The sequence below is a fragment of the Cervus elaphus genome, chromosome 13, assembly GCF_910594005.1.
Source record: "Cervus elaphus chromosome 13, mCerEla1.1, whole genome shotgun sequence".
In the NCBI taxonomy this organism is placed as follows: Eukaryota; Metazoa; Chordata; class Mammalia; order Artiodactyla; family Cervidae; genus Cervus; species Cervus elaphus.
Window position 1 is genome coordinate 50,456,522 of NC_057827.1, and position 288,358 is coordinate 50,744,879.

General features: G+C 38.7%; 2 protein-coding genes, 1 long non-coding RNA gene and 2 other non-coding genes across 5 annotated transcripts; 2 read left to right on the forward strand and 3 right to left on the reverse strand.

Annotated features, from left to right (window-relative positions):
* Positions 1 to 7,843: 7,843 nt before the first annotated feature.
* LOC122707291 lies at positions 7,844 to 7,950 on the reverse strand. The gene has a single exon (XR_006344803.1). It is a non-coding gene; the product is annotated as a U6 spliceosomal RNA (small nuclear RNA).
* Positions 7,951 to 12,444: 4,494 nt separating this feature from the next.
* TTC6 (tetratricopeptide repeat domain 6) lies at positions 12,445 to 187,844 on the forward strand. Its single transcript, XM_043921932.1, has 31 exons — positions 12,445 to 13,377; positions 63,508 to 63,600; positions 66,859 to 67,068; positions 73,059 to 73,192; positions 78,756 to 78,950; positions 92,871 to 93,012; positions 103,254 to 103,358; positions 109,686 to 109,778; positions 112,195 to 112,269; positions 115,491 to 115,864; positions 118,356 to 118,806; positions 119,101 to 119,230; positions 120,448 to 120,620; positions 124,505 to 124,641; positions 135,569 to 135,738; positions 138,604 to 138,724; positions 140,124 to 140,274; positions 142,994 to 143,076; positions 143,999 to 144,075; positions 145,103 to 145,263; positions 151,761 to 151,895; positions 154,791 to 154,940; positions 155,770 to 155,910; positions 157,805 to 157,918; positions 161,066 to 161,185; positions 167,627 to 167,700; positions 173,361 to 173,571; positions 176,809 to 176,961; positions 177,813 to 177,983; positions 186,317 to 186,542; positions 187,046 to 187,844. The coding sequence occupies exons 1-31, from the start codon at positions 12,445 to 12,447 to the stop codon at positions 187,180 to 187,182; spliced, it is 5,640 nt and encodes a 1,879-aa protein (XP_043777867.1). The 3' UTR covers positions 187,183 to 187,844.
* On the reverse strand, positions 112,879 to 113,278 carry LOC122707005 (cytochrome c oxidase subunit 7C, mitochondrial-like). The gene is made up of 2 exons (XM_043922636.1): positions 113,208 to 113,278; positions 112,879 to 113,074 (listed from the first exon to the last, which is right to left on the reverse strand). The coding sequence occupies exons 1-2, from the start codon at positions 113,276 to 113,278 to the stop codon at positions 112,879 to 112,881; spliced, it is 267 nt and encodes an 88-aa protein (XP_043778571.1).
* Positions 187,845 to 214,383: 26,539 nt separating the features above from the next.
* LOC122706964 lies at positions 214,384 to 215,195 on the reverse strand. The gene is made up of 2 exons (XR_006344521.1): positions 214,976 to 215,195; positions 214,384 to 214,690 (listed from the first exon to the last, which is right to left on the reverse strand). It is a non-coding gene; the product is annotated as an uncharacterized LOC122706964 (long non-coding RNA).
* A 47,139-nt stretch (positions 215,196 to 262,334) lies between these two features.
* On the forward strand, positions 262,335 to 262,407 carry TRNAG-CCC. The gene has a single exon. It is a non-coding gene; the product is annotated as a tRNA-Gly (tRNA).
* Positions 262,408 to 288,358: the final 25,951 nt, after the last annotated feature.

A 288,358-nucleotide genomic window follows, 5' to 3' on the forward strand; every position in this document is an offset into this window, starting at 1 on the left:
GATAGCTGCAAACACTTTTCAAGCAACTACTACAATCAAGATAACAGAACCTTTTTCATATCTCTGCTGCCTTTGCTATCTAGCCCTGCGTTCACCCTCTCCTGCCGCCTTGAACTACTGACCTGCTGTGTAATATCTTAGAAGCAGTTGCATTTTCTGCTAGTTTGTATAAATGAAAGCATCCATCGTATCTGGGTTCCTTTACTCAGCATAATGATTCGCCATGGCCTTTGTCGTGATTGAGCTTCCCAGTTGGCGCTGGTGGTAAAAAACCCACCTGCCAATGCAGGAGATGTTGAGTCAAGGGTTTGATCTCTGGGTAGGAAAGATCCCCCCGAGGCTGGAACAGCAACCCACTCCAGTATTCTTGCCTGGAGAATTCCTTGGACAGAGTCTGGCAGGCTACAGCCCATAGGGTTGCACAGAGTCAGACATAACTGAAGGGACTTAGCAGGCAGGCATTGTCTTCATTACTGCAGTAAATAGTAAGTTTTGAAACTGAGTAGTGTAAGTCTACCTTTTTCTTTTAAAAAATCAATTTAGCTATTTTAAAACATTTGAATTTGTGAATACAATTTAGAATAAGTTTGTAATTTCTAGAAAAAATGTCTGCTATAATTTTGATTGGGAAGGCATGAAATCTATAGATCTATTTGGGGAGAATTGCCATTTTAACAATATTGTCTTGCAGTTTATGATCATGGTCCCTAAATTTATGTTAATTAATTTCCCTTGGCAGTGTTTTGTAATTTTCAGTGTAGAGATTTTGGACATATTTTGTTAGATTAACTCCTAAGTACTTTATGTGTTTTTTCCCAATTGTTTGATGTTAGGATATAAAAATGCTATTGAGTTTGTATATTAACCTTGTATTGTCCAACCTAGATAATTCATTCATTAGTACTAGTAATTGTTTTGTGGATTCCTTGAGATTTTTAACATTGAAATCACATCATCTGCAAATAGGGACAGTTATACTTTTTCCTTTTCAGTTTTTTAAAAAAAATATTTATTGATTGATTTTGGCTGTGTTGAGTCTTACTTGTGGCATGCAGAGTCTTTCCTGCCTCATTTGGGATCTTTGCGTGGATTCTCTAGTTGTGGCACGCATGCTCCAGAGATGTGGGCTCAGTAGTTGTAGCCCACCAGCTTAGCTGCTCCGCTGGCACTGAGGGATCTTAGTTCCCCAACCAGGGATCAGACCTGCATCCCCTGCTTTGCAAGACAGATTCTTAACCACTGGACCACCAGGGAGGTCTCTCCTTTTGAGTTTTTATTCCTTTTCCCTGCCATGTTGCAATCACAAGTACCTCCAATACAACATTGAATAGATATAGTAAGAGTTGAGGCATTTTTGCCTAGCTCTCAGCTTTAGGGGGAAAGCAAAAATAAAATATTAGCTGCAAGTTTTTAAAAATTTCTCTTAATCAGATTGAGAATATTCACTATGCTTCATAGCTTTCCTAGAGTTATTATTTTTATCACAAAAAGTGTTGAATTTTGTCATGTGATTTTCCATTATCTATTTAAATGATCATATGTTTTTTTCTCTCTTACTTTGTTAATGTTGTGAATTATATTGATTTTTAATGTTAAATCAATTTTTCAACTGTGGGGTAAACTATGTGATTAGGATATATTATTCTTTTCAAAATATTTCAAATATATTTCAAATATATATTTCAAGTATATTTCAAAATATTATTCTTTTCAAAATTAAAAAATTTTATTGAATTTGTTTTTTAAGAACCAGCTCTTGGTTTTCTTAATTTTCTCAATTATTTTTCTGGCTTCTATTGTTTACTTTGTGTATACTTTACTCCTCTTTTTCTAGATTCTTAAAGTAGAAACTTAGGTTATTGATTTTAAACCTATTTTTCTTTTTGATTTAAGCATTTAAACGGTACTTTTCCTTCTAAACAGTGCTTTAGCTGTGTCCCACACATTGATATCACTGTATTTTCACTATTACTTACTCTAAAATATTTCCTAAGATTCAATAATTTTTTGTATTGTTTTATTATCTATTAACTTTTTATTACACATTTTTGTATTACTTTAAAAAAGTGTGTCTTGCGGGAATTCTCTGGTGGTCCAGTGGTTAGGACTCGACCTTTTCACTGGGGTGGCCTGGGTTCAGTCCCTGGTCAGGGAACTAAGATCCTGCAAGTCATACAGTGTGGCCAAAAAAAAAGTGTTTCTCTAGGAGTTACAATACTTTGGCCACCTGATGCTCGGAAAGATTGAGGGCAAGAGGAGAAGGGGCAACAGAGGATTGGTTGGATCGTATCATCCAACAGAGAGGTTGGATGGTATCACCGACTCAGTGGACATGAGTTTGAGCAAACTCCAGGAGATAGTGAAGGATAGGGAAGCCTAGCGTGCAGCAGTTCATGGGGTTGCAAAGAGGTGGACATGCTTAGTGACTCAACAACAACAAGGAATTACAATATATACCCTTAATATTTCATGGTCTAGAGTTAATATTGAACTAGTTCACATAAAGTGCAGAAATATTAACAGCCATAGTTCCCTGATTAGCTGCTCAGTGGTGTCTGATTCTTGGTGACCCCATGGACTGAAGCCCATCAGGCTCCTCTGTCCATGGAATTCTTCAGGCAAGAATGCTGGGTGGGTAGCCATTCCCTTCTCCAAGGGATCTTCCCAACCCAGGGATTGAAGCTGGGTCTCTTGCATTGCAGGCAGATTCTTTACGGTCTGAGTCATGAGGGAAGCTCCAGTTTCCTTACCCACCCCCATTCCAGTCTCTTTAGTGTTGTCATATGCATTACATCTACGTATACAGATACTCCACAAGACAATGTTGTAATGTGTATACAAAGATGGCTTGTTAAATGTACACAGATATTTGCCATTTCTGATCTTCATGCATTCATTCCTGTAGAATTTGATTTTCCACTGATACAATTTTCCTTCAGTGTAAAACTTTCTTTAGCATTTGTTACAGTTTTAGTCTGCTGGTGAGTTATTATCTGTTTTTCTGTATCTTAGTTGTGTCTTCATTTTTTAAAAGAATTTGCTTGCTAGATATCTAATTCTGGGTTGGCACTTTTTTTGTCTTTTAGCATGCTACGAATATTCTTTCACTTTCCTGCGGTCTCGGGGGTGTTTGGTGGGAAGTTCATGGTCATTTGAATTATTTCCCTTTAATTAATGTGTTGTTTTTCTGTTTCCTTCAGTATTTTATGTTTGTGTTTGGTTCCCAGCAGCTTACATGTAATTTTCTTTATCTAGCTTGGAATAATGAAAGCCTCTTTGTTATAAACTTTTTGAATCTATAAATTTATGTATTTCTCCAAATTTGGGATGTTCACAGACATCATTTCTTCAAATATTTTTTCCACCCCATTCTCCTCCCTCCTTTTGGGCTACAAATAATCCATATGTTAGAGTTTTTGATATTTTCTCACAGACTCTGAGGACTTCTTTTTCTCAAACTTTTTTCTCTCTCTTTTAAATATTGGATAATTTCTGTTAATTTATCTTCTAGTTTACTGACTCTTTCTCTAACATCCCCACTCCACCAGTCAAATTTTTATTGACAATGTTATATTTTTTCAGATATAAAATTTCTATTTCTTTATTTCTCTGCTAAGATTTTGTCTTTTTATCCCTCTTTAACATATTTTCCTTTACTTCATTGAGTATAGTTATAATAGTTACTATGAAGTCCTTGTTTAATAATTTCAACCTCTGGGTCATCTCTGGACTGGCATCAGTTAATTATTTTTGCCCTTGACATTGGGTCACATTTTCCTGGATCTTTTTATGCCAAGTATTTTCTTGTTATATCCTGGATACTGTGAATGTTTCTGTAAACTCTGGGTTCTCTTGTAGCTCTCTGAAGAAGGTTTACTTTTTTCATTTTCATTTACTTTTTTCACTTCATTTAATTTTCATTTAGAAAACATTTTAGATTAAATAATAGTGAAAATACTATTTTCAGCTTGGCGTGCTGCGATTCATGGGGTCGCAGAGAGTCAGACACGACTAAGTGACTGAACTAACTGACTGACTGAGGCCTCCCTGTCCATTACCACCTCCCGGAGTTTACTCAAACTCATGTCCATCGAGTCGGTGATGCCATTCAGTCATCTCATCCTCTGTCGTCCCCTTCTCCTCCTGCCCCCAATCCCTCCCAGCATCAGGGTCTTTTCCAATGAGTCAGCTCTTCGCATGAGGTGGCCAAAGTATTGGAGTTTCAGCTTCAGCATCAGTCCTTCCAGTGAACACCCAGGACTGATCTCCTCTAGGATGGACTGGTTGGATCTCCTTACAGTCCAAGGGACTCTCAAGAGTCTCCTCCAACACCACAGTTCAAAAGCATCAATTCTTCGGCACTCAGCTTTCTTCACAGTCCAGCTCTCACATCCATACATGACCACTGGAAAAACCATAGCTTTGACTAGACGGACCTCTGTTGGCAAAGTAATGTCTCTGTTTTTCAATATGCTATCTAGGTTGGTCATAACTTTCCTTCCAAGGAGTAAGCGTCTTTTAATTTCATGGCTGCAATCACCATCTGCAGTGATTTTGGAGCCCCCCAAAATAAAGTCTGACACTGTTTCCACTGTTTCCCCATCTATTTCCCACGCAGTGATGGGACCAGATGCCATGATCTTAATTTTCGGAATGTTGAGCTTTAAGCCAAGTTTTTCACTCTCCTCTTTCACTTTCATCAAGAGGCTTTTTAGTTCCTCTTCACTTTCTGCCATAAGGGTGGTGTCATTGGCATATCTGAGGTTATTGATATTTCTCCCGACAATCTTGATTCCAGCTTGTGCTTCCTCCAGCCCAGCGTTTCTCATGATGTACTCTGCATATAAGTTAAATAAATAAGCAGGGTGACAATATACAGCCTTGATGTACTCCTTTTCCTATTTGGAACCAGTCTGTTGTTCCATGTCCAGTTCTAACTGTTGCTTCCTGACCTGCATATAGGTTTCTCAAGATTGGAGGTTAAGTTCAGCTAAATCTCAGTTCAGCTCTTTAAACCTTTGCTTCTATTTCCTATATGATTTTTAATCAGCACAATATGTTCTAGTAACTGTTATTGAGCTTTGAGTTTGTCCCACATGTGCATGGTTCAGAAGTCAGTCTAGACTTGTATGGTGTTTAGACACAGAATTGGGGGATTAACTTCTCTGACTCTCTTTCCTCTGGAATTTCTCTCTCACTCCACAGTGGTGGTTGTTGTCTGGACTCTTTTCTCTAATTCTTCTGGCCAGAAGTCCAGCAAGAGAAGATAAAACATGGAGAGGAAAAACAGGCAGAAAGAGCTTTTTGCTGTTCTATTGCCTATTATGTATTTATGTATATATATATATTTTGTATGTATGTATGAGTATTCACAAGGGATATGGACATACTCTAGGTACTGGTTATAAAGAGTTAAATAAGTTAAGCTTTTATAGTCACTGAAATTTCTGTGAGCCTAAGAATACTGGAGTGGGTAGCCCTACCCTTCTCCAGGGGATCTTCCCCACTCAGGAATCAAACCTGAGTCTCCTGCATTGCAGGCAGATTCTTTACTAGCTGAACTACCAGAGAAGCCTCTGAATAGTTTAGAAAAATATCTTTTTGGAGCTTGAAGACAGCATTTCTCTATTTTCTCTATCATTTTTAACCAACATGATATGTATCAGTTATTATTATTGATATTACTAGGATTAAAGGCAGGAAAGCATGTATTATAGAAAGTGTGGGATAATAGAAAAAATTGCTATTATCCCATTTCTTAGCAAAATTGTTAAAATATTTGTACATTTCCTTTTGGACTTCTTAATAAATTATTATCAGTGGGCAGACAGATCTCATTCCTACCAGTGATATTTCAAAAGCCAATATGATTTTCAGAATACTTCTATGTTCCTTGCAATACTGAAGATTTTACTAGATGAGATAGGCTGTCTTTGGACATTTCTTTTGGAACTTTGGTGCTGTGTATTGTGAGTTGATGCTGGTGTGAAATTTAGGAACTGAGTTGAGATATTTGGCTATGAACTCAACTTAAATCTTATCCTTAATGGGTCACTGTTCCCACCGAGGTGCTGATATATAGGTGACTATTTGTAGGAGGTGGTCAAGGACAAGTAATTCCAATAACCAGCTGGAGCTTTGGCTCATTTCCCCAGGTAATACTCTGCTGGACTAAGACTCCTTGCCCTGTGTGAAGTGTTCATGTGGCTTGGAAGCAAGTCATCTGGTAGTCTGCTTTATTTATTTCTGCTTTAGAGTCTAGAGCAGAGTTCTGGATCTTCTGTTCTAACAGGAGGAACAACCAAACCTGCCAGAACCAGAGAGCAACCTGTCTGAGTCTAGAGAATTCAGGCAGGCAGCCCTCCCTGGGCCTTTAGCTCTTTCGGGCTGGGAGCTCACTTTTTATGTCTGACCGACTTTGCGGGAAAGGAGAAAAGACTGGCACTTGGCCTCTCTGACTACTTCACTGCTCAGGCATTGAACATCCTGGTAGAGGAGTAAGGAAAAGGCAGAGTTTCAATGCTTGGGAAGGAAGAGGAGGGCGAAATTACTGCTCATTCTGTCCCATTCAAAGTGTAGGGTAAAGAGTCAACCTGGATTGTGAGCAGCAGGTGTGACACGGTATGTTAATTTTAATACTTCCTTCTTTTGGGACAGCAACATTAGTTTTCCTTGAGTATCTCCAAATCAGAACTAGGCTCTTTTTTTAAAAAAATAAATTGCTAGCAAAAAAAGAGAACTTGTTTTTTTCCCATGAGATTGGATGTTTAAAAATCATTTTACATATTTCGTAGTGTTAAGGGGTGGATGGGGGCTATGAAAGCACTGGCTTTGATGACCTGGCCCATTTGCATTGGGATACCACCTTCCTTGAAAACACAATAGAAGTTCCATTTCCCACGGTTTCATTTTTACAAATAAAGAACAACTTTCCTAGGTGGAACTCTAGGGAAGGTACTGAGAAATGTTAAACAATGACCACTTGTTAAACTTCAATAGCAAACCTAGGGCCTGAGAGAAGTTGGAAAGGAATACAAAGCAGGAACTAAGAAACAAAAGGGAAGTGCAGTTGAGAGAGTCAAATCAGACTCCCATCAGGTACTGATGTCTTTCTAGTCCGTGCCCTGTTCCAGTTACTACCTTTCAGTCTTTTGTAGGAAGTAATGCAGATGGTGTCAGGATGAGCATATTACCACCTGTGCAAACAATAAACAGCCGCAATACTATGAGGGTGGTTATACAGAATTTTTTAAATGAGGAAAGTTCCTTAAGGGCTTTAGAAGTCATTTCTTTTTTTTTTTTTTAATTCATAAAGTGTTTATTGATATAAGCTGTATACCAGGTAGAATCCAATAATGCACACAAACAATTAAAATATAATTTAATAGACACTGCCTAGAGCTCCTTAAAGGTGCTGTGGAAGCCTAGAAAGCAAAGCGGACTTTGCTGAAAGAGGATGGGGAAAAGAAATGACACGTATTTTCCTACCGTAGGAAGAACACAACAGGGCTCCTCAGCTGTCGAAGGTGGAATACACACAGGCAGAGAGGCAGGAAGCATGGAGTGTGCTTGGGGAATGGCAGGTAGTTTAGGATGGTGAAGTGTAGTGTGAGCAAAGCTTGGAAAGTGGATCAGGTGGGGAGGCAGGACATAAGACTAAAACATCTGGTTATTGCGGTTGGGGAGGGTCTACTTTGCCTTGCTTGGGAATTTGTTTTTGTTTCTTTTTTTCCCATGTCTCTTTATTTATTTATTTTTTCATTTATTTTTATTAGTTGGAAGCTAATTACTTTACAATATTGTAGTGGTTTTTGCCATACATTGACATGAATCAGCCATGGATAAAAATATGGAACACTTCATGAATTTGCATGTCATCCTTGCGCAGGGGCCATGCTAATCTTCTCTGTATCGTTCTAATTTTAGTATATGTGCTGCCGAAGCAAGCACTAGAAGTCATTTCTAATGTTCATATTCTATGGCTTGGAAAAGAGGCAACAGATTATTATTTTCATTTTTTAATAAGAAATCTTGTTACTGATAGGATTAAGTTGTCCAAGGTGTAGTCAGTGGTTGAACTGGGTGGAGAAAGAAAGCCTACTGATTCCGAAATGAGAGCTCTGTCATATAGTGGGGTCTTGGATTTGAGAACCAGCAGTGACAATTTTAGTGATTAAAAGCAATATGGCTATATTTAGAGGCTAAATAGGATGTTTTCTTCATATAACCCATTCAGTTCAGTTCAGTTGCTCAGTTTCGTCTGACCCTTTGCAACCCCATGGACTGCAGCATGCCAGGGAATCCTGTCCATCACAAACTCCCGGAGCTTGCTCAAACTCATGTCCATCACGTTGGTGATGCCATCCAACCCATCCAACCATCTCATCCTCTGTCGTCCCCTTCTCCCACCTTCAGTCTTTCCTAGCATCAGGGTTCTTTCAAATGAGTCAGTTCTTTGCATCAGGTGGCCAAAGTATTGGCGCTTCAGCTTCAGCATCAGTCCCTCCAATGAATATTCAGGATTGATTTCCTTTAGGATTGACTGGCTGGATCTCCTTGCAGTCCAAGGGACTCTCAAGAGTCTTCTCCAACACCACAGTTCAAAAGCATCAATTCTTTGGTGCTCAGCCTTCTTTATAGTCCAATTCTCACATCCATACATGACTACTGGAAAAACCATAGCTTTGACTAGATGGACCTCTGTTGGTAAAGTAACATCTCTGCTTTTTAATATGCTGTCTAGGTTGGTTATAGCTTTTCTTCCAAGGAGAAGTGTCTTTTAATTTCATGGCTGCAGTCACCATCTGCAGTGATTTTTGAGACCCCCAAGATAAAGTGTCTCACCATTTCCATTGTTTCCCCATCTATTTGCCATGATGTGATGGGACCAGATGCCATGATCTTAGTTTTCTGAATGTTGACTTTTAAGCCAACTTTTTCACTCTCCTCATTCACTTTCATCAAGAGGCTCTTTAGTTCTTCTTCCCTTTCTGCCGTAAGGGTGATGTCATCTGCATATCTGAGGTTATTGATATTCATTCTCTCGCCAATCTTGATTCTAGCTTGTGCTTCATCCAGCCCAGAATTTCACATGTATACTCTGCATACCAGTTAAATAAGCAGGGTGACAATATACAGCCTTGGCATACTCTCATATAGCCCAGACTGCATGATAAATGAAGAAATCCAATTGTAAAAATAACCCTTTTATGAGCTGATATAAAAGAAACAACCAAGAAATGTGGGTACTTGGTAAGCAAAGAAATGCACAGTAACATAAGAAAAATGTTTCTTTCCATATTTGTCTTAAGTCCATTGTGAAAAATGAAAAAGTGAAAGTGTTAGTCATGTTAGACTCTTTGGGACCACATGGACTGTACCCAGCCAGGCTCCTCTGTCCATGGAATTCTCCAGGCAAGACTACTGGAATGGGTAACCATTTCCTTCTCCAGGGGGTCTTCCTAGTCTGAGGATTGAACCCAGGTCTCCTGCATTGCAGGTGGATTCCTCACAGTCTGAGCCATCAGGGAAGCCCATTATATTTTGGCATAAAATGAGATAAACCCCCTCATCCCCCCCACCATAGTCATCCAATTGTCTTAGCACAATCTATTAAATGATTCTTTTATCATCAATATAATGCTGCCATTATATTACCCATATTATTCTTAATTATTTTGCTCACTCAGTCTACATATTGATTGTATCAGCAGTGTTTCCATTTTAATTCTTACATCCATATGAGTTTTTAATTAGGACAACACTCCCTCATTTCTCTTTCCAAAATTGTGGCCAACCTACCCTGTTTATTACTTCAAATAAATCCAGAATTAGTTTTCAAATTTCAAAATATCATGTTTCGATTTTGATTATGATGGGATTAAACCAGTACAGTATTTTGGGAAGATCTGATAAAATGAAAATATTTGGTCTTCTTACCAAGGAATATTAACTGCCTACTTAGTGGAGTCTTTCCTTTATGTCCTTCAGTTAAAATTAAAACATTTCATTCATGCAGTTTCAGCACATTCCTTATGTTTATTCCTAGACATTTACTCCTTCAAATAAATTATACATGGAATTTTGCCACCCTGATTTTGGTATAAAGGAAGATTTTTTTTATATAAATTTTAAAAATTTAAATACCTTGCAGACCTCAATTATAATTATAAATAGTTCTTTAGTGCTTAGATTTTCTATGTAAATAATCACATTTGCAAGTAATGATGGTATTCCTGAGGTATTTTTGCTTTATTATTTTATTTTCAAAGAATCTTGGCCTTGGGTTTTCTAATAAATCAATTAATTTCTTTGTTATTATTTTCTGCTTTTATTTCATTATTTTACCCTTATTTCTTGACACTCTCTTCTCCTTGGCTTCTGTGGAAACTTCTCATTTTCCCAGCTCTGTGATTGCTCTCACTTTTCCCACCTCCCAACTGTGAGTACCAAAGAATGTCATCAGCCCTTCTCTATTTGTATTTCTTGTTATCCTGGCTTTCGATAATGATCTCAGAGCTCTCAAGATCTGAAAATTCACCTGTCATCATAGATGGCTGGCTCTGCTGAATAGCATACTTTTTTTAAATTGTGATAATATACCTGACATAAAATTTACCATCTTAAACCATTTAAGTGTAAAGTTCAGTGAATAGCAACAGCTTTATTACACACTTGGTTATGACCCAGACTTTATCAAAGCGATTCAAAGTTGCTATTTTATTTATTCCCAGTCATTGGCCAGATCCTACCAGTTTTACCTTATAGAGTGTTTTCACTCTGCTGTTACCAAACCTAGGCCTCAGGCCTCACCTCCACTTACTTGCCCTCTCTACCTTTCGTCTTTCTCCCACCCCAAGCCCTAGATCCTATCAAGCCACTTTTCTGTTAAATGTTTTTGAATAGTTTCCAGTAGACCACAGAAAAAGTAAAAACATCTGACTTTCAAGGCCTCCTGATCTCACTGCAGCCTAGCTTGTGATGACTCATTTCTTTCCCTTCCTACACCTGCTCTGTTTCCTGTCAAAGGTAGAGGCAAGTGGGCTGGGTAAGAAATGGAGACACCCCGGACCAGCTGGAGGAGGGAAAGGGAAATTGTTGTCCTGCCACAAGAGTAGGGGTTGGCCCTTGCATTGCCAGAGCCTTCATTCCCGCCCCCCCCCCCCCACCCCCAGAGAAACTGCAAATCTGAATTTTTATATGAAAATCTCTCAACTTAAAATTGTTGGCTATGAATTAATATTTCTGAAAAGCTCAGAGAAGTTGAAAAGCATGCTTGCAAGTAGGATCCAGGCTACTACTGACCTCTGATCTCTCTTCTTGGCAGGATTACTTTAGGTTTACTATGCCTATGTGGAGTGTGGTCCCTCTTGCCTGGAAATGGGACACTACAGTACAGTCGAGAGAAATACTAAAATACACTCAATAGAAGTTTCAGAAAATCTTCACCGTAAAAATTTACTGATTTAAAAGTTTTTCATTGTTACTGTGAAAAGGCCAGTTCAGTTCAGTTCAGTTAAGTCGCTTAGTCGTGTCTGACTCTTTGGGACCCCATGAATCGCAGCACGCCAGGCCTCCCTGTCCATCACCAACTCCTGGAGTTTATTCAAACTCATGTCCTTCGAGTCGGTGATGTCATTCAGTCATCTCATCCTCTGTCGTCCCCTTCTCCTCCTGCCCCCAATCCCTCCCAGCATCAGGGTCTTTTCCAGTGAGTCAGCTCTTCGCATGAGGTGGCCAAAGCATTGGAGTTTCAGCTTCAGCATCAGTCCTTCCAGTGAACACCCAGGACTGATCTCCTCTAGGATGGACTGGTTGGATCTCCTTACAGTCCAAGGGACTCTCAAGAGTCTCCTCCAACACCACAGTTCAAAAGCATCAATTCTTCGGCACTCAGCTTTCTTCACAGTCCAGCTCTCACATCCATACATGACCACTGGAAAAAACCATCACCTTGACTAGACGGACCTTTGTTGGCAAAGTAATGTCTCTGCTTTTTAATATGCTATCTAGGTTGGACATAACTTTCCTCCCAAGGAGTAAGCGTCTTTTAATTTCATGGCTGCAATCACCATCTGCAGTGATTTTGGAGCCCTCCAAAAATAAAGTCTGACACTCTTTCCACTGTTTCCCCATCTATTTCCCATGAAGTGATGGGACCAGATGCCATGATCTTAATTTTCTGAATGTTAAGCTTTAAGCCAAGTTTTTCACTCTCCTCTTTCACTTTCATCCAGTAGTTGGATTTAAAATGATATAAAATGATATAAATGAATGCTGCCCACTGGTGCCTCAGTTAAGCACAGTGAGCGTTCTACCATGAGAAGCTTTCTTGAACTGGAATTTTATTTATCAATAGAAGTTTTCATGTATGTGTGTATGTATATATATGTATATATATATAAATATAAATTTATTGTTATTTCACAGGACAAATCAGTCAAGATGTCCACGATTTCAAAGCACTTTGGACTGAAATACAAAGAAGAATCGTACATCTTTAAAGAGCTGGAGAAGGTTCGCAAGGAGACCAAAAAGGAATTTCTCCGAATCAAGGAGAAGTTGGCCGCCAAGCCAGCTGTGGGTGAAATCCCAGTCTTTGGCCTCCGGGTCCCCAACCCGGCCCGGCATGGGGCGAAGGGGAGCGCTTCCCGCGTCGGATCCCAAAAACCATCAGGCTCCCCTCGGGTTAAAGGTCGTGTGCCCCCAACTGCGACCCTCCCGCAGCCGGCGCCCCAAGGCGCCCCCCGGCCCCTAGGCCGGAGGGAGGTGGTCGCTCCCGGGAAGGGCCGGCCCTTCCGCCCCCAGGACTTCTACTTGCGGAGCTCCGCGTTCCTCCGGCACCGGCCCCAGAAGCCGCCGGTCATCGCGCCCAGGGCCGGCACGTCCAGACCCGTGGTCCTGATGCCGCCGCGCGTGCCCACGGGGAAGGCCCGGGCGCACCGTCCCCCGCCGGCGGACTCCAAGCCCGTGCTTGATCCGGCCCGGGGGCGCGTGCCGAGCCTGGAGCCGGCTCAGCTCTCCGAGGTCGGCCAGGCCAGAGAGAGGCTGCCCGACTCCCTTTTCAGCGACGAGGGAGACGCGGAGGCGGCCGGCCGGCGGAGGAGAGTGAGGATTAACGCCCGCTTCCTGCCCGAGGACTCGGATGGCGAGTCTCGGGAAGCCCCCGTATCCGCTTCCAAAACCGACCGCGAGAGCATCCCGCCGAGCGACTCCCGGGAGGCCGCCCCGCAGGCCCCGCAGCCAGTGCGTGCGATCCCCAAGTCCATCGAGGAGATCATCGCCTCGCTGCAGTCCGAGGCCCAGCTGGCCTCCGACCAGACCATCAAAGAGCTCATCCAGAGCGTCCTTGGACAGAACTACAACATTAAAATGGAAGTAGGTGATCCAGAACGGGGGTCATATTTCTTCTGGATAAATTTCATTTCAGGATTCAGACATAAAATCGTGCATATCGTGTGTTCTAAGCTAGACAAGCTCGAAAAGCTAGACAAAGCGCTAGGCTGTTAATCAGGGTCTCTGAATTTTCCATCGAGGGAGTATATCCTTTTAAAAAAGTGAAAATAATGGAGAGGATATTTCAAAAACTAGTCCAAAGAACATTAGTTCTTTGACCTGAGTAATACATCACTGGTAACCTTTCCTTTCAAAGTCTTTGTGATTATTTAGTATTGATTTGATTGATGTTTTATATGAAAGACTCAGTCTTTGGTACAGTTTATTAACAGTGAATCTGTACCTTAAGAAGATCAATATATTACTAATAAGTTGTATTTATAAGTGTTTTGGTTCATTTTCAGTGAAAATCATTCTCTTAAAATATGTTTAAAAAATTTACTTTCTAGGTCTTCTCAGTTATATGAACTATAAGTGATAATTGGTCCCAAGGATAAGCCCATCAGGTGGATACCCATAAGAGCCCTGTTTTACATAAGAGGCTTCCTAGCCTTAGTGAGTTTAAAAGGATTGCCTCCCAGTTCAGCAGCTAAGGCGGAACAGAGCTGGGTGTCCACCCCAGCCAGTCATGCCCCAGAGAAGAGACTGGAATCATGCCAGGACCTCCTCTTTGTTGACTGTGATGTGTCCCCAGCAGGGAGCAGATTTAGATAGGGTCCTAGTTCGTTATACAGTCTTAGTTCTAGAGAAGGACATTCAAAGGAGAAATAATAATAGGGAAGTCTGAGTCCCATACACAGAGAGAGGGAAAGAGGGAAGGAGGAAAGGAAAGAAGTTTTTTTTTTTTTTTGAGAATGGTAATGAGAATGACACTTAGGAGGGAAGAAGATTCTATTACTCTTCTTGGCTGCAGCGCCAAACCTCTTGTTAGTACACAGAATACGGCTGCCACGTTATGTCTTTAAAATAGTTTCAGCCCAGAATATACTCTTGGCTGTGATTTAAGGAATGTGATTCTAAAGCCCATTAGGGAAACAAAAACGTGTAAGGACAAGAGTCCCCTGTGTCGTCTTTGACCTAATGTTTGTAGGCAGAGTGGGACAAATGTTTTCAATTAAGATCCACACCTCCCTACGGTTACTGAACAAGACCAGCCTGACTGTTCAGGCCGTTTCAAAATGAGTACTTCTGGTTTTCTGTGGATCTAACAGAAATGGATCTAACAGAAAAAGGAATCAGGGATACCCACAAACGGAGAGAACAAAGGCCTTATTGCCCACCCCTGTGAGAAGGAACTCTGTAACATGGTCAAGGCGTGTGACATGAAGAGGGGTCTATACTGGAAGCAAGCTCAGAGGTCCTATACAGTTGGGGAAAGTTACACTTGAGCAAGGGCCCACAAAGAAAATGCATTTTGAAGGGTTCAAATATAATAGAATATAAGAAGGGAGCGTATCAATGATGAATCTGCCCTGGGACAGTGAATTCTGTTCTTTCTGGTATTCCATTTCTCTTGTGTATCCTTTTCTGGTGCTTCAGTTATCAGAATTGGTTTATGTAGGAGAGTGGTTTGGAGGATGAGGGTCAGAAGCCAGCGTCACTAGCTAGCCTCACATTGTAAGACTTTGTTGTTCAGTCACTAAGTCATGTCTGACTCTTTGTGACCCCATGGATTGCAGCACTCCAGGCTTCCCTGTCTTCACCATCACCCAGAGCTTGCTCAAACTCATACCCATTGATTTGGTGATGCCATCCAATCATCTAATTCTCTGTGCCCCCTTCTCCTCCTGCTCTCATTCTTTCCCACCATCAGGGTCTTTTCCAATGAGTTGGCTCTTCGCATCAGGTGGCCAAAGTATTGGAGGTTCAGGTTCAGCATCAGTCCTTCCAATGAATATTCAGAGTTGGTTTCCTTTAGGATGGACTGGTTTGATCTCTTTGCAGTTCAAGGGACTTTCAAGACTTGGCCAGTTTCAAATGCCCTAGTCCCATCCCTGCCTTCCATTGTATTGATTTTTTGTATAGCTATGTTCTTGCTTTTGCCTCTGTGTCCCATCTCCCCTTCCCCCCAACAATTCCAGAAGATGGAGCTTTGCATTATTTTGGTCTCAGAAGTTTTATTAGAGTGAGAAGAGAACAGTGGGGTATTTGTTGAAATGGATGTGACTGGGTAGGTGAGGGATAGCAATGAAAATGCAAGTAAAAGTGGTGTCTAAATTATGATTCTAAAAATCCTTACGATTATAATAAGGCCACTTGTTTTAAACGTTTGGAGTTTATATAAACAATATTCTGTCCATAATAAGCAAGGGATATGGTTGTTCACTTTAGACATCTTAATTTGAAGCCAATCCCTTGAGGGGAAGTCAGAGGATAAGACAGTCTTGGCAAGGTGTTCTGTCTCTGTTTAGAGCTCGGGCAGGGCCCTTCCAGACCTCGCATTCAGAGTTCCACAAACAATTACATAGGCCAGAAGGTGCTCAGAAGACCTGAAGATTAAACTCAGCTGTCAAATGTAGGTCAAACATCTAAATCAAGGTTTCTTAACCTTGGCACTTAACTTTTTGGTTTGAATAATTCTTCATTGTGGGTGGCTGTCCTATAATTGTAGGATGTTTAGAATTATCCTTGGCCTCTACCCAGTAGATGCCAGTAGTATGATCCTCTCATCCTCCTCCCTACCACCAAGTCATAACAATTGAAATATCTCTGCTGCTGCTAAGTCACTTCAGTTGTGTCCAACTCTGTGCGACCCCATAGACGTCAGCCCACCAGGCTCTCTGGTCCCTGGGATTCTCCAGGCAAGAACACTGGAGTGGGTTGCCATTTCCTTCTCCAACGCGCGAAAGTGAAAAGTGAAAGTGAAGTCGGTAGGTCGCGTCCGACTCTTAGCGACCCCATGGACTGCAGCCTACCAAGCTCCTCCATCCATGGGATTTTCCAGGCAGGAGTACAGGAGTGGGGTGCCATTGCCTTCTCCTTGAAATATCTCTAGATGTTGCCAAATGAGACCAGGGGAAAAGGGCATAACCACCCCTCCTGCCCCCCTCATCCTCCCAACCAGCTGAGAACTGCTGGCTTAAACAGTAAGCATATACCATGGCAGGACGGATGGAAATGTTATAAGGTCCTTTGTTTGTTTTACTGAGGAATTCAATATTATCACTCACAAAATACATTCTAATTATATGGGACTGAATAAAGTTTAGAGACTTCCTTCCAGGTGTTAATTGAGGAGGAAGGAATCAACCCATCCTTGCTTCTGTCATGTGTGGTTTTTTTTGGCCATATAACTCAAAAGAAGAAATGACTTAAAATGACCCAGGTAAGAGGGAATTCATGTCCCCAGGTCTTTATAAACAAATAACTCACAAGCAAATGTTTTATCATAAAACTTATGCCTGCTGTTAACTTTAGGGAAGATGAAATAGACATACTTCTCCCTCTTCTTCCTGCTAAGTAAACCTACATAGAAACCCAAGATGTTATTTATAAATCAAACAGGGGAAGACTCCAAAAGGTAGAAAGAAGCAGGCTGGTTGGGGACTTTGGGATCCAAGTGATCACGTAGTGATAAGTTCTTAGGTTTTCTTTTTGTCTCAGATCTACTGCACCAGGAGCTGAAGAGACTGGCAACCTAAGAATGTGCCAGTGGGTACAGACAGAAAAAGCCCCAGCAAAAGCCTGCTCTCTTCAGCTAAGGATCAAGAAAGGGGCAGCCTAGCAAGACAAAATTTTTAGACAATAACTGTGCTACTCTAGTCGAGCACCACAGAAAAACCTATGACCTTGTCCTCTCCTCTGCCAGCCAGGACTGAGGAGGGAGCTAAACTTCCACTCTTGAATGACTGTAACAGGTTATCCCAATGTCTTCTCTAATGACAGTGTCAGTGGAGAGCCAAGACTTTCAACACTATCTGACAGTAAAGAGGCTACCCTACCTTCCTCCCTGCTGTATCACTGGACACCATCCGGGCTTTTCCCAGCTTCCAGGACTTTGATGACAGGAAGCTCAGATCTTCTGTTGTAGTCCCCCAAGTGCCCGAGGCTCTATTATTCCCCCAGTTTACTGTCTGTTACTCAGATTGATAAAATCATATGTTTCATCTTCATGATCACTGATTCTTTCCACTGTCTCCCATACATTCAGTATTTGAGGCATTTGTACAGTTTTATTTCAATTACTATAATTTTCAGTTCTAACATTGTTCTTTGGCTCCTCTTTGTATGTTCTGTTTCTTTACTAAGACTCTATTTCTCTGCTAAGACTCTTTTTCTCATTGTTCCAAGTATGCTCATTATTATTTCTTATTGGAGTTTTATTTTTAGACTTGAAAGAAAAAAAAGACGCTACCAACATTGAGATGACCGAGATGTTAGAATTCTCTGATAAAGATTTTAAAGTGGTCCTATACATCACTCTAATTGGAAAACAACAATACCAATAGATGGAAATAAATTATGATATATAATGTAATATCTGGAGCAATGACCAAAAAAGCTATACAAAGAGATTCACTCAAAAACCACTGTATATAAATCAGCATAGAATTAAGAAATTTTAAGTAACCCATAGGAAGGCAGGTAAAAAGTAAACAGGAGCAAAAAACAGAGAACGAAAAGAAAAGATAAAGTAACAACTTCAAACTCAAATGCATCAATAAGTACACTAAATGTAAGTAGTCTAAATGTAGTGATTAAAAGCAGAGATTGGCAAGTGGATTCTGTATAAAACCCAGTATTTTTTTTTTTTTCACAAGAAATGTACTTCTGTTATGATGATATAGGCAGGTTTAAAGTAAAGCATGAAAAGATTATCAGGCACAAATTATTCAAAAGAAAGAAGAGTGGCTATATTAATTTCAGATAAAGTAGACTTCAGTACAAAGAAAATTATGAGAGTCACAGTTGGCATTTTAACATGATAAAAGGGTTAATCCATCAAGTCAAAGGAATCCTAAATGTGTGTTAAACAAACGACAGAGCTGAAAAAATATGTGAAGTAAAAACCAAAAGGAGAAACTGATGAATCTACAATCATAGTTGAAGATGTCAGCTCCTTTCTTTTAACAAATGATAGAAAACCTTAGACAGAAATTCCCCAAGAATATAGATGAACTCAACACGACCATCAAACATTAGAAACTAATCTACATTTATAAAACACTGCACTCAGTGGTAGCAGAATACACATTCTTGTCACTGCCCTTGGGACATATACTAAGACCATCTCTGGTCCATAAAAGTGACCTTTAATGAACTTAAAAGAATTGACATCATATGGAGTGTGTTCTCTGATTATAGTGGAATCAAACTAGAAATTAATAACAGATTGATAATAAAATCTCCAAACGCTTGGAAACTTAAACAGTGTCTAAGTAATCCATGGATCAGTGGGGAAATCTCAGAGAAATTTTAAAAACTGAACTGAATTAAAAGTACAAAATTTAGGGGACATAGGTAAAGCAGTAGTGCCTTTATCCTAGAGAATGAAAACTTACATTCAAATAGGAAACTGAGATGAGTGTTCTTAGAAGCTTTTATTACTTAATAACCCCGAACTAGAAATAACTCAGATGTATAAGGACATATTATTCAGCAATAAAAAGAAATAAAGTACTGGTATGTACAACAACTTGGATGAATCTCCAGAAAATTATGCCAAGGCAAATCCAGTCTCTAAATGTTACATACTGTATAATTACATTTTATACAACATTCTTAAAATGACTAAATTATAGGAATGGAGAAGAGATTTGTGGCTGTCAGGGGTTGAGGACAGGCTTGAAGTAGAGGAGGGTGAGAGGGAAGTATGTGTAGCTTTAGAAAGGCAACTTGAGAAATCTTTCTGGTGATGGAGATGTTTTGTACCTTGACTATATCAGTGTCAATATCCTGCCTGTGATTTTGTAATAGTTTTTCATGATATTCTCATTGGGAAAACCTAATAAAGGGTACAGGGGATAACTCTGTATTATTTATTATAAGTGAATATGTGTGTGTATGGTGTGTGTGTGTGTTAATTGCTCAGTCATGTCTGACTCTGCGACCCCATGCGCTGTAGCCTGCCAGGCTCCTCTGTCCTTGAAATTCTCTAGGCAAGAATACTGGAGCAGGTTGCCATTTCCTTTTCCAGGCGGAATCTTCCTGATCCAGGGATCGAACCCAGGTCTCCTGCATTGTAGGCAGATTCTCTACCATCTGAGCCACCAGCGAAGCCCCAAAAGTGAATATGAACCTATAATTATTTCAAAACAGAAACTTTAATGAAAATTTTATCTGATTGTTTATAAAAGTGTATGCTTCTTTTCACAAGTTGTAAGGAGGAATATAAGGAAACGATAATTTCTCTTTTAAGCCTTCCTTAACCCACCAACAGTGACCAATATTTGTTTATCCTTCTGTTGTTGTTCAGTCCCTCAGTTGTGTTTGACTCTTTGTGACCCCACAGACTGCAGCACACCAGGCTTCCCTGTCCTTCACCATCTTCAGGAGCTTGCTCAAACTCATGTCCATTGAGTCAGTGATGCCAGCTAATCATCTCATCCTCTGTCATCCCCTTCTCCTTCTGCCTTCAATCTTTCCCAGCATCAGGGTCTTTTCTAATGAGTTGGCTCTTCGAATCAGGTGGCCGAAGTGTTGGAGCTTCAGTTTCAGCCTCAGTCCTTCTAATGAATATTCAGGATTGATTTCCTTTAGGATGGACTGGTTGGATCTCCTTGCAGTCCAGGGGTCTCTCAAAAGTCTTCTCCAATACCACAGTTCAAAAACATCAATTCTTTGGCTCTCAGCCTTATTTATGGTCTCACATCCATACATGACAATTGGAAAAACCATAGCTTTGACTAGACGGACCTTTGTTGGCAAAGTCATGTCTCTGTTTTTTGATATGCTGTTTAGGTTTGTCATAGCTTTTCTTCCAAGGAGCAAGCGTTTTTTAATTTCATGGCTACAGCCATCTGCAGTGATTTTGGAGCCCAAGAAAATAAAGTCTGTCATTTTTTCCATTGTTTCCCCATCTTTTTGCCATGAAGTGATGGGACCAGATGCCATGATCTTAGTTTTCTGAATGTTGACTTTTAAGCCAACTTTTTCACTCTCCTCTTTCACCTTCATCAAGAGGCTCTTAATTCTTCTTCGCTTTCTGCCGTAAGGGTGGTGGTGTCTGCATATCTGAGGTTATTGACATTTCTCTTGTCAATCTTGATTCCAGCTTGTGCTTCATCCAGCCCAGCATTCCACATGATGTACTCTGCATAAAAATTGAATAAGCAGGGTAACAATATACAGCCTTAGCGTACTCCTTTCCCAACTTTTAATCAGTCCATTGTTCCATGTCCAGTTCTTTCTGTTGCTTCTTGACCTGCATACAGATTTCACAGGAGGCAGGTATGGTGGCCTGATATTCTCATCTCTTTATGAATTTTCCACAGTGTGTTGTGATCCACACAGTTAAAGGCTTTAGCGTTGTCAATGAAGCAGAAGTAGGTTTATCCTTCTACATTTATCTTAATTCTTTAGTATAAATATTTATACTAAATAAATTATACTAAATAAATGTGTACACATACATACATATGTAGGTTTTTTTTTTAAATAAAAATAAAAACCTGTGGTACACATTATTCTGCAGCTTACTTTTTGACACATATCAATGGACATGTATACTTTTTAGATTATTTTTTTTTTAATCGCTGCATATTATTCCATAGTATTTAAATATTTCTTGGCTCTTTGCTCTTCAGATTTTATCTTTCCCTATCCTAGGAACAAAGTTTTGGTCACTGGAGTTATAAATCAAAGAACCTACCAGGATCTGGGCAAAGAAAAGCCATCTACTGTTTGACTGTCACCAGTATAATTGGGAGGGACTAGTTTGGGCAAATCTTTTCTCTTCAGAGTGACAGACGCGTTTATTATACTTTTCTCTTTATATTCTCTTTGTGCATTACTTTATTGTTCTCACAGGCATAACAGCTTAAACTAGTACAAATGATGTAATGATTAAGAAGTTTCTTGATGTACAGTTTTTTTTTTTTTCCTGTGAAGTTTTAAAATCTCTCAGATATCATTTGGATGCCTTCAATAAATGCAAAATGTTCATGTGTTTAATTTCATTTCATTTTAAAAGATGGAAAAGAATATTTTTATTTGTTCTTGAGAAAAAATTCTTATTCCTTTAGTTGGTTTGGTTGTAATAATGATTTTGAACCAAGCTAGAAGCTGTTCCTTTAAAATAAACTTCTTCTTTGTTGGATACAAATGTGTTTTATTTTCCATGAACATTTTTTTTTAAGACTAAAATACAGCGTTACTTGGAAAATGAAATGTTAATTTATTGTAGAATTCAGATGTACTTTTCTTCTGATTCTTAGTACAGATACTGCCCAGCAGTGATTTTTTTTCTTTTGCCTGTTTGTATAATAGTCTCATAATTTAGACTATAAAGGACAAATACATTTGAATATATTGAGAGTAATTCATTTTCACATATGCCACAGTTTTGAGTACATGTGAGATAAAGTGAAGAATTTTTAAATATTGGTGAAATAATTGCTTTCTTCCTGGCTACTTCAGGTACAATTATTTGGATATTTAGGACAAAGACTTTCCCCCTCTATGGATTGTTATTTCAATACATAACTCAGTTTTAACTTTGATTTCTTAAAATAGACCTTTTTAATGCTTTTACATTTTAAGGACTAGTCTAAGCCCTAGAATCTCTTTAAGTGGGTGGTGAGGTGGGCGCAGCTGATAAATAGCATATTTAAAATCCAACACTAATCACTACCTTAACATTGTGAAGTTCAAATACATTTTAAGGGTAATTTTTGTGATATCTTCAAGTCATGATTTTTATGGTCTGTATTAGAATGAGAGGAAAGAGTTCATGCAGTTTAAAGAAGCTTAAAAAAACTAAAGTTGCTATTAAGGCTTAAAATAATATGGCTACCTTGAGAGCAACTGAACCAACTGAATGTCCCAGCTAGGTTACATATTGACTTATTGTACACAGTAAGTGGTTTATTTTTTATTACTGAAAACTACAGTTTTGGGTTGTGAGTTAAGTCAGTCATTCTGTAGCTGTAAACAGCTTGAAGGTAGGCAGTTGTGTTATTTAGAGTGCCTGTTTTAACACATAATAGGTAAACATATGGCTTTTAAGGATGGGCAGATAACCAGTTTTGATAGCAAAATCAAAATCTTGAGAACCACAAGCATGCATCTTTCATCCCAGATGGAAGTAATTTAGCGGACGAGGCAGCACACTATCCAGTTGTGCTGACTATGTATGTCATTCTGGGGAGAATATTATTTTACAAGTACCTGGTTTCTTTAGTCCACTGTAAAGTACACTGCATTTTTAGTCTTACTGTAATAGAGAAGGATGGCTTGACAGAATCATATTTATTATCTTTAAGAGTTTTTATGAGCACAGTAAGAATAAAGGTTAAAATCTGTTGCATTGAAACAAAAAATAGTCTGTTGCATTGAAACTAAAAGTAACACATTCTCATTTAATAAATTTTATATATTTGTCTTAACATTTTTTTAAAAATATTTATTTATTTGGCTATGCTGGGTCTTAGTTGTGGCATGTGGGATTCTTAGTTATGGAATTCAGTCTCTTTAGTTATGGCATGTGGGATCTAGTTCCCTGACTAGGCATCGAACCTGGGTCCCCTGCATTGGGAACACAGAGTCAGTCACTGGACCACCAGATAAGTCCCTGTTTTCCTGTATGGAAAAGAACTCTCAGAGTTCTATGATAAATTTTTTCATAATGTTTCCTTGCGCTCATTTTTCATTACGATAGTGTCTGAAGCTGAAAGGTAACCTAATTAACTTTGTATTATAGATAACAAAACTGAGACCCAGTGAGAGACAGTGACTTTTATAAGGCCATACAGCCAATTAACATTGTTGGGATCAGAACCAATTTAGGTCTTTTGACAGCTGAACCAGAATAAAACTATTCTTACTACATGATGTTGATGGCACTTCCTTTTCCTCTTTTGCCCCATCTTCTCCCCACCCCCACCAACTGTCTTGAGACCTAGACCCCAAGACAAGTGTCCAAAATTACTTCTCAACTCAATTTTTCCCCTCTCAGATCTCTACATTAGTGAGAGGCCCATCACACTCTCCTGTGCTGGGATGGCCACCTGTAGCCTCTTGCTGGTGACTTCTAAGCCCAGGACACTTAGACCTGGGAAGGTCAGCAAGAAGCAAGGATTGGCTGCTCATAGAGTGGGGTGGTGGTGGTAGAGATGGTGTGTGTGGGCTGGGACTTGGGCTAAGATTGTGTCATAAAGTGAAAGAATACAAGTGGGATGAATTACAAGTAGTGATGACATTAGCAGTGGGTTATATGATCACTAACCGGTTACATGCAATCAAGGAACACTGATCCCGCCAACTTAGGTTGCTGTTCATATGAATAAAAGATGAAATCACCATTATCTGCCGTCTCTCATGGCAGGATACAGTCTGACCCACTTCTACTTCATCTTCTTAGCTTTATTTTATATATTTATATATATTTTAGATAAAAAATCTTTTAGCTATTCTCAAAGTGAGGAAATGCCTGAACGTTTTTTTTTCCTCCTAGCCTAGTGGTATAGGTTATGGGTCCCCATCCTTTTGGGGAAGAAGAGCTACTTAAAAAGCAGTTAATAATTTATGTTTGTCTGCACTTGGGTCTTTGTTGCTGTGCACAGGCTTTTTCTAGTAGTGGAGAGCAGGGGCTACTCTTCATTGTGGGACTTGGGCTTCTCACTGCAGTGACTTCTCTTGTTGTGGAGCGTGGGCTCTAGAGCTCGGGCTTCCGCAGTGGTGGCACAGGGGCTGGGCGTAGTTGCGTCGGAGCATGTGCCATCTTCCTGGACCCAGGACCCAACCCATGTCCCTTGCATTGGCAGGCGGACTCTCAACCATTGGACCACCAGGGAAGCCCAAGGAGAGCAACGTTTGACATATTTGAAATCTTACTATCTGTGATGGATTGGGGTCTTGTTGAGACTCCTCGACTTGAGAGAATGGAGGGTGTCAGTGGCCAAGAATTCCCAAAAGCCAGGAGGGAGAGTCAGCACTTTGGATGTTATCTAAATGAGACTGCAGGATTGCCATGATTGCATGGTTCACTGTTAATTGGCATTCTGTTCATCAGATTGGGCCAGTCTTGATAATGAATAAAATCCCCACCGCCCTCTACCCTTTCCTACCTTTTAAATTGGTAGTCTATCTTCTTTTTAGATTTCACAGATAATACAGTAAATAAAATTCCTGTCCTTTGCATGACTTACTACAAATTTATTAGGCACACAGGAGAAGATTATGATAAAGCCAGACCTCATCATTTCAGCCAGATTTCCCCTCAAGAACATCTCTAGTATCAAGCTCTTCATCTCTTAATCATTGGAAATAGGTTTTTGAAGAAATGAAAGACTGAGACAGCTGAGACACTTTTCATTGTTCTGATTTCATTATGCTGTTGAGACCTGCCTAGATGTAGTTTTTGACAATCAATTATTACTCTGAAAAGTGATTATTAAACAGTTCACTGAATTATAGCTTTTTATGCATGACTCTGTTCTCTTGCTCTTTAGGGTTAAGTGAAAAAGCTTATTAAATATCCATTTACAATGGAATCTTTGAAAATGCTAAATGGAATGCATAATTCATATAGGTTGTCACTAGTACAATGCCAAATTAGTTTAGCCAAATATCAAGTAACAGGAAATAGGAGTAAGTGGCAGTCCTAATAGAACTAGCTAGGGCAGCTTATGGGTGCAGATAATCAGAAAACCCAAAATAACAGTGACTTAGACGAGATGGAAGTTTATTTTTGTCTTGTAAAAGTCAAATCAAAGCTAATGTTGGACTGATGTGGTGTTTTGCAGAGTCAGGAATCCTGCCATCTTACTGTTTCACTGACTAACCCTCATTGCCATGGTCATCTCAAGGTCAACAGTGGCTGCTGTGACCACCATATCTGTATTCTAGCCAACAGTAAGGCTTTAAGCAAGAAAAACGTGTGCCTAAAATTGCCCACCACTTTTACTTATGTGTCACTAGCCAGAACTTAACTCCATGACTACATTTACTTACAAATGACAACGGAAATGAAGTCGATATTCTGAGCAGGCTGTGTGGCAAGGTTCACATTCTGTTACTCTGAAGGAGGATAGAGATGTTGGGTCGGTTTCTGTTATTGTTCCTATGGGTCATGTACTGTCTATGGAGACTTTTGTGGCTGAAAGAGTTTTTCCCTCTTCCAGCAAAGGTTTATTGAGTACCTGCAACATTTGGTGGCTCAGTAAGTACAGAATCCATCTGCTGATGCAGGAGATGCAGATTTGATCCCTAGATCGGAAAGATCTGCTAGAGCAGGGAATGACAACCCACTCCAGTATTCTTGCCTGGAGGATCCCATGGACAGAGAGGCGTGCTACCGTCCATGGGGTCGCGAAGAGTCAGACACGACTGAGCGACTTCACTTTCTCTTTTCACTTTCATGCATTGGAGAAGGAAATGGCAACCCACTCCGTGTTCTTGCCTGGAGAGTCCCAGGGACGGCGGAGCCTGGTGGGCTGCAGTCTAAGGGGTCGCACAGAGTCGGACACGACTGAAGCGACTTAGCAGCAGCAGCAGCAGACCTAGCACATCAGGCACTAAGCGTTGGAAGATTTTATATGTTTAGCTTTAAGAAATTAGGTAAACTAGCAGAAGTAGCAGTCAGTGGAAACCGGTGGAGAAAGGCCCGGAATTTCAGTTTGACGACCTAGATCCTTGACTTGTAATTTATTTGTTACTTAAAATTCTTGGTGCCTCACTTTTCTCATCTGTGCAGTAGAGTTAATAATGCTTAGTTTACAATACTATGAGAGTAAAATGATCTTAAATAAAACAGCACATGTTAAATATACTGCAGTTTTTAAAGGCTTTTAGTATGTATTTCCATATTACCTCCTGGTAAAATTGAGCCATCTACATTCCCACAAATAGAGAGTATCAGTCTGTTTCTCTCCATCCTCACTAGCATTGTGTGTTACTGTGCTTTTAATCTTTGCTAATTTGAAAGGTCAGTGGCTTTCCAATACTTCTCAGTTCTGGGAACCTTTCTTCAAATGAAATATTCAATGAATGTTCAGGATCTCAAACATTTAATAGCATGGCAGCTGTGTGTCAGTTGGGAATGAAGGAACCGGAACCTACCTGCACAGGATTCAGGCTCCTACCAGCACATTCTTTGGCCTTTTAGATACCCACCTCTCCATTCAGTTTTATCGGGTACCTATGATATTATATCAGGCACCACACCAGAAACTGGAAAACAGCAGTGAACAACTGAAGTCCCTGCTTTCATGGGCCACTCTGTGTTCTAGAGACACGAGACAGAGAGGAAACAAACCAGTAATGTCTCATGGGGCAGTAAGTGATGTGAAGAATACTTCAGGATAAGAGAGCGCATGATGGGATGGAGAGATGCTTAAACTGGATGGTCAGAGAAGGACCGTTAGAGAACATGGAATTTGAGCAGAGGTCTGAAGGAAGTAATGAGCAGGCCATACACTTCATGTGTGGGCAGATCATTCCAGGCAAAGGGAAAAATCATTGTGAACCTCCATGGCAGGAATGTTCCTGTGGCGTTTGAGAAACAAGGTGGGAGGCTTTGAGTGGGGGGTATGATAGGAGAATACGATCAGACTTAGCATTCTCTTCTTTTTTGTTCGTTTGTTTTTCTTGGCTGTGCCACATGCATGCGGGGACCTTAGTTCCTGGACCAGGGATCGAACCCCGTGTCTCCTACAGTGAAAGCACAGAGCCTTAACCACTGAACCTTCAGGGAAGCTCCAGCACTCCCTTCTTATTACATGTACTTTGCATGTAATTTACCCCTTTTACTGTCCTGAAATAAAATCAATAGCTAATTATCATCTACCTACCTAAGTGATCTCGAAAATCAATATAATGCCCTATTTGTAATGTAAAGAAAAAATGAGTGATGAATAATTAAATTATAAATAATGACACTGGAAGACATAATAAAAGTTGTTTGCTGCTTGTATCTACTGATAATGAATGTGCTCTGGGTAGGAATATATGGGCCATAATATATAACGATGACCAGAAAATGAACACAGGTGGCACTGGAATACGTGTTAAATAATAGCAGACTAGAATTATGTGTGTATGATAAGAGAAGATGGGAAGCAACTTTAAGTGAAGTTAGGATGTATGCTGTGACCAATGAAAGACTCTTGAAATGGAGAAAATGAGCTTGGCCTCTTTATAAATATACTGTCAAAATAAATCTCTCTTGAGATATAGGACAAAGTGACAGATATCACACTGCCCACCCCCCATATTTCCCAACATGAACTTTTAGCAGATATCAGGACACATTCAGAGTCTGAAACCTAAAAATAACTTGCAAGCCATGTCTTTTGATAAATGATGAGACTACAGGATGAACTGGAAAAAAAAAAGGGTAATACAGGAAGACATGGAGAAATAGACCATTGTGAACTGTTTGACAGTAAAATAAAAACCAAACCACGCCATTCAAAAAAAAAATAACTTTGACATGTGATTTTTATGACAAATTTATTACCCTTTGCTTAAAGTATTTAAAATTATATAAATTCTTAGTGATATACAGTTAATTCCTTTAGTAAATATTTATTATTCCTGTGCTTTACAAGTCTTTGCTAAATTAATTATGTTTGGTTCTAAGTTTATAAAATGAACTTCATAATCCTCTTGTACATTTTTATATGCAACTGCTAACAATGCAAAATGAAACAGGTGTGTTGTTCTGTTAACACAAAATAAACTGCCAGCAGAGTTGTCTTTGGTTGACCTGATATTCTGAAGTGGTAAGGAATTCTTGTTGAAGTCACCAGGAAAATAAGGTATAATCTTTCTTTGATTTACAAAATAGTTGCATTCCTCGAAAATATAGTGTGGGTTAAATAAGGGGAATATTTTGTATTTTTATATATAAAATGGAGAAACCTTTATGCAGAAACCTGTATGCAGGTCAAGAAGCAACAGTTAGAACCAGACATGGAAAAAAGGACTGGTTCAAAATTGGGAAAGGAGTACATCAAAGTGTATATTGTCATCCTGCTTATTTAAATTCTGTGCAGAGTATATCATGTGAAATGCCACATGGGATGAAGCTCAAGCTAGAATCAAGACTACCAGGAGAAATATCAATGACCTCAGATATGCAGATGATACCACTCTAATGGCCGATAGTGAAGAGGAACTAAAGAGCCTTTTGATGAATGTGAAAGAGGAGAGTGAAAAATTTGGCTTAAAACTCAACATTCAAAAAACAAAGATCACGGCATCTGGTCCCATCACTTCATGGCAAATAGATGGGGAAACAATGGAAATGGTGAGAGACTTTATTTTCTTGGGTTCCAAAATCACCGCAGATGGTAACTGTAGCCACAAAATTAAAAGATGCTTGCTCCTTGGAAGAAAAACTATGACAAACCTAGATAGCATATTAAAAAGCAGAGATATGACTTTGCTGACAAAGGTCTGTCTAGTCAAAGCTATGGTTTTTCCAGTAGTCATGTATGGATGTAAGAGTTGGACCATAAATAAGGCTAAGTGCTGAAGATTTAATGCTTTCAAACTCTGGTGTTGGAGAATACTCTTGAGAGTTCCTTGAGAGGACAGCAAGGTGATCAAATAATCAAACCAGTTGTTCATGAAGGAAATCAACCCTGAATATTCATTGGAAGGACTGAAGCTGAAGCTCCAATACTTTGGCCACCTGATGTGAAGAGCCGACTCATTGGAGAAGACCCTGATGCTGGGAAATATTGAGGGCAGGAGGAAAAGGGAGACGACAGAGGATGAGATGGTTGAATGGCATCACTGACTCTATGGACATGACTTTGAGTAAACTCTGGGAGATAGTGAAGGACAAGGAATCCTGGCGTGCTACAGTTCCTGGGCTTGCAAAGAATCAGACATAATGGAGCTACTGAGCAACAATACGGAATGCAAGACATTTTTGTTTTGTAGGACTGTCTTATGAACTGTAGGCTGTCTGGTCCATCCCCTAGTCCGTCCTTGCCCAGTAAATGCCAGTAGCTCTTTCCCATTGTAAAAACCAAAGGTGCTGCCCCCACCCTCAGGCAGTTTGTAAATGTCCCCTAGGGAGCAGTATCATCCCTAAGGAGAATCACTGATGTGCAGATAACTGTAGGCTTTTAAGAACTTTGAATTTCACTTAGCGTGACATAGGAAGATGTTGGGGGGTTTTGAGCAGAGGCATAGGGTAGCAAAGAGTTGGACACAACTGAAGCGACTTAGCACGTCATGTCATGGCATGACATGATCTGACCTTATTCTAAAATGACCAACTGACTACTGTGTGGACAGTAGTTTACAGGGGAAGCAGTGGTGGAGAAAAGATGACCAGTTAGGTGCCTCTTGCAGTAATCCACGTGAGAGATGATGGTGACTTCTTCCAACTGTGATGGTAGTGGTGGGAAGGAGGTGAGAAGTGGTCTGACTTAGCATGAATTCTGAAGGTCCCTTATGGGTTGAAAGCGTGGAGAGAGAAGAGTAGAAGATGACTCGTGATCTTTTGATGGGTGAAGTTAACTGGAAAAATAAAGTTTTCATTTTCTGATATGGTGAAGACCAAAGGTGAGTTAGCTTGTGGGGTTGATATAAGTTAGAGGCGCCTAATATTAATTCCAAATGGAGATGTTGAGTAGGCAATTCCTTAACAGTTTTAGAGGTCAGGAGGCAGGTTAAGGCTAGAAAGATTGGGACTCATCAGGGTCCAAATTCAAAAATTTGAATTTATTAAACTGGAAGAGATGATGAAAGGGAAGAGTGTAGTTGGAAAGGAGAAGAAATCTAAGGACTAAGAGCCTCGGGGCCACCATTGTGTACAGGCTGACAGAAGAGGTAGAATGAAAGAGAAGAGCCAGGTGTGGGAGAAAGAACCGAGAGGAGGTGTATGGCATCGGGCCTCTACCTTTTCAGCACCAGAAACCTGTTTTGTGGAAGACAGTTTTTCCATAGACTGAGGGGCTGGAAGATGGTTTGGGGATGATTCAAGCACATTATATTTATTGTGTACTTTATTTCTATTTTGTGGCAATATGAAGATATTCTGCCTTGACTTCAGGGTCAGGGTTCATGCTTCTGTGAGAATCTAAGGCACTGTTGATCTGCCAGGGGGCAGAGCTCAGGTGGGGATTCGAGCAATGGGGAGTGGCTGCAAGGCTCTGCTCCATCCCCCTTGCTCACCTCCTGCTGTGTGGTCCGCTTCCTATCAGGGACCCCTGGTATATGGGGTCTTGGAAGCCAAGTGAAGGAAATACTTCCAGAAGGATGTGATAACTGTGTTAAATCCTATTGAGTCGAATTAGATGTGCACTGTAAGGATTAATAATAGCATTTTATCTATATCATAGAGCTATACACAGACAAATAACTATACCTACCTTATAGATCTTACTGTTCTTGTGAATGAGATTTTTTCCATTCACATTTTTAAATTGTTTATTATCATGTTGGTTTAACATGTTGATCATATATCCCAAATATCTCTGAGCTCTCTTATTTGTTCCAACAGTTTGCTTATTTATTCTTGTTGAATAAAATTTGTGTTGAATAAAAGTGGTGATAATGAGCATCCCTATTTTATTTCTGACTTTAAAACAAAGACTTGGTTCTTAGTTTTACCACTAACTATAATGTTTACCATAGCTTTTTGGTAGGTACTGTTTATGTTCTCTTATCAGCTTGTCAAAACTTTTTGTCATTAATGAGTGCTGAGTTTTGTTGAGTTCTTTTTTTGCTTCTTGAATGTTGTGATATGTTGTTCTACCTGAACTATCCTTGCATCCTGGGAAAGAGTCTTGTTTATGTCATGGTATGTTTTTATACAACGAGAATCTCTATGGGGTTTTTGCATTTATAGTTACACCTGAGATTGGTATATACTTTTTTTTTTCTTATACTATCCTTTTCCATTTTTGGTGTTAATGTTGTTCTACATGCATAAGCTGGATGCTTTCTATCTTTTTCTGTTCTATAAAAACATTTTGTATAAGAGGGGTTGTTTGTTCCTTGGAAGTTTGGTAATTTTCACTTGTAATTTTGTGGCTTTTGTCTTGGGTAAACAGATTTTTAAAAAATTATCTCAGTTTCTTTAGTGATTATTAACTTATTCAGACTTTTAATTCCCTCCCTCCCTAGTCAATTTTGTGACATATATTTCTAGATAATAATTTTTAAAATCAAGTTTTGCCATATTTATTAGTGTGAAGTTATTTATACATTATTTTTCTTATTCTGTGATTTATAGTCTTTTGATTTTATAGCTATGGAGTCTGTCTCAGCATACAGTGGGTATGAATCTCAGTCTCCAAACATGGATGTGCAAGAAATATGTTTATTTCTTTAGAACTCAATTTAGTCTCTATTTGGGGTTCCCATTCCATCAGGACCACAGAAATTTGGTCTTAGGCAATTTGGGGTTTCCCTATCCCCTTGCCTGGGATGTTTACAGAGTCTCTTAAGATTGCATCCAATTCTTTGCCTGGGACATCTCTCCATCTGGTGGTCCACTTAGGGGTTCACTTAGGCCACATTAGGAAAGAAGGCATGCAGTCTCTTGCCTATTGGAGGGTACTGCAACTCGGCCATGTAGGAATGGGCCTTTGGCTTGGAATACTTCTCTACCAGAGTCCTCATCACTTGTGTTGGACTTGTATCCTTGTATGGGAATATCTTTTCCTGTTTCCTATTCAAAATGTATGTCTTTGTTCTGCCTAAGTGTGTGTGTCATGTGGTACCTGGTGAGCCCCATTACTTTATCTGTCCATTGCAAGGAGGGGCTGAGGCCTTTCATTCTACAACACAAGAGTTCGGGACTTTATGAAGGCCTCCGGTCCTGCATTGGCTGTCAGGAGGGCCTTGCTGGCCATGGTGGACCTTTGGCCACTAGTTAAGCTGATCTTCCTCTGCCTCTTTAAGTGACATTGTTCCCTCCACTGCTTGACTGTGCTGTGCTTTCCTTGGTGACACCAGTACCACGACACAGTGGGCAGGAGTATTTGGACTTCTGCTCCTGGTGACTGGCCACAGATGCCACTTGCTTGACAGATGGCCTCTCCATCATAAGTCTACACAGGTCCCTCTGAGTTGCCCGTTGTTCCCGTCTTCAAGACTCCTTCCATTTCCCCAGGTTTCCCATCTGTGTTTGCCACTCATGGGCATACAGAAATCATTTTGCTATTCTCAGGCCACGCTGGGACCTGGTACACTCTGCAAGATTATACAGTGTTCCATCTGCCTTGATGTTCCCACATGGCTGTTTCCTTTCAGAGATCTTGCTGCTTTTTGGATTCCTCATTTGGGAAATGATCTCAGATCTTTTCTGCCCCTGTTCACTGTTCCTACAAACACATCTCCCTCTTGTTTCCTTTGGGCTTAGCCCTGGGGAGCTGGGTATGAGTCCCTGTCCCGGGGATCCAGCAGCATTCTGTGTTTTCATCACCTCCCCACAGATGTTTTCTGGTCCAGGAATTTAATTCTTTTCTAGCTATAGAGGTAGGATATGTTACTCAGATAAACTCATCTTGTTTGCTCCCAAATCAATTGTTACTGTGCTATGTTCTTCTTTTCCATAAGACTCCCCGGCTTTTAAAACCTGAAAACCAGAACAGACCCTTGTTTTATCACTTTATTCTGCAGTAGCATCTTTTGCCTGAGGCCGTGGGTCCAGAATGGCCAAGTTGAATAAACGGAGAATACTGTGAATGTGGGTTGGAGGGAAATGTCAGTGGATTCTTCAAAACTGTCCCTTCAGACCCTCATTTGACAGATGAAGGGACAGAGTCTCAGAGAAGTAATGGACTCGCCAAGGTCACATACAACAGAGACCAAACTCCAGATCTCTACTACTTTTGTGTTCTTTGATGTTATATATTGTTTTAATAGTTATTTGAAACACTTATGGAGTTTAGATTCTACAACCCAATACTTATTTCACCTCAGTTTCAAATACTTTGTAACTGTCATCATGAGGATCCCTTAGCAAATGAACCATTGTAGATGCTCAATTTTCTTAATAATTATGGGTTCAGGCCAAATATTCCTTTTTTGGGGGCAGGGAAGTGCTGCAGGGCATGTGGGATCTTAGTTCCCTGAACAGGGACTGAACCCATGTCCCCTGCATCCGAAGCTTGGAGTCCCAACCATCAGACCTCCAGGCAGGTCCCAAATATGCCCTTTTAAAATGTTTTTTCTTTCAGTAGAAACACGTTCTAAAATCTGTTATACTTCTTCCCCTTTGTAAAAGTGGGCGGGACTTGTTCCCCCTTGCATTCTCGTTGCCTACTTAGGTACCCCCTAGCAGAGGTGCTAAGTTGATTCTTTTCTTGAGGACCAAGGACACCATTTTGGAAGTTGGTTCCTAATACTATGCTATAATAAAGTAATGCCCATGGTCTTATTGGGTGAATGAAGTGTTTGTCCCCCATACCCTGTATCCAACCGTGCTTTGATTCCATACACCCTGGATCCAACTGTGCTTTGAGTTCTCTTGTTTTCTTTTTGTAATTTTTGTTTCCTCCTTCCCATTATGCTGGCAAGTGTCTCTGTTTTGCAGTCAATATTTCAGTGTGTTGTAAGTATCTCCCACAGCTCTCTTCCTAATATCTTTTGTCTATTCTGCCCTAGGCTTTGAAACTAGGTAAATAAGCTTGGTGATATTGTTTGTAAAGTGAGAGTAAATAGCCTCTGAGGGAGAGCCTCCCACACCTTCCTACGGGAAAGTTTGCGAGCTTCTTTTGCACAAGCCTTTGCTGACCCCTCTTTGCCTGCTTGAAGGCCTTTTTTCTTACATCCTGCTTCCTGTCTCGGCTAGATCCGTGAAGTTGCAGGATGTCTGCACAGTGAACAGGTGAGGATCAACTGCGTTTTCCCCCCCTTCATTTTCTTATTTCGTTGACTCAGAGATACTGTAAGAATGCTTTGCATATGATTATGCCATATCCTGAGAAGAGAGCCATTAGCTAGGTAGTTGCAAATAAAAATAAAAAAAAATCACCACCCCAGAAGCACAGAACACCTTTGGGCCATTTGATGCAGACGGTACCGCTGACCTTGGGGGCTTTCTGAGCCACAGATGTCAGTTTAAACAAAACTCCAAACCCAATTAAACTTTAGTTGGATAGGGTGCTAGTTTGAGAACTGGTTGGACGGCTTTTAAAACTTAATGATGACGCTCTTCACCAGAAGATAAACAGAAGTATAAATACTTGGTACACATATTTTTTTTAAAGCTAACCTTAAGCTGGTCTTAGTTTTATCATTTTGTTGGAAAATGGAGAGCAATTTCCTGCACGCAGATTAGTTACAATGTTTGCAAGTTTTCATCTCATAGTTGTTACATTGTAAACTTGAGGTGAAACTTTTTTTTTTCCTCAAGAGGGAAGATTGTTTATTTACTAGTATTATGATTGAAATACTTGAATGATATGTATTAGTGAATTCCCTTTAGTAAGAGCGGACACTATGAGCAGACACTATGTCTGTGAAGCTGTGTTGTTTTTTTTTTCCAGACCCTTCTCCATGCCTCCCTATCCCATTCCTCTTTTCTTTTTCTTTCTCACATTCTTTCTTTCTCTCTCTCTCCCTCTTTCAGTACGACTAGTTCTTAGTTCCCCATCACCATATGTTTGAATATTTAAGTAAAACATAATCAGCCTTTTCATCATTGACTTGGCCCATAGAAGAAATTGAAATTTTTTTCATCCATGATTACTTTTGGGATCATTTAAGAAAACACTGAATGGTTAGCTTGAGTCAAGTATAGAGTGCAGGGTGGTAGTCTGTCTAGGATGGGTACAGAGAATGGAGGAAGATAGCCTGAGAGGTCGCAGTGGTCAGCCCACGGCCGTGGGAGAGTTTAGGTTTGATTCTGATGGTTTTGGGATGCATTGTAAGAAGGGGAGTGTCACAATACTGTGAGTGTTTAGAAAGCCTGTCCTGGCAGCAATGCCAGCATGGCCTGGTGGTAAGCACAAGTTGGGAGGTTAAAGCTTTAATCCAGAAAGAAATGAAGAATGTCTGAATTAAGGCAGGGCAGTGTTGCTGCAGCTCAGGGCACAAATGAAACAGCAGGGCATATTCAGGTGGTGAATTCAGAATTTGGTGGTGTTGAGAGTAAGCCATTTAGATGAATCATATGAAATGTTCTTTTTATAGGTAAAAAATTATGAGATCAGTACTTTTTCATATGATGCAATTTAATCTTTGCTGCAGGTTAGAGAATATTATGCAGTAAGATTGACTGTGATGGAAAGGAAAGAATCTGGACTATGGCTGGAAGAGGTTATATAAGGGTTTTCTTCGAAAGGATGTTTATATGCTGAGGGGAGAGTGAAGCTATAAGAAGAAATGGATTTAATGTTGTTGTTGTTGTTTCTTGTATTGCTTTATTTATTTATTAAGTTTATTTTATTTTTTTTTTTAAGTTTATTTTTAATTGGAAGATAACTGCTTTACATTGTTGTGTTGATTTTTTCCCTGCATCGACATGGATCAACCGCAGGTATACAGATGTGCCCTCTCTCTTGGACCTCCCTCCCACCTCCCACCCCTTGACACCCCTCTAAGTTGTCACAGAGCGCAGGATTGAGCTCTCTGCATCACACAGCAAATTCCCACTGGCTACCTAGTTTACATATGATAATGTATATGTTTCATTACAAATCGAGAGTTGCTTTATTTATTTTAAAAACATATTTACTTATTTGGCTGCGTCGGGTCTTAGTTGCAGTATGCAGAATCTTTAGTTGTGGCACGTGGGATCTAGTTCCCTGACCAGGAATTGAACCTGGGCCCACTGCCTTGGGAACTTGGAGTCTTAGCCCCTGGACCATGAGGAGAAGTTCCCAAATGTTTTATTTTTTGACCACAGTTTGCAACATACGGGATCTTAGTTCCCCAACCAGGGACTGAATCTTTGCCCTCTGCAGTGGAAGCACAGAGTTTACCACTCGACCACCAGGGAAGTCCAGTATTATCATTGTTTTATTTAAATTTTTGTCAAAATAATAGGGGGATATAGTTTAAAAAGTTATATAGTACTACTTGATTTTTTTTTTTAGTTACAACAGTTCCATACCTCCCATTTCTACTCCCCATAGAAGATTACTCTTCAGCCTTTTAGCTACTCATCTTACATGTATCTTTTTTTTTTTTCTCATTTATTTTAATTAGTTGGAGGCTAGTTACTTTACAATATTGTAGTGGTTTTTGCCATACATTGACATGAATCAGCCATGGATTTACATGTGTTCTCCATCCTGAACCCTCCTCCCACCTCCCTCCCCATCCCATCCCTCTGGGTCATTCCAGTGCACCAGCCCTGAGCACTTGTCTCATGCATCCAACCTGGACTGGTGATCTGTTTCACCATTGATAATACACATATTTCGATGCTGTTCTCTCAGATCATCCCACCCTCGCCTTCTCCCATAGAGTCTTAAAAGTCTGTTCTATACATCTGTGTCTCTTTTTCTGTCTTGCATATAGGGTTATCGTTACCATCTTTTTAAATTCCATATATATGTGTTAGTATACTGTATTGGTATTTATCTTTCTGGCTTACTTCACTCTGTATAATGGGCTCCAGTTTCATCCACCTCATTAGAACTGATTCAAATGTATTCTTTTTAATGGCTGAGTAATATTCCATTGTGTATATATACCACAGCTTTCTTATCCATTCGTCTGCTGATGGGCATCTAGGTTACTTCCATGTCCTGGCTATTATAAATAGTGCCGTGATGAACACTGGGGTGCACGTGTCTCTTTCAGATCTGGTTTCCTCGGTGTGTATGCCCAGGAGTGGGATTGCTGGGTCATATGGCAGTTCTATTTCCAGTTTTTTAAGGAATCTCCACACTGTTCTCCATAGTGGCTGTACAAGTTTGCATTCCCACCAACAGTGTAAGAGGGTTCCCTTTTCTCCACACCCTCTCCAGCATTTATTGTTTGTAGACTTTTGGATAGCAGCCATTCTGACTGGCGTGTAATGGTACCTCATTGTGGTTTTGATTTGCATTTCTCTGATAATGAGTGATGTTGAGCATCTTTTCATGTGTTTGTTAGCCATCTGTATGTCTTCTTTGGAGAAATGTCTGTTTAGATCTTTGGCCCATTTTTTGATTGGGTCATTTACTTTCCTGGAATTGAGCTGCAGGAGTTGCTTGTATATTTTTGAGATTAATCCTTTGTCTGTTTCTTCGTTTGCTATTATTTTCTCCTATTCTGAAGGCTGTCTTTTCACCTTGCTTATAGTTTTCTTTGTTGTGCAAAAGCTTTTAAGTTTCATTAGGTCCCATTTGTTTATTTTTGCTTTTATTTCCAATATTCTGGGAGGTGTGTCATAGAGGATCTTGCTGTGATTTATGTCGGAGAGTGTTTTGCCTATGTTCTCCTCTAGGAGTTTTTTTTTTTTTTTCCTCTAGGAATTTTATAGTTTCTGTTCTTACATTTAGATCTTTAATCCATTTTGAGTTTATTTTTGCGTATGGTGTTAGAAGGTGTTCTAGTTTCATTCTTTTACAAGTGGTTGACCAGTTTTCCCAGCACCACTTGTTAAAGAGGTTGTCTTTGTTCCATTGTATATCCTTGCCTCCTTTGTTGAAGATAAGGTGTCCATAGGTACATGGATTTATCTCTGGGCTTTCTATTTTGTTCCATTGATCTATATTTCTGTCTTTGTGCCAGTACCATACTGTCTTGGTGACTGTGGCTTTGTAGTAGAGCCTGAAGTCGGGTAGGTTGATTCCTCCAGTTCCGTTCTTTCTCAAGATTGCTTGGCTATTTGAGGTTTTTTGTATTTCCATACAAATTGTGAAATTTGTTCTAGTTCTATTATTTGTTTTAGTTCTGTGAAGAATACCATAGCTTGGTAGCTTGATAGGGATTGCATTGAATCTATAGATTGCTTTGGGTAGAATAGCCATTTTGATAATATTGATTCTTCCAATCCATGAACACGGTATGTTTCTCCATCTGTTTGTGTCCTCTTTGATTTCTTTCATCAGTGTTTTATAGTTTTCTATGTATAGGTCTTTTGTTTCTTTAGGTAGATATACTCCTAAGTATTTTATTCTTTTTGTTGCAATGGTGAATGGTATTGTTTCCTTAATTTCTCTTTCTGTTTTCTCATTGTTAGTGTATGGGAATGCAAGGGATTTCTGTGTGTTAATTTTATATCCTTCAACTTTACTATATTCATTGATTAGCTCTAGTAATTTTCTGGTAGAGTCTTTAGGGTTTTCTATGTAGAGGATCATGTCATCTGCAAACAGTGAGAATTTTACTTCTTCTTTTCCTATCTGGATTCCTTTTATTTCTTTTTCTGCTCTGATTGCTGTGGCCAAAACTTCCAAAACTATGTTGAATAGTAGTGGTGAGAGTGGGCACCCTTGTCTTGTTCCTGATTTTATGGGAAATGCTTTCAATTTTTCACCATTGAGGGTAATGCTTGCTGTGGGTTTGTCATATATAGCTTTTATTATGTTGAGGTATGTTCCTTTACATGTATCTTTATATTTCTAAATAATATTTTAATGCTGCTTTTTCTGATTTTTTATATTAGCATCTGTTGATTTTCTTTATGAAATATAACAATTTAGTGCTTTTTCTACCATTTATCATCATTCCATGGCACATACGTTTTCCTATCTTCTCAACATAATCATAATTTTTGGTGTTTGCAATGTATTATTTAGGAAGATATCATAGCTAACATTTTCTTTATTGAGTAACTACTTTTTCCTAGAATTGATGATTGCAGAGTTTTTTTTGCTTCCCCTAGTTATTTAGTGTTTTGTGTAAACTTCACTAATTTCTTGCTGTGCTCTTTGATACATCGTATAATCTTTCATGTTCTTTCTTTGAGACTTTTTGGAGTTGATTTCCTGGTAAGATCTGGATTAATTGCTTTCTGGGCTACTATTATTCTTACCTGTGGCCATGGTATTTGCCTTCATCATCTGTGATTGAGCCCCATATCTTCCGGTTTCTTGACTTCCTATCTACCAAGAAAGGATACATGGGAGGTACTTTTTTTTTTTTTTTTTTAAATCTCACTTGCGAAAGTTTCTGTGTTTTACCTTCACTTAACAGTTTGGTCACAGAATGCTAGGTCAAAAGTTATTTTACTCAGAATTTTGGAAGTGCTATTCCATCTTCTAATGTTAATCTGTGGTTGTCGGTCAGAGCTTCAATGATGTTTTCCTTTCTGTTCCCTTCTAGTGACCTTTTCTCCTCTCTCCGAAAGCCTTTTACTCCAGGTTTCCGGCAGTTTCACAATGGCATGATGTGGTTCCTTTACCACTGGTTTATGGTGGGCCCTTGCAGCCCTTTCATTCTAATAATCCAAATCCCTCAGTTCTGGGAAATTTCCTTTTGTTACTTATAAGTCTTCACCTCTGTTTTCTCAGTCCTCTCTGGAACTCCTCTTATTTGGATGTTGGTTCTCTGGAGTGATTCTCTTATTTTTATTTATTTCTCTACTACTTGCTTCCTTGTTGTCGCCTCTTTGTTCGGGAGAATTTTCTTAGTTTTTGTTTCTTCTTTTTGTATTGATACATTCATTCTGCTGGCTTATTTTATTCTTAACCCTTTCTGTTCTCTGCTCTGGTGTGATAGTTATTTAGCTGTATGAAGGGGAGTTCTAGGGAGGCTGTCTTCCCTTGCACCCTCACTTTTGGAGATTATTGCCTCTAACCCCTGGGGCTTCCCCGATGGCTCAATGGTTGAAGAACCAGCCTGCACTGCAGGAGCTGCAGGAGTGGTGGGTTCGATCCCTGGGTCAGGAAGATCCCCTGGAGGAGGGCATGGCAACCCACTCCAATTCTTGCCTCGACAATCCCATGGACAGAGGAGCCTGACAGACTGTAGTTCATAGGGTTACAAAGAGCCTGACAGGACTGAAATGAGTTAGCACACACACTCACCTCCAATTTCTAAATCTTTCTGAGGTTATAGTTTGACTTGTTTTGCTTCTAGGCTTTCATTTTTGTAAAGCGAGTTTACATTTCACAGAGGATTTTTTATAAAATAAAATAACATTTACAAAATATTCTCATGTCTGCTTATCAATGTTTAGTATTGTTTTTAATGTGTGCCTTTATTTATTTATTTGCAACTTACTATATGTGTTACAGTAGTAAGACACCAGAATAAATAATAGTCTAACAAAACACATTTTGAGGTTCTTATTGGCTGTTAAGTCATGTCCAAAGTAAACTTCCTTTAATATATTTGCTCCCAATTAGAGGAGTATTTATTTAAAGCAGTGTCTTCTTATATTTGAAACTTGTCTAACATAATTTTTTTTTTTACTCTTTTTTAAAAAATTGAAGTATCATTAATTTATAATGTTATGTTAGTTTCGTATACAGCAAAGTGAGTGTTATACATATACATATATATATATATTTATATTCTTTTTCATTATAGTTTATTACAAGCCTAGCAGGCTATAGTACATAGGGTCACAAAGAATCGAACATGACTGAAGTGACTTATCACACTTTATTACATGATATTGGACATGATTCCCTGTGCTATACAATAGGACCTTGTTGTTTATCTGCTTTATACACAGTACTTTGTATCTGCTAATACCAAACTCCTAGTTTATCTCTCTCACCCTTTCCCCTTTGGTAATCCTAAGTTTGTCTTCTACATCTGTGGGTCAATGTCTATCTTGTATTTAAGTTCATTTCTATCATTTTTTTAGATTCCACATACAAGCAATACAATCTTTCTTTGTCTGGCTTATTTAGTATGATAATCTATAGATCCATGCAAGTTGCTGCAAATGACATTATTTCATTATTGCTCATGACTGAGTAATATTCCATTTCACACACACACACACACACACATATACATCAAATCTTCATTATCCATTTATCTGTCAATGGACATTTAGCTTACTTCCGTATCTTGGCTACTGTAAATAGTGCTGCTGTGAACACTGGGGTCATGTATCTTTTGAATTGGACCTTTTTCTGGATATATACCCAGGAGTGGGATTACTGGATCATATGGTAACTCTAATTTTAGTTTTTAAAGGGACTTCTGTACTCTTCTCCATAGTAGCTGTACCAATTGCATTCTTACCAACAGTGTAGGATGGTTTCCCTTTCTCCACACCTTCACTAGCATTTATTATTTGTAGACTTTTTGATAATGGCCATTCTGACTGGTATGAGGTGATACCTTGTTGTGGTTTTGATTTGTGTTTCTGTAATAACTAGCACATGAACATCTTTTCTTATGCCTGTTGGCCATCTGTATATCTTCTTTGGAGAAATGTCTATGTAGATATTCTGTCTATTTTTTGTTTGTTTGTTTGTTTGTTATTGAGTTGTATGAGCTGTTTGTATGTTTTAGAAATTAATCTGCTGTTGGTAGCATTGTTTGCAAATATCTTCTCCCGTTCTGTAGGTTGTCCTTTCATTTGTGGGTTCCTTTGCTGTGCAAAAGCTTATAAGTTTGATTTGGTCCCATTTGTATATTTTTGCTTTTATTTCTAGTGCCTTCAGAGACTCGATGACCTAGGAGAACATTGCTACCATTTATGTCAGAAAATGTTTTGAGTATGTTTTATTCTAGGAGTTTGATGGTGTTTGGTCTTATATTTAAGTCTTTAAGCCATTTCGAGTTTATTTTTGTGTGTGGTGTGAGGGTATATTCTAATTTCATTGATTTACGTGTGGCTGGCCAGGTTTCCCAACACCACTTGCTGAAGAGCTTATCTTTTCTCCATTGTATATTCTTGCCTCCTTTATAAAAGTTTAATTGACTATAGGTCTGTGGCTTTATTTCCGAACTTTCTGTTCTGTTCTATTGGTCCCCATGACTGTTTTTGTGCCAGTGCCATGCTGTTTTGATTGCTGTAGTGTTGTAGTGCTGTCTGAAGTCTGGGAGGGTTCTTTTCCAGATTTGTTCTTTTTCCTCAGGATCAATTCTGGATCTTTTATTATTCCATATAAATTTTAGGATTACTTATTCTAGTTCTGTGAAAAAATGTCATGGGTAATTTGATAGAGATTGCATTAAATCTGTAGATTGCTTTGGATAGTATGGCCATTTTAGCTGTTAATTCTTCTAGTCCAAGACCACAGGATATCCTTCTATTTCTTTGACTCATCTTCAGTTTCCTTTATCAATGTTCACCTCCTTGGTCAAGTTTATTCTGAAGTACTTTTTTTTGGATGCTATTTTAAAAGTATTTTTTTTTAAAAAAACTTTCTTTCTAATATTTCATTTTGTCAGTGTAAAGAAATGCAGAAGATATCTGTCTGTCAGTTTCCTGCTACCTCACTGAATTCATTTATCAGTTCTGCTAGTTTTTGTGTGGAGTCTTTAGGATTCTTTTTCTCTATAGTATCATATCACTGGCATATAATGACAGTGTCACTTTGTCCCTTCCAATTTGGATACCTTTTATTTCTTTCTTTCTTGTCTGATAGCTGTGGCTAGGAATTCTGGAACTGTGTTGAATAGTAGAGGTGAGAACTAATATCCTTGTCTTTTTCCAGATTTTAGCACGAAGACTTTCAACTTTTCACTGTTGAGTATTATATTGGCTGTGGATTTGTCATAAATGACTTTATTAGGTTGAGATATCTTCCCTCAATACCTACTTTGATAAGATTTCTTTTTTTCATGAATGGATGTTGAATTTAATCAGATTCTTTCTCTGCATCTGTTGAGATACTCATGTAGTTTTTGTCTTTTCTTTTGTTGATGTGGTGTATCTCATTGATTAATTTGCATATGTTGAGCCATGCTTGTGAGCTTGGAATGAATCCAACTTGATTGTGGTGTATGATCTTTTTTTAATGTGTTGTTGGATTCTATTCGCTAATATTTTGTTGAGAACTTTTGCATGTATATTCATCAAAAATATCAGCCTATAATTTTCTTTTTTAATGGTGTCTTTGTCTGGTTTTGGTATCAGGGTGATGGTGGCTTCCTGGAATAACTTTGGGAGCATCCCCTCCTCCTCAGTCTTTTGGAAGAGTTTGAGAATTGGTATATGTTCTTCCTTTATGTTTGATAGAATTCCCCAGTGAAGTCATCCAGTCCTGGATTGTTGTTTTTAGAGAATTATTTTTTAAATTAGATTTTTGAATTCAGTTCTAATAATTGTTGTATTCAAATTATATATTTCTTCTTGATTCAGTTTTGGTGGGCTGTTTATTTTCAGAAATTTGTCCACTTCTTCTAGGTTGTTCAGTTTGTTGACACTTAATTGTTCATAGTATTCTCTTACGTTTTTTTTTTTCCCTGTGGTATTGAATGTTATTTCTCTCAAATTTCTTATTTTGCTTATTTGGGTCCTCTCTCTTTTCTTCTTGGTGAGCCTGACCAGAGGTTTGTTGGTTTTGTTTACCATTTCAAAAAAAAAAAAAAAGAGATTTTGGTTTTATTGATTTTTCTATCTCTATTTTATTCATTTTCTCTCTGATCCTTATTATTTCCTTCCTTCTGCTCACTTGAGATTTTTGTTGTTTTTTTCCTAGCTCTTTTAGATGGTAGAAGTTAGGTTGTTATTTGAAATTTTTCTGGTTTAAGGAAGTCTTTATTGCTATGAACTTCCCTCTGGGGACTGCTTTTGCTACCTCCTATAGATTTTTATATGATTTTATTTTAGAAATTTTTTTTTTATTGAAAAGATAGTAAAAGCATAACTTTAAGAATATATTTGGAAGTTGGAACTGACAGAATCATTAGAGAATAAAGCAGTTCAGGGATAAGTAATTTTTCTCTTGGTTTGTCTAGTCTCATAAATTTAAGCAAAAATATATAGTGGGTACGTGGACAAAATTTAAATTAGTTTAAATAATAGCACTCTTGAAAGTATGAGTAAGTCAGGTATTTGAGTTATTAAAAATCTTTGTTTTCTAATTTATAGAGAATGAGACTAGATTTTATAGTTGATTATAATCTACTAATGCTAATCTGGAGATTATACTTTCCCATTTATCAGCTTGTTCCTTAAATAATTTCTAAATTTATATTAAGTGTGTGATTTCATTATGCTGTGGATGGGTTTGGAAACTGTGAGTTAAGTTATTTTGGCTGCTCTTTGGATGTGTCACTTACACCCTTCACTACCCCCCACCCCCACCCCTGGCCTCACTCCCCAGTTGTTTAAATCACTTGCATGTCTGGTGTAGTGGGCTTGGAGATTTTGACATAAAGACTGGAAAAATAATAATCATGACCAATGCCACCCTTGAATTTTGATACTGTAAAGATGAATGTTAGTTGCTCAGTCATGTCCAACTCTTTGTGACCCCATGGACTGTAGCCTGCCAGGCTTCTCTGTTCATGGGATTCCCAGGCAAGAATACTGGTGTGGGTTGCCATTTCCTTCTCCAGAGGATCCCGACCCAGGGATTGAACCCAGGTCTCCTGCATTTCAGGCAGATTCTTTACCATCTGAGCCACCTGGGAAGTCCTTAAATATGAATATTTATAATGAAACAAATTGACAAAATTTTTATCTAAATAGAGAAACTGAATGGTACCCAGAAAAGCAAAGACTAAAGAAGAAAAAAATACTCTTATGTATAAAATGGATAGTTTCTCATAGTTTCTCAAATAATTCCTCTAGTTTCTGTTTAACTTTCTGCATTTTAAGCTATTTTCAGCAGTTTAAAAATAAAACCTTGTGTTTTAATTTCTATTAATATTCTACTACTTTGCTACCTTGTGATTAATTTGAATTATGATATCTTGAATTTTTAGCATATGAACCCCCAACCAGGATTACTGTTTTCTTCCAGAACTACCCTTGTGTCAATTTGAAATAACTGTCCTTTTCTTTGAACTTTTGGCTTTGTCTATAATATAGGCATATCATATCCCTGTTCTAGATTTTTATTTTTCCAACAGCTCCTCCCAGTCTTATTCAGCATGACTCAGCATCATGCAGGGGCCCAAAATACTTTGAATAGATATCAACAAAAGATAATAAAATGACTGTAGATTCCCAGAAAATGTAAAAATAAACATTAATCTGATACTACGACTACCCAGTACCTGTCATCACTCAATATTTTATTTGTGAGTATTCATAAGGGACTTTCCGGCAAAGTCTTTATTTTTTTTTAATTAAAAAATTTATGTATTTATTTTTGGTCGCTCTGGGTCTTTATTGCCGCATGAAGGCTTTCTCTAGTTGTGGTGAGCAGGGGCTACTCTTCGTTACGGTGGGAAGGCTTCTCATTGCGGTGGCTCCTTTCCTTGTGGAGCACAGGCTGGGAGTGCTAGGCCTCAGTAGTTGTGGCACGTGGGCTCAGTAGTTGTGACTCAAGGGCTTTAGAGCACAGGCTCCACGGCATGTTATTCCAGTCTAGAGATGGAACCCTTGTCCCCTGCATTGGCAGGTGGATTCTTAACTGGATCAACAGGGAAGTCCCTTCCACAAAGTCTTAACCGTGGCTCTTAATTTCAGTTCGTTGTTATTTTCTTTTAATATGTAAAGTTGGAATGTTAATAGTCATTATCACATGGATTTGTTGAATAATGTTTGTCAAGTGTTCACTGATGCTTGGACCACCATAAGTGCTAAGTCATTCTTAGCTTTCGCGGTATATTCTTTTGCCTGTCTCTTTTTAAATATCTAGCTTTTGGATGTGGGTTAGATATTTTGAGAACAATCAAATGTCATCTAAAGCAATGTCTTTCAAATACAATGGGTGAACACTTTTGGAGTAAAGCCTTTTTGGGTCAAAAATCCAGGTATGGCAATGGAAAAGAAAGACAATTTTTCTTTTGTAGAAGGCAGTGTCTCTGAATGCAGTTCCATAAGATATTCCAAAAATTACAGAATTAAGTAGGGAACTTCCAAAATGGACTCCTTTAAAGTAGTTGGCAGCATTGAGACTGCAAAGAATGAGATGTTGCCCAGGATTAATACAAACATGAAATGTCTTTGAATGAGTACTATATACACATCATTCCCTTATCTCATAGAAGGGACAGGCTTCAAATTCCCACACAATTTTGCAAGCCACATGGTGCTATGATCCCTTGTGATGTGGGTAGATGAAGTCAAGGATGCTAATGTGTGAACATGGATGAGTTTGATTTAAGATGATTACCCTATCTAGTGGGAGAATGAAATAGCTTTGGTAGGAGGTGGTTAAGTTGGTTGTAGGTTATAACAGCTAGGAGGCCAATGTGGAAATTCCAGAAATATTTAGGCAGCAACTTAAGGATTTGGTATTGAGCTGGATTTCGGAGATGAGGGAGAGGGGAAATGTCAAAAGATGGTTCCTCCTTTCTGGCATTTGTACATTGCCACTCTGGAAAACAACTAGCTGCTTCTCCTTCTTTTTTAAAAAATATTTGTTTATTTGGCTTTGTTGGGTCTTAGTGGCAGCAGGAAGAATCTTGAATCTTTGTTGCTGCATGCATGATCTTTAGTTGTGGCATGAGAACTCTTAGTTGTGGCATGTGGGGTCTAGTTTCCTGACCAGGGATTGAATCCAGGCCCCATGCTTTGGGAGCACAGAGTCTTAGCCACTGGACCACCAGGGTAGTCCCACACAACCAAGTTCTTGAAATCTATAAAGAGCTAGAGATGGATGATTCTAAAACCACATTCTGATCAGATAGAATGGCATAAATGCAAAATAGAAGTTCAGGTAATGTGTTGTGGGAGCAATGAATTCTGAGTGAGCATTCAAGGAGGAGAGACACTTCAGTAAAAAATCATTTTCAAAAGGTTTAGGTTTGGCAACTTTCCAACTGAAAAAAGAAGAAAAACAAAAAACAAAACAAAAAAACCCTCCTCCTCTCGCAAACCCCTTGAATGCCTTGTTTATCTACCTATGGCACCTGGAGAGAATCCCTGCAACAGCGTATTCAGAAAGAAAATTCCTGACAGAGGGACAAATGTGAGTAAGGGTACTGAGCCAAGAAAGGACCCAATGTATTTGGGAAACTATACCAGTATGAATGATTTGAAACAATCTATAAAGAAAAATAACACGTTTACAGTCATACCTCAGTGATATTGTGGGTTCATTCCAGACCATTGCAATAAAGTGAGTCACACGAATTTTTGAGTTTCCTATTGTGTATAAAAGTTATATTTACACTATAATGTAATCCGTTAAGTGTGCAGTGGTATTATGTCTGAAAAATGTACATACCTTAATTAAAAAATACTTTAATGCTAAAAATCATCTGAGGCTTCATGGAGTTATAATCTTTTTGCAATAGTAACATCAAGGATCCCATTTCACAGATCACCATAACAAATATAATAATGAAAAAAAGATGGAGATATTGCAAGAATTACCAAAATATGGTACAGAGACCCCAAGTAAGCCAGTGCTGTTGGAAAAATGACACCAGCAGACTTGCTGTATGTGGGGTTGCCACAAACCTTCAGTTTGTAGAAAACACATTATATACAAAGTACAATAAAGCAAAGTGCAGTAAAACAAGGCACTCCTGTATTGGTGTGCTTCATGAATTGAAAATTATTTCATAGATTGCTTATCAATATGTAGATTTTTCCACAGGTTCAATTTTATAAAACAATATTTTGATTAATAAAGTTTAAAGCAGAAGGTCAAAGTAGAGTGGTTGCTTAAATTCTTAAACTCCCAGTGAAGGTAATTTTGAGAGGAGATACCAATTTATCTTGTTTTACAGACAATATGGTATGTAGTGAGGTGATAACATCAGTTCAAGCCATGTAACTCTACATAAGGAGATAAGTTTGATTTCTTTTGTTGATATATACCAACTCTTAAAAGTATTTGTTTTGTCAGAAATTCCAGAGTGGAAAATTCATTCCTCTGGTCCTCTTTAGAAATACATTTTTCCTCACAAAGTGGTTGTTTCTTGTTATTTATCAGTCATTTACATCAGGGGTCACCAAACTTCTCTGTAAAGTAAATAGTAGATAGTAAATAGTTTAAGCTTTGTGGGCCAAGAGGTGAAATCAAGAATAATGTGTAGGTACTTATATAATAAGAGAATACAAATTTCCAAAAATATCAATGAAATTAAAATTTTCTTTTTAATGGACATTGAAATTTGAATTTCATGTGATTTTTTACGTATCACAAAATGTCATTTTTCTTTTGCTTTTTAAAAGTCGTTAAAAAATGTAAAAACCATTCTTAGCTCATGGACCAAACAAAAACAGGTGACTGGCCAGATTTGGTAGGCCATCTTTTGCCAAATCTTGATTTATATTGTATTATGAAAGACTGTCATTTTATGTGATCAGATTTTCCTCTTTTAAACAAAAGAGAGATGGAGGGGACCTTGGCCACTGTTACTTAAAAGTATGAGTTGGTGAGGCTTGCAGTTGGGGGCATTCTTGGTTTGATTAGTCTTGGCTTTTTGTTTTTAGAAAAGCCCTGGATAAATAAGATGTCTGAAAAAGTCGTCCTTTTGCCTTCACTTTAGAAATGTATATGAAGGTAAATGATTATTGAAACTCATGACATTTTTGAGAATAGATCTATGCTTCCACTCTAAAATTTGGATCTTGGTCTTACAAAGCTATAATCATTGGGTGACATAGAGTTTATTTTTCTTTGAAATATAAATTATATGATGATTAATTACCAAGACTTAGAAGTTGGTTAATCAAGGGTTACTCTTAATCATCAGTTCTCTTATTCACGTTATCAAGTTGAAACCTTTTTACTTTGTTAGTTATGCCAGTTGCTTCAGACATGATGTACATGATATTAACATAGATAAAATTTTGAGAAAACAGTGTCATTTGTTCTGCCTTTGACTGTTTGAAAAGTTACAGAATTTCCATGATGAAATTTAATGCAGAGATTTATTCTGTGAGGAGTCAGATTCCCAAATCAGCACTTAAATTGAAAATAATGAACAGTCATAACTACCCCTGAGCCTCTTAAAGGGCAAGAGGCCAGATAAGACAGCTACACAGGCTTCCCAGGTGGTGCAGTGGTAAAAAATCTGCCTGCAAATGCAGGAGACGAAAGAGATGCAGGTTCGATCCTTGGATTGGGAAGTTCCCCTGGAGAAGGAAACGGCAGCCCACTCCAGTATTCTTGCCTGGAGAATTCCATAGACAGAGGATCCTGGTGAGCTAGAGTCCATGGAGTCAAAAAGAGTCAGACACGACTGAATGACTAATCACACAGTACACACTGCAGGACAAGCTACACAGTCTCCAAGTAAGCCCAGGGGAGCTAGGCTGAGCCCAAGATGACATGGCTGGCCAATGTTTTGGGGTGGTACATCTGCTTAAAACTGAAATCACACTCCTTAGGTGAGATGTTCATACTCTGAGGCTGCATCGGGAACTGAGGCAGCAGTTGAGTCAAGCTTGTCATCTTAAGCACATGCAAGAGCCTTGATTTAAAATAGATGATTCTTTTTCTTCCTTCTACTCCCAACATGTATAGTTAAATCTCTTGGGGCCAAATGAACATGTCATTACAAAGCAGTTTACAAATGAAACGAGTTCTAAATTTAAATCTGTTTTTCGATGAGCCCATCTATATTATATTTCTGCTTAGCCAAGAGCAGTGATTTCTAGCATACCAGAGAGTCCTGGGATCCTGTGGAGGTGGGCGGGAGGAATGAGTGGAGGGGGCATTGGCCCCCCTCCCCCCCCAGCACTCTCCATCAGCCCTTACCCAAGTGCAACATTCCCTTTTTTTTTCTTAACTTTATTTTAAATTTATTTAAATTTATTTTTGGCTGCACTGGGTGTTTGTTGCTTTGCACAGGCTTTCTCTAGTTGCAGCGAGCAGGGGCTGCTCGCCTGTTGCTGAGCATGGACTCTAGGGCTGCAGTAGGTGTGGCTCACCAGCTCTAGAGCACAGGCTCAATAGTTGCGGCACACGGGCTTCGTCGCCCCATGGCACGTGAATCTCCCAGGACCAGGAATCGAACCTGTGTCCCCTGCACTGGCAGGTGGCTTCTTAACCACTGGGCCACCAGGGAAGTCCCAACATTCCCTTTTTAAAGAATACTTTTATTAGTGTTTGGCCATGCTGGGTCTTCGTTGCGGCACACAGGCCTTCTCTAGTTGTGACATGTGAGGGCTACTCTCCGATTGTGGTAGGTAGGCTTCTCATTGCGATGGTGTCTCTTGTCGCTGAGTACGGGCTCTAGGGCGCTCGGGCTTCAGTAGCTGCGGCACAAGGGCTCCGTGGATGTGGTTCCCAGGCTTTAGAGCGCACCTCAGTACTTGCGGTGCACAGACTTGGTTGCTGCGTGGCATGTGGGATCTTCCCAGACCAGGGATCACGCTCATGGCTCCTGTATTGCTAGGTGGATTCTTTACCACTGAGCCACCAGGGAAGCCCCCGGCATTCCCTTCTGATCTGCTTTTTTGCTGGACCTTCAAGCATGAATTTGTTTGACAAAAAAAGATCCTGCTTTTTTTTTTATTTTTTAAATTTTTGGCAGTGCCAGGTCTTCGTTAATGGGTGCCAGCTTCTCATTGCAGTGGCTTCTCTTGCTGTGGAGCACGGGCTCCAGGCTTTAGTAGTTGCAGCACGTGAGGCTCCCGGGCTCCAAAGCATGGGCTTGGTGGTTGTGGCACATGGGCTTAGTTGTTCCACGGCATGTGGGATCTTCCCGGATCAGGGATTGAACCCATCTCTCCTGCGGTGGCAGAAGGATTCTTTACCACTGAGCTACCAGGGAAGCCCAAGATCCTGCTTTGTAAAAAGTTGAAAGTTGATTTAAAGTTTATTTCCACATGTCTAAATTCTCCAGGGCCTATCACCACTGGGCCTAGCAGTTTTCCTGCTTCTCCCAGGCAGTTGCTCTCTTGTCATATGGCCTGTGGGATGCCTTATCTGGGCAGAGGCTCCCTTAGGAGAGAAGGGAGAGGAAACAAAGATACCCCCAAACTCATTTAATCTCGATCTGCTAAAACCCACCTCTGCCTCCAGCCTTGTCATTTTCTGCTCATGTCCTCTGAGGGAGTAGGTGGAGGGGGGCACTTACCCAGCTTCCTTCCTGGTGGCAGCCACCGCAGCTCAGGGCTCTCAGAGCTCTCAAGTTATACTCTGCTGGCTCCAGGACTGTGTTTATGACTTTTGTGGGCCCAAGGCACTTTTGCCTTTGGAGTCCCTTGTACTGTAAAAAAATATTTGAAGATTACATTATTTGACTCTGTTGGTATAAAAAAGAAATAGAATTCAGGCTGGATACATTATTACATGTTCATCCTTGTATTTATCATTTTCATCTGATTGTAAAAGAAATTAGAATGAAAACATTTTTGTAGGTCTTCAAAATATCACAGGCCCCGGGCACTGTATCTGCTGAGTCCACTGGACATGTTAGCCCTAGTTAGAGCAAGGGGATTAGGTTGGGGAGAAGGACTCTTTTTCATCCCTTAGAAAGACGTGTTAAGTTAATTAATTCTTTTACTCTTTACTTATAACACCCATTCTCCCCAATCATATACCTACTATGAATCAGACATGAGTTCTGTTGGATTGAACCAAGAGACAGATTTGAGAGACAGAAGTGTCACTCCTGTCAGAAGACAAAGGCTTTCTTGTGGGATTCTGCTGATCATGCCTAGCTTTTTCATTCTCTGGATTTTTAATTTTTTCCCCACAAGTGACTCCATGCAGATGAGATTTTGGGAAGTCTGTTCATAAGACTTTGCCTGGCGTGTCCAAACATATCTGAATTCCATTTAGACTCAAGGTAGCCTCCCTATATTTCAAAAATTTGAGGGTTATTTTTTATTAATATTTTCCTTTGATCTGTGAGGATATCCTTAAGGAATGGAGAATGAGAATCTTTTTTTCACATTTTGATGTTGGTCTTCATTGTGGCACACAGGCCCTCTCTAGCTGGGGCACTCAGGGGCTTCTCTAGCTGCAGCACATGGGTTTCTCTTGTTGCACAGCGTGGACTCTATAGAGTGTGTGGGCTCAGTAGTTGTAGCATGTGACCTCTCTAGTTGGGTTTAGTTATTACTGCAGCGCATGGGATCTTAATTTCCCAACCAGGGATTGAATCTGCATCCCCTGCACTGGAAGACAGATGCTTAACCACTGGACCACCAGGACAGACCCAAGATTGAGAATTTAAAGAGAATATTCTTTTAAATCTTCTTATTTCCACTAACTGTGTCTTAAGTTAGGCCCTCATCAGCTTTCACATGAATCCTTTCAACATCTTCAGGGCCAACTGCCAGTTCTTACCCTCCCTGAAGTTTGTTTACCAGACACTTGTTATTATGTTATTTCTCACAAAAATTTGGCTGGATTCCTACTGATCACAGGATAGAGTCCAACTCCAAAACGTAGATAACCTAGAGGGTGCTTTGTGATCTAACCTTACTAGCCTCATACTTTTCTCTTGCAATCTAATGTCAGTCACCAGATATATCAGTCAGCTAATGCTGTGTAACAGCAGCTCTCCAAATCTAGTGGCTTATGACAGTATTATTATAGCTCTCACATCTCTTGGCTGGAGTTATTTGATCTAAGCTGAACTTGCATATGGGTCTATGAGTCCAGTTGTTCATGTATCAGTGGGTCGACTGGAGGCTTTAACTGGAGCAGCGGTGCTCCTGCATTTCCCCTTTGGGACCAACACGTAGAGCAGGCACATCCATGCATGTTTTCACCCTGAACCCATTGGTTTGACCAGGCATGCCTTTCTCACAGTGACAGCAGAAGCTCAAGAGAGTAAAATGCAGGACCTCTTGAGCTCTGGGCTTGGAATTGGCCCATCATTACTTGTGCCAAGTAGTGGCACAAGTGGTAAAGGTTCATTCTGAGCCATTGTGTCATGAGGAAGCCAGGCAAGTCTATTCTTGCTAAAACACTATTATGATACTTCTTGCTTCTTGATCCTGTGGCTCCTTTGGTCCTTCTCCCACTGATTCTGTGAGTCTTGCCGGTCTTCCAGTGCCTCTTATATGGCAAGAGCCTGTTTTTGATGCTTCTGACTGAGAATGTTGATTGAATCACTTGATGACTTGAGTAAGCTCCTTGTTTTCCTCAACAGATGAAGTTCCTTGCTCCTAAAATTCGCAGTGGGAGGAGGGAAAGTAAGAATGTAGATAACATGGTACAAGTTCTAACAACTTCATATAAACCAGATGAATAGAATGATTTTGCTTTTGAATTGAAATCTGGCTGTCAGGAAAGCCATTTTAGAGAATCAGGTGAGCACACAGCCAAAAGACTTATTCCCATCCCTTGAAAATGGACATGGGGGGTAGGAAGTGAAGGAGCCAGTGTGCACATATCCTCCATCCTCACCCTGCTTATCTTTAACAAGTGGCATGTGTGTGCCTGCCCGTTGGGGAAGAGAAAGGACCTAAAAATCTGCCCGAAGAGTATTTTTCCACACTAAATGCCCTTTGTATTTCCCAGACACATTTAGATCCTACCTTTCTCTCATGCCTATTTTAAGGAAACACTGCCTTCTATTCTAAAAATATTTAATCTGTCCCTTCCTTGCCCTAACTCCATGGTACAAATTTACTTTCTACTTCTCTTATGGCATATATTATTATTATTTACATACATACCAATACATTTGTCTGTCTAGGCTGTGAATACCTAAGTGATTGGAATCAAGTCTTACTTGTCTTTCTGTTTTTAGTAGGATGGATCAAATGAATGCTAAATGACTTGGAGGCAAGATTATTTATATTTTGTCTTTTTATCCCTTATATCACTCCACATAGTTCCTCAGACTTAAGAGTTAACTATAAATACATATTTGTCAAGTGTTGTAAATAAAAATATGCTTACTCTTGGAGACCTGAATTTTATTATTGAAGAATTTATGTTATTAAATCCTATGTGATATTAGAAGGCCTTAAGAATATGCTTACAGACACTGCTGAATCATTTCCACTCCTAGATCCATGTGAGAAAAGTTTGGAGGAGTTTGAATTTGCTATGGGGAATATATAACAGAAGTTGGATTATTGATTCTCCTTTATGGATGATATTAGTCATTCTTCATCTGAACTAAGGAAGACATATACATTGCCTAAAATTAAAACAGTTTGGGTATTACTTATAGATTTATGTTTCTCAGGGGACTTACAGAATTTCCAATTCCTTGGCTTTGCCTAGTAATAGGACAAAGAACCGTGTTCTTGGTGTATCCTGCTTCAAGTAAACTCTTTTTTTGTAGTTTTCAAATACTATAGCAATGGTGCTTAGCATGTGTCTTTTAAAGTTGCTGACACAGGTAATGAAATGTCAGATGATAATATTTCGTGATGTACAGGATAATCATGTGGGACAAAGAAAGGCGTATTAAGTATCACTCAGTATATATTGCTAATGCACATACTTTTTGTAAAGTATAGCACAAAATACTTAACTTTTTATTGGACTTCCTTAAGCAATATATATCTTTTAAAAGAGCTAAGAAAAATTATGTAATTATAGGTAATAGGAAAGAAAACATATTATTACCTAAATAAAGAATGGTAATTGCTTTGAGCTCTTGAAGTCATGGGTTCTCTAGAAACTGCCATGAAATATCTGAAGAGTTAGAATTTAACCTTTAGTGCCTTTTAAAGTTATTTCTTTGTAACAAATCACCTCAAAATTTAGCAGTTTAAAACAATGAATATGCATTGTTTCACATAGTTTCTGTGGGTCAGAAGCAGCTTAGCTAGATGACTGTGACTGGAGGTCATGGGATTGTGGTTAAGATCTTACACTGTGTGTGTGTGTATGTGTGTGTGTGTGTGTGTGTGCGTGCGCTAAGTCACTTCAGTTGTGTCAGAGTCTTTGCGACCCTATGGACTGTAACCCTCCAGGCTTCTCTGTCCATGGGATTCTCCAGGCAAGAATACTGGAGTGGATTGCCATACCCTCCTCCAGGGGATCTTCCCGACCCAGGGATTGAACCTGCGTCTCTTATGTCTCCTGCGTTGGCAGGCAGGTTCTTTACCACTCGTGCCACTTGGGAAGCCCCAAGACCTTGTTGGGGGCTGCTATTTGAAGACTTGATTGTTGGGGACTAAAGGATCTGGTTCCAGGATGCCTCAGTCACAAGACTGGCAGTTTGGTGCGGGCTGTTGCCAGGAGACCTCAATTCCTTACCTTGTGGACCTCACCGTAGGACTGCTTGAGTGTCCTCGTGACATGGCATCTGGCTTCCCCTAGAGCAAGTATTCTAAGAGAGAATAAGGTTGGACTTGTAGTATCTTTTATGACATGGCCACATACTGTCATTTCCACTGTAGCTTATTAATGATACAAATCTGCCATATTCACTGAGGAGGAAGACTACTCAAGGGCATGATTACCAGCAGATGGAAACCATTAGGGACCATCTTGGACATGGGATATCAGAGTCTGTTTGTAATAAGATTTGCATTTGGTACTATGGGTGTTTTTGATATTTATATTTATATGGCTGCCATTCAGGTTCTTCTCTTTTTTTTTTAATCATATTTTTTAGAAGTGACAGTTTACTGAATACAAGGGTCAGCCATCCAGAACAATCCCATAAACTGTTTAGTTTAAAAAAAAAAAGTCAGATGTGGTTAAGAACGAGTGCAAAGCAGCTCTGGCACATTCTTGTGCCTGTGAGCAGGATTCTGCAGGCCAATGCCAGCAGGGTTTTGCCTGCGGAAAGCAAGAGAAAGTCAATGCAAATCAAGGCAGTTTCTCAAGAAAATAACCTGTGTGGACAAGTATTTGCTTAGGGCCATAAAAATGTCTTTTCTTTGCTTCTTTCTGAAACTTGAACTTCATAGTAAGTTATTTAAAGGCAGTGCACCTTGAATAAGTGCCGATGAAACCATAAATGGGTACGTGGGAGAAACGCACTTTCGGCCTCTATCTTGGCAGCCGGCATCATTTGGGGAGAGCTGGATTGCGTGAGGAAGGCTAGAGGGACGTTGCTCTTCCCATCACTTTTTAAAGATGACTGGAAAACTGCTGGGCCTGCCTAACTTAAGGCCAGCAGAACACTACTGCTTCTGCTGCTGGTCATCTGCTGGAAGCAGGTTAGGGGAAAAGCCCACAGTCTCTGTCTGTTTTGGAGAAGGAAACGGCAACCCACTCCAGTGTTCTTGCCTGGAGAATCCCAGGGACGGGGCAGCCTGGTGGGCTGCCGTCTATGGGGTCGCACAGAGTCAGACACGACTGAAGCGACTTAGCAGCAGCAGCAGCAGCTGTTTGTTTTGAATACCACCCAGCACACTTTGGGGCGCAAAACTCTGATTTCAGTGTCTGACAATGTGGGCTTCCTTCAGACTTTATTCATCTTTCAGGTTCCCTCCAGCGCTGACGTTTTGGGTTCTAAGTTTGACACCACAGGTAGAAACTGCTCTGAGAAACACATGAGAAATGTATCTAGGATTGTGAAACTGGACTGCTCACAGCTTTAAAGCATTTGTTCAACACTGTGCCAGACCTTGTGTAAAATGAAGAACAATGCTAGTTGTTATACTTTCTGACTCAGTCGGAGAGACAAAATAGAATTAATACTGCTCTTAGGTAAAAGAGGCTTCCCTGATGGCTCAGTTGGTAAAGAATCCACCTGCAATGCTGGAAGCCCAAGTTCGATCCCTGGGTGGGGAAGATCCCCTGAAGAAGGAAAAGGCAACCCACTCCAGTATTCTTGCTTGAAAAATACCATGGACAGAGGAGCCTGGCGGGGTACAGTCCATGGGGTCGCCAAGAGTTGGATGTGACTGAGCAACAAATAAACACTTAGGCAAAACAATAATCATATTTCTTTAAAAGATTATCTTTGGTTTTCTTTTTAGTCCTACATTCAAAATTTCTGATTCACGGCAATTTTTATATCTCAGTTTTTTAGTTTTCCTCACATTTGTTAAGGCATTGTTTTGGTAGTTTATATTTTTGTTGCTTTTTGTGGTTTTTTTCCTTTTCTCATTTTTTAAATTTGTTTTTGTGAATTGATTTTATGTCTAAATAATATTATTTCTAGTACTTTTGCAATAGATTCTTTCAGGGTTTCTAGCCACATAGTCATGTCCTCTTCAATGCTCAGTCATTCAGTTAAATTATTTCTTATAATTTTATGTTTATTTCATATCTGGAATTTATTTTGTTTATTTCAATGTTAACAGTAATAGGTATTATTACATATATGATATTTTTTTGTTTTCATGTATTATTTCATTTATTCCTAAGGATAAACATAAGAGATATGCACTATTATTATCTCCATTTTACAAACCAAGGCCTGGAGAGATTAAATAACTCATTCAAGTCTGCCTTAAGGTGTTTGAGTTAAGACTTGAAGTAACTTTTGACTTCAGAGCATGTGTGCTCAACCAGCTCATCACAGTGCCTTCCAAGGGATTGTCACTTGAGACTACCATGATAGTAACTCTTTTCTGTTACCTCCACATCAGTTTATGTCACTGAAATTTAGATCTAACACTAATAAAATTGATATTAATAAATCCTTATTTTTATATTACATGTCTTTAAAAATGTCAAATGTGATTTTTATTTCTATGAATTTACTACAATACAGACAATGTCTTATTGTCGTTGGACAATGTCTTAGAACTCTCAGGTATAAATTTTATTGCTATATTAGGAAGTGTCAAAGAAGCAGGGAATATTTTCAAGTGCTCTTCAAACCCAATCCCTTTTTTTTTAAACGTTGAGGTGAAATTCACATAAAATAAACCATCGTGAAGTGTACAGTTCAGTGGCATCTAGTACATTTACGATGTTGAGTAACCATCATCCACATCTGGTTCCAAAATGATTTCATTCTCCCCGAAGGCTATGTACCACATACATTAAGCAGTCATCCCCATCAATGGCCCTCCCTCCAGCACCTGGCAGCCACAAGTTGGTTTTCTGTCTCAATGGATTTACCTCTTCTGGGCGTTTTATATAAATGGAATCATGAAATATGTGTCCTTTTGTGTCTGGTGTCTTTCCATTAGCATAATAATTTTGAGGTTCATTTTATGTTGTGACATATGTTAGTATGTTGCTTCTTTTTTTTGGCTGAATAATATTCCATTCTATTTATAGACAGTCAGCTTATTTCTACTTTTTGGTGATTGTGAATAGTGTTACTATGAATATTGATGTACAGATATCCTTTGCCAAGATGCCTTGTTTCTAAATATGCTGATTAGTTTGATTTGCAAATATTTTAATTGGGATTTTTGCATTTATGTTTACAAGTGATGCAAGCTATGGGTTTCTTTTATATGTTTTTATCCATCTTTGACATTTTTATGCTACCTACATTAAATATGTTGAGAGATTTCTTTTTTTAATCATGAAATATTTTAATTGTAGAATAAATACTCAACACTCAGATTTTTCAAAATTTATTTATTTTTACCACATTTACTTCAGATTGTTTAAATAAATAGAAAATTGCAAGTAAAGTAGCACCCTGTTTTGTATCTCTTTCCAGTAATTCTCTTCCACCTCAGATGTGAATTTGGTATCCTGAATTTGATGTTTGTTGTTGTCATGTTTTTATATTTTAATGATGTCTTTATAACCTTAAAAGGTTGTGAAGAATTTTTTGTAGTTGTTCATATTTCAAATTAACTGTTTAGTTATTAAATTAAAAAAAAATGTAGTCTTTGGAGCCACATAGTCTTTGTTTGAAATTTCTAACTGGAATAGTGTGTTTTTTTAATTTCTGTTTTTCGTTCTTTTAGTTTTTGTTTTATGCCCTTTGAAACTTTGTCATCAGTGCATACTATTATGTTTTCTGAGGGATTTGATTCTCTTTTATTGTGATGCAGTGGTCCTATTTTTCTTTCTAATACTTCTCGTTTTGAAGTCTGCCTTGTCTGATGTTAATGTAATCGGTTCTGTTTTATCTTAGTATTTTCATGTTTTATTTTCCTTCATCCTTTTGCCTTTAGCCTATCTGTGTCTTTATACGTAAAGTAGGTTTCCCATAACAAGCATATATTAGGATCTTGTTTTTTCTGCAATGTGACAGTCTTTGTCTTTTAATTGGAATATTTAGCAGCATTTACATGCAATTATTGAAGTGAAAGTGAAAGTGTTAGTCGCTAAGTCTACTGTGTCCATGGATTCTTCAGGCAAGAATGCTGGAGTGGGTTGCCATTTCCTTATCCAGCGAACCTTCCTGATCCAGGGATCGAACCTATGTTTCCTGCACTGCAGGCGGATTCTTTAGCATTGAGCCACCAAACAGTCATTATTGATATTTATATCTTATATACATTATATACATATAAATTATATGTTTTAAAAACTTTATATATATAAATTATAAAGATATTTATATCTTGGTATTTGGTTTCTATTTTTTGCATTTGTTGTTTGTCCCCCTTTTCTGCTTTACCTGCCTACTTTTTTTTTTTATAAGGCCTTTCATGCTATTTCATACTGTTGGCTTACTTACCTTTTTGTTTTATTGTTTTAGCGGATGCTATGTGATTTACTGGAGCAGGAAATGGCAACCCACTCCAGTGTTCTTGCCTGGAGAGTCCTGTGGATGGAGGAGCCTGGTGGGCTGCTGTCCATGGGGTCACACAGAGTTAGACACGATGAAGCGACTTAGCATGCATGCATGCATTCGAGAAGGAAATGGCAATCCACTCCAGTATTCTTGCCTGGAGAATCCCAGGGATGGAGGAGCCTGGTTGGCTGCCATCTATGGGGCTGCGCAGAGTCAGATACCAGTGAAGTGACTTAGCAGCAGCAGCAGCATGGGATTTACAATAAGTATATCTAACTTATTCCATTAAATAGTGTATGGTATAAGAAATATAGAGATGTATACTTCCTTTTCCCTTCTCCTATTATTGTTATCTCATTAGTGCATACTTCACTTCTATATATGTTATAAATCTCAAAATGTATCATTTTTAAATAGTCTATTGTATTTTAAAAACTTCAAAATGGGAAAGTATATTTTTTATTTACCCACTTTTAAAATCATTTTATCATTTATTTTCACTGTATGCATTCAAGTTTTGCTCCTTCTGCTTGAAGAATTTCCTTTAACATTTCTTGTAATGCAGCTTTGATGGCAATCAAAATTTTCACCTTTCGATTGCTACAAAAGTATTTCACCTTCAGTTTTAAAAGATATTTTTGCTGGATATGGAATTCTGTGTGGACAGTTGTTTTCTTTCAGTACAAGTACTCTAATTATGTTGCTTCATTGTCTTCTGTCTTGTATTGTCCTGACAAGATGCCTGCAGTGTTACTTTGTGGTAATTCTGTCTGTCTGTCTGCCTGTATGCTCAGTTGTGTTTGATTCTTTGCAACCCCATGGACTGTAGCCCACCAGGCTCCTTTTTTCATGGAATTTCCAGGCAAGAACACTGGAGTGGGTTGCCATACCCACCTCTAGGGAATCTACCTGATTCAGGGATCGAATCCGTGTCTCTTGCATCTCCTGCATTGGCAGGTGGATTCTTTACCACTGAGCCTGCTAGGAATTAGTTGCCATAATTCTTTGTGTCTTTGTAATTAATGTATCTCTGGATGCTTCTAGGTTTTTTCCTTTATTACTTTTTTTTTTCATTTTGATGATAATGTGTTTGTTGTACATTTTTACTTACAGTTGATGGAACTTTTTGTACTGGGGGCTTATGGTGATCATCAAATTTAGAAAAAATCTGGCTACTTTTTGTACAAATATTTTCTGCTCTCTTCACACTCTGCTTTCTGTGACTCTAATTAAATATATGTTAGTGTGAGTGTTTTGTTAATTTTGTTTTGGTTTTTATTTCTCTCTGTGATTTATTTTGTGTGACTTCTTTTGCTGTGTCTTCAGGTTAACTGATCTTTTCTTCTGCAACATTTTCTCTGATTTTCATGCCACTCAATGAAAATTTGTCTCAGGTAGTAGACATTTTATCTAGTCATTCCATTTGATTCTGTCTTTAGTATTTACATCTTTGAAAATTTATAGTATTTATATTAGAAGTTTCAAGATTCTTACCTCTTAATTTCAATGTCTCTGTCATTTCTGGGTCTTTTTCTGTTGATTTTTCTTCTGGTTATGTGTTGCACACTCATGCTTCTTCATATAAGTAGTAACTTTTGATTAGGTGTCAAACATTGTGAATTTTCCATTGTCAAGTACTGGATTTTGTTGTTTTTCCTTTAAAAAGATCTGGAGTTTGTTCTTTTAGACACTTTAGCTACTTGAAGATCAGCTTGATCTTTTAAAGTATTTATTTTAAGATTTTTTTAATGTCCAAAGAAGTTTTTACTCTAGGGCTAATATATGATCCATCTGAGGTTTGTAATGAATGTACCATATATTCAGAATATCTAATGGGAGATCTGATGATTCCTAGTATTGTATGGAGGCAACCCACTCCAGTATTCTTGCCTGAAGAATCTCATGGACAAAGGAGCCTGGTAGGCTACAGTTCATGGGATCGCAAGAGTCGGACACAGCTTAGCGATATCTTTCCCTAGTGACTCAGACAGTAAAGAGTCTACCTGCAGTGTGGGAGACCTGGGTTTGATCCCTGACTTGGGGCGATCCCCTGGGGAAGGAAATGGCAACCCACTCCAGTATTCTTGCCTGTAAAATCCCATGGGCAGAGGAACCTGGCAGGCTCGTCCATGGAGTTGCAAATAGTTGGACCCGACTGAGCGAGCACTGTGTGAAGTCTGGGAATTATGACTTCATCTTTTTGGTGATTGCTTTTCTTCCCCCTGGCAATTTTTCTTTGTTTGGCCTCATAGGTTTCACCATTTTACTGAGCAGATTGATATTCAGCCAAAGACTCAAGGATTCTATTGCAGATTTCTGGAGCTGTTTATCTGTGCAGCTCCCTCCTCCCCATACTGTGTCCTACAAATCCTACCCTCTTTGTCTTCCTTTTCTAACTTCTGTCTCTGCAACTCAGTGAGGTTCCTGGGATCTGTGTGATTTCTCTCTCCTTGTGTTGTGGTCTGAAAATTGTGTGAGGCAGAAATGTGGGGTGATTTAGCTCATAACGTTTTTTTGTTTCCATTCTCTTAGCCATTATAGTCTTGCATTGCCTGCTGTCCAACCCTAAAAGAGTTGTCCTTTTATTTTGTCCAGTTTTATAGTTATTTATGACAAGAGGGCAGAAGTATAAGCCAGTAACCTCAGTTGCATCTTTCTAACAAACCAAAGGGAAGGTAGAAAAGCAGCATTTTAAAGTACAAAGACAGTTCATATTTTGCTACTGACATTACTAAAAGTCCAGAGGAGAAAGGGCGTTAAAAAGTCACGAATGTCCATTTTAACGATGATAAAACTGAGGGAAAGGGAAATAAGATGACTTGCCTGCTGTTGTCTGGTGTGTGACTTTGCAGTTTGTGCAGAACCTGGGTCTCTTCGTTTCTGTTCATTGTTAGACATTGTGTTGTGCTGTCTTCTTACCACTTCAGCTGAGTTGAGGGTATATCATAGCAGTTAGCATTAGTGATGAAAATGACCCTATCAGTTCTATCCATTGACATTTAAAGTATATTTATATTCCTTCTTGTTCTTGGTTAGGTTAAACTTTACTTTTGATTTTAAATTTCTTGTGCAGCCGTTTAAGAGCAGTGATTTATAGTATCTGATTTAATATTACCTGATTGTTTTATTAAGCCTGATGATATATCTATAGGGGTCAGTAATTTAAAAAGTCTCAAATTGAAATGATAGATAAAATATTTTTACTGTGTCTTTGGTTCTGTCTTCTCACTTGCTGCATTATACTGACTAGCATTTTATTGCATTGAATAATATGCCTCAGTGATCTTTAAAACTGACATTATTAACTTCTGTTACCATATATAAAATAGATGGCCAAGGGGAATTTGCTGTATGTCTCAGGAAACTCAAACAAGGGCTCTGTATCAAGGTGGAGGGGTGGGTGAGATGGGGAGGGAGATGGGAGGGAGGTTCAGAAGGGAGGGGCTATAGGTATACCTATGGTTGATTCATGTTGAGGTTTGATAGAAAACAACAAAATTCTGTAAAGCAATTATCCTTCAATTAAAAAATAAATAAAATTTAAAAATCGACATTATTTTAATTGTTTTCTTTTCCTCCTTCAAGGATATTTCTTTGATGGGAAAAATGTACTGGCAGAAAGCACCTCAAATGCAAGCAGAGCAAGGCTCACAGATAAGTATGAAGGAAACTCAAACGGTAACGTGTCTAATAAAAATCCTCCTCATCTATTTTAAAGTAATAGCCTGCTTCTGTTGCTTTAATGTTTTATCTAGAGAGTTAAAAAAATTTTCCTCTGACTTATTTTAGAGGCGTGTTTAACTATAAACACATCTAACCTAATACCATATGGAGAGTCTTGGCTATTTTGACTCACCATTTTTGCCCATCATAGATATTCTCTGCTAAGGCTCAAAACTCTTCAGAAAGAAAAGATTTTTAACAGCTCTTCTGCTCTGAACACATTTATACCTAGAAAGTAGCTGGAGAAATTAAAAGTTTTTAGTTTTTAAGAAAGCATCCCCTTATTCTTTATTTAGGTAGAAGAATTGTGAAAAACATTGACAAGGGGAGCATTTTCTAGAGAAATATGGACACTTGGTGACAGAAATTTGTTTCAGAAATAGAACTTTCTTTTCATCCATCATTGGCAAAATACTTATGGGATTCAAAGGAATCTGGAACATATTCCCTGTGAATGGGAAATGTCTCCCTGTGTGTAGAAACCCACATTTACATGAAATAAACAATGGCATGATGATCAGTCTTTTACAAAGGATTCATAAAATGATGTCATTAGATAACAAGCTCCTTTAGTTCCTGAAAATATGATTCTGCATACATAAAAATTCAGATCACAATTATTTTTAGGATAATATATCATGTTTAAAAAATATACGGACTCTTTTCACAAAAATCATGGATCTTATAACTTTAGAGTTACTGCAAGAGATTGACTACTAGAGTTTGAGATGCTTCTGGGTTGAGATCATTCATTTTTCCCCTTTGTAGTCTCATCACGTGTCTCAATACCCAGCATGTGTGGCACTAGTATGTGGAGAAATCAATTCTGAAGCCTTACCACATATGCTATGGGCTTAAAACTGACATTTAGGGTAGCTGCCTTTAGGTGACACCATTTATAGGTAGATATCAGACCTGTAAGCTTGTAACAGGTATAGTAAAGTGGAACTGCAAGATCACTTAGGTTCAGAAAATTAGAAATATTCACTCATAGAATAAACTTGACATAATACCATTCACTGAATATTCATATAAAGTAAGAGAAAAGATTATTCCATTTTGAAGGAAGCTGTGAAAAAGGCTAGTTTCAGATACCTAGCTTATACATCATCTTGATTGTTAAAATAAAGGTTTAAACAAAAGTATCAACTGTTTTGTAATTCTGTAGGAACCATACTGTCAGCTTTGACATTTATAAGCAATCTCTGGACCTCTCCTGGCCACTCGGTTTTTCAGAGGAAGCTTACCACTTGTTTAGATCTTTTAAGTTTATCTTTTCTTTAGCTTTTATTAAGTTTATCACTTCTTTATCTTTTAAGTTGATACCTAGCCATGGTAAAAAAAAAAAAAAAAGTTCCTCTATGATACCTTTAATTCCTAACACATTTTTGGGGTTCCTACTCTGTGTCAGAGAACAGAACTCTATCTATTCATTCTACCTATCCCTTAGACTTACTCTTAATCTGGCCTTGGGCAGGTTACTTAACTTCGTTATGACTGTTTCTTCATCCACAAAATGGGGTTGCGGACAGTTCCTACTTCATGGAGTTGAGGTGAAGATTAAAATTTTAGGAGCTAATGCAGTTATGTGTTGACAGTTATGATGGTTACTTAGATGGATATACTATAGGATGATACGTGCTACAATAGAGCAGGTCACAGGGTAGTGATAAGATCAGTAATGGCTTTGTGGGTAGGTGAGGCAGAGTCCTGAGCCGGTCACTTGCAGTTGGGGGATGACCATTGCCCTCTCAAGCTTTTCTTCTCCATTTTCTATTTCGGAGGGTGGCACCTTCATATGTTCAATCTCCCCAGCCCGATCCTGGGAATGTATGCTGAGGAAGCCAGGAGCAGAAAGAGTAAAAAGAAAGGGAGTGATGAACAGTTCCAAAAGTTATGGAACATAAAATGAGTGAGTTTGTCCGAGGTAGACGGTATAAGCCCATAAGACATATTTCCTTTGTGTATCTATCCTGCCATTTTATGGAAGGACTTTTTTAACCCTTTTCACCAGTGAGGAAGATGATGTTAAAAAGGGTTAAATAATTTGACCGAGATTACACATCTGTTAATAGATCCAGGATTTGAATTAAGTCCTATATAGATACAAAGCTCTTACTCTTTCTCCAGTACCACTGAATAGCTTTGTAAAAACATGAGCTCCAGATTAAAGTTACGTTTCACAAAAGTACATTTCTTTGTTTAGCTATCCTTTCTTGCATAATAAAGAAACTTAAACAGTATTTGGTACTGTTCACCATCTTTACCCCTTATTTGGATGACAGAGGATGAAATGGTTGGATGACATCACTGACTCAATGGTCATGAGTTTGAGCAGACTCCAGGAGTTGGTGGTGGACAGGGGTGCCTGGTATACTGCAGTCCATGGGGCCACAAAGAGTCAGACACGACTGAGCGACTGAGCTGAATTGAACTTACTTATCATCAATTGAGTATGCCAGAAAGAAAAGAGATACAGTTGCGTTTTCAAGTCATTCTATAAAATTCAGATTCTGTGTAAATCAGACTGGTTTTATCATCTGTTAATTTGAGGCAGTGCTCATAATCCCCAATAATCTTGGTTTAAAATTGGATAATACCCAAAATATGTCTATAGAGGTACTTTATTTGAGGCTCAGTGAGATAGATATTAAGTAAATGAGATGTTTTTAAGAAACACAAAACAGGTGTAGGAATGATATTTTGTTAAGAATTTTTCATTAGGGCTTGGCATGGAGCTGGGGTGTCTGGGTAGTCTTCTTGGGGCTCTGGGTCAGCCCTTCTCTGAGAGACTGAAGTCATGCTTCTACAAGAGCATTTGGCTAGCAAGAATCTCATTGTTTAGGATGAAAGAACCTCAGATTGGGGAGAGGTTGGATATTTCAGTGGCCTTGATTCTGTGTGAGTATGGGGAAGAATCAGGGTAAAATTAGAGTCTTGTTATTTTCTTAGAGTTGTTGCATCATACATGTGGGGTAGCAATATGTTTTGAGACAAGGGCCAAGGAAAATAATTTGCCAAGCTTCACGTTTTTCTTAAGTCCAGTGTGAGTTTCTCTTTCTCAGTCTTTCGGAGGAAGTTTATTATTTCTGCTTAATTTCAATCATGCATTTTTCATAATCAGTTTGTTGTCAGGGAGAAAACAGTGCATAACTTAAAACTTTGGAAGGACCAATAAAAAGGGCACGTTTGTGCATTTATGTTTCCCAACAGAATGTGCTTGAGAGGCTTCCTGAAACTTTATCAAGTACTTTGCAGATTGAACAAGAGGATGTATTGGAATGGGGAACCTCAGATGCAGAAAGCTCATTATTTAAACCTCAGGAAGCTTCGGAAGTTCAGTCAGCAAGTGAATCAAGTAAACCTTTGGAAGGCTCACAGCCCATAGGTGATTCAAAAATGACCAAGCGGATACCTTTAAAGGTAAAGCACTACTTAGGCTGGAAACGGTTGTGAGAGTTGAGAACGTGTGAAGATATGGCTCAGCTTGGGCCAAGGTTTGTGAGAGGGTTCATCCTGAAAAACAGCCTTTCATGTGAAGTTGCTCATCTGGGAAAAAAGGACTTCTGTTTTTTTGCAAACTTTTAGTCTCAAACCTAATTGCAGCTCTGGGGAGAGAAGAAAGATTTTTAAGGAACAAAGGAACCTTGGGGCTTTCATAAACTGACCAAATGTTGTCTTGTTACCATCTTGACAGAGTCAAGAACTATAGCCCGGGGATCAGGACTGGGTGAATTTTGTAATCTTTGCTCCATTTGGGTTTCTCCTACTCCCTGTGTCTTTTCCTACTGTGAGAATTTTATTTTATTTATAATTTTATTCTATTTTATTTATGCATAATTTTCATTATTTTACCACATTTGTTTATTGCCTTATTATTTGCTTGGTGTGTTTCCTTGAGTCATTTTTTGATTTAAATAAATGACTTATTTAGGAATTTGAGTTTATTTAAGAATAGATAATTAGTAATAAGCCTTGGACTTCCCAGGTGGTGCTTATGGGGAAGAACCTGCCTGCCAGTGCAGGAGACATGAAAGACGTGGGTTCTATCCCTGGGTCAGGAAGACCCCCTGGAGAAGGAGGTGGCAACCCATTCCAGGATTCTTGCATGGAGAATCTCATAGACAGAGGAGCCTGGCAGGCTATATAGTCTACGGGGTTTCAAAGAGTCGGACATGACTGAAGTAACTTAGCACATTTAAGAATAGATATATTATCATTAGGATTTTTTTAAAAAGCCACTTCTTCATGAATTGCAGCATATTATCTTGATCTTATCTCCTGCAGTCTTCTCTGATTCAGATGGATACCCATTCTTGGATAAACACTCCTTCTAGTCAGTTCCTCTGCTTCTGGGTTCCTCTCTCCCCACCAACGACTATGATCCTGCTACTGTGCATCACCCGAGTCACTGGCCATTGCCAGTTCTTTAACTTTTGCCCCAAACACCCAACTCTGAAACCTTAGATTTTTCTGTGACCTTACTGTCTTCTTGCCTTTCATAAAATAATCAGTCTCCAAGGCCTAGATTCCTCCTAAACATAATTGCCTATAACCATTTTCTTCTCTTTTCCAGTTGACCTTCTCTCTGGATTAGTACCATTGCCTTTTGGCTTTTATTCATTTCTCAAGTCCTATTTTCTTAGGGTCATCTGGCATGATATTAGCATATGGATCTTCCCACAATAATAGATAATAAGGAAAATCCACAAGTAATAGGTGACCAGAGAAAATCTGCCCCTGCTGCAAGGGGAAGGGACTTACTGCTGTGATTGGTGACTGACTTTATCATACATCCTGCTGTCTTTCTAAGCTCAAACTGGATGTATGAAGTGAAGCCTGCCAAGGCTGAGTGAGCCCTCTCAGTGATAACTACCCTGTGTTAGGCTGATACCTTCTAGGTGTGGAGAACTTAATAGGCATCTTTGAAAATGATGATGTCTTGCCGAAAAACCGTTCGGCTGGTGGTCACAGGTGATGTTTTTTACCCATTCTCCCACCTGAAAATTTGGGACTTTGGAAATAAAATGTGGCATGAGGGGCAAATGGTTAATTAATAAGTGTGTCAAAGAATGAAATGGATTTTTTGGACAATGATTTCACCACCATGACCAGTGGGGAATTTAAATCTTGCATTGAGAAAAGTCCCATAATGTTCATTCTTTTGATTTCCTGTGGCTGCTATTAAATGTCTTGAAAAAGTGTGCAAAATTATTTATTTTTGGTAAAAACACTCATTTCCTAAGGTAACTAGAGCTTGTTGTTTTCCATGTTCTGGCCACTTTGCTAAGTGTTTTACACGTTATCTTTTTTCTCCTAACAACAACCCTACTACACGACTCTCCTTTTAGAGTTGAAAAAACTGAGTCGTGGAGAAGAGAAATAGCTTTCCCAGGTACAACCATATGGCTAAGGTGTAGAGGTGAGACTTGAGGTGGCTGATTCTGGAACCTTCCCTCTTTGCCTCTTTGCAGTGCTGCCCATTCATAACAGCAGTTACCAGGTGCCTGGTGAAGTACGAGAACGCAGACTCACAGTGGTGAACGTGACTGTGGCCAGAGTGCTCCTCACTTAACTGGGAGGAAAGGTCTGACGAGACAGACTCAGAGAACAGGTTCAGAGGGTTCTAACCTGAAACCAGAAGTGTTTCAAAAGGAGGAGAAGAGAATGTCTGATAAGACTTTGATGGTTTATTGTTGTGGGACACATCAGAAAGTAGCCAGAGAAAAGCGAGCTGGAAGTTTTCTGACTCATCCCACCGAATCTTCACCTTGTATTCCTTTTATTTGTGATAACATCTCAAGATCAGTTAGTCTCCATGAACTTTACCGTTTGGACATCTGAGGCCGTAAAGTTAGTCTCCAGCATCTCTGGCACAGGAATGAGGAACAGTGTATTCCAGCCAGCCAGGCCAGACTGTGGACACAAGGAAACCTCTTCTGCATTGCTCAGAGAAGTAGCCTGGAGCTGTGGTTAAGAAACAATGCAGGATTTGCACTGCTCAACTACACGCCAGATGGTCTCATTCAGCCAAAAAAAAAAAAAAAAAAAAAGGAGAGAATTTAATCAGTTCTTACTTTACTGACCATTTCTGCCCTTAGAAGCTTGTTAGTGTAGTAAAGATTGAGGACTCTGATCTGAGCCATGACCAACAAAAAGAAATTAGATAATAGTGACTCTGAAGAAATGACAGACAGAAGAACCTGTGAGAGGATCGTTGAACATTTTAGGAAGGAAAAGATCAAAAGTTTGTAAAAAAAAAAAATTATATATATATATAGCTAGCATGTATCTCAAAATTCTAAATAGAAGGAAGTTTCAGAGATGTGGCATACCCCAAATTCTCCCCAATTTTTACAAAACAATTTTGAGTGGTCTATTGCATTCAGAGTTTAAAAAATACACAGAAAATGAAAGAAGAAATACATATCCATAGATAAACATAAAAGTGGCATGTGGCTATAACAATTATATCAGGAGGGCTAAGATCCAAAATGGGTTGAGGCCTGTGAATAATGCAAAGAATAAGAAAGTATTTTTTTTTTTTTTTTTTGGTGTTAGTTTTGGAGTAAAGAGAGAAAAAAGGAAGGATAACCTTGTCATTATGGATGAATAGAGTGATGACAACAGATGACAGAGCAGTCTTAATTTATTTTTGGGAAAAGGTTGAGGTTTTAAATAAACAGAGCTATGTCAAAGAGAAAGGGAAGCTGATAAAATTGTACTTTGCTTCTCTTAAATCTGACAAGGAGAATGATCCTTAGTTTAGAAAGAAGAAAGGAAGAATTGATAAAAGAAACCTGAAGCCCAAGATTGATAGAAAGATTTTAAGAGTTAACTTGGATATCTGATCCTGTTGGCTGAGAGAGATGGGTTTAAGCCTGCTGTGCCTCTGTCAGCAGCAGCTTTGAGGAGCTGCTGTCGTGGGAGAGGTGCTAGGAACCTGGAAACAGGCAACTGCAAATCCTGAGGTTTTTTTTTTTTTTGTTTTAAGGATAAGAATTATGATTTCTGCAGTGTATGCACTGGTCTTGGATAAAGATCTGAAATGATTAAATGAATCATTAAAAGAATTGTGTTTGAACCCTTATGAAAAGGAGCCAGCATGGGTTCCCTAAAGGCAAGCCATGGAAGAACAACCTTATTATTATTACTATTATTTTTTGAGAATTACTAGACTGAGCACAAGAAAAGTGTCATACCTGGGGGTCAACACAAGAGTATCATGGGGAAGAGCCCAGCACATCAGAAAGCTCAATAAACGTTAGTTATTGTTACTATCCTTTGGATTTCAACAGTCCATTTAGCCTCCCGATGAGAGTTTTGTAGACAAGACTAGAACTTGGTGAACTGCCAGGTGGACTTTTGAGTAGTTATGCAAAGGATGCACAATTAGTCATGGAAGTCCCTAGAGGACTGTCATAGGGTTGTGTGTAATTCAGCATATTTTTTAAATAATTTGCATGAGAATATGGAAGATTTACTGATTAGATTTGCAGATAATGTCCAAAATGGGACTGGTAATATTTGCTTGCTCAGATGCAATTTAATTGGGATAAATGTATGTGTGATTCTTTCCTTGACTCCACAAACTAAGTGTGTAGCTATGGGACGGCATGACTTAGAGTGAATGTGAAAAGGTTTCAGGGTTTTAAGTTACGATTCAGTTTTGTGGTAGGAAGATATGTGCAGTCATAATTCACATTGATTGACAATTACCCTAGAAGATCATCTTCCTCCTGGTGGATCTGACCGAGTGCACGTGCTGTACTAAGTCACTTCAGCCATGTCTCACTTTCTGCGACGCTATGGACTGCAGCCCTCCAGGCTCCTCTGTCCATGGGATTCTCCAGGGATTCTCTGGAGTGGCTTGCCATGCCCTCCTCCGGGGAACCTTTCCAACCGGAAATTGAACCCACGTCTCTTACGTCTCCTGCATCGGCAGGTGGGTTCTTTACCACTAGCGCCGCCTGGAAAGCCCTCAGATCTGATCACATCACACCTCTAATGCTGTGTTCGGACCTGGGAGTCCAACCCCAGGAGAGATACTGACACATTGGAGATCATTTGGAAGAAAGTACTCAGGATGACAAAGAAGAGTATTTCAAAAAAAATGTCATGTGAGGTAGAGTTGGAGGGACTGGGGATGCTTATCGCGGCGGGGTGGTGGTGGTGGTGGTGAGGGGGTGGGAGGCGGGAAAGCAGGCCCAGGGGAGTCCACTGTGTTCAAATATTTGTCTGTCACGTGGAAGAGAGCCAGATTGTGCCTGTATGATCCCGAGGATTGAATTGAGACTGGTAGATGAAAGTTGTGGGCTCAATAATAATAATAAACAAAAATTCTAACACCTGGAAGAATTTCAAAGAATTTCAAGAATTTCCTAGTCCTCTGTTGCCAATCATGTTCGAACCAGGATGGATGGCCTTTGGTGGCGACACTGTAGATTAAATTCAGACATGAACTTGATGTGAGATAGAATACCCCATCCTCTGAGTTTTCCCTATTCATCATCATTTCCCTCCCCATTTTCAAGTCAGGATGGGTGGCCTTTGGTGGAGACACTATAGAGGAAATTCAAACATGAACTTGGTGGTGAGTTGGAATACCCTGTACTCTGAATTTACCCAAGACATTGCAATAGCTCTCTCCTTATGACTGCAGCGAACCCAAATCCTCTACCTAATTTATAAGGACCTCCTGTTACCTGGCCTCCTCCTACTTACTCAGTCATTCTCTGCTTTCCTCAAGGAAAACCTCCCTGCTTTCTTCCTGAAATCTAGTCTCCAGAAAGTACAGAGCAACCCACAGAGAAAAATATCTTTAAATGAACTACTGCCATGAATTCTGCGAATTTCCTGAGGAATCTAGGGAAACAACATTCCTAATATCTATAATGATTAAAAGCAAATTATTTAAGAGACAGAAATGCATTTGACTTTTCCCAAGCAGTAGAAACAGAAAACAGTATAACTGTAAGAAGTATACATTGGTAAATATTGCTCAAAATAGTTCTATAAAGCATTAAAGTTCATTTTGGCTAGTGCTTACAAGCACCAGTCATACCCAACTTTGGGGCTGAAGGTAAGTTTTATTAAAAATACTAACCAAGAAGAGTAGATTTATGAAGGGAAAAATCTTATATTTTTTCTTTAATAGTTTTAAGGCAACAAAAGACTTCTGAATGATTATGGTACTAATATTTTTATTGCTGTGAAGGTATAAAATTAAGTTATATGTTATAAAATTTAGGGGAAAATTTAGAGGAAAATATCAACACCTCCTTTAGGATTTGTATTCCAAAATATACATAGAAATTAGGAGTTGAAAAATAACATGGAACATCAAATATGAGAGAAAAATCTAACTTGTGGTTACAGCTTTCCTTAACAGCTCACTTTATGTTTTTTCCAAGGTGAAATCATCAGAATTGTTGCAAATCAAAGGAAAAGAAGTTAAGAGAAGGCGAAAAAGTAAATTTGGAGTTATACCACAGAGACCAAAAAAGATTTCAAAACCCATGTGTGATCAAAAACTACCTAAAAAAAAGTAACTTCCTTACTATACAAATTTTATTGTCTGAAGAGAAATTATTCAGTAGTACTGATACCTGAAACTGTGTTTGTAAAGGAGGATTAAATGTTTTAGAAATTCACGTATGAAATCCAACTTAAACCTTCTCACAGGAAGAGTTGGTGGCAGCTAGTATAGTAGGATATATGTATCATAGTCCACACTTCTTTCTACTTTTTTTTTTTTAATCATTGTACTTAGTAATGACAAACAACAGCTAGAATAAAAATAATTCTTTGAGAGACAAAAAAGAATTTAATATTAATGTGAGATTTGATATTTTTTGGTCACTGAAGTGCCTAATTTGGATTAACTGCTCATTATGTTGGTTAATTTTGTTATGATAAAATAAAAGACAACCCCTCACAAAATGTCCATAGGCCAGTCAATTGGGAAATTTAGATGGCCTTACTTTCTCTACTATAATTTTATGTTTCATTCCTACCCCTCACATACTTTCAGTAGGGTTTCTTACTACACACGGGTACAACCACAATTTTGAATAATAGTGTGTAAATGCAATTTAGATGTATGGTTTATCTTTTGCCAGTCATCTTGATGAAACTTATTTTCTCCTTATTTTTCCACTAGGTTTTTATGGGTTGGTTTGGTCTAGGTTCTTCTTCATTTAACTCTTTATGGGGGGCTTAAAGAAGCTTTAATTATTAGCTTTGTTGTTGCCTAGGGCACTGAAAGGTGTGCAGGACATGGAAGACAACCTTTTTATGGCCAGCCTAAACTTCGTAAATGGATAATACTCACAGTTTAGTAGTTGAGAGTAAACTCACAGGAAAAGAATTCCAAAGTTTATGAAAGAGTCAAATTGGCATTTAAGTGACCCTGTACATGCCATTGCTTATCTGCATTGCTTTAAGCTCATTTAGTTAGCAAGATTATGTATTAAAACAAATAGTGACAGCAGACAACAAGTATGTTACCTTCAATAAATAGTTACTGTCAGATTATCAATGAAGCAGAAACTTCTTGATTTTTTTTCCCTAAAAAACCTTGCATTTAGTGCATTAGGCAAAGTAGTGTGGCCACACACAGAGGCAGTCTTTTCTTTTTTATGTCTTAGTGTTTCAAAGAATGACAAATAGTCCTGTTAAAGGAGAGTGTGCTATAAAAACACACAGCCTTTCTTGAGCATGCCAAAAATATTTGTAGATTTTTTATATATATATATATGTATACTGTGTTAATTCATTAAAACTGAAATTAGAAATCTCCATTATAAAGAACTAAGAATGTGATGCAGAGGAATAAAAATCTGGTATTTAAAAAGTTTACATGAAGAGAATTTTGGAAAATCTTTTATTCACTGCTCCTTTTTCAGTTTTTTACCTTAATCAGTTTTTTACCTAAATTTTCTCACCAATGACTAGCTTCCCAATTGATTTGTTTTCTTAGAAATTCAGCCATCTCTTGAAAACATAGTGTTTTTTAGCTCAATAACCAAGGGAGATTCATTTGCAGATCTATATTATTAAAAGCATGAAGGGAACATAGGAATTCAGATCGGTTCTGATGCTTTTTTAAGTAAAAAAAAAAAAGAATCTGTAATGTAATCTCAAGAACATTCTACTAGCCAAGACCTGCCCCAGAGAGAATGAAGATGTAGGTGAGCGTGACATCAGAGCCCACCTTTCTCTCTCTCTTTTTCCCAGTCCTTTCTTAGGAACCCTGAGTTTCTTAGGGATCCTTGGCTTCCTGGAGACCCATTTTCACTCCCTGAGTTATATTTCTTTGTCCCAGACATTTCCAAACGCTTTAGATTTACCTCTCTTTTCCTCTGCCACTTAAACATGTACACATTTCATATCCTGTTTTTGTTAGGCCCTGTACTGTTTCGGAAATAACATAAACCACTCTCTATTAGTGATTCAGTAATGTACATATGATGCCTTGCAATGGGTTAGGTGTTGTGCAGTGCAAATTAGTAACAGCAGTAAACATAAGCGAGAGTTTCTTGAGAGTTCCAGAGACCAAGAAGTGTTACTGTTATCAATTTTTTATAAGGTAGGGGTTAAGAGTTTTTGCTTTAATTTTGCAGAACACCTTCAGAGAGGCCTGTATTAGCGTTTCCAAGTGTTAGAACTAGGCTTCTGATGCAGGCCCAGCTGACTATTTATACTATGCTACTATCCAGACTCATGGAATGGTCAGTGGATAGATCTGTATTAACCCATTACATTAAGGGTCAGATTGGGTGGGACAGGAATAGGGCAATGTATGAAAAGAGATATTTGTAAGAAAGAAAAAGAAAGTAAAGTTTGCAGAGAAGTTTGTCCTTGAAGTATTACTTGAAGAATATTTGAAAAAGTGAAAGTGTTGGTTACTCAGTCATGTCCAGTTCTTTGCAACCTCTTGGACTATAGCCCACCAGCCTCCTCTGTCCATGGGATTCACCAGGCAGGAATACTGGAGTGGGTAGCAATTCCCTTCTCCAGGGGATCTTCCTGACCCAGGGATTGAACCTAGGTCTCCTATGTTGCAGGCAGATTCTTTACTGTCTGAGACACCAGGAAAGCAGATAAAAAGTTAGGCAATATATCCATAACTGAAAGAACTGAGAGGTCTTTCTGGCCCTATGAATTGTCCTGGAGACAGCATCTGCCATATGAGATGGCACATATGCTTTTTTTTTTTTTCCTCAGATTGATTATATTCTTTTTTTTCCCATTTATTTTTATTAGTTGGAGGCTAATTACTTTACAATATTGTAGTGGTATGGTATTTGCCATACATTGACATGAATGAGCCATGGATTTACATGTGTTCCCCATCCCGATCCCCACTCCTGCCTCCCTCTCCATCCCATCCCTCTAGAGTCTTCCCAGTGCTCCAGCCCTGAGCACTTGTCTCATGCATCCAACCTGGGCTGGTGATCTCTTTCACCCTGGATAGTATACTTGTTTCAATGCTGTTCTCTCTGAACATCCTACCCTCACCTTCTCCCATAGAGTCTAAAAGTCTGTTCTGTACATCTGTCTCTTTTTCTGTTTTACATATAGGGTTATCGTTACCATCTTTTTAAATTCCATATATATGTGTTAGTATACTGTATTGGTGTTTTTCTTTCTGGCTTATTTCACTCTGTATAATGGGCTCCAGTTTCATCCACCTCATTAGAACTGATTCAAATGAATTCTTTTTAATGGCTGAGTAATATTCCATTGTGTATATGTACCATAGCTTCCTTATCCATTCATCTGCTGATGGGCATCTAGGTTGCTTCCATGTCCTGGCTATTATAAACAGTGCTGTGATGAACATTGGGGTACATGTGTCTCTTTCAGATCTGGTTTCCTTGGTGTGTATGCCCAGGAGTGGGATTGCTGGGTCATATGGCAGTTCTATTTCCAGTTTTTTAAGGAATCTCCACTCTGTTCTCCATAGTGGCTGTACTAGTTTGCATTCCCACCAACAGTGTAAGAAGGTTCCCTTTTTTCCACACCCTCTCCAGCATTTATTGCTTGTAGACTTTTGGATAGCAGCCATCCTGACTGGTGTGTAATGGTACCTCATTGTGGTTTTGATTTGCATTTCTCTGATAATGAGTGATGTTGGGCATCTTTTCATGTGTTTGTTAGGAGATGGCACATATGCTTTAAATGCATTCATTCCTTTCTTTCTTAAGGCAACTTTACTCAGGATACACTAATGTTGTAATTCTCAGCTTACCAAATATTATTCTCAACTTACTGAGGTATAATGAAATTAATTGATTTGCTTATTGCCAAGTGATAATTTGAAACAGGATTTGAACAGAGGCATTCTTAACCACTATGCTGAAAGTAGGGCCAGATGCTAGGAGCCTTGAAACTTAGAGAGAGGAAATTGGAGGCATGCAGCAAGCAACAAAAAAAACCATTGTATTGGGGAGAGGAGTACTTAAAGATCAGTGTGCTAGAATTTTGCAGGATGTTTGGAAGGGGGTGGAATAGCAAATGGCAACCCACTCCAATATTCTTGCCTGGAAAATTCCATGGACAGAGGAACTTGGCAGGCTATAGTCTGTGGAGTCCCAAAGAGTCAGATATGACTGGGCAACTGAGCATGCATGCAAGCATGCATAGAAGGGGGAGGAGACAGAGTGTGCAGTGCTGAATCCAAGTGGCAGACTTTGCTCTGCAGGGGAGGTGATGAGGGCTTGGACTGGAGTGTGGTGGAAGTAAGGGGGAGAAGGAGCACACTTGAAGAGCTCTGTCCAAGGGAGAAGCTCAGTTTTTCATTGGCTGAGCAGGTGAAGGGCAGAGGAGACAAAGATGGCTCCAGTGCTTTGTATGTTGAAGATGAGGAATTTAGGTGAGAGAGTGATAGCAGAGATGGGACTTGGGAACTCTCAGTACAGAGGGAAGAGTTAAAACACTGAAGGTGATTTTTCCAGTGCAAAAAGAGTAGTTCACCTTTGGAAGCCATACCCAGTTCAGAAGATGGTGAAAGAAAAGCCAGTGACTAAGTCAAGTTACAGTGAATTTGAAAGGTAGATGGAGAGCTGGGATGGTGCAGGCTTAACAAAGCTCATGGAGGAAGAAGGGTCATCAGTATTGCCAGCTGTGGCTTGGAGGTCCATAATCTAAAGATCTAAAGTTCATTCGATTTGATGAAAAGGCCATCGTTTGGGTAATGTAAGAGTATAACGTTAGTAGGAGGTGGGGATGGAGTAGTACTAGCTATTGGCCACTTTCTCCTCAGAGGTCATTAATAGGCGTTAATAGGAAAGAAATTTGACTCATAGTTAGCAACACTGTGTTTAGATCCAGTGACCACTGACTAATTTTGCGACCTATCCAAAACAAGCCTGCTGCAAAATAAGGCTAATAATAATAATAATACCTCCCACATAGTTTCATTATAGAAGTTAGAGATGATGTGTATAGATTGCCTAGTACAATGTCTGGTACGTAATAGGTGGTCAAAGAGGATTTGTTGATTGAATGGCATGGCAAGTGAGAGTGGGTATTAAGAAATTAGATCTTCATGGCCTCTTTTCTGTTTTGGAAAGGCAGGAGAGAAGCAAGTTCTATTAACTGCATAGTGGGAAAGAAGATGCTTTGTTAACTTAGAGAGACCTAGATTTCCACTGATGCTAGTTAATGGATAATGTACTGTGTTGTTGAACTTCTTCAGCGATGTCAGCATTTGAGCAGAGTAGCAATGAAGTAATGTATGATGGCTAAAGGTTATGGTGTCACTGAGTGAGTTGCAGAATTCAGGAGAGAAGAGATTTGGGTGGAAGTGGGATAATAATAATGAGTTTGCTTTCAGACCTGTTGATTCTGAGATATCTGTAGAAAATACAGGTTGAGATCTTCGGCAGGCAGTTGGATATATGTGACTGAAGATCTGGTCAATGGCCTGAGGTTGTAATAGTAAATTTTTTATAAACCACTGTAATAGTTTTAAATGTGATCTCCCACGTGTTGACATCTTTTGTAGAACCTGAACTAAACTGACAGTGTAAGTATATTTTGTATCTAAAAAAGCAGAAAATGATAAAAAAAAAAAAAGGCCCACTTTCTTATCTCTGTGGCAGAATTCCAGAAGACTACTCCACTTGGACCCTTCACAACCTGTGCACCACCATCCCAGCCAAAGAGCTGCCCATTGACTTGCGCGTGGCCTCTCGAGTGTATCATACAGCCGACAAGAAAGGCCACAATACTGTGCTTGGAGTATTTGGAACCTCTTTGTTAGATGATCGCTATACAGACGAAGAGCAAAGAGATAGGTGAGAATTCCACTGTTAATTTTGTCTTAAACTAGATTGAAAAGAATTTAGCCAAAGAATTTCTGCCTTTGAGGCTTAGATTCTGAAGACCTGCTTCTGTTCTTGGGCGCTAGGAAGGAGCAGTTCAGTTTTGGTCCTTTCTGTTCCTTCCCCTTACGTACACAGTCTAGGTCAGTGTCTTCATCTCCTGCTATTATTGACGTGAACCAGAAGGTAAATTTCGTTTAATGGTTTATAGTTTCCAAAGAGTGTCACGTGCATGGCCTCATTTGTTCTTTGTAACAACCTGGTGGAGTCCAGATGTAGGAATTGAAGCTCGTAAGAACCAAGCAACTTTGCCTGGCTTATACAACTAAGAACATCACAGATTTGAGAGTTGAAGGCAGTTTTTAGATTTCCTTATCATTGGGCATGCTTGGGTTCAGGGATCATGTAAAAAGTCATATCTTCTGGAACTTTTCCCATTTCTCCTTGTGTCTCCCTTTCCTTTGGAACATGAGTATTCTTTTATGGTAAGTATATAACTTATAGCATCCTCAAATGGGAAAAGAAAAGGGAAGGGGGCTAACATTTACTCAACATGAACTATATTCCTTGTACTATGCTCTGTGCTTTGCATTTTTTCTGTTTAAATCTTCAGTCATAAGAAGAAGTCATAATTTCCATTTTATTCATGAAGAAACTTAGGCTTTATAATATCAGGTAACTTACCTCTAGATGTACTTCCCTGGTGGCTCAGATGGTAAAGCCTCTGTCTACAATTCAGGAGACCTGGGTTTGATCCCTGGGTCGGGAAGATTCCCTGGAGAAGAAAATGGCAACCCACTCTAGTACTCTTGCCTAGAAAATCCCATGGACGGAGGAGCCTGGTGTCCATGGGGTTGCAAAGAGTCGAACATGACTGAGCGACTTCACTTTCACTTTCACTTACCTCTAGATAATGATTAGAATTCAGATTTGTTTAACCTAATTTTTCTCAAAAATGCTTTTTCATTGTCACCCCCTTAAGAAGGCTTTTAAAACTTCTCCCCACGCTAATTTCCCCTCCTCATTAAATTATAATGCTCTAGATATATTGTATATCTGTTTATGGTACTGTGTGTATATCTGTACTTTATACATAGAAGGAGTAAACTTTTATCATCCCCTGCCCTCCTTAGCCACTAATTTTCACTCCCGTGAGGATATCACCTGCATACAGAGAATGCATACTCTAAAGTCTCTTGTCTTTCAAAAGAGCTGGTAGGAATCCTGAAAACTCATCTGTAATGCATTTTTTTGCATTAATTTTTTTATTGGAGGATAATTGCTTTACAGTTTTGTGATGATCTCTGCTGTACATCAACATGAATCAGTCATAATTACAAGTATATCTCCTCCCTTTTGAGCCTCCCTCTGCTACCCATTCTACCCCTCTATGTTCAGTTCCCTCAAACTTTACTTTTAGTCAAGATTGTAACACTTTACTGCCTTCTTTTAAGATTTAAAGTCATCTGATTTCCCTGCGTTTAGTAATCACAGTGACATTCAGTATGAATACCCCAAGGAAGGTCATTCTCATGTTTGTTTTCTGTCTAGGCAAAAAGATTTTTTAAAAAAGGATTTATGTATTATTCATAATTTTATGAATAAAATTTTATGTGAAGATTTTGGAAATTTCAAAATTGCTCCAGTTTCTCTGATAGATAATAGCAGTTCCATATAACTTCTTTGAAATGTCTTTTATTTAAAAGCCTAAAACTGAGAGTGGACATAAAGACATAAACATAGTCTAGTGGATATGAGACAACTATATTGAATCATTTCCATTGTCACTCTGCAAGCTAAGCATCCTTTTTTGAGGACTCACAGCTTATATTATTCATGCAAAGTGTTAAAAATACTGATTTCTTTCCAATTCTAAATTTTTTTTTCCTCAAGTAGATCTCACTTTCTTTTTCCCAGAGAGTCAATAAATGTTCTATTTGATGATGATAATTCTTGGCAATTTGTTCCTAAGTACCAAATAAGAAGTTAATTTAAGTAGTGAATATTTAATTCTCTGGCATCCATTTCTTGAGGATTATCTTGCTAAACATAGCTTAACCTTTTCAAAATATATCTGCCTGCTGAGCCTACAAGTTCAGAGAAATGTATATTTTTTTCTGCACTAATAAGTTGTCTCAAGAAAGGTAATTGTGAACACAAAATGAATACCTTTTCACTTGGTGGCTTTTTGGTTTTTCTGTGCAGGGAACAGTTAACCACAAAGCATAACACTTGTGGTTATACAGTTTAATGCTTTCTTAATTTTGCACATTGTAATTGTCATTTGTGGGAAATACCAAGGATACTTTAATGGGATAGTGTGGTTACATAAGTTTAGTTAAAATAGCAATCTACTGTTCAAACTTATGTTTATTTTGTTAAATAACAATTTTGATGAGAACTGTAAAAATATTCCATATTGATCATATTTTTGCATTTAAAGTTTCTGTATTATAAAGAGAAGTTTATAGACATCTAAGAATTAGGATTCTTAGCATTGAATTTTAGTGAATAGCATGGAATTTAGGTGAAAAGCCTTGTGAACATTTCTGTGTATACATGTATTTAAACCATAGATGGCATTCTATAGACTGATATTTTTCACTCAAGGTTATGTGTGAACGTTTAAATTATTCCATAATATTTGGTAACTTAACCAATCAGTAGCTTAAGAAAATTCCTTGGTATGGAATTACTTATTACATTTTTTGGCTTAAAAATTTTGATGCATATTGCTGAAATTCTCTCTGGAAAAGTTATACCATCTTATATCCCTACCAACAATTTATGACATTGTTCATTTCCTTTCAACCTGACCAAACTATTAATTGTCAGTTTTCATGATTTTTTTTCCCTAATTTGATGTAGAAAAAAATCTCTTTATTTGTTTTATTCATTTCTAATAAGATTGAGCATATTTTTAGATGTCTCTTGGTTATTTGTTTTTATCCTTTTGAGAATTACCAATTTGTCTTCTGTTATCATTCATCTTTTTCTTATTGATTTATAAGTGATCTTTCTATATTAAAGATTTTAACTGTTTGTCATATTAATGAAGACCTTAAAAAATTTTGTTGTTTGCCTTCAGTTTTGTTTATGCTGTTTTATGCCATACGTAAGTTTTACACTAATACAGAAGCAGTGAAAACTGGCAATAGTTTCCTTTATGTGTTTCTAGTCTTGCTGTCATTCTTAGAAAGGGCTTTGCTACACTTAAATATATTTTTCATATTTTCATGAAGTAATTTTATTGCTTTCTTTAAAAAACATTTAATCTTTGATCCATCTTTAATTAATTTTATAAGATTAAGCATTATTGTTTCCTTCCCAAATGACTAATTAATTGCACAATAAATTTATTTATTCAGTAAATCCTCTTTTTCTCACTAATTTGAAATGCCAACTTTTCATACCTTACATTGCAATGTGTCATCAAATTTGTTTATAGACTTACATTCTATTTTAGTGAGTTTTCTGTGTAAAATTGCATGTATATTTCGTTGACCCACCATCAAGAAAGAGAGAATGGGTGGCAAAAATGTTGTCAATAAACATTGACTGACCCTCTCAAGTCAGGTACCCCTCATAGCCAGCTTCTGGTGGTTAGCCCTCAACTGAACTTCAAATTACAAGGGAAATTTCTAGTCATATTTTAGAAAAACATGTGTAGATGGTTAGTTCTATACATTAAAATAGCAGTCATGACTCCCACAACAAAAATTGGAAAAGCAGAGGTTAAATGTCAGAAATCAAAGTTTAATTTCATTTGTTATTTTGCTATAAAATAAGAATAAAAATACAAATATGCAAGCAAATACACAAAAGGACAACAATTATTCAAGATTTTGCCATCCAGAGATAATACTTTTCTTCAGTATATGATTCTGGACTTTGTTGTTTGCAAATAAATCATATGGAGCAAAACTTGGGTAATGCTGTGTAAATAATGTTTTGTAACCTGATTTTTAAAGCTTATTATGCCATAATTATCTTTCTATGTCATGAAATGCAGGTCTGAATAGTCATGTAAATTGATCAGTTTTAAAAAACTTTTGTGTGCTTACTGTGTGGCAGGCTTTGAGTTAGGCACTAAATAAGCATCTGTGAGGAGCTTCCCTGGTAGCTCAGATGGGAAAGAACCTGCCCGCAGTGCAGGAGACCCAGGTTCGATCCCTGGGTCAGGAAGATCCCTGGAGAAGGGAATGGCTACCTACTCCAGTATTCTTGGCTGGAGAATGCCATGGACAGAGGAGCCTGGAAGGCTACAACCTATGGGGTTGCAAACAGTTGGACACAACTGAGTGACTGACACAGTTAAGAATCTGTGAACACAAGAAACAATCTCTGCCCACAGGGAAGTTGGAGATTAGCAGAGAAGAAAGGTGGTGAATTAATTATTGTGAGTTTGACAGTTAATATGCAGATGGGCAGTGTATAGAAGCAGGTTTTCAATTTATCTGGGGAAGATTGAGGAAATGATACTTAAATTGAAATCTAGGAATGAACAGAAGATAGCTTGGAAGAGGAGAAAGAAATTTTTTAGTTTCTTGCTACTCCAAAGTATAGTTCACAGATTAGCAGCATCACCATCACCTGGAAGCTTGTTAAAAATACAGATGATGTGTATGCAAGCTGAGGTTTGAGAGTCTGTGCTGTGGACAGTTGGAACCCATTTGAGAATTAGAAAGATGTCCATCAGTAGAGGGTAGCAGGAGCAGTGATGCCGTTGATTCTGGAGAGGACACAGGGTCAAGATTATGTAGGACTTACAGATGCTCTCTGTGTGTCTATGAGAGCATGTGTGTGGGGACTTGGGGGAGAGATTCTTATTCACAGTGTATTGAGAAGCCACTGATAGGATTATTTGAGGGGAAATGACATGATCAGATTTGCTTTAAGACAGCACAGTCCTCATCATGACTTCTCAGTAGCACCTGGCACAGTTGAGCACGTGCTATCCCTTGCAGCACCCTATCGCTTGGCCTTCAGGACTGCAGTCTCTCTTGGTTCCTGCCTCCTTTGCTGTGTCTTCTTAGTCTCCCATGCTGGTATCTCCTCCTCTCTTGATTTCAAAGCATTGGAGTACCCAAAGCTTATCCTTGGATCTATTTTCTCTTCTGCCTGTACTCTCAAGGTGATCTTATTCAGGACCATGGCTTTACATATGATCTATATGCTGATAACTATTATTAACTAAGATAAATGATTAAAGACTGTAATTGTCCTTATAATAACCAAAAGCTGGAAACAACCTAAGTGTCCATCAATGGAAGACTTTTTATAGTGCATCCAATGATGGGCTGTATTAGAATTGTGGCAAAGAATAAGTTAGCGCTCTGCGTACTGAGAGGAGTTAGAACCAAGTATATAAACAGATGTGTGATTATACACAAACAGATTTTTAGCATGGAAGAAGATTCAGGAAACTAACTGTGATCCTTCTATTTTCCTTTTATATTTTACACTAAATTGATAAAAAGTGAAATTATACTTTGTCTTATTTTTGCTTTATTTATATGATAAATGAAAGTGAAAGTCGCTCAGTCGTGTCCAACATTTTGGGACCCCATGGACTATACAGTCCATGGACTTCTCCAGGCCAGAATACTGGAGTGGGTAGGCTTTCCCTTCTCCAGGGGATCTTCCCAACCCAGGGATCAAACCCAGGTCTCCTGCATTGTAGGCGGATCCTTTACCAGATGAGCTATAAGGGAATATATTTGTCCTTTACTTTTTAATTTTTTCTAAGTTATTTCCCTTATAGATTGCATAGTATTGAATATTTGTTAAGCCAATCAGAAATTAATTTTCTTATAGTCGGCTGGATCATCCCATATTCATTTATTGTCATTATCAGATACACTTGGTAGTATTCTTGAAAGGTGTTGGAGGTGGGAGAGGACAGGATTGGAAAATTTTGCCTCTATGGTTTCATTTGTGATTGTTGAAACTATTGTACTAGAAGCCAACCTTTTCCTATTGAGTTTTCTATGTGGAGAGATTACTCTTGACTGTTTTTCTGTGCATGCACGTATATTACTTATACATACATTTTACAGAAAAGACATTAAAGATGTTATCTTGACATTTATAATCCTTAGAGGATTTTTATTTTAAAACCGAAGGACAGACATGTGAGTAATTATTTTGACTTATTATCTTTACTACTTACAGCGTACAAATCAACTATACAAAATGTACTTCCATTAGGAAGATTTTATCTGGCCCCCCCCATCTTGAGTAGGGTAGCAATATCTGAAATGGAAAACAGAATTTTATCTAGTAGAAAGTCTGTTGAGGTGCATTTATTGCATAGTTTATTATTAACAACCACTCTACGCAGTAGATGAAATCATTCTGTTTCCCAGACGGAGAAAAGGAGGTTCAGAGATTGACCAGTTCATATTTATAGAGCTGGTGAAAGCTGGGACTCAGACCCAAGTCTCTCTGATCCTAAATGTGGTTTCCATTATATCACACTGTTTTTTTAAAATTAATTTTCTTTGGAGTATTGTTGACTTACAATGTTGTGTTAGTTTCTTCTTAGTTCCCCTGGTCCAGGATCGAACCTGTGCCCCCTGCATTGGGAGTACAGAGTCTTAACCACTGGACAACCAGGGAATTGATGTATATATTCATATACACACACATATATACATAAGTTCACTGTTTTGTGAATTTATAAAAATCCCTCTAATTTTTTTTCTATGTTTCAATTCCAAATACTGATTCTCATCTTGTTTTCAGAACCAATCCTGATATAAACTAGGAAGGATCATATTTTACTCACCCTTGATGCTTTGTATTTGGTCTGTTATAACCCAATTTTGAAAGTAGGGTTTATGCTTATTAGGGTGGGGATTTTATCTTGTATCATTTGTTCCTTCTGAAGAACTGAAGTTCTGTTTCTGAGTCCTGGGCCAAAGCTGGCGCCTTGCGCACTGAGGGGACTTTTCTGGTATTAATTGCTTAATTATGGAAAGCTCTCACCAGCTACTACCTGTATTTGTACTCCGTGTCACTGGCTGCTCCCGTCCCCACACTGGAATGTGCCATCATCCCATGTTAGACCTTTCCAATGTCACTTGCAGTGCTGTGGTCAGTAGCTCTGCATTTGGGATAGTATGTTTGTCTTCTGCTCCACATTTCCTTCCAGTGTGGGTATCTGGGACTGACTTTCCCCACCATCCCCGTGTCCTGCATTGTCTGCCATTCCCCACCCCTTACTTGGCCTTGTTCCTTGCCACATAATCCAGACAATGACCCAAGGTATTATACTGAAGAATATAAGACCTAAGCCCCATTTGAGGTCTCGTTGGTGATATGTGTGACAGAAGCACATATATAAGAGCTGTAAGAGACCTTGGCCTTCCCCTTGCCTCACCATCTCATGTTATAGATGAGGAAACAGAGGCAAAATTTTGCACCCCAAATCACAGTAGGTGGCAGTTAGGACTAGCATCATCAGTAACCTCATTTAGGTTTTTGTTAATTCATTTTCAACAAGTAGCCCCCATACCTAAGTTAGCCTAAAGCATACTTTAAAAAATAAATTGGGATGACAAACTTATGTTAGTACACATTATCAATATTTGATAAGATTAGTATGTTTTTGTTTTTGTATGAAAACGCCAAAAAATTTATTTGGAAATTTGCCTGATTTCTTATCTGCCAACATTTAGTAGCTCAGCTGGTAAAGAATCTGCCTGCAATGCAGGAGACTTCGGTTCAATTCCTGAGTTGGGAAGATCCGCTGGAGAAGGGATAGTCTACCCACTCCAGTGTTCTTGGGTTTCCTTGGTGGCTCAGCTGGTAAAGAATCTGCCTGCAATGCGGGAGACCTGGGTTCAATCCCTGGGCTGGGAAGATCCCCTGGAGAAAGAAATGGCTACCCACTCCAGTATTCTGGCCTGGAGAATTCCATGGACTGTGTAGTCCATGGGGTCACACTCCATGGGGTCGCAGAGTCGGACACAATTGAGCAACTTTTACACAAAAATGTCTGAAAGTAAAGCAATGTCATTCCACCAGATGTCACTGTTTGCATGTAGCAATGAAGTTATAATGATTAAAATAAAATTCCCCCTTCCCTAATTATATTTGTATAAAAGATTCTGCATAGTTGTACTCTTATTCTTCTTTGGCTTATTCTTCTTTAGATTTATTATTTTATTGAAGACTCTGTTTCCTGAATTTTCTAAAGTATCGGAAGTATTCATTATCTCTGCTATAGATTTTAAAGACTACTAAGCAAAATTATTTGTAGATTAGTATTTTCAAGAAGGTGAGCTCTTAAAGTCTTTTCTAGACTTAGAAGTTTGCTTTTCAAACAACATTCTTTTAAGTTACTGTTTTCTAAGTTGTGGATTGTGACCCAGTAAGTGGGTTGTGCAATCAACTTAATGGCTTGCTATGAGCCCCTTAAAGAAATGGGTGGGTGGGATAGAATATTGCATGTAAGTATTACTTTGACAAGACTTTTTACATGAACGCTAAAACTATCTCTGAACACATCACTGAGCTGCATAAAAGTGGCTGTGAGCTTTATCCTGTGAATGCTCCCCAGGCTTAGTACCCCAAGGAGCACAATGAATTTCCTGAGGAAGGGACAGGGAGGATGTGATGTGTAACTTCTCCGTTGTTAGAGTCGCACCAGGGAGGGGAGAGGGTCGCTGGAGGGAGAACCCTCCATGCATCACCGGATGGAGCCTGCAGTCACTTCTATGTAAGTCACAAAAGATGTGGGTGAAGATTTTTAAGAGTGCTCACAGCCTAGAGCAAATGTTCTCCAAACTTCTTTTAACTTGTAATAAGAAAACCATTTTATATCTCTGGCCCCATGGGAGATCAGTGTTGACCGGGAACGAGTGTTAACTCGCTCTGAGAGAGAGAGGCTTGTTTGCTTCATTCAGTCCTCTCGGTCATAATAACAAAAATGATTGTAATATCAACTACTTAATGTATTTTTCTGAACTTAGTGCAAACTTGTCACATATATTATTTTTAAGCATTAGATGCTGAAAGATCCCATCACTGTTGCCATTCACAGATGAGGAAACGGAGCCTTAAGAAGAAAATGACTTACCCAACACAGCACATCAAGTGGCCAAACTAAAGCTAAAATCCTGGTTTTTAACTTCATTCCAAAGGCTAGCTCTTCTCACTGTCACAGTGCTTTCTAGGCTTCTCCTGAGGATAAGGACCACCTGGAGTGTTTAAGTGATCTTGGACTCTATCCCAAACCAACTGAACTAGAATCTCCAGAGGAGGTATCTGGGGAACTATAGATCTGACTAGCATCCCAGAATATTCTTGTGATGAGACTGTTGGGAAAGACTGCAGTTTATCAGTGCTCCTCAGACTTCACCGTGCATCAGAATTAACTGTAGGGCTGGTTAAAACACAGAAGGCAGGGCTTCTCCCCAGACCTTTTGATGGGACTCAAGAATTTTAATTTCTAACAAGTTCCTATGTGGTGCTAATGATGCTGGTTAGCGAATACCCCTTGAGAATCAGTGGAGTACATCATGCCAACCCATGATTCTCAGTTTCTCAGGACAGGGTCTGGGCTGGCTTTGGCTGTGGGATTTTTCAAGCCCAGTGTTAAACAGTACGTATTCAGTATCTACTATATTCATGGGAGACAGGAAATGAATAAGAATCAGTCTTCCCCTACCCCAGCTATCCTGTAATCTGCTGTGAAAAACACACAGAACAAAATGCAGCATATTCTATAATGAAATTGCAGATCAAATGCACCGGGAAACTAGGGAGGCAGAGATGAATTTTTGCTGGGCAGAGGGACATTTGTAAAGGCCCCATGGAATAGTTGAGACCTCAGTCTTATTTTCAGTGTTTTCATAGCCGCATTGTATTGTAGTTATTGTAGTTCAGTTTTTCCTGTTTCTCCTGCAACACCTAGAGTAATCTAGAGCATCTTTTTCACAGTGAAAGATTGGGCTGGGTATTGGGGAGGGAAGTAGAATTGGTAAAGTAGGTGATGCCCAGGTGTGGAGGACCCTAACAGCCAGGCCCAGAAGCTTGTGTGTGTGTGTGTAGCCATTAAAATATTTGGAAGAGGGTAACTGACAATAACTTTGGTACCAGTCTGTAGCATGGATTAGAGGAGGGAAAGTTTGGAGGTGAGGGACAGCAAAGATGTTATCACAGGACTCAGTTGAGAGAAGAATGCAACAGGATGGAGAAACACTGGAGGGAGAAGAGTCAGGACTAGTGATTACTGCTGGGAAGAGGGAGAGGTTGGAGATGAAGAGGTTTTCAGTCTGAACCACTGAGATAGTGGTGATCTCCAAAGGGGGGATCTCTCAGAAAGATTGGTTCTTTTCTCTGGAAATTAAGAAGGAAGCAGGGAAAATTCAGACAAAAATTTCAAAGCAAATGATTCATTTTTGTCAGACAGGAATAATTGCTAACCTTGGGTAGACTTTCCACTAAGATCCCAAGTTCATAATTACCAGAGCTAGCTATGCACTCTAAAATGCCCAATGACCTCTTTCACTTTCCTTCCAACTAATCAGAATTTCGTTCGTTCTTCTTCTTTTTTTTTTGATGCACATTTGGGATATGAAAAGACAGTAATATGTAAATGATCCTGACCACTTTGTTTTTGGCTTCAGTTCAGTTCGGTTTAATCGCTCAGTTGTGTCCGACTCTTTGTGACCTCATGGACTGCAGCACGCCAGGCCTCCCTGTCCATCGCAACTCCCGGAGTTTACTCAAACTCATGTCCATTGAGTCAGTGATGCCATCCAACCATCTCATCCTCTGTCATCTGCTTCTCCTCCTGCCTTCAATCTTTCCCAGCATTCAGGGTCTTTTCAGATGAGTCAGTTCTTCACATCAGGTGGCCAAAGTATTGGAGTTTCAGCTTTAGCATTTGTCCTTCCAAAGAATACTCAGGACTGATTTCCTTTAGGATGGACTGGTTGGATCTCCTTGCAGTCCAAGGGACTCTTAGGAGTCTTTTCCAACACCACAGTTCAAAAGCATCAATTCTTTGGTGCTCAGCTTTCTTTATAGTCCAACTCTCACATCTGTACATGACTACTGGAAAAACCATAGCTTTGACTAGTTGGACCTTTGTTGGCAAACTAATATCTCTGCTTTTTAATATGCTGTCTTGGTTGGTCATAACTTTTCTTCCAAGGAGCAAGCATCTTTTAATTTCATGGCTGCAGTCACCATCTACAGTGATTTTGGAGCCCCCCAAAATAAGTCTGTCACTGTTTGCACTATTTTCCCATCTATTTCCCATGAAGTGATGGGACCAGATGCCATGATCTTAGTTTTCTGAATGTTGAGCTTTAAGCCAACTTTTTCACTCTCCTCTTTCACTTTCATCAAGAGGCTCTTTAGTTCTTTGCTTTCTGCCATAAGGATGGTGTCATCTGCATATCTGAGGTTATTAATATTTCTCCCTGCAATCTTGATTCCAGCTTGTGCTTCATTCAGCCCAGTGTTTCTCATGATGTACTCTGCATATAAGTTAAATAAGCAGGGTGACAATATATAGCCTTGACATACTTGTTTCCCGATTTGGAACCAGTCTGTTGCTCCATGTCCAGTTCTAACTGCATACAGACTTCTTAAGAGGCAGGTCAGGTGGTCTGGTATTCCCAACTCTTTAAGAATTTTCCAGAGTTGTTTTGGTCCACACAGTCGAAAGCTTTGGCTTAGGGCCAGATAAAAATATAGCAGTGCCTCAAGGTAGCTTCTTAAGTCACCCCTCTCCTCCCTGATCTTCATGCATGTACTCTCTTGGCTCATTATTCTAGACAAGGCAATATCCCACTCTTTTGTTTTTGCTGGATATATCAGTGAGGATCCAGTTGCAGAAAATAGGAACATTTTTAGCTATTTTAAGCATAAAGGAATCTGGTAATGGGAATATGATGCTTGAAAAATCAATGGAAAGATTGGAAGAATGGGCTGTCGGCAGGCTGGACTTTCCAGAGATGACTCATGTAGCACGTTTAACTGGCTTCCGTGCCTGCTGCTCCTTCTGGTAAGAGTCAGGAAGGTGGGAAAGCTGGAGGCCAACCTTGGCAACATACCACTTTAGCTGAGACTCAGCGATCATGTGGCTTCTCCTGCCACAGCTTTTGACTCTGGAGATACGCCATGTCTGTTTGAAACATTCACTGGCAAAAAAGTCTACGCATAAAAGATGTAACCAGAAGGCTGCTACAGAAGAACTCAGTGTTGCCACGACTGCTTGCCAGTGGGAACATGAGAGCCTTCTTCTAGATTGTGTGTGAGTGCATCTGGTTAGTAGATCCTAAAACACATCTCAGACACTGGCTGCAGGAGAGTCGTCACCTCTCCATCCTCAGCAGTTTGGGAAAGCATATTGGATTGGATGTTGAATGACAGAGTGCCGTAAGCCACTGTGCTGGGACTTGGGCTTTACCTTTTCTTTGAATTCAGATATTTAACTGGGTGAGATAGGAAGCTTTTTTCCCCATGAACCTATTTTGGCAAAGCTCTGTCTCCTCCAGCCTAGCTTTGGGTGGGCCTGATTTTTAAGAGCTGGTTTAATATGATAGAATCCGAGGATTTCAGCATATTGTTAAGTGCAGTCAGTGTGGTATGTGTATGCTTTGTTTTCACATTTGGTGGCTCTGAAGTGATTGTCTGTTCGTGTAATGGTATACCAAAACATTCGGGGAACATTGGCTCCACTTTCAAGTGAAATTGAAATATGGCTATAGTCAGTGTAGTTCCACTTTATACTCATTTTATATATTTTGCACAGTGTTACAATACAAAAATTAATGTTATTTCAAGCCATCTGTAAGTCAGTCATTAATGACACATTTTGCCTTCAGATTTTGATTTCCCTCATCTCTTGGTTTAATTCAGGCTTTTGTTGATAAGTTTTAAACCTCCTATGTATATTCTTCTTACATATATATAGTTAGTTGTTGTTAAGTTGCTAAGTTGTGCCTGACTCTTTTGCAACCCCATGGACTGTAGTCTACCAGGCTCCTCTGTCCATAGGATTCTCCGGGCAAGATTACTGGAGTGGGTTGCCATTTATTTCTTCAGGGGATCTTCCCAACCCAAGGATCGAGCCCACATTTCCTTCATTGGCAGGCAGATTCTTTACCTTTTGAGCTACAGGGAAGACATTCTGAGCTGCTATGGAAGCCCTATATATAGTTGGTAGCCCAGAAGTAAAGACCTAATGCCATAACAGTTTTCTGTTCATCCTGGCAAGATATGAATCAAGAAAGAAAAACGTTAATGTGAGCAGGCAGTTCTGCTTAGGCTGATGCTTTGCCTTGGGCTAAGAAATGAAACCATTTCCCATGAGCTTGGAGTGGGGAGCAGGTTAGGAATCAGAAGGTAGAGAACTTTTAACCTCTCTTGTAATGAGACTTTCATAGAGTGAATTTATTATTACTATATTATAAAACAAAACCACCAAAATGTTACTACTAAAATACATTCAGAAGCAAACATAAGTTATTTTTGAGTCATTACCCATTTTGAATTATCTGACTTCTGCACAATATCTATTTAGCATAGATGCATGCATGCATGTGCACTCAGTTGTGTCCAACTGATTGTGACCTCATGGACTGTAGCCCTCCAGGCTCCTCTGTCCATGGAATTCTATAGGCAAAAATACTGGAGTGAGTAGCCATTCCCTTCTCCAGGGGATCTTTCTGACCCAGGAATCGAATCTGTATCTCTTGCATCTCTTGTGTCTTCTGCATTGGCAGGTGGATTCTTTACCAGCTGAGCCACCAGGGAAGTCTCATTTAGTGTAGATATCAAATGTCACTGTGTTTATTTCATAGAGATATAAAGTGAGAGTAAATACCTGTTGCTTTATCAATGACTTAAAAAATTTTTTTCACACTGTAGAATACTGCACGGAGCTCCTGTTAAGGATGTCAGTCATGAACATGTTGCTGTTGTTCCAACAAGACCAGGGATACTACCTGAACTGATACCAGGAACTGGCCAGAGTGCTCACAAACCACAGTTACAACTCTTTGGAGAGGAAGTAAGAGCTTCCTTTAATATTAGTTTTCTCTATCTCATAGACTGTCAATCTTTTTGGTTTCAGGACCCTTTTTTACATTCTTAAAAATTATTGAGGACTTCAATAATTATTTATGTGGCTTATCTATTGACATTTGCAGTGTTGGAAGTTAAAACTGGGAAAATGCTAAAATGTTTATTTTCTAAATGAAAAATAGTAGTACTAAAATCATACATGTTAACATGCTATATTTTTTATGAAAAATGGTTATATTTTTTAAAACAAAGAAGTAGTGTAAAACTGGAGTTGTATTTTTTGCAAATCTCTAATGCTTGGCTTAATAGATGACAGCTGGATTCTTATGCTTGCTTCTGCATTCAATTTTGCGATAAGTTGTTTTGACTGAACTATATGAGGAAAATTCTGGCTTCATGCAGATATGTAGTTGAAAAAGGAGAGATTATTTTAATAGCCTTTAAACATAATTATGGATATTCTTCTTTGATAATATGCTTCCTAGGTGGCACAGTTGGTAAAGAACCTGCCTGGCAATGCAGGAGACATAAGAGACATGGGTTTGAGCTCTAGGTTGGGAAGATCCACTGGTGGAGGAAATGGCAGCCCACTCCAGTATTCTTGCCTGGAGAATCTGATGGACAGAGGAGCCTGGTAGACTACAGTCCATGGAGTTGCAAAGAGTTGTACATGACTGAGCAACTTAACACACATACAAGAGGTAGTTTCTTGAAACTTAGTTGTGAGACTTCCACTTCTGTGAATGATGCAGTGGGAAGTTCTTTTTCCTATTGTTCCTGCGAAGTACAAGTAAAAACCTGGGTGTTACAAACAGGACAGATCTGAAAGGTGGAGAGACTGAGACTCTAATTAGGAACTTTGGGATCCAAGAAATGACACGGTGGCAAGTTAGTTCCTTGAGTTTCCTTTTTTGCCTTGTGTATCCTTTGATAAATCCTTTTTATAATTTCAAGTTAAAAAAACCTGGTAACCGGGAAAGAAAATTAGGTAAAGACACAAAAAAGTCCAAACAAAGCCTACTCTTTCTAGCCAAAGAACCGGGAAAGGGGCAGCCTAGCACAACACAATAGTTATTTAAACAATAACTATAACAAAATTTAAACAATAACGAAATATTTAAACAATAACTACCCCAGCCAAACATCACAGAAAAAATGGTGGCCCTGGTCCTTCCCTCACTTCTAGCAGCAAAGGTCTTGTTGGAAAACTAGACTTTTACTCTTGCCAAAGTATGTAGTGTGTATGCTCAGTTGTGTCTGACTCTTTGGGACCCCAGGGACTGTAGCCTGCCCGTCTCCTCTGTCCTTGGGATGCTCCAGGCAAGAATACTGGAGTGGGTTGCCATTCCCTTCTCCAGGGGATCCTCCCAACCCAGAGATTGAACCAGCATCTCTTGCATCTCCTGCATTGGCAGACAGATTCTTTACCACTAGTGCCACAGAGTACGAGAAGGCACTGTCACGCCTCTGACCGTGTGGTGTTGAGGAAGGCCATGTGGGGCTCGGACTTTCGTTTTGGTAGAGTGGTCATGAGGTTTCCCTTCTATGGTGTCAGTTGAGACCACATGGGGATCCTGGACTTGCATCCCCACCTAGTAGTAATGAGCCACTTCTCTCTCTCCCCATTGCGGTGGTATCAGAGGAGGCCCAGCAGAGTGTCAGCTGGAACGGAAGGTTTAAATAAGATCCAGAATTTCATAGCAAAGTATCCAAATTTCAATTGAAAATTACTAATCCACCCCAAGAACTAGGAAAGTCTCAAACTGAATATAAGAAGGTAATCAATAGATGCTATCATTTAGATGACAGAATTGTTAGAATTGTCTGACAATGATTTTAAAGCCATCATCCTAAAAATGCTTCAGTGATAATTATGAACACACTTGAAAAAAATTTTTTTTCAATAGGAAGATTTAGAAAGGAAATAGAAGATCTTAGTAAAAAACATTGAAGATACTTAGTAAAGAAACTGAAGATATTCTAAGAATTGAAAAAATTTAATAACCAAAGTAAAATGCTTGGCAGATGGGCTCAAAAGTAGAATGGAGGAGATAGGAAGTGAAGTTGAAGATAAAACAGTAGAATTTATCTAATCTGAGCAACCAAGAGAAATAGATAAAGAAAAAAAAATTAACAGATCCTCAGGAGTCTGTTAATTGTGGGACTAAAGTAAAAGATCTAACATTTGTGTTATCACAGTCCTGGAAGGAGAAGAAAAAGAAGAGGGGTGACTGAAAATGTTTAGGAAGAAATAATGACTGGACACTTCCCCATTTTAGTGAGACTTAAACCTGCATATTGAGGAATCTGAGCAAACTCCAAGCAGGAGAAGTCCAAAGAAATATGAACCAAGTCACTTAATAGTCAAACTTCTGAAACCTAATGACAAAGAAAAGAATCTTGAAAGCAGCAAGAGAGAAACCATATGTTACCTACAGGAGAAAAACAGTTTGAGTGATAATGGATTTCTCATCAGAAACCATGGAGGCCAGAAGTAAGTGGCAGAACATTTTTCAAATGCTGAAAGGAAAGAACGGTATGCCCTGAGTCCCTATATATCCAGAGAAGATATCCTTCAGGAATGAAGGGGAATCCAGACATTTCCAGATGAAAGGAAAGTAAGGGAATTAGTCACCCAACAGACTTACCCTGAAAGAAAGTCTGGAGGATGTTCTTAAATGATGAAAGATGAAATCTTGGAATATCTGGAAGGAACAAAAACAAGTAAAGCAAAAATGTAAGTAAATGCAATAAAGGATTTTCCTCCTCCTTTTGAGTTTTCTAAATTATGTCTGTCGGTTAAAGCAAAAATTACCATGCCATTAAATGTATACAGAGGAAATGTTTAAGACAACTCTATTATAAATGGAGAAAGGAGACGTAAAAGAAGGTAGGTTTACACACCCTTGAACTGGTAAGTGCAGACATCAGTAGACTTTGATAAGTTATGTTTATATAACATAACACCTAGAGCAAAACTAAAAATCTATACAGAGACATATTCATAAACACCACAGATTAATAAAAGTGGAATTCTAAAATATGTCCATGTAAAAGGAAAGCAGGGAAAAGAAAACAGAGAAACAAGAGAAACCAGAGAGAACAAGCAGAAAACAAAAAATGAAATGACAGATGAAATTCCTAACTTAAATATATTATTGGTCTAAATACACCAATTAAGTGACAGGGAATTCAGAGTAGATTAAGAGAAATGACCCAACTATTTACTATCTGCAAGTAACTGACTTCATATGTAATGATTTAGAGAGGCTGCAAGTAAAAGAATAAAACAGATAAGCCATACAAACATTAATCAAAGAGAAGTAGGAGTGACTATGGTTTTTTTTTTTTTGACTATGTTAATATCAGATAAAGTAGACCTCCCAGCAAAGACAGCTAGAGACAGAGAAGGGGATTACATTATGACAAAAATGTCAACCTGCCAGGAAGACATAGTACTCTTAAAAAGCATGTGCACAAAACAGCAGAATTGTAAAATATGTGAAGCAAAAGCTGGTGAACTGAAAGGAGAAATAGGCAATTCCACAATTACAATTGGAAACTTCAATGCCCCTCTCTAAATAGTTGGTGGAACACTAGAAAGTCAGCAGGGATACAGAAAAATCAATGACTGTTATCAACTAACAGGATCTAATTGAAATGTACAGAACACTACACCAAATCAGAGCAGAATACTTATTCTCTTTGAGTTCCTGCAGAAGATATACCAAGATAAATCCATAATAAAATCAAACTAGATATCAATAACATAGATAACAGAAAAATCTCCAAACTGTTGGAGTTTAAACAATAGAGGTATAATCAATTCATGGGTTAAAGAGGACATCTCAAGGGATTTTAAAAAGTACTTTGAAAACCAATTAAACTGAATTAAAATAAAAATACAACATACCATAATTTATGGAACGGAGATAATGCCAAGAGGGAAAATTATAACGCTAAATGCTTACGATTAAAAAAGAGAGGTCTCCAATCAATAATTTAAGCTCCCACTGCAAGAACGTAGAAAAAGAGCGAAATAAACCCAAAGCAAGCAGTGGGAAAGAATAAGAGCAGAAATCACTGAAGTTGAAAACATGAAAACAATAGAGAAAAATCACTGAGACAAAATAGTTTTACAAAAAATTGATCTCTACAAAACTGACACGAAAGAGAAAAGACACAAATTACTAATATTAAAAATGAAACAGATATCACTACAGACCCTACAGACTTCAAAAGACTAGTAAGGTGATACTATAAGCAACTCTAGTTGTTAATATAAGCAATTTATATAAGCAATTCCAGTATTCTTGCCTCAAGAACCCTATAAACAGTATAAACAACTCTACACACATAAATTTGACAACTTAGACAAAATAGAGCAGTTCCTCAAAAAAACACAAACTACCACAACTCACTCAATATGAAATATTAATAGATAATTTGAATAGCTCTATCATGTTAAGGAAAGTAAAGGCCTACAAAACTCGCTTCTCAGACCCCTGAAATAGTTTGACAGTTAAAAAATCAAAATAAACATGCAGCTATCAATACTATTAAGCATGTTGCAGAATGAATACATAAACTATAAGGATAAATCTTCAGAGAATTATGCTGGAAAAAACCAATTCCAAAACATTACACACTGGATGATATTCTTATATAACATTTATGAAATTACAAAATTACAGAAATGCAGAACAGATTAGGGCTTTCCAGGGTTTCAGGATTGGGGGGTGGGAATGAGTGGAGTGTGTCTATAAAAGACAACATGGGATCACTTATGGTGATGAAAATGTTCTATATCTTAACTATATCAATGTCAGTATTTTGTTTGTGATTCTGTACCACAGTTTTGCAAGTTTACCTTTGAGGTAAACTGGGTAAAAGATAGTCTCTGTATTATTTCTTAATAAAAATTATGGTTGTTGGATCAGTGCTAAAAAATTAAACTTAGTTAAAAGGAATATGTATTAAATGATCATTTGTACAGCTAAAAATGTTTGTTGCATTTGAAATCTGAAACCATTGGGTCTTTAGTACAAACGTGGTTATTGAATTGGGTTGTAATATACATAGTAACCTTAGAGGCTGTGCAGGTGCTGTTAAACTAATTAACCTAGCTTGCTTTATAGTTGTGTGTGTGTATGTATGTTAGTCACTCAGTCGTGTCTGACTCTTTGCGACCCCATGGACTGTAGTCCACCGGGCTCGTCTGTCCATGGAATTCTCCAGGCTAGCATATTGGAATGGGTTGCCATTCCTGTCTCCAGGGATCTTCCCAACCCAGGGACTGAACCTGGGTCTTCTAAAGTGTAGGCAGATTATTTACCATCTGAGCTACCAGGGAAGCCCTGCTCTATAATTACTAAATTATAGTTAGTAATTCAGTTTGCTGTGCAGTCAAGTTCTAACAGCCACCAATCTGGCTGCTTCTGTTGTCCTGATTTCCTCTTAGAAAGTTCTGAGGATTGTTGGGGAAACCAGTATATCATGATGAGTGTTTCTTTGCTAGTTTAATTTGACAAATCTCTCCTGAAAGTGCATGGGTGCTTTTCCTTGAGAACAAAATAGTGCTGTTTAGTGATAGATTTTTCTTTCTTTCCATTTAGAGGCTTGTATATTACTTTCTTCTAGGGGAATAATTTTATTCTAGATGCTCAAGCTGCTGAAAGTCTATCTACTACAAGGAAAGGTTTACCACATTGTATGTGATATATCATTTGAATATCTGAAATCTTAATTTCTAGGTGATCTTTGGAAGAAGAATTTTCAACTGATTTTGGAAGAGTTTTTTCATCTTTTATCAAGGAATTCCTGGCTCTAGGTCTATACAGAATAAAGGGATGCAGTGTGTCCACCAAACAGAGGATGAGTGAGATGGAAACAATTTTGAATTTCTATGGTAGACAAATGAACCTAGCATCTGAAACCATCTACCTTTCTCTAAATAAATACTCTGTTCGTAGAGAAGAAATGTGATCTAGTTGAGAAATAAAAGTGGTGAAGACTCAGTATCAGCTTATAATTGTGAACCTTTGTTTACTGTGTTTGGGTCTTTGGATATTACTCTCAAAGTCTGTGTAACAGCCATGCTCAGGAGATGGCGACTGGTAAGGTCTCATGCTGCTGCTCCTTATCGCTTCAGACGTGTCTGACTGCAGCCTAGCAAGCTCCTCTGTCCATGGGGTTCTCTAGGCAAGAGTACTAGAGTGGGTTGCCATGTCCTCCTCCAGGGGATCTTCCTGACCCAGGGATCGAACCCGAGTCTCCTGCATTGCAGGCAGGGTCTTCACTGCTGAGCCACCAGGGAATTCTGTTAAGATTTCATGGGTGTGTGCATGCTTAGTCGCTCAGTTGTGTCCAATTCTTTGTGACTCCACGGACTGTAGCCCGCCAGTCTCCTCTGTCCATGGAATTCTCCAGGCGAGAGTACTGGAGTGGGTAACCATTCCCTTCTCCAGGGGATTTTCCTGACCCGGGGATTGAACTGTGGTCTCCTGTATTGCAGGCAAATTCTTTACCACCTGAGCTACCAGGGAAGCCACTATTCTTGTTGGGGAAAATGTTTGGTCCAATTAAGTATTACTCAGAGTTAGTGAAAGTTAAGGAAAACATAATTACCAGGAATACCATGGACTCAAAACAGCTATAATTTAAAAAACTCACAATTCTTCAAACTTGTCATGAATGCCTGATTAATTTTTTCACTTCCAACTATTTAAAAATTTTTTTCTTTTATTGTTTGTTTTATTATTATTATTTTATTGATAGTAGACTCTATTTTTTAGAATAGTTTTAGACTTCCAGAAAAATTACAAAGACAGTATGGAGATTTCCCATAGGCTGTTCCCCTATTATTATATTAATACAATAATGATGGGTAAATAGTGGCCCCCAAGAGATATGTGCTCAGTCGCTCAGTTGTGTCTGACTCTCTGCGACACCATAGACTGTAGCCCACCAGGCTTCTCTGTCCATGGAATTCTCCAGGCAAGAATCCTGGAGTGGGTTGCCATTTCCCTCTCCACACGCAGAAGATATATCCAGATCCTAACCCACAATACCTGTGAATGTGACCTTATTTGGAAATAGAGTCTTTGCAGATATAATTAAGAATCTTGTGATGAGATCATCTTGGATTTAGGGTAAGCTCTACATATCTAAATTCAATATGACTGTCCTTATAAGAGGAGAAAACCCTGTGAACACATAGACACACAGGGAAGAACGCCACGAGCTGCTAGAAGCAAATTGGAGCAATGCCGCTGCAAGTCAAGGAATGCCAGGGGTGGCTGGCAACCACTAGAAGCTAGGAAGCAGCAAGACAGAATTCTCTATGGCATTCAGAGGGAGCATGGCCCTCTCAACATTTTGATTTTGGACTTTGTTTCCAGAACTCAGAGAATTAATTTCTGTTGTTTTAAGCCATCCAATGGTAATTTGCTACAGTAGCCCTAGAAAACTACCAGTACATCTGACAGCAGTATGATACATTTGTTAAAACCAATGAACCAATATTTATACTTTGTGATTAATTAAGATCCATGCTTCATTTGGATTTCCTTAGTTTAAGGTAATGTCCTTTTTCTATTCCAGGATAGAAGTGGATACCACGTTACATGTAGTTGCCATGTCTCCTTAGGCTTCTCTCAGCTGTGATAGTTTCTGGGGCTTCCTTGTTTTGACGACCTTGACAGTTTGGGGGAGTACTGTCAGGTATTTTGTAGACTATTCCCCAAATATCTATAATTTTATTTGGCCGCCTCTGGTCTTAGTGATAGCGTACGGACTTAGTTGCTCTGTGGCATGTGGGATCTTAGTTCCTCAGCCAGCATCCCCTGCATTGCAAGATGATCCTTAACCACTGGACCACTAGGAAAGTCGCACATGATGTTATTTTGATTTGATTGTGTGTTATGTGATTTTGGGAGGAAGACCACTGAAGTAAGGTGCCATTTTCATCATATCATATCCAGAGTACATATTACCAGTGTGACTTAGCATTGTTGATGCTGACCTTAATTGTCTGGCTGAGGCAGTGTCTGCCAGATTTCTTCACTGTGACGTTTTTCTTTTTTGCTCCCTTTCCACACTGTAGTCTGGAAAGAAGTTGCTATATATATAGCCAAAACTTAAGAAATGAAGAGCTATGCTCCATCTCCTTGAGGGCAGATTATCTATAAAAACTAATTTGGTTTCACTGGGACAGGATGCCTCTTCTTCCCATTTATTTATTCAGTCACGTGCTTGTATCAGTAAGACTCATAGATGTTTGTACTTGGAGTTGTGCTCAGTCGCTTCGGTCGTGTCTGACCCTTTGTGACTCTATGGATCGTAGCCCATCAGGCTCCTCTGTTCATGGGGTTCACCAGGCAAGAGTGCTGAAGTGGGTTACCATGCCATTCTGCAGGAGATCTCCACTCAAGGACTGAACTGGTGTCTCCTAAGTCTCCTCCATTGCAGGCAAATTCTTTACTGCTGAGCCACCTGGGAAGCCCGAGTTTAATACTATTTATTATTATTTTGCTAAGACTGTTTGAGCTTTGGTCACTGAGAGCTCTTTCAGTTGTCTCCTATGTCCCTTTGACAGACCCTATCACTGTGGAATTTTTTTTAACATTTAATTACTGGCAGTACAGATGTTCCAGGCTCATCTTGCTTATTTCCTGTGCCAGTCCACAGAATCAGCCATTTCCACAGGAAGCCTCAGTTCCCTTAATTGGAGAATGTAATTAGAAACTAAAATCTGGCCTTTGCATGTGCTTATTACCACCAGGTCTTTGCTGCTTCTAGGCCTTCTCAGCTCACACAAATACATGTCTGTATTCTAACTCCTTCCTATAAATACACATATTTTAATGTGCATAATAAATATAATAAATGCACATAGTGATAGTTCTATATGTAACCATCTCTGTCTAACTTAAGCTATTCATGAGTTCATACTGATGTCTCCACCTCTAATTCACAACCGCATAGGTCATTCTAACCTCCTCCCCTGCTGATCTTTAAACTCCCAATAGTTAGTGACAAACCTGGTTGCCCCCACACTCCATCCATTTACCTGATTATTCAATTCCAGTATAGAAATATCAGAATTATTTACCCATATTCTTATGGAAAATAACCTTATCAACTAAAGTGTAGCACTATGTACAGTTTCTTTTGCCTTTAGTGTTATATACTTTACTCATTTCCAAAGTTACTAAGGTCAGCAATTTTTTTCTTCCCCCATTCATTGAGATTGTTTCATATATTTATAATAGAATTAGCTTGTTTCATTATATTCCACATTTCATTGTGGGATTCCTCTTGACCTCCCAAATAATTTTTTAAAAATTTCAACTTTTATTTGGAAAGAGTTAAAAGAAACAAATACAGAAACCAAACTAATGAACACAAGACTACATGTGTGTTTGTAATTAACATTTTGTCATACTTGTTTCAGTTTTTTAAAAAGACATTTAAAGAACAGATTAAGTCCTCTTGTACTTCTTAATTCCATTTCTCTTCCTTTTTACCCAAGGACGGTTACTGTTACAATTGTGTTTTGTTCCCCACTCCATGATTTTTTACTTTCTTAGGTGTACTTGTGACCCTAAACAATAAATCCTGTAGTTCTGTGTGTTCTAGGAACATTTATATAAATGATGTGATTTTGTAGGTATCTTTCTAAATCATGCTTATTTTATTGTTAAATAGTATGCTATTAAGATCCATCTATGGTTGATAATGTTTGTGTTAGAATGTCTTTACAGTGTTTAGTTAAATGAATATACTACATTTTATTCATCTGTTTATTAATTGACATTTAGATTGGGCTATGTTTTTGCTATTTCATGTGCTGTATTAACATCCTTGTATATATCTCCTCATGCATATGTGAAAGAATTTCCTTAGACTGTATAGCTAGAAGTGAAATTGTTGGATTGTGTGGCATGTACATTTTCTATTCTACATTTGCTCTTATTTTAGAAATGACCAGTTTGCCTCTGGTGTGATTTTACTAGTTTCCCACATCCTCGGCATCACTTGAAACAGCTGACTTTTTATTTTTGCTAATCTTATAGGTATGATCAATTGTCTTTCCCAGATTTTCAGAGACTGTGGAACCAATCACCTCATTTTCTCAGGAACTAGAACTAATTTTGATAGGAGCTTGAGTGTTTATCCTTGGGGCTATTTATTAGCTTCTAACAGCTTTTTATGTTATTTTCAAAGGTGTCTGCTTATCCAGGAGTTACAAAGTTGTTTTGGAATCTAACTTCACCCAAATTCTCTGTTCCAATATCTGTCATGAAGGAAACTGTATATCCAAAATATGAGGTAAAATGCAGAATGACTTTTCTCTATTGTTGTTTACTAATTAAACTGTATAATTAATTATGATATTAAATTTTACTGGAAGTTATTATGTAAATTGTCAGTAAAGACTGCAATAACTGAATGATTGGATGGCACTATAGAAAGTATGCATATAATAAATAATTATTATATATATATTGTATGTGTGTACATATATACACATATACTTATAAGCTTATGACTATGTGTACACTTATACATGTACATTATAGGTATATTTCTAAGAAAATGATTGGACTTATCCATGTTACTTTAGCTAGTCAAGAAGAATATTCTCTTTTCTTTCTGAAAGAATTATTTGACTGACCAGGTATAAAGCATCTTGGGCTGTTTAGAAGATCTTTATGATATGCTCATTTGCTTTTAAAAGTGAATTTTTAGTTATTGTTTAAAAAAGTTTAAAACTACCTAATAAAATTATTAGTCTATTTTCTTCTTCCCTAAAGGTGTTTAACATTTTATGTTACACTGCTTATTTTAAAGGGCTTCCCTGGTGGCTCAAGTGGTAAAGAATCTGCCTGCAATGCAGGATACCCGGGTTCAGTCCCTGGGTTGGGAAGATCCCCTGAAGAAGCAAATGGCAACCCACTCCAGTATTCTTGCCTGGAGAATTCCATGGACAGAGGAGCCTGGTGGGCTACAGTCCATGGAGTCTCAAAGTAGAAAAATCAAGAGAGGAAAACCAAAAGAGTCTATTATTTTTCTCCCTCAAGACAATTACTGTCCACTGTTTGGTCCACTCTCTTTCATTGTTAAAAGTTCTTTTTCTTCTTCCTCCTCTTCCTTTTTTTCTCCTTTCCCCCTTTTCTTCTTCCTACTTATATTTTCCTCTTAAAATAATTCTGTGATGAACATTGTTGTACATAAAGTTTTAATGGTATTTAGAATCATTTTATTTGCATAGGATCCTAGATAGATTACTGATAACACATATACGAGAAAAGAATACAAAAAAATTAATCATAGGGAAAGAACAACCAGGGTAATAGGATAAGTCAGACATAAAATTAAAGAAATTCTGTTCATTTATGCCTTTGCTTGAAATGGGGTCATCAACATCAGTGTTGATATTGAAACATCTTTACATTCCTTGCATTACTTAATTATGATGTATTATTCTTAAATATTATATTGAATTCTGTTAGGCAATATTTTAATTGTTTTTTAAAAACATATGCTAATGAGTGAAATATGTATGTAGGATTTTTTTTTTGGACTCTTATCATGGTTATTTTTGCTTTATAAAGTTAATTGGTTAGCATTTCATTTTTTTAATACTCTGGAATTAAAAGAACATAGGAATAATCTTGAAAGTGTGGAAGAATTCACTGTCTAGGAACATTTGAGCTATTTGGGAAGGTAATTTTTGACAATTAAAGCCTTTTATTTTTTAATTCTTGGGTTACTCTTGCTTAATATTTTTTCTCAAGTCCTTTGGTAACATATATTCTTACAAAAAGCCATCTATTCAGTTGAAATTTATAAGTTTATATGCAGAGTTTGTATATAGTCTCTCTTTAGTTTTAATCTCCATTTCTAAATTTCCATTATTTTCTTTACCATTTCTAATGATACTTGGGGAATTTTTTTTCCCCGAGAATAAATTTTCTAGAAGTGAATTTAGTATTTTTTTTCAGGGATCTTTTTCCATTTATTTTCAAGTACAGATGCTTTATTTTCTACTCATCAAATTACTTATACTAGTGTAAAACCATCCATTTAATATTTTTTTAGCAAGGTTTTTGATGTATGATTATGGGCTTCTCTGGTGGCTCAATGGTAAAGAAAGAATCTGCCTGACAGTGCAGGAGACATGTGTTCAGTCCCTGGCTAGGGAAGATTCCCTGGAGAAAGAAATGGCAACCCACTCCATTATCCTTGCCTGGAAAATCCCATGAACTGAGGAGCCTGGTGGGCTACAGTCCATGGGGTCAGACATGACTTAGTGATTAAACAACAGTATCTGAGTCACTGTGCTATACATCTGAAACTAACACAACATTGTAAATCTACACATCAATTTAAGAATAAAAATCTCTCTTCCCCTTCCACAGTTGTTGGATCATGATCTGAAGGCAAACGCTGCCTACTGCTCCTTCTCTCTTAATCCTCCATTGGTAGCATCTGCTTCTAAATGAACTGACAGAATAGAGGAATCTATGATATTAGTATAGTGTTATCTAAACTGTGTGTTTATAAAGCATGGACACATATTTTTCTGTCTTTATGTGTATAAAAGTGTGGATATAAGGAATTGAGAGTAGGCAGAATTGTCTGAACAGAAATAAAAATAGCAGCAATTTTAAGAAGTTTGGTTAGAACTGTTGAAAATGGAGTGACACATTACAAAGCTAGTTCAAAAATAAATTGCTCTTGGTGATTGTTCAAACCAGTGACCAAAGGACAAAGATCCAGCAGGACTTTCTGGTACAGAAGGAGGGCCCAGGACACTTTCCATTCACTAGAACTGGAATCAGACCTTTGTTCAAAGACTGGTGTTTCCTTTGAATGGGAAATTCATTTAGATACAAAGATCTGTGTGCCTCATTTTTAAAAAGCAAATGTTACCTATTTACATATATTATGATTATTGGTGTTTTTTATTTTATCCTGCCATTTGATTTTTGTTTTTTGTAGATGCTGCCTTTTTTTTTTAAATTTGGACAAACTAAGCAATTTACTCAATTGTTCTAAAAAACAGATACTTCCATTATAAAATGAAGAATTTACAAAGTTTTAATTGTTAGCAGTAGCCCAGAGATCAAAATGAAACTTAATTGTACAATGATAGATTTAGTACTAATTACATAGCAAATTTGCCAAAATGTTGCAGTCCCCTTCTTCGCCTGCAAATTCATAAGCTAGATATTGCCTTTTGTTTGTTTTATATTCTTTTTATTTCTTTTCTTAAATTTGTCTTTTTTGTTATTCCTTTTAAAAAAATTTCAGTAGTCTGAGTATAATATATTCTGATTTTATTTTTATTTTAACTATTTGGATAAATTGTATTTTATCATCCCTGTTTTGGAAGTTATGTATACTGTTTCTTATTCCTATGGTGGTCTCCCTAGAACATACATGTTTAACTTATCAATATCTAATATTAATCAATACCTTTATACTCTTCCAGGAAACTGCAATTATTTGAAAACTTGTTATTCCATTTACTCTTTCTTGATTTAATGTGCTCTTACTTTGATACATTTTTAGATCCTTTTAAAATTCAGAAGACGTTGTTCTTATCATTTTATGCAATAATCCTTAGATTTTACCCATGAATTTATCTCTCTCTTTTTTCCTTTCTACTTTTCAAGCATCTCAGACCTTTCTGTCTGGAATCATTTTGCCTTCTGCTAGAATATATCTTTTAGAATTTGCTTTAAGGGAAATAGGAGGTCTACAGTTGGCAAAAATTCTGTTTTTTCTTTGTTTTAAATGCCTTTATATTACTTCATGCTTGAGGGATATTTTACTTTGTGATAATATTATTGCAGATACTTATTTTTAGCACACAAATGATGTCTCACAGTTTTCTGGTGTCCACTATTGCTGTTGAGAATTGATTGTTAAATATGAACCCTCTGAAGGTTCTTTGATAACAAATCAAAGAACCCTTTGAGAATAAATTCTCTGCCTCTCCCCTTTTACTTTTAAGCTGTTCTTTTTTCTTCCATGCAATTTCAGTATGGTGTGTCTAGTTGTAGATTTCTTCTTATTTATTATATTTTGGAATGATTGGGATCTTTGAATCTGTGGTTTGCTATCTTTCATCAGCTATGGAAATTTTTTAGTTACTGTTTCTTCACATTTTGCCTCTGTCTATTCTGTCCTTTGTTTTCTGGGCCTTTAATAACGTGTTTGATACTGGATCCTGTACAATTTCTTCTGATCTGTCTTATAGTTCAGGTTCATAAATTCTTCAGTTGTGTCTAATAATACTGTTTAAGTTGTTTTCTGCATGTTTCAATTTGGTTTTATATTCTTTTTAGAAGTTATCTGTTTTCTCTATTACATTCTGGTGTTTTGTATCTTTGTGTACTTGTCTTTAAATGTTTATCATTGTATTTAGAACATTATTTTTAGTAAATATTTGAGACCTAGGATGGCTGTTCTTCCTCTAGAAAAAACTTTTTGTCAGAACCTGAGATCTGTATCATTCAACCTAAAATTGAGGTTGAGGCTTGAGTTTCTTTGAACATATACAGAGCCTATGCTGCAAGTCTACACAAATGTTGATTTACATCCATTCATTCCTAATCTTAGGGTATAACCCTGTAATATCCTTGTAGCCTTGGATACCTGTGTATTATATATATATAAAATCAGTTTCCATACTTCAGGGAGACTCTGGGCTTGCCTGTCTGTCATCCTTGACCCTTAAAGTTGCAAATATGAAGCTCAGATTTGCAACTGTTTTGGCAAACATTTTGCGAACAAAAGCACCTTTGATACTGGGTTTACCTTTTCAGGTTTTTTGATTTTCCTATATTTTTTTGCCCAGTATCTCTTCATCATATTATTAGCTCTGATGCTTTGAAGATTTTTTTTTCCTTTATTTATTTATTTATTTACTTTTTCAGTGGGTTTTGTCATACAGCTTTGAAGATTATCTTTGTCATAATACATGCTTTCTAGTTCTCAGAAGAATTGCTTGTTGCTGTTCATTGTTCAGTCGCTAAATTGTGTTCAACTCTTTGCGACTCCATGGACTGTACTGTATCAGGCTTCCCTGTCCTTCACCATCTCCCAGAGTTTGCTGAAACTCATGTCCATTGAGTCAGTGATGCCATCCAACCATCCTCTGTTGCACCCTTCTCCTCCTGCCCTCAATCTTTCCCAGCATCAGGGTCTTTTCCAATGAGTCAGCTTTTCAAATCAGATAGCCAAAGTATTGGAGCTTCAGCATCAGTCCTTCCAATGAATATTCAGGGCTGATTTCCTTTAGAATTGACTGGTTTGATCTCCTAGAATTACCTAGCCTGCCATAACTAAAAGTGGAAGTCATAATTGACTTTTAAGGTAGCAAAACTGTTTCCATTTCCACCTACATCCCAGCTTTTATTGCACCATACTAATTTTAGCAATATTCCTGTAATAGAGCAGAATTTTTACATCATATATATGTAAGCACTACTGTAATTGCCCTCTCAAAGCATGCTAGTATGAGCAATATACTGATAGGTTCCAACATATGAACCACGTTGTCTTTATACAAAGCAGCCATTGATTGTTAGTTCTGCTGTTTTGATATAAAATACAGTGTTAGGGTTTTTGTCTTTATTATTGTTAAAAGCATTCTTTTAAAGTGTAATAGCTGCTATTCCACCATATTTGAATATTTTGTGTAAGCATATGGCCAAATAATTCCAAAATACTTGTGCATCAGATAATTTATCTTTGAAGAATAATGATGAAAGTGACCAGGTGTCTTTCTGCAATGTCCAGTAATTCTCTTACATGGCATTGTGCTATAACTGTTTTCCAACAATACAGCAGAGAGGATGACCAAAAATTCAATACTGATGATAACTAAAATAGTCATTGCCTTCTCCGTATCTGTTTCATTCTCAGTAATAATTACATCATACTTTTAAAAGTTCATTTTCTACTGAATAAATATTTAAAATTTTTAAAATGCTAGTTGAGATATAAAAATTTCATCAAACAAAGCAGCAGCATGATTTACTTCACCATGAATCCTATGGAACTTAGATCTTCGAGTTGTTTCTTTATAGCCAAATCACTGGTTACAAGATAGAGAAGTAGCACATTTAATAATAATCATAACTGTTGCAGCAGTTTACGTTGCAGCAGTAAATAGATATATCATCTAACTGACCGATACAATTCAAACTCTAAAGCATTTAAGGAAATTTTCATTCCAGTTAATATTTAGAATGTTTGCTTGTATTTGTCAGTGAATAGTCACATATTGATAATAACTCTAAATGGCATGTTTTGTTCATAATCCTGAGGTTGATATGCTGAAGAGATTCAACAACACTCTATGAGGTCACAGGATCATTGATTGTCCTGAGTCCAAGAATATCAGAAATAATGTAGATTTATCAGTTTGGCTAAGGTCCAACACCAAAGCCATATTGTGGGTTTTAGCCAAATACTAAGGCTGCAGCTGGACTTTGATCTATGGTTTTTTTTTTCTAGAATTATACTTTCCTGTGTATTGCTGTTTTGGTAATAACATTTTAGTATGTAGCAACAGTAATCATAGGCTCTGAATTAAAAGTATTCTACTATATAGTTTAAAACTGTTATCTTTTATCACAGAGTGCACAAACAAGCAGAATTTTAATTGAGAAATTTGTGTCTGAAAGCAAGGAAAGTATCATTACTTTAAATCAGTATAGGAAAAGTTCCAGGGTAAGTATAATTTTTAGTCTGAATTATGGGTTGGTGTCCCTGTCTTCCTAGAGTTTAGATATTATTTCTAGTGATTTCAGAAGTAATTTCTTGACGCTTTCTCATTCTGGGAAATGCCTCAGTGCATTCGCCAGAATGTTTGTGAAGGACATATTTCCTCTTTTTCCAATATGCTGTCTTTATGACACTCAGAATATGTTATTTACTAATCAGTAGTAGGATATCTGCTGTGAGTTTTACTGAAATTCCTAAAATGTCTGGTTTTTCCATCATTCGTCACTGCTTGCCCAGGTCTTAAGTGATCAAAGGAACATGTTTATGAATCTTTTTACCAAATGAGGGGAGGGGATTGTTTATGGCTATGAAACAGAGTAACACTGAATTCTCTAAGTGGTGACTGGACTTGTGCCCATGATTTTATAGTCACTAAAGTGTATCTAAGTAAAATAAATAATAAGCACAGTTGGAGAGAAAAGAGATAGCGATTGAGGGAAGAAGACAGGTATGAAATTTATATCACTGGCTTAATAAATATCCTGAACTTTATGAGGGACTAAGAGGAAATGGTTTTATTTTTCTTTCCTTTAGGCCTCCAGCCCTTTACTCCCCTTGATGATATCTTAGGATGCTGAGTGCCACAGAGTAGAGAGTCTTATTAACCTGGGATAAATCAGATCCCTATTCTAGTCAATTACACTAGGTTTAATATGGTTGTATGCCTCTTTCTGTATTCCCCATACAGTCAGGTGATATATTTTTTGGGGGTAATGTTTCTATTTAATGTAGGTCACTTTTGCTATTTTAATATATATAACTATTTCTTATTAAATATTTGTCCTCATGTATGTTTGAGCATTTTATTTCTCATCAGTCTGAATGATATGGTTGTCATATTGTTCTTGTTTTTTATCAACGGCACCTAGAACAGTGACCATCACATAAAAATTAATTGAACCAATAAATAACACTTTCTAGTTTGGAATGCATGGACTATTGTAGTAGCATTACTGGTACCTAACCTGTCAGGTATTCCTGTTTTTAATAGCTGTTTCTAATCTAACCTCCCTGTTGCCCCTTGCAATATTCTTAAAACACAGGTATAATTACACCACTCAATCTCAACAAACTGAATAACATCACCTATCAAAGTCAGAGTGCTTATCTAAGCCTCGTAATGTGGCCTCGGCTATGTTTTCTGTCTTACCACCCCTTGTGCCTCTGCTTCCATGTAACGTCCATGTACTCTGTTCTCTGCTTGCACCAGAGTCCTTGAGGACTAACATCCCAGCACTTAGACACTTCTCTGTGCTTGTTTAGGCTATTCCGTTGGCCTGGCATGTGCTCAACCCATTCTCAGTCTCGCAGTGAAAATGTCACTACCTTTCACAGCCTGGCCCTAATGGTACCTCTTCTAGCTGGTCAATCCAGGTTCCTTCTCATTCTGAACTGACCTCCGCCTCTCCTGTGCTCTCTTTACACCTGATTCATGCTATCCTTACAGTCATTGTTACAGCTGCTGTGAATTATAGTTACTACTTTATGCCTTTTTCCACCATCATACCTGAAACATGTCCGTTTTTTGTACTTTCCACCCTATCTGATGTGGTAGTACTTCCCAACTCTTTTAGTGTAATAGTTCTCATGGTAAGTAGTATTTGTGTGAATGCAGCCATGAAATTAAAAGATGCTTGCTCCTTGGAAGAAAAGTTATGACCAATCTAGACAGCGTATTAAAAAGCAGAGAGATTACTTTGCCAACAAAGATCCATCTAGTCAGAGCTATGGTTTTTCCAGTAGTCATGTATGCATGTGAGAGTTGAACTATAAAGAAAGCTGAGTGCCAAAGAATTGATGGTTTTGAACTGTGGTGTTGGAGAAGACTCTTGAGAGTCCCTTAGACAGAAAGGAGATCCAGCCAGTCCCTCTGAAAGGAAATCAGTCCTGAATATTCATTGGAAGGACTGATGCTGAAGCTGAAACTCCAATATTTTGGCCACTTGATGTGAAGAACTGACTCATTTGAAAAGACCCTGTTGCTGGGAAAGATCGAAGGTGGGAGGAGAAGGGGATGACAGAGGATGAGATGGTTGGATTCAATGGACATGAATTTGGATAAACTCTGGGAGTTGGTGATGGACAGGGAAGCCTGGCATGCTGTAGTCCATGGGGCTGCAAAGAGTCAGACATGACTGAGCAACTGAAATACTGAACTACTACTAAATTGATGGATTTTAAGTTCTGACCCTATGTTTGAACATAGTGATTTCAAAATCAGTAAGAACCTGTATTTTAATTAATATTTCTGCATTTCATGAATTTACTCAGTTATCACTAGCCAATTGTCATCTGATATTTTAGTTTACCAAATAGCATGTAGAGTCAATCAATGTATATTTGTCATTTGACTATTTTACAGCTTTTTTTCCTGAGAAAAGCTGCATCATTTGAAAATGTCCAAAAACATTTCAGCACACAGTCTACTCAATTAAAGGTACGATAACTTTTCAGTTTTTGTTATTGAAAGGAAATGTTCACATTTCTAGTAATAATCACCACCTATGCTTTTTGTTTGCTTTCCTAAAATAGCGTGATCACTTGATTCCTACAGAGTTGATTGAAATTTTGGATTTCACTGAGAATTTGGTAGCCTCTGTAAGATTGTTGTGGTTAGTGCCAATTTAAGGTTTTCCACATCTCTTGGAAGTGTCTTATAATCACACTTTGACTTTACTTGAAAGTGAAAAGTCGCTCAGTCCTGTCCGACTCTTTGCGACCCCATTGGAGTTCTCCAGGCCAAAATACTGGAGTGGGTAGCCTTTCCCTTCCCCAGGAGATCTTCCCAACCCAGGGATCGAACCCAGGTCTCCCACATTGCAGGTGGATTCTTTACCAGCTGAGCCACGAGGGAAACCCTGACTTTACTTGGTATATTATAAGTCAAGTCACTTATATATTGATCTGCCACTTGCGTTGAGCTCACAGTTTGTTTTACGCTGTCAGTTTATTTACAAACATATCTAGGATGCTGAGTTCGAGTGTTTAATCCTTTTTTCCGAGATTGCACCTCTTAATATGCTCCTCTTCATGTCTGTCTCATGGATTACTTCTTAAGCAGTTGGTGTCTTACTGTAAAGAAAGGTGCAGCAAATCCAGACCCAAAGAGCAAAGTCATCATAGTTAGTAACCTCCACTTGTTTTCCGCTGAAAATGGAATATGCTTCCATGGGCCCTCCTCATAGTGGCTCCAGGTCGTGAACTTCCAGATGTTCTGTCCCAGCGTAGCACTGTTGGAAGCTCTGCAAAAGGCAAAGAGACTGAAGGTGGAAGAAATGGTGGGAGTACATGAAGCCCTCCCTTCCTCGTGACCTGGTTCCCTGGTGTGCCAGGCTCACTGTTTTAAGGCATCGATCATAAGTGAGGGACACCTACTTACTGATCTTATAGCAGCTGCTGGAGAGGCAGAAACCTGTTGGGACTTCAGATGTGCTGGTGGGCACCATTTTTAAATCTCATTCTAGTTTACTGATGAGGGAGCTGGTGGGTGCCATTTTTGGTGTTCTCCCTATAACCTGTTAGTGCCAACGGGCATGGTCCAGCACACACCTCCTACAGCAGCTATATTGGAACTGGGTTGGGTGAGTGCACCAAACTCTGCAAACCCTGTCACACAGCTGTGTTGTGCAGGGCAAGCGCCTGAAGTCCCCCCGCCTGTGCCCCAGCAGCTGGGCCCCAGCTGGGCTGGGCGAGCAAGTGCACCAGGCCTTGCTGTCTCTCTGCATCCGGCTGCAGCCTTGCAGTACCTGGCAGGTGATCACAGCACCCACCGGAGCACCCTCAGAGAACCTGGCTCAGGTGCCAGGGGAGATTGTGCTTCTGGGTCCCATGGATCATTTCCTACTCAAGACTCCTTCAAGCCTGGGAGAGGTGCTGGTTTGCCTCATTCGTATAGAACACAGAGAATCAGGCCATGTGCAGAGACAGGAATGTGTTCCTAAAGAGTTCAACGTCACGGTCAAAAGATGCTCACCAAATCTGGGACATGATTGGATGAACACAGTGGGAACAGCAAAGAGACAGAAAATATAAGAAAATACGGAACACAAGTTATAACTGAATTGAAAAATATACTTAAAGAGTTAAAACAGCAAACTGGATGAAGGAGAAGCATGAAGGACAAGCAAGAGGGAAAAGCAACAGAGATCACTGTTAGGCAGAAAAACGAAAAAAGAATTTTAAAAAGTGAGGATACCTTAAAGGACCTCTGGTACAACATCAGGCAGAATAGCATTCACATTATAGAGGTCCCAGAAGGAGAAGAGGGAAAGGGCCAGAAAAATTATTTGAAGAATAATTTTATGTTTTACTTTTTTCAGGCATGTTCTACTTTTTCTTGGTACATACATATGTGTTTATTTTTTGATATATATATGTACATGTATATATATTCCATAGTCGGTATTTCTCTGTTCTCTGTTCTAAGTCCATATTGAGTTAAATACAGTTTCTTGACATGGGGAAAGTATATATAGTAAGTCACAGAGAAGGTCAATATCTCTATTACATTTTAGTACATCTTAAAATATACAACTAGCTTGTATGGAATTGTTATTTGGGTTTGGAATTTGGGTCTATATTCACTGTTAAGAAAAATATTTCTGTAATGAATTATTTACTAGCAAAATTAAATGCAATTATTTATTGACAGTAGCTCAATAGGCAAGAAATGCTATATCAAAGGATTGGAGCTAATCTCTCTTTTATTTGTAATGAATGTTGTTAGAGTTTCAACTACTAATGCATAATTATTATAAATTATTCATTAATGTATTATAATATTAATATTATTATTGAAAATTAAGTTGATTCTCTAATGATTAGATAAAATGAATATTAGGTTGAAATTCTGTTATGTAAGCATATAAATATTAAATTGAAAATAATTGAATACTAAGTATAGGAATTCAGTGTTATTAAGGTGCTTTTGAAAATAGACTTACAAATTGATTTAATAAGGTGAGGCATTTTAATAATTTTTGCTCTGCCTGCAATGCAGGAGACCCCAGTTTGATTCCTGGGTTGGGAGGATCTGCTGGAGAAGGGATAGGCTATCCATTTCAGTATTCTTGGGCTTCTCTGGTGGCTCAGCAGGTAAAGAATACACCTGCAACGTGGGAGACCTGGGTTCAATCCCTGGGTTGGAAAGACCCCCCTGGGGAAGGGAACGGCTACCCACTCCAGTATTCTGGCCTGGAGAATTCCATGGACTATATAGTCCATGGGGTAGCAAAGAGTTGGATATGACTTAGCAACTTCCACTTCACTCACCATTTTTTTGCATTAAACTACAAGTAGAGCACATACTTTATTTGGATATGTAAAGAGCATTCTCTTTAAGAATATATAAAATCACAATTCATGTATACTTTATGGTGTTATTTTTATATAGCTAATGAAATGTCATGTGACCAAATTATTGTACTTTGCTTTAACTAACCCACTGTTAACTTATAAGCTCACTTGCTTTCTCTATCTCCTTTATACTTTAATAAAACTTTATTACACACACACACACACAAAAAAAAGAATAGATGATTTGAAATTTTTCAATAGTGACCAAATTCCATTAACAGTAATTATAATTGGATTAATTTAAAATGTATAGCAACTAAATTGATTTTATATTTTTCAATTTTTTGTTTCCTTATGAATAAGAGAGTAAAATCTGCAGTTGAGTTGATTAAGGAGGAGACCACAGTTCTATCAGGGATTCAGGATGACATGCAAAGCAATATAAAAGAGGTGATGCTTCAAAAAGCAAAGGAGTTGGAGCGTTGGATGACTGAGCAAAATGAAACTAAGGAATCTGTCTCTGAGAAAGAAAATATAGATTCTATCTTAGACTACATGCGTAGCAGATATGGTTCAAGAGACCTGTCTTTCACTCTCATTGAAGCATCTCGACAAGCTGGCATTACTTACATTGTTTATCCCAAGAAAAAGAAGATGAGACGGAGGAGAGGACTGAGGCTCAGTAAACTTACACTTGTGTATGATGAGTTATCCAAGCCTCCAAAAATTCTTAAAAGGTCTCGTTTAATCAACATTTGTTATAGTTTAAGAAATATATTATGGTTTGGGCCTTAGTTTTATAATTCAATCATTGAAGGATCCTTTTGTATGTATATTTCCTGGGTCTGTCTCTGGTTGTTGTTCAGTTGCTCAGTCATGTCTGACTCTTTGTGACCCCATGGACTGCAGCACACCAGGCTTCCCTGTCCTTCACCATCTCCCGGAGCTTGCGCAAACTCATGTCCCTTGAGTTGGTGATGCCATCCAACCATCTTGTCCTCTGTTGTCCCCTTATCCTCCTGCCTTCAATCTTTCCCAGCCACAGGGTCTTTTCTAATGAGTCAGCACTTCACATCAGGTGGCCAAAGTAATGGAACTTCAGCTTTAGCATCTGTCCTTCCAATGAGTATTCAGGACTGATTTCCTTCTGGATGGACTGGTTGAATCTCCTTGCAGTCCAAGGGACTCTCAAGAATCTTCTCCCATGCCACAGTTGAAAAACATCAATTCTTCAGTGCTCAGCCTTCTTTATGGTCCAACTCTCACACCCATACATGACTACTGGAAAAACCATAGCTTTGACTATAAACCATAGCTTTTCCTGGGCCCATCTCTGGTGCCAATTAATTTATCAGTCAGGGTCCCAGGAGTAAACAGATAGCACTCTCAATTTAGAATAATTCTAGAGAGGGATACCAAATGGCAGTTTACAAAGATGTGGGCATAGGAAAATCACAAATGATAGAGTGCTATCCTGGGGCTAGAAATAATAGAGCCAGTTTCTATCCCTCAGTATGAGAGGACAAAAAGAGAGGATGATTACTAGAACCTGGAAGAAAGGAATTTTATGGAAAGGATTTCCTTGAAAGAAGTAGTGAACTTTGGTCAAAGATCATGGCTAGTTTGAGGCAACCTTTCAGGAGGGGCCCGGAGGAATACTTTGGCCTCACTTGAACTCCCTTTTTAGGACTCCTAATTGAAAATACTTGATTAGAAGAAAGAAAGTATTCCTATGCATATAGTCTGTACAGACTAGTACTCTAGGGCAAAGGACAAGGTAGAGAATAGAGATAAATGTGGAGGTGGAAAGGAGATCTGTTTGTCACAGATGGTCTTTCCAGGGTGACCTTTGACCAGAAATACGAATTGAGAAGGAGTCAGCCACTCAGAAGGACTGGAAAATACAATGGCTTTGAGGCTTGCCCTAAGCCTGGAACAGTGGGAGGCGAGAGAGTAGTGTTATTAGAGATATTTGCTGGGGTCTCATCGTGTTGTCTTGTAGGCTATGATGAAAAGTTTGATTTGTGTTCGAGGTACTAGGGAACGCTCTTGAAGGGACTGACATGATCTGATTTACATTTGTTTAAAAAAAAATAAAAACTTGCTGGCTGCTGTGTGGAGAATGGATGAAACCAAGCGTACAAGCAGGGATTTAAGATGTTATTATACTCTAGACCGGAGAAGGCAATGGCACCCCACTCCAGTACTCTTGCCAGGAAAAGCCCATGGACGGAGGAGCCTGGTAGGCTATAGTCCATGGGGTCATGAAGAGTCGGACACGACTGAGCGACTTCACTTTCACTTTTCACTTTCATGCACTGGAGAAGGAAATGGCAGCCCACTCCAGTATTCTTACCTGGAGAATCCCAGGGACGGGAGCCTGGTGGGCTGCCGTCTATGGGGTCACACAGAGTTGGACACGACTGACGTGACTTAGCAGCATACTCTAGACTGAAGAGATGATGGAGGCTTGCACTGGAGTGTAGAGAGGAGTGGAGTGTCACCGAATAAGGAAGCAGAAGGATACTGACTTTTCTCACTTTTATTCTTCTTTTAGCACAGGCCTTTCTCATAGTACACACTTGGTAAATATTTATGAAATTATGGGGTTTAATTTTTTTTCCTTTCAATAGAGCATGTTTGTTCTCTCACGTGGCTATAACAGCACCAGCATACAATGAATGCTACTGAATGAAAACTGTGTGGGAAATGGAGAGTTTGCGGAGATGATCCTAGAAACATAGCATTTGAAAGCATATTAGATGTCATCTAATTTGATAGCCTAGGAAGTTTGGGATGAAGTCTGGGATGTCTTTTTGTTAGTCTGCCGTGGAGTAAAATCTTTGCTTCTTCCTGCTTCCTCAAGTTCATGTCCTTGCCAACCATTTGGATACATTTTCTTTTGCACATCAAGTTTTAACCCCTCAATTCTCCTGAGATTATATTTCTTCTGGTTGGGGGTGGGGATGTAAATTAAGCCTGGAAGGAGCACTGACCCCTTATTCAGTTCTTTACAGAGGCTGTAACTTTAATAACAGTCTTCTGCTTTCATAACCTCAACATAGATTCTTCACACGATCTAAATGAATGAACAGAAGGACTTGATTTGCATAAAAGTACCATGTAATTTTATTTTGATAACAGAGAAATAGTAATTGTGACTGAGTTGATTTATTGGTTATAAAAATTATATTTCTGTAATTTAAGAATCACCCTTTTGCATACTAGATCAGTGTCCCACGGAATCCTTCCTGGACAGAAGAAATATTTGCTCAGAGTTCCACTATATGAACGTGTACTTCGGTGTCCCAGTGCACCTTTGGGTTTAAATTCTGACAAATGTGCCCAAATTAAGAGAATTCTGGAACATAGTGATCCTCAAACATGGTCTCCTGAAATGGTCTCTCAGCCTAAGCAAAAGAAGACAACCCCGAGAGTTAAAATATCTGTTGACGAAGACTCATCTGAAGGAGTGAAACAATCACCAAAGCTAGAATTGAGTGATTCTTTGACCTGTGGTCTTCCTCCAGCAGTCATTAAACATTATGAGTCTGAAGTGGAGATCTTGACTGAAGAAATAAATAGTAAGAAGAAATATCCTGCATTTTTATATTGTAGGCGTGGAGCTCTTTATAGGAAACTGGGAAAGTTACAGAGTGCCATGAATGATCTACAGGAAGTAAGTTTTATGTGATCAAAATAATAATGCTAACAATTTACCCTTGCTTATAATTATATATTAACTTTTACTAGAATTTTGAATAATGAATATTTGTATTATGTATATAGGATTAAAAAATTCTGGCATTTTCAAATAATTAGCCTTAAAAACACTGGATTTTGTCAGATTCAGAGGCATCATATTATACTATACAGATATAAAGCTGTTGAAGTCAGCAATGTGTGAAAGTTTATTTGCTAGTCTGTCTTCCCTTAGGTCAATTTAAATAGAATTTATACATCTATTTTCTAGGCTATATTCTTGGAGCCGTTGTTCCTCAATGCCTATTGGCACCGACATTTCATTTATCTTTTCCAAGACAAAATTAATGAAGCTTTGGATGACTTGAATTTTATAAATAAATACAATAAAAATAATGCAGGTGGGTTTTCTGTGCAGTCATATTTTAAACTAAGCTTTGGTCATTTAGTGGTAAAAAGATACATAATTCAAGACATATAAGTCTCCACAAATGGTTGTAACTTTCCTAAGTTAAATTTATTCTTGATTCCCTGGTAGCTCAGATGGTAAAGCGTCTGCCTACAATACCAGAGACCGGGTTTGATCCCTGGGTCGGGAAGATCCCCTGGAGAAGGAAATGGCAACCCACTCCAGTACTATTGCCTGGAAAATCCCATGGATGGAGGAGCCTGGTAGGCTACAGTCCATGGGGTGGCAAAGAGTCGGACATGACTGAGCGACTTCACTTCACTTCATTGTAAATATAGGACTCTTTTGTGATCCTGTTGTTTTAAAAAATATTTATCATAGTTTGAAATGTTAATGTCCTTGGTATACATTATAATAAATTGGTTTCTTACTGCTTATTTTGTAAGATAAGCTTACAATTTTTGTAGAAGTAATTCACAAATTTAGTCTGAATTAGAGCTGTAGTGATTTTGCATGTGTGAGCGCTCAATTGCTCAGTTGTGTCCAATTCTTTGTGACCCCATAGACTACAGCCCATCAAGCTCCTCTGTCCATAGGATTCTCCAGGCAAGAATACTGGAGTGGGTTGTCATTTCTTCCTCTAGGGGATCTTCCCGAAACAGGGAATGAACTGGTGTCTCCTGAATCTCCAGTATTGGCAGGCAGATTCTTTACCATTCTTAAGACTTCTCAGTTGGATGAAATATATAGCTTTGTGTTTATGTACTATTCTCTAATCAACTTGAATGACTAGGCATGGAACTTTTGAGAAATGAGAAAATGTCATATTCATCTTTGTATCTCCAACACTCACAACATACCCCTAAAATATAACATGAGCTTAATAAATGTTTTTTTTTAAATCTATGCTGATCTCTGCTAAAAGTCCATAACTTTTTACTGTGAACATTAAAAGATTATGAAATGTTTTAGATATATAAAAAGCAAAAAGGTAATTTTTGTTATTGAAATGGAAACTTTTAACATAAGTATTTATCTAGTCTGTGAGAATGAATTTTGCATTGTTGAACAAAAGAACAAATATTAAATGACAAAGAGAGTAAAATAGAGATACATTTTTGTAAGACTACATTTTTTTGGAGGGTGAAGGATTAATCTCTTAAAATTTAGGACTGTAGCACTAAATTTTACCCTATTAATTTTCTTTAGATGCATATTTTTCAAGAGCAGAAATTTTCAGAGAAAAAAATGAAATTACTTTGGCAATTCTAAATTATACTCAGGCAATCAAGTGCAGACCCATGGATGCTGACATGTACTTCAGGAGGGGTGAGATGTATGAAATAGATAACAAAATGCTGGCCATTGATGACTTTTCTAAAGTAAGCTGTATTACATATAATGCTGCCATTTATATATTTGTATATTTTAGAACATGATATACTAATTATATAAATACAAATCATCTAATTATATATTTATTTATATATTTTAGAGCATGATATCCTAATTTATAACAAATTGTTGAAATTCTTTCATGCATTATATAGTCAAAATTAATTTATTTTAGATTAGATCATAGAATATTCATTAGTGGAATTGATATTAACAGGACATCAATGATATTTTTGAATGAATGGATTTCCATCAGAGTTGGGTATGGGAGCATTCAGGCAACTTTGATGGAGCCTTGACTTTCCAGCTGTCTTCTTTTGGACTATGAGGCACTGAATAAGGAAACCTTTGAAGGGTGCTTCTTTCTTTCAAACAGTGGAGAAAATAATTTTCCACTTTTTGACACAGATCTGGCGATTTACTTCTGCAGCAAACCTATCTGCTTTCAAAGACTGCTTACTGGCTCATTCATTCATTCACTCACAAATATTTATTGCCTAAGGCACTGGGTAATAAAATGGATAAATCCTGGTGAATAAAACAGAAATGTTTCATGCTTACATAGAGCCTATAGTATAAAGAACAAATATTAAAGAAATAAATATATATACTAATATATAATTACTAATTGATGAATGCTGTGATGGAAATAAAGATGATCAGTTCTGTTCAGTTGCTTAGTCGTGTTTGATTCTTTGTGACCCCATGGACTGCAGCACACCAGGCTTCCCTGTCTATCACCAACCTCCCAGAGCTTATTCAAACTCATGCCCATTGAGTCAGTGATGCCATCCAAGCATCTCATCCTCTGTCATACCCTTCTCCTTCCGCCCTCAATCTTTCCTAGCATCAGGGTCTTTTCTCATGAGTCAGTTCTTTGCATCAAGTGGCCAAAGTATTGGAGTTTCAGCTTCAGCATCAGTCCTTCCAATGAATATCAGGACTGATTTCCTTTAGGATAGACTGGTTCGACCTCCTTGCAGTCCAAGGGACTCTCAAGAATCTTCTCCAACACCACAGTTCAAAAGCATCAATTCTTTGGCACTCAGCTTTCTTTATAGTCCAACTCTCACATCCATAACATGACTACCGGAAAAACCATAGCTTTGACTAGACAGACCTTTGTTGGCAAAGTAGTGTCTCTGCTTTTTAACATGCTGTCTAGGTTGATCATAGCTTTTTTTCCAAGGAGCAAGCGTCTTTTCATTTCATGGCTGCAGTCACCATCTGCAGTGATTTTGGAGCCCCCAAAATTAAACTCTGTCACTGTTTCCATTGCTTCCCCGTCTATTTGCCATGAAGTGATGGGACCAGATGCCATGATCTGAGTTTTCTGGATGTTGAGCTTTAAGCCAACTCTTTCACTCTCCTCTTTCACTTTCATCAAGAGGCTTTTTAGTTCTTCTTCACTTTCTGCCAGAAGGGTGGTTTCATCTGCATATCTGAGGTTATTGATATTTCTCCCAGCAATCTTGATTCCAGCTTGTGCTTCATCCAGCCCAGCGTTTCTCATGATGTACTCTGCATACCAGTTAAATAAGCAGGGTGACAATATACAGCCTTGATTTACTCGCTTCCTGATTTGGAACCAGTCTGTTGTTCCATGTCCAGTTCTAACTGTTGCTTCTTGACCTGCATATAGATTTCTCAGGAGGCAGGTAAGGTGGTCTGGTATTCCCATCTCTTTCAGAATTTTCCACAGTTTATTGTGATCCACACAGTCAAAGGCTTTGGCATAGTCAATAAAGCAGAAGTATGTTTTTCTGGAACTCGCTTGCTTTATCGATGATACAATGGATGTTGGCAATTTGATCTCTGGTTCCTCTTGTCTTTTCTAAATCCAGCTTGAACATCTGGAAGTTCACAGTTCACATACTGTTGAAGCCTGGCTTGGAGAATTTTGAGCATTAATTTGCTAGTGTGTGAAATAAGTGCAATTGTGTGGTAGTTTGAGCATTCTTTGGCATTGCCTTTCTTTGGGATTGGAATGAAAAACTGAATTTTCCAGTCCTGTCGCCACTGCTGAGTTTTCCAAATTCACTGGCATATTGAGTGCAGCACTTTCACAGCATCATCTTTTCGGATTTGAAATAGCTCAACTGGAATTCCATCACCTCCACTAGCTTTGTTCATAGTGATGCTTCCTAAGGCCCACTTGACTTCACATTCCAGAATGTCTAGCTCTAGGTGAGCGATCACACCATCATGCTTATCTGGGTTGTGAAGATCTTTTTTGCACAGTTCTTCTGTATATTCTTGCCACTTCTTAATATCTTCTGCTTCTGTTAGGTTCATACCATTTCTGTCCTTTATCAAGCCCATCTTTGCATGAAATGTCCCCTATTTATCTCTGATTTTCTTGAAGAAACCTCTAGTCCGTCCCATTCTATTGTTTTCCTCTATTTCTTTGCATTGATCCCTGAGGAAGGCTTTCTTATCTCCCCTTGTTATTCTTTGGAACTCTGCATTTGATTGGGTATATCTTCCCTCTTTTCCTTTGCCTTTAGCTTAATAAATGAAATATTTATTGATGATGGGGCAATTTATATTTGATTGGGAGATATCAGAGAATCCCTTGAGGGAGTGAATTTTTGTTAGCCTGTGTATTGAGTCTATGCTGCTGCTGCTGCTGCTAAGTCGCTTCAGTCGTGTCCGACTCTGTGCGACCCCTTAGACAGCAGCCCACCAGGCTCGCCCATCCCTGGGATTCTCCCGGCAAGAACACTGGAGTGGGTTGCCATTTCCTTCTCCAATGCATGAAAGTGAAAAGTGAAAGTGAAGTCGCTCAGTCGTGTCCGACTCTTCGCCACCCCATGGACTGCAGCCCACGAGGCTTCTCTGCCCATGGGATTTTCCAGGCAAGAGTACTGGAGTGGGTTGCCATTGCCTTCTCCAATGGAGTCTGTAGTCAGGCAGATATTCCACTGATTGCAGCAGAATTGTAACCTTGAACGTCTGAGTTTTAATTCTAAATTCTAGTTCTTAGTACAACTGAGAAGTTATTTAAACAGTTTAACTTTTCATGTTCTTAATTTATAATAGTTAGCCACATATTTGATGTTCTTTTGCTTCAAGAGAATATTGTTATAACTTGGTAACTTCTTGTCTAGAAGTGAACACAAATCTCTTTTGAAGATATTAAAGTTGTTAAAAATATCTTTTCTGATCATTTCCTCTATCTAGCACTGATATTAATAGTTTAAAAATTGACTCTTGCAGCAACTTGAGGTCAAACATCAAAATCTTTAGTGGTTTTTTTTCCTATTTTAAAAATACTTCATAATTGCTTTGCTTCAATTTCCCATCTACTATCAATAGGCAAGGAACTTTACAACTGAGTTTACAATGATTTAGTCTGTTTATTGCCTTCTTTGTCAGTGTGAAATGAATGAGCCATGCCAATACCAATTCATTTCTTTTCTCCATTTTAGGGGCTAAATAAATCCATATTTGATTTCATTGAGTCAGCCTTAATGTGGTCTAGTATGTGTCACCTTTGATTAGAATAAAATGCTATGATAGATCCAATATAATACAATCCTACTCTAGTTGAATAATTACTTATGAGGTTTTATTAATAAAAACTTTGGCGGGAAGAAACCTTGGCTTCTTATATATGCTGGATTTTGTTTTTGTTTTTAATAAAACCTCCCCTTTCTAGAATTTGATGACAAATGGATTTCCTTAAAGGCGTGGTCTTTACATGCAAATCTGAAACTTTTGGCATCTTAGTTTGCTTTTATGTAATCTGAAGTTAAAAACATGGTTGTAGTTATTTAATTTCCTGTGGGATTATATACTTTTCTTGCTTATTTTTTTTTCATAATGTGATGTGTTTCTGTGACTTCCCTCCTCCCCCTGCCCCATGTAGTGTATCTTTTATGATCCCGAAAGAACAGATGCATTATTTAAACGTGGGATGTTCTACTATGAAAATGAAAACTGGATTGCAGCTGAACAAGATTTTACAGCCTTGTTGAATATAGATCCCCAAAATTCTCAAGCAAGGTAAGAATTATTTTAGATATGGTTTTTGAAAAAAAATTTGAAATATGCTCTCAGGAAAGAAAATTGCTTGAAATACATCAGACAGCCCTTTAAAATAGTGAATCAATTTTTAGAGCTACTAGTGTATGAAGATCTTTACCTATACCCTAAGAGTAGTGAGTATTTCAACCTAAAAGTCATAAAAGTGATAATTTAGAGTTGTTTCATTTGCATTTTCTAAAGACTAGTTACATTATCGATTTTTTAAAATAGTGACCTGTATTTTGTTTCTTTGGATTTCTTTTCATATCTGTATTTATTCAGTACAGAGAACTGTTGACATAGATTTCCGTTCTTTCTTATTGTAACTTGGATTTTAAACTTTGTTCGTCCAACCTTATTGTGCATAATTCATTTCCATTTTGTTGCTTTTCTTTTAATAAAAATTTAGTTTTGAAGAAGCTTAAAACATATATATGGTCATACCTATTTGTCTTCTATTAGCATTGTTATAGTAAAATAAAGTATGCATTTAAAAATATGCAAAGTATATTGACATCACAATGTAAATGCTTATGTAACCGCCACCAGCTCAAGAAACATTTCTAGCACACCTCCTTTTGCCTTTGCCTCTCTGAGAAGGTAACCCTGTCCTGACTTACATTTCTTTATAGTTTCAACACACAAGTATATGTCCCTAAACATTCTTAGTTTAGTTTTGCTGTTTTCTTGAACTTTATATAAATAAAATTGTAAGGTAGTACTCTTTCATCTCTAGCTTTATTTCACTGAATATTATGTATTATTGCATGTGGCTCCAGTTTGTTCATTTTAATTTTTGTATAATATTCAGTGACATGAATATATTACAGTTTATTTATCCATTCTACTGATGAATTCAAGTATGGTTTCATTCAGCATTATTGTACATGACGCACATATGTGCGTATCTGTTGGATATACAAGTAGGAGTGGATACTTGCATTCCTATACCTGATTCATAGGGTATGCAATTGTTCAGCTGTAGTGCCAAACTAATTTTGCAAACTGGTTGTACTACCAATAGTTATGCAGGCTCCACACCAGCACTGGGCACTATTATAGCTTTCAAATTTTAGCCATCCTAGTGGGTATGAAGTATCATCTTATTTAGTTTGAATATTCATTTTCTTCATTACAAACATGATTATTCAGTTTCAAATGTTTACTAACCACTTGGATTTTCTTTGTCTTGTTATCCATAACTTTTGTGTTGTTGGTCTTTTTTCTTTATTAATTTGTATGAACTAAAACATATTCTTGATATGAGCCCTTTGGTTATATTTATAGCAATTATTTTTTTCTAGCTCTGGATTGTCATTGTACTCCTTAAATATTGTCTTTTGGTAAATAGTTTTTAGATGTAATACAATATAATCTGATTGAATAACATTTTTTTCTTTAAGATTAGTGCTTTACCTGTCTTTATTATAAGTAAGTTTTTCCTTCATTTATGTCATGCAGATATTCTCCTGTCTGATCTACTAGAAAGTTTATTATTTTGCCTTTAAAGTTAGATTTACAGTATACCTAGAATCAATTTTTGTATATGCTGTGAAGCAGAGAACAAATTTCATTTTTTTCTGTATGCATATTCAATTTTCCCAGCAACATTTAGTAAAATGCCTGTCACTTTCCCATTGCTCTATAGTGTAAGCTTTGTAGGAAATGAAGATCCAGGTATGGGTGGATCTCTTTCTTAGTCCTTTTTCTATTTTGAGGTTTTCTTTTTTTTTTTTGATATGGACCATTTTTAAAGGTTTATTGAATTTGTTACAATATTGCTTCTGTTTTTTTTTATTTTGAGTTTTTGGCCACAAGGCATGAGGGATCTTAGCTCCCTGACCAGGAATTGAACCCCCACCCCCTACATTGGAAGGTGAAGTCTTAACCACTGGATTGCTAGGGAAGTCCCTATTTTGGGGAGTTTTAAAAATTCTATCTTTGCACCAATACTATACTGTCTTAAATACTATAGTTTCATAATAAGTCATGAAATCCAGTAGAACAGTTCTTTTGATCTTTTAAAATTGTCAGAGCTTCCCTTGGCTATTTTGCATTTCCAAACACATTGAATGGGGTTAAACTATATGAAGGGCTTCCCTGATAGCTCAGCTGGTAAAGAATCTGCCTGAAAAAAAAAAAAAAGAATCTGCCTGCAGTGTAGGAGACCCTGGTTCAACTCCTAGGTTGGGAAATTCCCCTGGAGAAGGGATAGACTATTCTTGGACTTCCCTGGTGGCTCAGATGTTACAGAATTTGCCTGTAATGCAGGAGACCTGAGTCTGACCCCTGGGTTGGGAAGATCCCCTGGAGGAGGGCATGGCAACCCACTTCAGTATTCTTGCCTGGAGAATCCCCATGCAGAGAAGCCTGGTGTGGGCTATAATCATGAGGTTGCAAAGAATCGGACATGACTGAATAACTAAGCAGGCATGCAAATTATATGAAAACTGACTTCTTTATTGATCAGAATAGTAAAATTTCACAATTTTGTATGGTTTAAGTTAGTAGAATCAGCATGTTAACTTCCATGGTAGTTCATTTGTATTTTGATTGGGGTTGCAATGAATTTATAGAACAGTAGGGGAAAATTTGACGTCCTAACAATATTGAATCTTCTCATGTATGCCTACGATACATACATTTTCTTTAGGTCTTCATTTCCTTTTACTTAATAATGTTTCATAATTTCTGTAAAGAAGCCTTATGTATATCTTTTTCTTTATTCCTATATATTCAATATTGCTTAGTTTTATTTTAGGTACTACTTTAGTATAATTTTATTTTAAACGTTTTGTTGCTGGTATATAGAAGTGCAGTTGATAAATGTATACTGACCTTGCGATATAGCAATCTAGCTAAACTTTAAAAAAAATATATTTAAAAAAACTTACTTCTATTTAACTGGAGTATAATTACTCTGCAGTGTTGTGTTGGTTTCTGCCATACATCAATGTGAATCAGCCATAGGTATACATATATCCTCTCCCTCTTGAACCTCCCTTCCACCTCCCATCCCATCCTACCCTTCTAGGCTGTCACACTGGATTTGAGCTCCCTGCCTCATACAGTACAGCACATTCCCATTGGCTCTCTATTTCTTTGCATCTTTCCAAACATAGAAAAGTGCTAAATTCCTTAACTTGAGATATCTGGTTTTCCTTTAATTTACAATAATCTTTTGGCATTCAGACTACCTGCTCTTTGTTGCAAAACTTCTATATAACCTGCCCCCAACCCTCGCCTCCTCAGAGCACTTCTCTCAAGGTTACTTGAGCTTGAATAAACCTTAAAGTCCTAAAAAATCCCACTAAATAAAACATAACTGTCAACTTAGGTTGTGAATATTTTTTAAGTCAACAATCAGTTCAGTTCAGTTCAGTCGCTCAGTCGTGTCCAACTCTTTGCGACCCTGTGAATCACAGCCAGACCTCCCTGTCCATAACCAACTCCCGGAGTCTACCCAAACCCACGTCCATCGAGTCGATGATGGCATCCAGCCATCTCATTCTCTGTCATCCCCTTCTCCTCCTGCCCCCAATCCTTCCCAGCATCAGGGTCTTTTCCAATGAGTCAACTCTTCACATCAGGTGGCCAAAATATTGGAGTTTCAGCTTCAACATCAGTCCTTCCAATGAACACCCAGGACTGATCTCCTTTAGGATGGACTGGTTGGATCTCCTTGCAGTCCAAGGGACTCTCAAGAGTCTTCTCCAATGCCACAGTTCAAAAGCATCAATTTTTTGGCGCTCAACTTTCTTTATGGTCCAACTCTTACATCATCCATATATGACTACTGGAAAAACCATAGCCTTGACTAGACAGACTTTGTTGGCAAAGTAATGTCTCTGCTTTTCAATATGCTATCTCAGTTGGTCATAACTTTCCTTCTAAGGAGTAAGCGTCTTTTAATTTCATGACTGCAGTCACCATCTGCAGTGATTTTGGAGCCCCCCCAAAAATAAAGTCTGACACTGTTTCCACTGTTTCCCCATCTATTTCCCATCAAGTGATGGGACCAGATGCCATGATCTTAGTTTTCTGAATGTTGAGCTTTAAGCAAACTTTTTCACTCTCCTGTTTCACTTTCATCAAGAGGCTCTTTAGTTCCTCTTCACTTTCTGCCAGAAGGGTGGTGTTGTCTGCATATCTGAGGTTATTGATATTTCTCCCAGCAATCTTGATTCCAGCTTGTGCTTCACCCATCCCAGCATTTCTCATGATGTACTCTGCATATACGTTAAATAAGCAGGTGACAATATACAGCCTTGACGTACTCCTTTTCCTATTTGGAACCACTCTGTTGTTCCATGTCCAGTTCTGACTGTTGCTTCCTGACCCGCATACAGGTTTCTCAAGAGACAGGTCAGATGGTCTGGTATTCCATTCTCTTTCAGAATTTTCCAGAGTTTATTGTGATCCACACAGTCAAAGGCTTTGGCATAGTCAATAAAGCAGAAATAGATGTTTTTCTGGAACTCTCTTGCTTTTTTGATGATCTAGCAGATGTTGGCAATTTGATCTCTGGTTCCTCTGCCTTTTCTAAAACCAGCTTGAACATCTGGAAGTTCATGGTTCACGTATTGTTGAAGCCTGAGTAGGAGAATTTTGAGCATTACTTTACTAGCCTGTGAGATGAGTGCAACTGTGTAGTAGTTTGAGCATTCTTTGGCATTGCCTTTCTTAGGGATTGGAATGAAAAACTGAATTTTCCAGTCCTGTGGCCACTGCTGAGTTTTCCAAATTTGTTGACATATTGAGTGCAGCACTTTCACAGCATCATCTTTTAGAATTTGAAATAGCTCAACTGGAATTCCATCACCTCCACTAGCTTTGTTCATAGTGATGCTTTCTAAGGCCCACTTGACTTCACATTCCAGGATGTCTGGCTCTAGATGAGTGATCACACCATCATGCTTATCTGGGTCGTGAAGATCTTTTTTTTGTACAGTTCTTCTGTGTATTCTTGCCACCTCTTCTTAATATCTTCTGCTTTTATTAGGTCCATACCATTTCTGTCCTTTATCAATCCCATCTCTGCATGAAATTTTCCCTCGGTATCTCTAATTTTCTTGAAGAGATCTCGTCTTTCTCATTCTGTTGTTTTCATCTATTTCTTTGCATTGATCGCTGAGAAAGGCTTTCTTATCTCTCCTTGCTCTTCTTTGGAACTCTGCATTCAGATGGGAATATCTTTCCTTTTCTCCTTTGCTTTTCACTTCTCTTCTTTTCACAGCTATTTGTAAGGCCTCATCAGACAGCCATTTTGTTTTTTTGCATTTCTTTTCCATGGGGATGGTCTTCATCCCTGTCTCCTATACAATTTAACGAACCACCGTCCATAGTACATCAGGCCTCTGTCTATCAGATCTAGTCCCTTAAATCTATTTGTCACTTTCACTGTATAGTCATAAGGGATTTGATTTAGGTCATACCTGAATGGTCTAGTGGTTTTCCCTACTTTCTTCAATTTAAGTCTGAATTTGGCAATAAGGAGTTCATGATCTGAGCCACAGTCAGCTCCCGGTCTTGTTTTTGCTGACTGTATAGAGCTTCTCCATCTTTGGCTGCAAAGAATATAATCAATCTGATTTCGGTGTTGACCATCTGGTGATGTCCATGTGTAGAGCCTTTTCTTGTGTTGTTGGAAGAGGGTGTTTGCTATGACCAGTGCGTTCTCTTGGCAAAACTCTATTAGCCTTTGCCCTGCTTCATTCTGTACTCCAAGGCCAAGTTTTCCTGTTACTCCAGGTGTTTCTTGACTTCCTACTTTTGCATTCCAGTCCCCTATAATGAAAAGGACATCTTTTTTGGGTGTTAGTTCTAAAAGGTTTTGTAGGGCTTCATAGAACCATTCAACTTCAGCTTCTTCAGTATTACTGGTCGGGGCATAGACTTGGAATACCGTGATGTTGAATGGTTTGCCTTGGATGAACAGAGATCATTCTGTCATTGCATCCAGTACTGCATTTGCAGATCCAGATTGCATCCCAGTACTGCATTTCAGACTCTTTTGTTGACTATGGTGGCTACTCCATTTCTTCTAAGGAGATCCTGCCCACAGTAGTAGATATAATGGTCATCTGAGTTAAATTCACCCTTTCCAGTCCATCTTAGTTCGCAGATTCCTAGACTGTTGACGTTTACTCTTGCCATCTCTTGTTTGATCACTTCTAATTTGCCTTGATTCATGGACCTAATATTCCAGGTTCCTATGCAATATTGCTCTTTACAGCATCGGACCTTGCTTCTATCACCAGTCACATCCACAACTGGGTGTTGTTTTTGCTTTGGCTCCATCCCTTCATTCTTTCTGGAGTTATTTCTCCACTGATCTCCTTTAGCATATTGGGTACCTACCGACCTGGAGAGTTCATCTTTCAGTGTCCTGTCTTTTTGCCTTTTCATACTGTTCATGGGGTTCTCAAGGCAAGAATACTGAAGTGGTTTGCCATTCCCTTCTCCAGTGGACCACATTCTGTCAGACCTCTCCACCATGACCCACCGTCTTGGGTGGCCCTGCATGGCATGGCTTAGTTTCATTGAGTTAGACAAGCTGTGGTCCATGTGATCAGATTGGCTAGTTGTCTGTGATTGTGGTTTCAGTCTGTCTGCCCTCTGATACTCTCTCTCAGTGCCTACCGCCTTACTTGTGTTTCTCTTACCTTGGACACGAGGTATCTCTTCACGGCTGCTCCAGCAAAGTGCAGCCACTGCACGCTAGTAAAGTAATGCTCAAAATTCTCCAAGCCCGGCACTAGTAATATGTGAACTGTGAACTTACAGATGTTCAAGCTGGTTTTAGAAAAGGCAGAGATCAAATTGCCAACATCCGCTGGATCATTGAAAAAGCAAGAGAGTTCCAGAAAAGCATCTATTTCTGCTTTATTGACTATGCCAAAGCCTTTGACTGTGTGGATCACAATAAACTCTGGAAAATTCTGAAAGAGATGGGAATACCAGACCATCTGACCCACCTCTTGAGAAATCTATATGCAGGTCAAGAAGCAACAGTTAGAACTGGATATAAAACAGCAGACTGGTTCCAGATAGGAAAAGGAGTACGTCAAGGCTGTATATTGTCACCTGCTTATTTAACGTATATGCAGAGTACATCATGAGAAATGCTGGGATGGGTGAAGCACAAGCTGGAATCAAGATTGCCGGGAGAAATATCAATAACCTCAGATATGCAGACGACACCACCCTTCTGGCAGAAAGTGAAGAGGAACTAAAGAGCCTCTTGATGAAAGTGAAACAGGAGAGTGAAAAAGTTTGCTTAAAGCTCAACATTCAGAAAACTAAGATCATGGCATCTGGTCCCATCACTTGATGGGAAATAGATGGGGAAACAGTGGAAACAGTGTCAGACTTTATTTTTGGGGGGGCTCCAAAATCACTGCAGATGGTGACTGCAGTCATGAAATTAAAAGACGCTTACTCCTTAGAAGGAAAGTTATGACCAACCTAGACAGCATATTAAAAAGCAGAGACATTACTTTGCCAACAAAGTCTGTCTAGTCAAGGCTGGTTTTTCCAGTAGTCATGTATGGATGTGAGAATTGGACTATAAGAAAGCTGAGCACAGAAGAATTGATGCTTTTGAACTGTGGCATTGGAGAAGACTCTTGAGAGTCCCTTGGACTGCAAGGAGATCCAACCAGTCCATCCTAAAGGAGATCAGTCCTGGGTGTTCATTGGAAGGACTGATGTTGAAGCTGAAACTCCAATATTTTGGCCACCTGATGTGAAGAGTTGACTCATTTGAAAAGACCCTGATGTTGGGAAAGATTGAAGGCAGGAGGAGAAGGGGACGACAGAGGATGAGATGGTTAGATGGCATCACTGACTCAATGGATATGAATTTGGGTAAACTCCAGGAGTTGGTGGTGGACAGGGAGGCCTGGCCGGCTGAGGTTCATGGTCGCAAAGAGTTGGACACGACTGAGCAACTTAATTGACTGACTGACTAAGATAGTTGAATATAAGTCTGTCTGATGTCTGGACTCCCTCAGGGGTTATGTCTATTAATTTCTTTTTATACTGTGGATAGGTCATTTTTGTTTGCTTTACTTGTAATTTTTTGTTGAAAAGTAGTCCCTTTGAATATTATAATATAGCACTTTAGGATATCATTTTCATCCACTCATCTTCCAGGGTTTATTGTTGCTGCTTCTTGTCATTCATATGGTTTGTTTAGTGACTTTACTGAACAGATTTTTAAAAGTTTGTATTCTTTGTCATGGGTGGCTACTGAAGTCTCTATTCTGTTAGCTTGATTGTCAGCTGTGATTTGACTGAGATTTTCTTAATCTCCTGGAGCAAACCAACCAACCAAATAAAAGAAGTCTCTCAATCTTTGCAGATTGGCTCTGTTGAGGCACTCTTTCAGTACTTGTCCAGACAACTTCAGTGACTCAACTTTTGTGTCCTACTTGCACAGAGCCTGAATTAATCAGAGGTGAGAGGGTCTTTGCAGGTCTTTTCTGTGCATGCTTCCAGCCTTGGGTTTGCATGTGGCTTTTAGATTTTCTCAGTATGTAGAAACTTTCTAAAGCCCCCACCCCCCTGGTATCTTCTTTTCCAGCTTCTTTCATCCCAGAGTTTTTGGTTAGTTTGTTGCTTGTCCCGATTGTTATCCCTTGCCTCAAGTGGCAACTGCTAATACATTTGCCTTTAAGTGCTTTTGATAAGTACCATCCAGGAAGTCACATCAGCCCCCAGAAAGCTCTAAGGCAGTCAAAACAGAGGGAAACATTTGAGCCAGTCTTTCAGTGATCCATTCAGCAGACAGGTCAAAACACATAACTACAGTTCTTTGAGAATAAGATTTGTGTTGTTCCCTCTGGTACTAGTAACCTGCACCAGGAAGGCAGGTGATTGTCCTGAAGGCCACCATGGGTCTGGGAAATTGGGGAGGGAAATACAGGGTGAGTTAGAACACACCATAGAGTTCCCTTACCAAAATGCAGCAGTTTGGCCTCCTTTATTAAGCATTTCCCTGGTTGTTCTGTTTTTAATTAGATTTCAGAGTTCCAAAAAAAACGGATTCTGATGGTTTTTGCCATTTTATTCATTGCTTTTGTGGAGAAGTGGAGTTTTAGAGTTCCTGTTCTACCTGTTTTGGTCTACTCCAATCTCCCAACTCTTTTTATGATTGCATCAACTTTAACCTTATTATAACATTAGTAATAAAATAGTCTTTATTCCTTTAAAGTAATGAAAGTGCCTTTGGCTTTTGCCAACAAACATTGCAGTTTTAATTTTTGAGCCATTTATTCTTTATTTCAAGGGAATATCTTTTTTTCCTGTTTAAAATTTTTCCTATGATCTACTTGTAAGAGTTTCACAGTAATAGGCCTTATAATTTTGAAATCTCTTGGCTGTCATATGTTTTTATATTGAATGTTATTAAACTATACCGAATTTGTCTTTTAAATTTTTAAAAATTTTCATCTATACTCATAGTAAAATTGTTCACTGATTTCATATAGTCAGATTTTGACTTCAGGAATTGGCTACTTTCTCAAAATGAATAAAGTCTTTTATCTTTTTCTTTTCTTAGAAATATGTCCTTTAGGATTAGATAATTTTTGTTCTTTGAAAGTTTGAAATAATTTACTTCTAAAACTATCCCAGCTTGCAGCCATTTGAAGGGAGGGCAAAGTTTTTTGAAGCTCTTTAAAAATTCTTCCCTAGTTATTGCTCTATTCTGGTTGTCTACTTCTTGACTTGAAGGGGATTGCTTACAGGAAGAACTTTCCTGGTGGCTCACTGGTAAAAAATCTGCCCTGCAGTGCAAGAGATGCAGGAGACGCAGGTTCCATCCCTGGGTCGGGAAGATCCCCTTGATCTTTATTATTTGATGATTAAATCTTACCACTATAGAGACAGGAATGGGATAAAATAGTAGCCTAGGTGTGATCTGATGAGAATCTTCAGTATTGAGGCAGTGGAAATGAAAGAAGGAACAGATGCGAATGTCAGTGTTTTTGAAAAATTGACACGACTTAATGCTTCAAACACATTGTAGATGACACCCTACGAAAAATATTGCTAAAGATTTATTCTGTAAGATTTTAAGTTCAGAATTATATGTAGGCTTAAAAGTTAATTAATATTCTTTAACAAATAGAAATTATTAAAAATAAATGTAAGATTTTATGTTCGTTAGAAGATACATAAGACATTTCTTATGTGTGGTGTAAAAAATATTTTGCTCCAATATAAAATATCCTGAGTCTTGGTGCTTTTGAAAGACCTCTGTTAGTGGCTGCACTCTTTATTTCAAATTACCATTGTTTTCATATTATAACCTTCCTGAGCATCTCTTTTCCTCCCCCTGGGTTTAATTTCTTCAGAGCAGGCAGCCTAGTAGCTTATTCCTGTTTTTCCTTAATTGTCATTTTTATTTTAGTTGTAAAAACTGATTTGCTTTACATTATTAATTGAAGATTGGATTTTCAGAGTTGATCTAGGTCAATGAAAATTTAGGAACTGAAGTCAGAAATTAATGGAGATAGAATTCAACTCATGAAACTGATGCAATATCTTTTATGCATGTAGATAGAGAAATCTCCCATTTATATGGGTGTATTTTATTGACACACATCTCTGATAAATATAAGAGATATAATAAATTCATAAGCATACAATTAATATATAACATTAATAAGCATAAAATATTTTATTGTATATTTATAATGAAAACATTTTATTATATATATTTATTTATAAAAAGTTTATATCTCTTTTGCTGTTAACATTATGACTAAGCTTTCCTGGGAAGCAAAGAGAAATAACCACCAATTGTTATTCAAATATAAAATTAGTTGTATAGGTTTGCCAAAAAGAGAAAATTTATATTTTTCTGTACATGTTAAAATGAACCTTTCTCTTTTTCTAGGATGTACCGAGGGAGAACATATTTTCAACGGCACTTTTATAAGCAAGCAGTTCAAGATCTTTCTATTGCAGTTCACTTAGAGCCTAATAACTGGTTAGCATTGTATTATAGAGCCTGCTTATTTAGGAAGAGTAACCCTCTTAGGGCGCTGCAGGATTATAGTGTTTCAGGTACTTCACCTTCAATGGCACATATATGGGGATTTAATCTGAGGTTCAGCAGCTCACTTTCATGGAGTGGGATACTAATGTGGGATAACTAATGTAATATGTGTATTATTGTATGGTTATATATATATACACACTAATGTATATTTATATAGCACATATATTTTATACTTGTAAGCTATAATAGTTTAGCTAAAAGTGTTTCTAATAGTCCCTTTTAGTGTGTGTAATTGTGTGTGTGTTTACGTGTGTATAACAGTGGCAAAGAGAGAATATCATATCAAAGAAATCTCTTTCTATATGTGAACTTCTGAGGCTATTTCTGGAAATCTAGGCCCATTTCCTAGTCATCTTGCTAAAATGATAGTGAATTTTCCTGGTGGGATGAGTCCCACTCCATAGGCCCAGCCGATGGATTAGTCAAATTCTGAGTTTTGTAACCCTTAAACTAAAAATGCGAATCCTCGGTAAGAGGATGCCAACAGGTAAAAGTGGCCATTTCTACCTATGTGCCAGTACATTCTTGGTCCCCAAGTATGTCCAGCACAATTCTGGATAGAGAATAAGTGCTCAGTAAACAGTGTCCAGCTGAGTAAATTAGCCCATCCTTACTGGCAAATTCCAGCCAGGGTTCAACACTCCAGACATGGCTGTGTTCACCTGGGTGCAAAGTGTTAGAATCCCGACATCCTTGATGAGGCAGAATCTAGAGCTTAAGGAAACCCCTAGACCCTTAGGAAGAGAATAGAACGCTGTTCAGGGAAGTCAATAACAGGTGATCATTTATTGATATCTCTAAGTCCATCTGACTTCTGAAGTCACCCTTCCCACGAATATGCAAATAAAATAACTCAGAGCCCATCCTGTGTGCCGAGAGGAGTCTAGTGTCCTCCTTTCTATTGCCAACGATTCCTGGAACTGAGGATTCTTGTTCACTTCTCTTGTAATCTTTGTATCGAATTACTCCTCTCTGATTGATTCTCCATTTTGGTTCACCAGTTCACTTCTCATGGTTACCATCTGTTACTGAATGTTTTAGGGGTCGTTGGATAAAGTTAGCACAGATAATTCAAAACTGAAGGTTAAAGACCCTTATTTCTGAAGGTTCATCTTTTATTAGTCTCTGTCAGCCCTGTACATCTGCCATCTGGCCAAACCCCTTTCTTCCTGTTCTTCCTAAAAGCCGCTTTCTCATATTTCCCTCTTCTCCATGTCTTGGGTTCCTTATCCCCTCTTTTCTATGCCATCACAATAATACAAATCCTTGTCAGTTGATTATTCAGAGCTGACCAACTTTATTTTGGCCTCAGTCCTTTCCTATAGGTTAGCCTAAGGAGTTTTATCTTTCATTAAATGGGCCCTCAAGATATTTCTCTAAGCTAATAATAATATCTAACATTCATTAGACATTTCACAACTTTCCAGGCAGCACTATTCTAAATGCTATGTAGGGAGTGTCTCAATTACTCTTCAGAATAATGCTATGAGGTAGGTACTATTATCATCTCCATTTTACTGATGAGAAAACCGATGCACAGAGGGGTTAAGTAATTCTAATACATTTTTCCCCCCCGCCGAAGAGAATGTTTCTGTTTTCTAGAGCAACCACCCAAACTGCAGCTAACTTTCTCCTTGTTAGACAGTCATACTGTAAACTGAGCAGTCAAATAACCTTCAAGTGATTACTTAATCTGTGTGATCATTGCTTATACTCGGTATACTTCCCAGAATATAGTACTGTGAATATTTGTGTCCCAGCCTGTGAACATTATGTATCTTTTTTTGTTGAAAACTTTCCCTTTTTAGCTAGAATGTGCTCAAGAAACTTGGAAGATGTAGATTATATGTTGTGTAAATCTCATCTAATTCACTGCATGTTTTTGAAAGTTGAGGGGGAAACGTGAGATGACCTCTAGACTGACTGGTTGTTGTTCAGTCGCTAAGTCGTGTCTGATTCTTTGTGATCCCATGGACTGCAGCACACCAGGCTTCCCTGTCCTTCAGTGTCGTCTGGAGTTTGCTCAGACTGCTGCCCATTGAGTTGGTGATGCCATCCAACTATCTCATTCTCTGTGACCCTCTTCTCTTCTGCCTTCAATCTTTCTCAGCCTCAGGATCTTTTCCAGTGAGTTGTCTCTTTGTGTCAGGTGGCCAAAGTATTGGAGCTTCAGCTTCAGCATCAGTCCTTCCAATGAGTATTCAGGGTTGATTTCCTTTAGGACTGACTGACTAGACTGGTCACTGATGAGGACCACACACCCGGAGTCCTGAGAGGAGATTACTTGTGCCCTATGCTTCTGTTATTTGGGACATGCATAGCCAACTTGCCTGCCTTAACTCCAAGGTCTGTATGCACTGGAGTGGTCTCTTTGAGCTGCCTTCCTGGTTTATGTGTATAAGCCTGGCCTCTGCTGTCTGTCCCAGTCTGGGCTTGTACCTGTTGTTTGGCCAGTAATGATGCCTTCCTGTGTACCTGATAATAACAGGCCATCAAGGGTAACAGCACCTTTCTGACTGCAATTCACTGAAGTGAATCAGAGGTCAGATTCTAGGCCCATCTTTGACATTGGTTTGCATGGGCAATGTGGACCTTAATCTTTTCATTTGTAGATTACCTGGATTACCACCAGGATGTCTTCCAGCTCTAATGAATTTGTGAACCAGGATAATCACATTATTATTTATAAACAAATATACTTTTATATGTGAGTACTATCTTTTACTCACCAAGGAGTTACACCCATAGATATGTTTTATTTTATATAATAATAAAAAATAAAAATAATCTGTAGGAAGGAGTATAGGATAAAATATAACTCAGATATGTTTGCTCACAACCTGAATAAGATATATACCTTTATTTTTAAGCTCTCATAAATGATGGCTACGAGAATCTTAGTTGTTTCCTACATCGCGGCATACTCTATGCAGATCTAAAACTTTGGTGGCTAGCTATTTGTGACTTTGAAGCCGTTATTTGTCTAGAAAGGTATGTTTTCTTTTTCGTTTTGACTGATTTCACTTTTGTATAAAATTAAGAAAGTACCAAAAATGCAAGAAAAAGCTTTCTCCCCTCATCACTAGTAACTTTGTAAAAATGAGACAAATATAAAGTCATCCTAGAATTATAATACTACTTCCAAAAATAAGATTACTTCCAAAATAAGGACTGTTCTCAACATCTGTTTGCCTCAGCTGCTTCTGCAAATTTTAGGGATTGAATGGGTTTCAGGGAAGTTTATATGCATGGATAACAAAATCAACCAGTAATTAAGAGCAGTTTGGGGATGACCAGGTTAGAACTTTTTGAAGTTAAGTTCATGGAATTGTCATCAAGTTCTAAAATAATGGCAAAATATTCTGTTTGATATATCATTACAATGTTCAATATATGACTCAATGGAAGGAAATCCTCTGTTTAGAACTTCTGACTGCATTTTGTTCAGTAATGCAGAAGAAAAAATCAAATACCATTAGAATATAGGTTCAGGAAGAAACAGACTGAAGGTTATATACACTAGTCAGAAAACCAGACTGTAAAAACAGAATTTAATTAAGTAATTCTCCTTCTTTCCAAAGAAGCATTCATTAAAATGGAAGTTGTCAGAAAGGTAACAAATTATGCCATTTTTGTGCCATCTGACAGACTGCTTACTTAGCTTCTTTGGGGTAAACATGGAACTTGACTTAGGAACGTCATGGAGCATGGCTTCATAGTGGCCACAGTGGTTTTCTTTGGGATATTTTTGAGTCAGGAAGTGAAAGAAGTGAGTTTCACTTGCAGAAAGCCAGAAGAAAGTGGGCAGTAGGCAAAGGATCAGGACTTTTACAAAGTTGGGCTAAAGATGTACAGTTTCTTCATTTTGAAATAGAGGCATGGAACACAATTTCTAAAGTTCTACATTTTAAATTGCTTCGAAGAGAGAAAAACAGTATTTATTTGATATGGAAAAGCAGCTGGGTTAATAACTCTGTGGAGAGGATTTTTAACCCTAAGCCTTGCTGTTTCTTACTGTTCCACACCCTTTCTCAGGGAAAATATAACATAGACTGAGGCAAAAGCTTTTGAGGAAAACTAAGCTTGTTATTCAAAATAAGTCAAGATTAAGTAAAGAAGAGTGAAGTACTGCTAAGAGTCAAGAAGGCTTTAGGAAATCTATTCCTAGGACAAACCCTATGGATGTTTATTCCTTACTAAGGATTTTATGAAGGTGTTTGTAATTTTTAATAGAAAGTAGTTAACTGATTTACTTTGCTTTAGTAAAACCCTGAGAATGAACCCTTGAATAAATTGCTGTATGTATTTTATTAGGTTCATTTATAATTGGAAAACATTTGGAATAGTTAAAATGTCTAAGAATATTTTGCTTTGCCTTTTTTTTTTGAAGAACCATTACTTTGGCTTATATAAATATTGGCCTCATATATCTGCTACATCTGGATAACTACATTGAAGCCACTTCATATTTTTCTGAGGCTATTAGACATGACCCTATGTATATTCAAAGCTATATTTGTCGAGCAGAAGCCTATAGTAAGGTATCTAAAGTTTGAGATGCTTGATTTTTTTTTTTAAAGTTTTCATGTTCTGAATAGTTGTTCAATAGTATAATTTAAAATATATCTGTGTATTCTTTTTCAGCTAATTACAGAGCCCAGTGCATTTATAAGCAATGCATTTTAGGTATTAAGTAGATTCAGTTAATTAGAATTGCCCACTTATAAAGCCTCTCCTGATTCAGTGTGAATTTCTGTCTTTCATTTTCTTTTCTTTTTTTTAAAATAATGCCTTTTTTTCTTATTACAAAAGCAATATATATATATATATATGTAATATATGTATGCAAATAATAAATTAAAAACTATCCACAATCTTATTCTCTATAATGAGACCTATGCACTGGATGGGATCCAAATCATTCACATTTTCCTTTAAATTTGGTTTAAATTTTAAAAGTTATTTAAATTAAAAAACTATGCTTAGTGTAAAATTCAATCAATGCAGTGAATAATAAAAGTTCTTCCTGACTCCAACCAAATTTTACTTTCCAGAGATATACAGTGTTATCTGGTTGTGTCTACTTTTCAAAGCAGATATTCCTTTCTACTGCTCCACCACTAACCACCCTGTCCAAGATACTGTCATTTCTCACTGGTTATTGCAGTAGCCTCCTGGTCTTGCTGCTTCTGTTCTTTATTCTTTTTGATGGATTTTCAAAACAACAGCATAATGATCCTGTTAAAACATAAATCAGATTATTTTCCTTTTTTGCCTGGAACCCTTCCACAGCTTCCCTTATGTGATCAGCATAAAAGCCAAATATCCTGCGGAAGCCAAAGGTCTGCAAGAGTTCATGTGAACCGGCTTCTCGTTACCTTTTGGCCCTCATCTCCTCCAAGTCCTCTTCTCACGTAGGTTTCAGTCAAGATAGGCTGTTATGCTATGGAAAAACAACAACAACAGACAAAACTCCAAAGTCACCATTTAAAAATAACCAAAGTTTATTTCTTGCCCACACAACATGTCCATTGGGAGTTTGCTAGAGGCTCTGTTCTCATTGTCAACATCTCAGAAGCCAGTGTGACTAGAGTCCCACTCGAGTCCTTACCTTCCCGATGGTGGAGGGGGATGACCCTCGGCCAGTTTGGTGTTGTCCCCAGGGAGAGTTTGCTCTTGATCCCTTTGGGAAGGGATGGGGGTGGAGTGTGACCCTTTTGTGTCACTCCCTGTAGATGGAGCTGAGGCCTCATGCAGAAGTTTCCTCTGAGCATGCTTAGAAACCAAAGCACTAGCATAATACCAAGGTGTAAGGACATATATTCAAAGACTCATTGTGAGGGGGCACATATCTCTTCACAGTAATGGTTGAGTAAATTACATTGTATTTATACTCTAGAGCATTATGTAGTCAGTAAAAAGAATAATTAGAACTATACCAGCTGATTTGGAGGGATTTCCGAGATACTCTAGAGCAAGATTTAGAAGAGTATAAAGTGTGTACAGTAAGATCCCATGTAGATGAAACAGTGACAAACCAAACCCTGTGTATGTATATAGAAGAATACCTTTGCCTACAGTGTGGATTCAGCCTCTAGGGTAAATCTGATTTCATGCTGCCTGGAGAAGTTCAATCTCAGGAAAGTTTGTGAAAACCAGAGAATGAGCCTCCATCATTCCCAGTCAAGGTTTTCTCAGTGTATAGATACGTCCATTGTTGGAACCAGGTGGATCAATGTAAACATATGATGAGGTGGTTTATTAATTACACCAACCTGGTCAGTCAGTTTGAGAAGCAGCAGGCCGAAGTTGCACAGTTAAACACATCTCAAACTCCTTTCTTTTGAATTCCCTCTTGACATGACCCACTCTGTATGTTTACTTCCATGTACAAATATGTTTTGATCAGCATGTCAGCATAGTAAGAGGAGTCATTTGTTGTCCCAGGTTGATTTTGCTGGAATCTGTTTAGTTCCTCCTTTTGTAACATACCTAATGCTGGGAAAGATTGAGGGCAGGAGGAGAAGGGGATGACAGAGGATGAGATGGTTGGATGGCATCACCGATTCAATGGACAAGAGTTTGGGTAGACTTTGGGAGTTGGTGATGGACAGGGAGGCCTGGCGTGCTGTGGTTCATGGGGTCACAAAGAGTCAGACACGACTGAGCAACTGAACTGAACTGAATGTTGTAAAAATTTGTACAAATCCAGATTATGCTATGTAACCTGTATTAAGAAAAGAATCAATGTTTACTTTTCACTGTATATTTATTTTAAAACATATCTTTTTTTTTTTAGCATTGTTGTAGTTTGTTTTACTCATTCATTTTACCCTTTAAGTGCAAGCTTGTTTTTCCTCTCTTATTTTTAAGTGGAATTGACTTTTTATTTTACCTTCCTTTGTGATCTAGTTTATTAACATGTAATGTTTGGTGTAAAAGATGCTATGGTTGAGGGAGAAAAACTGAAAAGCTAGAGAAAAAGCTAAACAAAAGAAACTAGAATACCTGATATAATCATATTTATCTAAAACTATGTATTTGTGGGTCTGTGTAATCATTCTTCAAACTTAAAAGATAATTTAAAAAAACAGAAGACTTAGCATCTTTTTGTTTGTTTGTTTGTTTTTACTTCACTGTATCCCACGTTCATTGAGGAATTCCTGCACAATTTCTGTATTGAAGAATGGGAGAAAATAAATATCAGAAAGGAAGCAATTAGTATTATTATGAGCTAAATTCCTGTTTATCACTCAACAGTTGCATAAACTTAAAAAGGCGGTAAGAGAGCTATCTTATGCGATCCACCTTCAGCCAGATGGAATCCAGTTATATATAATAAGGTATGAGCATAGAAATAGAATTCTTTTTGGGATAACTTAGAATCTGAGCTAGCTGTTGGAATCCTTAGTTCTTTCTTGATCCTCCTGACCTCTTTGTTTTACATTTAATCTCCCAGGAATGGCCATCTCTGAACCAGCAAGTCAAATATAGTTACTGTTTTCATTGAATTTTAAGATAATTTATGCAATAAGCAGATCTTTCCCTTTGTTCTATCCTTGTTTCAAAACACAACTATCTCGTGTTTAAGTTCTTTGAGACCTCTCTAGATTACTGGTTAGATAGTTACCCCAGATCTCATGAAAGTGAGGCAATATATTTTTATTGTGTCTACAGAGGTACCAAGTATAAACCTCGGATAATTCGGTGAAAAAAAAAAAAAAAAAAACACAATACTTTGAACTGTATTTCAGATCCAGTAGAGTTTGCTATGAAAGGACCCATTGCAAATTATGAGTTATCACTACCAAAAATATAATTACTAACATGGGAAATGGATTTACAGATGTGGGAAAATGGACTGGAACAGTGCTTTCTGATAAGAGCTTGCTTTATGTTTTAACTCTTGAACCACATTTTAACAATTTATGTAAACACTTCTCCCTTTTTATGTCCCCTTGACCTGTGTTTAGCGTTAAAATTTCTCAGCAGCAGAGTGTAACATTTTAAATACTGATAATTAAAAAAAGACGTGAGTATTTTCCTTTCAGCTTCACATTTGCTAAATTGTTTTGTTCTCACATCTCTATGCTAATTGGCTTACTTAGACTTACACAAATATTCATATGTTTCACATTGTTTTTGTCATATATATGTAAGTATGAATAAACATAATTTAAGATCTTAAGTAATATAAAATATTTATCTTAGAAAAATACAGATTATTTTTAGCTGCTTAGATTTAAAGAGTGTTATTTCTTTCAGAGGACAGTATCTTCTTAGGATGAGATGCTATGATCTTGCAAAGTTTACTATTTATCAAGTAGCAGAAATGAACAAAGGTAAATATAATCAATGCAAAATTATAACATTGCCTTAATTTTAAAATACTTCTTTAATCTTTTTATACTATTTGCTATGCTTCTGAACTATGGTGTTGGAGAAGACTCTTGAGAGTCCCTTGAACTTCAAGGAGATCCAACCAGTCCATCCTAAAGGAGATCAGTCTGGATGTTCATTGGAAGGACTGATGCTGAAGCTGAAACTCCAATACTTTGGCCACCTCATGAGAAGAGTTGACTCATTGGAAAAGACCCTGATGCTGGGAAGGATTGGGGGCAGGAGGAGAAGGGGACGACAGAGGATGAGATGGTTGGAAGGCATCAGCGACTCAATGGACATGGGAGTCCATAGACTCCAGGAGTTGGTGATGGACAGGGAGGCCTGGTGTGCTGCGATTCATGGGGTTGCAAAGAGTCGGACACGATGAGTGACTGAACTGAACTGAACTGATAGCTATGTATAGCTAGCACAAAGAGTTCACTTGAAAGTCAGAGTTGGATTTTGAAACTTTAAAACATCAATTTTGCATGTATATAATCAATTTGTAAAATGCCTCATAACCTGGTGAATTTTGTGAGAGATTATTATGTGTGTGTGTGTGTGTGTGTGTGCGCTCAGTCATGTTTGATTCTTTGCAACCCCATGAACCATAGCCCATCAGGCTCCTCTGTTCATGTAGTTTTCCAGGCAAGAATACTGGAATGGGTGCCATTTCCTACTCCAGGGGATCTTTCTGTCCCAGGGATCGAATCCACATCTCTTGTATCTCCTGCATTGGCAGGTGGATTCTTTACCACCTGGAAAGCCCCGAGATTATTACAGGCTATATCAAACTTACACTATTATTTTTTTGTTTGTAATTGGAATGTCTTATTGTCTGTTGATAATAAATAGATTTTAGTATCATATTGATTTATTAAATTCATATTGTAAACAGAATATTGAATTGCTTGACTGCCTAGAAACAGTTAGATCGAAGTCCTAGATATTTGGCAAAGTTACTGATAAACGTTCTTTTCCTTTCAGGTCTCATTGAGTTGAGTCCTATTCAGCAGGCACTCATTTATTCCTTTTGTGAGAACCATGACAAGGCCGTCCAGGTCTTGGATGGGATCATGGTAAACAAGCCTGATGTCCCCATGTATATTCTGTTAGCAAAAGCTCAAATGAAGGCCAAGAGAAACAAGGTGAAAAACGTTTCAGTCATGTTTACTAAACCTATTCATGGAATTGTTATATTGTGCTTAGAATTACAGCTTATATATATGTTTTTTAACAAAATAAATCATGCCATTCATTTCTTGATTCTTCTGTTAGTTAACATTTAGGTTATTCCCTTTTATTTTTTTTTCCTCTTAAGAGTAAGGTTGCTCCAAGCACTCTTTTTCATGTCTTCTGTTAACATTGCTGGAACATAGAAGATGTAAATGTTTGACTTTCAAGAAAATGGCACATAGTTCCATAGGCTTCTACCAATTTATTCTTGCACCTGTGGTGTATGAGTATTATTGCTTATCTCCATCCTATGATAACTGGTATTGTCAACTTTATTTTTGTCAATTTGGTGCATAAAACTGTCTCATTGTGGTCTTAATTCACATTTTTCAGTTTGAGTGAAAGATCGAGGCATCATTTTATAGGTTAATAGCCACTCATATTTCCTGTTCTATCCATTTCCTGTACACATTTTTGTTTGTCTTGTTCATATTCATTTTTGGCGTTGAAAAAATAAGTTCTGTGTATTAGTCCTTGGTTGGTGGCATGTGTGTCATATATTCTCTTAAAATTTGTGCCTGCTTTTTAAATTTTCTTTATGATGTCTTTTAATGAGCAGAGGGTCTTAATTGTAATGTACTTGACTATATCTACTTTTTGTTTCATTGTCACAGCCTTAAAAAAATTCTCGTTTGGACTTTCCTGGTGGTTCAGTGGCTAAGACTCTGCGCTCCCAATGCAGGGGGCCTGGGTTCGATTCCTGGTCAGCTAACTAGATCCCACATGCCACAATCTGACACAGTCAAATAAATAAATAAAAAATATTAAAAAAAATTATTGTTTAAAAATCCCCTTTCTACACCAGGGTCGTAAGATGTTTCCCCATATTTTCTTCTAAGAGTTTAAAAGCTTTGCTTTTCAAATTTAAGATCTGAGTTCAGTTCGGTTCAGTCACTCAGTCATGTCCGACTCTTTGCAACCCCATGAACTGCAATATGTCAGGCTTCCCTGTCCCTCACCAACACCTGGAGGTTGCTCAAACTCATGTCCAACAAATTGGTGATGCCATCCAATCATCTCATCCTCTGTTGCCCCCTTCTCCTCCTGCCTTCAATCTTTGCCAGCATCAGGGTCTTTTCTAATGAGTCAGTTCTTCGCATCAGGTGGCCAGAGTATTGCAGTTTCAGCTTCAGCATCAGTCCTTCCAATGAACACCCAGGACTGATTTCCTTTAGGATGGACTGGTTGGATCTCCTTGAAGTCCAAGGGACTCTCAAGAGTCTTCTCCAACACCACAGTTCAAAAGCATCAATTCTTTGACATTTCAGGTTTCCCAACTCTCACATCCATACATGACTACTGGAAAAGCTGTAGCTATGACTTAAAAGACCTTTGTTGGCAAAGTAATGTCTCTGCTTTTCAATATGCTATCAAGGATGGTCATAGCTTTTCTTCCAAGGAGCAAGTGTCTTTTAATTTCATGGCTGCAGTCACCATCTGCAGTGATTTTGGAGCCCCCCAAAATAAAGTCTCTCACTGTTTCCATTGTTTCCCCATCTAGTTGCCATGAAGTGATGGGACCAGATGTCATGATCTTAGTTTTCTGAACGTTGAGCTTTAAGTCAACTTTTTCAGTCTCCTCTTTCATCAAGAGGCTCTTTAGTTCTTTTTCACTTTCTGCCTTAAGGGTGGTTTCATCTGCATATCTGAGGTTATTGTTATTTCTCACAGCAATCTTGATTCCAGCTTGTGCTTCATCCAGACTGAGCATTTCTCATGATGTACTCTGCATATAAGTTAAATAAGCAGGGTGACAATATACACCCTTGACGTACTCCTTTTCCTATCTGGAACCAGTCTGTAGTTCCATGTCCAGTTCTAACTGTTGCTTTCTGACCTGCATACAGGTTTCTCAAGAGGTGGTCTGGTCTCAGGTCAGGTGGTCTGGTATTCCCATCTCTTTCAGAATTTTCCAGAGTTTATTGTGATCCACACAGTCAAAGGCTTTGGCGTAGTCAGTAAAGCAGAAAAAGATGTTTCTCTGGAACTCTCTTGCTTTTTCGATGATCCAGTGGATGTTGGCAATTTGATCTCTGGTTCCTCTGCCTTTTCTAAATCCAGCTTGAAGAACGTCTGGAAGTTCACGTTTCATGTACTGTTGAAGCCTGCTTAGAGAATTTTGAGCATTCCTTTGCTAGCATAAGAGATGAGAGCAATTGTGCAGTAGTTTGAGCATTCTTTGGCATTGTCGTTCTTTGGGATTGGAATGAAAACTGATCTTTTTCAGTCCTGTCGCCACTGCTGAGTTTTCCAAATTTGCTGGCATGTTGTGTGCAGCACTTTCACAGCATCATCTTTTCAGATTTGAAATAGCTCAACTGGAATTCCATCACCTCCACTAGCTTTGTTCATAGTGATGCTTCCTAAGGCCCACTTGACTTCACATTCCAGGATATCTGGCTCTAGGTGAGTGATCATACCATTGTGGTTATCTGGATCTTTTGTGAAGATCTTTTTTGTATAGTTCTGTGTATTCTTGCCACTTCTTCTTAATATCTTCTGCTTTTATTAGGTCCATACCATTTCTCTCCTTTATGGTGCCCATCTTTGCATGAAAAGTTCCCTTGGTATCTAATTTTCTTGAGATCCCTAGTTTCACATTCTATTGTTTTCCTCTATTTCTTTGCATTGATCACTGAGGAAGGCTTTCTTATCTCTCCTTGCTATTCTTTGGAACTCTGCATTCAGATGCTTATATCTTTCCTTTTCTCCTTTGCCTTTCACTTCTCTTCTTTTCTCAGCTATTTATAAGGCCTCCTTAGACAACCATTTTGCCTTTTTGCATTTCTTTTTCTTTGGGTTGGTCTTTATCACTACCTCCTGTACAAAGTCATGAACCTCCGTCCATAGTTCTTCAGGCACTCTGTCTATCAGATCTAATCCCTTGAATCTATTTGTCACTTCCAGTATAATCAAGAGGGATTTGATTTAGGTTATACCTGAATGGCCTAGTGGTTTTCCCCACTTTCTTCAATTTAAGTCTGTATTTGGCAATAAGGAGTTCATGATCTGAGCCACAGTCAGCTCCTGGTTTTGTTTTTGCTGAGTGTATAGAGCTTCTCCATCTTTGGCTGCAAAGAATATAATTAGTCTGATGTCGGTGTTGGCCATCTGGTGATGTTCATGTGTAGAGTTGTCTCTTGTGTTGTTGGAAAAGGGTGTTTGCTATATCCAGTGTGTTCTCTTAGCAAAACTCTGCTAGCCTTTACCCTGCTTCATTTGTATTCCAAGGCCAAATTTCCTGTTACTCTAGGTGTCTCTTGACTTCCTACTTTTGCACTCCATTCCCCTATGATGAAAAGGATATCTTTTTTGGGTGTTTGTTCTGAAAGGTCTTGTAGGTCTTCATAGAACCATTTAATTTCAGCTTCTTCAGCATTACTGGTTGGGGCATAGACTTGGATCACTGTGATATTGAATGGTTTGCCTTGGAAACGAACAGAGTTCATTCTGTCATTTTTGAGTTTGCACCCAAGTACTGCATTTCGGACTCTTTTGTTAACTATGATGGCTACTCCATCTCTTCTAAAGGAATCTTGGCCATAGTAGTAGATGTAATGGTCTTCTGAGTTAAATTAGCCCATTCCAGTCCATTTTAGTTCACTGATTCCTAAATTGTTGATGTTCACTCTTGCCATTTCCTGTCTGGCCACTTCCCGTTTACCGTGATTCATGGACCTAACATTTCAGGTCCCTATGCAATATTGTTCTTTACAGCATTGGACTTTACTTCTATGACCAGAGAACGTTGTTTTTGCTTTGGCTCCATCTCTTCATTCTTTCTGGAGTTATTTCTCCACTCTTTTCCAGTAGCATATTTGGCACCTACCGACCTGGGGAGTTTATCTTTCAATGTCCTATCTTTTTGCCTTTTCATACTGTTCATGGGGTTCTCAAGGCAAGAATACTAAAGTGGTTTGCCATTCCCTTCTCCAGTTTAAGATCTCCCTCTACCTTAAATAGATATTTTTGAATGTGTGATATTGATAAAATTTCAATTTTCCCCATATGGATACTCAGATGTTCCAGTATCATTTACTGAAGTGTTCTCCTCAATCAAAGATTTAAGTAGTACATCTGTCCTGTTGTAGCTTTTCATGTATGTGTGGGACTGATTTTGGGTTTTCTATTCTGTTCCTTTGGTCAATATTTCTACCCCTGACTTAATAATACAATGTCTTAATTACTGTTGCTTTATTGTAATTCTTGACATCCAGTAGAGCAAGTCATCACAGCATATTTTCTCAGGAAATCCCTGGTTATTTTTCATCCTTTTATCTTCCATACACATTTTAAATTCAGCTTGTCAAAAGTCATTAAAAACCCTAGTGGGAGCCTGCTCTATAGCACAGGGAGCTCAGCTCAGTGCTCTAAGATGATCCAGATGGGTGGGATGGGGTGGCAGGGAGGGAGGTCCGAGAAGGAAGGTATATGTGTATGCATATAGCTGATTCACTTCTTTGTACAGCAGAAACTAACACTGTTGTAAATATCTATGCTCAGTCATTCAGTTGTGTCTGACTCTTTGCAATCACATGAACTGTAGCCCTCCAGACTCCTGTCTGTGGGATTTTCCAGGCAAGAATACTGTAGTGGGTTGCCACTATGCCTCAATAAAAAGAACAGCAGCAAGAAATCCTGCTGGAATTTCGACTGAATTGCATTGACTCTCTAGGTTATTTTAGGGATCATTGATACTTTTATGATATTGAATTCCTTCTTGGGAATAACCCTAAATTTCCTTTAACCTCCCTGCCTCCCTGACATTGCTCTGTTAGAAATCTGAGGTCACTTTTGGTTGCCCTTTATACCAAATCAATAGTCATGTTCTCTTGGTTCTACTTTCTAAATATATCTCTCAAATCCACTTCCTTTCTCTGTTTCTCTGGTCATTAGTCCTAATTCAGAACATATTTTTAGTTTGCTTGACTTAATATGATAGTCTTATAAGTCTTCAAAGTTTTTATCCCCATGGCCACCAGAATATTGTGTTTAGAATGTAAATATGCCTTCCCTGCAAACCTCACAAGGACAACCACTACTTTCTATAGTAGTGAAGGAAAGAGAGGTGGGACAGCAGCTGAAGGAGAAAGCAAGAGGAAGTGAAGATGCGTTCATTTTAAAGTAAATGTGGTGGAAGACTGTAGGGAGTCAAGGAGACAATGAAGGGGCAGAGATTCAGAAGTGGAAGGAACTAGCAGATTCTGTGGGGATGAGTTGGGGTCAAAGGCACAGCTTAAGGAGTTAGCTCTGAGAAGAAGAAAGGAAACCATCCAAAGACAGGAGAGAAACAGATGGAAATGAAGAAGATAGAGGGACTTTGAAAATTAAAAAGGAGGAAAACTGAGAATTTGATTGGTGTATTTTCTGTAGCAAGGTCTTGCCTTTAATGTTGAAAGTGAAATTCTGTCAGTCATGTCCGACTCTGTATGATCCCATGAACTATACAGTCCATGGAATTCTCCAGGTCAGAATAGTGGAGTGGATAGCTGTTACCTTCTCCAGGGGATCTTCCCAACCCAGGGATCGAACCCAGGTCTTCCCTCATTGCAGGCAGATTCTTGACCAGCTGAGCCACTGAATGTTGAGATGGACTGTAAATATGTGGCGGAAACCAAGGGTGGGCACAAGGACGCCGCATATCCGAGTTAAAACTCATCGTTTCTTTAGCAATTTCATGGAAATTTCATGTAATTAAGTAGGCTAAAGAGTCATAAGCATCTGCATTTCTACATAGATTAATATACAGAGACACTAATTATGAAAAGCTGTCTTTATCTGGGAAACTGAATTTTTTCATTAATGAATTTCAACTCTTTTGGCAAAATAGTTTAAATGGGTAATTTTTGATGTTAGTTTATTCTCTCGTGTCAGTGGAACCCTGTTGAGAGCACAGCAGAACAAAGTAAAGGGTGATTCAAACCGCCTCAGAGATTGTCAGTAGAGAACTTTTACTACATAACAGCCGGCCAGCATTCCCTTCAGGAGACTTACTAGGCAACTGGTCATAAACTGGTCTATAAATTGAAGTCTGATTTAAGACTATGAGAAAATACCCTTTAGAATTTAGAAATTAGTCTTGTATGGCTCTATTTCATAGATTAAACTCACATAAATTTTCACAAAAAAGAAAAGAATTTAGAAATTACAGTTCCAAAAGTCCATTTGTGTAAGCCTACTTATATACCTCCTTATAGGCCAGGCACATGGATAGGTCAGACTCCCCACCCGGGTCCTCTCTCACTGTGCTCTGACAAGATCCATGTCTTTACCAGATCTGTGTGTCCTCATGTGAAATGAGTGTAAGGCTGTGCACTCAGGATTCCCTTTACTATGTAGCCTGTCATGTTAAATAAACATTATAGAGAAACGTTATCTTCCCTCACTCTCTTTTTTAAAATCTTTATAGGAAGCCATGAGAATGTTTAAAAAGGCGTTGGATCTCATTTCTTATTCTGATAAAGGACTGAATCCCTTAGCAGCTTCTGCAGACTGTCTGTATCACTTGGGTCTTTGTTACATGGAGGAAGGCAGCTTACAACTGGTATTTTGTGTATTTAGGCACATAAGTTTTTCATGGTTTTAGAAATTATTTCCTTACATTCAGTTCCATTTCCAAAGGCCACCTAAGCAGTGAGGGACTAGACCAAAGCTTCTCGTAAAGCTTGGCTTACTATAGTCAGTCTGCAAACTTAAAACCTACTACGTTGTTTTATTTATTCAACACGTTTTATTAATGCTTGTTTGTCGACAATATTCTAAAGACTAATGTGTGTTTCCCGCCAAAACAGTAAATCTAATTGTAAGAAATTATTATAGCAAAATAATTTAATCACTTAGTATAAATTTACTTACCACAGTAAATTTGTCAGTACTTTGAGTGCATCAATGTCATGCAGGATAAATGGAAAACAATTAGGACACTGATTTCCCTTATTGACAACTGAACAATTAAAATCAGAGTAAATTGGCTGTTAAGATGACCAGGTTCATTGAAAAACAGTTGATTCAATTATTAAGTATTTATCTATTAGGTTGGTGCAAAAGTAATTGCAGTTTTGGACCTTGAACTTTAAATCATTATTAGCTAGGCTCAAACAAATCCTTATTTTTTTTGAATTTTATTTTATTTTTAATTAGAGGATAATTACTCTACAATATTGTGACAGTTTCTGCCATACATCAAACATGAATCAGCTGTAGGTATATACATGTCCCCTCACTCTTAAACCTCCCTCTCACCTGCTTCCCCATCCTACCCCTCTAGGTTGTCACAGAGCACAGCTTTGGGTTCCCTATCAAACACATCTTTATTAATCTTTATTAATTAATTTAATTTATTTATTTAATATTTATTAATTAATTATTTTAATTAAAATAGGAGCCATTATAATCAACATATTTTTGCCAACGAGAAATAAGTTTATTTATTCCTGTAGTGTAAAAATCTGTGCTTCAGGATTCGGTGAACTGTTGGAAAGCATTTTCTGCATCCTGCTGGCTGTGGAAGCGTTTTCCCTGCAAAAAGTTGTCAAGATGCTTGAAGAAGTGGTAGTCGGTTGGCAAGAGATGAAGTGAATATGGTGGATGAGGCAAAACCATAGCCCAACTCATTCAACTTTTGAAGTGTTGGTTGTGCGACATGCAATCGGGCATTGTTATGGAGAAAAATTGGGCCCTTTCTGTTGACCGATGCCAGCTTGTAGGCGTTGCAGTTTTCGGTGCATCTCATTGATTTGCTGAGCATATTTCTCAGCTGTAACGGTTTCACTGGGATTTAAAAAGCTGTAGTGGATCAGACCAGCAGAACACCAAACAGTGAGCATGACCTTTTTTTGGTGCAAGTTTGGCTTTGGGAAGTGCTTTGGACCTTCTTCTTTGTCCAGCCACTGAGCAGGTCATGGCCAGTTGTATAAAATCCACTTTTTGTCACACCCTGATTGAGAAATGGTTCATTGTTGTGTAGAATCAAGGGAAGACAACACTTCAGAACGACAATGTTTTTCATTTCCAGTCAGCTTACGAAGCACTGACTTATCAAACTTTTTCACCTTTCCAATTTGCTTCAAATGAAGAATGATTGTAGAATGGTTGACATTGAGTTCTTCGGCAACTTCTCATGTAGTTGTAAGGGGATCAGCTTTGATGATGGTTCTCAGTTTTCGTTGTCAACTTCCAAAGGCCAGCCACTGCGCTCCTCGTCTTCAAGGCTCTTGTCTCCTTTGCAAAACTTTTTGAACCACCGCTGTGCTGTACATTCATTAGCAGTTCTTGGGCCGAAAGCGTTGTTGATGTTGTGAGTTGTCTCCGCTGCTTAATGACCTATTTTGAACTCCAATAAGAAAATCGCTCAAATTTGCTTTTTTGTCTAACATCATTTCCATAATCTAAAATAAATATAAAATAAACAGCAATAAGTCATTAGCAAAAAAACATAAAGTGAGAAATGTGTATTAAAATAACATATAATGTAACCACATTTATTTAAGAATGTATTCTAATATCAAATGGCAAATTTCAACAGTGCAAAAACCAAAATTATGTTTGCACCAACCTAATAATATTTGGCTATTTTATACAATTCTCCATTTCAAAATTTTCACTGATATGATAAATATGTAAATAACATATCATTGGCTCTTTTTGAATATTTCACAACTACACAGACACACACACAGACAGACACACCCACACACCATTCCAGTCCTTATATTCATAGGGGTGGATGGTGTCTGAGACCTGTATCTTCATAACTTTAAAAGAGAATTGCACTTGATTAGTTTTCCATTAAGAAATTACAATACATATGAGATTAATTACAAATATTTTTTATGCTCTTAGTCCTTTGGACAAGCAGGGGAAACCTAGTTTTGCTTTAAATGTTAGAAAAAATTTTGGAGTTCTTTTGTTTTGAAATTTTGTAACTATGTATCTGCTGGTCTTCATGGGAAATAATAAATAAGAATTGTGATTTCTTTGAAGAAACACAATAAGACACATAATGATTAAAGTCTTTAGGGTCTTCCCTGGTGGCCCAGTGGCTAAGACTCAGTGCTCCCAATGCAGGGGACCTAGGTTGGATCCCTAGTCAGGGATCTAGATCCCACATGCGGCAACTAAAGATCCTGCATACCACAGCTAAGACCCGGTGCAGCCAAATATATACATAAATTAATTTTTTAAAAAAAATTACACCTCCAAATGTATTGTAACAACCTGAATTATGTAGACATTAGTCTGTGAATAAGGGAACCTGTAAATTATAATAAACCTGGGTCATTCATATATTTTGGCTTCACAGGTTTCACTGGGAAAAACATATTTAAAATGACCAAAAAATAAAAATTTTTCAATAATAGTTATACTGTAATGTATTAACTTTTTAACTAATATGTTCTACCCACTGAATGATTTGCTTTTTACCAATATGCTCTTCTAGGCTTTTGATTCCTTTACAAAAGCTGTGAAAGCAAATCCCGATTTTCCAGAAGTCTTTTATCACCGTGGGCTTTGTAAAGTCAAACTCCACAAGAGTGGCTCGATCCTGGATTTCAATCGTGCAATTACCCTTGATCCAAAACATTACCAGGTATTTAAACAGGTGATCGCTCTGGTTTGGAGAGTGTGTTAAATTTGCTAATACTATTAAATCTTTAAGTGTTATTGTTATTAGTTAGCAACAGTTACTTTTATCTACTTTTCAGTTGTTTTAATAATCTATATATTATCTGTATTTTCCATTGAACTGAAAATATGATTTCCGATAGGGATATTATATAGGTAAAAGTGCTTTGTGAATTTTAACGTATATAAATTTGTTAATATTTTAATGTACCTATTAATCGTTATGATTTTATATACTATATAAATAAATTTATTTACTTCTTGTTTTGCTGTTACATTGTATCCTGCCTTTTAAGAGACTATAGAGACAATATAAAATCCAATAGATGAAACTCCATTGGATCTTGATTTTAAAAGCATATGAAATTTGAATATGGATGAAATATCAGATGATTTTAGGGAAATACTATTAATTTTTTTAGATAAACAGTGGTAACGCTGTTGTGTAGGAGAATGTCTTCTTCGAAGAAGATGTATACTGAAAGACTTGGGGTGAATTTTTAAAATGTCTACAATTTATTTTCAAATTGTTCAGAAAAAATTAGATAACAACAAAATTACAAAATGTTAATAATTATTGAATCCAGGTGGTAGGTGTATGGGTGTTCACTGTACTATTCTTTCAATATTCTGCGAGTTTGAAATTTTCTTAATAAAAGAGAGTGACAAAAAGTCTGATTTATATCATATTTGGATGGCATAAATTTGTTCCAACTACCATATATATTTTGGCAGAACTGATGCTTTTACTGAAATAATCTGTTTCTGCTTTCTTCCTATCTTTCTCTGAAAAGGCATATTTAAGTCGAGTAGCCTACTATGGTTTGAAAGGCAGATACTCCAAAGCAATCTTGAGTTGTAATGAGGCCATTAAAATTTACCCTCAGAGTGTGCGTGCCTATGTCTACAGAGGAGTTCTGAAATACTACAGCAGGGTAAGGAATTTCCTACCTTAACCTCTAGTATTTTAGAGTGTGTGGCTGCTCGGATGCCAAGGAGGGACTCACTTCCCCTTTCTCTCTGTGAAAGGAGAATTGCCATGGAATGAAGGCAGAACTACATAGAAGGTGTTACACTTTGACAGTACATCAAAAGAGATTTCATAATGATTTTTCATAAAATAGTGATATTTATTTTTGACATTTATATTTTAAATGGCATTAATTATATATATTTTATTAAGGAAATAGTATTCATTATAGAGAATTTGGAAAATATAATGAGGAAGAAAGAAGATTAAAATCACCTGATTCCCTACCATCAGATGGTAATTCCTGAGAGCACTTTGGTGTATTTCATTTGGCCTTTTTTTCCTAATAAAATATATACTTCCAAAAACTGGGACTGTGCTAGTTAAATAATCTGTGTTGTACCCTGCTTCTTATATTTAATCTTTGAAGATGATACCAGTTTTAATGACTGCATATTATTCCATCATAGTATATTTTAACCACTTTATTGTTGGGCATTTGGATTGTTTGATTTTTTTTTTACTATTTTAAATAATGCACATAGAACAAAATCAAAGGTTATGGTTCCTAAATGGATATTACTGAATTAAAAGGTGTGAGCAACACTACTGATGTCTAATGCTTCTTGGCATATTTTTTTTCTATTTTTCTTTTCTGACATTTCTTTGTAGATATTTCATATGAAATATTTTGCAAATAATACCATAAAACAAAGGTAAGACCTTGCATTACCTTTTAATTCTGTGAAAATTACTGTCTATTTGAATCAGTCCTAATGAGATGGATGAAACTGGAGCCCCTTATACAGAGTGAAGTAAGCCAGAAAGATAAAGAACATTACAGCATACTAACACATATATATGGAATTTAGAAAGATGGTAACGATAACCCTATATGCAAAACGGAAAAAGAGACACAGAAATACAGAACAGACTTTTGAACTCTGTGGGAGAATGCGAGGGTGGGATATTTCAAAAGAACAGCATGTATACTATTTATGGTGAAACAGATCACCAGCCCAGGTGGGGTGCATGAGACAAGTGCTCCAGGCCTGGTGCACTGGGAAGACCCAGAGGAATCGGGTGGAGAGGGAGGTGGGAGGGGGAATCGGGATGGGGAATACGTGTAAATCTATGGCTGATTCATATCAATGTATGACAAAAAAATTAAAAAAAAAAATGGATGATCTAAGTTATCAGGGAAGCATCCAAGAGAAGCAAAAGAGAACCTGGGTAGAAAACATGACAATTATGTGATATCACAGTACTAGTGACAGAAGCAAGCCAGCTCTGGTGAATGTTTGTTGGGTGAATTAGCTTTCTTCTCTTTTATCCATAAGAAATTTTTTTTTTCCTTGCTATATAGTAATAGGGGTCTTCCCAGGTGGCATTAGTGGTAAAGAATCTGCCTGTCAATGCAGGAGACGCAGGTTTGATCCCTTGGTAGGGAAGATCCCTTGGAGTAGGAAATGGCAATCCACTCCAGTATTCTTGCCTAAAAAATTTCACGGACAGAGGAGTCTGGCAGGCTATAGTCCATAGAGTTGCAGAGTCGGACACAACAGAGCAAATGAGCACACACACACATATAGCAACAATGGAAAAAAGATAATCATTAATAGTTGTTTGTATGTTGAATTTTATTTGCAAGTGAGAAAAACTATAATAACAGTTCCTACCAAGGGACCTTCTTAATTAATTCTGTAAAAGATTACTTTGATTGTCTTAATTTCACAGATGATACACAGAATGATTAAATGAATAGTCCCCAAACTCCGATAGAATCAAGAATTTATTTTACAACTAAATTTAAGTCTATTATGATTAACCCTCCTCACTTAATTATGTTTTCTTTGTAGACTTATAAACTAGCGATTACAGATTTAACTACAGCTATCAACATGGATAAAAACAGTTATATAGCATTTTATAATAGAGCATTATGTTACACCAAGATAAATGAACTTCAAATGGTAAGATTTATAAATATGTTTAAAGCATATTTTCTTTCTTATTTCTATTTCTTTCATGTTTCTTATTTCTGTTACAATTTTGGAAAAATAATTCCTGTGGAAATACACACAAAACTTGAGAAGCCAAAGAACCATTTTAAAGAATATTTAATTTTTTGTTAGTGCTTACCAAATTTTCTTATGCAGTCTCTGTGACGTCAAATGAAAATTAATTTTATAATGCTTCTAAAAGCATTTAAGGGCTGTGTAAATTAACACGTGTTATATGTTTCTCATTTGAGAAAAACGTTTCCACTGATAAATTGTGTGTAGAATTTTTAAGCAGTGATCACTAGCGATATTGTTTGCTTCACAACCTCAACATTAACTAGAACAGCCTGTGGAGGTATTTTGTTACAGGGCTCAGACCATGGATGAGCAGGCAGTTTTGAGTGATGGTTTCCAGCTCAGAGACCGTTTTGAAGCCTAACTGATGGTTGAAGCAAACTTTTTTTCTCTATTTATCCTGCTCCTGATTCTGCCTATGCAAGCTCTTTTTTATATTTTTGAACCTTACTTCATTCTCCAGTTTCCCCTTATCAATTTTGTCCTTTTCCAATCAGTTTCCTCACTGGGAAGCAGATCAGTAGTTTCTTAGTGTTCTGCCCAATTTCTTGCTTCCTTTTCTGCTACCCACCTATCTCCTCTTCCCTGTTTCTATCCACTTCATTGTTGATGATGCCTTCTTTTAAAAGACTGCATCATGTTCCTGCTGTTGTGTGTGGACACACTCCCTCAATTTCCTCAAAACCTGGAAAGTTAAATCTGTTTAAAACATTTAGAAATTTAGTGATTTATTTCCTATGGATGGAAGAAGTTGAGAAATATTGTTTCTGTCTAAATGGATATCAAATTGCGGATAACTGGATTTTCAGGTTTCCTTCAGAAATGTTGACAAATGAATAACTAATTTTAACACAGGTTGTTGTTACCATTCTAGGAGCCAATTAAAGGATCATTTATTAGAGTAACTTGCACAGCAGGAATCTTTGACAGCTTCCTCCCCACCCTGACCCCTGCCTTTTCTGGGTAACCCTGAACTTGCAAACAATGGTCGGGGTCTGGGCAGGGAAGTACTATTTTTGTTATGTCTGACTGGTATCAGAGTTGGTGCTCTATGAATAAGGAAAACGAAAATCTATGTAAATGGGAACCTAACTAGAATAAGAATATATTGGCTATTTTAGAGCGGCCTGGTACCCAATGCTTTTCATCCAATGGACTTGTTTTACAGATGAGGAAATGGAAACAGGGAGAGGTTAGAAGCACATCCAAGTCACACAGGGAATAGGGACCTGTATTGGCGTCCACGGGTTTGTTTGCTTCTGGCTAACAGTCGTTAGGTGGCTTTGTGAAACCATCTGACCTCCAGCACGTGGACCGGATGTCACTTTATAGTGTCACCTCCTCCCTTTTGTCTCCCTCCACCTGTTTCTCAGCATTCCTGCCATAACAGGACCAAGCAAACCCAAGTCATTTTGCACAAAAAATGCACTCTCAAGATACAGTTTCATAAAAACTAAGAAAAGGTGAAGTCTGGTTCCTACCCCCTTATGTTAATAAAAGTAGTAACTGTTACCATCCATTTTGGGCTTATCGTGTGATAGGCACTGGGCTAAATGCTTTACCAACATTCAATCAAAATATTTTAAGGACTTCCCTGGAGGTCCAGTGATTAAGACTTCACCTTCCAATGTAGGGGGTGGAGGTTTGATCCCTGATTAGGGAGCTAAGATCCCACATGCCTTGGGGCCAGAAAACTGAAACATAAAACAAAAGCAATATTGTAGTAAATTCTATAAATGGTCCATATAAAAAATCTAAAAAAACAATATTTTAAAGTGGACTTCTATAACAATATGATGTTATTAATATTCCATTTTTGTGGATAAGAAAACTGAGGCTTAATGTTAAGTAACTTTCCCAAGACTGAAAGCTTAGTGACAATAGCAGAGACAAAGCCCAAAGCCTGCTCACTGTGACCTTCATGAAATCTCATTTCCAAGCTTTTGTTTCCTCTTTTGTTACATATTCAGTTGCTTAGTAGATTTCTAAGGCATCATGATATATACACAGGTTTTAATTATGTGATTCTGTGAAAGGAAAATTGCAAACATTCTAGTTTTGTTTTACAAGTGTTACAAATTATTTCTACAGCCTGTCAGTGTTTATTTATAGTTATTCCACAATATACATATAGGATGTTTAATTGTACAATTCTTTTAGATGTCAAGTTCCCCATCACAAAACACTAGAGGAGAACCACTAACTAAGCAAATAGTAAAATACTATTTATTCACATTTTCATTTAGCACATGCTACAGGCATATATGATTTGGCCCTTTTCTGATGAAACCATATGGCTCTTTTGGGGAAAATGTTCAGAAGGAAAATGAGTTAAGCGATTCAGCTCCAACTGATGTTTGGGATACTCCTAGTACCTGGTACAGTAAAAACCTATTTATTGAATGAAAAAAAAAAGATAAGAAATGGAAAAAGGTCCTCTGAGTTGATTCTCAGCTTAGACTATCTTTAAAAGGGAGAATACTGAAGTAATTTTCCAACAAGTGCTCATTTGTTAGTTTTATTAAGATTTGTTTTCATTGCTTTATGATTTATTCACGCAACAAAAATTTATCAAATGCCTAGTAAGTGCAGGCATGGTGCTAGTTACTGGCTTTACAATGTGTGAACAAAATGAATAATCTCTGCCTCAGTAAAACTTAGGTTTCAGTGACAAAAACAATAAAACACTATAAAGCAGTTAAACTTCAAAAGGTTAACAAGTGCTCTGCTTTAATGTCAGTAGTCATTTTGTGAAACTGTTGAGCTGGGGAAGGGTGTTGTGTGCCCCCTTCAATCCATGCACAATAAAAATGCTTAGGATAGCATGTGAAGTATAAGCACAGTGCACCCCATTTGTTAGAAAGTAGCAGCATCCATAGTATTTAATTAAGTGGACCTATTAAATCTAACAAATGATTATTTTCAGCCTTAAATTTTAAGTCACATTGAAGAACTAATTATGAGGTTCTAGTTTTTCCGTGGTCAATGTAGTAACGCTTTAAAGAGTTGACTCTAGCTTGTAAGTGATTATTTCATTTTTAGGCATTAACAGATTATGGAATTGTGCTTCTTCTTAATGCTGGAGAAACTGTGACATTGAACACCTTCATTAATCGTGGACTCATCTATGCAGAATTAGAACAGTTCAGTTTTGCTTTAGAGGTAAACTTTTCTGTTTGCTTGTAAAAATGAACCCATTTGATTTTGCATGTTCACTTCTGAAAACCTGTGAAAAAGTTTTTCTTGATAATTAATGGCACTATTAATGAACAATAATTCAACTTTAGTGAGAATTGTGATGAAGTACTTTGAATGATAGAATCTTTGCAAAAATATGTTTTTTACTTTTTAAATACAAATGAATGGATAATATGTAAAAAAATTCTAAATTGATGAAATATCAAGACTGTCATCTCTCCTAAGGGAGTGTCTTAGCTGTAGACAAAAATTAAAGTGATTTAAGTATCATTTACTTTGCTGCTCAGTGCTCTTCCTCGTTCATAGTTTTCCTCATTCCACATTGAAAATATGTCAGAATAAATCTGTTTGCTTCTCATGGGTAGAAAATAGCAGCTCAGAATAGGTTACTGGGAACAGGCTTTTAAGTTAGTGGGAACAGGCACTCAGAATTGCAATAGAAGACAGCATCTGCAATATATGGATAAGAAACAGGTGGATTTCTTTATAGAAAAATGAAACAAAGTTCACTGTTCTCATTTTTATCTGTATTGTCTGTATAGAGTTAAATTAGGAATTAAGAGATACAGACAAAAATCAAATAGTAATTTGAAGTTTGCCATTAAATAATGGTAACTTTTCTTCTGTGTTTTTCAGGAACCACAACAGACCATTATGTAGGAGAGTGTTTCCTATTTTTTCACCTCCAAATATAACTTGTATTATTTTTCAACTTCTGGAGCCATCTTTTGAGATTCTGTCCCACAAAATTACTTATTATTAAAGAAGTGACTAAGATACTGTATTCTAGGCAGTTTACATAATCGTGTTGGTGCTCAGTTACAAGTTATGTCTGACTCTGTGACCGCATGCACTGCAGCCTACCAGGCTTTTCTGTCTGTGAGATTTCTCAAGCAAGGATACTGGAGGGGGTTGCCATTTCTTTCCCAGGGAATCTTGCAGACCCAGAAACCGAACTTGGCAGGCAGCAGGTGGATTCCTGCTTGGCAGGCAGATTCTTTACCACTGGGCCACCAGGGAAGCCAGTTTACACTATGGTGAAATGTGATTTCAAGAGTTGAACTCCCTTAGGTTTTGGCTTTGAGATGTGCCCTTTGGAATTCCCTCAGGTAGGGAAAGCTAAAGAATGTCTTTGGAATAGGCAAAAAAGCTATGAGACTCTGGGCAATGGTGTTGGGTGGAGAAAGTGAGGAAAATGAGGTTTGGAAGCAAAAGACGTCAGCTGTTGGAGAATTAAATGCAGGGCCCATGTTACTACCCACCTAAGTATTCCTTTAGTACTTAACAGAACAGTAACTCGAGTTATTGCACAGTTATACCTGCTGTGTTCTCAACAATACTGCGTGATTTACAATTGTCACTTATGGATGAGGAAGCTGATATTCTAAAGAGGTTATTGAAAGAGTGAGAGAGTTCCAGAAAAACATCTGTTTCTGCTTTATTGACTATGCCAAAGCCTTTGACTGTGTGGATCACAATAAACTGTGGAAAATTCTGAAAGAGATGGGAATACCAGACCACCTGACCTGCCTCTTGAGAAACCTGTATGCAGGTCAGGAAGCAACAGTTAGAACTGGACATGGAACAACAGACTGGTTCCAAATAGGAAAAGGAGTACGTCAAGGCTGCTTATTTAACTTATATGCAGAGTACATCATGAGAAATGCTGGGCTGGAGGAAGCACAAGCTGGAATCAAGATTGCTGGGAGAAATATCAATAACCTTAGATATGCAGATGACACCACCCTTCTGGCAGAAAGTGAAGAGGAACTAAAGAGCCTCTTGATGAAGGTGAAAGAGGAGAGTGAAAAAGTTGGCTTAAAGCTTAACATCCAGAAAACTCAGATCATGGCATCCGGTCCCATCACTTCATGGCAAGTAGATGGGGAGACAGTGGCAACAGTGTCTGACTTTATTTTTCTGGGCTCCAAAATCACTGCAGATGGTGATTGCAGCCATGAAATTAAAAGACGGTTACTCCTTGGAAGGAAAGTTATGACCACCCTAGACAGCATATTAAAAAGCAGAGACATTACTTTGCCAACAAAGGTCCATCTAGTCAAGGCTATGGTTTTTCTAGTAGTCATGTATAGATGTGAGAGCTGGACTATAAAGAAAGCTGAGTGCTGAAGAAATTGATGCTTTTGAACTGTGGTGTTGGAGAAGACTTGAGAGTCCCTTGGACTGCAAGGAGATCCAACCAATCCATCCTAAAGGAGATCAGTCCTGGGTGTTCATTGGAAGGACTGATTTTGAAGCTGAAACTCCAATACTTTGGCCACCTGATGCGAAGAGCTGACTCATTTGAAAAGAAAAGATTGAGGGCAGGAGGAGAAGCGGACAACAGAAGATAAGATGGTTGGATGGCATCACCGACTCAATGGACATGGGTTTTTGTGGACTCCGGGAGTTGGTGATGGCCAGGGCGGCCTGGTGTGCTGTGGTTCATGGGGTCACAAAGAGTTGGACATGACTGAGTGACTGAACTGAACTGAACTGAGTCAACCAGGAAGTACTGGGGCAAGATATGAACTTAGGTCTCTCCTGATTCCAAATCCTGTATTCCTTCAGACATTGAAGATACGGAGACAAATAAGACAGATTTCCAGGCCTTGAGGAGCTCATGGTGGGAATCATTCTTGACCTCTCTCTTTTCTCACACCCCGTGTCTAAATCATGAGCCAGTGTGGTCAGCTCTGCCATCAAAACGTATCTTGAGTTCAGTCATTTCTCATTTTTTCACCCTGCTCTCCTCCTCCTTCCAGCCTCTACCTTCTCCTGCCTGGGTTCCTGCAGTAGCTTTCCATCTGGACTCGCTGCTTCTGCTGTCGTCCCTCTAGGTGCTATTCACACTTAGCAGCCAGAGATGCCTCTGACAAACATAAAGCAGTTCAAGCTTCTCCTCGGCTCAGAACCCTCCAGTGGCTTCCCATCACACTCAGGCCAAAATCTGAACTCTTGATTGTAGCCAACCAAGACCCCAGTGACCTGACTGCTGCTCACTGATCTGACTTCATTGTCAATGTTCTTCTTTTCTCCACTCAGGTTACTCCGCTGTGGCCTTTGGCTACACCTCGGAAATCCCAGGCTCCCTTCCTGCCTCAGGGTCCTCACACAGCTATTCCCTATTTGGAAAACACTCCTCCTATTGATCTGTATATGGTTCACGACCTCCTTTTATTCCATGTTTCTTCTCAAATGTGACCTCCGCAGTCAAAAAGAGTAGATTAATTAAAATGGAATATGAAAAAATTAAAATAATCCCAGATAAGTCTGGAAAGAGAAGACAAAGGAACAGAAACAGAGGAGACCAGCAGAAAACAGACAATAAATGGTAGACCTAAATCCAACCTTACCAGCAGTTACATTAAATGGAAATTCTCCAAATACCCCAATTGAAATAGTGATGATGTTATATTAGAATTTTTTAAAAGTCCCAACAATATTCTGGCTGCAAGAAACAGACTTTAGATATAAGATATAGTAGGGTAAAAGTAAAAAGACTGCGGAAAAAAACATGCCCTGCAAACACTGCAGGCTTGCCTTGGAGATATTGTAGGTTTGGTTCCAGACCATAGCAATAAAGCGAACATAGCAATAAAGTGACTCACATTAATTGTTTTGTTTCATGTAAAAGTGCATATAAAAGTTATGTTTGTACAATGCTGTAGTCTATTGAGTGTGCAATAGCATTATGTCTTAAAAATGGACCTATCTTAGTTAAAAAGTACTTTATTGATAAAAAATGTTAACCATCATCTGAGCCTTCAGTTAGTTGTAATCTTTTTGCAGTAGTAACATCAAGGATCATTGGAGGATCACAAACTACCATAACAACTATAATAATAATGAAAATGTTTGAAATATTATGAGAATTACCAGAATATGATACAGAGACACGAACTGAGCAAATGTTGTTGAAAAAATGGTGCCAATAGACTTGCTTGAGGCAAGATTGCACAATTTGTACAAAGTGCAATATCTGCGAAGCTCAATAAAACAAGATATGCCTGCAATAAAAGGCAAAAAAAGTTTTTCCCCTGTGTAAATTTTAAAAAGTAATTAGAAAAATTAAAGAAAGATGATTGCTGAGGCAGACCAATGAAGAAATACATGACTGAATAATAAGAGGGCTAAATGCAGAACCTAGAGAGAGCAGAGTCTGAAAACCTACGCAGGGAAACATTATTAGTGGGAATGATTGATTAACAGAGAGATCAAGTAGGATGAGAGCTGAAAATGTATTAGTTAACTGATAGTTGTGTGCACTTCGTAAGAACACAGGAAATAAGAGTGTGGCATTTGAACTGGACTTGTTAGGCTGAATTAATGGGAAAGTTTGTAATGAAATCTCAGTTACAGTTGTAAGTTTGACCTCATTTCAGCAAAAAAGGAAAAGAAAATCCTCTTGGGGGAAATACCTGGTAGCATATTTCATTAGATTATATTTGTCTGGATAATAAATTTCTTATTTTCTTCCAAATAATTCCATGTAGCATCAAAACGTGCTTCAGAAGTCTAAGTGGGGAGTTCATATTCTCAGACGGGTCTGGACTGATACCCTTCTCCTATAGTAGCGCCCCAGAGGGTTCAGTTTGACATTACTGCTCCCTCTTCCACCCCTGGTATTAGCAGAGAACTTATTCTACCCCCGTTAAACAGCCAGCTTTGTGGAAGGAGAAGGGAGAGGGGAAGATGATGGAGGAACAGAGGGAGGAGGGAGACCATCCTCATGGTTGAGTTCTCTCTAGTGGAGTGGAAACCAGAAATCTGATGCTTAGCTTTTAAGACTGTAGAGCGCTCTTACCCAGCCTTCTGGAAGTGGGAAGGGAGTCTGGAAACTAAAGTTCCCTTTAGCCACTCCACAGGAGGTTAGGATCCTCCCCACTGTCTAGTTTGGTCAAGTGAGTTCATAACCAAAACGGCCCAAAAGATTCTTGCTGAAGCAGTCCTCTGGGAAAAAAGCAGTCATTTTTATTTTTTATTCCTTTGTTTATTCCATTTTTATTCCTTTACAGGCGTTGAACTCTTATTTTTTGAGTTCCCAAATTATGGGATATAATTCCATAATCCCACATTATGGCAAACATTGAAATCAATCTGTATCTCACATTATTTACGTATATATGTACACAATACCTGTGGACATACCTAGGACTTCCCTGGTGGCTCAGACGGTAAAGCATCTGCCTACAATGCAGGAGACCTGGGTTCAATCCCTGGGTCGGGAAGATCCCCTGGAGAAGGACATGGCAACCCACTCTAGTACTCTTGCCTGGGAAATCCCATTGATGGAGGATCCTGGTAGGCTACAGTCCATGGGGTTGCAAAGAGTCAGACACAAGAACAACTTCACTTTCACTTTCACACATACCTATACATATAAGTCTCATTGCTGTTGACGTGGTCTTTCGATATGTAGACATTTATTTAAACATTTTATTTGTTTCAGTTTAGTGGTATTCTTATTTTGCTTCAGGTTTCAGTTGTTTTTGTAGGGCTTTGAAAAGCTTAAGAACTTCAGACAGCATGTCTTTGGTGTCCAATAGAGAACAGTGTTCAGGTCACAGCATCAGGATCTCGGGCAGAGTTAGTGCTTTTAATTCTTTTAGCCTCTTCCCCAGTACCATTTGGGCTTCCCTGGTGGCTCAGACGGTAAAGAACCTGCTTGCAGTGCAGGAGACAAGGGTTTGACTCTTGGGTTGGGAAGATCCCCTGGAGGAGGGCATGGCAACCCCATCAGTGTTCTTGCCTGGAGAATCCCCATGGTTAGAAGAGCCTGGCAGGCTACAGTCCATGGGGTCACAAAGAGTTGGACACGACTGAGGGACTAAGCCCAACCACTACCATTCAGGTCTATTCCAACTGACTGCCCTGACTTTACCTGTTGCAGTTAGCATTTCCACTGCTCCTTCTCTGGAGGCTTCTGGGATCCCTGGACAAAATGACACATTTTCCCCTAAGTGTGGGCTGCCCAGGTAGGAGCTATATTAGCTAATCCACACAAAAGTTGTGGTTATAGTGCCTGGCCCGAGTGCTTATCTGTCCTGTAGTCCTAAGAGTCTCTGCCAGCAAATTTTTATTTCTGTCTGGATAGAGAAGTCTCTGGTGGTGGTCACTGGGGGAAAAAAGCAATAAAAAAGAAAGTAAGTGTGATACCTCATTACAATACCAGGCAAAACCACAAGAAGAGTGGAGATAGGAGTGAGTTTTTGGTTGTGGTATTCTGTATTGGGTTATAGTATTCTCATGTGATACTAAAAGGAAAACATAAAGTTTAAAGAAAATGTATATTTTAAGGCTTGTGTAAAATTTATTTGTGGTAGAATCAAAGTTAGGAGGAAGTTTATGAAAACCCAAAAGATAATGTGGTAAAACTAACCAAAATTTGTAAAACTCTTTCAGGATTTTAAACAAGCGGCACTGATAAGCAAGACTAACGTGAACCTATGTCAAGCTACTGCCATATGCTATCACAGGTATGGAGGGTGGTTCATGAAGTGAGAGCAAGTGGGACCAGCAGATTTATAACAGGAGAGACAGAGGAGAATATTGTGGAAGTGGCAGAGTACAAAAATGGGGAGAGACACAGAGAATCACTGTATGGAAGTGGGAACCACACCTAAGTTTCTCAAACTATTTTAGCCAAATCAGCAAGTAAATGCCTGCTGATAGCATTGGGGGTATCCATATGATTCAGGTCCACTTATTGGAAAGGACCTTGGTAATACACAGAATGAAGTCATCAATAGCTTGAAATATCTAAGAATAGAATAATTAACTTTGTTCATTAAATGGAGCTAACTTTTAAAAAGTCTGTTTCCTAGAAGAGAGGTTGATTTAGTAAAATATTTTCAAGAAAATTTTACCTTTAAAAAGCATTTCTAAAACTAAAACTAATTAAAATATACCAGTAAAAATCTATAAAATACAATGAAATCTACAAAAAATACATTACTTAAAATTACTTAAAATACATTACTTGTTTCTGGTATTATTGTAAAAAATAGGTAAATTATAGAAGAGGAGAAAAGAATAGTAACATAAGGCTAAAATATAGAAGATTACTTTAAAATTTACTCTGAAATAATATTAGATTGATTTTGCTAGCTATAATTTATAGTATACATTTCTACCCATACATTTGATATCAAAAAATTAATTTCTGGACATTTTACTTTTAAAAGCATAGAAATTCAGCACATGAATTTCACATTTTAATGTGAAACAATGTATTTAGTTAAGTAATAATTTACAGCATTTTTCATGAGTGAAATAATAGCAGTTACTTGGATGAGAAAATTAGGATAGCAAGTAGACTCTGTAAATATACAATTTAGGCAATAGAACATAGTTTGAATTATTTAGAAAACTGACATTCTTTTTTCCCCTCTTTTAGGACATAACTATTACAGGTATGGTTTCTCTCTGAGAGCTATATTTTTTCAATTTTATGAATATGGTAGTATAATTACTGGAGCTTGTAAAGGTATATTTGGTTAAAAGGCCCAAACTGGTCTCAGACCTTTTAATTTATTATTTTTTTTCTTTTGTTTTTTTTTTAGACCTTTAGATTTATACAGGCAAAAAACATAGTCCCATCATTGTCTATTTTAATACAGCATCTTTGTGCAATTCATCTCTTTAAGTAATTGCCATTCTTAAAAAGAAATGGAATAATAATGACTGATGTGTTTGTTTTGGTGGGCGAGTGGAGACCAGAAATGTCTGAGGTCACTGAATTCTCTTAAAACCAAAACCAGACACCAAAATTTTCTCAGCCTCATTCCTGTGTTTTGCAACTCTTAGAGTCAGTAAACTTTTCTATGTGTCAGGTCCTAATCTCTTTTATGAAATGTAATCACTGGGTATATATGGCGGGGTCTCCTTAAGCTGAAACTGCTTTGCAATTCCAAATAACCAACTTTCATCATCCCACCAGAATCTCTATTGTCTTTTAATAAAAATAGAATTAAATCAACAGTAAAATTCTGATAACTCAGCATCCCAATTCCATGTATTTTAACAGTTTTACTAAATTTAACAATAAGGAATGTTTAGTGATTGGTTATATTTATTTCAAGAAAAATATTTTTGCTTTTCAAGTTGAGCTATAACATACTTTTTACTTCAGCAGCATGGTTTGTAAATAATGAGATTCACTATTGATGTTTCATAGTAGAGAAAGTAAAAATTCTTCCGTTTGGAAAATTTTTAAAAAGGAATAAATCTGTAAATTTTAGGACTTTGATCTTTGAACTCGTGGGGTTGCAGACTTTTGAAGTGTGCCTTTGTATATCTCTGGTTCTCTCTCTTGTGGTTGCTAGGAGACAACATTCCTTAGGCTGAATATCCTACTTGTTGCCCAATTGGGTCACTAAGAGTATTATGGTAGAGTTAATTTTTAGATCTCTTTGAGAAAGCCACCTTAAGATTAAAAAAAAAAGTCACAGAGGGGGAGCCTGATGGCTCAGAGTTACATATTCTATCCACTTTTTACTTCAGCACATTTATTTCACTCTTCTTATATTTGCATAAAATATTTCTGAATCTTCGACTCTGCAGGCCACATTCTTTAGTTTGGGGAGGTATTTATGATTTATTTGTACAACCCAGTAGGGCACATCTGGTCATGTACATGATTCATTTGGAAAATGCGGTGGGCCTTGGTGTCTGTGGCCTAACCTGCAAGCTCAGCAGCTGGTCCTTAGTTAATAGACACCATAATGAGAGTCACACACCTTCCTTCGGTGATCGCGTTATTTTAGATTTATAGAGACACTTTTTATTTTAGAAAAACTAACAGACTTTTGTGTTTGTGTAATTGATGTTTTAACAGTTTATGTGCCAGTTGAACGTGTACCCTGATATAACAGACACTTTGCCATGTTTTTCCATTTCTAAACTGCCACGTGGTTATTTAACAGGAGCCCTAAGCTATAGGACATTGTGTGACATACCCATCTTCAGAAAAATGAAGTTGCTGTGTCTATATTTTTTCCTACTGGTGTAGGGGGCTGGGGGTGGTGTCTCTGGCTTTGGCTCCACAACCTCCTCTGGATTTGATTTTTAGATATTATCAGCTTTGAAGAGGTTGCTAGGTGCCTTTCAAGCTCCCTCCCCAGGTTTAAGGTTTAATGATTGTTTACTTAGTCTGAATAGACTAGATGTTTGTTAAACATTCGTGCTGATAGCTAGATGTGTGTCGAAAAATAACTTCAATTCATTGCCTCATTTTTTCTTTTAAAATTGGTTTGACGATTCAAAGGGTGAAATTATGTTTTGTAAACTACATATTGGCATATGTATTCACAAAAGATTTTAAATTTCCCTCTGGGTAAGAGGGAAGCAATGTGTATGATACAATTTGGAGGTAAGCATACTAGAAACATTTCAGTGCTTTGTGGGAAGAATATGAGAGAACTGGGTTGCCCTGGAAATTTCCATTTACATGGTCACCGTAGGTGTGCATCATAAATAAGTAGCTCACTACCTAGAGATAGAAATGAAAGTGAAGAGTTCAAGTGTTAGTTGCTCAAACGTGTCTGAGCGACCCCATGTACTGTGGCCGACCAGACTCCCCTGTCCATGGGGATTCTCCAGGCAAGAATACTGGAGTTGGTTGCCTTGCCCTCCTTCAGGGGATCTTCCCCACCCGGGAATTGAACACGGATCTCCTGCCTTCAAGGCAGGAGAAGCAGTGGCCGTTAAAAACCTATCAGCTTTTATATATATAAATGCATTTTATATAGAAATGCAAATTTTATATAGAAATGCATTTTATATAGAAATGCAAATTACTACTGTGTAATTATTCTTGATAAAAAGTTCATTATCTAGGCTAGGGTTATTTCTGTAATACAGTGAGAAAGTGGCTACAAGCATTGTAACCTTGTATTCAGTGAACTTATACTTCTCAGATAGTGCCAGTTACCAGGAAAGAGGAGGACAGTTTCACTCTAAACTGCTTGAGGGAGGGGAGCCGTGTTTTCTCTGTGAGAATCCCCAGAGTAAACTCAGGAGATACCAGCTGTCTCATATACGTGAGTGCTCACCGTCTCCTGTTTGTAATGTCAAGCTCTCCTGTGCTTTCCTGTTGACTCTTTTGTCACCTTCTGGCACAACACTTGGCGCACACTTTTGGGCAGTGTTTGCCAAAACGTGGGGGAAATAGCAGCAGCACCTCTATTACTTTTTCACGGCATGCACAAGCATTCAAAAAAATTGAATCACGTTATGGGAAACTGGATTGCTTTTCAGTTTCAAAGTGAATTCTTTCTCAAGACCCTCTGAACACATGAAGGAGAAAGTCTCAGCTAAGAGTTGGTCTTCAGCATCTTCTCCACACTTGGTGATGGATGGTGCCGCTGTCAGGTTTAGTTTTCTGCAAACTGTGCTATCCAACTCCAATATTTATTTATCTTTATGGTTGCCTTCGGCTTATGACATGAGAAATTGATTTTGTGCTTGTGGTATTGAAATTAAGTTTTTTTAAAAAAATAGTTTTACTTAAATAAAAAAGTGACTTAAAGAGAAATACTCAATAAATGATAGGTATAGTTGGGACACGGGGCAACTGTCATGAAGGAAGGGCTGAGGTTTGGGAAACTATATTTTAAGAGATAATGCTGAGTGATATCTAAAAGATGATAGTGTCTAAAACAGTTACCCTGGGTTCCATGATTATTTTCATAAAGGAAAAGTTAGAAAAGCAAGTGATGCATCTTGTTAAAATTTGAAACCTTTTTGAGAAGTAATGAAAAGAATGGAAAGAGGATAATAATCTTTATTGGGTGAGGGTCTCTGTGCTAAGGGTTTTTTTCACATGCTGTCATTTGATCCTTCTAGCAGTTTTGAAAAATTAGTGTTAATTTGTATGTTCAGGCTTAGTCTTGAACGCCAAGCCTTCCTTCTGACTACACTGTTGAGAGGTCAGCACACCAGCTCTTGTGAACTGGCTACAAGTATGTTAAAGGTGAAGAATGTGGGTAGGGATGACTTGTGGGAAAGCATGGATTTTGGAGTCTGACTCACCTGGGTTTGAACCCCACATATTTGCTCTGTGCAATCTTAGCATGCTCTCTACTGTGTTATTTAATATGTGCAAACTTTTCTGAGTCATGATATTCTTTTAATCTATAAAATATAAAAAAAATTATAGCAAGCTTACAGAAGTGTTGGAAGAATTAAGTGAAATAGTATATGTAAAGCACTCAGCATAGTACCTGGTAAGAAAGTAGTTACTCAGTGTTAGCTCCTTCATTCTGTTAAAAAATTCTAAACTTTCCGTATAAATTGAAATTAAAAATACTTATTAGATTTACATGTGAAATGGCAAAGTGACTTTATATACCCGTGGATAAATGTTCGATTACGTCAACAACCACAGGAGACTAATCAAGGAAGATAGACAGAGTTATCATTTAGTCACATATATTCACAAGTTAATAATAAAATGCATTTCACTTCTTTTTCTCCCCTCCTATTTTGGTGTCCAAAATGAAATGGGCTGCCTTTATAGAAGTTCTGAAGTAAGAATTCCCGTGTGATGAAAAATTGAGCTCCTTTCATGATAAAGGACATATTAAATATTTAACAATGAGTTTATTTTAATCTGATTTAAATGGTGTATTTTATTAATAATAGTATGTTTTTCTATGCTGTCCACTGATAACTCTTATAAGTGTGTTCAAGAATGCCATTCAGATTTTTAAAATTCTGAAAAAAGAACTCTAGAATATCATTTCAATATATTCTGCTATAAAGAAGGCTCGCTCTTCCCCTCTTTCCTTCTACCACTATCTTCAAAGAACCCCATCAGGCTGCCTTAGGTCGTATGATAATAGTTCTTGGTGGTGGTGGTGGTTGTGGTTTAATCACTAAGTCATGTCCGACTCTTGAGTCCCATGGACTCTTGAGACCCCCCGCCAGGCTCCTCTGTCCATGGGATTCTCCAGGCAAGACTACTGGAGTGGGTTGCCATTCCCTTCTCCATGGCAATAGTTCTTATGATAGTTCATAGTTAATAAAAATTAAAGTTTTTTTTTAAGGGTTAATGCATTCCTTTATGTAAAGGTTATATACAGAAAAGCACTTAGATAATTCACCAGAAAGCATTAATATTTTCATTTCTTTTCAGGAATAAAGAGTTTGAAGAAGCTGTCAACTTCTTCACCTGGGCTGTTAAGATTGATCCACGTTTTCTGGATGCTTACATTGGACGGGGAAATTCTTACATGGAATATGGGCATGATGAGGCCACCAAACAAGCACAGAAGGACTTTCTGAAAGCACTGCATTTTAATCCAGTCTATACAAAAGCCAGAATTTGTTTAGGCTATAATTTGCAGGTAATATCATATGACAACATTTTGGACCATGAAAGCACCTTTTAGACAAGAAAGAGGTTATATTTGACCTTTCAGTGGTGATGGGTATACACAATGCTTCTTTCACTGTGAACATTTTACCTTTATCTTCTTACTAGTATTCACAATGTCAGTGGAAAGCAGGGATTTGATGAGTTACAGGGAGCCTGCCTGGGGAGCATACCCAGGAACCTAGTGTGATAGTGAGATGAGGATCTTGTGAACTTGAGTTTCCTTATTGCCTGCACCCCTTTCTACCTCACCCCGTTATACATACCACTCCTATAGACAACTTTTAAGACTTTCCCGGTGAGTTTCACATAAAAAATCTGGTTAAAATTTATTTCACTAATTATACCTAGGCTCCATAGGTTTTATCCTATTAAATTAGTGAAAAGCTAAAGGGAATAGACAATGTAATGACATGACCTATGCAATGGACCAGACAACCACTATATAGGGACTTCTGAATTCAGGTCATCTTCCAAATGGCAGTGAATTAGAACACACTGGAAGCCAAGAGAATAGGCATGTGTCCTTCCAGCTAGTTGGAAGAGTGTTGTTCTTTGTGTTATCAAGTGTGTCTCTGAGTGATTTCTGGGACACTGACCTGACCCATATGCTCACTGAGTTACGTGCACTACAAAATATGGAGTGATTTTCTTGGAAGAAAGTGCTAGATGTGTTATATTTTCCATGAAAAGGAAAGGAGTAATCTTTTTGTACCATTTATTATTAAAAAAAGATTAAACAATGGGCAAAAGTATGTTTAAATTATGGTAATTTGTAGAAATTCCTATTAACAATGTCTTTTAAAGTTGAGGTTTTTTTTTTTTTTTTTCATTTAAAAATTAAATGAATTTGGCTGATCTAAGACTAGAAGGTGTCTGTGGGTTGGTTGTAGTGAGGTATGCCCAAAAACTGATTAATAAGGGAAATAAGATTGCCTTCTGAGAGTTAAGCATGAAATTAGCCATTATTTGACCACAATAGAAATTTGCAAAGTCATTTTAGAGACAGGGTGACTCCCAGAACAGCTAGAACTGACTGCAAGTCAAAAGAAATATGTTAATGTCATCGTTCATTGCATTTTCTGGGCACCTAGTATAGGACAGGGACTGATCTAGGCCTAGGGCTACAGCGGTGACCAAAAGACACTGGGTTCTTCTTGTAGACTTTACTACCTATTGAAGGGATAAATGTCAAGCTGGCACATGAATAATTACTTAATTATACTCAGGATAAGTACAAAAAAAAAAAAAGGATGGGTTTTAGGACGGTTTATATGAAGGAAACCTAGCTTTGAGGGGGTGAGGGAAGACTTTTTGAGAAATGAACATTTAAATTGAGATATGAAAAACTAGTAATTAGGAGTAGGAGTTGGGGCTTAGAACACGGTGCTCCACAGAAAGGGACCAGCTCATTTGGTGAGAAAGAGACAGAGGGCTTAAGGAGATGGAATGTTATGGACAAGGGGAGAGTGATGTGGGATAAGACTACAGAACTGAGTAATGACTGGAGGTGGAGGTCATTTCAACTGGTCTAGGTCAGTTAAAAACGTGAATGTCACTCACCAGAGCACTGACATCAGACTTGTATTTTATGACGATCTCAGGGTGTATGTCAACCTGAAGGAGAATTGAAAAACTCGTCAGTATGAGGAAGAATTGAATCAGGAAAGGAAGGACTGAAAAATGAGAGCTAGAAAAACCCATCAAATCCTGTTTAGGGCCAAGAGTGACCGTTTTTTAGATAAATACGAAACACTTTCCCCTTCTATGTGCCTAGCGCTAGAGATGGGAAGTGAGCAAAACAGATGTTGTCAGGATCAAACAAGTTCAATTCCTTGTTTATCAAATGAACACATGATGGTGATGTTGATTCTCACATAATTTATTGTGAGGGAGAAGTTTACTGGTTAAAGACAGTGTCTAGTTAACTCTAAGTTCTATTTTGTATTAGTTTTATTCAAGAGTCAATTGGTTTATGTGAGAGTCAGCTTCTGAGACTGGCAAGTTGGGTTTTTGAGCCCACAGGAATAAAGGACAGGCCTTGGACTGTGCTGAATTTATCAACTCACTGCCTTTCTGTGATGGTTTATTTGGTTGCCAACTGGTCTTCTCTAGGAAATACTCTGACATCTTTCTGCTAACAGTGTCCCCTTCCTAACCTTCTCTCTTTTTTTCCAGTTGGTGGTAAGGTTGGTGTAAATACCTGCTTGGTTGATTTGTATGCATTTTTCATGGAATATGTATAGTGATCCTAAAACGCCAGACACTGGTGCAATTTAACAGTTAGGTTTTATACCATTATGGGCTTCCCTTGTGGCTCAGCTGATAAAGAATCCACCTGCAATGCTGGAGACTTGGGTTCGATCCCTGCGTTGGGAAGATCCCCTGGAGAAGGGAAAGGCTACCCACTCCAGTATTCTGGCCTGGAGAATTCCATGGGCTGTATAGTTTATACACTTTCACTTTATACCATTAGTTTATTTGCTTAATTATTGAGCACATATTTATTTTGTTATGTATAATACATATAACTAGAGTTTCAATGCCAAGAAAATAAATGACTCCTGCCTGTGTGTGCAGTGAAAGTGAAAGTTGCTCAGTCGTGTCCACCTCTTTGCTACGCCATGGATTATACAGTCCATGGAATTCTCCAGGCCAGAATACTGGAGTGGGTAGCCATTCCCTTCTCCAGGGGATCTTCCCAAACCAGGGATCAAACCCAACTCTCCCGCTTTGCAGGCAGATTCTTTACCAGCTGAATCACAAGGGAAGCCCAAGAATACTGGAGTGGGTAGCCTATCCCTTCTCCAGCAGATCTTCCCGACCCAGGAATCAAACCGAGGTCCCCTGCATTGCAGATGGATTCTTTACCAACTGAGCTTGCAGAGCTCAGTGTAAATTTTGTAGTGATTGTCAAAAGCATTGATGTTTCCCATGGTGGTCAAGATTTTATGTTATTAAAGACCGGTATAAGAGATGCCTCTGACAATCAGATATATTTCAGCTAATTAAAATTTCAGCATAAATACTCAGGGGAATTAGTCATTTGAATGTACTCACGGTACAGCCTACTTCCTTGTTTAAAATAGCTTAGATTTAGCACAGTACAAATATACCCTTACGAAAAGACTTTATTTAAGTTAGAATCATAAACATTTGTCATGATATGGGCAATTTCTTACTTAGTATAAATGGAAAATTATTTTAGGCCCAAGGAAAATTCCAGAAAGCTTGGAACCACTTTACCATTGCTATGGAAGTTGATCCAAAGAGCTACCTAGCCTATGAAGGAAGAGCTGTGGTCTGTCTTCAGATGGGTGATAATTTTGCTGCATTTCAGGATATAAATGCTGCCATAAAGGTAAAAATCCACTTAGATTATATTATCATTAGTGTAAATTAATGTCGTCAGTGAATAAGATGAAGTAAGAAGTCCTCTATTGCCTGTTAAAAGTGACTTGTAGAAAGAATAATATTTGTATTTTTTCCCCAGGAGTTTCCCAGAATAAAGAGTTATTATAGCTCGCCAATTTTATAACCTAAATGTATTTAAAATTTTAAAAATACATTTCTAATAAATGTTGATTCCTCTTAGTACATGCAAATTTATAGCTTCATGATACATCAATATTATTTTATAATTAAAAAAATAAAATAATGTTCTGGCTTTGAAGGAACTAAAGAAAGAATAATGTAAATCCATAGCTTTTTCTGTAGTGAAATGGCAAATAAATTCAGTGACAGAAAATCTGCCTTTTGTCTTCTCAATTTTGGATTCTTTTTTATTTTATTTTTTTGTATATTTGGGTAGATATTGTAATCTTTGAGATCAGAAAAAGGAAAGACCTGAAAGGTAATTGCTATACTGCATAGAACAAATAAACATGTTAACTTTTTAATTTCTGGCTCCAGTTTAACAGAGCTGAACAGACAAGCTTTTCCTCATGCATCTATTCTTAAGCCCCATTCTTTGCAAAGGAACTGAGTAAAGCACTAAGATTATTTGTTTTATTGCAACCAAATCAACAAAATGTTGGCATTGAACCAACTTCATGCCGAGTCATTTCTCAAAATGTTTGCTCTAGTGGGGTTTCACCTGCCCTATACAATCACTAGCTTTCCACAAAGAGATTTCATGTCCATTTTTGCAGACATGAAATTGGAGATAAATACTATTCCCAGACGCTAACTACTCTTACTGTTATATTGCAGATCAATGCTACAGCAGAGTTCTTAACAAATCGTGGTGTGATTCACGAGTTTATGGGTCAAAAACAGAACGCAATGAGAGACTATCAAGAAGCAATTTCTTTAAACCCCACCTACTCGCTGGCTTACTTTAATGCAGGAAATATCTACTTTCATCACAGGCAATTTTCCCAGGTAATGTGAGTTTTCCTTCTCATTTTCTTTTTGACACTAAGTGCTTTCTTCATTACATATAATTTCAAAATGCAATCCTTATGTCTCATGCATTCATTAGCTCTTTAGGAGATCTTCTCTTTCCTGAGAATGCTTATAATTCTGTATTAAGTGTTTGCACCTCTGTGGGTTTATTCTTCTCATTATTATCAGCCACTCAGCACTTGTCCAGTCAACATTGTCTTGGACTTCTGCAGGTGCCTGCAGTCTCCTTGCTGTCCATTGTTGCCGGAATTCTCTGCTTTTTGCCCCCATTTAGCAAAATCTCAGACTTTCTCCCAGACTATCTTTCATGGTGTGATTGTCTAGCTCATCGTAATTTCTACCTTAAGTTTCAGTCACATGAGCACTTGACTGGGGGTGAGGAGATATGTATGTTACTTCTGGTTTTATGGCAACAATCCTTTTTTCAGCATCAGTTCATAACGTCTGAAATGAAAGTGTTGGGTTAATAGATGATATTTTTATATTTTGAATTTATTATATTTGAATTGTAATGCATTACATGAGTCAAACTACTTTTTGTGTTTTTTAAATCTTTATTTACTCTTTTGTTCTTTATCTTCAATTTTATTATATTCTTTGTCTAATTCTTTGAGTCAGAGCTTAATCTATTTATTCACTCTTTCATTGATATTGTGGTAAGTTGTTAAGGGTTATGCCTTTCCCCCAAGTAATGTTTTCAGCAGTATCCCCTGAATTTTGGTCTTTAATGCTTTTATTTTTGTTTTCCCAAAATGTTGCACTTGAAATTTTAGCCAAATTTCCCCTTTGATTAAAGGATAAATTGATGGAACACTTAAAATGTTCAGGAGGGAGGATTTTTATCTTTTCAAATATTGGAATTTATTGTGGGTTTTAATGTGGTCTATTACATGATAACTTTTTTTTCTTTAATATTCCAGGGGCCTTCCCAAAAAGAGTTTCTATCATTAGCATATAGTGTTGAAATATATAAGATCTACCTTATTAATTATATTTTTAATTAATCTTTATTCATACTATTTTGTTCATTTGGTTTATCTTATACAGAGAAAGATTTATTCAAGTATCCTATAATTAGTGTAACCCTATGTAGGTTTCTTTATATCTCTTTCATTCTTGTTTAGTGGCTGAGTTGTGTCCAACTCTTTGTGACCCCATGTACTATGGCCCTCCAGGCTCCTTTGTCCATGGGATTTCTCAGGCAAGAATACTGGAGTGGGTTGCTGTTTCCTTCTCCAGTTATATCTGTTTAATTCCCACCTTATGAAATACAGTATTTCATGTATAGATATTCATACATATTATATATGCATTGTGAATTGTAGTCTTCAGCATTACAAATGCTCTTCTCTCTTTGTAATAAATTCTCTTTTATCTGTTATGAAGATCCTGACCTCTGATTTCATTTGATTTGCTTCTGCTTAGTATTCCTTTGTCCTTCCTTTTATTTTCAATGTTTAAAATTCTTTGTTTTAGTTTTGTCTCTTTCCTACAGTGTAGAGTTGGATTTTATTTTAGATGACAAAATTTGAAAATATTTATCTTTTAATAAGTGGGTTATATCCCTTTTACATTTTGGCATAGTTCAGTATATTTGGTCTTAGTTCTGTTATTTTATGTCCTATTTTCTGTTTACATGTATTTAAATTTTTATTCTGTGGTTTGTTTTATTTAAAAATTTAGAATTTTTCCTAATATTTAGGAAGGTTTACAGTTTTGCTTTGTTGTTCAGTCATTGAGTCAGGTCCAACTCTTTGCAACCCCAGGAACTGCAGCACACCAGGCTCCTCTGTCCTTCACTATCTCCTGGAGTTTGCTCAAATTCATATCCATTGAGTTGGTGATGCTATTTAAACATCTCAGCTTCAGCCACCCCTTCTCCTTTTGTCTTCAACCTTTCCCAGTGTCAGAGTCTTTTCCATTGAATAGTCTTTTCACATCAGGTGGCCAAAGTATGGGAGCTTCAGCTTCAGCATCAGTCCTTCCAATGCATAGTCAGTGTTGATTTCCAACCCAAGGATCAAACCCAGGTTTCCCACATCGCAGGCAGATTTTATACTGTCTGAGCCACCACGGAAGTTCTTTGCTATGAAGAACAATAAAAGGACCCTTTAGTATCTTTCCCTCTTACTTCTCCCTCTCACACATTATCTACAGTCCTTTGCATTTTGCTGGAAAAGTTGAGCAAGTACTTCTTGATTCCACTTGGCTCTTCATTCTTTCAAACTCCTTATGTTTATAATGTACCTGCCATCTGCTAGGAGTTAATGAAGACCCTCAGGGTACAGAGCTAAACGAGACAAGGAAGACTTCTTTTATGATGTAGTTTACATTTTATTGGAGGAAGAAATCAAAAATAATATAATATTAGTAGTGATAAACATCTAATACCACCTCATATAAGCAGTACTATATCAGTATTAGCTTGTGTGTGGGACTATAGGAGGTTACCTGGGTGGATAATGTAGGTGGAGAGGAGGGGTTTAAGGAGCAAGCCCTGGGGCAACATCAGTGTTTAGAAGTGAGGCAGAGAGGAGATGCCAGAGTGTAGACTGAGAAGGGAGTATCCAGCCAGGGTGATGGGAAGAAAAGCAGGAGAGCACATATCACCTCCGGATTAAAGTGCTTTAAGAAATATGTCCTGTGTCAAATGCTGCTGAGAAGTCCAGGAAAGAGAGGTTGGAGAGAATCCTGGATGACTTTGGTAAGAACATCATTGGAGTAGCAATGGCACCAGAGCCTTAAGTGGAAAGGATTTTGGAAAAAACATGAGGTGAAGAATTAGACAGTTCAACTAGTTCAAGAAATTCTCCTGTGAAGAGAAGTAGTGAAATGGGGGTGATGGCTGGAGTGGAGTAAGGTGTTGTTATTTTTAATTTTTTAATTGATTCATGCTCCTATGTTAATGAAAGGATCTGGTGGAAAAGGAGAAATTGTTGGTTCAGAAGAGAGTGATAGGGATAATTAGAATCAAAATCTTTGAGGATTTGATGGGGCTAAAGTTTGGAAGTTCCAGGGGTGGCCTTTGAAGAGAGCAGGTCACACTATCCATTATGTCGTGAAGGAACGCAGAGAGTACAGAAGAGAGTACCGCTTCTGTAGTTGGATAGATTTTTTTTTTTAAGTTGCTTTTTATTTATTTTTTATTGCACTGGATTTTTGTTGCTTTGTGCAGACTTTCTCTGGTTGAGGTGTTCAATTCAGTCACTCAGTCATGTCCGACTCTTTGCAACCCCATGGACTGCCCCATGCCAGGCCTCCCTGTCCATCACCAACTCCTGGAGCTTACTCAAGCTCATGTCCGCCGAGTCGGTGATGCCATCCAACCATCTCATCCTCTGTCATCCCCTTCTCCTCCTGCCTTCAATCTTTCCCAGCATCAGGGTCTTTTCAAATGAGTCAGTTCTTCACATCAGGTGGCCAAAATATTGGAGTTTCAGCTTCAGCATCAGTCCTCCCAATGAATATTCAGGACTGATTTCCTTTAGGATGGACTGGTTGGATCTCCTTGAAGTCCAAGGGACTCTCAAGAGTCTTCTCCAACACCACAGTTCAAAGGCATCAATTCTTACGCGCTCAGCTAGTTGCAGTGAGTGGGGGCAGATCTTCATTGTGGTTTGCAGTCTTCTCACTGCCATGGCTTCTCTTGTTGTGGAGCATGGGCTCTAGGTGTGGGGAATTCAGTAGTTGTGGCGTGTGGGCTCCACAGTTGTGGCTCGCTGGCCCTAGAGCGCAGGCTCAGTGGTTGTGGCACACAGGCTTAGGTTCTCCTTGGCATGTGGAATCTTCCCAGACCAGTGATGGAACTTGTGTCTGCTGTCTTGGACAGTGGACTCTTATCCACTGCACCACCAGGGAAGTCTGATAGGTAGATTTTGATAGTAGGCATTTCTATTTATTGATTATAGTTTTTCCATGAGATATGAGTATCATTTACCAGTTAAGAGTGAGGATGGATAGGTGAAAAGGGGGACGTGTAGCTAGGAGTTTTGAAGAGGAAAGAGAACATGTGAAATAATTATTCTAGAAAGTGGTAGTGTGAACATTCCAGGGAGGTATAGTAGGACTACCAGGCAACTTTAAGCTCTCATTTGAAGTTTGTGGTTAAATTTAAACTGAGATCTTGACTCTGTACTGTTTTGTATATGATTCTTTCTATATAAATTCAGTATGGCTTTGTGTCACTCCACAACCATTTCTCTGAGTTAGTCTCTTATCTCCTCATTCCAGTTAAGCTCTTTAATGCCAGGAATCACACTCATGTCTCTTCTCCTATATTTCCTTACTCAGAAAGCCCATCTATACCCATGGCTTATGCTGCATGTCAGCCTCTACCTTTCTTCTGAGCTCCTAACCCATACTTATCAGTTGCTAAAACTGGATGCTTTATAAGTGCATTAGAGTCAAAACCGAATCAATCTCTGTATCTTCTACACCCCATCCAGCTCTTCTTCCTAAAAACCCTGTCTCAATTCAAGATGTCATTCCTTAGAGTTACCTGAGTAAACATATTGCATCAATCATAATTTTTCTTCCTCAGCTTCATCTAATCAGTCATCTAATTCTGTCAGTTTTGCTTCTTAGTTTTTTTTTTCACACATGCCATTTCCATTCTATTTCTACTGCAATTGCGTTAGTTTCATTCTTTCCCAAGTTAGATCAGTTAGCTTGCTGACCCCTATGATGAGGCTGGTTGACCTCAGAGGTGAAGTTAGATGCTGAGACAGAGAATTATCAAAGATATTATTGTGTAGGGCATGAATGAGATTGTCATAGCTCAGACCTCAGATAGCTGGGAGTCTAATGTCTTCTGAGGCTGACAGTCAGGGTAAGTTACCTTAAACTTTGTCAAGCTGAGACTACTCTCAAGCTGGGTTTTGGCAATGTTTCTGTGTGCTAGCGAGTTAGTTAATGAGATTAAGACATACACAATGCCCAGGGCAATTTTCTGTTTCCATAATTGTTTATGGTCCATCTGAGAAGGAAGCACTCACATTTTAAGCTTATTCGTCCTTAATAACTCTATGGATATCACGTATAAGACTGCTTGGTTAGATCTAAAGTGTAGTTTGAACTTTTGATCATTTTTTTAAGTATGGCTCTTTTTCCTCCAAACTGGGGGCACATCAGCTGGGCAAATATTTGATCTAAGGTATATTCTGTCCTCTGTCTTGATATACTGGATACCTGGGCTTTATAGTGTGTGCTCCCTTCAAAAACAAGCAGACTTTGAGAGTGGTTTATTCAGCTATTTTTGTATGCTCTGTTTTTTTGTGGAGAAAATTCTTATATTTGCTATACACCTTCCTCCCCATTTTATTTCTGACTATGGATAGAAGATTTAGGGCCAGGAGAAAGGGTCTTTCAATAAACCAAATAATCTCTAGAGGGTTAAGACATGTATGTGTTCTGGCTTCTTTTGTGATTACTTAGTAGCTTAATGGTTTTAAACCACATTTGGATGCATCATGGACTACATACAGGTGATTTTTCAATAATAACTGAGTCAGCCTTCTAATTAATTACAGGTATGAGGGAATTTACAGGTATGGTTCTGAACTAATTTTAGTTTTGGGGATAGAGTCTTTTGAAATTCGAGAAACCCAATTTGAATCAGAAAGCATCTAGAAGCTAACAAGTAAACAAGCCCTGGCTTCCCAAGTGGCACTAGTGGTAAAGAACCCTTCTGCCAGTGCAGGAGACAGAAGAGATGTAGGTTCAATCCCTGGATCAGGAAGATCTCTGGAGAAGGAAATGGCAGCCCACTCCAGTATTCTTGCCTGGAGAATCCCATGAACAGGAGCCTGGCAAGTTACAGTCCATGGAGTCGCAGAGTTGGACATGACTGAAGTGACTTCAGTCAGTCCTAAAGGAAATCAGTCCTGAATTTTCACTGGAAGGACTGATGCTGACGCTCCAATACTTTGGCCACTTGATTTGAAGAACTGACTCATTGGAAAAGACCCTGATGCTGGGAAAGATTGAAGGCAGGAGGAGAAGGGGATGACAGAGGATGAGATGGTTGGATGGCATCACCAACTTGATGGACATGAGTTTGAGCAGGCTCTGGGAGTTGATGGACAGGGAAGCCTGGCGTGCTGCAGTCCATGGGGCTGCAAAGAGTCGGACATTACTGACTGACTTATCATGCACACACACGTGCATGAGGAAATTAGACAAGTTGTTAAATCAAGGCCATCCACTGTGGTAGGCATCTTTGTCCTCTAACTACTCCATGGGTGATAATACTCCTGTTCTAGTAACCTCATTAAATATATAGGCTTTCACTTCCTAAGTAGTATATATTTAAAGCTGTAATAGAAAGTTATATTGTTCACAGTTAGCCATACTATAGTGTTTTACTAAGTTCATTTATTTTAGCTGAGGTAGGTGTTAGCTCCTACCTGACTGAAGTCATCCTTTTGTGATTTTGAATTGTGTAGTTTTTATTGATGACTTATTGGTTAGTTAAAATGAAACTTAAATTACTTTTTGAAGGAAGTCTTGGCCCTGCTTTGAGTCATTTCCTTGCCTCATTTGTAATGACTGTGAGTCCAGCCTCCTGTTCAGGAGTGAATTCTTTAAGCTTTTCACAGAGGAATGTCAATTCTGCTGCCTTTTTCAGGGATCCTTAAATTGCACTTAGCCACAGCACAGAACAGCTCCCATTCTGGGATGAGATGGATTACACAATCTTGATCTAATTGCTTCTCAAAAGTCACAAACAGTAAAATTCATGGTGTATTGCCTGAGGGCTATGATCTCTCCATTTGCAGATACTGGCAAAAAAAAAAAAAGATGTATCAGTATAATTGAGTCTTTACTATATTCTACATATTGTTCTCAGTACTTTACCTGTTAGCTCACTTAGCTGTCATAGCAGCACTGAAAGTAGAGTTCGATTTTTTGCTTCCATTTTACAGGTGTGAAAAATCTAGTCAAAGAGTTGAGGGCATAGAGCTAATATGGGGTAGAGCCTGGGCGCCTGGCCCTGAGGCCTGGGCGCCTGGCCACCGTGCTCTCAGTGTTTCACTTCACCCACAGTGGAAGTGAACTGAGGAAAAAATCCCTGGGAAATATAAAGGAAAATAGTTCAGTGAAGAAGACTGATAGAAAATGGTCAGAGAGGGAGGAGAAAAACTAGGGAGACTCCCTGTTTCAAAGACAGAGAGTTTTAAGGGGGAAGGAAAGAACAAGGGCATCTGTGCCACAGAAATGCCGTGGGAGGAAAGGTCTAGAAAACGTCTGCTGGACTTCACAACACCCTTAGCCTTTCCAAAAACTGACCTCATGGTAAGAGGGAGATGGACAGAAGCCAGACTGTGGTGTGCTGGGGGAAAATTGAGTGCTAAAGGAATTGGATTCAGCAAGCTGCATTGTTAAAAATAATTTTTCCTAATTTAGAGAGGTTTCAAATTTTTTTTGAAACTGTGGTGCGCTGAGGGAAAATTGAGTGGTAAAGGAACTGGACTCAGCAAGCTGTATTGTTAAAAATGACTTTTCCTAATTTAGGGAGGTTTCAAACTCCTTTGAATTCAAATTCAAAGCAGTCAAATTTTTATCCATTCTCTAACTAGAGGAGAGATTCCTACCTTGAGTAGTAGCGTGTCTAATCAGCATCTCAGGCTATCTGTGGTGAAGGAGCAGTTTTTAAGATTTTTCTAACTTACCTAAGACCTCAACACCGGTCTATGGACCACACTTTGCAGGGTCCTTTCCAGCTTTAGAATTTGTTGTGAAGCATCTGGAGTCTCGGATCTTCTTGAAAAGCTGATTTTTATCTTCTCTCTTCTTTCCTTATAGCTTTTCATAGTATAACTGTGTTTTTAAACCTTTTTAGTGTGGTTTAGAACTTTATTTTCAAAGTTCATTTCTGTCTTTAGCCCTTACTCTACTTTTATATGAAAAGTGTTTGTTTTCTAACTTATGTTTTATTTTCCTGTTGTGACCTTTTCCCCTAACTTATAGTGTTGTACAGGGATATGGGATTTGTGTGTGTGTGTGTGTGTGTGTGTGTGTGGTGGGGGCATAGACAGCAGGGGGAGGTGGTAGGAGAACATTTCACTTCAGCAGAGAGGAGTATTTTATCTCTGACACTATCTAAAACTGCTGACACAGGATGATAATACAAAACAGACCAACTATTGGTTGGTTTTATATTATCTTTTACATTCTCTGCAAATACTGTACCCTCTTATCATCTGTATCTGATACAGATGGCCTGAGTTTTATAGTAAAAGTGTTTTAAATTGCTGTATTGCTGCCAGTTAAAATATATTCAGATTATCATTGTCTTCACATTTCTATAGGCTAGTGACTACTTCTCAAAGGCTTTAAAGTTTGATCCAGAAAATGAGTGTGCTGCCATGAATCGAGCTATTGCAAATACAGTATTAAAGAGATATGAAGAAGCAAAAGAAGATTTTGCATATGTAGTTGAAAGCTGTCCATCGTGGGCTGCGGTATATTTTAACAGAGCATACTTCTACTGTTGTTTAAAGCAATATGAACTGGCTGAAGAAGACCTAAGTAAAGGTATATTTTTTTGGTAATTTTTTGAGTAAGATTACAATGTTTGAATTGTTTTTAGATGACAAAAAAAGAAAGGCATCAGGTCTGTTTGCTTAGATAAATTTTCATTAGAATTAATGGTTTTATATATCTTCTCTTTAATCAATATAGATTTGTTTATGTAATAACTTACAGCATTAGTATGCTAAAATGTAGAAAATTATTAGGGAAACCACACACAAATATTGCTTGACTTTCAAAAAAGACATTGTACTGTGTTTCCCAAGTTAATTTTTGTAGAAAGATTCAAATGTAACTAAATAATGTACATATGAGGAAAAATGTTTTCAAATAGGTAATACTAAAGTATTATTTTATTTTTATATTATATACTATTATTTACTAATAATAACTTATAGTAATAATAAAGTATTATTATAATTTATTATAAAATTTGTATTTAAAAAATGAGAGTCTTTTTGAGTGCTCACATAAAACATACCTTGAAAAATTTTTTTCTTTTACAGCATTGTCTTTGAAACCTAATGATGCTCTAATATATAATCTTAGAGCAGAAGTTCGTGGTAAGATAGGTCTGATTGAAGAAGCTATGGCTGACTATAACAAAGCGCTTGATCTTCAAGAACATGCCTCGGTGGTATGAGTACATAGACCATGGATTCTGTAGCAATTTACAGTTGTCTTCCAGAAATTGAAACCTGTTTGTTGCTTTTAAAAAAGTTTCCACTATCTTCATTGTTGTATTCTTTGTGTTAGTCTTTTATATAATCCTTTAATGCATTTTAACATCTTCTTTATATATTAACTATAAAACTTTTAGGTAATTTTCTGCAGATTTGTAACAACTCTAAAATGAATTTTTTTCACAAGATTAGAATTTAAATGAGAATGTTTCTCAAGGGTCCTAGAAACACAAAATATTTTCTTTAAAGTAAAATAATTCCTTTAAAAATAATACTGCATGATTTTAGAAAAAGGATCATTGACCTTTTCATCAGTACCTAGATGTATTCAACAATATCCAGATTAAAAAAAATAGAGAGCTGATGACTATAAAGAAATTAAAGTCAAGCACATTTCCTTTGAACAATATCTACACAGGTCTGAATTCTTCCTAGTACTTATATTGTTCCAACACATAAACACGTTTCTCTTTTTCATGTAGCCTCCCTCCCAGGACGGCGCCTAAGAAGATTTTGAGCATCTGCCTCTTTAATGCAAATTTTATAAACATATATAAAAATCTGTATATACTTAATAATTAGTGCATCATACAATTTGACAAGCAAGAATACATTAAAACAGGTGCTGCTGCTAAGTCACTTCAGTTGTGTCTGACTCTGTGCGACCCCATAGACGGCAGCCCACCAGGCTCCCCTGATCCTGGGATTCTCCAGGCAGGAACACTGGAGTGGGTTGCCATTTCCTTCTCCAATGCAGGAAAGTGAAAAGTGAAAGTAAAGTCGCTCAGTCGTGTCCCGACTCTTCGTGACCCCATGGACCGCAGCCTACCAGGCTCCTCCCTTCATGGGATTTTCCAGGCAGGAGTACCGGAGTGGGTTGCCATTGCCTACTCCTTAAAACAGCTAAAATTTCTTAATAGAATATTTCTTCAGTGAAGCAGAGAACCCTTTTCCTTTATCTCACTGGTAGTAACAAGGTTTCCTGACTTACACACTCCCTTGGATTTGCTCCACTCAGTTTGTTTCCTTCTGTGTCTCATTCTTCCAGTATGTCTCCAGCTCCTCAGAGACTTGTTTTCACTGTGATGAAACTTTATGGCAAAAAAAAAAACACCCCCATCTACTCAATTGCCTTTGTTTTCCATTTGAGGTACCAGAGTTTCACAGTAGAAAGCTGATTTTAAGTCAGAAGCCACTGTGAGGCTGCTTCACACACTTTCAGGATAGTTTCCTTGGCGTGGTACGTGGGTTCATGTGAGGACTGGGCCACGCCTAGTATTTCAGTGGATGACTCAGCCACCTTTAATAAGCCTCTTCACATCCTCTTGCGCTCACTTGTCTCCAGAACCTTTAGTCCCAGCCCGGCCGCTGATGAGATCAGAACAACCTCATGCACCCCACTGACAGACCCTCATCTCATGCCCCAGCCACACATCTCTCACCTACGGCCCTGGGGCATCTCTGTTAAAAGCTGAGGAGTGGCCTGCTAGCAGTGATAGTGCTGGGCCACATGCCCAGCGGATGTGCAGGGGACCCAAGTCCCTGTCAAATGAACTTTCGATGATGAGAGAGAAAAAACTAGTAAATCAGCTCCTTTCCATCTCTTGGTGAAGTGTTCTGAGATACTCCGTCTATACAGCCTCCTATATCACTCACTTGGGAGACTAAGCTGGTACCCAGCTTCCAGACGTATCCTGCACTGGTGCTTTTGACTTCCCTGGCTTGCATGTTTCTGTTTCTCCCCCTGCTTTTCTGGGTTTGCACTTCTTGATAAAGTCATTGCCCAGAAACATTTGCCTCTGGCTCTGCTTTCTGAGACAACCCAGGCTGAGACTATTAGCAATTTTTTTTTTTCTGATTACACACAAATCCTTATAACATGAGGCAAGAATGATAAAAACCAAGGAGCATGATAGTATAATGGAGCAAATCATATCTAATGTGCCAAAATGCTGCAGGTCCTGGGTCCATATCCCCTGCGGACCCAGAGTTTCTGTCTGTACCGACCTCCAACCTCTTGCACAAACCTACAGTTTTCCACCTGAGGCCTTTCTCTCAGTCTACACCTCAGTTAAGCCACTGGGCCAGGCTAGGTAGAGTGTTCTATGCCTCACAGTCATTGTTTTGCTTTTTCACCTATGCCTTGTAAGGTAGCAGGTTTCATTGCATGAGGAAACTGAGGCTCGGAAGGATGAAATTATGTGACCAGCTAGTAAATGGTGGAGCTGAGAGTCAGCCTCTGTTCTAGTTTAAAAGTCTCTACTCCTCCTGCTCCTTTTCACCTAGAGAGAAATAAAACAAGATAAACTCACCCAGAAAATAACCTTTATCATTGTGACATTAAAGCTCTCTGTCTGCCTAATGATTATTAGTACACAAAAAGGATTTCCAGTCTTTCAGTTCAGTTCAGTCACTCAGTCATGTCCAACTCTTTTGCGACCCCATGAACCGCAACACGCCAGGCCTCCCTGTCCATCACCAACTCCCGGAATTTACTCAAACTCATGTTCATCAAGTTGGTGATTCCATCCAGCCATCTTATCCTCTGTTGTCCCCTTCTCCTCCTGCCCCCTATCCTTCCCAGCATCAGGGTCTTTTCTAATGAGTCAACTCTTCACATGAGGTGGCCAAAGTATTGGAGTTTCAGCTTCAGCATCAGTCCTTCCAATGAACACCCAGGACTGATCTCCTTTAGGATGGACTGGTTGGATCTCCTTGCAGTCCAAGGGACTCTCAAGAGTCTTCTCTAACACCACAGTTCAAAAGCATCAATTTTTCGGTGCTCAGCTTTCTTCACAGTTCAACTCTCACATCCATACATGACCACTGGAAAAACCATAGCCTTGACTAGATGGACCTTTGTTGGCAAAGTAATGTGTCTGCTTTTTAATATGCTATCTACAGAGGATGAGATGGCTGGATGGCATCACCAACTCGATGGGCATGAGTTTGAGTAAACTCTGGGAGTTTGTGATGGACAGGGAGGCCTGGGGTGCTGCGATTCACGGGGTTGCAAAGAGTCGGACATGACTGAGCGACTGAACTGAACTGAACTGATGTTGGTCATAACTTTCCTTCCAAGGAGTAAGCGTCTTTTAATTTCATGGCTGCAATCACCATCTGCAGTGATTTTGGAGCCCCAAAAAATAAAGTCTGACACTGTTTCCCCATCTATTTCCCATGAAAGTGATGGGACCAGATGCCATGATCTTAGTTTTCTATCCAGTCTTTAAGAACACTTACTTTTTATTTTAAGAACATTTCTTTTGGACTGGCATATATGTGTATTTATTTTTGTCTTTGATAGTAGTAAGTATGATGAGAGTAGTAAGATTATCTAGAACTTTTAATTTGAAATACAGTCAGTGGGCAGCATGTCACATTTTGCCTTTGATGGTACAGGCCAAATAAGAATGACAGTAGAAAGGTCAGCATGTAGGCAACAAGAAAGGGGGGAAAAAAAGGAAACCTTTGTCTGCTAAAAACCTACTAAGTACCAGAAACTCATCTATGGCTTAAGGACATTTTCATTTCACCATTATAAATGAGGCAAGTCTTATTATTCCCATTTTACAGGAGAAAAATATGAGGTAGAGAAATTAATTGGTTTAGAACACCCTTGGTGTAATGTTGTTAACCAAACTTAGTTTTGTTTTTATTTATGTAATATATTCCTTTAAGTTGACTTGCTAGAATCAATTTAATTTATTTAGCAATAAGGAATTTGTAAAAAAAAAAAAAGCATATTTATTAATGTTTGTTCCTTGTTCTACCCACAGAAATCTTTTTGCACCCGTGTTCCTTGTATCACATTATAAGAAACATTGTCCTCTATTTCTAGGTGGGTGTAGCTGGAAGAGACATCACAGTGAGGGAGGGAAAAACATCTAATGCCTCTGCATGAACAACAGCAGAAGTTGATTTGTGCCTGGACAGACAGATCGGAGCTAGAAGCAATAACCTTTGAGAGCCTGTCTACCTGCTTAGTGGGAAGATCTCACTCTCTGAGGTTCCCCAGTGGCTTAGAAATGTTTTGATAGTTAATGTTTAAGAATCACTGATTCCCAAAAATAGCAGGCACTTTGACCATCTACTGTGAGATTCCAGTGTTCGACATCTCTTCTCCTCATCCATCTTTGCCTGGGGAATTTATTCTCAAGAAGAGATTTCCTCTCCCCAGGAGCGTGGTTTAGATCTTTTTTCTCTGCACTTCCACAGCACTGCTACCTACTCTTTTAGAGCACCCTTCATATCTGTAGATCCGTGTTTAATGATTATCTTCCCCACTAGACTAGAAACTCTGCGATGGCAAGGATTAGGCCTATCTCATTCACCATGGTGTCGCCAATGGTTTTCACAGTTCCTGGCACATAGCTGGTGCTTCATAAATATTTGATGAATTTCCCTAAATAAAATGCAAGTCTGGATGCTCACATTGCAAGCCATTATGACCCAACACCATACTATTCATTTCTATAATAAAGTGGACATCTGTGAGATTCTAGGCATAGCCTCTTAAAGGTCAAAGCAGTGACTGCATTCATCTTCAGTGCAACATATTTAACATCTGTGAGTAGAAGAACTGTAAGATGAATACCTTAGAAAATGAATTAGGAAAAACTAAGATGTAGTGAATGAGCTCAGTCTGTTGTAAAAATAACAAGTGGGTAGCTTAAAAACAATGCTGTCAAGGTGATAAGGGTGAAACGTCTGAAATTATGATGTATTAACATCTTAAGCTAATCACTGTAATTTTTATAATTGGATGATGCTATGATATAATCAAGCTGTAACCCAATCAAGTAAAGTGAATAAGAGCTATAACAAATTTTAAATTTCCTTTTAATAAAAAGAAATCTTGCAGTAATCAAAGGGAGTATGGTGGATATTGAACCTAAAATTGGGGCAGGGAATGGTCAGAGGGCAAACATTTATTTGCTTGTTCCTGGCTCTATCTGCTGAACTAGTGCTCCAAAGAGTTGATAGGAACAGTCTTTTGACCTCTTGTTAGTTAATCCCCATAAAGTAAATGGATTGTACCATTGTCATAGTTTTAATCCACTAAACCGTTAAGGTAATTCAACTACTTATTTTCTTTCTGATTCTATGCTAGTCTAGAAACTTCAGTGATAATTTGACTTTCATTATGTAGAAAAATATTTATAGTATAATTCCACTTTATTGTAACATATAAAGAATATACCTCTTAAATATATTTTAAAAGCCTTAAATTATTTGAATACACCAGGCTTTAACAGTGAGTACCTGTGGAGAATGGGATTGCTGGTGTAGGGTTTTTGGTCAAGGGTGTGTGGAAGGTTTAAAAGAAGCTCAGTTTGAATATTTAGTGGACGCTTCTGTGTTTTCTGATTTGTTTAAATCATTGAGTGTGTCTTGGCTTTAGAATAGGAACAATATAAAATAATGTCCGCCACCCACTAAATTAAGTAGCTTATTTGCAGCAACATTTATGACTGTAAAAGATGCATGTTGCCTTTTCCCCTGGGTGTCTATAGCGAACTTCAAGCTAGAGCTGGCCTGCAGGCTCCCTTTAGAGTTCAGCTGGTTGAGGCAGGTCCTGCTCAGGGAGCAGCTTAGGTCCCTGTTTCGCCATCACCATCTCTTTGGAAGAACTTAGTCTTGAAAAAAATCTTTTTCTGCTATACAGATGGTGTGATCATAGTCACTTATATTTCCAAGGAAACTATAAAATTTGCTGTTCAAACCTGTGAGTCAATTGAGGTCTCTTATCTTCCCAGCAACTACAATTTTAATTTACTTGCAAAAGTGGAAGATATTAGTTGTCAGGTATTCATGTAGTGATTTTGCTTTTACTTTAGAGCTCTTCTCTGAAAGTAAAAAGATCTCCAAAGCCTGTGATGAGAAGAAAAAAAAAAAAAAAACACTTAACTTTTCTTTAATATATCTATCAAACTTCATGACACAAATTATAATAGAGAAAGGAATCTTAAGAGGCCAGTGGTTTATGCTGATGATACTTGTAATTTTATAGCCATCACTTAATAGAAAGAAATCTCTAAGTGGAAAAAGAATCATTTACATTCCAAATATAAAAATGTTCTTTAATCTTACTTCAATTGGTTAATAGGTTAGACAATTCCATTTATTGTTACAATATATGTATTTTATTATTTGATACTTTAAAGTATGATTTTTTTTCTTGTGTGGTTCAGAGACCTAAGGGATAGATCCATACTTAGGTTTTAGGAAACATATCTTTTTTTTTTTTATAACCTTCCCATAGATGACCCATATAAGTCTATAGATCAACTTGACTTACACTTAAAAAAAGAAAAGGTAACTGGGAGTTTAACTTAATATTTTATATGACTGTTGCATAGTAGAAAGTGTTTTATTAAGACAGTTACAAATAACAATATTCTGAAGTTATTAGACCGGGAGACTGCCATTTGAGTATATTTGCTTTATAAGTTAGGAACAAATCTGTCTTTTTAATCTGCAGACCATGATAAGAATTTTAGTGTCTAAGTTAAGGTGATTTATTATATTACACAAAAAACTATAGATGAGGTCTTCTTCCTTAAAAATGATAGAGCAATGATTTTATTAAAGTCCTGGAGCCCTATTCAGGAAATTTCCAAATTCTGTAGTACAACTCTGTGCCTTTGAAATGTGGGAGACATCTCACCACACTTTTTCAGGGTATAATTTACCCTGAATAATGTATGAGTTGTGTAATAGCTCTGCAATGTACTCTCATCTGCGCTGAATGCTGGCTTCTCTAGTATTGCATCTCCTGCTTTCAATTCCCATGCCATGTGTTTACTATATTGGATCCCTGATGGTGAGTAGACAAGGTGAGGCGGGGTGGAAATGTTGGAGAACTGAAAGTCCTTGGCAACCCAGCAAATAGTTTCTATACACTAAACTTTTTTAGTGTGGTTTGGTTTTGGAAGTGTGACTTTTGTATAGAGCTTTCCTCTAGGGTTTCTGAACCTGGGATGTTTTTACCATTAGGAAATTAGTGGGTAGCCAATGCATATTAATTTTACTGGAGGAGTGTCAGAGGGAGAGAGGAGGGAGAAAGTTAAGCCATTTAACTGGAAAGTAATTTATTTTTATTATTATTATTTTTAAAAAATGTTTATTGACTTATTTATTACTCGGTTGCATTGGGTCTTAGTTGCGGCATGTTGTGGTGCTTGGACTTCTCTAGTTGTGGCTGGCAGACTCAGTAGTTGTGGCATGTGGGCTTAGTTGCCCTGTGGCAGGTGCAATCTTAGTTCCCTGACCTGGGGTCAAACCTGCATCCCCTGGACTAGAAGGCAAATCAGGGAAGTCCCCTGGAAAGCAATTTAGACATGAAAAGATACAGCAAAGTCATGGAATAGAACTTGAAAAATTCACACGAATCTTTACAGTAAAACATAAGACTTTGGAGACATCTCTCCCTGTGGGGTGGCTGCTCTGGGATGTGCCATAGACCCACAGGGGTTAGCACCTAGCCTCCTCTGTTGCTGGGCACTGGGAGACGCAGCAGCCTCCAGTAGCGCAGGGATGCAGCATCCGAGGCTCCCTTCATAGTGGGTGTCCGTGAGCCCATTTTACAGATGGGGAAACTTGGGTCCAGAAAGGTTAGATGGCCCACAGAGGCTTCACACTTAAGGGAGGAGCCATAAAACAAACCCTGGCAACCAGAGGAATTTGAGAAACACTGTTTCTGGAATACCTTAAAATGAAAATAGCTATACAGTCAGATATAAAAGGCTGAAGTTCCTCTTGTTTGAGTTTTGTTTGTTTTTTTTAATTTTGATGTAATGCACATTTGACTAACCTGATGAGTAATTCATTTCTCAAAGTCCTTTCAACATTATGTGTATTTTTATTTGATGTTTTAAGTGCCATCTTCATATCTACTTGGATCCATCCTGTGCTATATAAACTATGTGGAATAATAAAAACACATAAGTGCTTACTCAGGTGTCAAGACCGCTTCTAAACGGTCTACATGTATTAGCTCTTTAATTATGACAACCACCCCATAAAATTATTATGATTAACACGCCCATTTTATAGATGGGAAAACAGAAGCAGAGGGAGATGAGGTAATTTGGTTAAAGTCACATCAATTAAGCGGTTGAACAATCTGACTCCAGGGCATCTGCTTTTCCCTCCGACTTTAAACCATGTTAGGGAGGACAGATACTGAGGCCCTGCCCTCTTCAGAGGAGTTGCCTGTCAGCAGCCTGCAGGTTTTGGGGAGATCTGTGCCCCAGAAACACAGTCTCATGGCACCCAGAAATAATATGGTTTCTTGAGGAACTCCATGTTTTATCTTCTGTGTGGAATACCCTAGACTCAAAGTAAGCATCTCAATTTTGTTTTAAAATAAGGAAGACTAAAGGATAAAATTCAACCTTAAAACCTAGTCATTTTCCTCACTATGCTCTAGGGCTGTACCTTCTTTGGAGCCATAACTTTTATTTTCTGGAGATTAAGTCTCTCTCAGATTTATCCCTGGAAGTTTACAGGAAAACGGAAGGACCCTCTGAGAGGAAATGGCTCTTGTGACCTAATTCTCTAAACAGGACAAGGCTTTCAAGAGTAATTTCTGCCATTCAGCTCTCCTGTGATCCACAAGCAATAAATGACAGTCTTTTTAAAATGGCAATGGCTTATCGAATTCTTGGGCGTCAGGCAAAGAACTTGAGCGATTTCTCTACACTTGTAATGTCAAGAGGAGTCATACTTGGAGACCTCTGTTATAAAAGAGGAATTGTTTATGGCTATTGAAAAATCCCGGTGGAACTGTCCATCACACTTTATGAAATGTGCGAGTTACGTAGGTATCAGCTTTCTGGATCTCATTTTCTTTCCAGAGCATTCAGAATCAAACGCTTTGCTGACTGGCTGCTTTCATACTGATAGACACAGAGCTGTTTCCCTTTTCTTCCTTTCCTGTTTTTGTTGACACTTTCCACATACTTTTTTTCATCTCCTGTTCTGAGATCATACTCTAACTCACAGCTTCTCAAAGTGGGGTGTATAGTCCACCTGGGTCAGAATAGGCTTGAATGCTTATTAAAAACGCATATTTCAGGCCATTCCTCAATTGTACTAAAGCACATTCTCTAGGCAGCACCCAAGGACTCTGCATTTCAATAAGCGCCTGAGAGATTCCTATCTACACTGAAACAAAGACCATCTAGTCCAGTGAGTTTCCAGTTTAATTATGGAAGGCTTATTACAACAGATTTCTAGGGCCTGGTCTGGCGTTTCTGATTCAGGAGGTCCTGGGTGGGGACTGAGCACTTGCATTTCTGTGGAGTTTCTGGGGGTGCTAGTGCTGCTGGTTTGGAAACCCCACTTTGTGAACTCCAGAGGTTGAGAAGCTGTAGTCTAATCTCTGAATCTTTTGATAAAACTTGCTCTCACATGTTAAATATGAAGCATTTTGGTTGTAGAAATTAAAATGTTAACCAAACCCCCGAAATGTCTGTCTCTACCTCTGTGGGGACCATTCCTCACTTTCCACATGTGCCTGTTCCTCCCAGCTGATCCTTCAGAGGGTGACTCCCACCTGCTTAGGAAGGCCTGAGTCACACAACTGTGTCATCTCTCCGGCCCCTCTCCAGTACCTGCTTTTCATTTGTTCAAGGACACCGCCTCCTTTCTCCATGGGTATACAGTTTGTGCTTGAGGGAAGATGTTTCATCTTTCCTACTGTACAGTTAACTCCTTAAATACAAAGTCTGTGCCCTTCCTTATTTTGTTTTGCTTCACAGGGGGTGCTTTCTTGACACGCAACAGATGTTTGATTAATGAATGAATGTTTCAGTGGGAGAACGATACATTTAATTCCTTTAAGTTAGAGCCAGAATGGTTTATGTTTTATATTTTCCACTTGAAGGATCTGTCTTCACAACGATGACAGTTATTCTTTAATTTAACTCAGAAGGTAGGTCGTGTTTGGGATAAGCATCTTTATAGTAAGATATTAAAATTCAAGGAACACTTTAGTAAGGTGCTGAGGCTTTTTTTACTGGTTTCCTAGAAATAATCCTCTACTCTGGCTACAGAAACTGCGGTTCCTGGACCAACAGCATCGGTCTCACCTGGGAATGTATTAGAAACCCAGGATCTTGGGGTTCACCCCAGAATCAGAATCTATAGGTGTTTTGTCTATGCATTCAAATTTGAGAAGACAAGTCAGTGCTGGAATTTTTGTTATTGGTGATTGTAAGTTTGTTTAAAAAGCTTTTTTTTTTTTTTTTTTTAAACTAGATGCCCTTGTGGTAACTGGGAACTCTGCTGTGGGTTTGTAACCATCATCAAAGGTTCTTATTAAATGGACTTCATGTTGTGCTAGATACTATTAAACAAAGGTAATGAATCTGAGATTTACCACAAAATGACACATCATTGATGTGGGTAAGCACCTATTGAGACACAATTAAACACATGACCCATATAGATGCAACATCAATTCAACATGAGTGAATTTGGTTTTGAAGTTTTTGTAATTATTCACCCCCTATTAGCCAATGTCTTTGATTTGAGAGTTTTCAGAGCAAGCTTTTTTTTTTTTTTAGCTATTTGGATATAGAGATTTGGTATTAAACAGTCAGCTGCCATAATAATAAAGGCATCTTCTCTTTGACTTTCATTTATAGTATAACTCGTGTAAATGAGTCAGGCATCAAAGGCATAAAAACAGTCTTAAATAAATTGTCAAAAGTAAGGAAAAGTGTTTAGGTCCTTTGTATTAAAATGTTTACTCATAATTTAGGGTTCAAAGTTTGTCATTATTATCCAAATACAAAAACATTCATTTAGCTTATTTGAGATTACTAGACTTACAATATTGATTTTCCTGCTCCCTCGTGAATAGATTGTGCAATATTTAATGTGCAAGGCTTCTGTGGGATATGAACTTCCTTGGTTAACAAGATCTCTTTCCTTTTATGACAGTTGTGATTCTCAAAAGATGCTCGTTAGTAAGGTCAGAGCTGCTCTGAAAACATGCTCAGTGATGGATGAGCAGATCAGCAAGGCTATTGAAGGAGTTTCTGAGCTTTATATGTCTTGTTCATTACTGTGCTCTTTTTCATTTCTCTGGGAGGTTTTGTGTGACATAATTTAACAAAGAACAGTGTCATCAAAAAGCTATTTAGGATATGGGTTACAATGCTGGTTGTAAACATTCTGCCCTCCCAGGCCTGAGAATATTAGAACAAGGGAATATAGCAGTTAATTATAAAAATATCTTTTTCCATTTTACATATTATAGTATTTGGATGAATTATTTCTTTACCATTGAAGACTTTACTTTTAAAGTCTACTTACTAGTTATATCATCACTGTTAAACTTCTAGCACATAAATAATTAATATATTATTCATAAAAATTTTGTTTCACTGATGTTGTTTTTATTGGAGACTGTGGGGTTGAAAACACCCAGTGGGTGATACTATTTCAAAATACAGTATGACCATGGTCATTATGAGCAGAACGTGATAATACCCATCTCTTCTTAATGGGAGAATTAAAACATCTCCAAATCCCATATGTGCTTTTCTCAGTTACATGAAAATCAGCATTGTAAACAGTCAAGTCTCTTGTAAGCTATATTTCCCCATGGGGAACCCTGCTTTCTCTCTCTGCTTCCTCTCCTCAACATAAAAAAAATTAGTCCTGAATTCAGTAGTAGACAGCATAGCATAGAAAAGGCATTTGATACATCGTTATAGAAATAAGTAACTTAATATTGGGGGGGAAATTTGACCTCTCAAAAGAAAAAAATGGAATTTAAAACATGAACATAGATGTCAGTAAATTCACAGCAAAAAGTCAGAACTTACTGCCAGGATATAGAAGGTAGTCATGTATGTTTCATATCAGTAATAGTGATGAGCATTTCACACTAATATTAATGTGGTTTAATATTCATAATAATAAACTTCTGCATAAATACATATAAGTTCCTTGATCTCACCCTGTGTCAATTTTCTAAATCAAAGCAAATTTGAAGTAAGATACATTTGTTCCCAGAGATGAAATAATTTAAAAGACTAGGGCAGTTTTTTTTTTTCTGAAGTGCATATCTGGACTAAGGTTTAGAATTGCATGTCTGGAAATACTATTCATAATCTGCTTTTCTCTCCTTTTCTTTCCTTTTTGCACGTATTTATTTTGGCCAGCTGGCGAGACAGATCTTTTTCAAGGGCTCAGCCTTCCAGTCTGAGTGTGATTCTCCAAAACCAATCTTTGGATCAAATTCCCGTCTTACTCGCTCTGGTGTCTGAACAGTGTTGATGTCACGGGGGCATGGCGATCTAGTTGTCTGTCCCAAATGCCTGGTGATGTGCCAAGTAAAGAGCTTAGCTAAGAAGCCACAGGCTACCCTGCCTCATGAGGGGAAAGAGGTTGCAGTACAGTCCTTGGGCAACCTGTCTCACTTTTGTGACTCCTATGTCAGCTGATTACTATGAAAGTGGACACAGGGGTCCCCGGAAGAAAAAATGGTTCCCTTTCCTAGCATGGTTGTCACCTTGTCTGGTTTTGTCCATCCATCTATGGGCTCACAAAAGGTTAGTTCAGGGAGGCAGGGCTGGAAAGTTATTCTTGCTCTGGCTTTGTTATTTCCCCATGGCATTGGTTCTGGGGGAAATGTAAAATTTGGTTCCATTAAAGGTGGAATTTGTTCTAATGAGGTTTCAAGATTTGGGGCTAACTTTGGGCCCTGTTCATCCTAGTCAGTCTTAGAGATGACCCTCCTTCTCAGAGATTCTGAAATTCCAGACCTAGGCATCCCCTGAGAAAGCCAGGTGGGATCCACTGCCTGGGAAGCAATGCCCCCTTGGAGTTGGAGAGGCTGAATGTGGGGCTTCTCACTTCTGTGTCAACTGTAGCTTTGGAACACGAGCCACAGGAGGTTTACCAGGTTCTGTAGATAACATCATGGACCTGAATTCGAGCAAACTCTGGGAGATAGTAGAGGACAGAGGAGCCTGGTGGGCCACAGTCCATGGGGTTGCAGAGTTGGACACAACTTAGTGATTGAACTACACAAATACCTCACTCTCTTGTAATCTTGAATGTGGGGATCTCAGGTAATGTGGTCATAAAATATTCTACTATCAAATCCCTTGAGCACCTTGCTCTCCTTCCTTCCATTGTGGTCCTTTACAGACTAAATGACCACTTTCATCTTTCCCTACTTGAGATAGATGAGGTATCATGGTTAGTAGAAAGGCATTGGATCTGGTTGTCAGAACTAGGTTTTCTAGTCTCGTCCCTACCAGTTGTGTCAGCTCGGCTGCTCTGAGCTTGTTTTTAGGATTGGGTCTTCAAGTCCCGTCTAGCCTTTGAAGGTCTATGGATTTGACGAGAATAGAATTACCTGCTCAGCCTACCCAACTGGGTTGTTGTGGGAATTAAAGGAGATCATATTTATGAAACCACTTTGTAAATCCTCTACAAAAGATTAAGGAATGTGATACTATTAATTCCTTCTGAAGAATCAAAATAGCTTGCAATTTATTTCTAATCTTCAGGACTGTGTATATATCTTTTGTATTGTCTTTAATGATGTGCACCATAATGCAAGACAAATGAACAGACTAATCTCTTTCCCCCTAGATGTTACTCCAAGTCATTCTAAAGCAAGAGGTTGGAGGGAGGAACTTTTTTTTGAAAACAGAGGTCAAATTAATCCCAGGTACACAGGGTTCTGGATTTTTTTTCCTACTCCTTTCAAAGTTCTGAGAAGCAGGTGAGTTTACTGTTTCACTCCAGAGAGCTTAAACAGAGCTGGGGACTCAACATAGTATCTCCCCTAGGTGGGGAGAAAAGTGCTGTAGTTCAGGACAACCCATAACTGGGGGCCAGTGCGTGGCAATGGCAGGAAGTACACATCAGAGACCCCAGAAAAATAATGATATGGTTTGTACCTGACTGTCACTGTTGAGACACAGCACCGTTAAACTAGGTCATCTCTCCAGTTGTGATAGTAAAAGAATATTTCCCATTGTTCCAACTCACAGGGTGGTGTAGAAGCTAAAATACCCCCAAGTATTTTATATATCTCTAGCTTATCTATCTGTCCCTATAATTGGATGCAGCTTTAGAGTACTATAGAAAAAATGAGAGTCCTCTTTAAGGGTACTGAACTGAATTCTTCATGCACAGTGGTTCTCTTTCCAGTTAGCCTGTATGCTCTTTGAGGACAGAACTATGTCTTAGGCTCTTTTCATATTATCTCCCGTACTTTAACAGCGTCAGACCCAACCCTTGATCTATAGCAGGTACTTGATAACTTCTATAGATGAAGAGATGGATGCTCAGACAGAGAGGGAGGAGCCTTGGGATAGGAGGCCCCGTTCTTACTCCTACCTTCCTTTATGTCCTTTAGTTTTAAGCATATGGTTAAAGTTAAAGCTTAACCTTGGTAAGGTTAAGCACTGTCCTTCCAACTACTAATGAAACCTGGTAAGGTGTGCAAAGTGCTCCAGGCAGGTGAATCCCAAAGACATTGCCTACCTTCTGCCCACTCTTCCATGTGGTGAATTCCAGATCACTTCAAGATGCTAGCCTATTAGAAGGAGGAGTCATCAAAAGTGACTTTTAAAAAATCAGGCTTCTGGAGAGTGGTGCAGATCAAAGGAAGGGGACCAGCAGTGTTTATAATGGTATTGAAATTTAATTTCAATGCTGACCTTTTATTTGACATTTTAGATGATGCTATGGATATGCTCAGTTATTTGTTCTTAACATATTTTCCATCTTTTGAGGGCACTAATCTACTTATATTCAAAGTCAGTAAAAGAATAAAGTAAACTTTGGGCTTAAAAATACCTTTTGGAAAAAAGAGTTCATTCACAATAGCAACAAAATATGCAATGCATATGAATTATCTTAAGCAATATTCAAGACTATGAAAAGGCATAAAACTACAAAGAGGCAAAAGAAAATATGGGAAAGAAAAATCATGTTCCTAGATGAGAAGAGTTCTGTGTGTATGTGCACACGTGCTAATTTCCCCAAATATATGAAGTTACAAATTCTATTAGGACTTAATAACACACATCTAAAGTTCATCTGGGACTTCCCTGGTGGCGATGATAAAGAATCTGCCTGCAATGCAGGAGACCAGGGTTTGATCCCTGGGTCAGGAAGATCCCCTAGAGAAGGGAATGGCAACCCTGTCCAATATTCTGGCCTGGAGAATTCCATGGACAGAGGAGACTGGTGGGCTACAATCCATGGGGTCGCAAAGAGTCAGACACAGAGGAAAACAACAGAATGGTAAAGACTAAAGAGCTCTTCAAGAAAATTGGAGATATCTAGGGAACATTTCATGCACAATAAAGGATATAAATGGGCACAATAAAGGATATAAATGGCAAGGACCTAACAGAAGCAGAAGAGATTAAGAAGAGGGCAAGAATACCCAGAAGAACTATACAAAAAAGGTCTTAATGACCTGGATAACCATGATGGTGTGGTCATTCACCTAGAGCCAGACATTGTGGAGTGTGAAGTCAGCTGGGCCTGAGGAAGCATTACTACGAACAAACTAGTGGAGGTGATGGAATTCCAACAGAGCTATTTCAAATCCTAAAAGATAATTCTATTAAAATGCTGCACTCAATATGCCAGCATATTTAGAGAAAACAACAGTGGCCACAGAACTGGAAAAGGTCAGTTTTCATTCCAATTCCAAAGAAGGGCAATACCAAAGAATGTTCTAACTACTGTACAATTGCCCTCATTTCATATGCTAGCAAGGTAATGCTCAAAATCCTTCAAGCTAGACTTCAACGGTATGTGAACCAGATGTACAAGCTGGATTTAGAAAAGGCAGAGGAACCAGAGATCAAATTGCTAACATCTCTTGGATCATAGAGAAAGCAAGGAAATTCCAGAAAATCATCTACTTCTGCTTCATTGACTATGCTAAAGCCTTTGACTGTGTGAATTACAACAAGCTGTGGAAAATTCTTAAAGAGATGGGAATAACAGACTACCTTACCTGTCTCTTGACAAACCTGTATGCAGGTCAAGAAGTAGCAGAACTAAACATGTAACAATAGACTGGTTCCAAACTGGGAAAGGAATATGTCAATCCTGTATATTGTCACCCTGCTTATTTAACTTATATGTAAAGTACATCATGTGAAATGCCCAGTCTGGATGAACCACAAGCTGGAATCAAGATTGCCAGGAGAAATATCAACAACCCCAGATATGTAGATGATACTACTCTAATGTAAGAAAGTGAAGAACTAAAGAGCTTCTTGAAGAGGGTGAAAGAGGAGAATTAAAAAGCTGGCTTAAAACTCAACATTCAAAAAAGCTAAGATCATGGCATCTGGTCCCATCACTTCGTGGCAAATAGATGGGGAAACAGTGGAAACAGTCAAAGACTTTATTTTCTTGGGCTCCAAAATCACTGTGGATGGTGACTGCAGCCATGAAATTAAAAGACGCTTGCTCCTTGGAAGAAAAGCTATGACAAATCTAGACAGCATATTAAAAAGCAGAGACATTGCTTTGTCAACAGAGGTTGTTATAGTCAAAGCTGTGGTTTTTCCAGTATGGATATGAGAGTTGGACCATAAAGAAGGCTGTTTGCCAAAGAATTGATGCTTTTGAACTGTGCTGTTGGATAAGACTCTTGAGAGTTCCTTAGACAGCAAGGAGATCAAATTAGTTAATCCTGAAGGACATCAACCCTGAATATTCATTGGAAGGACTCATGCTGAAGCTGAAGCTCCAATACTTTGGCCCCCTGATTCGAAGAGCTGACTCACTGGAAAAAAAAAAAAAAAACCCTGATGCTAGGAAAGACTGAGGGCAGGAGGAGAAGGGGAGACAGAGGATGAGATGGTTGGATGGCATGGCCAACTCAATGGACATGAGTTTAAGCAAACTCCAGAAAATAGTGAAGGACAGGGAAGCCTGGCATGCTGCAGTTCATGGAATTGCAGAGTCATACATGACTTAGTGACTGAACAACAAAGTTCATCTGGAAGAATAAATTGATCACGTTGGTGGAAGTTTGAAAACTTGAAAAGACTAAAATCTATGAGGCTGTGGAGCAATGGAAACTCTTATACACTACTAGTAGCAAAGTAAATCTGTTACCACTCTGGAGAGCAGCATGAGGACACTCAATATAAAGTTGAAGAGTATAAATCCCCAAGAAATCCTCAAGAAATACCACATATATATCTGTAACAGGACAAGAATGTTCATAGCAAAAGAAACCACATAAAACTTCATTCAAAAAATAATGGGTAAATAATTTAAATGATACATCCCATTCATACCATGGAGTATTTGGAAATAATGAAAATGAAAGACTACAGCCACACATATCAGTTGCACAAACTTCACCAACATATTGTTGAATGCTATCAATGTTAAACAAGTTTATACATGGGTATACATAGTAAGGATATATGCCTTATATAGATATAAATATTCTATATGCCTTCTAAAGTGAAGTGAAGTGAAAGTTGTTCAGTCATGTCCGACTCTTTGCGACCCCATGGACTATACAGCCCATGGAATTCTCTAGGCCAGAATACTGGAGTTGTTAGCCTTTCCCTCCTCCAGGGGATCTTCCCAACCCAGGGATCAAACCCAGGTCTCCCACATTGCAGGTGGATTCTTACCAGCTGAGCCACAAGGGAAGCCCAAGAATACTGGAGTGAGTAGCCTATCCCTTCTCTAGAGGATCTTCCCAACCGAGGAATCAAACCGGGGTCTCTTTATCAACTGAGCTATGAGGGAAGCCCATATGCCTTCTAAAATGGCTTAAAATTTCCTAATGCCTTGAAAAATGTTGAAGGATAAACAGGCAGAACTAGCACAAATTTTATTGGAACAAAACAAACTGATCATGAGGCCCTCACCACACTATATCTGACATTACGAGGTGTTATACAATGCTAAACTAAAATAGGAAAAATAGAAAAGGACAACTAGAAAGTCCTCATACTGGTTTATCTATTAAAAAAAATGAGTGCATAATTAAATAGGGGAAACAGTGAAAAGAGAATGAACTTTTTACCAAACAGTGCGGGACATCGAGACTGCTTGCAAAACACACAAGGACAAACGACTACTTTACCACCACATGCCAAAATAAATTCCAAATAGATTAAAAAAAATTGAAAATTCAAACGTAAATTCATAAAAAGAGTATAAAGTTTTGAATATTTATGTAATTTTGAGTGTGCTAGATTTTCTAAATCTGACAAGTCCAGAAATCATGAAAGAGAAAGATGGATAGATATGCCCATGTGAAAATTTAAACTGTATATAAAAAATACTATAAAAATGATAAAATAGAACATATTAAAATATATTTGTAAAATACATAAATATTTGTTAAACATAAAATGAGCCCCATCCCCCATAAAAAAACCCCAAACATATGAATTTTAAAATGGGCAAAGAATATAACTCAAAAGGAAGAAAATGCATGAATAATATGCATTATAAATAAATACTCAAATAATAAAATTAATATTACTATCTAGTATTCAAGAAAATGGCCACTTTCATTCATTGTGTGAGGGCAGTTAAATTGGTCTAAATTTTCGGGATTATTTATTATTATTATATCAAAGCCCTTTAAAATATGCCTATCCTTTGAGCTAGAAATTAGACTTTTATAAATGTGTCAGAAATGATTAGAAATGTAAGCAGATATTTAGACAGCATACCCATAAACATTCTACTTTTAAAATGAAAAAATAGGAAACATTTTAAATCTATAAAAGCATATAGATTAAATGAATTATCGTCTATACAATCAAATGTTATTTCTCTATTAAAAACTATATCATAGCTTAATTTCATAACTATCTGTAAGAATATATACAACATCATATTAATAATAGTCATCATCAATGGTGGGTTTAAGGGATTAAGTGGTTTTCTTTACATTTCTTAAATTTTTTTTCTACATTTTTATAGAAAAAAGATGTACTTTCTTCATTTCTGAAAAGAGAGAACAAATTACATTGAATTTTTAAGTCTCTTCAAAATTTTGAAACTATAAAGCAATTCTGAAATTAAAAGCAAATGTTCATAAACTGCAGCAGGAGTCATAGAAGCATTTTCTATAAATAGAGGTTATTCTTTTTGATTGCAACTAACAGGTCCTGGGTAGATTTCATGGAGTTATGACCATCATTCCCATTTCATATTTTAAAATGTGTAAAATAAAGTATGTTGAGCTTATCACATATTTAATGCCTCATAATAGACTCTCAATATCTATGGGCTATTACTATTATTTTTACATAGTAAGGAAAATACTCCTGTAGAAAAAGATGTTTTCACCAGTTTTCAGGAATGAGGGTGTGCATTAACAACTTTATAAATTACTTGAGGAAATTAAGAATACTTGCCTGGGGACCGTGGGCTATGAAAGAAGCTCCCCCCTCCCAGAGGCGAGGAGAGACTGGGGCAGCCAGAAGGCCTTCCTGGAGGACAGGCCTCTTGTTGGTAAGGCTGGCTGAGAACCATTTCTACATAATAATTATTCACTGTGCCGGCCCTACCCCTCCTTCCAGCCGATGGACGTTCCTAATTATGATTGACATAAGCTATTATTCAAGAGCTTTTACCAACCTACAGAAAGTTGGTAGCCTGAAACGGTGTTCTGGGCAGTACAAAAAAAAATTTAGGACTGAAAGCTGATGAACCATCTTCTTGCTTGTATATACTATTGAATATTATTGTAACAGGAATGACTGTAAAGTTTCATAATAAACCTGGCCCTGTATTCAAGTTTTCTTGGCTACTAAAATAAATATTAATTTTCCTGAAGTAATCATCAAACCTCTCTTGCTAAGGAATCTTTGGTGACTTCTCATCACTTTGTACAGAAAATCTGACTCCTTGACTTGGGGCACTCAGCCCTCCATTTCCTGACAATCCCACTTTTCTGACCACAATTTCCTCTATTTCCTTTCCTGTACACTACTGCCCAGACAATGGAACTACCTGCTTTTATTTTTAAGCATGTGCACCCTTTCCCTTCTTAATACCATCACTCAGGTTATTTGTCTTTGAGAATATGTTCTGCATTGCCTTTGCACACCCTAATTTCACCTCAACCCTTAGCTCCTATACAACATCTTTCCAAATTCTTCCAGCACAGAAATCATCTCTCTCTACCACCTGGCCTGTTCAGACTTTATCTGTGACTATATAATGACCCATTTCTAATCTGTATGATGGAGATTTGTGTGCTTATAGCAGTGATTAGTGAAAGCTTTTAGATGGCAAAACTAAAGTCTAATTATTTTTGTTTTACAAAGCACTTAACCCAGTGCCTTGAAATATAAACATTTGTTGAGTGAATGAATGAAATGCCTAAACATGGCCCAAAAGGCACTATATGTAGCAGAGGTAACAACCTGGTGATTAACAGGATAGCACGTACTTTTGGTCCTGGTCTCCACCGCTGTTGTGGGCTTCTACTTAGGTTCCCTTACGGTCTCACAGCAGGGCTTCCCAGTTGGTGCTAGTGGCAAAGAACCCACCTGCCAATGCAGGAGATGTTAGAGACAGGGGTCCGATCCCTGGGTTGGGAAGATCCCCTGGAGGAAGGCATGGCAATCCACTCCAGTATTCTTGCCTGGAGAATCCTATGGACAGAGGAGACTGGCAGACTACAGTCCATAGGATTACAAAGAGTCAGACAACTGAAGCGACTTAGCGCACACACAGAGTCCCACAGTCAGTTCTGGGGGTCCTTGGGTACTGTGTCAGGGGGATTCATGAACAAACTTAGGTGACTGTTATTTCAGTGGCTGCCATCTATTTCTCTAAAGCTCTGCCTTTGGTAACTTCTCTGCCAGAAGCTTCTGTTGCTGACTGAAGCTCTTTGGGGGAACCTCACCAATGCAGGCCCTGCAATGAGTCTCCATAATGTATCTCATCGTGGGCTTGACCGCAGCCAGGGCTGGCCTTCTCCTCTTCTCTACCCCAGCAACATGGTATCCCACCTGACGGCTCCTTTCATTTATCCTTTATTATTATTATTTATCCTTCTCTTTTTATTATGAGATTTTTTTTGTGCTCACAGTAAGGAGTCTGAAAAATAGAAAATCCATCAGTCATCTATTTCACTAATCCCTGCAGCATTTTAGAAACAAGTGGAGAATTCTACAATGTGCAGTTTCATTGAAAAATGTCTGAGGAAGGAGGTTTACTATAAACCATGCAAAGTGTGGCCGTCCTCTCCATGACGAAAACACCGACAGGGCCATCACGGGCCTCCACTGTGGTTTAACCTGTTGTTTCGTGTCTCTCCTGCACTGTCGATGGCCACCTTCGGCACATTTTGGAAACCATGCCTTCAGGGCAGGCCCACAACTTCACTGAGCTGAATATAGGCCTTGTCTTCTTCAACACCGCAGTGGAGAAGTAACGAGCTATCATGGTGGTTGGGGGGTGATGGTAATGGGGAGACAGGAGTCTGCCCTCTGCAGGTCGGTCACCACCAAAAGGCTTCGTTCTCCTCTACGACAGACAGTGGATCTTTTACCGTTTGCACTTCATCTCCTTTGAGCTGCTGCCCTCTCTCCTACGCTGGCAAGTGTATGTGTTTGGCAGGGAGGTTGGCAAGCATTTCACAAGACAGTAAAGGTTAAGGTACGGTGGAGGTTGTTTAGTGCAGAATTGTAAATATTTGGTAAGGGTTTGTGGAGCTGCTTCTTTTGATACCTCTAATCCACCGAGACAGAAATAACTTCAAAGCCATGCCTGGTCTGACTTGGTCCTCAACCAAAGGAAAAGATCAGCTACTGCTTAAGTATGTTTTCACTCACAGCCAGGCAGCCTGCCTTAGCAGGCGTCCTGGAGGATGAATCATCAGTTAATTGTCTCTGGGCACTTGTACCTCAACAGGGCAGGAGTGGAGCTGCATGAACAAATGTGAAGGAGCCTTTAGTTTACACCGTTCCATGCCATCAACAGCTGAACAAGAAGTGAGGTTTGCAGTCTGTTCAGAAGGGCGGGCTGAGCCAGCTCCCCTGCCCAGAGCGCGGCAGGCTTCACTCGGTGTGGCTGAAGTGACTGGAGAGCAGGGAGGTCACTCTACCTTTTGGGCTTCTCCAGAGATTTCAGAACCTCGGGATGTCTAAATATTCCTGTGAGATATGGGTGTCTGAGGATGAGAGGAGAGGAGAGGGAATGGGAAGCTATCCTACAAGTGGGTTTTGGGAGTTGTGCTATGTATTTTTTCCATATTTTAAATTTCTGTAAGCAACTACTGTGGAATCAAGCTCCTTTATTTTCTTCCATCTCCAAATTTTACCCTCATTTTCATCTTATAGAGTCTTATTTGTTCCCCAAAGCAACATCACCAACAGTCAGGAGTGAAAAGAACACATATTGCCATCTCTAGGGAGAAAATGGAATACATGACCGTGTCTGACTAGTGAACACTCAAAAGTGATCAGAGACATTTTTACCTCTTCTACTCTTCCCAACATCACCTAACAATTTAACTCCTATTATTACTGCTAATCTCTGTAGCCAATACAAGGGTGTGTGCATGCTAAGTTGCTCCAGTCATGTCCAACTCTTTGAGACCCCATGGATTCTAGCTCACCAGGCTCCTCTGTCCATGGGATTCTCCAGACAAGAATACTGGAGTGGGTTCCCATTTCCTCCTCCAGGGAATCTTCCCCACCCAGGAATCGAGCCTGCATGTTATGTCTCCTGCATTGGCAGGCTGGTTCTTTACCACTAGCACAACCTGGGAAGCCCGTCCAGAAGAAGTACCCGACACTAGGTACTTCTTACCATGTATTCTTGATGACAAGCAAGTATAAATTCTAATCTATCATGTTTTATGTCTTAATTGTTAACATCAGATAACTTGGCAGCTAAAAAGGCTTTAGAAACTTTGGAAGCTCGTGGGTTGAGGTGAGCTTTCTTCCCCAGGCAGTGCTTCCTGGATCTGAAGTTGAAGTTTGAGGCCTGACTGCAGCCTCCCAGCCACTTTCCGAGAAGAACCATTACTTGGGGGACTCTCACAGTTACTCAGTGGAAAGAGCACTGAGCCTGCACTGGAGCTCACAGGAGACAGTGGGAAGCGTGAAATTATGGATGTTGGTGCAAGAAATGTTTCATCAAGGAGGATGGGACCAGGTTTATATCTCTGAGTTTAAGAAGGAAAAGATCTGATGTCAGTTTGTGTGATTTAACAAAAGAGGCAAATGGGTCAAATCTGGTATAATCAATGTATGCTAGGAGTTTGAGTTCAGAGCATAAAATCATCAGTCAGATTGCTCCAAAAGGACTTCATGAATTAAAAATTAGACTTGAGCTGATTTTCGAAGGATGTATCTGGGGAATACAGTCTGGGAAATATATATATGTCTGTGGGGGTGGCACAGAGTAGCCAGCTGTTCACCAACTGCGTGTCCTCTTGTTTCCGGACATGCTACTGGATTATATCAGATGCTGTTATGTGACTCAGTTCTGCTCTGTGCTCCTCCATGCCTGACCTGTAATAACCTCCACTCATGAATCTCCCTGTTCTCTCTTCCTCTGGAATCACCCTAGAAACCACGTGTAAAGGGTTGTAGGGCCACAAGATGGAAAGATCCCAAATCCCGGAATTATCACCTGGAGGAGAATCACCTGCCAAGTAGGAATACATGTTTTGGATTTTAACTGAGCAAGGAATAAAGTTCTCTTGTATTAAGCCACTGACATTTTGTTTTATCTATGACAGCGAACCGTGTTATCTAGAAGTGAAAGACACATTTGTAGGGCAAGAAACAGATGCAAAAGTCCAGCAAGAAGGTCTGGAAATGGCAGAAATAGCAAAGGGTGAAAAAGTGAGTGGTGGCCAGTTTATGGAGGACTTTATTTCCAAGAGGAAGTGCTTGCATTTTCATAACATTATTCTTCAAGTTTGTATTTTCACATTAAAAAAAAAACACTTTACCTTATTTAATTTTTCCTTACAATAGCCCTAAAAGTGAACGTCTTAGTCACTCAGTTGTGTCTAGGTGTAGCCCACCAGGCTCCTCTGTCCATGGACTTCTCCAGGCAAGAATAACTGGAGTGGGTAGCCATCCCCTTCTCCAGGAGATCTTCCCAACCAAGGGATCGAGCCTGGGTCTCCTGAATTGTAGGCAGGTTCTTTACCATCTGAGCCACCAGGGAAGCCCAGAGTAGCCCTCTGAAGCCTATATTAATATCACATTTTATAGATGATGAAATTTAGGCTTAAAGCAATTAAAGTTACAAAAGTTATTCAAGCATAGAACTAAGATCGGAAGCGTGGTGATTGATTCCAAGGCCGCACTCTTTCTGTAACAGGCTTGATTCACACGGCCAATCAAACTTCAGAAACTGCCGAAAGCAGTTGATGTGCTCAAGACAGCATCTAAGGATTTTTGTTTCCAAAGCAGCTGTTAGGATGAATTAACAGAGGAGTGATTCCAATTAGTGAACTTCTGAGTTCAGCCAGGGGCAAAGAAATATGAAGCTGGAATGAAGATGATGGCAGATGAGAAGGAAGGGAAGGTCAGGGTGAAGCTTTAGAGGGAAAAATCCATTTGCAGGACCTGGTGCCTGGGTGTGAGAGACAGGTGGGATTCGACACCGTCCTCTTGATATTCAGGTGTATCTTGGCATGTGTGTCAAATGGAGGGAAGGCCCTGGAGGAGTGAATTTGCATAGGGACGTTAATGTTTCTTGGGAGGAGGACACCTGTGCTCCTTTGGGTGATGGAGGAGGGGCATTTATTCCATTCCCAGGCTGTGGTCTATATCCCAGGTGGAGGGAGAGGCAGAAAGTAGAAGCAGTGACGATGTTTTCATGAAAGATTTTGTGAAATGAGGGGCACAAGTCAGGCAGTTTCTTTTTTTTCTCCCAATAAGGCATTTTATTCAAGACAGGCTAAGGATTAACAAGGATTAACACTGGTGCTGCTTTGCTAAAATTCTTGAGTTCTTGATTTGAGTCCTCTTCTTTTTTTTCTTCATGAGTCTGGCTAAAGGGTTATCAATATTGTTTATCTTTTCAAAGAACCGGGTTTTAGTTCTGTTGATTTTTGCTATAAATGCATATTTTTGGTCTCTATTTCATTTATTACTGCTCTTATCTTTACGATTTCTTTCCTTCTTACTTCAGCTTTTGTTTGCTCTTCTTTCTCCAGTTGCTTGAGGTGTAAGGTCAGGCTGCTTCAAGGCCCAAGAAACAAAGTGGGACAGGGAGCTGGCATGAGTGGACCTCTGGCATTTTGTTGTAGAACCAGCATGGTTCAGACCTGAGAGGGCTGGGTGGGAGGGTGGGGGGCCGGTGGTGGAATGTGCGTCTTTTAGTAGCTGGTGTGTTTTGCAGATTTGGGAGCCTGGGGATAGTCCTGGGACAAGAACACCACCCTCTCAGAAAGTGCCAGTAGTGGGGTAGGATCTGCACTCACGTGGAGGGAACAGGTGCAGACTTCCCATCTCCAAGAGAGAGGAGCCCAGGGCATCTCAGGAGCACCTGGTTGGGGTGAGGGGCCGTCCCTGCAGGTGGGGACAATGGGCAAGCGAACTCTGAGTGATTGCTATTGATGTGGTTCTTACCAAAGATTGGTGAGCCCTGGGGACATGTTGGGTCTCACTGGGACCCACACTGAGAATAGTAATGTATAATTTAACGAGGAGGCACCTTAGTGCAGGAGATAGGATCATTTAAAGATTGAGACCAGAACAACAAAAATGAGCTTATTCATACAAATGTAACTTAATCCTTACCTTTTTTAAGCTTCTTATTGTGCCTTGTTACTTGATGGGACTTGGTCTGGCAGCGTTCTGGGTGTTTAAGAGGTTATATTTTCAGAAAATAAGGACTTTTTTTTTTCCTACTTGAATGTTTCAAAATGCTTTCACGGTATGCGAAGAAAGCCACTTGATTAAAGCGTTTGCAGTTTACATTAAATCCTTTTCTTCTTTGCAAAGAATTCAAGGTCCTGGCACAAACTAAAAGGGTTAAACTACACCTGGCCCTTTCATTGTGCTGTTTCACAAGCAACGAATATTCTGAGTAAAGTCCAAAATGTGAGTCTTCATGCGAGTATTTGGTAATTTCTGCCCTCCGCACTTCTCTGCACCGTGTCCCACTCCATGCATCTCACGATGCAAACATGTTACTCATTTATTAAGCACTGCGTGGTGATGAAGCAAATTAGTGCTTTTGTCATACCTCCATTAGTAGAAGAAGGAGAAAACCTGTAGAGACTAAACTTTGGCTCATTCATCTGTTCTTCGTTACCTCCCCTGTTCCTGCAAAACCCAGGGACCAGAAGCTGCCTGTAAAGCTTCTGCACTCTTCTGCTCCTGGGCGGGGGTGTTTGAGATGCAAATAGAAGGGGCTGGTTCTTTAAACACACGAAAGCCGTATATACATCGAGTGAAGATGAGCCCATCCTAAGCCACACGCTATTATTTTTCTTGCTTTGAGTGTCATTACCGCAGGCTTCTGCCTCGCTCCCATTTGTCATCCTCAAATAAACAGCTCCCACGGGAGACGGAAGCGGGGCGGCACCCTCCCCCCACCCCCCCACGCCCTTGCAGCTCGGCTTATTTTGACAGATTGCTCCATTAAAGCAAGTCTGTTTGCTTAAAAACAGACAGCCAGGCTTCCTTCCATAAACGCCAGCGAGAGAGGGACAGAGCTGTCCCTTGTTCTCAGCCCGGCTACTCTGCGCATTGTTTCAGGCTGGAGGCTGGAGGCTGGGTGACCGACGCGGCCGCCTTTCGCAGGAGTCCTTCCTGGCCGCTGCCCGGCGGGGGGGGGGGGGGGGGGGGGGGCGGGGGGGGTTGCCTCATCCCGGCTCCACAGCAGGGGCCAATGTTATTTTTTTGGCAGGGATGCAAAGCAAACGGAGATGCGGAAGGAAAAGTTTGGCAGAGCATGTTACACAGGTCCAGTTCAACAACTGCCTGATCAGAATTTATGTTTTGCTCATTCGTTTTATCTTTCACAATATGCTTTAAGGCAGCGTTAGCCCAAGTCATTCACTCATTCATCAAGTCATTCTGGAGTGCTTACCCGGTGTGCGAGGCACCAGATTCGACAGTGAGGAAATGGCACGGGAAGAAGCCAGATAAAAATCTTCACTCTTTAAAAATACATTTTAAAAATTTTATTTTTATTTTTGTCTGTGCTTGGTCTTCCTTGCTACCTGAGGGCTTTCTCTGGTTGCAGGGAGCCAGGCTCTCTGTTGTGGCGCAGGGGCTTCTCAATGCGGATGCTTTTGTTGACAGCAAGCAGGCTCTAAGCCAGGCAGGCTTCAGTAGCTGTGGCTCACCAGCTTAGTTGCTCTGAAGCCTGTGGAATCTTTCCCAACCAGGGATCAAACCTGTGTCCCCTGCATGGGCAGGCAGATTCTTAACCACTGGACCACCAGGGAAATCCAAAAATCATGGCTGTTTTGGAAGCAATATTCTGTTGCAAGAGGCAGAAAAAAAAAAGCATATTTGGCACAATGTGGTTAAACATAAAATTACAGGTTTCCACATATTTCATAAATCGAGTTTGAAATAACTAACAATAGCATATGATTTTACAGTTTATAATTTTTTTTGCATGTCAGGTTAAATCATAGGCAATTTCATAAGTTTAAACTTCCATGTCATCTCATCTGATTTTGATAACTCTGTGGTATTATTCTTAATCTTATTTACAAATGATGAAAGCGTGGATTATGTAAGCCAGAGATCATAGACTCACCTCAAACTCGGGTCTCAGGCAGAACAGCAAGGAGAGCAAAACCAAAACCATGGATCCAGTGAGTTGCCATTATTTAAAATAACACTGGAAAAACAAAAACTCAAGGTTAATGGTTGTTCTGGCAGCTCTCGTGTGGAGAGGGATTCAAGGGGTTTCATAAATGTCGCTGTTGTCACTTTCCCCCAGTCCTTTCAAACTTTGCCTCTTAAAGTGACACATGCTCAAGGAAACCCTGGGACTGGAATGTGGCACAGCAGTGTGGAGCCAGCATACACGTCCTGGCTGACAGGGAGATGTGGTCAAAAGACCACAATGTTTAAAATCCCCATACCAGACTCTGAGTTAAATCTGTGACTAACGCCGGAGACTATGGTTAATGAGAGAGAACTTGGGGTGATCTGGGTGCTGCCAACTCTAGAAATGAGAAACCAAAAGTTCCCTTCTTATTCCAGGCAAAGTTCTGCACTGTGGAGAAACTGCTGGGAGTAGAATCCAAACTATGAATAGAAATAATGAAGAAAAAGGAGTGAGAAGTTCTGATGAAAACGGGAGAGGGGAAACAGAGAAAGTATGTCTCAGAAAGCTCAAGGTTGTATATTGATATTTATCTCTTCAAAAATAACACCAGAGGGAATCCTAGCGCTATGAAATTAGAAAAGCTATCCATTCAACCCTCCTTACTAAAAGTAGGGTAAAACCTCTGAAAAATGAGCAGCAGAAAAAGGTTGGGAGTGAATCAATACAGAGTTATTAAAAGCAGGGAAATAAGTAGAATAACATCCCTACTCAATGAAAGATAGTATAGAAAAATATTCCTACAAAGCAGATGACAATTGTAAACTAATATTAAAAAAAAAAAGCTAAACATAAATAAATAAATAAAAATTTAAAAAATTTAAAAAAAAAACTAAAAGAAATGGGTAGAAATTATGAGAGAACAACAGGAATCAGAATTAGGGAAACTCAGGAAACATTGGAGAAAGTGACATTTAAATGTGAAACAACAGGATTCACAAAAGTAAAGATAAAAGAAAAAATTTCAGAGCTAGAGAAACTAGGGGGAAAACAAAAGAAAATAACCACCATGGATATTGCTTAGAGAAACAGAAGAGGGGAAAGGGAAAAATTTTTTAAATCAAGCAGAAATGAAGAAATGGAATTTGAGACTGATAGGATTAGCAAAGAAGATCCAATATACAGGTGGTAGGTATCCTCAAAGAAGAAAACCAAAGAAGTAGAGTACAGCAAATGCTAAAGTTTATAATTCAAGAAAGCTTTCCTGAAACCAAAGATGATTTCAAGCCTCAGATTAAAAGCAAAAATTAGGGAAACTGACCTCTAAAAGATCAACCTTGATACATAGTCTAGTAGGCATATGGGACTTGAAGGAAAGGAAAAAATCTTCAAGGTGTCTAAGGCTAAAAGACAATTCATGTGTTAGGGAAAGGAAATAAATTTTCATCAGGTGGTTTGAGAGCAATGTGTTGTGCCAGAAAAACAATGAACTAACAATTAGGATACTGAAGGAAGGAAAATGTAAGCTAAGGAGTTTATATCCAGCCAAACAAAATACAGAGTTCAGACCTGCTGTCACGACCAGGTCAAAAATGAGGAAGCAATGGTTCTGTGAGTTCTTTTTGAGGAATCTACTAGAGAATGTTTTAGACAACCACAGTGACTAAAGAGGCATTGACACAAGGGTATTGGTTGTTACTGGATGGATGATATGGTCCACTAAAATGAGGAAATACAAGAAAAAGAATGGATGGGAGCCAGGAAGCAGGATCTAATACCAAAATGTGGAACAGAACAATCTGACAAATTCTCCTTTGTGGAAAACTGTCTTCAGAATTCAGAAGGGACATTTTATAGAGGTCCTGGGGTATGCTTAGTCAGATGGTCAAAGTAAAGTAAGTAAAGTAAAAAAAAAAAAAAAAAAGGACAGTTATTAATTCTGGAATAAATAGAAGGTTGTTCAGTTCAGTTTCTCAGTTGTGTCTGACTCTGCGCCCCCATGGACTGCTGCACACCAGGCTTCCCCGCCCCTCGTCAAATCCTGGAGTTTACTCAAACGCTCGGAGGGCTCAAACAAACCTTGTGTGCACCAGGACCCAGAGACCCCACAGACTAAGAATTGTGTTTGCGTGTCTCCTGTGGAGATACGGGTCAGCTGTGGACTGCCACAGGGGCAAGGGCTCTGGGTGCAGCAGATGTGGATATGACATAAGCCCTCTTGGAGGAGGTCGCCATTAACCCCACATAGAGCTGCCAGAACTTACAGAGGACTGAGGAACAGACTCTTGGCGGGCACAAACAACCTTGTGTGCACCAGGACTCAGGAGAAAGGAGCAGTGACCCCACAAGAGACTGATCCAGACTTGCCCATAAGAGTCCAGGAGTCTCCGGCAGAGGCGTGGGTCAGTGGCGGCCTGCTGCAGGGCTGGGGGCACTGAGTGGAGCAGTGCATGCACGGGACCTTTTGCAGGAGGTCGCCATTATCTTCATCACCTCCACCATGGTTTGGCCCAGGTAAATAGCAGGGAGGGAACACAGCTCCACCCACCAACAGAAAATTGGATTAAAGATTTACTGAACAGGCCCGCCCATCAGAACAAGACCCAATTTCCCAGTCAGTTTCTCCCATCTGGAAGCTTCCATAAGCCTCTCATCCTTCTCCATCAGAGGGCATACAGACTGAAAACCACAGTCAGGGGAAACTAACCAATCTGATGATATGGACCACAGCCTTGTCTAACTCACCGAAACTATGAGCCATGCTGTGTAGGGCCACCCAAGACGGACAGGTCGTGGTGGAGAGTTCTGACAAAATGTGGTCCAGCGGAGAAGGGAATGGCAAACCACTTCAGTATTCTTGCCTTGAGCATGCGATGAACAGTATGAAAAGGCAAAAAGGCAGGACACGGAAAGATGAACTCCTCAGGTCAGTAGGTGCCCAATAGGCTACTGGAGATCAGTGGAGAAATAACTCCAGAAAGAATGAAGAAGTTTGTACAAGAAACGAAGTGTAATCACAGTATATTACTTGACATAGTATGTTACCTAAATAATATTTATAGTCCTAATAAAAAGTGATTATGTTACCAACACTTTCGAGTCTGGCCCTAACAAGGGTCCTCCTGCAAGGCGTCATTAGAGCCAATGGAATGAGACCAGGTTTGATTCCGAAGCAAAGGAAAGCTTTATTTTTTCCTAAGAGAGCGGAGGTGGCTCAGCAGGTAGAGAATCGGCCTGCCAGTGCAGAAGAGATAAGGGTTCCATCCCTGGGTTGGAAAAGATCCCCTAAAGAAGGTAATGGCAACTGGCTCCAGTATTCTTGCCTGGAAAATTCCACGGACAGAGGAAGCCTGGTGGGCTACCATCCTTGGGGTTGCAAAGAGTCGGAGACACCGCGCGCATGCACAGAACAGGAAGAGAATGGAGAGGCCTGTGTTTGGGCTCTGGAGGGCACGCTCTCCATAGGCCCGAGCTGGGGCTGCTCAGCTGGCTTCTCGGCAGGCGCCAGGAATGGGGCGGAGCCCTCCTGGGTCTGGGGCAGGCGTCCTGCTCCGGCTTTAGGTCACAGCGCAGGCGCAGCATCTCTGCAGACGCCCTGCCGCCGCCATCTTGAACTGAGTCCCGTGGCTGGTCCTCGGCAGGCGTTTGGCTGTGTCAGCTGCCGCCTGCGGACTTGGGAACTCTGGTTTGAAGGGCTGGATGCGAGGCCCCTGTGTGGCCCTCTATGAACAAGTGAAACGCATCGCAAAGGAAAACAAAAAGGTTATAGCCTGTGTTTTATTACCCGGATTCTACTTTAATTTCCCAGGAATTGCTAATGGTCTTTCTTTGCTGATGACAAATGTAGATATGATTCAAAAAATAAGACAGATAATTTTTGGAGAATAATGAAGGGAAGAGATGGTGTGACTGAATTAGTATCTAATCTGCCAGAGTAAAAAGCCAATAGTAGTAGTAGTGCTCAGTCATGTCCGATTCTTTGTGACCCCACGGACTGTAGCCCGCCAGGCTCCTCTGTCCATGGGATTTTCCAGGCAAGAATACTGGAGTGGATTGCCAGTTCCTTCTCCAGGGGATCTTCCTGACCCAGGGATTGAACCAGAGTCACCTGCGTTGGCAGGTGGATTCTTTACTACTAGAGCCACCTGGAAATCCCAGCTGGCTCAAGTAATAGGATTTTTTTTTTTTTTTTAAAGAGGATTATATCATATATTATTTGGAAGTATGGAGGCAAATTGGAGAAGAAACGAAAAGAATTCTGAGACATTGCTTCTGAGGAAAAGGATGAGGAGGATAAGAGGAAGAGAGACTTGTTTCGGTTATAAGCCTTTTAGTCCTATTTACGTTTTAACTATTTGCATGCAATTTTTAACAGAGTAAAGAACAAAACAAAACAGAAAACCCCCACAGCCACCAAGGAACCCCAACTTTCAGAGCAAACTGAAGCCTTGTTGGGCTTCACCCAGCAGACGGACCAGCCACCTCACCATGGGCTCTGTCCTCCCTCCGACTCCCCACTCATTGCCTATAGAATAGGGATCCTTCCAGTTTTCTCAAACCCAGAACCAGGTGCACTGATCATAGGATGTGAAGGTTGAAAATGCCCATTAGAGATCACTCTTTGCATTTTTTCCCTGATTTACCGCGGAGGGAATCAAGGGAATCAAGACTGTTGGTGAGAGAGTGGCTGGCCCAAAGGCGCTGCTCCCTTTTCCTGTCTGAACTGGAGCTTGGGTCTCCCGACCAGGTGCCACTGCTACAGTGTTCCCTCCTTCGAGTTAATTCTGGCCTGTGTGAACATTCTCTCCTTGCTGCTGATTTTATCAGCGTCTTGCTTTTCCAATTGCTCTCTTAACCTCTGTTCTATTTTGAGCTCAATTAGATTTACTTTCAGGGGTGTTTGGGCTGTTGTGGGGGTGGGAGGAGTCCTGAGGAATTTACCCTGCCCTCTGCTGCCCTCTGCTGGCTGCAGATGGTGTTTACTGTTCGCCCTTTAGATCTGAGTTCCACCAGCCTCATAATGAAATAGTTATTTTTAGCACTTTGGGCTCTAGCTCAGTGAAGAAAATCTTTTCTTTCAGGGAAATAATGTGCCCTCTGACCTGTGCCAGTCTGTGTTGCCCAGTCCAGTTGTTCTAAGCTTCCTTACTTCTTTAACTGTGATCTTTGAAATAATAGTGTACACATTGCCTAGGAGATTGTTAGAAATGCAGAATCTTGGACCTCACTGAACATTTACTGAAGAAGAATCTGCAGTTTAATCTGAAGTGATTCATGTGCACATGAACTCTGGAGAAGCACTGCTCTAGATCAAACTCAACTAGTCTTCAGGAAAAAATTGAGATCAATCTTGTGTTGGTGCAGTGCCTACTAAGTTGCCTCATGTTCATGAGTCATGTTCAACCTCAGGTTGCTTCATGAGTCATGTTTGACTCTTTGTGATCCCATGGACTCTAGCCCACCAGGCTCCTCTGTCCATGGAATTCTCCAGGCAAGAATACTGGAGTGGGTTGCCACTTCCTTCTCCAGGGGATCTTCCCGATCTAGGGATTGAACCCATGTTTCCTGTGTCTCCTGTATTGGCAAGTGGATTCTTTACCATTAGTGCCACCGAGATAAATCTTACTGCTTGGCAATTATCTCTGATCACTCTAATACCTTTTCCAGTCCTGTTACCTGGTGATAATCAATTCTTGCCCAGATACATTTTTCTGCTCTGTTTATGCCAGAACAACTGCCTACAATAACAGAGAGGAGAAAGTAGCATAATTTGTGTTCTAAGCTTTAAAATTCACTAAATTAAAATTAGTCCATTAAATCAAATGGTAGAAAGGCAGAGCACATGGATTGTGCTAGAGTATTTTAATCCTTCTGCATATTTTCTCCTTTCCTCTCACTGTTATTAATAAAAATGTCATATTTTGGCTCTGAAGATAGACTAAAATTATTCAACAAGTTTTTAAAAGCTCTATCTTGGTTATAATTTATAAAATCTCTGTGTATAGCTGAATTAGGAAACATTAATCTGGGGGGTTTTCAGAATGCCAGAAACAGAACATGTTATTAACTGAAGTCTCTCCCATGTTCTCCTGCACAACTTCGTTCGTTCGCAGGTATTCAGTCAGCAGACATTTAGCTGACGTCTAGCGAGCACTCACTATGAGTCTGACACTGTGTTGGTGCTGAGACTTTATGGCAGGTATGGTTCTTGCTTTCATGGATCTTCCAGTCTAAGTCAAGCCATTAAAGACATTGCTGCTGCTGCTGCTAAGTCACGTCAGTCGTGTCCGACTCTGTGTGATCCCATAGATGGCAGCCCATCAGGCTCCCCCGTCCCTGGGATTCTCCAGGCAAGAACACATTTCCTTCTCCAATGCATGAAAGTGAAAAGTGAAAGTGAAGTCGCTCAGTCGTGTCTGACTCTTGGCGACCCCATGGACCGCAGCCTACCAGGCTCTTCCGTCCATGGGATTTTCCAGGCAAGAGTACTGGAGTGGGGTGCCATGGCCTTCTCCAATTAAAGACTTTAGGATTTAATAAAATTGTATCAAGTGCTGAAAGAGAATGTTAGGGTGATGGAAGATAGGCTGGTTGGTGTCCATGAAATGAATGACACTTAATGGATTTTGGAGTTGGTGAAGAGTAGAGGTAAGAGCATTTTAGGGGAGCAGGAGCAGGGTGGGAGCACTAGGAAGGTGACCGTGGCTCTAGCACAAGGATGGAGGTAAAGTCTCCTGAGAGGGGACCTGTGATGTATATGCAGGTCAGATCTGCAGGGCTTCATAGGACCTGGAACTTAGCTGGGGATTTATCATTAGAACAGTGGGAGACACTGGGGAGTTAAACTCAGGGGAATCACATGATATGATCTTCTTGTTCTCCCCAGCGTGCTGTTGTTTATATAGACTGAAGCTGACCTTGGATCTCTGGGCCATGGCACATTTTGGGGAGGACACGTCTTTGGGTTGAGTGCAGGCGCTGTGTCCTTGGGATGGCTCGTCACAGTCTTTCCTTCTCCATGTCTGAGTGTGTGAGGACTCAGGGAGTAGACTGCTCTGACCCAGGTTCTAGGATAGCGTTTCCCACTGCATCGGTGAGATGGGCAGGAGACCCCGTCTCCTCCTTCCACACCCTTCCTATACCCTGTGTCTCTCTGTTTCTGTCAACTCCCTGAAATAGGTCCTTGCTTTTTCTCTCCTAGCCAGCTCTCTGCTCCAAAGTGTCATAGCCTCTCTGAAGTTTTTCTCCCCATGATATATTCTGACTCCGTATGAAGTGATGCTTTTTCTTTGAAAATAAGCCTCCAGTGTTTCAAGGTTAAGGATATCTTTCTTTAGGGTTAAAGCAGGCACTGATGTCAGTTCATCCCTGGATATAATCACTGGAAAGGGAAATTCAAAAGCAGAGTTCTACTTTGGCAAGAAGTGTCTCAGAAGACACATTTTGCTCAAAAAGATTTCCTTCCGGAGGAAGTACTTACACTGTTCTAGAAGGAGCAGGTGGATTGTTTAGAATCTCTGAAAACTTAGTAGGAGGCATTTATAATTTTATAGCTTTCAGCAGAGTAAGAAGAAAGATACTTTTGTACTGGAATATAATTGCTTTACAAAGTTGTATTAGTGATACTGTTAGTCTATTATTGAAAAATTGTTGAATGAAATACACTGTCTAAGGTTTCTTAACAGAACTATCTATTTTACATAAATCATATTTCATACAGTACTTTAAAAAATATTTATTTATTTTTGGCTGTGCTGGGTCTTCCTTGCTGCATAGGTTTTTCTCTAGTTGTGGCGAGCAGACTGCTCATTGCAGTGGCTTCTCTTGTTGTGGAACATGGGTCCTAGGGTATATGGACTCAGGAGTTGTGGCTCTAGAGCATGGGCTTAATAGTAGTGGCACGTGGGCTTAGTTGTTCCACGGCACGTGGAATCTTCCCAGACCAGAGATCAAACCTGTGTCTCCTGCATTGGCAGGTGGATTCTTTACCACCGAGTCACCAGGGAACATAAAGTACTTAATGTCTGTCTTTGTCATAAGCTCCATGGACAGTCAAGCCCATGGGCCATATTAACTGGCCATATTAATTGAGTTCACAGCTGAGGGTAGCAGATGTAGTCTTCAGAAATGTCCCAGGAAGCCCAGGAAAACCAGTGTTAGTGCAAGAACCAAAGTGGGTATGTGGTTTTGAAAAGAAGTTTCTCTAAACTCACACTGAGCACTGCCCTGGCCATACTAGCACTGATTGCATTGGGCTGAAGCCAAGAATCTGATTTTGCAGTCTTAGTGTGCTACCAGTATTTCAAAGGAAGCTGTAAAATCCTCAGTCCTGGCCAGTTGTACACTGATTTGTATATTTCTATTTGTGCCAACATAAGCTCATGCCATATAACACACTGAAGGATTCTGTTGCAAAATCATACAATAACGGGTTGTAATGCCAAGAATTCTGAGCATCCACTGGGTGTCCAGTCTCTTCTAGAACTTTGTATGAGCCCTCTTTGCAGGTAGAGTTTGAGGGTGATTTACCCCTCTGCCAAAGCCTATTCAAGTCACATTCTAGGAAATAAAAAATGCCACTTCCCAAGGAGCTGTCATTTCTCTCCCTGTTTCCTCTTTCCCCATCAGTCTTCCTTGAACAAGACCAGCAAACACAGGAGCGGGTGTGTGGATACAAACCACGTCCTGAGGATCAGCATTTACCAGATGAAGTTCAAGAAGGGAGACCAGTGTTGAGGTGCCATCAAAATCAGTAAGGGCATGTCTAGTGGAACAGAAGGGTCCTTGCAGCAGACATCTAAGGGCTCTCACACTTTCACTTCTCGGGAAAGATAATAAATACCATAAAATGTGTGATTTTCTTCAGATCGTCTGGATGGTTCTCTTCTGTGTGGTTTCTCTCTGTGCCTTTTGTGTGCGTGTGTGTTGTTTTGGGTTTCTGTGTACAGGAGAAAAATGTGTTTTTGTTACGACTGGTGGTAAAGGTCAGGCAGGCTGGAGGTCTGTGCCTTTCCTTCAGCCGTCTCTTCTTTACTGCAGAGTATTTCTGGTGGGGGCAGGAGTTTTGCAGAATGAACAAAACTGGGTGAGCTTAAAAAGAAAACCAGGGACAAAGAAAGGGGCTACATTGAGTGTGTTTAAAATGTCCTATTTTCTGAAGAGGTGCATATAACAAACTAACCTCTGAGAGTCACATTCACATGTTCATTCATTAAATGCCCAGAGCTGGAAAAAATGTGCAGAATTACTTGGCCTATTTCTCACTCTACCCTTGTTCTGGTTGGGCTTAGGAACTTAGACTGTTCCAGTGAAGGAGGAAAGAAAGGGAAGTGAGAGAGAGAATCATATTTAGAATGACAGCATAAATTTGAAGAGACTAAGTAAACTTAAGTGCAAATAAAAGCTCAAAAATTAAAATGACAACAGTTTTAGAAAAAGAAATGTAAAATTCTGTATATCTCAGTATGTAATCTATGAAATTTATATCTGCTTAGTCATTAAACTTCCCTTGTGACTCAGCTGGTAAAGAATCCGCCTGCAAAACAGGGACCTGGGTTCGATCCCTGGGTTGGGAAGATCCCCTGGAGAAGGGAAAGGCTACCCACTCCAGTATTCTGGCCTGGAGAATTCCATGGGCTGTATAGCTGTAACGTCCATGGGGTCACAAAGAGTTGTACAAGTGAGCGACTTTCAGTCATTAAACAGAGCACAGAGCCACATCTATGTCACAGAAGTCCTCAGGAACACTTCTGTGTGTGGAACTGAAAAACCATCCTAGAGAGTTTCCCAAAACAAAATTGTCTCCCAAGGTAACAAATATTTACCTTCAGGGGACTTACCTGTCGGGCCAGTGGTTAAGATGTTGGTTTTCAGTGCAAAGGCTGTGGGTTTGATCTCTGGTTGGGGAACTAAAATCCCACACACTACGCATTGGGGCTTTACCTTCAGAAAAGTGAAGGCTAGCAGGTCCTCATCAGTTGCTCCCTTGCTTAAAAAAAAAAAAAAAAAATTCATCGTCTGGCATCGTCCAGTTTTGTAATGCCTAAATCTGATATTTATTAAATGTGTACCTGGTATTGAATAGCTATAAATTTAAATGTGGTACATCTTGCCCAGGAAGAGTTTGCATTCTAGTCAAAGAAATAAAATACATACATATTCGGTAAATAATTAAGGGATAGGACAGGATATGATGAAGTCTCATTGTGGTACAAGTGAATAATAGTGACATTTATTAAGCACCTACTGTGTATGACAGAGGATGAGATGGTTGGATGGCATCACCGAGTCAATGGACATGAGTTTGAACAAACTCTGGGTGATAGTGAAGGACACGGAAGCCTGGTGTGCTGCAGTCCATGGGGTTGCAAAGAGTCGGACATGACTGAGTGACTGAACAACAAATGGACTAGATTCTATACTGGTTACTCTATATCTGTTAACTCATTTATCCTTGTAGCAATTCTCTGGGTGGGTAGGAGCGTTATTATCTTCATTTTCAGAAAAGGCAATGGGAACACAGAAGATTTCCACCATCACCAGACTCTAAGTGACTGAACTAAGGAAACTCACAGTCTGGGTCCTATGTTCCCCCTCTAACCTCTGAGTTTTTCTGCCTCCCAAAGTGAGAAGGAAGGAGAACAAGGGCCAGCACCATCTGGGTAGATTTTTGGTAAAAGCATGGTTTGAACTGGGTCCAGAAATACTAGCAGGCTCATGTGAGTTGCCAGAAACAGGCTGGAAGGACCTTCCAGCTAGGGGAACAGCGTGAACATGAGCCGGTGCCAGGCAGGCTACGTGGAGGGACAGAGAGAAGCCATGCTCACTTGGAGCCAACATATTTCTTTGGAAAAAGAAGGGGCTCAGGGGAACAGTTCACTTCTAGCTCAGTCACTTACTTGTTTGATCAACTTCTCTAAGGAGCAGTTTCTTCATCTGTCTAATGGAAGGAAATCAGTCCTCTCATCACTATTGCTAATAACTAACATCTCTACTATAATATCTCTGTTACTAACAACTCATCTCTACTCTAATATCTCTATTACTACAATATCTCTGTTAGTAGTAGAGATATTGTACACATAGTCTCTAGTACAGAAACTGTCACATTATAGGTACACAATAAAAGTAAGCTATTGTATTATTTTAAAAGCTGTGTTAGCAGAAATGGAAACAAGATACAGAGACGGGATTGGATGGTGGAAGGCTTTGCAAACAGACATGTCATAGTAGCAACTTGGGAAGTGAGATCACAAGTTTTCGTGTTTTTCAAACAGGGTTAGGGACTCACTAATGGGCAGTGGCCAATTACAGTGGGCAGCAATGAACTTGTTTTATTTTTGGATGAAATAGACCATGGATTGATATTTCAGAGAGCACCAAGGGTATTTAGAAATTGTTTTGTAATTCTCTTGATTCAGTTTATGTATATTTTTGTGTATTTATGTGTGCACGCGCTGGGTCACAATATCAAAATTATTTTGTACTGTGGGTAGAGCTTGAAAAAAAAAGGTTTAAAAGCCACTGCTTTAGGTGGTGCCTTCCTCTGCTAATTCCAGATGTCCTGATAGATAATAGCTTGCCAACAAGACCCAGAGCAATTTCGAAATGCTTGACACTGTAGTTAAGCGCAGATTTTAGTCCTCGGCAGAATGAGGCTACGTGGAGAGTTTATCTTGGCTTTATCCCGTGTGGCTGCAGAGGCACCAAACTGGCCAAACAATGTGAGGAGAGAGGAGTTCCTTGGTAAGAGTCACACTTTACTGCTTTTGACCTCAAGAAGCGATGTGGTGAAACTTGTTCTGAACCTGGCTAACAACTTTTATGAGTCTTTTGGAAAATTTGTGTCAGTCGCAAACCTCCTAAAGAAAAAAAAAAAAAAAAAAGCGTGGGAAATGATCATCCTTACAGAAGTACTGTTTTCAATTTTGTTAAAAATATTTTTTTTTCCAAAATGTCTTTTTTCCTCACCAGCAGTACCTTCTCACCTAACCACTTGATAGGTTAGGAAATCCTACAGACCCAACTCAGTGGACATGAGCAAACTCTGGGAGATAGTGAAGGATGGGGAAGCCTGGCGGGCTGTAGTCCATGGAGTTGCAAAGAGTCAGACACGGCTGAGCAACTGAATGACCACAAGAGGCAAGGGCAGGTTCTTCTTGAATTTCTGTCAATGGCAGTCTTAAAGACAAAAACAGCAATGACAAAAAACCAGGTAAAGGGTGGAAAGCTGGAGGCAGGGGGGAATGTAAAAGATGGTTAATGATTACTAGTTAACGATGTCAGCCTAAAAGAATGCTGTCCTAAATAGCTTCACAACTGAGATTCCTCTCTGCTTCCTACCACACAGGATGTCTTTCTGTCCCCACAGCCCCAGTGTGCCCTGCCCTGACCTCTCTAAGGGCGGCAGGGACTTTGACCCAGCTTCTTACTGGTGCCTCCCTGAAGTTATGTGCTGTGCTAAAAGGAGAAATTATTCTTGTCTTCCAATTATTCTTGCGCTCCAGGAAGTCACTCTGGCATCTTCCCTCTAGTTTCATTTTCCTACCTTGCTGCTGTGCTTGTCCATCAAAGACCATTCCCTTTTCCTCCAGTGCAGTGACTTGAGACATTGCCCCCCCACACCCTGTGTCTTTACTTTATAATATATATTCTTCCCTAGGGCTCTCTAGTAATTATTTTGACCTTAGAATTTTCTGGAGGAGAGTGAATATCTCTCAAGCTCCACTTCTACTTACCTAACTGATCCTATTCTTCTTTTGCTTAAGGCCAGGAAATTGCCTCTTCACAGTTTGTCTCTTGACAATCTTTTTTTTTCCACTAAAATTATGCAAAACAACTCTGCTTCTAGAACAACTTCCTACTTCCTGAATGTCTAACCTCTTTTCCCCTTCTGAGATATTTTCTAATACTTCTTGTTAAAACAGCAAAAATGTAGACTGGATTCCCAAGACTCCAGCTACACCCACTGATGTCACAAGAGAAAAGGACAGTTAAGGACATGAGATGCTAAATTCTGTAATGACCTGGGCTCCAAGAAGTCTGAACATTTTCAGGTACCTATTGGGTTGGCCAACAAGTTCATTTGGGTTTTTCTGAAAAACTCAGATGAATTCGTTGGCTGACCCAATACTTAGCTATTTGACACTAGCCACTTTCTTTTGCATTTCTTGATCATGAAATCATTTTGTGTGAGTGATGGTATGAGGTGAAACATTCCTTGGTGAAAGATATTTATCTTCTAACTTCTCTAAATATTGATTTGTTGCACATTCAAAATATTTTGACTCCCTGATTTGAAGATGATAAGAAAACAACATGTGGTTTTCTCCAATCTGTATATTTTCATAAAAGGAGTACAACCTATGAGAATAACATACTGTAAAGCTAGAAAATAACAGAATGAAACTGTCATCTTTCTCTTCTACTATTGTGATTTTAAACCAGGAAAAATGAGAGGATTTAACATCCTTCTGAAAAAAACAAAAAAAACAAAAAACAAAAAACAAAAACATCCTTCTGAGGGATTTCTCATTCTTTTCTCACAGCCAGTGCTGGAGTCCTTCTCTCTGGATTTATTATCATATCCACCATCGCTTATTGAATGTCCAAGGGGGCCCATGTCCTGCTAGGGACTCTATATATTCCTCCCAACAAATTGAAAGATAGAGATTACTTACCAACATTTTTCTAATGAGGAGAAGCTCAGAGAGGTTAAATGGCCTCTTTTGTGCCAAGAGCTAGCTTGTAAGCCAAGGAGTAGAACGTAGCTCAGCACCTTGGTCTTCAAAGCCAAGACCTTACCCATCATTTATGAATGCTTACTTTGCCACTTTTGCATTTTCAGTATCTAAAATCTGCACCGTCCAGGATTGTAACCACTAGCCACCTGTGGTGTCTATTACATACTTCAAATGTGGCTAGTCCAAAATGAGATGGTGTATTTCACAAACCTAGTATATAAAATGGATGTATTGTCTCATTAATATAATTTTTGAATTATAGATTACATATTGAAATGCTAGCAGTTTATGTATATTGTGCTAAATGTAGCTTATTATTACTGTTTTAAGCATATTATTATGCTTAAATAATAAGTTCACTTATTTCTTTTAAACTTTATGAAAATTTAAAATTACACTCATAGCTTGCATTACATTTCTGTCAGACAAAGTTGATCTCAGTAGAAGCTGAGAGAATTGATAAAGTTTACTGTCCTCCATGTTTCCTCATCACAAAGCTGGCTTTGTTGATGACAGTTGTGTGCCAGGCTGGTGAACGTGGCAGGGGCTACTCCTCTGCACTTGCAGGGGCGTAAAGTTCGTTCTCTGCTCAGGGTGAGCCCTTTAATGGTCCCTGCCAAGGTTCATTCCTTCAGCTCAAGGTCAGCGGGATGTGTTGGCTCACACACAGATGTCCCATTTTCTTGGCTGGCTGTGTGCCAGGCTGTCTGTCTGCTACTGTTTTACACTGCCTCTCAGTCACCAAAGTCAACATTACCTTGTTCCCTGCAGATCGTTGGGAGACAGTCCATGGGGAGCTTTTGGCTTTAAAAGGCTAAAGGTCTATGAATCTTTAGAAATGGTTCCAGAAGTCCCAGGTGAGCACTGTGGTTTGGGTAAAGATGGAAATATTTTCTATTACCCATCCAAATTGCACACAGACATCTGACCCACCCTACCATGCATCCTAATTACCCACTGGCTTGACTGAAAGTTGACATTGTACATGTTGTCTTACATATTTTGAGTACAATTTTCAGACCCTCAAACAAATTCTGTGTTATGACTTTCTTTGAATGACGAGTAAAGAAGAAAATTTGAAAGTAGTGTGTTATTTTACTGATCAAGTTGGTGACTACCTGTGTCAAATCTTTTTTTTTTTTTAGAATTTAAACCAAATGAAACTGTATCATATGTACTTAATCCATTTTGTTGGACATTTATTTATTCATTCATTAATATAGCATTCACTGTGTGGTAGGTACCCAGATGATACATGTTCCTTCCCCTCAAAGTACTCTTGAAGACACACCAGCAGAAGGACTTAATATTAGCCTGAATGTAGATTTGTATTGGGCAGGGTGGGGGTGGGTGGTACCAACAGAGTGCTTTTGGAGTTTAGTGGGGAAGGACTTTTGCTCCAGAATGACTAGGGGAAACCTTAAAAAAAGGAGATATAATTTGGGCTGAATTTTGAGAGATCAAGAGTTCAAGAAAAAAACAAAACAATCTTTCAGTAAAGGAGAGAGGTTGATGTCTGAGTAGGTGGGAGCAGGAGCTGAGGTCAGGAAGGTAGGTGGGGTCAGTTTACATTCAGCTCTTCAGTGGTAGGCTGAGGAGTGTCTCCATCTCTTAATCTCCTCATGTTTCTCCATAAATGATGTTAGGGAAAACAAAGTAAACAAATGTTAAGAAACATATACCAATGAAATAACAAAATGTAAATAAAGGCTATCCCACTAGGGGAAATACTAATTAAAATAAGAAAACAAGAACAGATGACATAGCAGAGTAAAAACTGTTTATGAGCTTCCTTGTGGTCAAATGGAAAAGGAAGTTAAGGTTGATGTAATTATTACTGTCTGCAAGGAAAAAGCTTTTCCTGCCCCCAAATTTAAAAAGACATTTTTGACCTGGGCTGAATTTAGTGTCCAGAAAAGTCCTCAATTGCATAGATTTATTTTTAGTGTCCCTCATAAAATCAGAGGGAAACCACGCTGTCGATCGGTGCTTTTCACGGTGCAGTGTGCTCAGTCACCTGAGGAGCTTCTCAAAATGTAGGTCCTGAATCAGTAAGTCTGGGGCTGGCCTGATATCCTGCATTTGTAATAAGCTTCTGCTGCCGCTGCCATCTGCAGAGTACAATGTGAGTAGGATCAGCTACTGTAAAAGTGTACGAAAGCAGAGAATTATAAAAAAAAAAAAATCATGCATATGATATTCATTTTATTATAAGGAAAGGTACAGTTTCTGAGATGTATTTTGATGTAGATCCTGGGCCTTTACAATCCGATCTGAAGGAGGAATGCTTCAAATTTTGGATATCTCCGCCCCCTCCACCTTTTTTTAACAGTTATCTCATACCAATTTTTAGCACCTAATTTTCTGATGTATCTGAAGCAATCAACCAAGTTTTCATAGGAACAACTAATCTCTTTTCACCTACCTTTTGATTACTTTATATAATACAAATCATGAATTATAACAACAAAAATAGTATAAATAGGTTTGAGAAAAAAACACAACTGAGTCTGGGCAAGCAAATAACCGGGGAAGACAGAAATGCATGGATTTGTTAGCTGCTAGTATTCAGCTGGCCCTGGGCTTTCCTCAGTTCATTTTCAGAGAGAATCAGGAACAGCTGTTAACCAGTTAGCCGGATAAGTGGAGGTCAGCTCGAGTGACTTCAGGAAAGCAGAGGCCAAGAATTCAGTTCTCAGATAATTAGGCTGGAGAGAATATATAAAGGCCTGGATGGGCAGCGTGTCCTCCAACAATATTCCTTCATTGTTTAATCTTGACCCCATGATGTTGGACGGCAGCTGATTCAATACAGTGCTCTCTCGCAAGGCCTGGCAGGAGGCACAATCCTGGGAATCTTTTTTTTTTTTTTTTTATTCAGAGTAGAGTTCAGGGAATGGTAGCTACTGACTGAATGGTTCTGGAAAGGCCCAGGTCATCTGAAACAAGCCAGTTCACGAGGATGTTTGGTCCATAGCACTTCTGGTCTCCACCACTGACAGGGCTCCCTGAGGACTCAGTCGAAGCTTTGCTTCAATCCTGACCAGTGGCCCATGAGAGACAGAAAAGGATAAAACATTTTCAGCTCATAAAATACAGAGGATCGATGCCCGGTATGTATAAAGAGCTCCTACAAATAGATAAGAAGAAATCAGATCCAACTGCCAAAGGGAAAAACGTATTTGAACAGGTAATTGACTTCACAAGTTCTCAGGGAATGTAGATTAAAGTGAGCTCTTGGATTAACAAAAATTTGAAAGTCCTACAATGGGCAGTGTTAGCAAGGGTGCGGGTTAGTGGGCACGCATACAGTATTGTGATTATGTAAATTGATAACATCTTTTTGAAGGGTGATCTCAACAGTGTTCATTCAAAAAATGTTTTGAGTGTCTCTACAGTGCCAGCACTGCTCTATAGACTGGGTATATACCAGTAAAAAAAGGAAGTTCTGTCTCATAAAGCTTATCTTTTAGTGGAGGGAGATAGTAAACAAATAAATATGTGTCTGGGTTGATAAAAGCTGAGAAGAAAATAAAGTAAGGGATGAGAATGACAGAGGTGGGGAGGTTGCTGTTTTATAAAGACGGCCAGGAACACCCTCAGACAAGGTGACATTTCACTATTTGCATCTCTTAGAAGAATGACATGGCAATATGCATAGACGTTGAAAGAGCTTCAAGATCTATTGTTTATTGTAGAGCTATATCATGGGTATAATTCCTTTATGTTAGAAAGGTGTGTGTGTGTGTAAAAAAGAAGAGAGAGAAGACGGGAAGATGGTGGCTAGGTCTTACAGAAGGAGGTACAATTTGGAACCACAGTTTATACTTAGGTACCCCTACCCCCTTGTGGTGAGGCCTTGGACCCCTTAACCTTTCTAGGAATCAGTCTCCTTATCTGCAAAATGGTACTACTTCTCAGAGTAGTTGTGAATGATGAATGAGTTGATACACAGGCAGTGTTCAGAACATAGCACATAGCTTACTTAGTGCTTAGTAAATATTAGGTATTAAAAGGTTCCTCAGTTCCACAAAGTTGAGGATGACTTCACACAAGGCAGGCAGCCATCAGCAGAAGGTGGGACCCTTTGACTTGCTCTTTAGCATCTTGCCATTTCTCAGATATCTGTGAAGTCTGAAAAATTCGGTTATTAATCAGGGTACAAAGGACTGACTGATGTGTGGTCTAGAGGTCAGGGAGCAAGCGTGGGACATGATGGAGTCTGATAAAATGGAGCTCAGAGCTGGCTCCACCACTTAATAGCTTTCACCTTTGTCGGTTGAAAAATAAATAGGTCTCCAGACTCCCACAGGAGTGCTGTTTGCACTTATGGAGAGTGGGAAAACAATGGGCAGGCTCTCTCTGCTTTGTTGACGTTTGCCTTAATAAGCTATAATATTGGTCCTCAGAAAATCAAGAGGTTTAGGTGGCTTTCCAGATTTCTAGGAAATATAAGGTTGCACACCTGAAAGTGAGTCATTAGCTTTAAAATAAATGACTAGACATTTAAGTTTCCAGAAAAGCAAGTTGCAGACTCTGCTCATTGCATTCCTTTGATTTCGAATGGCAGAAGTGGGTGACACATTTAATATAGCTGAGGACAAATGTTAAGGGACCCGGCCTGAACTTCTGTTGAGGAAGAAGGAACCCAGATTCCCCAGTATCCCACTGGACACCACTTTTCTCATTGCTTCCTCCATAGTCTCTCCCTTTATCTTCCAGAGTAATGTTGCCAAGTAAGTCGAGGTATAGAATGACCCAGCCAGGGTCCCTGTGCATTAAGAGCTTTGGGACAAAGCCAGACACATTTATAGGACTCTGTCAGCCAGCCCAGGTCCTGACCTACCAGACCCCTTTGTGGAGTCCATAAGTGCTCACATGCTCTTTGTCAAGACAGCCTCAGCAGGGTCTCTCTCCCCCTTTAACCCTTCTCTTCTTTCTGTCTTCTATTTATTTCCTTCTCTTCATTCAGTTCTTCTCTACCCCCTGTTCTGTTCATCCCTATATAATTTCTCATCTTGTTACTCATGGGGCATTGTTGCCAACACTGCATCCAATTTTAAATTAGTTTTAATATCATGTGCTCAGACTTCGCAGTTGGCACTAGTGATAAAGTGGAACCTGCCTGCCAGTGCAGAAGACATAAGAGATGTGGGTTCAATCCCTGGGGGGGGAAGATTCCCTGGAGATGGTGATGGCAACCCACTCCAGTATTCTTGCCTGGAGAATCCCATGGAACCTGGCGGGCTACAGTCCATAGGGTCGCAAAGAGTTGGACATGACTGAAGCGACTTAGCATGCAGCACATGTGCTCAAAATAGTCACAGCCCACAGATGTTGTCTCAGTTGGAAAAAGTTGTCATTTACCGTACTAGAGCAGGCTTGATCAGATTTCCACATCCTCATCTTTTTAGGTGCGCCATAGTGTCTTTGAGTGGAGGAGGGCATGGCAACCTACTCCAGTATTTCTTCCTGGAGAATTCCATAGACAGAGGAGCCTGGCAGGCTATAGTCCATAGGGTCGCACAGAGTCAGATGGGACAGAAGCAACTTAGCACACACACAAGTGTATTTGAGAAATAATTTGGGGGAATGAGTTATAATTTATTGGGAGAAATTAGCTTTAGCAAATACTTAAGTAATGTCATGATGGGGGACCAAGCAAGATTTGTCTCTGTCCCTGACTGTTTAAGAATTTAAGCATAAAAGCAGTAGCGTTGTTCGTACTGGATGGCAGCCCCAGAGTTAAAACGCTTCTGGTTCAGGGCCGTTTCTTCAGAGCATTCTTGGCTGATGACTGCGGTGACGAATGCTTATGTGTTCTGTTCTCGACACTTAAATTTGCACACGGGGCATAGTGGTCAGGTTATTGAAGAGGGAACAGGAAAGCAGTGGCTTTATGAAACTCATTTATTCTCTTTATCAGGATTGCTTCATTGTTTGTCAACTCAAAATATTAGTGAGGATTTAGGGAAATAATCTCGCTCTCTAATTAGATGAAATTGGAGGCTGATTGCTGCAGCCATAAATGATCTTTGAGGTGTTACTAATTCAACTAAATCTCAGATGCCCAATTTGTGAAGCCTGTTGATGATATTATTCGAGTAAAGAAGGAGTGGGGAGATTGGGGATGATTAAGAAAATTGGTTTTGCTCACAACTTAATGATGGCACTTGAGGGTAATGTAAAAAACAATAGCAACTTCTAAAGTCAAGATGGCTTGTCCAGCAGTGACCTATTACTCAGCTACCTCCCAAGATTCAGATCATTAAGTGCTCAGCTACACAAGGAAGAAATAAATTACTAATTAGTGCTGTTAAGGCTACTGTTCGTGTCTACTGTTGAGGCTGACTTGCTGGTGTCTGCTCCATCCTGAGGCCCTGCTGGATGCCTGCCGTGCTCTCCTCACAGAGCCCCCACATTGTCTCTTTCTGGGGAGCAGTGGTATTGTGTGCATGCCTACTCAGTCGTGTCTGACTCTTTGTGACTCCATAGATGGTAGCCGCCAGGCTCCTCTGTCTGTAGAATTTTCCAGGCAAGAATATAGGAGTGGGTTGCCATTTCCTACTCCAGGGGATCTTCCCGACTCAGAGGTTGAACCTGCATCTCTTGTGTCCCCTTGATTGGCAGGCGGCTTCTTCACCACTGGGCCTCCTGGGAGCAGTGGTAGAGAGGCAAAACAGTCTCCGTGTGATGTCTCCACTTATCTGGCATCAATAACCCAAGCTACAAGGTCTTGTTATTCTCTGTCTCCATGTATATGGAGTTGTGTCGAATGAGTCACTTCAGTCGTGTCCGACTCTTTGCCACCTCATGGACTGTAGCCCACCAGGCTCCTCTGTTGTTTTCTTAGCCTTTGTTCAAAGAAATTGGCTGTCTAAGAAGTGTTGGGAAGGAAATGAGGGTATGTAGGATATGTATCCTTAGATCTGTTTCTTTGCTTTGTATAATGTCCCCAATATTTATTCTCCCAGAGAGAGGCTGGTTTTCTAGGGAGGGGTCATTCTGTATTATCAGGACAGTTCAGAGGAACTGAAAAATGCATAAGTGATCCGTTCATATATAAAAGGTAGTAAAGATCCGAGTACAAGAGGCTACATGGACCGCAGACTCTAGTCTGTCTTCTGATGACCAGGTACACTCAGAGCAATTGACAAAAGAGTATGGGGGATACTTTGGGGCTCATTTAATCAGGGCTCAGTCTGGTGAGTTAATTTTGGGGCAGCCCCACAGATCTATAGGGCTTTACCAGGGGCCTATAAGCCAGGGAAGCTGCAGGCCTTCTGCGAGTGGAACTGAGATCAGTTTTAGGAGCAGATGTGTAATAACTAGGCCTCCACTTTTATTAACAAAATCAATTCTGAAGCCTCCAGGTTTCAACTTGGCAACTCCAAAATTCTGAACTCTTGTCGATGCCATTATGATGATTTATGTGTATCTCCATGCCTTAAAAAAAATGTCTCTCTAAGGAGTGGTAGCTTTAATTAAGTTTATTTTAAAATACAAGTGTTGGCCATGCTGCTGGATAATAGAAAAAACTTCACCTACTGAGGAGGATCAGAAATGATCTTCAAGGTTATGCAGAAAGGGCCACTTAGACATTAACTGTCCAAACAGTGGCATCGCATTTCAGAGAGGACAAAAGCAGAGCTTAAGAAGATGTGTATTGCACATTGGATCCTGTTTGAAGGAGCCAAATGTCAAAGGTTACATGATTTTGGATCTTCTGAGAAATGAGGAAGATCCAATTCAAGAATATATTAAATTAAAAAAGGCAAGGTGCTAAAATTGTATATAATATGCTACCTTTTGTGTATAACCAGGGCAGAAAATAAGAATGTACATTTGATTTGCTTGTATTTGCACAAAGAAACCCTGGAAGGATGAACGAGCAACTAATAATAGTGGAGGAATGGTGTAGGTTTTGACAGGGTGGGAGCATGACTTCTTGACGATACTTTTATATTGCTTTGATTTTTTTTGGTATTTAAAAAATTCTTTTCCATTATGGTTCATTACAAGACATTGGATATATTTCCCTGTGCTACACAGTAGGACCTTGTTATTTATCCATTCTATATATTGTAGTTTGCACCTATTATTCCCAAATTTTGATTTTTATAACCCATCGATGTTTTCCTTCTTTAAGAAGAATAAATTGAAAGACAACACCATGATTAGCTGGAAAACAGCCCTTAATGAAATGTGGCTGGGAGGTTGTGAAGCATGAAAACATGACATTTGAACATAAGCCCAGCATGGTGAGGTGGTAGAGAGGTGAGTGGCCTGAGAAACAGGGGACGTGTGTTCAGGTCTCAGTCTTAATTCTAACATCACTTAACACCGGATCAGCAAATGGGCTTGCGGTATGATGCCAGTCACATTTACGGTTAAATATGAAGAGGCTGCCTGGAGTATTCTGTTGAGAAAGATTTGGAGGCCAGTAAGGAAGGTTTCTACAGTTGATGGTGTGGGAGAGGAAGGGAATGTGACAGCCTCCAGGCTTTCTATTTGTTCTTCCTGTGACTCTTTTACCTCACCTGTAAATTTGGGGACTTAGTCTTTAGTCTCCCGTAGTTCTAAAATGTTAATAATGAATGAGATACATTCCAAAAAGAAAAAAACGAAGGAGAGGTCAGGAGGGGAGCTGCTGCAGAGGACAGAGTATGTTCAGCAGGGAAAGATTGCCTTCAGTGGAGTATAGGGAAAGCTAAGTTTCAGAAAAGCTCCATCCAACCCTGGGTGAACAGGCTTCTGGGACCCAGGCTGAAATGGTCTAGTATTTCCAACTCCTCAGTTATTCAGTTGGAAAGTAGCTAGGATAAAGATGTAACACTTTCGCAGAGAATTTGCTGGAGGAGATTCTAGGAATATGACAGGCTTGAGAGCCCCCATTCCCATTTCCTACTGGAACAGAAAACAACTATAGGAGGAAGTTTGAGAGAACACCTCGCCTGCCGGTGGAGAGTTGAGAGACAGAAAAGGTGAGGGCTACTCCCTCCTCAAAGCCTACAGTGAAATGAGAGATTTTTTGTGGCTTCTTCGGGGTCCAGCAAGTGGAAGCCTCTGGGTCCTCTTGAAAAGGAGCCAGCCTATTTGCTGTGTGGTTCCCAATGAACTCCCCAGTCCTATTCTCTTTAAGTTGGAGAGCAACAGTTCTGAGTCCAGGGCCAGAAGCAGAGCATGAAGTCAAGTATGCTTGAGGAAGGGGACGGTCTACCCACCATCTTCAGTAAGACATCAAGCAGAGATCCCTTAACCAGAGGGCTTCCCGGTGTCATGGAGACAGAGTCCTGGAGATGATACATTTCAGTGCTCTTGATGGCAGGAGTCTGCAGAGAGAAAAAAGACCTGGAGAGCTGACCCAGAGCCCCTTGAAGATGGAGGTTTTCTTCTCCTCTCTGCTACCTGGACCCTCCTTGGCTCTGGAACCACTGGCAGAGCAGGCTGGACTCAGGCTGCTGGCTTCTGCCTGTCAAGGCAGGGAACCCTCCTCTCCTAGTTTACCAGGCTGACAAAAGCTTCTAGGTTACACTGTTCAATGCAGTAGCCACGGGCCACATGTGACTATTTAAATTAACCAAGATTACTTTAAATAACAATTTCAGTTCCTCAGTTGCAGTAACCACATATCAAGTGCACGATAGCCATTTGTGGCTACAGGTTACTGGATTGGGTAGCAGAGATTTAGAACACTTCGCTCCCCGCAGAACATTCTATCAGATGCTGCTCTAGAGTGTGTGTCTGGAGACCACTGTGAGCAGATGGATCCACAACAATAAAGAATAATAAAGAGTAAACCTAAAATCAACAAAAGGGGTTAAGGATGCATATTTACTTTCATGCAAGATGTGAATAGGTTAAATTCATTCATCAAAAGACAGAAAAGTTCAGATTTCATTTAAAAATAAGCTACTAATATATATCGCTTAAAGAAATTCATGCACCACAACATGGCCAAGAAAAGTCGAGAAGTTCTTGTATGTGAGTGGTACTTGTGTGGTACAGCCTTTATGGAGCTGTTTGTTATCTAATTTTACAAGGGCTATTGCTCAAGCTGTGAGTTGTTTTTTTTTAATAATTTTATTTATTTATTTTTGGCTGTGCTGGGTCTTAACTGCAGCGCAGGCTTTGCCCTAGTCCTGGTGCGCGTGCTTCTCACTGCAATGCTCTTTTTGTTGCAGAGCGCCGGCCCTACAGTGCTTGGACTTAGCTGTCCTCCAGCATGTGGGATCTTCCCGGACCAGTGATCAAACCGGTGTCGTCTGCATTAGCAGGCAGATTCTTTACTCCTGAGCCACCAGGGAAGCCCTCTAGCTGTGGCTTTAGAGGAGAATGAAAGTTAGGCTTGGGGTGTTCATGCAAAGTAAATTAATAAACTTGTGGACAGGAGACGTCACTATCTTTTTGTGATTCTCTCTGGGAACGTTATTCTGCTAGAGGTGGGGGGAGCAGGAGAGATGAAGGGAGAATCAGTCCCTTTAGGATTATTCTTGTCACAGAGGCAGGCTTCCAACCAGCTGGAAAGAACCCTGTGCTGGTTGACTGGTCAGCGTCCTCCTGGGAACACTTATTCCGCCTGCTCTTTTTTTTACAACCCACCAAGGAGCCTGTCCTGGCAGAGCCATTAACGTGCAGGGCCACCTTAGGAAACATCAGGTCCCTCCATCCATACTGGTTACCTCTGCCTCTGGGGGCTGGAAAAGGCAGTTGGCACCTATATACCCTGATTACTCTCATCAGATCCCTCCAGATTCAATAATAATAATGCTTCCATTTGCATTGCCAGCCAGTGTTCATGACTTAGGATAGTCCTTGCATATTTGGACATCCTTTCCTTCCTCCAGTGTTTCATAAGTTCTTGGGAGATTACAGTGTAAATAAGAATAGGAATTGAAAATGTTTGATGTCTATTTTGGGCATTATATAATATAAATCTTGCTGAGTCAAGCTAAGAGACTAGAGTAAACCTAATGTGCATAAGAATATTATCTTAGAATGCATATGTAGAGGAAAAACAAACACTTGATATTGGAAACAAAGGTTGCTTATTTTTTGTCAGCCATTTCCTTCTACACGATTCTGTGATAGCACATAACGGCACAATACATGGCATTAAATTAATGTCATTCTGGAAAATGGTATCCACAAACTTACATTCTAATAGAAATATAATTCAAAGTCACAGTGCAAGCTAAAATGATAAAACCTGAGCTAAAAGCTGAAATGAAGTGTACCCAGTTAGAACAATATAAGCAAAGAGGGTTATTTTAGTTTTCTTTTTTTTTTTTTTGTACTGCTTGAAGATGTGAGTAGAATGCAAACTGAGAACCTAAAATGACCTAGGTGCTCTATGCTAACTTTTTCTTTTTCTCTTCTAGTCCAGGAATTATGGATTGCAGCCCAGAGTCCCAGTCGATCAGAGAGATGACAGATCTTTATACTAAACATAGGCAGAGAGTAAGTGAGAACTAGTTTTCTGTTCATCTAACAACTGAACTTTTTTTTCTAAGCTTGCCAGTCTTAGAAGGGGGATCAAGAGAATGTGTGCACTGAAGGTTATTGTAAAAAAGTCATTGTGTGACTTTTTAATGGGTTGTGTTTGTCCTCCCGTACCATGTGCTTGGGGGAGTGTTCCCTAGCCTGGATCATCCTGCACTCCGTTTACAAGATGTAAGCAAATGAGAGGTCCTCCAGCAAAAAGTCACAACCATGGATAGGCAGATGCTGCCCTGGCATTTGAATTGGAAGTAGTGGAAGAATAACTTCTGGGGATTGAAGGCATTTTATGATACTTTGTGATGTTACCTCCTTTTTTCAGAAAGACACAAGTGATAGAATGTGTGACCATCCTTATAAATTTTTATTATGTGTGATGTTAGACAAACATTTGGACATTTGGGGCTTGTCTTGTTGATGTGTTGTGTTGAATTGCTAAGTTGTGTCCAGCTCCAGCTCTTTGCAAACCCATGGACTGCAGCACACCAGGCTTTCCTGTCCTTTATCTCCCAGAGTTTGCTCAAACTGATGTTCATTGAGTCAGTGATGCCATCCAACCATCTCATCCTCTGTCATCCCCCTTTTCCTCCTGCCCTCAATCCTTCCCAGCATCAGAGTCTTTTCCACCAAGTCGGCCCTTCGCATCAGGTGACCAAAGTAGTGTAGCTTCAGCTTCAGCATCAGTCCTACCAGTGAATATTCAGGGTTGATTTCCTTTAGGATTGCGTGGTTTGATCTGCTTTCTGTCCAAGGGACTCTCAAGAGTATTCTCCAGCATCACGATTTGAAAGCATCATGCATTATAATTCCTGGGGAACTGAAGAACCTAGTATTAGATAGATGTACATTTTCACTCTTATACTATCCTTAGATAAAAATACTTTAGGCTTGTTATCATCTGGCAGATGCAGAGAACACAGTCATGGAGGATCCCAAATGCTGACTAATAATTTATGTTCCATTAGAACTTAGTAATTCAGGACATTTTGTGCCCTTTGCAATCACCTGCCATCTCTTCTTACTGTAATCCATGGAAGTTGCTCTTCTGGGAGAGCTTGTCTAACCCCTTTCTACCCTTTTTATTATCTTTTCTCCTGAATCATAGAATTGGCTGTAAAATAACATATTACCATTAGGTGTCGCTCTCTAACATGTAATGTACTTGGTGAAGCCGGAGAAATTTCAATTTTTTAAAAAAAACACTCAATTGATATTTTAGGACATTTAATCTGTAGATTTTTAAAATATTTCCCTTGCAAATAAGAAATTCTTTCAGATAGAATAATTGGGAAATATAATTTAAATAAAATTTCAAAATTTATTTTCTGGAGGGATTGCAAAAAGATATTTGAACATTTTTTTTTTTTATATTTGAACATTTTAAGCTGGCACTCACTCAAAGTTTCTCCTGACTTATTTCAAACCTACATTTCCAAAATTACATCTTATTCTATCTACCTTTAGTTACCCTACCCCTCAAATTGTGCTACTTGCCTTTTTTTTTTTTTTTTTAAATACTCATATACATTTCCATGCTACTCTGTTTCCTAGGAGCATCCTTCCATCATCTCTTAATGTCATCTGTACTTACTCTTATAGATAAACTCACATACTAAGTCCTCTATGAAATGTTCTCTAATCTCAGATGAAAGCATTTATGCCTACTTCTGTATCTCTGTGACATTTTACTGTGTTTCTTGTGCAGTGTTTTATAAACACTAGCTCAAATGATAATTATTCACATACTGTCGTGAAAGCAAGGACTATGATATAATCCCCACAAGTCTAGAACAGTGCTTAACATAAAAGTTAGACAAGGTAGTGATGTTAGTTAAGTGAATGAACTGATACTTTAAAAATACAGAAGCAGAAAGATTTTAGTCTAGTTGACTTTTGAAGCGTTGCCGATTCACTGAGTACTGGAACCTGGCCAGATAATAATCATTAAAGAGTAACAGTAAATGGCAGTATATCAATGGATGAAGAAATGCGTCCTACACAGTGCTGTAGGGAGCCAATCAGTGCGATTGGTTTATTGGCCATGATAATTGATGACATGAGAAAGTAAACAGCTCATCAATCCCTGAGAGTCTCTATTTAGAATGTCTGCTTTTTAGTCATGCACTTGTGCATAAGTAAGAAGTATAGTAAGAAATACAAAATATTCTGTCTATATTAATTTCAGAAAATTTGTTTCCTTCATCTACTATATTCATGATGAAACTTAGAGACGGGGGATGCTTGGAGGAGAGGATGGAAACTCTATCAAGTTGAAGACTTAAGGGAAGTCTCAAACAGAAGTTTGAGCTCACCGCTTAGCAACTCACCCAAGAGGGAGAGGTGAACAACTGAACTCATCCACAACAGTTTTTTTCTAGCACTGTTGGCCTTTGTGATCGTTATTGGTGACCTTATTCACCACACAAAGGATTACTCAGTCACAGCCGAAAGGTTGGTATACTGTCCCGCTAAGCAGAGATTCTGTGAGGCCTGACAGTCTCAAATGTTCAGGACACCCACGCTCACTGGGACTTGGCCCCTAACTTCTGGTGCAGTGTTGAGTGAACTGGCCATTATTTATTTTAATTTCAAAAGTTACAAGAAACAGCCTATAGAAATAGAAAGAGCTGTACATTTTGTTAGATAAAATTACCCAGGACAGATGAAAATATAATGAATCATGCATACTTTTGATATTATTTTTATCTTCTTTTATACTCCTTCAACTTAAACAGGTTCCTAAAAAGTGACCTAAAAACCCCAGACTTATACAGAGGTTTCTAATGTTTCATGATGACCAACTAGACATGGAGATATGGGTTTGATCCCCAGACCGGGAAGATCCCACATGCCATAGCGCAACTAAACCTGTGAGCCACAGCTTCTGAGCTGGTGCCCTAGTGCCTGCGAGCTGCAACTACCGAGCCCCAGTGCTGCAGCTACTGAAGCCTGTGCGCCCCAGAGTCCGTGCTCTGCAACAAGAGAAGCCAGTGCAATGAGCAGCCCGTGCACCACGACTAGAGAGCAGTCTGTGCTTCCGGAAAGAACCAGCACAGCCCAAAATAAATAAATACATAAAACTCTTGGGGGAGAGGAAAGGGATACATTCTCAATTGCTTTTGGAGCAAACTGGGTGTGTAAAAAAAGTATGTATGAAAGGTCATCATAGTAAAAGAAGGAAATTTAAAATATACCTGCTTTGAGTTATTAAAGGCAAAGAGAAGGGTATCTGTGAAAAAGTATTTGAAGGGGGAGTGGATAAAGACTAAAAAAGAGCTGCCAGTGTTAAGAAAAGAATCCACAAAAATTAAAACTCCCCTGCAGAATTAAAATCTACTTTGGGGATAGTTAATGTAGAATCTAGTTTATAATGCAGAAGAAAATGAGAATGATAGATTTGGGGAATGGAACATGAAGGTATGAATAATTGGCACCCTTGAAGATGAGACTAAATGAATAGAAAGTATAAATAAGTGTATAATCAAAGATATGTAAAGAAAAGTTTCTTGATCTGAAAAAAATACCTGACACTATGGATTGAGGAAAATGTTTCAAGGCAAATAAAAAAAATCAGGTATATGCTGGTGAAAATGTGACTTCCCAGTAGAAAAACAAAGTTATCAGTCTAGAAAAATGAAAGGTACTTCTAAGGATAAGAAAATAAAATAGATTACCCTATATATGACTCAATTTTTTAAAAAAATTTTTATTTTTTGGCTGTTTGACCAGGGATCAGACCCATGCCCTCGGCAGTAAAAGCAAGGAGTCCTAACCACTGGACCCCAAGGGGGTCCCCCAAATGAACTTAATGACAAAAGAGAAATAGACGCTTAGACATAGAAAACATACTTATGGTCACCAAAGGGGGAAAGGGGTGGTGTTAGTGTTAGCTGCTCGGTCATGTACAACTCTTTGCGACCGCATGGACTGTAGCCTGCCAGGAGCCTCTGTCCATGGAATTCTCCAGGCACGAACACTGGAGTGGGTTGCCATTCCCTTCTCCAGGGGGTCTTCCTGACGCAGGAATCTAACCTGGGTCTCTCACATTGCAGGCAGATTCTGTACTGTCTGAGCCACCGGGGAAGCCCAAAGGGGTGGAGAGGGATGAATGAGTTTGGGATTAGTAGATATAAACTACTATATATAGAATATTAGATAAACCACAGGATCCTACTGTACAGCACAGAGAACTGTATTCAGTATCCTATAATAAACCATAATGGAAAATAATAGGAAAAATATGTGTATGTATAACTGAATCACTTTGCTATATACCAGAAACTAGCACAGCATTGTAAATCAACTATACGTCAATTGAAAAAAATTAGATTGTCCTAAAGGACTATGATGAGAGCACTGATGTCAGATATATGTATAGAGTGAAGCCCAAGTAATTATTTTAAATTATTACCCAAATGAAATATAAGAGTAATAATTTAAAGTGAATACAGAATGAAAAACAATTTGATAATATTTTAGGCACTTAATCTTGGGCAGTCCTGGCAAGAATTGGGAAATAAAGGAATGTTAAACTAAAACTTATGCTACTCTTGGATCTTGTAATTAGAAAAAATAGAAATTCAAATAGGGTTTTGTAAAAAGTTCTTGTTACTTAAAAACTAGCTATACATCGTCTAAATCATTTAGTAAAATGAATATATAGATATGATTGAACTCATTAGCTTTATGCATATATGTATGAATTCAGCAAAATGCTAACAGAGGTTACTTCTAGTTACAGAGACTATGGATAACTTTTATATCCTTCCTTATGTTTTTGTATTTTTATAAAACAGTGAAATGATATTAAAGTTATAAGTCAGTCAAAGTAAAAGCAAGCAGTGTTTTTTGTTTGTAAAGGAAAAGAAGTAGACTTAAGCTACCGTTTAAATATTTAGCAAGGTTTGTTTTCTTATTGCATCTTTGAATAATTACAGATATCAGATAGGAACAAGACAGGAAAATCTTCAAACCCATTGCAAGGTTCTAATGATATTGACAGTAGTTTAAGTTTGTCTCTTCTTTTGAAGCAGTAACATCTTTTAGGGCCATTAGAGCTGCCTTCTGTAATTTTAAAGGATGTGTCATTCTCTACCTCTATAAAGCCAGGCCCATTATCTTAAGTAGAGTATCATTAGTAATCAGTCTCCCAACTCTGCACCAGATTGCAAAGGCGATATGTAAAAGATAAATTCAGGTACAGATAAATTGTAAATAGCTGGAGGTTTAATTCCAAACTTATATTTACTTTCCTTGGGAGCTGAGCTGTATCACAATATGCCACAAAAATGTTTTTCTTATCCTACAGTCAGACTTAAGTGGTTGAGGTAAACTTTAACTAGCATGCTAAGAACCACAACCCCTAAAACATAGCCCAGAGTCCTAACTGATGTCTGTCTCCTAAACTCATGTACACAGTGGGTAAAAAGGAAAGAAAAGACACCCAAGTTAGACTACAAAAGTCAGAGAGGAGAACGATTTGATCTAAGGCCTTCAGAAGTGCTGATTCAAGGCATCCTTAGGAGATGGTCCCATTGCAAGGTAGCCCCAGGTTCATTTTTTTGCAACAGGTGTGAGAAAAATCAAAAGCAAAAAAGCGGGGGAAAAAAAAAAATCCAAACAGCCTCTTCATTCTGTAGAAACCTAAGTTCTAACTTTCCTCTCATTTTACCCAAAGTTCTCTTCTGACTCGATATGGCTTTGGACTTGACCCATTCTATAAATATCCTGCCCTCTGAAGGATAACAAAATAACTAAAGAACCCAGGTAAACTGGTTCACTGAGTGAATGAACAAATCACCCAGAGAGGACAACTTGGTTCTAATGCCAGCCTGAAATTTGGCAGTGTAGAAGGGAGTCTAGACGTGAGCACTTTGCTTATTTCAAGCTAAACATGACATGGTTTATCTTTTCTAGTCAAACAGTTCAGTTTTCACACGTTTCTGCTTACTTTAAGAACAGTCTCCATCCTCACACCCTCCTCCCAATGGCCGCACACAGCTCTGTGGGCTAACTGTCCCTTATTTGAAAAAAGATCTAAATCTGTACTCGGAAAGTCTCCCCAGATTTCAATAGGGTGCATAAAAAAGGATATGTTGAGGTATGGTAGAAATTCTTGAACTCTTAGAAAATAAATGATCCCAGAGTTGGACTATGACAAAGGGATTTGGGTGCTTTCTCTGTGCAGGGCTGGGCTTGACTTTTTATTGACTAAAATATTTTATAAGTCTGTAGTGGCTGAAATTAATATGCAGATTTTTGTCTGGTAGAGATGGAAATAATTTCTGTTTCATGGAACAGGCACCCCTCAAGGGATACAGTTTATGACTCTGTAAGACATAAAGCAGTTTTGTATCTCACTCAGCAATTTTATCTTTACATTTCTTTTTGTCTCTCTTTCTGCCTACCTTTCTGAATCCTCACCAAATTGCTGTCTCTCTCTCCTCTTTCAAAGAGTTTACTGTTTCTCTTATTTTTAGTGAGTTAAAAAATCATTGGCAAGTGCTCCTATTGCATGAGAATTGTGGTTTTACCTTTTTGAAAATGATCCTCCATTGAAATGCCCAAGTGCACTCAGCTGAAAGGGCTGCTTCTTTGAAGTCACCTCTGGAGATGCGTATGCTCAAGCATTCTTTTCTTGCCCCCTGGAGTAAATGTCAAGCAGCAATACAAGTTTAGCTTCTGCAGATGCTCTGCTTCTTTAGATTTCTCTCTTTCTTGATTTTGTGTTTTTGCTTTTTCTGGTTCCTGCATGGTCAGTCTGTCAGTTTAGTTGCTCAGTCGTGACCAACTCTTTGCAACCCCATGAACTGCAGCACGCCAGGCGTCCCTGTCCATCACCAACTCCGGGAGTTTACTCAAACTCATGTCCATTGAGTTGGTGATGCCATCCAACCATCTCATCCTCTGTTGTCCGCTTCTCCTCCTGCTTTCAGCATCAGGATCTTTTCAAATGAGTCAGTTCTTTGCATCAGGTGGCCAAAGTATTGGAGTTTCAGCTTCAGCATCAGTCCTTCCAATGAATATTCAGGAATGATTTCCTTTAGGATGGACTGGTTGGATCTCCTTGCAGTCCAAGAGACTCTCAAGAGTCTTCTCCAATACCACAGTTCAAAAGCATCAATTCTTCATGGTCAGTAAAGTCTTTCCCCATTGGTGGCAGCGATGGTTGGGAATTTAAGGTTTTATGGCCTGACCATTGGTGATCTCTGTCAATTGGATGATGGAGATCTAGTCTCTGAAGAGTCAGGGTTTGATCTATTGGGATCTTTTCCTGTTTTCCTACTTGTGAGCTCAAATCAGTTGAAAAATATTTGGTGACCACTGGGAAGAGTATTGAATGACTCTTGAAATCTAGACTGATGAACTTTTGACTTTCTGGGTTTACTTTTGACCTGCAGTTGAAGTTGTGCAACTGGGTTAAAAGCTGTGTGTTTGTAATTCAAAAAAACCTTTACCTCTTGTGTGTGAATGTGAAATATTTTCTTACTTCTGGAGGGTATTAATGTATTAGATTACAGTGTATGATAAATTTAAGGAACTCTTTTCTGATTGGTTTTTAGAGATGAACAAATGCTTATATAAATTAAATATTCCTAGAATTCATAGAAAAATAAATAACTAATCTTTTACTACTTTAAATGCACTAGGCATATGAGGGAAAAAAATCTCTCTTACAGAAACTGCAAGCTTAGAAGCATATTAAGAATCCAAGTTTAAAAAAAAAAAGAATCCAAGTTTACATAATAAAAGTGAATCTTTGGATAAATTATACTGATTTAATAAATGTTTATTTATCAGTGTTCATTGTAATACAGTGTATTTTTTAAAACATGATTTGGATATGTCTTCTCATGAGGAGACTAGTTTAATATAAACTTCCTAAACCCATTACTCTGGATTATTAACCAAATAAATTACTATTGTTGATACATAGTGTTTAAGATTATAAAATTGTAAATTTGTTTTCACAATTCTGACAAACACTTTTACAGGTGTAATTATATTTGCAATGTGTCAGTTTGAACATCATTTCCAAGATTGGTAGGTAACTTAAAATCTTGGAATTTAAAAGACTGTTATTTAGAAGAAAATAGACACACAGATAATTTATAAGTACTTCTGAGACTAAAACATGGATTACTAAGCATAATTTCAAGTTCATATACTTTTACACCTGACTTCTATACACTGTAGTATTGCTATATCTTTGGGATATTCATGTTAATGAATGTTCTATTTTTGTCATTTATGACAGTGTAAAGGAAGTGTGTATGTGGAAAAAGTGTTGTTATTAGTATTCATGAGTTTTGTTAGACTGATAAAATTCTAAAGTATGATACATTTCTCAATTTTCTATCTTCCAGTTTGCTCTGTAGAAGTAGAAGTTAGAAGTTATTTTAGTTAAAAGTGACAATTAATATGGATGCTTGAAAGTATAGTAGGAGCCACAATGTGAGAAAAATGAAACTGCATATATACTTTTGTTTTTTCAAGAAAAGAGGAGAGTGATTTAAAAGAGCACAGTGAAGGACAAAAATCTGAGTATGTAGAGCAAGTTATTGAGAATTTGAGGAAAGTGATTTTATTTGCCTTGAATTATAATAGATTAGTCTGAAAAGAAGCTATGACTTATTAAAATTTTGGCAAATTTGTTCAATTTTGAAGAATTGGTCATGGGATAATTGAAGGAATGAAAAGGAGCTTGTGAATCTTTTACTTTCAAATATATTAATGAGAAATTAGAATTTAGCTTTCTCTCTATTAAAATAATAAATTAATCTTAACAAAGGATTGAAAAATGTTTTTGTGTATCCTCTGTAAAATCTATTCAAATAATAGAGGCTCTGTATCTCGTCAGAATATTTTTTCTGTTATGTATTGACTTTTTTTTTTTTTTAGTAATGTCCTTAATTATTTTTTAGAAAGCAAAAATAATGAACAAAGATCCTTCACTTGTGAAAGAATCAAAACTCCTTATAATCATGTCATTCTGTTTGTTGTTTAGTCTCTCAGTCTGATCTTTTGTGATTCCATGGACTGTAGCCTGCCAGAATCCTTCATCCATGAGATTCTCCAGGCAAGAATACTGGAGTGGGTTGCCATTTCCTCCTCTAGCGGATCTTCCTGACATGGGATGGAACCCGTGTCTCCTGCAGGATTCTTTACTGCTGAGCCACCAAGGAAGCCCAATACACCCTACCTGATGTTATTTTAAAATACCTTATTGACACTTTGATTAAATAGATAGCCAGGTACTAGTTCTCAGTATCCATAATGTTATCTTAATTAAGTCTTCAGATCTCTTCTAATAACTCTTTTGACTTAGACCCTAAAATTAGAAAAACAAAATCAGTATGTCTTTTACATCTAAAACTATATTTGAGAGTTAACAGAGGGCCCTGAAGATAAAAAAAGATTTATTATTTTACCTTATATTTATACCTTACCTTTGTACCTCTAAGAATGCTAGAAATAATTATGAGTGTTTAGTATGTTCCATATTTCATAATTAATTTGACATGACTGTAAGAATTATATGGAGTGATTGTTAAATCAGAAGACCTGCTGACTCTTCCCTTGTTAAGTTTGTATAGGTAAAATGTTATTAAGATAAATGTTTCAGAAATTGTACGTTTTGTGAGAAAGCCCTTGAGATTTATTGGTGCTCTCATTATTTCTATTTGCAGGAAAAACAATGATCCTCATGAAACACCCTTATGAAATAGTTATGTACTCTACTTCATTAGAGAATATTATTTTCCTTCATTCTGATACTATTAGTCACTGCATTGTTGACCAGTCATTCAGTTTCGTTATTGAACAAGTTTCAGCTCCACTTGGATGTTTGCTGAAAGGGCTTTCCTATATATTACAGACTAGTATAAGGCATCTTCAACAAAAAAGGACAGTTGTAGAGTCTCAGGGGTGATAGACTATCACATACTGTGTTGACACTTTAAAGAACAGATACTTGGATATATACTTCTAAGCTCTCAATGCTTAGGGGCCTTACAGATTTTACCAGTGGGCTGTTAGGAATTCCAGGACTTTTTCCAGGCTTGAAGCAGATATATATGATGAAAGAAGACTATTTGGCCTTGGATCCAGTGTGGGACTAGACAAGCTGATAAGGAAATTAAATTGTGGTTATTTGTTTGAAATATAGTTGGCATTTTTAATGTTTCATTATTTTATATATATATATATGTATACACATACATATATATATATATCTCATTGACCCTTCAGAATTCAGAAATGCTTCTATTTAGTGTTCTCTCTTTAATAACAATAATATTATTTACAGAGCTTCAGTAAACATCTATTCTCCTTTTCACCAGAATACAACTGGACAAATTGTGCAACTGAATCTATATCTGTAGTGTCATATCTGAGAATGAATCTCATTTAATCAGGTATGATATGCCCACTATTAATAAATAAGTTTTGAGTTTTGTATAAGGAGCTTCAGTTATCCCTCGTGTATTCCTTCTCAGAAGACCACTTGGTAAAAGACTCCAATTAAACAAGAAATGAACCATATCAGAAAGTAAGATAAGGGAGGATGAAGAGAGAAAGCAGGGAGAATCAATTTAAATTATTCATTAAATAGAAAATTATAAGTTGCCTGGAAGTGTATAATGTTAGGAGCTGAATCTAAACTCTTGAAATGGAAGGAATCTACTACAAGAAAAGTCAACTAATCGTCTAGAATTAAAAAAAGCATAAAAATGTAGCAAACTATCTCAGCAAAAGCAAGATTTGGGCTGGAGAGGGTAGAATAAAAGTATTCCCAATGTCTCATGGGGCAGGAGGAGGGAACATGAAGTAATCTAATAAAAGTATCATTTTATTCAGAAGGAGTATATTTATGAGGGAAAACACTCAGTATTTTAATTATCAGCAGAGACAGACGTGCATCTAATTATGAGAGCAGGTAGGTAAATGGAAGGTGCCTCAAATTAATAAAGGAAAAAGTGGAATAAATAGTGACTTGATTTTATCAAAAAAATGGGAAAAGGTGGCACCTTTAATGAAAAATTAATAATCTTTTATTTTATTTATATCATAATTTTATGCCTCTTCTTACAGAAGTTTTTTAAATCACTTTCACTGTTTATGTGCCCATAAAACATGATAGGGATGATAATATTCCTAAATCTTTCCATGTTAACAATATATCTAGCCTAATGCATTTTAGGCTAATGAATAATGCAGTATTCTGGACTGAAGTAAGTATGGTAACGGTGGTTCAGTTGCTCAGTAGTGTCTGACTTTTTACGACTATAGACTGCCAGCCGCCTCTGCCCATGGGATTCTTCAGGCAAGAATACTGGAGTGGGTTGCCATTTCCTTCTCCATGGGATCTTCCCAACCCAGGGATTGAACCTGCATCTCTTGCATCTCCTGCACTGGCAGGCAGATTCTTTACCACTAGTGCCACCTGGAAAGCCTGAAGTAAGTTTGCTGCTGCTGTTGCTGCTAAGTCACTTCAGTCGTGTCCGACTCTGTTCTACCCCATAGACGGCAGCCCACCGGGCTCCGCCGTCCCTGGGATTCTCCAGGCAAGAGTACTGGAGTGGGTTGCCATTGTTTACAGGATCCCTATTTAAGGGCAGGCTGGGCTTCCCAGGTGGCCTAGTTGGTAAAGAACCCACCTACCAATTCAGGAGACATGAGACGTGGGTTTGATCTCTGGGTTGGTAAGATCCCCTGGAAGAGGAAATTGCAACCCACTCCAGTATTCTTGCCTGGAGAATCCTATGGACAGAGGAGCCTGGTGGGCTGTAGTCCATAGGGTCATAAAGAGTTGGACACAACTAAAGAGACTTAACACACCCACTTACAAAGTTGATACATTGTTGCCTCTTTCATGCCTATTAAGAAATTTTAAAATTGAAAGTTCACAAGCAGTGGAGATTTTGTAACTAATGACAATAATATTCTGCATCCCTTATTTTTGCCCTTTAATTGAATATATTTTAAAAATTATGTCCATCTTGATGATAGCATACTTGACACAATCTGAAAGGTAACAGGCACTTTATTTTTGGATTGAACGATTGATGGACTGAACCAATGAATAAAATAATTCATTCACACTAAAATATTAGAGACAACGTGTTAGTGGGACTCTATGTTGAGAAATCTGTATTTTAAAGGAGGTTAGTATGTATCACAAAGAAGAGAAAGGGCTGTGGTAGATATTTTGCAACATTTCTGTGGAAAGACTACCTGTGAATTTTCTGATTACACCAGTCTGGCAAATGCTTAACCTTCTCGCACCGATATTCTTCCTACATTTTGGAGGTCCAGAATACTTCTCAGGCTTCTGTGGGTGTCTTCAAAATATTTATCAACTCTGTATATCCCCATGATGTGGACATAAAAAATCAATGGCCCCTTCCTAATCTTGACAGGAAAATCACTAGTTTGCATGTAGAGAAGCCTCCAGGTTCATGGACCGTTGGTTCTGGCAGTCAAAATCTGGTGTAACCATGGAGAACATTATTATTTGGCTGTGTTCATCAAAGTAACTTTCCTATTTGGCAAACTTTGTTAGGATGATTTTTAAGATTCTAGGAAATTCTTGCCCAGAAAGAGAAAGTTGCAAGTTGCTTTATTTTTTTCAGAAACATTCCCCAAACCCACAGAACTGAACACTAGACTACTCAGTATACCCTCATCAGAATAAATATTCCTTTTCAAGATGATGTGTGTGAGAAAGTGTTAGTCGCTCAGTCGTGTCCGACTCTTTGCGACCCCATGGACTATAGCCCGCCAGGCTCCTCTGTCCATGGGATTTCCCAGGCAAGAATACTGGAGTGGGTGGCCATTCCTTCTGCGGGGGATCTTCTTGACCCAGGGATTGAACCCAGGTCTCCCGCATTACAGGCAGATTATTTACTGTCTGAGCCACGTTTTTTTCTTCAAGGTCCACTTTGAAATCCTTGCCTTGCTGTGTTCACCGGTCCCGAACTATTATGTCAAAAACTTGACCTGTCCTAATCAAATGTCCCCTCTTCTGCCTTTATAAAGGAAAAAAATACCTGCCTAAACCAGACCCTAAAAACCTTTTAAATAGCCCTCTTCCCTCTGAAATGCTACCAAGAATCTTTCAGGGAAGTGCTCTCCTGTACCTTGCAAGTGTGCTCAGTCGTGTCCAACTCTTTGCCATCCCGTGGACTGTAGCCCGCCAGGCTCCTCTGTCCATGGGATTTCCCAGGCCACAATACTGGAGTGAGCTGCCATTTCCTACTCCAGGGGATCTTTCTGACCCAAGGATCAAACCCACATCTCCTGTGTCTCCTGCACTGGCAGGTGGATTCTTTACCACTGAGGCATCTGGGAAGCCCCTCCCATACCTTAATAAGCAATAAACTCAGCTTTGCTCTTTGACAGGATATTTTGGTGACATTTTTTAGGAAATCAGAATTTGAAAATCTAGAAGGAGGAAATTGTGGAGTCTGATTGACTTATTCAAGTTATTTAAATAGATGGGTTTACTTTCTGAAAGGAAATCTTAAATTGCTTTTTTATGTGATGCTGGTGTGCTGGAACTGACTTATGTTGACTCGCGCTGGCTCTCAGAACTGATTTTCCAGTAATCAAGTATTTGCAAGTTGTTAAAACTTTGGTAGCTTTAACTTGCCTTGGTAGGAATATTTTTATCATAGAAATTACATCCTGTTACAAATACTACAAATCAGGGCTTTTTTATTCGGAGAGCTGTTACACTTGCACATCACTAGTTTATTGCTGGGTTAATTTCATGTGCCTCAGGGAATCCTTTGCTCATATTGGGAAATAGGGATGAAAAACATCCCCTCTTTTGAGAGACTGAAAGCTTTAAAGCTCTATTATTATGAGAGAAGTATTTATGTTTTTCCATTATAAAAACATTGTTATAGAGAATACTACACACACCAATAGGAGAATTTATTGTCTCACATCCCTGGTAGATATTTTCCTAAGTTCATTACTTCTATCCTACTATTGATAATATTATAAATGGGTGCACTGAGTGTATAAAAAGCTCAACAGTTAGGAGTTTCAAGTTATTTAATATCTTGTGGAAAATAAGCTTTGAGGGATCAAATACATAAGGGTTTGTGACATGTGTAAGTTGCTCAGTCATGTCCAACTCTTTGCAACCCCAGGGGCTATAGCCTGCCAGGCTCCTCTGTCCGTGGAGTTCTCCAGGCAAGAATACCAGAGTGGATAGCCTTTTCCTTTTCTAGGGCATCTTCCTAACCCAGGGATTGAACCTGGGTCTCCTGCATTGTAGCCAGATTCTTTACCGTCGGAGCCACCAGGGAAGCCTATCTAAGGGTACAAGGGTATACGCAGGTGGAAAAGTAATGCTCAGTCCTGTTCCAAGGGGCTGACTTTCTTCACTGTCCCAGATCTACACGTTTTCAGCCCAGCTTCCCAAGTCAGTCCCTCTGCTCCTGATTCCTGGAATATACAGCTGCTCTGGATTCCTCAGCAAGGCCAGGAAGATCTGTCAGTTGAAGCAGGTTGGAATTAAAAAAAAAAACCAGACAGTTATACTAATAACATTAGTTATTGTTGGTCAAAAATTTGTTTGGGTTTTTCCATAAGATGCCATGAAAAAACTTGAACGGAATTTTCAGCCAACCCAGTAGAAAAGCAACAACAAAGTAAATAAATGAAATATGAAAGCATGGTCATATGTGGTGCACATAATTAAAATCTATCAAGTGTGAAATAGATTGCCAGTCCAGGTTGGATGCATGAGACAAGTGCTCAGGGCTCTGGTACACTGGGATGACCCAGAGGGATGGGATGGGGAGGGAGTTGGGGTTCAGGGTGGGGAACACATGTAAACTCATGGCTGATTCATGTCAATGTATGGCAAAAACCACTGCAATATTGTAAAGTAATTAGCCTCCAACTAATAAAAATAAATGGAAAAAAAAATCAACTTTTGCTTTTGTTCTCTGTCACGTTTCCCTTCCCCTCTTTCTTTACATTTGTTCTCTGATTTGAGAAAAGGGCTGGAGTGAAAATTGGTGCAATTCTCCCTCCCTGGTGAATGCTGGATAGTAAATGAGTAGATGTGTGAACTTACTTATATTTTACTATTCCATGTATTTTGTGTATTTCCTGGACTACATGGATGTTTCTCTGGGAACACACTGACTGAAGGAATAGGTGACTGTGACAGCCAGGAGAACCATGTAACTCTTGTCTTTGGTCTTATTTTCTTTTTGTGGTAAGGTATTGAATTATTGGAATGAGATCAGCTCTAAACCCTGGGGGAATTTGATTGATAAAGGACTTAAAATTCAAACATAGTTATGGTGCCTATAACTCTCCTCAAGTTGGCAGCAGAATAAAGCAACTTCTCTCTCACTGTGTGAGTTAAAAAATATTAAACAGCAATCTCAGAGATCCCTGGGTAGGTGCTCATTTGTGGTACTTTTCTTCACCTGGACCTTTGGCTTTCTAATAAAGGGAGCCAGAGAGCTGAGAAAACAGAAGACTTGGTGCTTATTTGTAGAAGCCTGTAAAATCATAGAACATGAAGGAACCTTTGGATAAGCAACACTGTGCCCCAGGACTTAGAGAAAAGGAATAGGAGTAAAATTACATGCTTAATATCACATTGTTAGTGGTAGAGTTAGAAGCAGGTAGAGCAAATGAGTGGATTCCAAACTTGTGGTTTTTGGGAGTAATAGCTGATGTGATGTTGGGCTTGTACATACGTGCGCACACATACACACACAAACACACATATACATTTTTAAAGTTTTACATTTGCCTCTCTTCATATTTCTCTGCCTCACTTCCCCTCTTTTTCCTGTTTCTTCCATTGTCTTTTAAAATATATGCAAGTCTCACAAAGAAAAGGAAAAATCTTTAGAAATGAACAAAATAACTTCAGATTTTTTTCCTTTATTGTTCAAGGGTCATTTGTGAGCAATTAAAAAACCCTTGTTAAAGTCCAGCCTGAATTTCCATGTATAGAAATCCAGCTAAGCCACAAAGGTAATGGAAGAGTGGGATTTATTTTTTCAACAAATTTTCAAAACTGTCTTCCAACAGGTGATACCCATCGTATATGAACTTCTCAGGCAGTCAGGAGAGACATAGCCTGCTGAGTTAATTTACTGCTCGCCAATCTGTGGTCTTAAAAAGCATTTAGCCATATTTTTCCTGTGGGCAAACTCTGCATGAAAAACTTCTTTTGGAATTAGCCACATTACCTCTTTCTGGTCACTGGAGTATCATTCAGTAAATTGCTTCTTTAGTGTTCCTTAGTGGCTGGAAAGAATTAATGAAGTTACTAGGTAATTTTTGCACTGTGAGAATCTGGCTATAATTTGTTTAAAAGAAGACACTCCATATTGCAAGCATCTCTGTACAGTATTTCTGTTTTTATCTTTGTTCATCCAGCAAACATTTGTTGAATACCTACTCTAAGTAGGCTCTTTATTGGGCACTAGGGTTGGGGGGGGGGCAAGATAAGAAAAGCAGCCCCTGACACCAAAAAATAAGGCTAGTGAGAGAAAGTTGTTGTTTAGTTGCTAAGTTGTGTCTGACTCTTTTGCAACCCCAGGGACTGTAGTCTGCCAGGCTCCTCTGTCCATGAGATTTCCTAGGCAAGAATACTGGAGTGGGTTGCCATTTCCTTCTCAACGGGATCTTCCTGACCCAGGGATTCCTGTGTTGGCAAGTGGATTCTTTACCCCTGAGCCGCCAGGGAAGTCCAGTGAGAGAATAGCCAGTAAACAAATAGTACTAAACAAATGTAGTGTGATATAGCTGCATTAAGAGATGTGCGCAGGGATAGATTGGGCTGTTGCGGTGGTGGTGGTGGTTGTAAGTGGCAAAGGAAACAATATGGTGGTGTGGCAGTTGTGGGTGGTGATGTTGAGGAATGTAGTGGGGATCACAAAGAGCTTCTTGAAGATGGTAATTGCTGAGTTGAGATCTGAAGGATGAATAGAAATTAGGCAAATGGAGGAGAAGCGTGTTCCCTTATTGCTGCCCCTAAGTGCCTCAAATATATATGCAATGCATTTTAATTAAAAATCCCAATCTAGCTAACATGAGTACAGTTCTGAGAGGTTCTTCAAATTCTCATCTTAAAATTCGCATTGGCCTTCCTGACATGCGGTATACATCTCATGCGTGCATCGTCACAACTCCCCACACATTTGTAACCTATTCCATCGGAGAATGTATGACATGCCACGGTTTTTGGCCCCTCGTCAGTATTTGATTCAAAGCAATACCTTCTCCATCGCCTTTGCTCTAGCAAGAAGTATGCCATGCATCATCAGACCGCCTGGTAACACTGACACTTTTATGTATCCCTGAGAAATAATTTCTGTAGCTGAAAGGCCAAAAAGTTTATAGAGCAGGATTTTGGAGAAATAAGCAAAATGAACACAACCTGTTAAATTCTCTGAGTGTTGATACACTTTACAAAAAATGACATTCGGGGGACAAAGGTCACTGAGGTGAGAAAAATGATTCATGAGGCCGTCACATCAATTTCATCTATGTGCTATAATTTTTAATCTGCTCCAGGTCAGTAAGGGTTTAGAATGCCTGGCCAACAGGAATGGGGCAGTCAAGATATTCCTCATGGGAACCTTAGAAGAAATACAGGTTATTTTGTATCTTTCTTGCTATAGGAACCAAGAGACCATGAGGTCACTCTTGATACCCTAGGATATATTGGACTCTCCTTAATATATCCACATATCTATTTCTAGTCTACTGAGCAGTTGTTTTCATTTTAGTTCTCACCAACATGTTCTCTATTTCACTAACAAATGTGATTCTCTTATTACAGCCTTCCCAGGCATCAAAGGCTTCTCCATTTATCTTTCACAAAACTGGTTGGTGGTGGAAAACATTATCTATTTTTAGTACTGACATGAATTGAAATGTTGAATAATCAGGCAAGTAGTGGTGGTATGCTTTCAAATATTGACAGGCTATTATTTAGTAAGTGCGTGTTCTGTGCCAGGAATTGTACTTATTGATTGTCATGTATCTGTCACACCCCTACCAGGTGGGTGTTATATAACACATAAACATATGTTCATAAAGGTAAAGGAATTTTCAAAGACAATGTACTAGAAAATAGGAAAAGTGGAATTTAAACTCAGAGCTAATGTTCTTTCTGTTACATTGGATGGATGATGTCAGTCTTTAATAGATATACATGACTAGACATTTTTTAATCAGCCTTCAGTGATTTGAACTATGGATGCTTTCTAACTATGAAATGGATACATTGGATCTTATTAAGACATTGAGATATATGGTCTCTAAGTAGAAAGTCTGAAAAGAGTAATGCAGGAAATTTAGTGGGAGAGGAGGAAAATTTCACAGGGAAATGGAACTTTAAGTAAAACCGTCAAGATAACATGGGGCGAATAGGTAAGAGAGGGAAGCGTATTTTAAGAAGTGAGATACTAGCTTGAGGAGATGTTACAGATGAGGATATACATAAAGAGTGATGCTGATTTGATTTTTCATTGTGATTGTCATTTAAGACCTGGGCAGGACCAGGATGGAAGTCAGAACTGGTGAGTGAGTGTTCATTGGTTGGTGAGGAAATGGTACTGGATACTGAGATTAAGCCTACTTCAGAAAGAACACGAATCAGAGAATTTCCTTGTTACGACTGCATTTCAACTGTACGTTCCCAAATGTATATATGCAGTGGCACCAGTAATGATCAGTGCTTTGGAAGACAGAGTTCTGTGACCTTCATCAAAGGACTGATGTCAGAATACGTTTTTGACTATTACTCCTCTGCTTGTCTCTAGAAAAGCATCTAGTGCCCCAAGGTTCCTCTGCCAGATATTCTTCAAGGCATGAAGTTAAGAAATGAAAAATGCAACAGGTCTGACATTGGTATGGTCTGTATGGGAGATGATAAATCAGCTAACAATTTCCAGAACTTTTGCAAACCTCTAATAGAGCTTTGATTTTAAAATTTCTTGGAAATAATGTTTTCTTTGTCTGTATTTCAAGCTGAGAACGGGGAATGAACAAAGATGTTTTGATAAGATGAGGCAGTTTGGAGACAGTTAAATGGGGAGAGAGAAAGCAGGACTGATGACACAGCAGCACGTGCAGAACAAAAATGTGGGGCCTCTTTTGCAGAAGGCAAGGAAGAGGGTCATTAACCCTGCTGAAACATAGTGCTTTGTCCTTTCTTTTAGGTCTTTATTTCGACTTGTCATGGTATTTTTTTTTTTTTACCTTACTATTTCATGTCACTATATTTACATTTAGATAAATTAAGAATTTAATAAGTAAATAAAATTGTGAAGAAGTTCCAGATGGATGGTATTACTTATATGTGGAATCTAAAAAGGGGGTACAAATGAATTTATCTGCAATACTGAAATAGAATTATAGATATAAAAAACAAACTTATGTACCAGGGGGTAAGTGGTGGAGGAGGGGTAAATTAGGAGATAAAAATAAAATAAGAATAAAAAATATATAATTTCTAGATGGTGACAGGAGAGTATTTAGCTGAGTGAAGGGACCATCTGAGTGCTGGGCTCTGCAAACAAGTAGTATGTCCGTGAAGCTAGCCTTGTCTGGAAAGCAGTAGTCTATAACTTTAGCAACACCAGAAGGACCATTTGATGATGAGAGCGAATTCTTGGGGGTAAAGAAAGAAGTGAGGTTTAGCGTAACATGGAAAAGGTCATGTTAGCAAGACACAAGAATAGGATGCTGAAAATGTGAATTCATAGCTACACATGTGAAAAAGACCTAAAATCTTTATTATAATTATAGCAAATACTATGTGAATGAGCAATATGAAGTAGCTGGAATAAAACAACTAATTTGCTATTGAGCTACATAAATAGAAGTATGATATCTAGGGCAAGTGCGGCAGTAATGAAATTCAACTCTGTACTTCTTCAGACCACACCTGTGGTATTGTTTTCAGTTCTTGCATCACAGTTTCAAAGTGATATAAACAAATGAGACTATGATTATTGGAACTGAGTAGGAAGAATGTAGGTACTCGCAGTGATGTAAGGAACAGCGGGAAAATGGGGCTGTTTGGTTGTGCAGAAAGAAGAACTTGGCAGAGGAGAAGGGGTAAAGTGAAAGGCGTTTCTGAATATTTGAAGAGCTTTCAAGCAGAAGAGGAATTAGGTGAATTAATTTAACTGATGGATAAAACTGGACCCAGTGGTGACTACTAGAAGGGGTGAGTTTTCAGCTTAATGTTAGAAGGGACTAAGATCTTTTAAAAGAAACAGTGAGCTGCTTTGGGAAGTAATGAATTTCCTGTTGCTGAAGCATGGGTATGGTATTATCAGAAAAGGTTAAGTTTTGAAGTCATACAATGGGGTTCACCTTCAGGCCTTGACACTTACTAGCATGACTTGGTGTACTGCCTAATGTCTCCAGCTTCAGTGGCTGATGGACGAGATGTCCAACTTTACTAGAAGGTGTTTTTGGAGTATTAGAGAAAGTCAGTGTAAACTCCTTGATATATCCTCAAAATGTTGTTCTCACAAGATTCTGAACGTGCATTAGAGGAATTATATATCATTGACACATGTAGTGGAACACATTCTTGGTAGAGAAAGAGCTTATTTTGACTTAGATCTCAAGATACCTACCTGAGCGTGTTTTTAAAAAAACAAGTATTCATTTGAATCAGTTCTAATGAGATGGATGAAACTGGAGCCCATTATACAGAGTGAAGTAAGCCAGAAAGATAAAGACCAATACAGTATGCTAATGCATATATATGGAATTTAGAAAGATGGTAATGATAACCCTATATGCAAAACAGAAAAAGAGACACAGATGTACAGAACAGACTTTTGGACTCTGTGGGAGAAGGCGAGGGTGGGATGTTTTGAGAGAACAGCATCGAAACATGTATATTATCAAGGGTGAAACAGATCACCAGCCCAGGTTGGATGCATGAGACAAGTACCCAGGGCTGGTGCACTGGGAAGACCCAGAGGGATGGGATGGGGAGGGAGGAGGGAGGGGGGAGCAGGATGGGGAACACATGTAAATCCATGGCTGATTCATGTCAATGTATGGCAAAAACCACTACAATATTGTAAAGTAATTAGCCTCCAACTAATAAAAATAAATGGAAACAAACAAACAAACAAAAGGTAGGAACTTGCTTAATTAACATTGTTCTTATCAAAATTTTCCCTTCTTAGATCATAGGAACTAAGATTATAGAACGTACCATGGAAACTAATCATAGAACTATGATATGATAGGAAACCTGTCACAGAACTCTAAGAATACATAAATATTCTCAGGGTTTTCCTAGTGAGTTCTCAGTTTTTATATGGAGTTTTAAATATGACATTATGAATTTTGATAGTCAAAACCAAAATTTTTTAAAAGTGAAATTTATCGCAGTCCTTGTATAAAATATATATATTCTCATCTTATCCTCTGATCTTGGGTTTCTCTGAAACATCTTTTAAAAATCAAGGTGTTTTCTGTACAGGTGAAGATACATCTTTAAAAGATTATAGGGGTCAGTACTCTCACAGCCACTCAAGTTGAATAAGATAACTTCCATTTTATAGCTGGAAAAACTGAGATTATACCAGTGGTAAAATTTATTGGGCACCTTCCAAATGTCAAGTGCTGCGTCAGACCCTTTATTTCATGCAGTCCTAGCAACAACCCCAAGTGAAGCAGACATCATTATCTTTAGTCACAGATGAAGCACTGAGGGCAGAGGCCATGTCTCTCTTACTGACTGCACTTACCCCAGGGCCAAGTGTAATGCCTGCCATCCTTGGCACACAAGAAATATGTGCTGAATTAACAGACACATGAATGAACAAGTGGAAACATGGAATCTCAGAAAGAACAAGCAAACAGACTGAGATCGTAAAGCTTTGTAAGTGGTGGAGATTGACTCAGGCTCAGGTCAAAGTGAGGGCCTTCCTCAAAGACTTGCAGAATCTACCTTTGATGACTACTGATTTCCAGGCACTGTATGAGGTGTGTGGATGGCAAATATGCATTTTCATACTGTAAGACCACTGAATATCTGGCAATTGACCTTGAGTAAAACTGAGATAGGGACCTCCTTGGTGGTCCAGTGGTTAAGACTCCACACTCCCAATGTGGGGGGCTTGGGTTCAAACCCTGGTCAAGGAACTAGATCCTAGATGCTACAACTGAGAGTTTGTTGTACAAACTCTCAACTAAAGATCTAAGATTCTGAGTGCTGCAACTAAGACCCAAGGAGCTAAATAAATATTAAAAAAAAACCAATGAGATAAATTATTTTTACAGATTTTTATCCACTCTAGGTGTATTGTTTAGTTTGCATTTTAGGAAGCTTGCTTTCCACAGGTTGATTCCACTCTTTTTACTGACTCAGAACTGTGAAAAAAGAACACAACAGGCCCCCAAATGGAGTCACTTATGCTAAGCCCCACATCACCAAACCTAGACTTGATTATAGTTTCAGCTCTCCTAGAAATGGAATCTTAAACCCGTCAATTAGGAATTGCCTGATCGGCACTGGTTAGGTAATCTGCCTGTTAGTCCCCCGTCCCCTAAAGGAAAGTTAGCTTGCAGTGACCAATCCTCTTTTTTGCCTTTATAACTTCCTTAGTTCTGCTCCTTTCTACCTATTAAAGTCTTTTATTTTGTACAGCTCTTCAGAGCTCCTTTGTATCTGCTAGCCTGGATACTGCCCAATTCATGAATCATTGAATAAAGCCAAGAAGATCTTTAAAATTTATGCAGCTGGATTTTTTTTTTTAGCAGATAACTGTTTTTAGAATAGCCCCTTTTCTCTGATTGTGAAACTTGTCCATGGGGGACAGAATTAAATTGTGTAGACTTGGTTTTGAATCCCAACTCTACCATATGTCAGGAAAGTGATCCTTGGCAAGTTATCTGATGGTGTTAATACTTCCTACGTAGGTTCTTTTTTGCCCCTTTCAGTAGAATAAAATGAAATAATACACGCAATTTTCTTGGCATAGAGTCATGTACATTATAGGTACTCAACATATATTAAAACCATTGCTGATAAAATACTAAAATATATGCTTACTGTAGAAAGCTTGGAGAAAACAAAAGGATTGAAAAGAAAGTAATAAAATACTCATAATGGCATCCTCAAAGATTTACCACAGTGAGTGTTTTGTTGTGTTTTCTTCTCTTCTAAAAATATTGTGTACATTTTAAAATAATTGAGATAGCATTGCATATATAATTTTGTGAACTGCTCTTTTTGTTTTTACCTCAGCAGGAGACTAATTTGATTAAGAGATAAAAGCGAAAAAAAAAAAGTCAGAAGTGCCTTCCACACTGGAGCATTTGAGGCTATGTTCCTAGCCCCTAAATGGGCACTTCTTCGTCTTTTAAATTACTTTTCTGCTCAAGGAGTGATAAAGTTGAAGAGCTGCTCCCCAGGGTATCTGGGAGGCAGTAATTATTCAGCTCTCTAACTGAAGAATAAATGTCCAGTTTCTACTCTGTGCTTTTTCCAGGCCTGTGCTAATCAGGATGCTCGCTCATCAGGCTTTCAGACAATTAGTGATGAACATTTTGCTCTGGTTGTTCCATAACCTTCCCTTTCCTTTTCAATGCCTTCTCATTAGTAATCAAAAGAGAAATTGCATCAAAAAAGCTGAACATACAGTTATCTGACTCAAATGCCATGACTGGTTTGTGAATTGCTCAAGAACCTGGGAGTGTTTCACTTGGAAACCAGATGTACTTGTAAAGATGTGCTTGTAACGATGAGAAAAGGGATGCACGCAGTTCAGGGGACTGATGGTAAAAAGGTCATGGGCTGCTTTCTTCCTGGTTACTTGCATCTCTCAGAGTGATGGAAGCATGGTTCGGCTTTTAGGGACTGTGAGGGGTTTCTGAACTGCTTCTTTTGACTCTCACTCCATTGCGGAAGACACTGTCATGTCAAAATTACTTTCACTATTTTTAGGAGAGAGAAGACTAGAGATTCAAAGCAGCCAGTCAATTCTCAACGCAAATATATATACTATGGACTCTATCCAGCCTAGAAAGTAAAATAAGACCACAGATCTAAGTATAAAGAATTGGCCATGAACTTTCTGTATATTCTAGTTATGCCAAAGCCTATATTCCTGACTGGAGTAGATTTTTAGAATTATCATCACTACCATCAATATTTTCATCATCATCACCACCATCACCATATGTGGTATTCATGAATGAGTACAGAAGGGCTTCCCTGATAGTTCCCTTGATAAAGAATCTGCCTGCAATGCAGGAGACCCCGGTTCAATTCCTGGGTCAGGAAGATCTGCTGGAGAAGGGACAGGCTACTCACTCCAGTATTCTTGGGCTTCCCTTGTGGCTCAGCTGGTAAAGAATCCACCCGCAATGCAGGAGACCTGGGTTCAATCCCTGAGTTGGGAAGATTCCCTGGAGAAGGAAAAGGCTACACATTCCAGTATTCTGTCCTGGAGAATTCCATGGACTAGTCTATGGGGTCACAAAGAGTCGGACATGATTGAGCAACTTTCGCTTCCACTTTGAATGAGTACAGAACCTACCTCATACTTTGGAAATCTCAGGGATGCTGAAGACATTATTCTTTAAACTCATATGCATCTTTTAATGTGCCTGTGTTAGACTTGATCTGCATATTGGACTTCTGGATTTCTGATAACTGATTTTTCTGAGTAGTGACTTTTCTGACTTCATTGTTCTGTTAAACTGGTAGATATGGCATGGTGTGGGTTGAACTGTATCCCCCAAGAAATAGTTTCAAATCCACACCTCCTGTATCTAAAAGCAATCTTATTTGGATATAGGGTCACTGTAGATGTAATCAAGTTAAGCTGAGGTCATCCTGGACAGGGACAGGGAGAGGGTGCTAAATCCAATGAGTGGTGTCCTTCTAAGAGTACATGTGAAGAGGCAGAGAGGCCACAAGGAAGAACTCCATGTGAAGACCAAGGCAGAGATCGGAGCGATGCAGTTGCAACCCAAGGAAGGCTTGCAGGATTGCTGGGAGTCACCAGAAACTAGGGCAAGGAAGGCTCCTTTCCTAGGGTCTTCAGAGGGAGCATCTTGGGCATCCATGAATCAGAATTGTGAGTAAACAAATTTCTATTGTTTTAGGTCACCAAATTTGTGGTTATTGTTATTGTAGCCCTAGAAAACTACTACATAGTATGTATGAAGTTGAGCTCTATCTATTACTAAGCAGCCCCTTTTCAGGAGGACTAGAGGTCTTTTACATTCTTGGACTGTTTTATACTGTTTTATTCTTTACTGACTACCACTTTAGAAAAGAGAGAAATAGGGTGTTCTCAGAGAGAATAATAATAGTAATTGTAATAATTATAATAATAATAAATTTATAATAATTATAAAAATAATTGTAATAAATAATTATTAATAGCTATTTATTTTAACTCTAATCTTATTTGCATCTATTATCTATTATTATTCCAATAATAGCTACAAATAGCTCAGAGGGACTCATGGGCATACACATCCTTTTAGGTTGGGTTTTCTTAGAAGCAGACACTGAGATAAGGATTTGTGTGAAAGTAGTTTCTTTGGAGATAATCCAAGGGAGGGTTGAGAAGGGAATGGAGGCATGAGATAAGCAAGAGAAGGAAACAAATATGGAGCAAGTCAGTCAGTTTACCACTGGGATGCGATCATATTAGCAAGCTCTGGAGTACAATGTAGAACCCCCCTCAGAATCACCCACTGGAGAAGGGGAGTTGGAGGATAAACACCTGTATTTTTGCCACAGATGCTCCTTTATTTGCTTTAAGAATTTTGTTCTTGTCTATGTCCTTAAAGGGTATGGGTTGTATTCTTAGAGTTTGCTTTTTACCTCTGTGAGATTCACTTCTTAATCCTCACAGTTGAGTTCCAAAATCAGAATGGGAAGGACTTTTTTGGGATAAAAACAAATAAAATTGAATGTATTCTTCAGCTTTTGCCATGATAATGCTGGAACCATCTAGCCTGTCACCTTTTCTGCGTCATTCTGGAGGGAACTTTCCTCCTAGGTTTGCCTCTTCATTATCTGCAGTTCAGAATGCCCAGAAGAGAGTAAATCCTCAAAAGTCAGCTTTGAGGTCGAAGTTCAACATGCCGTGAATCTGCCTGGAACATTGTAGTGTAATGCCTTTGAAGGTTTGAATTTGTAAACAACTGTCTAGCTGTGGAAGCTAGTTGATCTTTTTAAAAATAAAATTTTCAGCCTTATTCTTAGTTGTTGAGTCAGAATAGGTGCTTTAGGAATGTTTTAAGCTCTGGGTTTGATTTGGCAAGAAGAGTATTTTTGAAGTTAGTAAAAATTATGTCATTTTCTCTCTCACTACAGAAGTGATGAACAAGACCAGAGATTACCTTTTTTTTGGGGTGGGGTGGGGGTGGTATTTACACAGAAAGACTTGCCCTATAGGAACATGCTGTCCCCAACCCAGAGGGCCTTTTGGGTATTACAAATTTTGCAAAAACTTCAAGCATGCAGGAGAGGGAAGTTTTCTATCACCTTCAACAGTAGTAAGTGGCACTGGAACACCTGTCAAATGAACCTGGCTTTCCTTCCAGCAGCAGCAGCAGCAGCGTCGAAACTTTCAAGGTGTGATGAATTATTATCCACCATCTGTTTTACAAAATGTTAATTCTTCTTGAACCAAAATTACAATCCAGCAAATGAGCTCTTAGCAAAGAAACAAGTCATCATTCATATGCAGCTATAGAGAGACCTTGAGCCGGAAATCATTAGCACAAATGCTTTGCCAGAAACAGTGGAATCTTATTAAAGACCAGAGAAAATGGGCAATTAGATAAGGAGACACAAAATCAGCAGTCAGTGATGGAAAGAAGGGAAACTAGTAGCTCCAGAGGTTAAACTAGAGGATGTTATTCTGCTTTATCCTTTAGAAAACAATTTCTGACCGTTTATAAAATTTTTCATGTGGTATTTGTCCAGGGTTGCTGTGCAAGTGTGCCCCAGAGTTGTAAAATGTAGTTGTTAGTTGTGCTGGGTTTTTCTATTCTATGACTGTAGTAAGATTATTGTGTAGAGAACTTGTACCTAAAATCCATTCTTTATTTATATGTGATATGCAACTGCACTTGAGATGAATAGCATACTTGGGGGATATTTTATTTAAATAAATACATATCTATAATATAATTCATAAATATATATTACTTTTTAGGAATTGTACAAAAGTGTTAGTTATTGATATTGACTAAGTCTACTTTTCCTTATGAATTATGGATTAATCTATAGCTATATAAATAATATATACAGAGATCAACAGTAATACATTTTATATTAAACCATAGATAATAGGTGATTTTTAATATAATGTGATTCACAAAATTCATTTGCAAATAAAATTTTATTATCAAATATCATTTGCTGATGTCTTTTAAAGTTGTAGATTTTTCAAAGTATAGATATTTTCAGTGTAGATGATTCAAGTATCTTGAATTTATTATCTAAATTGCTAAATATAATATGCAGTGTATTTTGTAATTTTCCTTCAGCTATTTATTTGGCTATAAATCTTTGGTGTCTTAAGTAAAACATATTTTTCCTCTCAAATTTTCCTGAACTCTGCATACCTCTCTTCTATTATGGATATATAACAGACATAAAAAGAAATAAAGTGAAAGTCATCTAGAGACTGAATTGTTTAATCATTGCTGAAATTTAAGATTGTTGCTGCTGCTTCTGTTTGGTCGCTAAGTCATATCTGACTCTTTGCAACCCCATGGACTGTAGTCTTCTGTTCTTGGGATTTCCCAGGCAAGAATATTGGAGTGGGTTGCCATTTCCTTCTCCACGGGATTTTCCTGACCCAGGGATCAAATCTGCGTCTCGTGCACTGGCAGGCAGATTCTTTACCACTGAGCCACAGGTTCTGAAAATTGGGGGAATGTAGTAAGTTTGAGGTAAAGAACTAAAGAGGGTATACTGGAAAATATAGGAGTGGGTCTCAAGTATGATTCTGAGATCCCTGATAAATGCATACGTACATCTAATCCTCTGTATACTCCATGTCTATGTTTATGTTTGGTCTTTATATCCCTATATATAGCTATCTATATCTACACATTTACAGTAATTCAAACAAGAGATAGCTCATCTAATGGACTATAAATTATATTTTACATATCTAAAAGTTTTAAAAGTCATGAATTCAGTACAATTAATTCCAATTTCTTTGTTCTTTGGATGTCTATCTGAGATGATATTTGCTGATATTACTGTTTATTTTGGTGATAAACGACGAGAATTAGATCTTCCTGGGAAGAATTCTCCTCATACTCTTGGGTCTCCAGGTTTTTAGATTTCTTTTGTTCTACTCTGATCTTGAAGTTGTGAGATTGTTTGTTGAGAAGGCTAACATCCTTTGGGCGCATTTGAATGGCACTGAAGCGTCCATTTGGTCAAGGCTATGGTTTCTCCAGGGGTCATGTATGGATGTGAGAGTTGGACTGTGAAGAGAGCTGAACGCCAAAAAATTGATGCTTTTGAACTGTGGTGTTGGAGAAGACTCTTGAGAGTCCCTTGGACTGCTAGGAGATCCAACCAGTCCATCCTAAAGGAGATCAGTTCTGGGTGTTCATTGCAAGGTCTGATGCTGAAGCTGAAACTCCAGTACTTTGGCCACCTCATGAGAAGAGTTGACTCATTGGAAAAGACCCTGATGCTGGGAGGGATTGGGGGCAGGAGGAGAAGGGGACAGCAGAGGATGAGATGGCTGGATGGCATCACCAACTTGATGGGCATGAGTTTGAGTAAACTCCGGGAGTTGGTGATGGACAGGGAGGCCTGGCATGCTGCAATTCATGGGGTCGCGAAGAGTCGGACAGGACTGAGCCACTGAACTGAACTGAACTGAAGCTCCTAGAGTATCTTTTTTTTAAAAAAAAAAATATAACATTGTGTGTTTGTTTGCTGGTCACATTATATCAATAACATACAATTTAGTTACAGGACATTTGGGGGAAGTAAAAAATGTAAAGGAAGAAAATGAGTCATTCATAATCCCTATCATCCAAAAACAGCCACTATTAACATTTTGGTGCATATCCTTCCAAATATATAGTTTAAGAATTTTCAGACATCATAATTCTAAAGGTGTGAATATGGTTACCACAGCAGTAATTATCGTAAACTTCACTGGCTTGAGCTCCCTCCAGCATATGTAAGAGTCTGAGCCCTCTTCAATACTGCACCATGCTATTTTGGGCTGGCTAGGAGACACTCTTATGGCCTCATTACAAGCATGTCATTCACACTCCCATCACCTGCAAAACCACTCGGATGACAGCTCTTCAGTTGCCTTGATGTCATGGCCTGGTCTTTCTGGTGATCAGCCCCCATCCAAGAGTCCACAGAGAGTCACTTTAGAACAAAAATCATTTCTATTACCAAGGAAATTCCAAGGGATTCAGGAGCTTGAAGTCAGGCACTTCCATCACTCAGGAAGTTATAACAGCCTTAGGAGCGCTGTCTCAGGAACAAGGGCAGAAACTGACATATATATTTACTGTCATTCCACATTTATTCACACTGGTTTGACCTATTCAGAAAAGAAAACAACAGGTCTGCACTACCTATGAAGTTCTGAGTATACCGGTCCTGCCCAGTCCTATTTATTTGCACACTTCAACTATCCCCCTGTGGTCCTGTATTTCCTGTTCAGTAGCCTTCCCAAATCATGCCCTGGTTTTTTGCCAAGATGGCATTTGAGACTGTCCCTTGATTTCTGTTTACTTCATCTACATTTGTATCTTTTAATTTTAGTGGTAGCATGGGAAAGGCTTCCATTGTCTGGTTTCAGCCTCACTGAACTCTATTCATTTTACTAGCCTCCATTCAGTCTAAGAGCCCAAGACCGCAAATGCTTTGTGGTCTCCTCCTTTTTTATTGCATTGTTTCCCCCTAAAATCTTGCCAACTGTGGAAAACTATTGTATTTTTACTAACTAACTTGGTATCCATCCTTTAACATTATACAGTTCTCTTCTGATTCATGTTACTCAGACAAAATAAAAAAAGAATGTTCACTGAGTGATTTGTTTTGAAAATCTCTTTGCTCCTTCTTATAAAATTGTATCAAATCATTGAAATCTCATTCAAAGGTCCTGCTTTACTGTATATATTGAATAGTTTATGTAATAGATTCTTCTGCATTGTCATTTCTAAGATATAAAGTAAGAATTATAATCATGAAACATCTCATAGGGCTGTTATCAGCCTAAATGGGCTTACAGTATTACCTGGCACATACTAGAAGTGCTCAATAATATCATTTAAATAACCATTACTATCATTATTGCTATACTGTCTTTTTTTGAGAGTGGCTTTATATTTCAGTGTGAATACACTGGGCTTACTAGTGGGAGGAGGCTAGAACCCTTCAAGTAGAATCTATAGGATGTCAAAAGTAAACGACTGTCTTTTGTAATAACAAGGAGTTTAGATGGAAAATTTTATCTGCTTCAGTATATTCTGCACAGTGCTGGTTAGTGTTTTCATGATGTTGAGCTCTCCTGTATCCTCACTGTTGTGTATTTGTGTGCCCTTATGGAGGCTAGATCTCTTTGAGTTACAGTTGGTGTTCAGTTTTGTTAGTGGTAAGAGGGACATTTAAAAATCCTTTCTGAGAGTCACTGGGAATGGATTCCCCATTGTGTGGCATCATAAAATTTCCTATTGTTAAAAGATAAATTGAGCCATATTAAAACATTTTAAGAGTTTATTTAAGCAAAAACTGATTAGAATCGAGCAGCATCCAATCTGGCGGATAGACAGGACCTCTGAGGAACTGTACGAAATGAAAGGCTTTTATAGGGCGAAGGGAGCAGGCACAAGGAAGTTATACTAGGCCATAAAGCAGGTTGGTTATTGCAAGTTTACTTTCCTTTAGGGGATGGCAAGGGTCTATCAGGCAGATTACTAGTGCTGATCAGGTGATTCCTGAGTGGTTTGTTTATGATTCCATTTCTGGTAGAGCCAAAACTGTAATTAACATAAGTCTCAGTTTACGATGTTGGAGCTTAGCATAAGTGGTTCCATTTTGGGCCCGTTGTTTTGTTTTTAACACTATGTAACACCATTAAACCTGAGATCTGCAGCTGATGAGCCCTACTGTCTTTATGTTCAGTATCTTTTGTTTTCTGAAAGCACTGCATAATAAAAATATATTTTCACCAGATTAGGAGGCTGTTACCAACTGTGCAGCTGGCAGGAGGCAAAAGAACAAGCCTAGAAGTCAACCATCCAGAGTTGCATTTCACTTATGAGGAAGCCATAAAATGAAGCAAGGGATGCAGTGTGCATACAGTTATGAGAAAGACATAGAGACAATTCCATGTGTCCTCAGTAAGGGATTACAGGTCCTCTGCTCCTCCCAAAAGGGAGCTCCTCAAGGACAGGAGACCTGACATAAGTATCTTCATAGCTTTGTACCTGTCTAATTGTAATCAGATTCTTCCCATTGACCTGAATCTGTGGCAAGGCACTTACTTGGCCTTCTCAAATTCCCATCAGAGCCTGAGGAGTAGGCAGTGATAGACTCAGTTAAAGAGCGAGATTAGAGGAGCTCTGGGTGGTTAAACAGAGTGGCAGAATGGGAATCCAGGTTCAGGTCTGCTGACCCAACAAGACCTTGATGGGCAGGTGGCACGGTCCTTGAGCTGGGCTGCCTGACTTGGTCAGATCCTGACTTGGTCACTCACTAGCTGTGTGAATTTAGGCCAGTCACGTAATCTCTCTGCTTCTCCATTCCCAAGATATAAAATGGGGATGATAAATATACTAACCTCATAGCAGTGTTATCAGCTGTAGTTTATAGTATTACCTAGCACATACTAAGTATTCAAGAAATATCAGCTGAAATAACTACTACTACTACTATATACCATTCTCTAAGTGGATTTTATATTTTAGTGTGAGGGCACTGGACTCAATAGGGAGCTAGAACTTTGAAAACAGAATCTGCAGGGTGTGAAATATAACATTACTGCTTGAGCTCCTTTAGTATCTCTTAGTATCTTTCTTGCCATTACATTTGGATTTCTGGCTCAGTTTGAGTCATTCCCTAAAAAGAGACAGAATGTACTAAAATTCTACCTGGATAACAGTTTCAACACTAAATAGTATGTCTGTCCATAGGAAGTCATACAAAGTCAAGGAAAATTTCATCTTAAGAGTAGAACTGATCCCACAAAGGAAAAGCATAGCAGTGACATGTATTTGCAAACTTTTGGAAGGGGTTCCATTTCCCAAGATAAATATATAATTCTGAATATTTTAATTCATCCAGATTTTCATTTTATAAAATACTGAATAAATTAGTATTTTCTAGGCATAGAAGCTCATGGAATCAAGTATTTCTAATTTAATTTCCTTTCTTTAAATAGCTGTTGGATAAATATTAAAATGAAGATATTCTTTTCTTTTAAGCAAGGAAGGGATTTATATTTATTGCATTTCTTCCTTGACCAGATTAAGGGCAAGATTTTGTCCTTCCAGTTCACTACTCAGTGGTGAATCTAGAGACATATGGTATTAATGATCTCTTTTAGGGTTTACAACTGTTCTGTGGGTGTGGTTGGGTATTAAGAGAATGTGGGGGCAGTGGGAGAGGTTGCTGTTTTTCATATTTTGTCTCTTTCATTAGAAAAACATTTTTAGAAGTACACAGATATTTTGTACTTTTCAAAGACATAAAAAGTAATCTTCATATCCAGAAAAAGTACATTTGGGAAAAATACATAACCAGCTATGACTTTTTGAAATGAATTTTAGAAATTGCCTTGTGCATTCAGGTTTCTTACACTGTAAAGTTACCCTTTCTCCCCCACCCCCCTTTCTGTATACTGTGGAAAAGAAAGGAAAGAGATCACTATTGGCAGCTCGTACTTAAGGGGTGGGCTATTAGGCTCCACTTCCTTGACTGGTGCATATCTGCACATATTATTTGGAATTCTGCTGGGAAAAGGTGTCTGTACTCCCCAAATTATTTTTTTATTCAGTCACTTACATCATCAGGAATTCATGTGTGCTCATGCATATTTATATTTTGAGTTATAAACTAATAGTACTTTATTAATTTGGTTGCTCAAATTTTTCCAGGTTTGTTGCTCAAAGTTCTATTGGGAACCCTTTTATTTGGCTCCTAGATCCCTTTGACATACCTACATCATTGTTATTTATTATTACTCTTTTCTTCTGTAAAGCATTTCCTTACTTGCTGAGAGTATAAGATATTCCAGGCTGATTTTGTATATTTCCTGCCCCATCCTAGAATCAGCCATTTCTTCCAGGGGCCCTGTTGCTTTTTTTTTTTTTTTTTCTGGAAGGACAATGTTAAAAGCAATATCTGGGCACTGAATGTGCTCCCCAAGGAGTAGTTGGCTCTCACAGCTGAAGAACAGGAGATTAATGTGTGTATTCTAATCTATATATATACACCTATCAGAAAATAACTGTGTATGTAACCAACTGTATCTATATGATAAAATTGATCTAATGAGTTCATACTGGTGTTTCAAACTCTATTATTTCATAGATCATTCTAGTTTTCTCCCCTTGTTTATCTCTAAGGTTCCACTTCCCACTTCTGTCATCTGTTTACTTAATTTTTCACTTCTGGCATTCACATACTGTGCTTTCAGAACTGTTAACCCATACTCCAATGGGATGTACAGTTTCTATGGCCTTTAAGCCTCACGGACTCCATTCATTTCCAGAATTACTTAGGTTGCCGCTTTATTCCCCTACTCACATTGCTTCATGTAATGAAGTTACTTCATATATTTGTAAAACATGTAGATTCTTTTGCCACATCCTTCATTCTCTGTTGGATCCTACTACCTCCTAAATTGATTTTTAAACAATTTTACATACATTGAAGTTTGCTCTTTGTGCTATAAAGTTCTATGTTGTTGTTTAGTTGCTAAGTTGTGTCCTGCTCTTTTGGGACCCCATGGACTGTAGCCTTCCAGACTCCTCTGTCCTTGGGATTTTCCAGGCAAGAACACTGGAGTGGGTGGCCATTTCCTTCTCCAGAGGATCTTCTCAACCCAGTGTTTGAACCTGCATCTGCTGCATTGGCAGATGGATTCTTCACCTCTGAGCCACCAGGGAAGCCCTTATAAAGTTCTATGGTTTTTGCCAAATGCTTTATGTTTTGCGTTCACCATTACAGTATTACACAAAATAGTTCTACCACCCTAAAAAGTAACCCTATTCAATCACCTCCTCCCTCTGAGTCCTTGGCCACTCATACACTTACCATTTTTATAATTTTATCTTCTTCAGATTACGCCAAAGCCTTGGATTGTGTAGGTCACAACAAACTGTGGAAAATTCTTCACGAGATGGAAATACTGGACCACCTTACCTGCCTCCTGAGAAATCCATGTGCAGGTCAAGAAGCAACAATTAGAACTGAACATGGAACAGCAGACTGGTTCCAAATCAGGAAACGAGTGCATCAAGGCTGTATATTGTCACCCTGCTTATTTAACATCATGCAAAATGTCAGGCTGGATGAAGTACAAGCCAAAATCAAGATTTCTGGGAGAAATGTCAGTAATCTCAGATACGCAGATGATACCACCCTTATGGCTCAAAGTGTAAAGGAACTAAAGAGCCTCTTGATGAAAGTGAAAGAGGATAGTGAAAAAGTTGGCTTTTTCAAAATTCAAAAAACTAAGATCATGGCATCCAGTCCCATCACTCCATGGCAAATAGATGGAGAAAGTGGAAACAGTGACGGACTTTATTTTCTGGGGCTCCAAAATCACTGCAGATGGTGACTGCAGCCATGAAATTAAAAGAGGTTTGCTCCTTGGAAGAAAAGCTGTGACCAACCCAGATAGCATATTAAAAAGCAAAGACATTTCTTTGGTGACAAAGGTCCATCTAGTCAAAGCTATGATTTTTACAGTAGTCATGTATGGACATGAGAGTTGGACTGTAAAGAAAGCTGAGTGCCAAAGAATTGATGCTTTTGAACTGTGGTGTTGGAGAAGACTCTTGAGAGTCCTTTGGACTGCAAGGAGGTCCAACCAGTCAATCCTAAAGGAAATCAGTCCTGAATATTCATTGGAAAGACTGATGCTGAAACTAAAACTCCAATACTTTGGCCACCTGATGCGAAGAACTGACTCACTGGAAAAGACTCTGATGCTGGGAAAGATTGAAGGCAGGAGGAGAAGGGGATGACAGAGGATGAGATGGTTGGATGTCATCACTGACTCGATGGGCATGAGTTTGAGCAAACTCCAGGAGTTGGTGATGGACAGGGAAGCCTGGCATGCGCAATTCATGGGGTCGCAAAGAGTCAGACACGACTGAGCGACTGAACTGAACCTTCTTCAGGCTGTCATACAATTGGAATCATACAGTATATAGCTTTTTCAGATTGATATTTATATGCATCAGTATGCATTGAAGATTCATCTATGTCTCTTTGTGGCTTGATTCAGTTCAGTTCAGTTCAGTCGCTCAGTCATGTCCGACTCTTTGTGACCCCATGAACTGCAGCCTGCCAGACCTCCATGTCCATCACCAACTCCCGGAGTCCACCCAAACCCATGTTCATTGAGTCGTTGATGCCATCCAACCATCTCATCCTCTGTCGTCGTCTTCTCCTCCTGCCCCCAATCTTTCCCAGCATCAGGGTCTTTTCAAATGAGTCAGCTCTTTGCTTCAGGTGGCCAAAGTATTGGAGTTTCAGCTTCAACATCAGTCCTTCCAATGAACACCCAGGACTTATCTCCTTTAGGATGGACTGGTTGGATCTCCTTGCAGTCCAAGGGACTCTCAAGAGTCTTCTCCAACACCACAGTTCAAAAGCATCAATTCTTCTGTGCTCAGCTTTCTTTATAGTCCAACTCTCACATCCATACATGACCACTGGAAAAACCATAGCCTTGACTAGACGGACCTTTGTTGACAAAGTAATGTCTGCTTTTTAAGATGCTGTCTAGGTTGGTCATAACTTTCCTTCTAAGGAGTAAGTGTCTTTTAATTTCATGGCTGCAATCACCATCTGCAGTGATTTTGGAGCCCAGAAAAATAAAGTCAGTCACTGTTTCCACTGTTTCCCCATCTATTTCCCATGAAGTGATGGGTCTAGATGCCATGATCTTAGTTTTCTGAATGTTGAGTTTTAAGCCAAATTTTTCACTCTCCTCTTCCACTTTCATCAAGAGGCTCTTTAGTTCTTTCTGCCATAAGGGTGGTGTCATCTGCATATCTGAGATTATTGATATTTCTCCTGGCAATCTTGATTCCAGCTTGTGCTTCCTCCAGCCCAGCGTTTCTCATGATGTACTCTGCATATAAGTTAAATAAGCAGGGTGACAATATACAGCCTTGATGTACTCCTTTTCCTATTTGGAACCAGTCTGTTCCACGTTCAGTTCTAACTGTTGCTTCCTGACCTGCATACAGGTTTCTCAAGAGGTAGGCCAGGTGGTCTGGTGTTCCCATTTCTTTCAGAATTTTCCACAGTTTATTGTGATCCACACAGTCAGAGGCTTTGGCATAGTCAATAAAGTAGAAATAGATGTTTTTCTGAAACTTTCTTGCTTTTTCGATGATCCAACGGATGTTGGCAATTTGATCTCTGATTCCTCTGCCTTTTCTTTCTTTCTTTCTTTTTTTTGCCTCTGCCTTTTCTAAAACTAGATTGAACATCTGGAACTTCATAGTTCACGTATTGCTGAAGCCTGGCTTGGAGAATTTTAAGCATCACTTTACTAGCGTGTGAAATGAGTGACTTGATAGCTCTTTTCTTTTCATTATTGAATAATGTTCCATTTGATGTATACCAGTTTGTTTATCTATGCTAATAGAAGGCATCTTGGTTGCTTCCAGTTCTTTTTGATTATGAATAAAGATACTATAAACTTTCATATGCACTTGTTGCATGGACATAAACTGACTCATTGGAAAAGACCCTGATACTGGGAAAGATTGAGGACAGGAGGAGAACAGGGTGACAGAGGATGAGATGGTTGGGTGGCATCTTTGACTCAATGGACATGAGTTTAAACTCTGGGAGATAGTGAAGGACAGGGAAGCCTGGCATGCTGCAGTCCATGGGGTTGCAAAGTGTCAGACACACCTTAGCAACTGAAAGGTAACAATGCTTTCAAATCAGGAAATGCTTATAAGTGAGGTTGCTGAATTGCTTGGTAGGGCTACATTTAGTTTTGTGAGAAACTGAACTCTCTGCCAACTGTCTTTCAAAGTGGCTGTACCATTTTTCATTCCCCTAAACAATGAATGAGAGTTCGTGTCGCTCCATACCTCACCAGTCCTTGGTATTGTCAGGTTTTGGTTTTATTTACTCTAATACATATTTAGTGGTATCATATTGTCATTTTAATTTGAATTTGCCTGATGATGAATGATGTTGAGAATCTTTTCATGCACTTATTTGCTGTCTGTGTATTTTCTTTGGGGCATTGTTCAGACCTTTTTCCTATTTTTTTGATTGAGGGGTTTGCTTTTTTGTTGGCTTTTAAGACATCTATGTATATTTTGGACACAAATCCTTAATCAAATGCATGTTTTGCAAATATCTTTTTCCTTATTTGTGGTTTTTCTTTTCATTCACTTAAGAGTGTCTTCACCAAAGGATACAATTTTTAATTTTAATATAGCCCATTTTATCAGCTTTTTTTTTTTTTATTAGTTGGAGGCTAATTACTTCACAACATTTCAGTGGGTTTTGTCATACATTGATATGAATCAGCCATAGATTTACACGTATTCCCCATCCCGATCCTCCCTCCCACCTCCCTTACCCACCCGATTCCTCTGGGTCTTCCCAGTGCACCAGGCCCGAGCACTTGTCTCATGCATCCCACCTGGGCTGGTGATCTGTTTCACCATAGATAGTATACATGCTGTTCTTTTGAAATATCCCACCCTCACCTTCTCCCACAGAGTTCAAAAGTCTGTTCTGTATTTCTGTGTCTCTTTTTCTGTTTTGCATATAGGGTTATCGTTACCATCTTTCTAAATTCCATATATATGTGTTAGTATGCTGTAATGTTCTTTATCTTTCTGGCTTACTTCACTCTGTATAAGGGGCTCCAGTTTCATCCATCTCATTAGGACTGGTTCAAATGAATTCTTTTTAATGGCTGAGTAATATTCCATGGTGTATATGTACCACAGCTTCCTTATCCATGCATCTGCTGATGGGCATCTAGGTTGCTTCCATGTCCTGGCTATTATAAACAGTGCTGCGATGAACGTTGGGGTGCACGTGTCTCTTTCAGATCTGGTTTCCTCAGTGTGTATGCCCAGAAGTGGGATTGCTGGGTCATATGGCAGTTCTATTTCCAGTTTTTTAAGAAATCTCCACACTGTTTTCCATAGCGGCTGTACTAGTTTGCATTCCCACCAACAGTGTAAGAGGGTTCCCTTTTCTCCACACCCTCTCCAGCATTTATTGCTTGTAGACTTTTGGATAGCAGCCATCCTGACTGGCGTGTAATGATACCTCATTGTGGTTTTGATTTGCATTTCTCTAATAATGAGTGATGTGGAGCATCTTTTCATGTGTTTGTTAGCCATCTGTATGTCTTCCTTGGAGAAATGTCTGTTTAGTTCTTTGGCCCATTTTTTGATTGGGTCATTTATTTTTCTGGAATTGAGCTTCAAGAGTTGCTTGTATATTTTTGAGATTAATCCTTTGTCTGTTTCTTCATTTGCTATTATTTTCTCCCAATCTGAGGGCTGTCTTTTCACCTTACTTATAGTTTCCTTTGTAGTGCAAAAGCTTTTAAATTTCATTAGGTCCCATTTGTTTAGTTTTGCTTTTATTTCCAATATTTAACAAGTGGTGCTGGGAAAACTGGTCAACCACTTGTAAAAGAATGAAACTAGAACACTTTCTAACACCATACACAAAAATAAACTCAAAATGGATTAAAGATCTAAATGTAAGACCAGAAACTATAAAACTCCTAGAGGAGAACATAGGTAAAACACTCTCCGACATAAATCACAGCAAGATCCTCTATCAGCTTTTTGTTTTGTGGATTATGCTATTGGTGCTGTGTTAAAAAACTTATCACCAAACCTAACATTGTGCAGTTACTCCCATGTTTTCTTCAATAAGTTTTATAATTTTGCATCTTACATTTAGATTTATTATATATTTTGAGTTACTTTTTGTATAAAATGTAAGATCTGTTTCTAGGTTTATTTATTTATTTTTTGCATATTCATATCCAATTGTTCTGGCACCATCTATTGGAAAGATTGCTCTTTTTCCATTGAATTCTCTTTGTTCCTTTGACCAAGTTCAGTTGACTATATTTGTGTGGATATGGTCTGGGCTTTATTTTACTCCATTGTGCTATGTATCTTTTTTCTGAGATGATGCTATTTTTATTACAGTGTCCTTAAAATAGGTCTTTAAATAGAGTAATGTTAGTTCTCCAACATTGTTCTTCCTCTTCTCCCTCTTCCTCTCCATCTTCTTTTTCCTCTCTTTCTCCTCCACACCCCTTCTCCTTCTTGGTATTATGTTCGTTGTTCTAGGTCTTTTGTCTTTCCATATAAGCTTTAGAATCAGTTTGTTGATATCTACAAAATAGTTTGCTGGTATTTTGATTAGGATTGCATTATATGTGTAGATCAAGTTGGGAAGAATTGACATCCTAATTAACAGTATTGAGTCTACAAGTCCATGAACGTGGACTGTTGCTCCATTTACTTAGATCTTCTTGCATTTTTTTATCACTCTTTCCTGTTTACAGGCCCTGCACAGACTTTGTTAGATTTAAATGGAAGTATTTAATTTTGGAGGGATTCTACTCTAAATGGTGCTGTCTTACTAATTTCAAGTTTCAGTTGGTTATTTCTGGTATGTATAAAGGAAAGTAATTGACTTTTGTGCGTTAGCTTCCTATCTTGTGACTTTGCCAAACTTGCTTATTAGTTTCAGAAGTTTTTTTGATAATTCTTTGAGATTTTCTGCCTAGATAATCTTCTGTGAATAGAGATAGTTTCAATCTGTATACCTTTTATTTCTTTTTCTTGTTTTATTCCACCAGCTAGTACTTATTGGATAACGCTGAATTGAAATGATGAGAGAGAAATCCTCGTCTTATTTTCAGTGTTGAGGAGCAAGTGGCCAGTATTTATTTCATCATTAAATATTATGTTAACATATTTTTTTTTGTAGATGTTATCAAATTGAGGATGTTCTTCATTCCTAGTTTGCTTAATGTTTTAAAATCATGGATGTGTTGGATTTTTGTCAAATGCCCGTCTGTGTCAGTTGGCATAATGACATGATTTTTATTCTGTAGCCTATTTATTTGGTGGATTATATTGATTGATTTTCAAGTGTTGAACCAGCTTTGCCTACTAGAAATAAATGCCACTTGGTTATGGTGTATAATTCTTTTTAAACATTGTCAGATTCAATTTGGTAATATTTTGTTGGGGATTTTTATATCTATATTCATGAGAAATATTTGCCTGTAGTTTTTGTTTCTTGTACCATCTTTCTGTGTTTCTGGTATTACAGTAGTTCTGGCTTCATAGAATGAATTAACAAATATTCCCTCCTCTTATATTTCTTTTAGGAGATGAGTATCATATCTAAGTTTGTTTCTGATGCTTGCTTTCTCTCCTCTGAGTATTTCTTCCTGCCTTTTGGTGCACCTTGGAATTTTTTGTTGGAAGCTGTACATGTTTTATTGGATAATGGAAGCTGGGGTAAATAGGCCTTCACAGTGATAATATATGTTAACATAAGAGTTGGGGATAAAGGTGCCAGACACTTTAAGTTCCTCTGATGCCGTGCTTTTGTTTCCCCTCTTGATTTTACATTTCCCTAAGTCCTTTTTCTCCTAGAGGATTTGTGTCTTACAGCTTTTCAGCTGTAATCCACTGATATCACACTGAGAGTCCCAGATGTGATATTTAATGGGTCTGTGTTTATGGCATGGGATACTCACAATTTTTTTTTTTTAATAGTTTCTCCTCCTTCCCCTACCTCTCTTAGATGAGACAGGAAGGCTGTCAGGGTGGGAGTCCCAGGGCTCTGAAACAAGCTCTGGTAATCCTTTTTGGGGGAGTAGGCCTTTGTTATATAGAAGACTCTGGATGTACTTCACAAGGATTCTTCTCCTTTTCCTCCTACGAGAAACACAAGTGTTACAAGTTTACAGCTCCAATGGCCTCTGCTATAGCTAGGCAGATTTTGACTGTGACCCCTTGGATTTGTTGGTTTTTTTCAGATTTGGTTGTGGTGGTTTGCCCTGCAAAGTTCAGTTCTTTCATGGGTTTAAGAAAAGTTACTAGCTTTTTCAGCTTGTTCAGCTTTTTCTTGTAAGGATGGGGTGAAGAATTCTTAGTTTTTTAGACGTTACGGCTGAAACTGCTAGTGCATTCTCAATGACCTGTTAGTTTATTCTATTAACCTCTAATTTGTTGTTTCTTAATAGGGTATGGCATTTCCCTACCATGTCTTACCCATTGTTTCATCCCTCACTTCTAGCTCCCCACTACCCCATGTACACATATTGTACTTGTCCTCTGAGGACCTCTCTGAGAATTTCTTTCCTGTCTTGGCTTTTGTTATCTCTTAGTTTTTTAGTTTTTTGTTAATTATATTTTTGATTCATCTTGAATTTATTTTGGTTGAAGGAGTGAGTTAGCCATCTACTTTTTTTGTTTTGCCCAGTGCCAGGCCATTTTTGGGGGGGATAAATCTATCTTTTCCCTGATGATATAAAATACTTTTACTTTTTATGTACTAAATTAAAAATATATTTGATCTATTTCTGAACTCTCAAGTTTGTTCTGTTGATCTGCCAGTTTACTCCTGTGTCAATACCAACATCTTAATGTTAGTGTGTTAAGAAAAATACAGTATTTTTAAAATAGTAATTCATTAATAGTATACATTATGTTAAGAATAACTGATGAACAAATATATTTATAATATTTATTTTGCTTCTTTATGAACAGATATCTTTTTATTTCATACAATTCATATTGCACTGTGTCTCTTAGTAGAATTAAAAATTTTTTTTCACATAGACCCAATGTATTTCTTATATTTTTTAAACTGTTTTATCTTTTCTTTGTATTTTCTTGGCAGTAATTATTTGTATATAAGAAAGCAATCAATTTGGGGACATTAATTTTGTAACCAAAGATTTTACTGCATTATCTCTTTGTGTCTAATAGCTTTTTAGTTATGTCTCTTGGATTTCTTTTCAAGTAATGGTAATTTTGTATTTTCCTTTCTATTTTTTGCCTCATTTATTTCTCTTGCTTAATGACAGTGGCCAATCTTTTTTTAGAAAAATATTAACTAGTAGAACACACTTCATTGTAATAAACTTTTTTTTATCACACTTATCTCATTGTCTTGTTAGACTGTAAAATCCTTGGTGTAAGGACTTTTATTCCTAATGTTTAAAATAACACAGGTATAAAAAATAGGTACTCGATAGGCAGCTATTGAATGATCTAGGCAGGATAAGATAAACTAGGCTGAGCTGAGGTACCCTACTCAAATACCTTAGCCTATATGAAGTGAGTATTCCCAAATGTCATGTGTGTGCTGGAGATAACTAGATTACCTCTTCATTCATCACACCCATGAAAGTCTGGTTTGAGTCCTATACCTAGAACCTGTGATTTATTTATTTTTTTTTATTTTGGGGTCTAGTTGCTTTACAATGTCGTATTAATTTCTTCTGTATAACAGCGTGAATCAGCTGTATGTACACATATATCCCCCTGTTAGATTCCACCCCCTCATCCTGGAGTCTCACCTGTCTCACCACAGCGCTCTGAACTGAGCCCCTGTGTTACACAGTGGGTTCCCATTAGCTATTGTTTTGCATATACATCAATCCCGGTCTCCCAAGTTACCCCACCCCAACCCCCACAGTGTCCACCCGTTCATCCTCCACGTCTTCGTCTCTATTCCTGCCTACAAATAGGTTCATCTGTACCATTTTTCTAGATTCCACATATCTACAATGAAATATTACTCCGCCATAAAAAGCAATAATATCGGGTCCTTTGTAGAGACGTGATGCACCTAGAGTCTGTCATAGAGTGAAGTAAGTCAGGAAGAGAAAAACAAACATTGTATGTTAGTGCATATGTGTAGAACCTATGATTTTTGACCACAGTTGAACCTTCAACATGGACAGAGGAGCCCGGCGGGCTACAACCCATGGGGTCACAAAGAGTTGGCCATGACTGAGCATGCGTGCATGAACCTTCAAGGAGCTGTGTCCTCTGGGCCTGCCTCAGTTCAGCTGGAGTGAGGGAATACTCCTGCCCAAGGTCAGCCTTTTAAGCACAACTGCCCTGAAAGGCAGAACTTTAAATTTTTAAAGATGGTGTATACAGAGAAGCAGCAGATGAGAAGCCAAAGTGCTTTGTAGATTCTACATGCCGTCCTGCAGCAGAAGTCTCATGACAGCCTCACAGAAGCAGCAGGAACTTTCCAGTTTCCTGGTCTTGTGTTGTGGGTTGGAAGATGGAGGCAGAAACTTGACTCTTCTATGCATAACAAGCATCAAGATTTTTGAAGAAACCAGAGAGGCAGACTTATCTACAAGGCAACTTTGAGAGCTCTATCAGTGGGGCTTGCCTGGAAAATGGTCAGGGAAATGGAATGTCAGCAATGGAAACATGAAAAAGACAGCTCCTGGTTGGAATGGGACCAGAGTGAGAAAAACAAGTGCAGTAAACAAGCCAAAGACACCTGTCTATATTCTTGGGTTATGTGCAGGAGCCAAAGTAGTTTAGTGATGCTCAAATTATGGTTAGACTTGAAACCCAAACCTTTGGCTTATAGACTGATGAACAAATGTCTCTGGCTCGATGTTGGCTCCTGCAACCCTAATATGGTGGCTCAAGAATATTGTGCTCTCCTTTTCAACTCTATTCCAGTAAATCCTTTATCATGCATCCCTATTTCAGAGAAGATTGCTTCTAACTTTTCCATTAGAAAAATGAGTATTATGATGGATTTCATTTTTCCATTGAAGCTAATTGACTGTGGGCAATAATACTAAGCACCATATCTAGTAGAAAGGAAAGCAGAGGGATGTTGTTCACAAATTGCTGCAGGGAAACAGAGATCACAGCTCATTTGAGGAATTGAGGGTTCTGATTATGTGTGCTACTTGAGGGTCAGGTTGCTTCTCAGTGCCCAGCAACTTATTCCCAAATGGGGTTTGTGCATTTATTTGTTCATTCATTAATCCATTCATTCTTTCATGAAATTTCTTTTGAGGTATATCATGAACAGAACTATAGATTCAAAGATGAGTAGACCATCTTCAGGCTGCTGTGGAGATCATCTTCAGGATAATGTGCTTTTCTTTATTTAGTATGTAAAAATCATTTTTGGTCATGAATCTCTATGGACAACTTAAGGAAGCAATGATTCCTCTTCCCAGGAGAAGACACATAAGCCCCTAATTTTCCATACAGTTTCAGGGGATTCACAGCCATCGGATGCATGTCCATGGAGCCCCTCGGGTTGAGAACTCCACTAGGACTACAACAGACATCAGGATCGATGGCAGAAGACATGAACTTCACACATCAGTGTAGTGAAGGTCATGGTCTCTGACCAAGCCTCTCTTTGGCATCCCATCCACTTTTATAACCCATCTGTCCCTGTTTCTCTTTTCCTTTGAAGTCTTAAAAGTTTCCCTCTCTGTAGCAGCATATTACTGAACACTGGAGAGGGTTTAGTTGAGGAGGGATCCTGAGTGTTCTGTAATGTTGCCAGTTGGCAGTCTGTATTTCTGCAGCAGCCTTCCACCCCCAGAAAGCTGATGAGATTTTGGTTGGATCCATCCACAGTCTTGCCTAGGATTCCATGACTTGTTAATGGCAGAGCCTGAACACAGAATGCCTGATTCTCAGGTCTGTGCCTTTAATACTGGCTTATTTCTTATTTTAAACCTTATCCCATCTTTGGTTCTATCTTTTGGCCTGAAAACTCCATGTAAATTCTCATAAGCACTTTTTCTGAAGAGAGATAAGAATTTATTTGCCAGAGTTGTTAGAGACAAATATGGAGTTAGTGAGGTATTTTCCTGATGAAAATGAATATGTTAATAGTGTTCAGCATCTTCCCATCATACACAATTTCAAAGCACCCCCAAAGTATCTCAAAAGAAGCATTTTGTCTTATTTAAGAGAGAAAGTTAAAAAAAATTTTTTGTGGTCCTAGATGAAAGCAATTTTTTTTCATTTTTGGAAAAGATGGTTTTCTGAACAGAGCATTCCTTTTTATGATGTAGGCCACTAGTGTTGCCCAAATAGGACAGAAAAATGCAGAAGTTAGGAAGTAAATGCTGACATACTCACAACCTCAGGGGCCAAATGGCACTACAATGATTTCTCACGTATTTTAACTTTCAAAAGACCCTAGAGAGTGCTTTTATTGCACATTTTATAGAGCCATCTGTCTTTTTACCAGAGATAGTATATGTTCAAAACTTTAAATAATATTTTTCCCCTGTGTCAAAGGACCAAAATCTTTACAAATTGTAGTCTCTAGTAGGAAATTCACTAGTGGAAATTCTAGTGGAAGAAAGAGTCTTGGCACAACCCTAGAAGCTTGGTACATCTGCTGCTATGGAAACAGCACATGGTAGGCATTTCTTGTTACATGTGTCTTCCTACCTCAGCCAAGAATAATCAGTGCCGTAAATCATCTTAGATGATATATCCTTTTAGGAATTTTCCTTTGTATTTGCTGATATGGTGTCATTTAAAGTTCATTATACTTCAATTGAGACTTTGTAAAGAGGAAGGCTTCCTCCATGAAGAGAAAGGCTTCCCCCAAATTCATATTTTGCAGCTTGAGAGGAAGAGTGAGGGGCAAGATATGAAGGAACAGCATTTTGCTTGGGGTAAAGCACTATGGCAATATGTGAAAGAAGTGGTTTAAGTCTTAAGAAAGTCTAAATATAACCACTAACTCAGACACTTATAAGTCTAAGGATATGTGAATATAAAGTGCATAGGCCTTGATAAAGGAAAAGCATTTGACATAGTTGACTCTTATTTACTAGTGTTCTTACTTCTACTGCTCCTACTGCTTTTCAAGTCAGATTTATTAAAAGTATTATGCAGTACAATGGAAATGCTCCTGAATTGACTTTCACATTGTGAAAGATGCCTTAATTTCCAAAAGAATATAGGTTATCCAAGTAAGAACACAAGAATAGAAGAATCCCCAATTTTAACTAAACCTGCCAGCAACACTTTTTCAGGTTTTTTTGGGCACACTGACAGCATCTCTTTGGAAGACTGTTAGTATTCAGGATTAGGAATAAGTATACTCATTTCTCAGAATTTGATCTAGAGGGTTATGTTTGGGTTAGAGAGCAATCTAGGTGCTGTTGGTGTTTTAGATAAGGGTAACGGTGGTGATAGGGAAGTAGGGAGGGTGCCTGGGAATGATTAGTAGTTCTCAAATTTGTATGCATGAGAATCACTTGGGGTGTCTGTTAAAAAATGTAGATTTCTAGAAGCAATCCCCAGTGATTTTGATTGAGGGGTCCCATAGGCAGCTACCCTTATGGGCACATGCCCAGGCACTTTTGCCCCCTGCTCCCTCCCTCTATTCTTCACTTACCAGCTGCCAAGATCTTGGAAGCATTGAAACTCAGCAACAAGGGAAATCCGTTGAGAACAGTCTCTAAAGGGTCAAGCAATAGCCGTATATTACATGCATTCTGCCTATCCCCTGCCTAAACCTGGGATTCTTCCATGGGGTAAGAGGTTGTGGGCCCCACATTGGCATTGCTCATTTGGTTGATGAGGACACTTTGCCAGAGTTGTTGCTGCTGAAGAAGTAGAGGACAAGATGGCAGAGCAGAAGGACTTGAGCTCGCCTACTCTCCCAAAAATACCAAAATTAGTAGCTGCTAACAACCATTGACAAAAAAGACTGGAACCTGGGGAAAAAGATATCCTATATCCAAAGACAGCTAAGCCAGCAGGAGGGGTATGGAGGGTACTTTCATGATATAATCAAATCCCATACTGACCAGATGCTGCTGCTGCTGCTGCTAAGTCGCCTCAGTTGTGTCCAACTCTGTGCGACCCCACAGACAGCAGCCCACCAGGCTCCTCTGTCCCTGGGATTCTCCAGGCAAGACCACTGGGGTGGGTTGCCATTTCCTTCTCCAATGCATGCATGCATGCTAAGTCACTTCAGTCGTGTCTGACTCTGTGCGACCCCATGGATGGCAGCCCACCAGGCGCCTCAGTCCGCAGGATTCTCCAGGCAAGAATACTGGAGTGTGTTGCCATTTCCTTTTCCAACTGACCAGGTGGGTGACCCACAGGCTGGAAAACAGTTATATCACAGAGGTTCTCCCACAGGAGTGAGGGTTCTGAGTCCCACATTAGGTTCCCCAGCCTGGGGGCCTAGCATTGGGAGAAGCCCCCAGAGCATTTGGCTTTGAAGGCCGGTAGGCCTGGAGGAGGGCATGGAAACCCACTCTAGTACTCTTGCCTGGAGAATCCCATGGACAGAGGAGCCTGGTGGGCCTTAGTCCATGGGGTCACAAAGAGTTGGACATGACTGAAGTGACTTAGCACACATGTACACATGCATGCTTGAGTGCAGCAGTTCCGCAGGACTGGGGGAAACAGAGACTCCACTCTTGGAGGATGCACATAAGATTTTGTGTGCACCAGGATCGGGGGCAAAGCAGTGACTCCCTAGGAGCCTGGGCTAGACCTACCTATGGGTCTTGGGGGTCTCTCAGGGCACAAGGATCAGCTCTAGCTCACTGTGGGGACAGGGACACTTGTGGCAGGGGCTCCAGAGCATATTCATTGGTGTGAGCTCTCCTAGAGGCCACCATTTTGGAACTAAGACCTGGCCCCACCCAACAGCCTGCAGGCTCCAGTGCCAGGCCAAACAACCATCAGGGTGGGAATGCAGCCTCCCCTTCAGCAAGCAGGCTGTGTAAAGTCATCCTGAGCCCACAGCCACCTCTAAACACACCCTTTGAAACAGCTTGGGCTTCCCAGGTGGCACTAGTGGTAAAGA

What these genes read in the sequence shown, in the direction of transcription:
- TTC6 (XM_043921932.1), top strand. Translation starts at nt 12,445, where the DNA reads ATGTCCACGATTTCAAAGCACTTTGGACTGAAATACAAAGAAGAATCG. An exon ending in TACAACTCTTTGGAGAGGAA is followed by an intron (nt 93,013 to 103,253) that starts GTAAGAGCTTCC and finishes TTATTTTCAAAG; the next exon opens with GTGTCTGCTTATCCAGGAGT. An exon ending in ATACAATAAAAATAATGCAG is followed by an intron (nt 119,231 to 120,447) that starts GTGGGTTTTCTG and finishes AATTTTCTTTAG; the next exon opens with ATGCATATTTTTCAAGAGCA.
- LOC122707005 (XM_043922636.1), bottom strand. Translation starts at nt 113,278, where the DNA reads ATGGTGCCCACCAGCACATCTGAAGTCCCAACAGGTTTCTGCCTCTCC. An exon ending in AGCTGCTATAAGATCAGTAA is followed by an intron (nt 113,075 to 113,207) that starts GTAGGTGTCCCT and finishes TGCCTTTTGCAG; the next exon opens with AGCTTCCAACAGTGCTACGC.